A 213,171-nucleotide genomic window follows, 5' to 3' on the forward strand; every position below is an offset into this window, starting at 1 on the left:
AGGCAGAGGCGCTGCTCCCCGGGGCTCGGAGATGGAGGCGGCCCTGAAGGGGACAACTCCCTTCCTGGCCCCCGGCGGAGACGTGGTGGCGGCCGCTGCTGTGAGCCGGCCGGGCCGCCAGAGGGCGCCGCCCCCTCGGTTGCCCGGGCTCAGCTGAGTCGCCTCGGGCCGCGCGCGCGGCCCCCGTGACTCGCCCGTGCGCGGCCCGGCCCAGCCCGGCCCAGCCCGCTCCCCCTGCCCGAAGCCGGCGGCCTGGCCCAGCCCGGAGCGGAGCGGAGCCGGCACCATGTGGCTGGGCCCCGAGGAGGTGCTGCTGGCCAACGCGCTCTGGGTCACCGAGCGGGCCAACCCCTTCTTCCTGCTGCAGCGGCGGCGGGGCCACGGCAAGGGCGGCGGCCTGACGGGTGAGGCGCCGGGCGGGACCGGGACCGAGGCCGGGGCGGCCCTACGGTTGCCTATAGCTGAGGGGGCGGGGCGGGAGCCTGGCCTGAGAGGGGACGGGAACCCAGGGCGCCCCCAGGCGGGGTGAGGGGCCCCTTCGTCGCCCCTTTCCTGCCCATAGGGATCCTAGGCAGGGCGAGAGTCCCCATGGGGAGGGTTCCCGCTGCCTTATTGGTGGCCATAAGCATCCCAGGTCTGGCTCCCCTCGCGTGCAAGGTGCGTGTGTTTGGTGAGCGACAAGGCTGACGTGCAAATAGTGACAGGAGCTGAGCTCAGCAGTGATCCCCCGGGTGCATTTAGGGGCTGGTCCCATCCCCAGTTAGGTAGGGCAGGTAGGCCAAGGTGCATGGGTAGCTTGTTAAATTTCTAAAAGGGCACCTTCCTGCATTCTCTTTTGCTGCCCTGCCTCAGCCTGGGAGACCTGACCTTAGACCTCAGTCCGTCCCCTGCTTTGCTGCACATTGGGCTACCCGCATTTCCCATCCTTGCTTGTCAACTGCCCTTCTCTCCAAATTTTTCCCATTTCATGTTGAGATGCTTGATATCATTCAGAACTGTTCGTTTCCATGTTATTCGCCATCTTTTTCTCTTTCTTCTTGCATTTTCTGGCTTCCATTCAAGGGTGGTATTTGGTAAGCGCGCTTTTTCCATGCTCAGTACATGTCCGAGCCACTGATGTCTTCTTTTGTAGATTATTTGTGAGAGGGTACCTTGTTCAGTAATTTTTCCAACTTTTTCATTTGACTTCTTATCCCTATATGTTATTCCCAGTATTCTTCTCAGACATTTGTGATGAAATGCATCCAGCTTTTGCATATCTTTTTGGTAAGTTGTGATGGTGATAACGCTTGGGAGAAGATCCTTGTAAAGATCTGCAAAGCCATTTCATTTCCCTTCCTCCTCCTTAAAACTCTCCTTTGCACTAACACCTACAAAAATCATGATAAAGGTTAGGCCACTGGTTTGCTGTGACCACTGCCAGTCATGCTGACCAATATTGTCTCATTGTTTCCTTGTGCTGCTCTGTCGTATCCATGCATTGTCTCTTATACTTAGATTAGAAGCTCTCTGGGGCAGGGACCACCCTTTTGTTTTGTTTGTACATGGCCTTAGTGCAATGTGGTCATGACTGGGGCTTCTAGATGCTACCACACTATAAATAATAATAGAAGTAGATGGAATAATTTTTTTCTGTATGGGAAAAGATAGTTGTTTGTATAATATTCATATAGTCTTGACTTGCTAAAGTATCTTCCTTTTTGTGGGTTTATATGATTGGCAACCTTTGTATGAGTTTGAGAAAGGTATTATAGTTTTAATGTGCACATATGAGAGAGTGTTTTGTGATGGATGCAGTTGGTTTAGACTTTATAGTTATGAATATTTTGTTACAGTGGCAAAATGGAAGTTGTTTGCTGGTCAGTGAGAATTATTCACTTTATTTATGTGTGCCAGATTTAGGTATAAAGCATAGTGAAGGAAGTGATCATAAAGGGTTTAACTGTGATCAAAAACCAGTGTTTGCAATCACTTTCAAAACATCTCTCAATAGAATACATACAACTTTCATTGTGTGAAACGCAGAATTAGTTATGTAAATATTGTAAAATGTATAGGTCACATTTAAGCTAGTTTGTGAAATGTATAGTATAGTCAGTTTTTATATGTCAACACTTGTTAATAAAATGTACTCAATATAAGATGATGTAATATTTACATAAATTGCTGTAGTTGTGCATTTTTCCACAATTTTTAAAGGCAAGGGGTTTTTATTCTGTTTATGTAGTGTATATCAGTTATTTGAAGAATCTTAATTATTATTTTTTTTATGCTGGAATTTCCTGTTTTCAGAAAGAAGGTATAAGAAGAGATGATTCTCTGGTGCTGTAGATCTCCTGAAAGTTTTAAACATTTAAATTAGAGAAATTAAGTGACTGAACCTAAAAGCCAATTTGATTCCAGTGCAAACTTTTTTTTTTAACATCTGAAAAGGATGGTGGCTGTCTGTGAAGTCCTAGACCTCTAGAAGCTACAGATAGGCACTGTCCTTGTTCAGTGTGTCTTAATGTTTTGGGGGAGTAGAAGAACATAGGGTTATGACTGAGTCAGTTAAGTACTTGCACCCTTAAAAGTTTGAGCACAATAGCATTTAATGTTTTCAGTCCAATATGCCATGTGTAAATTGTACACACTTGGCACTCAATCATGGCAGGTATTTAGAGAAAGTAGTCTTTTATTTTAAAAACTAATATTCTGTTAACCAACTTGTACAAATATATGCAAAGCATCTACACCAAAATCAGGCACCCATTGTGCTAGGTACTGTATGTATGCACTGTAAGAAACTGTGCATGTCCCAAAGAGCTTATAGGATAAGGCTCTAATCTTGCAGTTGATAGCAAGTGTGAACCTAACGGTCTACTCTTTCCTGTCACGTGCAGGATCAGGGCCTCAATAGATAAGACAGACAAAGGGTAGGAGAAAGGAAGTATTGTTATCTGCATTTTACAGATGGGGAACTGAGAGAAGAGATTAAACAATGAGGAGTCCTTGTGACACCTTAGAGACTAACAGATTTATTTGGGCATAAGCTTTTGTGGGCTAAAACTCACTTCAGCAGATGCACAGAGTGAAAAATACAGTAAGCAGTATATATATGAAAAGATGGGAGTTGCCTTACCAGTTGGGGGGTGAGTGCTAACGAGGCCAATTCAGTTAAGGTGGAAGTGGCCTATTCTCAACAGTTGATTACTTTTGTAGTGCTGACAAGGCCAATGCAGTCAAGGTGGACATCACCCATTTCCAGCAGTTGACACGAAGGTGTGAGTATCAGCAGAGGGAAAATTACTTTTTGTAGTGATCCATCCACTCCCAGTAGATGCAGTGCCATGTACATTGGCCAAACCGAATAGTCTCTACGCAAAAGAATAAATGGACACACATCAGACATCAAGAATTGTAACATTCAAAAACCAGTAGGACAGCATTTCAATCTCCCTGGACACTCAATAACAGACTTAAAAGTGGCAATTCTTCAACAAAAAAACTCCAAAAACAGACTTCGACGAGAAACTACAGAACTGGAATTAATTTGCAAACTGGACACCATCAAATTAGGCCTGAATAAAGACTGGAAGTGGATGGGTCATTACAAAAAGTAATTTTTCCTCTGCCAATATTCACATCTTGTCAACTGTTGGAAATGGGTGACGTCCACCTTGATTCCATTGGCCTCGTTAGCACTACAAATTTGTATCTAGTGATCAGCAGATTAAAAAATTACCCAAAACAATTTCCATTAACTATATTTTCAAATACAGAGCTTGTGGGCACTAATTTAGAATTTGTGTTTAAATGAGCCTTCTCTCTAGTTTTTTGGGGTTTTTTTATATTTCTTTCTGTACTCTTGTAGTACACCTCTACCTCGATGTAATACTGTCCTCGGGAGCCAAAAAATCTTACCACGTTATAGGTGAAACTACGTTATATTGAACTTGATTTGATCCGCCAGAGCATGCAGCCCCACCCCCCCAGAGTGCTGCTTTACCGCATTATATCCGAATTTGTGTTATATCAGGTGGTATTATAATGGGGTAGAGGTGTATATATTGCTTGGGAGACTGACAGCTATCAAAAATGAATAGTATAAAAATACAAACTCTGAAGCCTCTTGTACTGGTTATATGTAATAGAATAAGTGATAAACCAGCTTAGTGATATTTAGTAGCTTTGAAGGAGATGAAATTTAACCATTATCCAATCTTTTGAATCAGTATCAAAGTTCTCAGAGAGTTTCAATGTATCCTCTTCAGTCATTTTCAGAAAAATGATTTGCTGATTTTTATATCCCAGAGGATAAATGTTTTGGCTTGAAATTTCACTCTAAGTTAGGAGGAAATGAAAATTCCATAAAATCTCTTTTGATCAGCATAAAGTCACCAGTTCAGGAAAGCATCCGTATTCAGGACAACACTGCAGCAAAAACTTAACTTTAAACATGTGCTTAAGTGTTCTCAATAGGGATGGAACTAAGCATGTGCTTATGTGCTTTTTTAAATTGTGGCAAAGTCCTTCCACATCCTTTGGGTGGGAGACTGTAAGTCAAGAAAAGGAAGTTTTCTTTTGCATTGCAGCCTGAGGATTCATTATTTTTTTGTGATAGGGGAGAGGGAAGTTGTTAGGCTCCTGATCCCTCTGTAACCTGCAAGGGAATTCTGTAACATCTTCTGATAGAAAGAGAATTACCCTTAACATTTAGATTTAGGATCAGTTTAACAAACAACCAAACCACAAAAACAAACAGGTTTCATTTCCCTCCCTCACTCCCCCCCTTTATGGCTACTATCCCCAGTATTATCAATATTTAGTTCCAAAAGTACTTTCCTTATTTTAGTACAGTTTCATACTGTTCAGAGCAAAGACTTCTCTGCTTGTGGATCTGATCCCATTCCCATCTAAATTGCTAATTTAAGAAGTGATTAAATCAAATTTGCCTTCTAGAAATGTCACTGAGAGCTGCGAACATCAGCTTTTGCTAGTATTTGCTCAGATATTTCTCTCTGTTTGGTTCTACTCTGGTTGAGTATATCATCTTACCTGTGCTTTGCAAAGGTGGCACTGAAAGCTGTGGCCTACAAAAATCCTCTGCTGTATTATTTTTGGATTTTGTCATAGTTAAAATCTCTCCTGATTTTATAAGAATATGAAATCTGTAGGGTCTGTAACTTTCGGTTCTTCTAATAATGTTTTAGGTACATCAATGAAAACTCCCCGGAACTACCCAAAAGCATTATCTGTGTTGGGAACTGGTCTCTACCCCTAAAAACTTTATATTTTTTTTTCAAAGAGGGCTTATGATTTGAGTGCTTGCCATTTGAACAGTATTTATCTTAGACTTGAATATCTCCAGAAAAACTCTTTCCTATGTGTTCATTACAAACACTTTCATAGGAACATCTCCTTCCAAAGAAAGTTTAAAGGGAGAGTGTCACCTCGAGGCTTATAATGGACATCTGATTGCAGCCTTAACAATGAAGTTATTAACAGTGTTCAGGGTTAGCTGTTCAGTACAGATAGTTTGTTTGCTCCTATGACTGGATGTTCGCCACACCCTCTTCCAAAGTTCCAAGACTGAGACACCATTGCTCACCTGTCCCCTAGGAATGCCAAGGGGCTATGCATATTGCTTCCACCATCCGTTTGAGGCTACATTTCTCCTTATCCCAAGTCTCTTATCAATGGCTCACTTTGTTTATCTTCAAATCTTTTGTTTCCTAGGTCTGCTTGTGGGAACCCTTGATGTGGTTTTGGATTCCAGTGCTAGAGTTGCCCCTTACCGGATCTTGCACCAGACTCAGGACTCGCAAATCTATTGGGCAGTGGCATGTGGTAGGTACTACTGTGATTACTGGCAGGTGGCTACATGTATATTATTGCACCATTCAAACGGTCAGTTATACTAAGGCTGAATGTTACAACTCTCACAGGAGTTATGGATTTTTAATGTGTCCACAACTTTTTTGTGATGATAATAGGTGAAGCAATTTCATTAAGAACCTTGACAGCTCTTAAATCAAACTTCCAAGCAATATGGGTTGCTAAAACTGTCTGAGCTCCAAAATCTGAGGTCCAGTGAACTGTCAGCAAGAGCTTTATTTTCTGCAGGGGTTGTGTGGATTCTCCCTCCTCTGAGGTGTGCGTGTATGTATGCAGGAGCAATAATTTGGAGAATTTAACTGGGTTTACTAAGGACTCCTGTGGCAGAGCAACTGCTGTGCTCTGATATACTCATTGGTAGCAAAGCACAAAATGGGAACGTACAAAAATGGGAAAATGAAGGTTATTCAGGGTGCTGATCAATACCCATGATTATCTCTTTACTATATTGTCATGGCTTAGTCCTTTCCAGCCTAATTAGTGCCTGATTTTTCCTTTAACAAAATGTAATGAGAACTCCAGCCCCACATATCCTTTGCATTCCTTGTATTTGTAAAGCACCATTGCTGTACTGGAATCTTAGCATTCCTTACTGCACAAGGCCAGGTGTGAGTTGGGTAATATGCCCTTTTAATATCTGATAGAGAAGTTTGGTCATTGGGAGGATTTCGGTCCTACCCACTGATGAGGAGAAAATTGTATTCAACTCAACCTTATGGGTCAGAGTGACCAGTGTATGATGGGAAATCTTTGCTGAAGGGAAGTAAAATGTGAGCCTAAAAATAATCTCCCTCTGATCCCACAAATATCAGTTTCTGCCCCTGTTCCCCTCCTTCCTCCAGATGGCCACGCAGTCTCTCCTGTAGAGCCGCTTAAAGCCTACAGGAGAGGAGAAGCTTAGAACTGCTGCGTTCCTCCACAGAAACCCATCAACTCCCATTTGTGGGGAAGAAGACACAGGAAGAAAGCAGGAAAGCAGAATGATGGGTGAGAAACTCAGACCAGAAGGAAGCAGCATTTTTATGGATGTACATGATGCAAATTGGGATTTATATAGCAATGTGACAACAGTAAATGGTGCAACTAGCCTCAGAATCTCATTATGCATGGAGCCCTGCATCTAAGGAAGAATGTAAAGTGCATGGGCAACAACATTAGTATCACGCTGTCTGGAGTGCCTGACCACTGTGAGTGACTCTCTCAGGGCAGACTGTCAGAAAACAAGGGCAGACACCCCAACCTGGGTGGTATGTTCTAGAATTAGATTTCACCAAGCTAAAAAATGTGAACTCCTGGATCATTGTAGCAGTCTTACAGTGGAGTCACAGTCAGTCCCCTTAGCCTCTCCAGCCTATCTTGCCATGCAGGCAAACTGAACTTTGTGATAAAAGGTTATTAAAACCAAAAATCACACCACATTGGGTTTCTCCTAGTCCCAAAGTCGCTTACCCCTAGATCAATTGGTAGTCTGGATCTTACACCAGAGACGACACTGGCATCCAATTCCTTAATAAACTAACTGAAGGTTTATTGGCTAAGAAAAGGAATTAGAGTTATTGAGAGCTTAAAGCAGGTAAACCATAGTTTGTAACTCCAAATGGTGGCAGTGATGTAATAGACTGCCAGTTTCCCAAAAGTCGTTTCCAGGGCTACCCAGAATAATTCTGGGGATCTCAGTCTTCTCGTTCAGTTATTCTGCCCCGTTCTGCCTAAATATATACTAATCCATTTAACTCCTTTGATATTCACGCATAAGTGATTGGCCTAGGGCTCTGGCCTGAGGTGGTCTGTCAGGGTCAAAATTAGCTTCTTAGTTAACTACTTTAATCCTTGAATTACGTCTGAGGCAGTGTTTCCCAAACTTGGGATGCCGCTTGTGTAGGGAAAGCCCCTGGCTGGCCGGGCCAGTTTGTGTACCTGCCGCGTCCACAGGTCCAGCCATTCGCGGCTCCCACTGGCCGCGGTTCGCTGCTCCAGGCCAATGGGAGCTACTGGAAGTGGTGGCCAGTATGTCCCTCGGCCCACACACTTCCAGCAGCTCCCATTGGCCTGGAGCAGTGAACCGCCGCCAGTGGGAGCCACGATCAGCCGAACCTGCAGACGCGACGGGTAGACAAACCGGCCCGACTCGCCAGGGGCTTTCCCTACATAAGCGACATCCCAAGTTTGGGAAACACTACTCTAAGGAGTGCAGTTTTGTGCACTAAAAGGAAATATATAGCAAGTATTTGCTTGTGTCAAGGTTTTTTCCCCACTTTGAACTTTAGAGTACAAAAAGTGGGGACCTGCATGAACACTTCTAAGCTTAATTACTAGCTTAGGTCTGGTACGCTGCCAGCAGCCAGAATTTAGTGTCTGCCACACTTTCTGTTCCCCCAAAACCTTCCCTGGGGAACCCAGCTCCAAACCCCTTGGGTCTTAAAACAAGGAGAAATTAACCATCCCCCTCCTTTTCCCCCTAGACTTTCCCCTCCCTGGGTTGCTTTGAGAGGCTTCACACAGATCCAAACTCCTTGGATCTTAAAACAAAGAGGAATTAACCATCCTCCTCCTTTCCCCCCACCAGTCCCTGGTGAGTTCAGACCCAATCCCTTGGATCTTAAAACAAGGAAAAATCAATCAGGTTCTTAAAAAGAAAGCTTTTAATTAAAGAAAGAAAAGGTTAAAATTATCTCTGTAAAATCAGGATGGAAAATGCTTTACAGGGTACTCAGATTCATATAGACCAGAGGGACCCCCCCCCCCAGCCTTAAATTCAAAGTTACAGCAAAAAGAGGTAAAAATCCTTCCAGCAAAAGAACCATTTACAAGTTGAGAAAACAAACATAAGACTAATCTGCCTTGCCTGACTATTACTTACAATTTTGAAACATGAGAGACTGATTCAGAAAGATTTGGAGAGCCTGGAATGATGTCCCGTCCTTCTCAGTCCCGAGAGCGAACAACACAAAAAGCACAAACAAAGACCTCCTTCCACCAAGATTTGAAAGTATCTTGTCCCCCTATTGGTCCTCTGGTCAGGTGTTAGCCAGGTTTACTGAGCTTCTTAACCCTTTACAAGTAAAAGAGACATTAACCCTTAACCATCTGTTTATGACAAGTTGCTTATAAAATTATTAAAATATATACTTTAGAGAGAACACTTATCTTTATTAATGGGTTTTTATATTGATTTAAGAAAGAAGAATGAACAAAATTACAAAATGTTATTACATATGTGTATTTAAGGTTGTACAAAATTGTATGTATAAGGTGCTCTAGTTGTGATTGAAATACCATGTGACTGTGCATTTACAGCTTGTGTTATATTGTATAAATATGAGTGGATAGAGTTATAGTTGTATATGAAGCCTCAACTTTTGTCCTCCTTGACTATTGAGCGATTAACTGTAAAGTCCTAACATTCTTGTAATGTAGTGGTGCATATGGAACAATAATACTCTGCATGACTCTAGTGTCTTTCATAGAAAGATCTCAAACAATAATTAAGGGAAAAAAACAGAATTCCAGATTCATTCCCATGCTATAAAACACTATGCTTCCTCCAAGTCCAAAGCACCAAGCAGATACTTAGGTGCCTTTAGAATAAGTCATTTAAGATTATCTGATCCTTGTAGTTTGAAAACATGTATCAGTGGCTAAAGTTAGGCTACAGGTAAACTACTTCTTTCCTCCTGACTTTGAGTATATTTGTCTATACTCCATTGACCTAGTGAAGACACAATTCATGGTCCCCTGAGGCAGAAATATTTATTGCTGATTCTAGTTTCTAGTTTCAGATCTTGGGGTTATTTTGGTTTGTGTAACCACAGACGAGCTGGGGTAGTTTCGTTGTTAGGTGTCAACTATAGACCTTTCAGCTGTGACTCATTTGTTGCCAAGGTTGCCTCTTAACAAGGTAAGAAATAAGCCTTGTGTAGAGTAAGAGCTTCAGGGAGCTTTCTATCTTCCCTTGTCTCCCCTTCTCCTCCTTTCTTTCATCAGCAGGGGCTTCTATGCCTGCATAGAAATTCCTTGGTAGGATGGATGCTATGTCATTAAAGCAATTGAAATGTTCACCTACACATTTTTAGGAAGCCCATTTCTATACTGTTTTCAATTGGGAGTGAGTCCTGTACATAGTTGAAGTAGGATTTTAGAATTTACTGGAATTTAATTGAGGAGGAAGTTTACAACATTTTAGACTTAAACATAAATGGATTCATCTTTCAGTTGCATTTCATTATATTTCTTACTTTATCTGCTAACTACCAAAATTCTTAGTTTTTCGGTAAAGGTTTTTGTCTATCTTCTGTGCTTTCATCCTGCTCTGAAGTTATAACAATGCATATCTGATATAACCATTTCCATTACTCCATGGTTCTGACTTGAATGCAAAGTTGAGCCTGGATGAAAAGGGAGAAATCTCTTAATAAAATGTAAATTTCTGAAATAAATAGCTAAAGGAACAAAACCACAGGCCAGCTACCCTTTCTGTAGAAATGTCCCCTCCTCCTAATTTGCTCCAGCATGAAAGGGGATTTTAAGACTTGAAACTTGCTGAGGTAGTATTAAAGTGATTGACAAATAAGCTTCTTTTGAAAGAAATAAATTGTGCCAAACATCCCAAATAAATAGCACAGCAGCATTTCAAATGTGAATGTTTCACGTTTGCCTTGTTTGTTTATTTCAGGTCCATCTGCTCTCTCCTGGCAGTCATGCACAGTATTGGAGAATAGCATCAAACTGCAGGGATCCAGCAAGTCCTATTTTTCTGAAATTAGTTTGTAGAAAGTTTTCCTAATATTCTATAGGGTGTAAAATAATAATTAAGAATTAAGAAAACCTTTCCAAGCTGTGTGATTAAGGCGGGAGGGATAGCTTAGTGCTTTGAGCATTGGCCTGCTAAACCCAGAGTTGTGAGTTCAGTCCTTGAGGGGGCCATTTAGGGATCTGGGGTAAAAAAAAATTTGTCTGGGGATTATTCCTGCTTTGAGCAGGGAGTTGGACTAGATGACCTCTTGAGGTCCCTTCCTTCCCTGATATTCTATGATTTGGGGAAAAATAGGACTTATTGTACATTTGCAGGCAGGCTGACCTATAGTGTGCATGGCTGTCAATAGAAAGTGCTGCTTGTTGCCACTAGGAGGACCTGGCAGTGTCAACAACAGTTTGATTTTCAATATATATTTTTTTTAAAATGACTCCATAGCATGGGTGTAGTTGACTGGTTACAGATGCCCTGCCCGCTGTTTTCTGCAGTGATGCTTTTATTGGTTTTCTACTGTGAACTTGCAAGAAGAATGGTGTTCTGACTATTTCCTGTTTGTCCCTCTGTTAGGCTCATCTCGTAAGGAGATCACAAAGCATTGGGAATGGCTAGAGAATAACTTGCTGCAGACTCTCTCCATCTTTGATAATGAGGACGACATCACCACTTTTGTCAAGGGCAAGATACATGTAAGGGGCACATGTTTCCCTGCAGGTCATGGGGAGGCGGTGTTGAGATTTTTTACCTTTTGGAGGGGGGAAAAATTTTCCTGTAGATATTTCAATCTTCACCCTTCTCTGGACATAGGTATGCTTCAGATCTTCATACAACTTACGCTATTTTTATCAGTACTGTATTGTTGCTGGAATAGCTCAGGATTAATACATACTGCAGTAGAAATCATGTGAAAAGAGCAGATCTCAAAGAGCAACCTGCCTTTGAGAATTCTCCTGGTGCAATAACTCACGAAAACCTTCTTCCCGTCTGATATCATCCCAATGAGCTGTATCTTTGGCAGAAAGAAACAAGAGGACCACATTGCACTGCTCTGACCCCCCCCCATGTTTGTCACCAGATAATTTAGCCTGTAAACAATGCATTTTCCCCTGCTAGGACTATCCAGAATCTGTCTCTGGTGTAAGGTGACTGTTTCCTAATTCCCACGATGCTCTGTTTCAAACAAACACTAGCAACTCTGCTGGTTGAGGGGTTAACTAAGAAAGAATCAGTCTGAAATGTAAGTGGGTAGGGCCTTGGATTTTTTTGGGGACACTGAGTAAGTAATCTTGCCCCCCTGGTGTGATGAGGGTAGAGTCAGCTGTTGCCCAGTTAGTAGAGATAGTGAAGGAGGTGGATGGACCAGGTCTCTGAATGCTTGACAGTTTCTCACTAGGAATATTATAGTAGTAAAGACAGCCTGAGAATGTCAGAAACAGTGCTTTTGTCTCAGCATGTTGATATAGATTATTAATTCCCTAGATGATCTGGATGCTCATTTTCTGATACTTGCTCTTCTCTTGTGTTTTATAGCAACAGTTGAACTTGGCTGATGTACCTTCACTGTCAGTCCCTAGATCCAAATGACCATGAGTTGCTGGCATTTTTGGTGAAGGGCCTTTAACTCTGGATTTTGCTGTCCTGGTAGTGCCCAAAGCTAAGCTTTGGAAACGGTGCAAAGCTCCCCTGACCTATTTCGGCCTTTGCCTGAAGTCTAGGCTGGAATATGTTATCCATACTTTGGTTCGGTAGATGGAGGCACAGTTGTAGATGCAGCCATAGATACAGTTGTGTCCACACTACTAAAAATTGAAAATCAAGCTGTTTATAAACTAGACTGTAGATTTGACAATGATGCTAGGAGCTAATGTGATGATCCATGCTCTGGAGAGATGGAGGTGATAAGAGCAAGAAATAACTAAAGTGGGCAGCTTGGAAACAGTAGTACTACCCACGCAGTGGCTCTGCCATCAAGGCTGCTGTCTCTAACAGAGAAGGGCATCTGTGCTTGCTGAAAAGGACACTCTACGCTCTGATAAGCTAAGAAACTGATCTATTTTTAAAATCCTCCTATCCTTAAAATAGATCTGTGAATGTTCCAGAAAAAATCCTTCTAATAGAAATATGATAATAGCATACATTTTGAGTCACAAATTGATGTGTGCTCCTGGATATTGGTAACACAGAGGCAGCTTCTTTTTCAGCATCTTAGCTGTTGAATTTGAATTTTTTAAAGGGGGAGAAATACTTGATTTTCAGGGTAGGAAGTGCAAGTTGTGGACCATTGTCAAGGAGAACTCTTTATATTTTAACCCATCAAGGCTGATAGGGTCTATTTTACTGAGATCCTGAGGACATGTAACTCCCATTGAAGTTGTGTAAGTTGTAGTTGCTTGTTGTCTCTGAAAATCAGACCCACGGTGTCACTGTAAATCAATGGTAGTTTTTTAGATGGTATTGAAAGGGGAGATAAAAATCTCCATAAAGTAGGAGTGACTTGTTACTGTAATCTAGAAAACAAAACATTAAGACATCATTGGGAGTTGTGACTGTGAAAAATTGTTTTTCTTGAGACTCCTTTGTATCTCCGTCAGGTTCCTTGCCTGTTTCCCGCAACTCTTGGGTTACTGGCAGTCCTTTGCTTCTGGTTAAACAGAATAGGACAGAGCTCTCTCTCTCTAGTGTCCATTGGTGCTGTCTGCAGAACTCCAAGCCCTCTAGGGAGCATGGTCACTCTTCAGCAGTACCAGGAATTGACCTCCGATCTCCTGCATGGCAGCATAGAGTGCTAACTCTGAGTTACCAGGCCGGTCAGGAGAAGGTCACTGCAGTATAATTTATGGACACTAGCTTTAAGTGTGTGTTCAGGCATAGGTTCACCTTTAACAGGATTCCAAGCTGTCTGATTTGTTGTTCTTATTAACCGTCTCTGTTATGCCTTTAACCTGGATCGGGTGTGGAGTCCCTTGCCATGTTCTTCCTCCCTCTCTCTGAGATTGTGCTACTTTAACATTGTAAGTGGATGCAGCACTAATGTTTCCACTTTCTATCGTCCTCTCCTCTCCCTTCAGGGCATTATTGCTGAAGAGAACAAGAATCAGCAGCCCCAGGGTGAAGAGGACCCAGGTAAATTTAAGGAGGCTGAACTCAAGATGCGGAAACAGTTTGGAATGCCTGAGGTGGAGAAGCTAGTCAATTACTATTCTTGCAGCTATTGGAAAGGGCGTGTTCCAAGGCAGGGCTGGCTATATCTGACTGTCAATCACCTCTGTTTCTACTCCTTTCTGCTGGGCAAAGAAGGTAAGTTATGGCTTGCTATGTGCTCTTGTCTGCCACTTCTCCCTTGATATAGTTGATCGTTGGTGTGGGCTTTTTGGCTGTTTTAATTTTTTTTCCCCATGGAAATCCTCTTTTTAGCCCCAGCACACAGCCTTCAGGTTCCACTTACACTTGTCATCTAGCTTTCTTGTGACTTTATGGGTAGAATTCTCAAAAGCACCTAAAGTGATATAGAAGCCTGTGACTAAGTCTGCACTGCCCTGCAGTTCAGAATATGGGGGTGTGAACAGTGCACATAGAAGTGCTGCACTGTAACTCCCCCAAGTGGATGCTGAGAGCGAAAACTGAAAGGTTCCTCATTCGCATTAATGTAGTCCTGTTTGGGGTTCTTTATTGGAGGTTTCAGATCTTGATGGCATTTGTCTCAGGAGTTACTCCATTGTCCGTAGTTATCTGCTATGGATGAGATATGAAAACCTGGGAAGATTTAATTAGGAGTATGCACTGATTCAGCAATATTCAGGTGGGATCCAGTATTGTTTCATAGACCAGTTATTCTCAGACGGTGCTTCCTTTATGGTGAAGCACTTGGGAAGAAAAAAAAATTGCCCAACAATAGGAAAAGAAATAGCAAGTCTTGCTTGCTACTTTGACTCTTCTCCTATTGGCTGTGTGTGTTTTGCATCACATTGTAATTGGTGGGTTTACTTTGGGTGCTTCCTTAGTGACCCTGGTAGTCCAGTGGGTGGACGTGACACAGCTGGGAAAAAACGCCACACTGCTGTTCCCTGAGTGCATTAAAGTGAGTACCAGGGATAGCGAACTTTACTTCTCCATGTTCCTCAACATCAATGAGACCTTCAAGCTGATGGAACAACTGGCTAATATCGCCATGCGACAGCTATTGGACAACGAGGGCTTCCTGGAGGACAAGTCCCTTCCCAAGCCCAGCAAGCCTCTAAAGAACATCTCTGCACTCAAAAGGTGTGTGTCTCTTCCAGCAGTGGAAATGGGGACAAGGGAAGTCGGGAGAGCAGGAAAGTCAAAGAATAGGTGTACATTATTTGGTAATATTGATACTGATTAGCACCTAGGCCCAAATCTGAATCAAGGCTTGATTACTTTAGGTGCTAGATAATCTCTGACATTCCCCCCTTGTACTTATGCTCGTTTTTGTCCTGAGTACCATTCATTTATTTTTTAGACAAGTTCAGTTTTCCCCGTGTGCATGAAGGCATAGACTGAACTTTCAATGATCCCTATCTGAAAATAATCATGTAAGCAGAATTTGTTTCTATTGGAGATGACTTAATCTACAATACCTTCTGCTTTGGTACAGTAATGCATGCCTTCCCCAAGTGCAACTATTTAGAAGCATCCTTTCAGGATCCCTATATTTCCCCCCAATCCTCTGCTTTGATCTCCTTTTATTAAAAGATGAGGGTCTTTTAAAAAATCATAGTACACTTCTAGCATTTTACATCTTCAAAGTATTGTACACATTTTAATAGTACCACTGTTTTGGGATGGAAGGTTGCACAGTCATTTAAATCCATCTGTTTCAACCTTGTGGTGATTTCCCTCAAAGTATTTATCTGCGAGAGTAAGGTATATTTTATGTTTATGAGATGCACCCGAGAGAAACCTTGTTTTATCTTTTAAGTACTTGTGCTCCAGAGAATGTGTGGGTGTTGTGATATATCTCAGTTTGAAAAGTGAACAGTGAGAAGATGAGAGGCATTCCTGCACGCTGTGGCTGGAATGAACCTTTGGTTGTGGTGTTTCCTTCTTAGGATTTTGAGGATGGAGGGTGAGGCCATTCATGCCTCTCAGTGTGGGGATTACCCTTCTCTCTTTTTTCCCCCCAGAGATCTGGATGCTCGAGCCAAAAGTGATTGGTACCGTGCCACCTTCCGGCTGCCCAAGGATGAACGCCTGGATGGACATACAGACTGCACCTTGTGGACTCCATTTAACAAGATGCACATCCCTGGCCAGATGTTTGTTTCCAGCAATTACATCTGTTTTGCCAGCAAGGCAGAGGAGGCCTGTCACCTCATCATTCCACTCAGGGAGGTGGGAACCTGTTAGAATGAAAAGCCACTTATCCATCAGGACTTCAAGCTTTTGGTCTTTAGCTTTTGGGTGTTTCTGGTGCTTACAGGTTGTGAAACCTGACTCTTGACCACAGTAGGTTAATCCATAGGCTAAGAACATAAGAACAGCCATACTGGGTCAGACCAAAGGTCCATCTAGCCCAGTATCCTGTCTTCCAATAGTGGCCAATGACAGGTGCTTCAAAGGGAATGAACAGAAAAGGTAATCATCAAGTGATCCATCCCCTGTCGCTCATTCCCAGCGTCTGGCAAACAGAGGCTAAGGACACCTCAGAGCATGTTTTGCATCCCTGGTCATCTTGGCTCATAGCCATTGATGGACCTATCCTCCATGAATTTAACTAGTTCTTTTTTGAACCCTATTATAGTCTTGGCCTTCACAACATCCTCTGGCAAAGAGCTCCACAGGTCGACTGCGAGAGACTTGTGAAGAAATACTTCATTTTGTTTGTTTTAAACCTGCTGCCTATAAATTTAATTTGGTGACCCCTGATTCTTGTGTTATGAGGAGTAAATAACACTTCCTTATTTACTTTCTCCATACCAGTCATAATTTTATAGACCTCAATCATATCCCCCCTTAGTTATCTCTTTTCCAAGCTGAAAAGTCCCATTCTTATTAATATCTCCACATATGGAAGCAGTTCCATAACCCTAATATTTTTTGTTGCCCTTTTCTGTACCTTTTCTAATTCCAGTTTATCTCTTTTGAGATGAGGTGATCACATCTGCACACAGTATTCAAGATGTGGGCATTCCATGGATTTAGAGAGAGGCAATATGATGTATTTTGTCTTCTTATCTATCTACCTAATGATTCCCAAATGGGTTCAAAAGAAATGGCAGTTTATTTAGGTACTGGGGGATTCTTTCGTAATGGGCAATGATTCTAGCAAAAGACTGAAATCTATTCCTATTGAAAGAGAAATCTGTCTCCAAAACCCGAGTAACAGGGAAGGAAGCAAAGGTAGAAAACACAGAGAGACAAGTCAAACTTTCAGTGTTTAACAAAGTCTGTGGAGGGGATAGCTCAGTGGTTTGAGCATCAGCCTCCTAAACCCAGGGTTGTGGGTTCACTCCTTGAGGAGGCCATTTAGGGAATGGAGGTAAAATTCTGTGTGGGGATTGGTCCTGCTTGGAGCAGAGGGTTGGACTAGATGACCTCCAGAGGTCCCTTCCAACCCTATGATTCTATGACGTTGTGACTGTTGGCTTTCTGGTGCTTTGGGTTTTGGTTTTTTTACATTTTAGATTTTGTTTTTTGTCTCCTGCTTGTAAAAGAAAGACCTCTTAGCAGCTTGAATGTAGCATTTTCCCCTGTGCTACCTTGTCCATTCCCATTTGGCAAACAGATTTTTTTCTTCTATTTTTAATTAAGCTGAAATGCATTTTGCTTGTGTGCCATCATTAATTAAATCTGGTCAGCTCCTTCAATAGCACTTGTTAACTACCTGTACCAGAAGGAAGGGGGAACAACAACAAAATATTTTTTGTGTAGCTCTTCTGAAAAAAAAAGCTTTCAGGGTGTCTTGCTCTGTTCTGTAGTAGTGGAGATAGGGCTACTGTTAGAGAATCAGGCACAGCTGTCTGTGCACAGTGCAGGTGAGCACACCTGTCTGCCTTGGCATTTTCTCTCCTATTCTAGAAAAGTAGCATCTTTTTAAACAAGCTCTTCTATTTTCTTATTTTGTTTATACGCTCAATTTTGTGAATAGGAAAAAAGGTAAAATCTTATTCACATTGCTTATGTTTTTATTCTTTCAGTTTAAAAGGGGACTCAGCATCTTGATGGAGGGCAGTGAAAAGTCTGTCCTTCAGCTGAGGAAAGCCCTCTGATCTTTCTGTATAAACCAGAGCACATGGCAGGCATGAGGAAGCAGGTGTTTAAAAAGCAAAGTAAACTCCTCTTTGTGGGGGTACTCCATCAGTTTTCTCCCCCTTCTTTCCACACCAGCCACCACTATCATTCCTGTAAAAACCACATCAACTACAGCAGAGGCTGCTGGCTGCGACCAGCTTGCATGTGTCTCGTTAAATGTCTTGATGATGGAGTTGATGTGTTGGCAAAAATTAATACCGGAAGGTTAATCCAGGTTATAAATGTTTTATAGCAAGTTAAATTTGGCCCTGCATCTCGGAGTCCCTTTTAATGATCACGTGGAAATGATGGAATCCTGCTATATTCAAATTGCCTGTGACTGTCTTTTCCAGGTGGCAGTTGTTGAGAAAGCAGACAGCTCCAGTGTCTTGCCCCGCCCTCTCTCCATCAGCACCAAAAGTAAAATGACCTTCCTCTTCGCCAACCTGAAGGACCGAGATTTCCTGGTACAGAGAATCTCTGACTTTTTGCAGAGAACGCCCTCAAAGAAATCAGATGGCTCTGGCAGAAAGTGGAAGGGGAGCTTCAGTGAGACTGGATGTGAGGTACTAGGGCAGAGTTCTGGAGGGGGCTTTCCACCTTTCCAAAGAGACGCTTGTTGCATTGTCTACTCCAGCAAATGGCGTCTTCCTACAGACTGCTACTCTGAAAGCTGGAGGCTGACTAAGCTCAGACATTTCAGGTCTTTATAAAGAGAAACAGTAGGAATAAGACCTATTTACATCAATTTCCCATTTGTCACCGTCCTCTGCAGATTAGGGAAGTTACCCATTTCATTGGCTAGAGTTGAATTATAATTTCTCAGGATAAAGAAAGCTAGTTCCTGCGAGCCTGAGCCTCACAGAGAAAATGGTGTTTATGCTGGGGGAGTGCTGTTGGCAAGGGGAAAGGAAGTAGGCAGCATCTATTGCTTTGAAAGGCAGGGGAAGAGAGAGAGAGGCTGAAATATCAGACTAGATTCTCTGGTCCCCTGTGCCCTTCTGCACAGTCAATCAGTGTAAAGCGAGCAGAAACCTCCTAAATCCCATGCCGGGGATACCCTCAGCATGGGACAGTCCCCAGGAACTGTAAAGCGTCCCTTTCCACAACCCCTGATGTGGGGGACATGTCAGGGTGGGCAAGGGAAGTGACCAGTGCTAAATATGCTCTGGTAATCCCCAGCTGGCAGAGTTTGGAGCAGCCTCTAGTGACTCCTGTTTGTTACAGTCAGTGAGATCTGGATACAGCAGAGGATCAGAGGGGTAGCCGTGTTAGTCCGTATCCACGCAAACAATGAGGAGTCTGGTGGCACCTTAAAGACTAACCGATGTGTTAGTCTTTAAGGTGCTGCCGGACTCCTCATTGTTACAGTAGAGGATGTGGCCCAGTAGGTCTCCTAAGGATGCACAAGACAATAAATCTTAATACATTAATGAATTATGGGTGAAGATCATAGAATAGTTCTTAAAGCTAACTAATGGATAGCTCTGGGGACTGGGATACAGAATGTTTTTCTGATGAGATACAGAAGTTTTTACTTTTAGGTTAGTGCCCAGAAGTGGCATTACTACTGTTCGGTAGCCTGTTGGCCATCTCCATCTAATCTTTGTTGGCAGGTGTCCACGTCACAGCTGGCACCTTTGTTAGTCTGGGTAGAAAGCGGAAATATAGAGTGGGCTTGGAGACTGAGCTCCTTTTTAGTCTAGGCATCAGTTCTGCAAGGGCTGGGTTGCAGTGTATTGGTTAGGCCACAGGGAGAAGTCAGCATGTATTGTAGAGAGGTCTTCAGTGTAGTATTTGACCACACAAAATGTGCTTGCAAAATAAACAGTAGAAGCTTTTTATGCTTTTTTTCAGATTATATATTTTTGTTCTTCAGGAGTTTCCAGAGCTCTCTTCCTGCAGTCCACCTGCAGTCAGTCCAACCTCTACTCTCACCAACCAGTTTGTCAGCTTCTGTGCAGGGGAGGTGCCAACGGCCTCCCAGGGGCTACTCAAACTCTTCAGGAGAGACTCCGAGGAGCTCTTGGGACCCAAAGGGGTATGCAAGCTGCTTACATATAATGTAAAATAACTATTGCAATGAGTTTGGTGTCAAAGTGAAGTGCTGACTAGAACAGGCAGGGATAGTGAAAGCTTCCTTGTTCTTCATTCTGTACTCCAAAGCTCCATCAGTGCATCTCCCCACTGACCTGTATCACCAGCTGCAGTTCCATTGCTAGGCTCCATACAGCTCTGGAAATGCATCTTAGCTGTAACCCAAGCACTATCTTGATTTTCCAGTCGTGGGCCACTTGAGCAAAGACTACCAATTGTGCTAAATTCTTGTGCTTTTGCGATATTGACAAGTACACATTGAGTCAGTTTCGCTTTCACTTGAGATTTCCAAGAGCTTTAGCCGGGGTACGGGGACGTGGTAATTTTAACCATGTAGTAAGAGAACGCCCTGAGTTGGTTACATTTGTGTTGTAGATGAGACATTAAATGTTGATTGAGGCCACCAAACTCATTTCACTTGTGATCTTTTTAAAATCAGATCTTTGAGATGAAGGATGATGTGTCATGACTGCAGTGCCATCCATCACCTCCTCAACTGGTGCCTCTTTTTATTCAAGTAAAAGCTGTGTCAATGTCATGTTTCAACCTACTTGCTTGCACATTTTGGCAGTGAATACTTAGAAACTTGATACAGATGATCAATTGTTCATAAATTATGTACATAGTGAATGTAGCACATCATAGAGTAAGAAAGAAGGAACAGTTTAAATGTGGCACTGTATTTCCTTTGTCAAGTACAGGCTTGAGTATTATGAAACCTCCCATTCTTTAGGTGAACTTGATGAAAATGCTTTAATCCATCCAAATAGTTCTGTTTGTTTTTCCCTTTTAGGCAAAGGAGAAGATGAAGGAAGAGTCATGGAATATTCATTTCTTTGAGTATGGGCGAGGAATGTGTATGTATCGCACAGCCAAGACCCGTGAACTGGTACTAAAAGGGATCCCAGAGAATCTTCGTGGAGAGTTGTGGCTCTTGTTCTCAGGTAAAAAGCTCTACTGTACACTCAAGACAGTTCCCAGTTAACGGGTAGCCCTTCTGCAGTTAACAAATATCAGGCCCTCTGCAAATTTCCGAGGTTGGGAGAGTTAAATGGTCATATCTAAATGGATCACATTTATTTCTAAGTTAATCATGTACTCCCAGGTGTACTCCATCTGCATGAAGCTTTAGAGAGACCCAATTTCTCTCACAATTTGTATGCAATATACCAGCAGGTGCTTTCTGAAGAGATTATGATCTGTTGCCTGCTAGGATTGAATGACAGTATAGTGACAGGATATTCTAAATTTCCTCCTCCCAGTTGATACATAGTAATCTTTGTCAGGATTGTGACTCTCAGAAGCTGGGGAATTATCTGATTTAACTGCAGATTTGTTTCTGAACCTTGAGATCTGCTTGTATTCATTTGAGTCTATGTACCATCCCCTGTCTGCCCCTTCACGGAAACTTTGGGAACAAGCGAGTGAAGCAATGCCTTTGTCATTGTAGGGGCCTGGAATGAGATGGTGACGCTTCCTGGGTACTATGCAGAGCTGGTGGAAAAGTCAATGGGGAAATACAGCCTTGCCACAGAGGAAATTGAGCGAGACCTGCACCGTTCCATGCCAGAGCACCCTGCCTTTCAGAATGAGTTGGGGATCGCTGCCCTTCGGAGGGTCCTGACAGCTTATGCATTCCGAAACCCCACAATCGGGTACTGTCAGGTAAGAGGGGAGTATAAATTAGCCATCCCACATTTTGGACATTACTAAGAGCCAACCCCCCATTTTAAAGACGTTTCATACTGCAATTTGGGATCCTCCTTGATGATGCCCTTGTACTCTAACAATAAGGCAGAGGCTGCTGCATTGTAAAACTGTAAGTGTCCTTTGGATGTGATGATAAATCACTTTGTTCAGCCTATCTCTAGTGACTGTGAGCCACAGAATATTTTATTAGACTGGGGAGAGGCCCAGTGTCCTGGCTAACTTTTCCTTACTCAGTAAAAGCACCTTCTAGTTTCCTAAGTAGTGCATGAGAACTGGCTGAGATTATGAAGACAGCTGTATTGACCGTGCACAGCCTGCATCAAATTCATTAATTTGTAAACTGCTATAGAATATCCAGAGTATGTAGAAACTGAGTAGTTTTGTGTATCCTTTGGATATTTACAGCCCCCTTCACACTGCTCTATTCTCTGCATTTTCAGTGTAAATACCATTTTCAAGGTTTTTAGTAACCTGGTTAATTAATACTAATACTTTGCATCCATGGATCAGAGTTCTTTACAAGGATGCGTGGAGTTATCCCCATTTCACAGCTGCAGGAGCTGAGGCTTAGAGTGCTTAGCTGGAAATAGAAATAGATCTTCTGACTCCCAGTCCCCTACCTTATCCATAGGAGCATAGTATTTTAACCACATTTATCTCACATTTATAGTGTCCCATTACCTTCCTGAACATCCTCAGCTAATGTGGTATTTTCCTCTCCATGCATGTTTGTGTCACTCTACCTGCTTGTAGGCCATGAACATCGTGACATCGGTACTGTTGCTGTACTGCAATGAGGAAGAGGCTTTCTGGCTCCTGGTGGCCTTGTGTGAGCGGATGCTGCCAGATTACTACAATTCCAGGGTAGTGGGTGAGTCTATCAAATTCATCATGGGGGCTGGCATTTCCTTCTACTATACAATCAGCAAGAAAGAAGGACAGTCGTATTTATTAACAGACCATTAAACACAGTGCATTTGAAAGAGTGTGGGACTTGAGCCGATGAAAGCTTTGTCCTCATTAGTGATGTGTAAAGAATTTCCTGCAAATTCTAAATATCCAGTTATTCTCCCTGGGATAATTCAGTTCTTAATCCTTCAGGACCAGACAGCTATTAATTGGAGGGAAGACAGAAAAGAGAATCAGAAATGGGAGGGAGCTGGAGGGCTAGACTTACAGGGAAAGATTTAAAAAAGCTATATGTGTACATGGCTAGAGGGTGGGGAAGGCCATAACAGTCTACCAAGTATTTGAAGGGTGTAAACACAAAGAAATGGTGGCAGGAGTTATTTAGGTTGGTACACGGGGGTATAAATAGGAATGATGGGATGAAATTAGAAAAAAAAAATAGGCTATCAAATACTTCCTCATTGTGAGATCAGTTCAGTTGTAGAATAATCTCCCAAGGGAAGTTGTGGAACCCCATTGCTTGGCACTTCTAAAATTAGACTGGATAAAAGCACTAAAGTATGTGCTGTAAGCGACTGTCCCACACAGTTCTTCAATTTTAATCTCTCTGCTTCCATGACGTTATTTTTTAGAATAATAATCATTCACCCCACCGCTGTTTTGTCTGGTGGGGTATACAGATCAATTAATGACTTGCTCACTCAGGCTCTACAGTAGCAGAGCACATGATATTCACATGTGTATGCAGAATTCTACAGTTATATTAAAGAGGGAACCAGGAAATACATATGACCAAACCTTACTTGATTTCAGTTCTGTTGAAAACTGGCTGGTTTGTGACTAGAATCAATATTTATCCAACTAGCATAGATTTACATTACCTTGTGCTCAGCCCTGTGATACCTAATTGTCACTTTCCCCTTGTCTTTTCAGGTGCATTAGTGGACCAAGGCATTTTTGAGGAGCTCACGCGAGACTACCTTCCTCAGCTGTCAGAGAAGATGCAGGAGCTGGGAGTGATTTCCACCATTTCTCTCTCCTGGTTCCTCACCCTCTTCCTCAGCGTCATGCCCTTTGAGAGTGCTGTGGTCATTGTTGACTGCTTCTTCTACGAGGGTATCAAGCTTATCTTGCAGGTGTCTCTGGCCATCCTGGATGCCAACATGGAGAAGCTGCTAAACTGCTGTGATGAAGGCGAAGCCATGACTGTCCTGGGCAGGTAGCCCTCGTTACTCTTCTTTATAATTGAATGAACGGCGGGTACTTGCCCTTCCACTCTGGTGTAAAATCTTTAATATTTTTCATGCTCTCACAATCTTCATTGCTTAGCAGTTCGAACTGTCTTTACTAGATGTCACTGTGTCTCAGTGGGTCACAGCTGAGGATTCCAAATTCAGGTCAAACTGAGAAATAAGGCAGATTCAGCCCAAACTGCTGGTTATTCTAACATTAGATTATACCAATCCAGTAATAAAAATAAACTTCTGTCTCACCACACTCGTTAACAGGAAGTCAAAAATTCAGCCTCCTTAGGCATTCCATCCCTTGTCTCCCCTCCCAGACACTGTCTGATGAGTAGTTACTGAAAACCAATTTAATCAAATACAGGATTCTTCTTATCCCAAGAAATCAGCCATTTAGCCAGATCAATATATAACTCAGATCTTTCAACTCAATAATCACACTGATGCCAATCCTTTATTAACTAAAACTAAAGGTTTAATAATAAAAGAGAAAAAGAAGAAAGTTTTTGACATTAATTGATCTTGTACATACAAATAATTGCAAAATCCTTATATCAGGTTTGTAGCAGTGATGGAATAGACTGCTGGTTTGTAAAATTTCTCTGATAACTTCTGAAAGATTGGAAGGTCTTCAGTCCATAGTTCAAAATGCTCCTTTTAGTTGTAAATCCACAGTCCAGAGAATCAAGGCAGGAAAGAGGCAAAATGGAAATAGCTCAGGGGTCTTTGATCTCCTTTGCCATGTGCCTGGAAATTTACTCTCTCTGTGGAAAGCTACTGGCCGAAGATGGAGTCCAGGGTCACATGAGCATATCGTATGTCATTACATGGCTTGATGACTCTTGAGGTAACCATTGCCTGTATTCTTGCTGAGGTGTCCACAGAAAGAGCTACCTGGGCAGAGTGAGTTTCTTCTATGGCCCATTGGGAGAGCTACATGTCCTTGATGGGCCATTAATACATGGCTGTTTGGCCTTAATGTAAGTTTGACCTGGTGGGTGTTACCCAGGAATACAACACATATGTATGATGCCAATGCATAGCCAATATTCATAACTTCAGATATAAAAATGATACTTGCATGTAAACAGGATAATCATAACTTAGCAAATCATAATTTTTCCATCGATACCTTACATGACATACTTTTGTACAAGATTTGTTGCAGTTGTATAACAATGGCAATATCAATTATATAAATAGTCGTATTCAATCATACAGCATCACACTACAAAGAGAGACCCATTCTGTCCTACCCTCAGGAATCCAAAAGCATTCAGTTGACTTTCTTCTACTGCATCCAAAAAATGGGGTCTCACGATAGAAAGCTAAAGTCTGAAGAGTTCCATCATATTTCCCAAAGCCCATCCTGTCTTGATGCATCCCTGCTGTCTAGCTTGAGTTTGAAATCTGAAGGGTTTCTGGTACCAAATCTAGGGAGAATTCTGATTCACTGTCAGTACAGCTTCTAATGGAAGGAGTCTCCTAAAACCTGGTGAGGCAAATCTTTCTGTAATGTAGCAAATGTAAGAAGGCTTCCTGTAGCAAAGTGAAATGTTGATCAATTCCAAACATGCCACCACCTGCACCTTATTTTTCTGAAACTTCATTAAAAACAGGTGCTCTGAAGAATGAAATGAAAACTGATTGTACTAGAGTGAAAGAGACATTAGTGGAGCTAGGCAGGCTCGTTGGAAAGAAATAAATTATTCCAGCCAATGAGATTGACTGTCCAAAGGAAGTGGAAATAGTATGTTTAAGATCTTACTTGCTTTTTTGTTAATTCTTGAGATTGTGTTAACCCAGAGCCCTGCCTTTGTTCTCTGTTTATCCCCACAGGTACCTAGATAATGTAATTAATCGACAAAGTATTTCCCCACCTATTCCACACCTGCATGCTTTACTCACAAGTGGAGATGAGCCACCGCTTGAAATTGACATCTTTGAACTCATCAGAACATCTTATGAGGTCAGTGACGAGATTAATATTTACTTGAGTGATCTTTGCCGCATAAGGCCCAGTCCTGAATTCCTTGTGCAGCCAAGACTCATTGACTTTACTAGGGGCTTGTCTACACTTAACAGAGGATTGACGCTACAGCGATCGATGCATTGGCGGTCGATTTAGCGGGTCCAGTGAAGACCCACTAAATCAACCACAGATTGCACTCCCGGTGACTCCTGTACTCCACTGGATCAAGAAGAGCAGGGGGAGTCGATGGGAGACGCTCTCCTGTTGACATCACTTAGTGTGGACCCTACACTAGGTAGATCTAATCTATGTTGATTTAAATTACGCTATTCACATAGCTCAAATTGCGGAGCTTAGATAGAATTTTCCCTGTGGTGTAGACAAAGCCTAGGAATGTGGATTATGCAAGGAATGCAGGAGAGGGCCACTAGTCTTCATGTTAAATATGAGGGGACTTCAACTCTGTTCTTCTTCTTTTCAGACTCCATGAAATCTCACCCACCATGCTAACTAAAATTGAAAATTGATTCTCAGTGCCTACTAAAGCTGATAGGTCAGAGATTCCCTCCACTCTGTGGAGAAAAGCTTTAGACTCTTGTTTTGCATATGTGGTTAGCCAATGCCAGGGAATTGTGGAGGTAACGTAATTACTGAATATTGGAATGAAAAAGGAATATTTGGGGGATAAACTTTTGGAGAGTTGTGAGTAATGTATCTGCACCAAACTCACAGTGCCAGGTTTGGCATGCCCATGAATCCTATTCTGCGGTGTCTGTGTTGTGATGAAAGCTGGATGACTTGAAGTCTCCTAACCTGGGAGTGGTGGCAGCAGCAGCCATGAATACTGTCATGGTATAATTCCCCACTCTGAACCTTAGCATCCAAAAGATGGGGTACCAGCATGAATTCCTCTAAGCTCAATTACCAGCTTAGTACTTGTAACGCTGCCACCAAGCGGGAATTCCAGTGTCTGGTACACTCTGATCCCCCCAAAACCTTGCCCGGGGACCCCCAAGACCCAGACCCTCTGGATCCTAACACAAGGAAAGTAAACCCTTTTCCTCAGCGTTGCCTCTCCCAGGCTTCCCCTCCCTGGGTTATCCTGGAAAATCACTGTGATTCAAACTCCTTGAATCTTAAACAGAGAGGAAAATTCACCTTCCCCCCTCCTTCTCTCTCCCCCTCCCAGACGCTCCCTGAGAGAGAAAGTAATCCTAACACAGAGAAATGAACCTTTCTCTCCCCCTTCCCTCCTTTCTCTCCACCAATTCCCTGGTGAATCCAGACCCTTTCCCCTGGGGTCTCACACCAGAATAAAAAAAAATCAGGTTCTTAAACAAGAAACTTTTAATTAAAGAGAGAAAAACAGTAAAAATTATCTTTGTAAATATAAAATGGAATAGGTACAGGGTCTTGCAGCTATAGACACTGGGAATACCCTCCCAGCCTAAGTATACAAGTACAGATTAAAATCCTTTCAGCAAAATACAAATTTGAACTCCTTCCAGCCAAATACACATTTGCAAATAAAGAAGACAAACATAAGCCTAACTTGCCTTATCACCTAGTACTCACTATTCTGGACATATAAGAGACTGTATCAAAAAGATTGGAGAGAAATCTGATTGCACATCTGGTCACTCTCAGAACCCAGAGAGAACAACCAAAATCTAACAGCACACACAAAAACTTCCCTCCCTCAAGATTTGAAAGTGTCCTGTCCCCTGATTGGTCCTCTGGTCAGGTAACAGCCAGGCTCACTGATCTTGTTAACCCTTTACAGGCAAAAGAGATATGAAGTACTTCTGTTTTATTAACTCTTACTTATCTGTTTATGACAAATAAAATATGCCATATTACAGAAATAGGAGGAGTTCTCCCTGGTTCCCAACTACACTTTCCAGAAGTAACTCTTCATGGATGATGACAACAGTATATTTGCATGGGAGAAAATAGCTTATTTTTATGTTTAATTACCAGGGCAGTCATCAGTGCACACTTGACACGTCTTCTCCCTCAATGCAATGAGGAAAATTGGGAAAAGACTTAGTTTTTCAGGTGGATTTCTTTTCTCTGCTACTCTCTTTCTCTCTGTCTTCTGTCATTATCCTTTCCCTCTCCCTTCAGCTCATCCTTATGCTATTCTTCCCATGCATCTTACATTGCTTTCTAATCTCGGTTTCTCACTAATTTGTGCCTGTTTGTCTGCTCAAAGAAATTCTGTTTCTGTCATTGCACTCTCTTTCTTCAAAGCACTACTCTTTCTGACTGTTCATTCCTTCTTTTTCCTTCCTTGTTAAAGCAGCATCATCCAAATCATTTTACTTGTCTGATTAGTTCTGTTGAGAAAAAGCCCGGCCTCCTTATAGGTACATCACTCAATTTGAACATGGATTCCTAATGAGTGCTAGCACATCTCATCACATGTTCTTATACTTCCCACCCACCACTAACAAAAGAGTCTTAGCAAACCATCTTTATTGACAAAAAGGCATTTTTTCCCTTTCAGGCCACTTCTAAGGTGATTCCTGACTTGCTGAACAATATGTCATAAGAACATAAGAACGGCCGTACCAGGTCAGACCAAAGGTCCATCTAGCCCAGTATCTGTCTACTGACAGTGGCCAATGCCAGGTGCCCCAGAGGGAGTGAAGCTAACAGGCAATGATCAAGTGATCTCTCTCCTGCCATCCATCTCCATCCTCTGATGAACAGAGGCCAGGGACACCATTCTTTACCCTTCCTGGCTAATAGCCATTTATGGACTTAGCCACCACGAATTTATCCACTTCCCTTTTAAACATTGTTATAGTCCCAGCCTTCACAACCTCCTCAGGTAAGGAGTTCCACAAGTTGACTGTGCGCTGTGTGAAGAAGAACTTCCTTTTATTTGTTTTAACCCTGCTACCTATTAATTTCATTTGGTGACCCCTAGTTCTTGTATTATGGGAATAAGTAAATAACTTTTCCTTATCCACTTTCTCTACATCACTCATGATTTTATATACCTCTATCACATCCCCCCTTAGTCTCCTCTTTTCCAAGCTGAAGAGGCCTAGCCTCTTTAATCTTTCCTCATATGCGACCCTCTCCAAACCCCTAATCATTTTAGTTGCCCTTTTCTGAACCTTTTCTAGCGCTAGAATATCCTTTTTTGAGGTGAGGAGACCACATCTGTACACAGTATTCGAGATGTGGGTGTACCATGGATTTATATAAGGGCAATAAGATATTCTCTGTCTTATTCTCTATCCCCTTTTTAATGATTCCTAACATCTTGTTTGCTTTTCTGACCGCCTCTGCACACTGCGTGGACATCTTCAGAGAACTATCCACGATGACGCCAAGATCTTTTTCCTGACTCGTTGTAGCTAAATTAGCCCCCATATTATTGTATGTATAGTTGGGATTATTTTTTCCAATGTGCATCACTTTACATTTATCCACATTAAATTTCATTTGCCATTTTGTTGCTCAATCACTTAGTTTTGTGAGATCTTTTTGAAGATCTTCACAATCTGCTTTGGTCTTAACTATCTTGAATAGTTTAGTATCATCTGCAAACTTTGCCACCTCACTGTTTACCCCTTTCTCCAGATCATTTATGAATAAATTGAATAGGATTGGTCCTAGGACTGACCCCTGGGGAACACCACTAGTTACCCCTCTCCATTCTGAGAATTTACCATTTATTCCTACCCTTTGTTCCCTGTCTTTTAACCAGTTCTCAATCCATGAAAGGACCTTCCCTTTTATCCCATGACACCTTAATTTACATAAGAGCCTTTGGTGAGGGACCTTGTCAAAGGCTTTCTGGAAATCTAAGTACACTATGTCCACTGGATTCCCCTTGTCCACATGTTTGTTGACCCCTTCAAAGAACTCTGATAGATTAGTAAGACACGATTTTCCTTTACAGAAACCATGTTGACTATTGCTCAACAGTTTGTTTTTCTATGTGTCTGACTATTTTATTCTTAACTATTGTTTCTACTAATTTGCCCGGTACCGACATTAGACTTACCGGTCTGTAATTGCTGGGATCACCTCTAGAGCCCTCTTTAAATATTGGCGTTACATTAGCTAACTTCCAGTCATTGGGTACCGAAGCCGATTTAAAGGACAGGTTACAAACCTTAGTTATAGTTCCCCAACTTCATATTTGAGTTCTTTCAGAACTCTTGGGTGAATGCCATCTGGTCCCGGTAACTTGTTAATGTTGAGTTTATCAATTAATTCCAAAACCTCCTCTAGTGACACTTCAGTCTGTGACAGTTCCTCAGATTTGTCACCTACAAAAGCCGGCTCAGGTTTGGGAATCTCCCTAACATCCTCAGCCGTGAAGACTGAAGCAAAGAATCCGTTTAGTTTCTCCGCAATGACTTTATCATCTTTAAGCACTGCTTTTGTATTTTAATCGTCAAGGGGCCCCGCTGGTTATTTAGCAGGCTTCCTGCTTCTGATGTACTTAAAAAACATTTTATTACCACCTTTGGAGTTTTTGGCTAGCCGATCTTCAAACTCCTCTTTGGCTTTTCTTATTACACTCTTGCACTTAAGATGGCAGTGTTTGTGCTCCTTTCTATTTGCCTCACTAGGATTCGACTTCCACTTTTTAAAGGAAGTCTTTTTATCTCTCACTGCTTCTTTTACATGGTTGTTAAGCCACTGTGTCTCTTTTTTTAGTCCTTTTACTGTGTTTCTTAATTTGGGGTATACATTGAAGTTGGGCCTCTATTATGGTGTCTTTAAAAAGGGCCCATGCAACTTGCAGGGATTTCACTTTAGTCACTGTACCTTTTAACTTTTGTTTAACTAACCCCCTCATTTTTGTATAGTTCCCTCTTTTGAAATTAAATGCCACAGTGTTGGGCTGTTGAGGTGTTCTTCCCCCCACACGGATGTTGAATGCTGTTGTATTATGGTCACTAATTCCAAGTGGTTCTGCTATAGCTGCCTCTTGGACCAGCTCCTGCGCTCCACTCAGGATTAAATCTAGAGTTGCCTCTCCCTTTGTGGGTTCCCGTACCAGCTGCTCCATGAAACAGTCATTTAAAGTATCGAGAAATTTTATCTCTGCATTTCGTCCTGAAGTGAAATGTTCCCAGTCAATATGGAGATAATTGAACTCCCCCACTATTATTGGGTTCTTAATTTTGATAGCCTCTCTAATTTCCCTTAGCATTTCATCATCACTATTACTGTCTGGTCAGGTGGTCAATAATAGATCCCTAATGTTATATTTTTATTAGAGCGTGAAATTTCTATCCATAGCGATTCTATGGAACATGTGGATTCGCTTAAGATTTTTACTTCAATTGAATCTACATTTTCTTTCACATATAGTGCCACTCCTCCCCCTGTATGACCTGTTCTGTCCTTCCGATATATTTTGTACCCTGGAATGATTGTGTCCCATTGATTGTCCTCAGTCCACCAGATTTCTGTGATGCCTATTATATCAATATCCTCCTTTATCACAAGGCACTCTAGTTCACCCATCTTATTATTTAGACTTCTAGCATTTGTGTACAAGCACTTTAAAAACTTGTCCCTGTTTATTTGCCTGCCCTTATCTGATGTGCCAGATTCTTTTTTATGTGACTGTTTGTCATCTGATCCAGCCCTTACATTATCCTCTTCCGTCCTCTGTTCCTGACTATAACCTGGAGATTCTCTATCATCAGACTCTCCCCTAAGAGAAGTCTGTGTCCGATCCACATGCTCCTCTGCAGCAGTCGGCTTTCCCCCATCTCCTAGTTTAAAAACTGCTCTACAACCTTTTTAATGTTTAGTGCCAGCAGTCTGGTTCCACCTTGGTTTAGGTGGAGCCCATCTCTCTTGTATAGGCTCCCCCATCCCAAAAGTTTCCCCAGTTCCTAATGAACGTAAACCTCTCCTCTCTACACCATCATCTCATCCACACATTGAGACTCTGAAGCTCTTCCTGCCTACCTGGCCCTTAGCATGGAACTGGGAGCATTTCTGAGAATGCCACCATAGAGGTCCTGGATTTCAGTCTCTTCCCTAGGAGCCTAAATTTGGCTTCCAGGACACCTCTCCTACCCTTCCCTATGTCATTGGTGTACCTACATGTACCATGACCACCGGCTCCTCCCCAGCACTACACATAAGTCTGTCTAGATGCCTCGAGAGATCCGCAACCTTTGCACCAGGCAGGCACGTCACCATATGGTTCTCCCGGTCGTCACAAACCCAGCTATCTATGTTTCTAATGATCGAATCTCCCATTACTAACACCTGCCTTTTCCTAGCAACTGGAGTTCCCTCCCCCGGGGAGGTAACCTCAGTGCGAGAGGCAACCCCAGCACCATCTGGAAGGAGGGTCCCAACTATGGGAAGGTTTCCCTCTGCTCCCATTGGCTGCTTTGTTCCCTGGGCCTTTCTTCCTCCTCAACAGCACAGAGGCTGTCTATTAATATGTCACCAAATGTGGGACTTGTCTCATGGGTAGATGGGGGTAACCCAATTGCTTTTCTTCCTTGCTATAGAAATTCAGCAACTTGAAGGCAGATGACATTGAGCAGATGCGCTTTAAGCAAAGATTGAAGGTGATCCAGTCCCTGGAGGACACAGCCAAGAGGAGCGTGGTATGTAACACCTAGATTAAATGAGCTACCAGTTGGCATGTTAATGCAGCACATTTTGCTTTGAGTCCTCTGAAAATCTGCTCTGTAGCAAATCCAGGATGTGGTGACTAAAGGGATGATGGTTAATGTGGAAAATGTATCTGGTGACTTGAATAACTTCAGTTTTGCTCTCATTGATCTAGTCTAACAAGTTGGGTTGAAAAGCAGAGGAAACAGTTGAAGTGCTAAGACATGATCCTGGTAGAATTATAGGCAGATCATTGCCAGTGTGAACCACAACAGGCCTTGTAACACTTTCTACTGGTTAGAGCTGCCTGTATTTGTTACTTTTCATCTTGGTTCTTCGAGGGTTGCAAGATGGCAGATACTAATGTCCTTCCCACCCAGATGATGATGGGTGCTATGATGTTGGGAACCCACAGAGGACTGGTGCAGAGGAGAAGCATCTGCATCTTAATGCCACTTTACTCTTCTATTTGTGCCAGTTGTGAAACCTGTTCCCTTTGCCCCTCTCACTGTAGCATCCGATATAGATGTGTGATAATAGGTGCATTGGAAAGCCACAAAGTGAAACAAAGGCACTGAGGTGATGTTACTTGTTCTCACTTCCAATTACAGTGCAGTCAGAGCAGGAAACATTTAACACTCTGAGCAGCTTTTTATTGTGTTTACCCTCCTTATTCAAGGCGGGTGCGGCTGTTCTCTGTGTTAGCAGTTGCTGGCATCTTCCTGTCCTAGCAACTCAGAGATGTGAGACTGTTTTCCTTCAGTTCAAAATCACAACACTCCTTCCTCCCTATACTTTAGTCAAGTCTCTTCGCCTTTTTCATGGTATATAAAATATTGTTTCATATAGTAAGTGAATAAATTTTACAGTTTAGGAGTAATAAATAAATGTTCATTCTGTTTCTCTCTCTTACTTTAGGTCCGAGCTATATCTGGTGACATTGGTTTTTCTATGGAAGAACTAGAAGAGCTTTATATGGTGTTCAAGGTAGGAACCTGCCTCTGATACACGGAAAGATATTCAAGATTGAGTGGATGGGGAAGTAATAGCATTGTGTTTCTATCCAGAATCTGATCTGTCAGAAGCAGAAGTGGGGCTCTGGCTACTGGCTCTAGTATGTCTGATTATTTTTTTACAAAGATGATGGAAGACTGTTGACAGCATTTAAATGATATTCCTCAGGGAGAGATGCTGGCAATGTTGGAAAGGAATGTTTAGTGGCTAGAGTAGGGGACTGGGATTCAGACATCCTTGCTTTGATTCCTAGCTCCGCCACTGACTTGCTCTGATATCTTGGGCAAGTCAGTTAACCCTTCTGTGCCTCAGTTTGCCCATATTTAAAAATGGGATGATAGTTCCCTACCTCAGAGAGCAATCAGACTCAATGTTTGTGATGCCTTTGAAATACTCAGTTGCGAGATGTAGACTTACCAAAGTAAGATGGTATGACTCATTCGTAAAACTTTCATTCTCGCTTTGTGACAAGTCTTGTGTACTCAAATCTCTGCCTGAGTCTTCATCCAAATCTAAGATGCTTTTTGTTCTCCTTGAAATTAGTCTTTTTCTAGTTTGATCAAATCCTCTTCCTTCATTTCTCAGAGTTCAGCCATGATCACACATGAACTTCGGAATAAATAAGGGGAGGAGAAAAATAGATGTATGAGCAAAAGTTTCTTCTCTGGCTATGCAGTGTCTTTGTCTGTGCGGTACAACTGAGTCTCTAAGCATGAAGGTTTGTGTAACTATTAATGGTTTGACCTATTAACCCTTTCCCCTTAAAGGCAAAACACTTGACGAGCTGTTATTGGGGGAGCAGCCGCACTGCAGCCGCCCACCGAGATCAGAACTTGCCCTACCTGGAGCAGTATCGCATTGACCTGGAGCAGTTCAGAGAGCTGTTTGACAGTCTAACCCTCTGGTCCTGTGGCCTCCACACACCTGTGCTGGCAGGGCGAATGTTCCGGCTTCTAGATGAGAACAAGGACTCTCTCATTAACTTCAAGGAGTTTGTTACAGGGATGAGTAAGTGTCTTTTCTAGAGATGCTGTGGAATGTTTTAGCAATGTTTTCCACTGTTCCAAGCACATAGCCGTAGAGGGACAGTGGAATTCATCCAGGAGGGAGGGCAATGTCATTACAGAATGAGAAATGCCTTTTTGCTAAACACAGCACAGATTTCTTTCTGTACAGGAGCTGTAGCTGCAGAACTTTTCAGCTTCCCCTTGCTTGTATGGGAACTCTAGGGGTCTGTTTGATGGATCCTGTCAGCTATCGGTGACTCTTAACACTAAGGGCTGTTTATCTCATCCTTTCCCACACAGGTGGGATGTACCATGGTGACCTGACTGAGAAGCTTAAACTACTTTACAAATTGCACCTGCCTCCGGGTGAGTGATCTCTTCTCCCTCCTTGTCTCAGACAGGGCTGGCTTTAGGAAGTGCGGGGCCCAGTTCAAACTGTTTCGACGGGGCCCCAGCAGGGATAACTTAAAAAAAAACAAAAAAAAACACGCATGTAAAAAAACACATGGGACTTGTACTCACCAGGCGGTGTTCTGAGTCTTCGGCGGCGAGTCCTTCACTCACTCCAGGTCTTCAGAGGCGCCGAAGACCCAGAGCAAGTGAAGGACCCGCTGCCAAAGACCTGGAGTGAGCAAAGGACCCGCCGCCGAAGTGCCGCTGAAGACCCGAAGCGCCGCCAGGTGAGTAAAAATTAAAAAGGCGCTTCTAGCCAGGGAAGGGATTCTCACTGGGTGCAGGGCCCTCTTTGGCGCGGGGCCCGATTCGGGGGAATTGGTGGAATAGGCCTAAAGCCGGCCCAGCTCTCAGACGCCCAATTGTAGCTATAACACTGGCTGAGGAGGATCCTTATGTGTTTTGCTAGCTATTTCAATAAAGCTTTTTTGTTTATTCCCACCTACTGAGGGGAATGAGTGGATATCTTGCCTCAGTAGTTCTCACACTGATCTATGAAGAATTTGCAGATGATCTGCAGAAAGCTGGTTACATAACCAGCCTCATTTCCAGCTACTAAATTGTATTGAAAGACAGCTAAATATTTAAAAAAACCCAAAAGATTGATATATCTGAATTATCAATGTAAGTAATTGCTGTAGTTTCCACAGGGATGTTACATGATGGCAGATGGGAAGCGGAAGGTGTCTCAGTAACCTGATCATCTCTCTCTCTCTCTCTCTCTCTCTCTGCATGTACAGCTCTGATCTCAGAAGAGGCTGAGTCTGCGCTGGAGGCCACAAGTTATTTCACAGAGGATATCTCGACAGAAGGTAACATAACACCTGCTCTAACCTAAGAGATGAAGGCTGCAAGTGTTGCACAAGTCTGTGCAGTTTGAATGGTGACCCTCCAAAGCAGGGTTGATCAGTAGAAGTGTTTTAGGGATGCTTCTCATTGTTGCGTGGGGGAGATGAGTCAGTTGATGTGCTGTTTAATCTCTGCTTTTCTAGAAGAGAATTCAGCATGCTGTGAAACACTCACAGAGACTGCTGAGTAGGAACATTAATGATGCTGTCTGCTTTTACCAACCCGTCTTTCCTGTTTCCAAGTTCAGGGAGTCTCACTGTGTCTTTTTTTTTTGTTTTTTTCCCTCCTTTATGTGTGTCTCTTTGTCTGGCCCACTCTCTCTGTTTTCCCTTGGATTTACCCTGCCCTCAAACCCTCTCTCTGCTGCTCCAGTATCTCCTTTTGTCTCAGAGCTGGATTTCTTCTTGCACTGTGAGTCTCAAGGTCAGTCTCTAGGGTTTGTGCACACACTGAGCTCTTTGTTATTATGCTGAAATAATCTGCCAGCAGTGAAGCTCCATTTAAAATACCATGAAATTATTTTATTGCTACTTTCCACTTGCACTCCCTCTATACATGCAATGCTATACCTAGCACTTTGTTTGTTGGCCTCAGGTGCATTTTAGATGCTTTTCAGTACCTGTGTTTATTCTGTCTACTGCGTTACATCTCTGTTATAACCAAAGATGACTAATTTTAATTAGAGGCTTTGGCCTTGAGAAAAAGTTTGAACTATAGTTCCTCCAGTGGAATTTGGTAATGGCTATTCCCAGACATTGAAAAATTTACTTGACACCTACTAGACTGAGAACGTAGTCTACTAGCCAATGTAAAGATAGCAGTACCTTCACCAGGGCTTCTCCAGAGCCTTTCAGCTTAAAGGAAAGAAGATTTGCTACTATTTAATGTGTACTATAGTATTGTCAATCAACTTTCTATTTAATACGCTTTTTAAAATTAACTTACTACTATGGCTGATCAAATAGCAGAATAAAAGGATTAAGTATATTATTTGATAAATTTCACTAACTTATTAGCCAAATAAGGTATGACCCTCTACAGAGCTGGTTGAATAACCATGTCAAATAAATTACTCAAATAATATTGCTGACATTTGAATAATATATTTATCTAATAATGTTCCATCATCTTTGTGTATTTAATTTCTCTTTCTTTTGTTGTATCTTCTTTCCTTTCCCGGGGCTCATTCCACTTTTTCTTTCCTATAATAGATCATGGGGCTTAGTTAACTTCCATGTCTATTTCATCTCATTCTTATCTCTCTCTTTCTTCCTTTCCCCATATTGTGCTCTTTTCTTACCTATCCCTTTGTACCATATTTCTCTTTGCCCACTTATCCCATCAGTCTCTCCTTCTCTCTCTTTCCTTTCCTGCCCCTGCTCACCCCTATTCATTCACAGGCTGTGTATATGCTAACACTTTTCATCAAACTTCTACCATTGCTAACGTCAAGCTGTCCTGTGGTAGCTCAAGCACATGAATAACAAGCTCAAGGCAGACTGTTAAGAAGCAGGGCACAAACCCCACATTGGTTGTGAGTTCTGCACTTGGATTTCACTAACCTATTATCAAGTGTGAACTCCTCAAGTACTATACAGCCTTAACCTGGAGTCACAGACAGTCCCCTTGGGTACCCCACTCTATCTTGCCACCCAGCTAAGCTTACCTTTGTGATCGATGGTCCCTTACACCAAGTACTACGGCAATATTCAGGTTATTCCCAGTCCCAAGGGACCAGTCAGTTACTCCAGGTCAATTGCACCTTAGATCTCACACCAAAGACAACACTTGTAGCCAATCCTATAACAAACCATCTAAGGATTTATTAACTAGGAAAAGGAAACGAGAGTTATTTACAAGGTTAAAGCAGGTAAACACATTCACACAAATGAGTTCCACTGTTTCAGAAGATAACTGAAGCTTCTATAATATGCAAGTTCTATATGTCCCGTAGGGCTAACCCAGGCCAAGCGCTGGGGATCTTTTGCTTATGCTTACTAGTACTTGCTCCCTCAGAGTCTAAGCAGCATAAAAGATACAGTTGCTCCTTGTTACCGCCTTTTATTGCTTCCCCGCCTTCTGCTTCACATTGCAAGTTTAGCTGTTGGGAGGAATTCAATTGCATGTGTACTCTTCAGCTGGGGATGAGGAGAGCAATCAACAGTTTTTTGTCCTCTGATGTTCCACAGTGGTTTGTCTAGTGTTTATGGGCCTTCTTTTTTTGGACGGGAGATAACACCTCCTGTGGCAAGCTTGTATTTCACACTTGGTATTGCTTCTCTCCTGTCTGGTAATTTACAGTTACATATATATTATCTTATGACATAGGATATAGATATTATAAGTGAGATTAATGCATGCAGCAGTTTACAAGCATTCCATAAAGTCTAAACTCATTTTTATAACTAAGGCCTATTTTAACTCACTAACACATGGGTGAGCCAGACTGGTTCCAGTCATGTATTTGTCAGTGTTCAGTTGAAACCTAGGGACCTTGGCATGAACTGGCACCACATCTACCACCTGTTGAGCTGCACCAGTGGAAAAAATTAAGAAAACTGCTATTTTAGACCATGTCATAAGGCTTGGAAATTTTAGGAGACATCTCTCACAACCCAAGGACTTCACTTTCCAAATATGAGTAACAAGTAACCTTTGGAACCACCGGGCTTATGAACTTTTTAAAATGTAAACTCACATTCTGCAAACTTGATACTCACCTGGAAAAGCTTCTTACTTATTGTGTGCAAGTAGATTTTTCAAGTTGTGGCTCTTTCAGTTCTGCTGTAGGGGAATGGTATAGGAAAACTAGCCCTAATTTTATTAAAAATACTCAGTCGAGTACCATATTGGACATGTAAGTTGTCTTGTATTCATTGCACACTGTGCAGTAAATAGGATATTCGTTGAGTCACTTTTTTTCTAATATCAATGTTTGTTTAGAAGCAGCTACTCAGGAAGACAGAGGAGAGAGAAATGAGGATTCCAAAGAAAAAGGTAGCTAACTAACTATTCCCTTATATGGACAAGTAGTAGCCTCCCTGGCATTTCCCAGTTTTGTCATTCATGTAATGTCAAGTTTTTTAACTCCTACCCCTTTACCCTAGCATGGGAAACCTCTCAAGACTTCGCTCATGGAAAGAGGCACAATGTAATGTGGTCAAGGGAATTTTTATGCCTTCCTGATTCTGGTGTTGTAACATCCTCCCTGAAAGGATCTTGATGTGCTAGGGAGGCCTTAACTCACCAGCCATCAACTGCAGAATTGCAAAATTTACAGAAGAGCAGAGTTTATTTCATAACTGCCAAGCTGATTGCAGCAGTGTTAGTTGTGCTTCTCTGCATCACATCAGAAAAACTGTCTAAAAGCAGAGTGCCCTTTCCTGTAGGTCTCATCTCCCGAGTCCTGTCAGTGAAACCCTCTAAAACAGTATTCTTGCCAACACAGAGGGTATGTATACACTACAGTATTATTCCGATTTTACAGAAACCAGTTTTGTAAAACAGATTGTATAAAGTCGAGTGCACGCGGCCACACTAAGCACATTAATTCGGCGGTGTGACTCCATGTACCGAGGCTGGCATCGATTTCCGGAGCGTTGCACTGTGGGTAGTTATCCTGTAGCTATCCCATAGTTCCCGCAGTCTCCCCCGCCCATTGGAATTCTGGGTTGAGATCCCAATGCATGATAGTGCAAAAACAGTGTCATGGGTGATTATGGGTAAATGTCGTCACTCAATCCTTCCTCCGTGAAAGCAACGGCAGACAATCATTTCGCGCCCTTTTTCCACTGGATTGCCCTGGCAGACGCCATAGCATGGCAACCATGGAGCCTGTTTTGCCTTTTGTCACTGTCACCGTATGTGTACCGGATGCTGCTGACAGAGGCGGAACTGCAGTGCTACACAGCAGCATTCATTTGCCTTTGCAAGGTAGCAAAGATGGTTATTGCACCATCTGTCATTGTAAATTGGCGATGAGATGATGGTTATCATTTTGCACTGTTTGCAATTGGAAATTGATGATGATGGTTATCAATCCTTTTGTACCGTCTGCTGCTGTCATGGGTGCTCCTGGCTGGCCTCGCTGAGGTCGGCTGGGGACGCATGGACAAATATGGGAATGACTCCCCGGGTCATTCCTTTCTTTCTATTTTTAGACAAAATATAGTCAGTCCTGCCTAGAATATGGGGCAAGTGTACTAGAGAACCAGAGAGCACAGCCGCTCCGTGTCAGAGCTCCAGAGATCCCGCAGAAATTATGAGCTGCATGCTATTCTAGGAGGTGCCCCTGCAACAACCCCACCCATTGCTTCCCTCCTCCCCCAACCCTCCTGGGCTACCCTGGCAGTGTCCCCCCATTTGTGTGATGAAGTAATAAACAATGCAGGAATAAGAAACACTGCCTTTTTAGCGAGATAAAATGAGGAGAAGGCAGCCTCCCACTGCTGTGATAGTCCAGGGAGTACAGAATCTTTTCTTTAGACATGAATGAATTCTCAGAATGGAGAGGGGTAACTAGTGGTGTTCCCCAGGGGTCAGTTCTAGGACCAACCCTATTCAATTTATTCGTAAATGATCTGGAGAAAGGGGTAAACAGTGAGGTGGCAAAGTTTGCAGATGATACTAAACTATTCAAGATAGTTAAGACCAAAGCAGATTGTGAAGAACTTCAAAAAGATCTAACAAAACTAAATGATTGGGCAACAAAATGGCAGATGAAATTTAATGTGGATAAATGTAAAGTGATGCACATTGGAAAAAATAATCCCAACTATACATACAATAATATGGGGGCTAATTTAGCTACAATGAGTCAGGAAAAAGATCTTGGCGTCATCGTGGATAGTTCTCTGAAGATGTCCACGCAGTGTGCAGAGGCGGTCAAAAAAGCAAACAAGATGTTAGGAATCATTAAAAAGGGGATAGAGAATAAGACAGAGAATATCTTATTGCCCTTATATAAATCCATGGTACACCCACATCTCGAATAATGTATACAGATGTGGTCTCCTCACCTCAAAAAAGATATTCTAGCGCTGGAAAAGGTTCAGAAAAGGGCAACTAAAATGATGAGGGGTTTGGAGAGGGTCGCATATGAGGAAAGATTAAAGAGGCTAGGCCTCTTCAGCTGGAAAAGAGGAGACTAAGGGGGGATATGATAGAGGTATATAAAATCATGAGTGATGTAGAGAAAGTGGATAAGGAAAAGTTATTTACTTATTCCCATAATACAAGAACTAGGGGTCACCAAATGAAATTAATAGGTAGCAGGTTTAAAACAAATAAAAGGAAGTTCTTCTTCACACAGCGCACAGTCAACTTGTGGAACTCCTTATCTGAGGAGGTTGTGAAGGCTGGGACTATAACAATGTTTAAAAGGGAAGTGGATAAATTCATGGTGTTTAAGTCCATAAATGGCTATTAGCCAGGATGGGTAAGGAATGGTGTCCCTAGCCTCTGTTCATCAGAGGATGGAGATGGATGGCAGGAGAGAGATCACTTGATCATTGCCTGTTAGCTTCACTCCCTCTGGGGCACCTGGTATTGGCCACTGTCAGTAGACGGATACTGGGCTAGATGGAACTTTGGTCTGACCTGGTATGGCCGTTCTTATGTTCTTATGAAAGGGGGTGGGGGGGGCTGATGGAGCTCAGCCTCCAGCTGCTATGATGAGGACGGTTACCAAGCCTTTTTTACCATCTGCTGGGAATGACCAGAAGTCATTCCCATTTTCACCCAGGCGCCCCTGGCCAACCTCACTGAGGCCAGCCAGGAGCACTCACAGGATGATGAGGACGGTTTTCCACCATTTTGCACCGTCTGCCATCAGGAAAGGAAGGGGAGAGGATGCTGCTGTTCAGCACCGCATCTACCAGCAGCATGCAGTAGACATATGGTGACATTGAAAAAAGGCGACAAACTATTTTTTTTCCCTTTTCTTTCTCGGGGGAGGGGAGGTAAATTGACGAGATATACCCTGAACCACCCCGGACAATGTTTTTGACCTTTCAGGCATTGGGAGCTCAGCCAAGAATGCATATACTTTTTGGAGACTGCAGGGACTGTGGAATAGCTGGAGTCCTCAGTCCCCCCTCCCACCCTCCATGAGCGTCCATTTGATTCTTTGGCTTTCCGTTACGCTTGTCACGCAGCACTGTGCTGAGTCCCTGCTGTGGCCTCTGCCTATCATAGCCTGGAGATTTTTTCAAATGCTTTGTCATTTCGTATTCTGTAACGGAGCTCTGATGGAACAGATTTGTCTCCCCATACAGCAATCAGATCCAGTATCTCCCGTACGGTCCATGCTGGAGCTCTTTTTGGATTTGGGACTGCATCGCCACCCGTGTTGATCAGAGCTCCACACTAGGCAAACAGGAAATAAAATTCAAAAGTTCGCGGGGCTTTTCCTGTCAACCTGGCCAGTGCATCTGAGTTCAGATTGCTTTCCAGAGCGGTCACAATGGTGCACTGTGGGATACTGCTCGGAGGCCAATACCGTCGAATTGCGGCCACACTAACCCTAATCTGACATGGCAATACCGATTTCAGTGCTACTCCCCTCGTCGGGGAGGAGTACAGAAATCGGTTTAAAGAGCCCTTTATATCGATATAAAGGGCTTCGTTGTGTGGACGGGTGCAGGGTTAATTCGGTTTAACGCTGCTAAATTTGGTTTAAACACGTAGTGTAGACCAGGCCAGAATCATGGAAATGTAGGGCTGGAAGGGACGTCAAGAGATCATCGAGTTCAGCCCCCTTGCACTGAGGCACGACCAAGTAAACCGAGACAGTGCCTGACACGTGTGTGTCCAGCCTGTTCTTAAAAACTTCCAGTGATTCTACAACGTCCCTTAGAAGCCTTTTCCAGTGCTTAACTACCCTTATAATTAGAACATTTTTTCTAACCTAAATCTCCCTTGCTGCAGATTAAACTGATTACTTTTTGTCCATCCTTCAGTGAACATGGAGAATAATTGATAAATTTTTTTTAGGCCTTAACATATTTGAAAATGGTTATCAGGGCTCCACTCAGTCTTCTTTTTTCAAACGCTCCGTTTTTTTAACCTTTCCTCATAAATCAGGTTTTCTAAACTTTTTATCATGTTTGTCCTCTCTCCAGTTTGTCCACATCTTTAGTGCAGCCCCCAGAATTGGACACAGTATTCCAGCTGAGGCTACCAGTGCCAAATAGAGCAGGACAGTTATCTCCTGTCTTACATATGACACTCCTGTTGTCTGCAAGAATGATGTCCGCCTTTTCCACAACTGCATCACTTTATTTACTCTCATTCAATTTGCAATCCACTATAACCCCCAGATCCTTTTCAGCAGGACTATCACCTACTCAATTATTCCCCATTTTGTATTTGGACGCTTTGTTTTTCTTTGCTAAGTGTAGTACTTTGCACTTGGCTGCTTTAAATTTTATCTTGTTGATTTTGGACCAATTCTCCAATTTGTCAAGGTTGTTTTGAATTGTAATCCTATCCTGTAAAGTGTTTGCAAGCTTGATGTCATAAGCAAATTTGATAAGCATACGCTCCACACCATTATCCACGACCGTCATGAAAATATTGAATAGTACTGGGCCCACCTGTGGGACTGAACTAGATATGTCTTGCCAGTTTGACAGGAAACCATTGAGAGCTACTCTCTGAGTACAGTATTACAACCAGTTGTGCCCCCACCTTACCTTCATCTAGACTGCATTTCCCTACTTTGCTTATGAGAATGTCACGTGGAATAGTGTCAAAAGCCTTACTAAAATCAAGGTATATCATGTCTGCTGCTTCTCCCCCATCCACTAGGTCAGTAACCTTGTCAGAGGAGGAAACTAGGTTGGTTTGGCATCTCGATCCATTAAACCCCTGACTCTAATGATCTGGCTTTGCCTTGCAGAGGAGAAGGGTACCAGCCCCCAGGATTACAGATACTACCTGCGAATGTGGGCCAAGGAAAAATATTCCAAGAAAGAAACCATCAAGGATCTCCCCAAAATGAACCAGGTAGGAAGTGAACTGAGAATGTGTTTCCAGTTGAGCGATTTACAGCAGGGATGGAGTAAGGCAGGATATACAGCAGGCTCGGAGTTCTGCCAATACACTTTAATCCTTACTTGCAGCATTGCTTTTTGTTTCAATATTTAGAGTTCTAATAATGTCAGACTCTAGTGGCTCTATTATATGGACATGCATCCAATGGGGGACTAGTTTGAGATTTTACTTATAAACTAAACTAATTTTGTTTCAAACTTAAGACATATTTCCAGTGGTGAAAATCAGGTGCCTTTAACCCTCCTTCTCCTATTAGAACTCTAAACAAAGGCTCCCCTCTAGTACGGTGTGTTTCAAACATCCCCTCAGTGCCTATCCCCTGATTTATGCACTGCCTAGGGTTTCCACTCCCTTTAGAAGATGGAGCACTATGCAAAATATTGGACTACGTATTAGTAAGTGTCGCGTCTCATGAAAACATAAGCTGCTACTTGGAGGGCATGATCTAATACAGGATGATCTCTAATAGGGGTCATTGCTTCTTAGTAGGTGGCTCATAGTTTCATCCACTATTGTAGATTTAGTGGAGGTTTCATAGTCTAACCTGTGGTTTCATTTTCTGTTTTTAAAGGAGCAGTTTATAGAGTTATGCAAGACCCTTTACAACATGTTCAGTGAGGACCCAGTGGAACAAGAGCTGTACCATGCCATTGCCACTGTAGCCAGCCTCCTCCTACGAATTGGGGAGGTTGGAAAAAAGTTCTCCAACCGACCCGTGAAGAAGACTGATGACTGCAAAGAAAATAATAGCCAGGATGATGCGAGTGAAGAGGAGTCACCAATATCTGAACACAGTCAAAATTCAGCAGTGGAGCAGCAACCCCAAGCTGAACCAGGAGACACAGCTTCTGGCAATATCCAGGCTGGAAAAACCCAGCTGGAAAAACAAACTCCAGGAGATGGGGATGGTGGAGAAGGACCAGGATCTCCTATACAGCTCTTGTCAGATGATGAAACCAAAGACGATATGTCCATGTCTTCCTACTCCATGGTCAGCGCGGGTTCCTTGCAGTGTGAAGATATTGCAGATGACACAGTCCTGGTTGGTTGTGAAGCTAGCAGTTCAGCTGCAAGGTATGGCAGCACCATTGACACTGACTGGTCTATCTCCTTTGAGCAGGTCTTGGCTTCCATGCTTACAGAGACAGCCCTGGTAAACTACTTTGAGAAGAAGGTTGACATTGGCCTGAAGATAAAGGAGCAGAAGAAAGTAGAGAGGCAGTTCAGCTCATCCAGTGACTATGATCTCTCCTCCTCAGTGTCAGGCTGAACTCAAGGAAAGCAGTAATGTCTCAGGTGATAAAGGGTGAGGCTATAGACATTGGGCAGATGGCAGGAGTTTTTTACCGAGGCCAATAACTACACAACAACTACAGTAGATTCTGCTGAATAAGTGGCTTGTCACAGTGGCTGTTTAACATAGACACCTCTCTGGAGACCCTGCTTGGTGGAATTAAGTTACATTCTCAAGAGCATGAAAGCTATTAGAACCTAATAGCCCCTAAGGCTTGCAATTACCACTGTAAATTATGCATGTCTGCCTCTGGGTATCTTTTTTTAATTAAGTTTTATTTCAAAAATATCCACTCCATGCCCTGCCCCCATTTGCTGTAGGTTCCTGGGTAGTTTTGTACAAAAGATGCAGCCCAGCTTGAAACTCTGTACGTCTTTGGCTGCCACTCTGTGATCTAAGCAGTATGTCTAAGTGCTCTAGGTCCTTGGCCTACAAAATAGTCTTATTAGGTTCTTAGATACTGTGCTGTATCTTGTATTGCAATTGTATCCCATTGATCCCAGCATCTGGAGATTTGAATGCAGTAGTTTCTCAGATCTGGAGGCTTCTATTGGATGTTATTTGCCATCCTAGTAGCATGTGGTTTTTCAGCATTTTACAAGAAAGTTTCATGTAAACACTGTTTTCTAAGCCTCTGTTTTTAACACTTTGATGTAAGAAATTGGTGGTTTTGAATTGTGTCTGAAGCCACAAAAGCTCCTTGACATTGATGCATAAGAAGCAGTAGCGCTGTAATAGATATTGGGTCTGCCAAGGGGTTTAGATCATGGATACAAAGAGGAGAGAAGTCCTGAACTGGAAAACGACTTATTGGAGCCTAGTTGTTACAAGCTGTTGGTATACAGATCTGTTTTTCTTACTCTTGTTGCTTCTGCCATTAGTTTGTTCACAACTTTCTGTCATCACAGCCATTAGCTTTTAAAAGAAAAATATCTATGTTAATTATATTGCCAGGAAATTATTTACTTCATTTTAATATACTAGTGATGGATCCAATTTTTAACAAGATCCATAGTAAATTTGTCATAAATCAGTCGAATATCAATGTATGACCCAGGTTTACAGAGCCCATGTCAATCACTCAATTATCACAGAGCAAATGTATCCCTTAGTAGAACCTTAGCAGATCAGTTTCTCACTATGGACAGGACCACAGCAGATCTGATCTGTATGAGGCAGAAAACTTACATGAGCATCTGGTGTCACTTGTGACTGTTCCTTGTACCCCCTCTGAAGTACAGTGCTTTCCAGGAGCTTGTGCGTCTCCAGGCTGCCTGTACAACAGGAGTCCAAAGAGCTGTTTACACCTCAGTCCTGCAAAGTAAAGCAGAAGCGGGAGGAAAGTTGTGGTGTTCTCCTCTCAGCCATCACTCTAATAGCTGAATCTGAACAGACTAGCTCACCTGCAAGTTTAAAAGCTTATACAGCTGGAGGGAGTGCAGCTACAGATTACTCTCTGCAAATTAACTGTGGACCAGCGGAAAGTAGGTACTCCATTTGGGAATGGTAACCACCCTGTGGGAGGGCCTCGCCTCCCAGGAAGCATTATCATTTCTTTTCATACAGACATGTTCATCTCATTACAAAAGCATCTGTGTTCCAGTGGCATATGCTTCACTGGCAGAGAGCGAGAAGGTTGGCATGTGGCTGGTGCAGAGCCAGTACTGAGGGTGATCCACATTGGTGCGTCAGGTTGGTGTACAGAACAGGTGGGGATGGCAAAGACTGGAGCCAGCTGATGGATGTTCCCAAGTAAGGTACCATTTTATGCAATGTTCAGTGTTACTTCCTTTTGTGGTGGTCTCTCTGTATTCACATTCACATGCGTATTTCTTAAGTCTCTGCCTCCTCTGTCATGTACCTCTGGAGAGCAACTCTAGTAAAATTGCTTTTACTAATTCTTCAGTAATTTATTGTAATTTTTTTTAAGTACAGATAATACATGTGATTTTACATGGTCTATGTCTGATCTGTCATGTGCTTAATAAATGAACCAGAATACACACAGAGCCCTGGACTGGCTTTCACTTTATCAGCTGAACACTGCTTACCCTCAGGGTGTCTGAGCATATTATTTTTCCTCACTCCATAGCTAGGTTGTATGTCTGTGATTGCTGCCTAAGGCAGTAGACCCAACGGCTGGCCCATGTCAGCTGACTCAGGCTCAGGGGTCTCAGGCTGTGGGGCTATAAAATTCCAGTGTAGATGTTCTGACTCAAGGGAGCCTCCTGGGAGTGGGGGGAGAGTCCCAGTGTGAGAAGGGTGTCACTTTTCTCTCCCTATCCCTGCCACACAATTCCTATCTCCCTCACAGTATCCATGCCAGGAGACTGCAGTTGCACACAGATTAATCGCTATGGGGATGCAAAAACATGTCCCTTCTCTCTGGATTGCAGTGGTCACCTTTCATGGTCTGAGGCTTCTGTGGAAAAGCCTTTGCCAATTATTACAGCAGTCCTGGGGCACGGAACAACTTAAACATTTGTTTTTGGTTTTTATTGACTTAGGAATATTAATACATCAGATATTTCCACATGGAAGCAAGGTTTTTGAGTTAAGCGTACACCAAGAATTTTGACAAATAATCCAGACGATACAATTTAGGGGGTGATTATTTTACAACTCCAAGGAACCACCATCAAGTATAAGAGATGCACTGTATTGTGCCAGACACTGTACAGACAAGTTACAAACGATGGTCCCTGTCCCAGAAAGCTCACAAGTCTAGGTCTTGGACATACTTCAGAAGGTGAACAGAACAAACAAATAGGATGAGGTGGGTTGGCAGGGCATGATAACATGAACAGCAGAAACACAAAAGTTGCAGTTTGCACTTGCCTATGTCAGCCAGCAGTGTTTTGTATGTTTTAGGGCAGAAGTAGGTTTTAAGGAGGGACTTAAGAGGATAAAGTTCACATGTTTTGATGGGAAGATTTTCAATACACAGCTAGTGGCGTAGAAGAAAGTATGGAGGTGCCTTAAAGATGCATGGGCAATTGATATTGGCATCAATGCAAGAGCAAAGGTGGGGTAATTGTCAGCTCAGTACTTTAGATCTGATAGGGTGGGCTACATGGTAAAGACAAGAATATCTAATACAGTAGAGCTAGCAAGCCAGGAAAGACTGGTCAGAGAGAAGAGCCAGCAGCATTTTGAATGGACTTGGGAAAAATATAACTGGTATCAAGCACAGAGAGGAGGAGATGGCAGCAATCAAGGGATGAGGAAAGGGCCTGACTCATTGTGATTGTTGCCTAAGGCAGTAGACCCAACGGCTGGCCCATGTCAGCTGACTCAGGCTCAGGGGTCTCAGGCTGTGGGGCTATAAAATTCCAGTGTAGATGTATGTCTGTCTGTGATACAGGGATAGGGAGAGAAAAGTGACACCCTTCTCACACTGGGACTCTCCCCCCACTCCCAGGAGGCTCCCTTGAGTCAGAACATCTACATGGCCCCAAGACAGACAGAAGAGGCAGAGAGGAGAGATCAAGGCAGATCTTGTTTATTTTCTGTTTGAAAAGGTCAGAGAGATTCTGTGCAGAAAGGTTTTTGGATGCTTTTTGGTACTTAGGCAAATTTATGGCTGATTTTTAGAAATAAAAAAAGTTTCTCTCTCTCCCGCCCCTCATCTCCCTTACATTTAAAAAAAACAAAAACAAAACTTCCAAAGTCACATGAAATAAGTTGCCAGCAACTCTGGGTGGCCTTATGTGCCCTCCAGCCCACTTCTGCTGGGTTTTCTCCTAAAACTGGAAATTCTGGTAATAACTCCTTATAAGTACTATAGAAAGATTCCTTGTTGCCTATATCTATATTTATGGATTTGATTGGCCAAGGAAGCTATAGTTATCTTGCATGTACTCCTGTATGATCTGAAATGGGGGAATAGAAGAGCTTAAAATCCTGAATATTTTTTTCCTCATTAAAATCTTTAAAAATGTCAGCTGCTTCTATGAAACAAACACACTTTCTGGTACATAGATTCTGAGCATTTAAACTCCTAGTGTGCTCCTGAGTAACAGAGGTCATTACATAGTGAGGAGGGGAAATAGCACTGAAACACCCACAAGTGGTTGTCTTCAAAAAAGCTGGGAGTGAGGAAGAGCTTGGGGAGGAAATTGATTAAAAAAACAGGTCTGGGAATTCTTGAAAAATTTACACCAACCAACCAACCAGCCTGGAGGAGAGAGATGCTGGGATATGAAGGAAATTAATGTTGGTGTGCAGCACCTAGCACAGTGGGGTGCTGCTCTATGATGGGTTTCAAGATGCTGCAGCAGTACAAATACTAAAAAAATAGCAAATAAACTTACTTTACTACTGATGACTGCATTTGAAAAGTCAAGGAGCTGTGCTAATAGTAAAGAAAAGCAGTTTTAAGAACTGCTTTTAGGAAGAAAATTGTACTGCTTAGTCCCATAAAGTAACCAAACATCTAGAGGTCATTGGATCCATCAACACTGAACTGCATGGAATACTGCCTAATTACAAACTAAATCAGGGGTAGGCAACCTATGGCACGCGTGCCGATTTTCAGTGGCACTCACACTGCCCACGTCCTGGCCACTGGTCCGGGGAACTCTTCATTTTAATTTAATTTTAAATGAAGTGTCTTAAATATTTTAAAAAACATATTTACTTTACATACAACAAATAGTTTAGTTCTATATTGTAACCTTATAGAAAGACCTTCTAAAAATGCTAAAATGTATGACTGGCACACCAAACCTTAAATTAGAGTGAATAAATGAAGACTTGGCACAACACTTCTGAAAGGCTGTCGACCCCTGAACTAAATGGATGAAGAGAGAATCCAGTTAGCCAAGCACTTGATACCCCGTGTCTCACATTATATACCCAAAAGCAAATGAAAGATCTGCTGGCTTGTGAACACTAAAATTTCTGGATGAACCTTGAAGGTGTAATGACTGAGTTGGGGAAGGCTTCTTGTGAGGTACCAAAGGTATCTGATTGATTATAGAATGGTAGAATTTAGGGCTAACCTAGAATAGGACCAGTTAGTGCTAGGCCCTGTACAAAGTTAAGCAGTCCCTGCCCCAAAGAGTGTCCAGTGTAAATAGACTAAAGGGACCCAGAGAAAGGGATGCAACGTGCAAGCAGAGCGATGGCAAAGGTTCGAGTGGAGTTCAGTTTGGAGGAGCAGAAAGACATGGCGAGGAAGGGGAGTGGGTAAGAGCCAGGGCAGGGGGAAGGAAGGAAGGAGCAGAGCAGCTGGAGCGGGGACGAGGCGATCAGACACGCGGGACTGGCGCAGGTGGCAGCAGCGAGAGGCGGTTTGACACACGGCATGGACCACCCTGCTTCCAGGCGGCTGTGTAGCTGCAGTCCCTCCGCCAGCCACTGGGCGGCAGGGCAGTCAAGCGGGGAGACAGACGAGTACAAAGAAAACAGCGCGGGGGGGCCGAGCTCAGCGCTCTCCTCCGCGCCGCCGCCATTGCCCGGGCGGGGCTGGGCGCTACAGGCGCCTCAGGGGCGGGGTTGGAGGACTGGACGGCAGAGCGCCCGGCTGGCAGGGGGACGCTCTCTCCACCGGAAGTAGTATCTGCGACCGGAAGCCGGGAGCGGACGGCGGGTGGTGGGGGTGGTTCGGCGCGCGCTGGAGGGGTCCGCGGAGCTCGGCTCGGGGCGGCCGCTCCACGGGATGGGGCAACGGTTCCAGGTGCTGAGGTGCTTCTCCTGCGGCACCTTCCAGGTCCACCAGGTGGGGCAGCTTGGGGGGGGTCCTGCGGAGGGTTCTAGTCGGGGGGGCGGGCTGAGGTTTGGGGGGGCCTGGGGGGGCGGGCTGAGGTCTGGGGGGGGCCTGTCCTGGGGGGGGCTGAGGTCTTGGGGGGGGCCTGTCCTGGGGGGGGGGTTAGGTCTGGGGGGGCCTGTCCTGGGGGGGGGGTTAGGTCTGGGGGGGGGCTGAGGTCGGGGGCGGTCCTTACTCCTGGGGAATTCCCCGCCAAAAATTTAAAATTCTGCACACAGCCTTATAAAATTACATGTTTTGTTTGTAAAACTTGTACAGTGAATCACACGAGTTGCAGTTAATTTGGTAATTTATTTCAAAATGCCGTCAGCAAGTTTGTCCGTAACAATACGGACAACAAAATAAATGTTTTTGGACAAACAGATTCCTCACTAGGTATATTAATACTAGAGTTGTCAAACAATTTAAATAATCACGATTAGTCACATGATTAAAAAAATTAATCCTAGTTACCCACATTGTTAAATAACGATAGAATGCCATTGAGTTTAACTTTTTGGATGTTTTCAAATATTGATTTCAATTACAAAACAAAACAAAGTGGACAGTGCTCACTTCATATTTATTTTTTATTACAAATATTTGTGCTGTAAACAAAAGAAATAGTATTTTTCATTTCAGCTCATACAAGTACTGTAATACAATTTCTTTATCATGAAAGTTGAACTTACAAATGTACACTTATGTACAAAAAATAACTATACATAAGTAAAACAGTGTAGAACTTTATAGCCTACAAGTCCACTCAGTCCTACGACTTGTTCTATCAGTTACTCAGATAAACATGTTTGTGTAAATATACGTATTCAGAGCACTGGAAGGGACCATGAAAGGTCATAAAGTCCAGCCCCTTGCCTTCATTAGCAGGACCAATTACTGATTTTTGCCCCAGATCCCTAAGTGGCCCCCTCAAGGATTGAACTCACAATCCTGGGTTTAGCAGGCCAACGCTCAAACCACTGAGCTATCCTCTCCCCTTGTCAGGAGATAATGCTAACTGCTTCGTGTTTACAATGTCACCTGAAAGTAAGAACAGATGTTCTCGTGGCACTGTTGTAGCCAGCGTCGCAAGATATTTACATGCCAGATGTGTTAAAGATTCATATGTCCCTTCATGCTTCAACCACCATTCTAGAGGATATGCATCCATGCTAATGAGGGGTTTCTATAACGATCCAAAGCAGTGCAGACTGACACGTTCACTTTCATCATCTGAGTCAGATGCCGCCAGCAGAAGGTTGATTTTCTTTTTTGGTGGTTCAGGTTCTGTAGTTTCTGCATCGGAGTGTTGCTCTTTTAAGACTTCTGAAAGCATACTCCACATCTCGTCCCTCTCAGATTTTGGAAGGCACATCAAATCCTTAAACCTTGGGTCAAGTGCTGTAGCTATCTTTAGAAATCTCACATTGTACCTTCTTTGCATTTTGTCAAATATGCAGTGAAAGTGTTCTTAAAATGAACGGTGTGTGCTGAGTCATCATCCAAGACTACTGTAACTTGAAATATATGGCAGAATGCAGGAAAAATGGAACTGGAGAAATACAACTCCTGCAAGGAGTTCAGTCAGAGATTTAATTAACGCATTATTTTTTTAACGAGCGTCATCAGCATGGAAGCATGTCCTCTGGAACAGTGGCTCAAGCCTGAAGGGGCATACGAATGTTTAGCATATCTGACACGTAAATACCTTGTGGTGCTGGCTACACAATGCCATGCGAAGGCCTGTTCTCACTTTCATTGTAAATAAGAAACTGGCAGCATTATCGCCCGTAAATATAATAAACTTGTTTGTTTTAGTGATTGATTGAACAAGAAGTAGAACTGAGTAGACTTGTAGGCTATAAAGTTTTACATTGTTTTGTTTCTGAGTGCAGTTACCTAACCAAAACATTTGTAAGTTGCATTTTCACGATAAAGAGATTGCATTATGATATTGTCTGAGATTAATTGAAAAATACTATTTCGTTTATCTTTTTTATAGTGCAGATCTTTGTAATAAAATAATATAAAGTGATCACTGTACACTTTGTATTCTGTGTTCTAATTGAAATCAATATATCTTAAAATATAGAAAAACATCTAAAAATATTTAATAAATTTGAATCGATATTCTGTTGTTTAACAGTGCGATTAAAACTGCGATTAATCTCAGTTAATCTTTTTGAGTTAATTGTATGAGTTAAGTGCAATAATTAGGGTTGTAGATTAAATGCAGAATTTGAGTAATTATTTTAAACTACAATACAGTAGCTTGTTTACTGCACCCTCAGAAGCAGTACAAAGGCTTGGGTAAGTCAGGGTAATGGAGGAGCTGAGGGAGAGGGAAGTAATTGCTGGGAAGGATCCTAGGAGTGAACCTGGAGAGTTGTTGGGTGTGGGTGGAAGAAGTATAGAACAGTTGGGGTTTTTGGGTAGGGGATTGTTAGGGAGTTGGGAGCCTCCCCCATGCAAACTCTGGCTGACCCCTAGCCTCTCTTTCAGTCAGGCACATCCGCCCCCATTCCCATGTGTCCCTGCACCCTTACTCAGACGCCCCTTGTGTCACTCAGCTCTGCTCAGCTACCCCCGTCCCCTTGTGTCCCTGCAACCCCGCTGAGCCACCCCCGTTCCCTTGTGGCCTGCACCTATTCAGCCCCCCACTCCAGTCTGTCCTCCTGCACTAATCCATCTGAACCTCAGTCTGTGACCCTCCCAGCAGCCCTGTGTGCCCCGCTCTGTCTGCCCACCCCATATCCCATGCCTCCTGATCTGGCCTCGCATGCAGAGCGCTGTGAGGAACGTAGCCTCTTCTCCCTATTGCCTGCTGGCTGCAATGGCCGGTGAGCCAGCTGCCCTCTGGTCTGGTGCCAGAGCAGCCCCTGGTGGGAGAAAGGCGTAACTGCAGCACCTCTCCAACATAATGTATTTTCTGCAGAGGAAAGAAAAAAATCTGCGGGGAATGTGAATTCTGCGTGTTCGGGGTGCGGAATTCCTCCAGGTGTTGGTGCGTGGGGATCCTGCATGGCCTGGGGGGTGGTGAGGTCTTGGGTTCCAGGAGCGTTAGGGTGTGGGGTTGAGGTCTTGGGGCTGTCCTGCAGCGGCTCTGGTTCTATTGGGGTGCTCTGGCCTCAGGGGACTGAGGCCTGGGGAGGTCTGTAGAGGGCACTGCAGGGGCTCAGAGCTCTGTCCAGCTGAAGGGAGACAAGCCGCAGCAGCCAGTGTTGGCCTGGAGCAGTACGGGTGGGTGATGTCTCCCTATGTGCTGGGCAGTTGGAGCCTGAAGGCAAATGGCACATCCCTGCTATTACACTCAGTGCTGATTGCTCTCCTCAAATCCTTCTCTTAGGTTAAAAAGAGCAGAAAATGGAGCTGCAAAGTGTGTGGTGAGAAGCAGATGCTGCTAAAGGTGAGTGTGGGGAGACTGTTTCTTTGTGTCATGCTAGAGCTGGCGCGAGGCCTTCTCTCCAGCATCTCAACCCTCATCTCTGTCTTAATTTCCTTTTCAGGCCTATGGCCAAGGCTCTGGGTCTGACTGTAGACGCCATGTCCAAAAATTAAACTTGCTACGGGCTGGGATGGAGGTGGCAGCTGAGGGAACATCTTGGTAGAGTATTGAGTATTTCTTATCTGTTCCTTTATTTTAATATGCAAGTCTCAATGAATGCACTCAACATATCAGACCTCTCAATGGAAACTACCTACGCTGATCTCTGGAGGGAGCGATATTTTTACAGTTGCAAAGATGTGGAACACAGTCATGTCAAGCAGATCTTAGGGGCAAATTATCCATGGAACATATTGTCCTAACCTTGTTTTTTCACTAGAAGTCCTGTCAGATAAGTTCAGTTGATAAATTGCACAAATTGTGTTTACATAGTTCACATGCAAAAATGCAGTGGATGATCTTTGAAACTGGCCCTTCTTGTTTACTTCCTGACTGACTGTGGGAGTGGGGACCTATTGCCGACACTGTTAAGCAGTGTTGGAATAGTGCAAGGGTGAGTCCCAGTACTGTCAGGTTGGGAGGCTAAATGAAAATCCCCGCCTCATTTGCAGTGTTGGAATTCAAGTAGTTTCCATTAAGAATCAGTGGGCATTCCCCACTGCTAGTGCTGAGAGGTTTGTTTAATGTCAGCAGCTTGGGTGTAATGGCCACTGTGCTGGAAAATCTGTCTGGTTTTCTGTTTCCATCACCATAGAATTCAGTTGTGGGAGACTGATCTCAAACTTCCTAGCTGTCAGTAGAACCTTCTGCTTGTTTGCAGTAGTCAAAACTAGCTGAAGGATGTGTAGTGCTTCAGCATTAGGCTCTTCTATATTTTTCTGTGTGGGGAGGAAACGATTTCCGATCTCAATGGGCTTTAAGAAGAATTTGACTTTTTCCCTGATTAGTGCAGAATCTGTGGGGTTAAGCAGGCTGCCCTGAAAGACACACTCCCATAACACTCATGATGATTAAAAATGAATGGGTCATTTGAGCATTGACAGTTGTAAAGGAGCCTTACTACTCTGACTGGGTAGGAGAAAGGCAACCACCCAGTCCGCTTGCAAATATCTGGGAAATAGGCTTTACTGTTTTCACTGGCAAATCCTATCGTTCGCATCTGCTGTTCTGTGGACTTGTTTTCCCACATATTTTTGTTCCTGCTCTCTGTCCCTGGTGCTAATGGTTAGGTGCATATAGATATAAGACAAATATCCTAGGAACCCTAGACTAACTCTTTTATTTTTAGGTGTATAGAGGAACCAGTGAATAATGACAGAGAGAACACAGGAATTCCACAGGACGAAAATGTGGGCAGGCAGGTAAGACACTATGAGACAAATGGTATCTACAAAGCTAAATCAATTGTAAAGTAGCAGAGAGGGTGCCATGTAGTGCAGTAGCCAGTGTTCCCTCTACATTGTTCTGAAGACTGCGTGCAAGCTATAAAACAAATGGAGAAACTAGCCTGTGAGTGGGGAGGCTCAAGGACAGGGTGTGAATGGAAAAGGATGTGTGGAAGCTCTGCTCCATGATGATGATGTTTTGGAACATAACCACTAATACAGCTCAGTTTGGGATCTCTTCCCATGAAGTGCTGAGCACACTCAATTCTTATTGAAGCCAATGAAAGTTAGGGCTTTTAGTATCTCTGTGGTGACTCCACCTGTGGGGGCTCCTTGGAGGAATCATTCTGAGTCATCTACAACATTGTAGGAAGAAGACGTGGAATTCAGTCCCTTGGTCAGCCGGTGGAATAAGTATCTGCACAAGGACAGTGGAGATCAGGAGGAGGTGTATACAGACAGAGAGCAGATGTACTCCCATAAAAGGAACATTGTGGAAGAACAAAGGTGCAAAAATATCTTCCATAATGCTTATTTTAGCTTGATGGTGAGGATTTGTTGGGCGGTATTTTGGGCATGTTCACTGAACTTAGCTGAGGCTGCAGTGACCAATCCAAACTGACCTGAGGAGTGTGGGGTACTTGGGGATGAAAATCTCACCTCTTGGCAGATCTGCACTTTTTTAATCTATGAAATTTCCCATCTGAGCTAATCCAACATCTCTATAAATTCCCATCTCCTGCTCCCCCACCAGGAAACGCAAGACCAGCTTCCGCCACAACAATGCTCAGGAGTGCTTTGAGGAAAAGAGAATTTATGGGCTCACTGGCCAAGCCAAGAAAGTCAAAACCTTCGAGGTATTTTGTTGCAGCAAATGCTTCCTACATCTAAACTATTTTCTTTGGCCTTGTGTGTGTGCTTCATTCAAAGGTTGTTATAAGTCATTTCCTGTCCTTTCCCTCGCCCTTCCTTGTAACCATCTGTTTCGGGGGGGGGGGGGGGGGGAAGCAAGAGGACTAAATCTGCATAACAGTAGTTTATCTTTGAAGGTTATAGTTAGTCAAACATAGTGCTGTTTCTGTGTAAACTAACCCCCTCTGCCTGACTCTCCCATCAGTACGGCATGCAGTGATTGCATGCTCCTCACCAGTAAGTTGGCTATAGCGTAGGGCTGCTGTCAAAATCTGTTAGCTCAGCTATTCTACTGACTTTACCCTATTGACCTTGTATATTATGGTAATGGGGAGGACATGTAAGTATCCTAGCACTTCACAACCTTATGTATTTATCCCTTGTTCGGAATGGGGATGTGCTAACCATCCCCAGTTTAGATGGGGAACTGAGACACTGAGAGACTAGGTGACTTGCCCAAGGTTACACAGGAAGTCTGTGGTGGAGCATGGAATTGAATCTGGGTCTCCAACTTCCCAGGCTAGCACTGGACTTTGCTGGCCTTCGTCACTGCTCCTGGTATCATGCTTTCCTTGCTCTTGCCACAATTGGGCAGTGACTGCTTGTTGTATCAAGCAGTAACAGTGTAGTGGGTGACTCTGGCCCTGTTGTGGAGGAGTCAGTCAGAGAGAGGGTGGTCGTAACGAATATCAAGTTTGCCGAATATGCAGTCAGTGAAGAGATTTCACAAATAATTCTTTACTCTGCCCCTTTCTTAGTTCAGTTTCATTTGTCCTCTGGTTGAGAGAAGTGAAGTACAACTTCAGTAAATAAAGGGCCAACCTCCAGCCCATAATTCTTACAAGCAGGCCTCCTTTTTCAAACCAACTGCACCCTGGACAGCTGACTAAAGAAGAGATGCTGAGCTACACCCAAACACCAGATGTCCTGGTTTTCTGAGCTTTCCCAGTCTGAGCCCTGGTGGTAAACAATTTTATACCAGTATATTTTAGTTAGCGATGTGAATTTTTTTTAACCAAAATAATGAAATCAGCCTAACTGCTAGTGTGGACCCCAGTTTAACAGGTGCAGCTTATTCCCTCGTTGAGGGGAGGAGAAAGAGGCTGGACATGGGAGACCCAGGTTCAGTGTCCTGCTCCGCTAGACTTCCTGTGGTACCTTGGGGTAAGTCAATTAGTGTCCATGTTCTCCAGCTGTTAAATGGGGTAATAGCAGTGCCCTGACCCTGGGGGTATTGTGAGGGTAAATACATTAAAGATTGTGAGGCACTCAGATACTACAGTGATGGGGCAAGATGAATACCTAGAAAGATAATGTAGAGACAGCCCAATAGAGGTCAGGAAATCAAACCAGCAGGGTTCCCCTTTCATCTGCATATTTAGGATTATATGCTGGTGACTAATTAAGTGATGTGTATTTTTATGATCTTGTGTAAGTGAAATGAAATATTTGGATATACTCAACCTCTAGTGAAATACAATTTCAAAACACCTCCTATTCTTTGGACAGTAGAGCTGACCTGGGCAGAGTGGGTTCTGCTTCATGACTGTTTTTTCACCACACGTCAGAATAGCTGGCTCTGTACCAATTTCACCTCACTGGAAAGCGAAGTGATGAGGAATAGTAGTGAGGCTGGTTGGAAGAACAGGATTACTACTTGTCAGTTCTGTGTTCACCAGGCTCACTGTAGTTAGGCTGTAGCACCAGCAAGCACAGCCCTTTTGTTTTCTTGTTACAGAGCAGGAAAGATTCAACAACGGTAGCTGACCAGGACGGTGGAGATTATATATGTAACAGCGTTGTGGTTCCTGCTATCAGTGAGTTTTGGGTACCTGAGAATACACAAGCTCCAGAGTCAGCTAATGTCACCATGTCCAAGTGGGAAAAATTTCTCCTATCTCCCAGCAGCTGTAATAATGGTAACATAACCCCTGCAGCACAGAAGAGCAGTTGGAAGTTAGATACACAGAGGGCCTCTGCAGGAAACTTTCTAATGCCGGATGAATATCCACAGCAGGAGGAAGATTCTGAATCTCCAGGCCCAGGTGCCCAAACTGAAAAGAGCTTCACCAACAGTAAGCAAACAGCACAGAAATATGCCTCAAAGCTTCATAGCACCACACTGGCTGCCAGAGGGCAGACTGCCTTTGATGTCAGCCATGCAGTTATTGAGGGTGTGCTTTCTGGAAAATATAAGGACTGCCTGAGTAGGGCAGGGTCTGGTATTGCAGAGAACAATGAAGGCAGCTTATGCTTGGCAGGCACTGTGATGCCAGCAAACTATTTATCCAAGGATGCTGTGACCTTTACTTCTACAGATCCTTTTGCTAGCTCTAGTGGGGTGTCTCAGTGTCTTTCTGCTCCAAGTAGCAGCTTCTTTTGCACAGATGATGATTTTGATGATAATCTTTGAAAAGTTCCAGGCTCTGCACTTTAACTTTCTTGCCTGCCCCTGGTGCCTGTTGGTGTCCCTAGTTTAACTACTATAGCTGCCTATTGAAATATTACTGGGAAGGACAGAATCTCTGTTCCTCACCTTCTTCCAAATTAGAATTAACATGGAATGAATTGCTTGAGGGAAATATCCATGATCTTTCTCTGACACTTCTGTTTGAAGAAGAAAAGCTGACCCGAGATTTTTTCCTTTCAGGTAACTGACTGTTCAGAGCAATTATTGTGGGGTTTTACTGTTCACAAGTAATAAACAGATTTTGTTTTCAATATAATAGGTTCCTCTGGTAGTGCCTTGTATGCTCCTAGCAGGTGTGTTTGAGGAGGAAGATGAAAGGTGGGCTCTTCCCTGGCCATAGCATTAGCTGTGCTTTTCCCCATACCGCCAGAGGCAAAGCCCTGCTGCTGCATAACTGTCACTGGCTGTAGTGTCGCTTAGGAGAGCCAGTACTTCACTAAGTGCACTGCTAGTCCCTGCTGAGGGAGGCCTGGGTGCTTCTCCCCTCTTGTACAGGTGATCTAATATTTTGAGAAGTTAATTCCAGAGACAAATGAACTAAGTGCTTCTGTGTCATTACCCCAATTGCTGCTCTTCCATTACAAATTAACACAGAGAACGTGTGCAGAAACAGCCTCAGCTTCTACCACACTTTACAACTCAAGTAGGAGCCCTCACTCCTGCACTGACTGTTCTAAGTGTAGGTCAGACATGATTCAAGCTAGTCATTCCTCCTAGGGGGAGTGAGGAATTTATTAAGTGAGTGGGAAGTGTAGCTATTCTCTCCAAGGGCTTGGAATTTGCTTTGGGACTAGTAGGTGCTATTGAGTTGCTGGCAAAATAAGGCAAGAACCCTCCTCTGATACTTGTGTAAACAGATATGCTAAGGTAGAGGGTTGCTAGAGTCCTGAAAGCTGAAGCTGGGTAGTCCAGGGATCTCTGTGCATGAGACAGCCTCCTGAGTGTAAGCTTCTGCCAACCAAGGGCTGCTGTGTGTTCTGGAGTAGGTGCCACCACACTTGTCTACTGTCTAAAGAGAAGTTAATCCTACTCTCTTCTAGAACTCTTGTCCACCACTCCTTATCTAGGATTAGAGCATGCGCTCAGCACTGCTGTAGGTATAGAATAGTTGCTGTAGCATGAGAAGCAGTTCCTGTCTTAGCAACAGACAGCTTGTAGAGACCACTTATTAACTTTTTTACTTTGCCCAAGACACGGAGTTGTTCCAGGTTAGGTATTCTTCCTAAACTAAATTCCAGCCAAGATGTATTAGTGTGTTGCAGTTTGTCCCTGGAGTGGCTAGGTTACTATGCAGATTTTAAAGTCAAGTAATCTGATATTTCACAAACAAATAAGACAGGAAATATTTATTTTCCCCTGAACATGGAAACAGAGACAGACAGTGACACCTCAGATAGGGAGACATGCATCAGTGTAGAATTGCTGTTCAGTTTTTCATCAGTTCACAGAAGAGTGCTCTAGCCTACACAAATGCTATTAGGAAGGAGGCGGTTGCTTGGAATACTGGATGGTATCCAGTGCTGCCCCAATGTCATATTTCTTTGCCTGTAGGAGACGGGTCAACCATCCACCATCATCAGAGAAACCCATGGAGAGCATCTGAGACAGAGATTCAATCAGGCGGGGGTCTGCTTCTGTTAAATCAAGAGTTATGAGTACAAAGTGGGATTACATCTACAGTTTAACAAAACACAGCAAGAAGCTGATGGAACTTGTTCTGTCCCCACATAAACAGCAATCATACTGTGTTGTACAGCTAGTTACTTATCAAGGCTATATCCTGTGACCTGGTTTCTTAAAGAACTTTATTCTTGATGCCATATAGTTCAACAGCACGTGCCTTATTGTAAGTGCATGATCAAACTTGACTCTAGCCATTCGTCATGTAAAGATGCTGGAAGTCAGGCAGTAGTTATTATGGCCTGATATTCCATTACTGGCTCACCCCACAAAGGGTCATCTCACTCTTCTGAGTGTTCCTTAATGTCTCTGCCCCTAAGAAATACTGTCCTTGCTTTCTGTTAATTGACTGCCTTTTTCAAGTTAGCTGAATGAACCCTAGTTTAACTGAATATCCTTCTTAAGAGTCTCTTACTTGCACCCCCCACCCCAGAATTTAATTGACTACTTCCCCATAAATCTTGGGTGTTTTCCAATTTTATTTAGTACATCTGGCAGTAGTGGTCAGTTTGTCTAGCAATTTTTCCATACAAACTGAAGTGAGGTGAAAGTGACAAGCTACATGTCATCCAGGGCAATACAAAAACACTCCCCTGAAGTTAACTAGCTTCTACCACCACTCCAATGAAATGCTGCAAGAGGTGGCAACAAAAGAGTTCTTAGATGTAGTTTAGCCATAGACAAGGTTTTCTGCTCTGTTCTTACAACCCATATGATGGGCAGTGTTAAGGTCCTTCTGCTAGCAACCCAAGAAACATTAGGCTTCATTGGAAAGGGACAAGTGGTTGACCAAAATACAGCTACTCACCTGGTGGGAGATGTGGATAGAGTGCAGCTTCTCGCAGTCCTGTAGGTCCTGGTCTAGGGGGAACCTGAAATGGGTCTAAAGAGCTGGGACCCTGTGTCTCTGGAATTTGGAGAGACTGCAGTTCACCTGTGGAGGGATCCACTTCTTTTGAAGTTAAGTGGGTCCAGTCCTCATCACCTCCTGCAGAACTACTGGATTCACCCTGTTCCTGTAAATATAAACAAAAAAGGAGCCAATGTCTTGCACAGTTCTCCAGAGTAGGATGCAGGCTCTGCTATTATCTACCATTGACATGAAACAGGTTCATTCCTTTCCCTTAATGAGAGGAGTTTGGGATTGAATGCTAAGATCCCAACAGAAGTAGCTACTCACAGGTCTATCTATACTGTGATTTGTGCTATTAAAATCTATTCCAATGATGCTACTTAGTTTATAGTAGTAAGAACCAGTTATGGCTGTGCCTAACAGCAAAAAGGAACTTGTCATGTCTCATCTAGTAAAGGAATTCACATACCTGCGACAGGAAATTGCTGTCTTCCATATCTGTGGAAGGAGGGTCTATCACCATCTCCTGCATCTGCTCGGTAATAGAATCTTCTCTCTCAGGGACAGGTTCTTTACTACTCCCTTCTGGTTTAGTCTGGCCACTCTGGCTAGTGGAACTGCCTCCAGGCTCAGAATCACTCTTCTGTGAACTTGGACAAGGGGGAGTCACTTTGCTTTTTTGTCCCCCATGTTCCACATCAATATCTACTTCAATGCCTAGGAAAACAGTTGAGAAGGGAGAAGAGTCAGTACACTTGTCTTCAAAGTACAGTCCTGGAAGTTCCTTCCATGATCTCACATTAATCCTAGTTATTTTAAATGAGGGAGTGGAGACCGTTCTGTTTTCATCTACAGTTTCTCATCCCCTCTGGGATACTTCAAGGTAGAAGTCTAGCACTTGGTGCACCAAGTTGGTGCTCAATTTGGCACATTTTCGTGTATACTGTTGTACACGTGCTTCATCTCCATGTCAGAGCGCTGCTCACTACATTTAGAGCAGGGGTTGGCCACCTTTCAGAGGTGGTGTGCCGAGTCTTCATTTATTCACTTTAATTTAAGGTTTTGCATGCCAGTAATACATTAATGTTTAGAAGGTCTCTTTCGAAAAGATCTAATAAACTATTTTAAGTAAATAAGGTTTTTAAAATGTTTAAGAAGCTTCAATTAAGTTAAAATGCTGAGCTCCCTGGACCAGTGGCCAGGACCTGGGCAGCGAGAGGGCCAGTGAAAAATCAGCTCACATGCCACAAGTTGTCTGCCCCGATTTAGAGGATGACGGAGGGAACTATTTACACTCACAGGAGCCAGATGAGTCACCACTGATTCTTCCCAGTTAAATACTGACATTACACAGTAAAGTAGCATATGCCTCATCTTTTGCTTCAGTCTGAAGAATGACACTCAATATCTCTAGTATGTTTGTTGGAGAACAGACCACATCTCAGTGAAGGAGAAGTGAAGTGGAGTGGCCAGAAATGGCTCAGGTCTCCTATGAGGCAGAAGTAGGCCACTGTTCCTGTTGATACAAGCTATGGTAAAATGCTGGATTTGGGATAGATTAAAAAAAAAAAAAAAGGTCACTTACCAAGAGGACTCAGCATGGCTGCAACACTCTCCCCAACATTCTTTAAGAAGGTGACGTGGTCCTGCGGCTGACTGTTAAAGGCGTCTTTAAAAGAAAAAAATCACTACATGTTAGCAAAAGTTAAGAGTACACTGTGCATCTATTCTTTCCTCAAGTTCAAAGAGGGGTTTTGGTAATTCTACCAGACAATCCAATCACACACACACACCCCTTCCAGAGTCATTACGTTCCAGCAAATCTAGTTTAAAAATACATAAAGTATTAAAAAAAACTTAAATCTAAAGACTCCATACTACTATGCAAAAGTGATCATTTACTTTACCTTGAATACTTCATTGACAAGTCATTCCATCCTTACCTTGCTCAGGGTTCGGATTTTCGGGTGCAGCACTGCTTTGTGCCTGCCCAGAGTCCTGCTCAGACTTTCCACATGGAGTGGCAGGGCCAGGGTGCCCCCAGCCATGTATCCATGCAAAGGGTGGAACCCCATGTCTCATCTTACGAAGCCAGCGACCTCTAGGAAACCACTGGGGGGGAGAGAAGAAAGTTACATGAGTCCACATATTTAGACAGATTATTCTAAGTATAAGCCACAAGATACAGGTGCCTGTTATCTACAGTTTTACATTTAGCTGTCCTCTACAGGTTCCCCTCTAGACCAGTCTTGCCCCATGCTAGAAGTTAGTTTTGCTCACCTCAAATGGATTAAGCAGTGGGCTTTGAAACATGATCATGTTGTGCTCCTTGTGGATGCCTTTCCCCTCACAGGTGCTGCATAAGTCATAGTCTGGGCAAATAGTGCATTTGAATCGAGCACCTACCACTGGTCCTTCACAGCCATCACAGATCACATTGGGGTGCACCACATTGGGGGGACGCTCCTGGTTGCACTGTGAACGGTGCTCACGTCTGCACTCCTTTTTCTCTAAAAAGGAAATGCCTTTATAGTGCAGAGGAAACAGATTGCCATTTTAAGTATTTAAAGGAATATGATCAGTTGAAAGTTTCTATCCATGTATTTTAGTACATAATGTGCACACTCCAGCTTTTGTCACTGAAGCCCTACAATCAGAGGTGCCCATGCCTACTCATGCACAGGAATCATATTGAATAGGATTATAAGTGGAAAGTGCAGACAGCTCCTTCCATCACTATGCTAGCTTAAGAATCCCTGCATTAGTGTGTGTGTGTATGTGTATATATGTTACTTACAATACTGTTTAGATGTTACAGAAACCACTGGATTTTAGGGGATTACTACCTCTGAAATAGATGAGCATTTGTTTGAGTCACATTCCCAATTATTTTAATTGGAGGTGTAAGGCATCAATCTTCAAGCCATTATTTTTAGAGTAGTGGAAAGTTCTCCATTTGCTTTAATCTTTCCATTAGCTTATCTGCACTCAGGCAAGAGTGCCGCTTTTAAAATTTAAGTGCAATCCTAGTTTTAGCAAGTTATGCGATTCCCTCCTGAGTCTGGCAAATTTTTAGAGCTCCATCTTAGACTTCTGCATTAGAGGTTTGGCTCAGACAAGAATTGATGCTCTTGCCCTCAACTTTTGCTGCATACCACAACCTCTAGTCTGTAAGAGCAATTTTTTTTTGGTATTTTTCCTCTTCCTTCATTAGTCAAGATACTGCCTCTAAAGTCATATGCAGGAAAAAGCCAGCATAAATCTGGAGCAGAGTATGATATTGAGACCAGTCTAGTCAATAGCTCCTAACTGGTTCTCATGTGAATGGGTATTAAAAAACAAACACACAAGAGTCCTAGAATAAGAGGCCTGCCTCGAATATATTGCAATTGCTAGTGTCCCAGTTTTAAAATCAGAGCCAAAATGTCAGCAATGCCCCTCAAGTGTTATGGGCCAGCTTTTCCAGATTGGATTTTTACAGTGTTGCTCATATCACTCCAGTGCAAGAATCATTAGAGGACTGGTCCTCAGAACTAAGTTGTGCATTAAGGAAGTAGTTTCACACCCCATACCTACGCTTGAGAAACAGATTATGTTTACATTAAGGCTGAGAATGGATAACTTTTTTCTCCACTTCATCAGCCTTATAACTTCCACAGTCTATTCCATTCCTTAACTTGTACCATTGCCAGTACAAAGATCCATCAAGTTTGTGCCCCAGTGTTGCAGGCATCATGCAAACATCAATATAAAAACGTTTCAGAGAAGTTAAGAGAAAACAAGCAGGTTTAACAGATAGGATGGGAGGGACCAGGAGCAGTGATCTGTAAATCTGCAAACTGTGCACGTGTCAAGTCTTTGAAGCTATGTGAGCACTGACTCCAACCATCAGAGTGCTACTATGAGGTATGTTAAAATGCTAGTAAAAACCAGAGAGGAGTACTGAATGAGTCACGATTAAGAATGAAACTGCACACCCCTTCTCACTGGTGGATAGTGCTAGCAAAGGTCCAGCCATGTTATGTTTTTCTTAAAGTAACTATCCAATAGTGTGAATTTTGTAGTAGAGTACAATCTGACAGTGGATTTGCTAGTTTATTCCCTGCTCAGCAAAATGGAATAGAGTTCCTCCAAGCCCATAAACACCCTTTATGCTTTGTTAACCTTACCCTCAAGGGACCCATATCACTGTGCCATCCTTGCAGCAAAGGAGAGCAAATGTGGTTCCTTGCCTATTGCTCCTGAAGCAGCCAGTGTGTGATACAGAGTACCCGAGGAAGGGTGAGCTCTGAGTACTACCTCTGCCCTACTCAGTAACTCATGACAGAAGCACAAGGCCAACCATGTGTCTCTTTGTGGTGGTATAGAGGCTGTCAAGACCAAAAAGTTACCTTTGATGTAAATACGAAAAATGCCATCCTTCACATATGGCAATGCCATCTTGAGTTCTTCATCACTGGAGAAGGCAATCATGTCCCCATCTTCATCTGGAGAAAACGGATTAATAAACTGGATAGAAGTGATAATCAGGAAGAGATGCAAGTAAATCCTTGTTTTCATACAGTGACTTATGCTCAGTCGTCTTAAGTATTTTGCTAAGAATGGATACTAACAATCAAGCAACACCTCACTGCTTTGAATGTTAGAATCTGTTAAAGTAAAGAGGGAATAAAAGTGTTGATTATCTACCCTCACCTCACCAATGGCCCTTGGTTCTTACTCTCAGAACCCAGATTAGGCAAAAGAGGACAGTAAAACCAGTTCCAGTAAAAGCTTTGTTATCTGTCATGTTGGGGAAATGCGGGGGTGCTGGTAAATCAAAAATTCCAGTTAACTAAGAGGGAGGGAATTTGGGGGCAGGAGAAACTTTGGGGTGCTGGATCCAGGCCACACTCACCTTGGGGGGCTCCCCACAAGCAGCAGCCTATTCTGTCTGCTCCTAGGCAGAGGCACAGTAGGCAGCTCTGTGTGCTGCCTCTGCTCACAGGTGCCACCCCACAACTCTCATGGGCCATGGTTCCCAGATAATGGGCACTGCCGAGCCAGAGCTCAGGGCAGGGGCTTGCGCAGAGTTGCCTAGCCACACCTCCGCCTAGGAGCAGCCAGGACATGTCACCACTTGTGGGCAACCACCCAAGGTGAGCACTGCCTGGATCCAGCACTCCTTCCTATGCCCCAGCTTCTTGCCCCCAAACCCCTTCCTGCACTCAAACTCCCTCTCAGAGCCTGTGCTCCCTCCTGCATTCCAAACCCCTTGTGGCCATTCCTCTGTCTAGGAGCAGCAGAGATACGTCACTGCTTCTGTGGCACCACGTGGAGCCAGGTATGGAGTCAACTGGACTATAAACTAGACTTTCAATGAAGATCAGAAATAATGGTTATAGAGCTTTGTGGTGATAAAGTGCCAAATAAAACAGCTTTTACTGCGCTAGACCTAAAGTTTGACCTACTTGACCATATAGTGTTGTAGCCAAGTCAGTCCCAGGATATCAGGACCAACTTCTGTTGGTGAGACACACAAGCTTTCAAGAGCTCTGTCACCAACAGAAGTTGGTCCAATAAAAGGTATTACCTCACCCACCCTGCCTCCCTACTTGAGAGTACTGTAGTTCGTTTGGTACAGAAGTATCTTCTGTTTACACACCCACCACACTGGTATAGTTTTAAAGACACACACACTGCAGCAATAGTTGTATTTAAATAAGTCTCATTGTGTCTGCAGTACTACGCTGCCACAGCAGCAACTCTCAGGAAGAAGCTAGGCTGCAGAACTGTATGTGTTCTTAAGAACTGGCAGTGGTGGGAACTGAGAAAAATCTTACAAGGAAGCAATTTCACAACAAACAAGTTAATCATCTTAAGAAAACAGGCTTCTGAGTGTAAGATACTTAAGAACTAAGTAGTCAGCACTGAAATATATGTTGCTCTTTGATCACCATAAAGTCACTGTATGAATACTACTTGAAAGGAAGTTTGATATATCTCAGAGAGAAGTGGGCAAGTCTCCTCAATGTTCTGCCAACTTGCTAAGAGCTGGTTTAGAGACTAAAGACACTGAAAGTGTGAGATGGATACTGTGTGAACTGAACTTCAATTCACGTTAGTGAAGGGTTGGCAGAACAGCAGCAACATCTTTTCCTTCTGTATTTGAGCTAAGGAAAGTCTCATTTTACGTACCTTCCTTCTAAGGCTGGTCTTCACTCACAGTGCTAAAACTGTGCAGCTATGCCATTGCAGCGCTTTAGTGAAGATGCTACTATACTCCCGGCAGCATGGTTAAGCCACCTCCCTGAGAAACGGTAGCTATGTCAACAGTCCACATAAGGCTGTCTGTGCATGGGGGAGGGATGGGGTGTTAGATCAGTATAACCAAGTGGCTCAGGGGTGGAAAATCCACACCCCTGAGCGATGCAGTTATACGGACATACCTTTGTAGTGTAGACCAAGCCTTAGGGTGGCCAGACAGCAAGTGTGAAAAATCAGGACAGAGGGTGGGAGGGAACAGGAGTCTATATAAGAAAGACCCCCCAAAAAAATTAGGACTGTCCCTATAAAATCAGGACATCTGGCCACCATACCAAGCCTTAAGCATTTACAGAGGTACAAAAAAAAAAAAAAAAACCCCGCTTATGGAACTTGTGTAAGGAAGTTAAGCTCTTAAGGCAAGACTGTGGCACAAAGCACTGTTCCAAGAGCTATTTGATGTGCCTGTTTTCCTTCGGGGGGCAGCCAGCTCCCCTCTGGGGCATATCGTATCAGATAGAAATTATATCACGCTCCTAGCGACATACAGTGGTGTCCTCCCTTCCTCTTTGAGACATTCAACCTAGATTAGAACTTAAAAAACGCTCGTTTATCAAGAAGCCTGTGAAGTTTCGTTACTGCGTGTGTGATCGCTGCTGAAAACAGCCGGACAAGCCACGCCCCAGGCCTAAATCAGCTGAGCCGCCGCCGGGAGTGGAGTGTAGACGTACCCGAAGTCTCGCCACCGACTCAGCTCAGCCCGCGGGGTTACTGTTCAGTCACAAGCACTCGCTAAGGTGCGACCAACCCGGGATAAAGGCTTTTCTGCCCCCAGCGGTCTCGGGACAAGCCTCCCGCGCAGGGCTCGCGCCCAGCGGGTCAGGGTAGTTCGGGGGGCCCAGCCTGGAGCGGGGAAAGCAGCCCGCTCCGGGCAGCGGCGGCCCCAAGGCGAACCCCCCAGGTGTCCCTCTGTCGCCTCCTGTCACCACACCGGGGACCCCGGGCCTCGGTCATTAGGACCCACCCCGGACACCCCCCCGCGCCGGTCACCCCCGCGGGGCGCTCACCCTTGTAATTCATCTGGAAGGCGCCGGGGGCCGCGCCGGCCCGCAGCAGCCCCGGGAAGATCTCGCAGATCTTGTCGCGCACGGCGGGGTAGCGGGCGGGCGGCTCCAGGGCGAAGCGGCGGATCTCGCGGACAGTCTCCTCCTTGCCCAGCAGGTAGGCCTTCACCGTCAGCGCGGCCATGGCGGGGCTGTGGCGCAGCACGAATTGGCGGCGGACGGGCGGCAGCTGCTGAAGCTGTGGCGAGAGCGCGGCTCGGACCCGAGAGCTCCCTCCGGCCGCCTTATACCCCGGGGCCGGGAGGCCGGGCCTGAGCCGGGAAAGTCCCCACCCCTCGGCGCCCCGCTAGGGGGAAGGCAGGGCGGGACCCAGCGCGACGCGGGCACCTTCTCAGCGCCCGGGCTCGGCTCCAGGGCTTGAACCTGAGGAGCCCGCCCTGGGGGGGGGGTCTAGATTCGGGGGAGGGGGCTGGAGCCTGAGGAGACGGGGGTCTGGATCGGAGGGGTCCGGACTCTGGAGCCTGAGGAGACTGGGGTCTGGATCGGAGGGGTCTGGACTCTGGAGCCTGAGGAGACGGGGGTCTGGATCGGAGGGGTCCGGACTCTGGAGCCTGAGGAGACTGGGGCGGGGGAGCCTGAGGAGACGGGGGTCTGGATCGGAGGGGTCCGGACTCTGGAGCCTGAGGAGACGGGGGTCTGGATCGGAGGGGTCTGGACTCTGGAGCCTGAGGAGACTGGGGCGGGGGAGGGGGCTGGAGCCTGAGGAGACGGGGGTCTGGATCGGAGGGGTCCGGACTCTGGAGCCTGAGGAGACGGGGGTCTGGATCGGAGGGGTCTGGACTCTGGAGCCTGAGGAGACTGGGGCGGGGGAGGGGGCTGGAGCCTGAGGAGACGTGGGTCTGGATCGGAGGGGTCTGGACTCTGGAGCCTGAGGAGACGGGGGTCTGGATCGGAGGGGTCTGGACTCTGGAGCCTGAGGAGACTGGGGCGGGGGAGGGGGCTGGAGCCTGAGGAGACGGGGGTCTGGATCGGAGGGGTCCGGACTCTGGAGCCTGAGGAGACGGGGGTCTGGATCGGAGGGGTCCGGACTCTGGAGCCTGAGGAGACGGGGGTCTGGATCGGAGGGGTCCGGACTCTGGAGCCTGAGGAGACGGGGGTCTGGATCGGAGGGGTCTGGACTCTGGAGCCTGAGGAGACTGGGGCGGGGGAGGGGGCTGGAGCCTGAGGAGACGGGGGTCTGGATCGGAGGGGTCCGGACTCTGGAGCCTGAGGAGACGGGGGTCTGGATCGGAGGGGTCCGGACTCTGGAGCCTGAGGAGACGGGGGTCTGGATCGGAGGGGTCTGGAGACTGGGGCGGGGGAGGGGGCTGGCGAGTGAAAAGACGGGTAGGGGAGGACAGGCAGCTAGAGCCTGGCATGGGGGCTGGGGAGAGGGAGGTATTTCGCTCTTGGTACTGGGAGGAAGTGATACCCGATCCCGAGTGGGTGGTGACAGCCCACAGGGAACTCGCCTTGTCAAAGCCATAGATAACCGTGACTCTGCACTTTCCCCTCTGCTCCAGTCAGAGAAGATCGAGGTGAGGAAGGCCTGCCTGGCACTAGCTGCCCAAGCCCACCTGATGTTTTGGGTGGGGTTCAGCCCCCGCCCCCAAGAGGAATAGGTAACACAGAAGGTCTTGCTTGCAAGTGGCTCAATAGGTGGTCAGAAAGACCACAGGACTTGGGACTGAAATAAACTGATGTTCACACTAAGGCCAATAGTTTATCCTTACTGTAAAACCACTGAAGGTAATACAGGTATAGTGGGGATGAATTTGGCCCATTGAGTCTAAAGCACAATTTAGAAAGATGCAATTAGATTTAAAAGAATATTTTAGAAAAAGAAGTTTTTATCTACAACATCAATAACAAGAGTTAATACAGTATTTGTGTTCTGGCAGCATCCAAAGAATCCGGTCAGGACTGGGGCCCCATTGTGCTAGGTAATATACAAATACATTTTTTCAGAGCAGTACCATGTCTATATTGTATTTTAAACACCTATTGTATGCCTCACTCTTTACACTATTCGTTTACCTTTTGTGACGCTATCTTATTGTTTTACTTGTATTAGTACAAATTACTAACCATCCATCCTAAGTCTATTGTTGATGAAACAGGAGACAGTTATAATGAAGGACAGTTTGTGTTTACTATTTAATCCACTGTGCTCACCCCAAAAAGTAATATAATACTGATTCTGCTGTGTGTTGGACTCTTGCCCCTCCCTGAAGTGTTTTGAATACCAAGAGGGAGTGAGGCAAGTTGCAAGATACAGAAATCTGTACATTAGAACTGTATTCATATTATTCTTCCTCCAGTGCCTTTTTATCCTTGTACGCCTCTTGTGTGTTCTCCTCTTTCTGGTTTTCTCTTACCTTTCTTCCTTTTATTCTCTTTCCAGATCCCAGTCTTTTTTGTCTCTTCTCAACAAAACCAGCAGTTTCTTTTTACTTGACTCTGCTTTAACAGGACTATTTAACTCCATGCTACCTTCAGATTTCAACTAGTCCACTTTTGGCAATAGATGTGCTGAGGAAATCTGTCTCCCGGCACAAAAGAATGAATGGTTCCAAGTGTAGGAGACAAGCAAGAGGGTGTTGGGTTCTTTTAATCAAAATATAAAACTCTAAAGCTCTATATAAGAGCTTCAAATGAATGACTACAGATAATATTTAATGTCTTCAGGTCTCAGTGTAATGGAAATATGATTCAGTTCACCTGAAAGTGATTTAACAAATCTTCAGCACCCTCCAGTAGCTGCCAGTTGGTTTTGATATCTGAGGCTTGTCAGTGGTTTTAAACTTGGTTAGTTAAATACAACAACATCTGTGCATCATTCAAGAACCTAACAACACTGAGGAATGAAAATGAAATTGATGCTTCTGTCATTTTACAACACAGCATCCAAGAACCTCTGGTGTGGAAACATGACTGCCTGCATAACTTCTGGCATGCCACAGTATAATATCCCAGGACTTTCAGCACTGAGACACAGTAGTGTTACTGTATCTCACTCTATGGTAGACGTGGCATCTGAGACCCTTTAGCCCTGACTGGTTGTGTTGCTTCCATAATGTTATTGAGCAATGATAGGCAGGATGGAGTGGTTGGTGGAATGGGGCTCCAAAATCCATACCCTTTGATAATCAGAAGGTGAATGTGTTAATAAACAAGATCTGCCTCAGATTCAATAGGTAGCATATACCTGCTCTCCTCTTAGTAAGTGTAGCTAAGTAATTGTTCTAATCATCTCTCCTGGATCTGGATTTTTGGGAACTAAAAATAGCTGCTTGCTGACATCAGGAAGGATGTTTGCAAGCTTTCCAAGTTTGTTGGCAGCAATATTTGCAGATCAGATACAGTTGACAGGATCTTTAATCAGGTCAGATAAGAGTCCAGCTGGCAGAAGAAGCTGTCTGAACCTTCCAAGTATAATTAAAGATGGATCAATGAGTATTAGGCACCCAGTTGGTGTTAATTTTGTTTCGCCTTAAGGGCCTGCTTCCCTGATTTTTAGTGACATGTACTTAACCTAAGGGGAAATCTTGAGTGGCCTTGTCATTAATTAAATGCTCTTTAAAGTTAAGAGAAAGATTTATTTCTTTTTTAAAATGAAGAAATTAAAAAAAAAGACATATTTTAGACTCAGCAGTATATTCAGCCTCCCCAATTAATCAATGAAATGTTTGAAGACACAAGTTGATTTTAAATTAATTATGACTTTTTTAAGTATATTTATTTTTATAGTAGACAGATTTGCTCCTTTTTGCCTTAGGAAGAACCACTTGAGTTGCTTGGTAATAATGTTTTATGGCCATTGATCTGGCTTGAAGTGATAAGTTACTGTTTAAACACAAGAGCAAGTAAATAGTGCTATGTCTGTAATAAAATATTTTACTAGGTTTGGAAACACAGGTACATGGGGTTAATGATCTTAAACATGAAAGGGTTTGTGGTTAAAACAGAGACATAATTCACTAGCCCTCCCTTTTTTTAATCTCATTTAAATTTGGGATTATTTCAAAATGTTGGTGAAAGTTATTGAGTTGACATTACAGAAGACTGATCTTCTGTTTATCCACAAAATAGAAACAGCATATCCACCAGCAATTCAAAGATCCCCCTCCCCACACTGTCTTTGCCAGCATACCTCAGTCATGTCCTGGCAGGCTCACCTCTAGGCCTATATGTACCTTCTGTCCTTTGTCTCTGTGCTGACATTGCCAGTGGCACCAATTAGTGTTATTTGTGAAGGTGGACCTTTGCCCCTACTAGAAAATGATCTTAGAACATCAATTCACTTTCTATTGGCATTAACCTGGCCTCAGACACAGAAACACTAACAATGTTTGGTATTAAAAACATGGGTAGTATTTAGAGAAGTGAAAGAGAGGTGTATTCCATTCCTATTCACCCTCCACAAATATTTGTCCTATAGAGTTCTTTTGGGATGTAAGGACTTCTCCATCCCTCTCACAGATGTGCTAAATACTGTTGCTCCAGTCTCCCAGATTAATTTATACATCCATAAAAAGCAAGAGCTGCACCAAATTAAAAACAGAAGCAAATCTAAAATTTGGCTAGCGTGAACTTTAACTCAGCAAATATGAAAGGTGGCCAAAAGCCAGAGGAAGTTTGCCTATCCTGATTGGTGTGTATTGAGTCATGCTAGGTCTTCTGTTTATGACATCATGCTCCTTCCAGAAGTTTCCTAGCTGAAACATAACAAAGGCAAGTATTTAGAATTTGCACTCGGGGGCCTCGTAAAGGGTACTGTTATTTGCCTATCTTATCTGTCTGTAATTCACCTGTGTCCTATATCACTGTCCTTTCTCCTCAAAGCCTACAGAGCTCTCATAGGGAATCTGATCCAGCTAAAGCTCCCTTTCCCTGCACTTAATTGTTGCCACAGGAACAGAGGTGTATGTGTGGAGAACTTCGCAGCTAACAAGATGACATCTAAGAATCTAAACTGAGTTTGACACATTCACTTATTACTGTGAATAATCCTCATGTTCTCTATAATAGAAGGTCCTCTCTCCCTCTAGACTATTCTCATCTTTTTGGAAAACGAAAGAGTGTTTCAGAAAAATAGGTGGATGTGAGAGAGATTAAATCTTTTTTGAAGTTAATCTGGGCTTCATCTAACATTCGTCTTGTTCTGCCTGGCCACTTCATATAGTTATTTAACTGAACAACTTCCGAAGAGCTTTTAAAGTAGTGACCCTTCTAGGGTCTTTTTCATGTTTGGCCAGAGACAAGAAAATGTTAAGGTTTGGGCACTTTTTGATTGTATCTCTGAAATATGGGGACTCATTTAGAAGGTATTTTGTAGGGAACAATCCTGCATTGGGACTAGACTGAATTATGATAAAAATGGAAAAGGTCTTATGTCTATGCATCTATGATTAACCTTGGCCTTACATTTCTGACTTCACAGCTTGCATATTTTTTCCTTGAGCTTTTGGGGTAACACACGGCTAAAGTTGGCCTGGAGATCTTAGGGCTCATATGAGCTTTGATACTTTTTCGTATGTTTGCTTATGGATGCTATTTTTGGCATTTCTATCATGAAAGCTTTCAGTGAGGAAGCCCAGGAAGAAAGTGTAATTAAATAAGATTGACACCTGCCCTGAAAATTGCTGCAGTTTTAATTTTTGAACAAGCATTAAGTCTAACAGAAAACAATAAAAGAGACAGAGGGAGCTTTTAAAAGTCTTAAAGAGGTTACAGTCCATCAGATGATGAGTAAAGTACAGTATATATGTGTACAAGACTGGGCTTAATAGGACAGAATTTTGTGATAGACTTGTTTTGTGTAGAAGCCTTTGTAAAAGACTGCTCTGACTACTGATATCCCATTCGAAGAGGATCACTGTCTGATTCCACAAAAATCTACAATTCTGAAGCTATGCGAAGGAGAGAAGGGGCTCAGCATTTCAAAAAAAGTGTTTCAGCTTTCCTACAGTCTTCCTCTTTTCTTCCCTCAAATCCTGCTTAAAAACTGCCTTCTGCTGGGAAGCCTTTTTTAAAGTGACCAGTCAATTTCTATACCACAGGCTCATTCGCCATGTACTGTGTGTGTCCAGACTGTTTTGTTTATGTCTGTACAAAACTATAAACTCCTTGGCTCAGGTACTATCTCTTCTTTGCAAAGCACTAGGCAGAATGCTTGTCCTCATGAAATAATGATACTTTTCCAGCTGAGCAGGGACTCTTGTATCAAAACAATTCTGCCCCAAAGGGTTTATGTGCACAAACGGATGATGACATGATGTATTCTGCATGATGTTGAGCTAGTGTTTGGGGTACCAGTTCCACCTACATTAATGGGGGGAAGGGGGTCTTCAAATGTGGGAACTGCAGGTAGTTTGGAAGTAGAGTTGAGATCAGCTGCAGCAGGGACTGTGCATAAAGCCAAAAAGTACCTAGGCTGAGTCACTGTCTTCTTTATGTCAATATGCTCCTCTAGAGTTTTCCTAACCTTGAAGTATATACATATAAAATCTTCCCACAATTTTCTGTCGGCCTTCTGGAACCTCCCCCGAGGGACCCTCTTGGACTACTTAAAGGAACTCAGTCAGATGCCTGTGACTCAGTGAGTCCCGTGATGATCACTTTCCTTTCTCCCCAGGGTTGGGGAGGGAGGTGTAGACTGGGGATTAGATAATGTTTGGGATCAGTGATCTAACATTCCCCTCCCACAGACATATACACAGACATTTTGCTTCGTCATTGGCACAAGAGCAGGTCAGTATAGGGTGATTTGCAGCCTGCAGAATCCAGGCTCGAATCAGAGTTCTTCAGCTCCTGTGTCTAAGAAATAATTACTGTGCTCCCTGGAGGGAGGCAGTCCTTTCTCCTACCCTAGAGTATTCAGAATTTCACAGAGAGAATATTTCAGGCTGGGGTAGCAGGGAGTTTAGATCTGAAACGTTTACGCATTGCTGTGTTAGGTTGGGTTGTGTCAGAGCTCTTCTTCCTGCTTTCTTCTTATCAGTGTCGGCTCTCATGCAGTGATCTCTTGCGTCTGCGTGCCTTCTGGGGTCCTACAGGTAAATGGCCATAATCAGAAAAAAATCTTTATGTAAGACTGGATGTAGAAGGATTTTCTCTCTCTCTCAAGGTCACAGGCAGGAGAGAAAGCAGCAGCCAGCCTTATTTTCATATTTTGAGGTTAACCTATCCTGAAGGTTAGCTGTGAAATGTCAGGATTCTTACATGGGACATGTCATCAGTCAACACCAATTTTAATTGGAGTATCATAAAATGTTTTTAAGCACAAAGCTTCTGGGAGATATTTTCGTCACGCTACATAGGAGAAGATACAAAAGAATGTTCATGAGGGGGGACACCACACACCTAGCACACTCTTAGTGTTATACAAATATAAGAATTTAAGAACCAGAGAGCGAGAAAAAATATATATATTTACATATACACCAAAGTGTGTTCTTCAGGAAATGTTACCTGTGGTCATCTCCTTAATTTAAAGAATTCAAATGTGGCTAGTTTTAAGTGCCTTATTTACAATATTGTTTTTGCTTTTCTAAAGATCATTCAAGAACCTTTATACTGTGATAAAACAGACTGTGGAACCTGCCGCTCAAGCACACTGACATGCAAAATAAACAGGAAGTGAGGTCACTTGTCATGGGAAAGTTATACAACAGCAAATAAACTGGCTGGAACAGCCCTGAACTGGAACGGGGGATGGGCCAAAGCAAAACCAGGGAGGGACCCAAAAGCCTCTGAGGTTTGAGGAAGTTAAACTCTGGATATAAATTGCTGCTCAGATCTATCTCTAGATTTAATAGATCTTTTCCATCCCTAGTTTGCATGATACCTTTATAACAGCCTCTAGATTTAAACCTCTCTTGGCTGCTGACAATAGGGTTGCCAGCTTTCTAATCACAAAACTGAACACCCTTGCCCTGCCCCAAGGCCCCACCGCTGCTCACTCCACCTCCTCCCTCCATTGCTCTTTCCTGCACCCTCACTTTCACCGGGCTGGGGCGGGGGTTGAGGTGGGCTCCGGCTGGGGGTGCAGGAACTGGGGTTGGGCCAGAAATGAGTGGTTTGGGATAGAGGAGGGGGCTCCAGGGTTTGGACTGCAGGAGGGGACTCGGCTGGGGCAGGGGGGTGGGATTCGGGAGCGGGTGTGGTGTGCAGCCTCTGGGAGGGAGTTTCAGTGTGGGAGGGGGTTCAGGGCTGAGGCAGGGGGTTGGGATGAGGGAGCGGGTTCGGGGTGCAGGCTCCAGGCGGGTGGTGCTTACCTCAGGTGGATCCAGGAAGCAGCCAGCATGTCTGGCTCCTAGGCAGAGGGGCAGGCCATGGGGCTCTGCATGCTGCCTGCACCCGCCCTGCAGGTGCCACCCTTGCAGCTCCCATTGGCCACAGTTCAGGAGTTGCAGAGCTGGTGCTTGGAGCGAGGGCAGCACACAGAGCCCCTGTGCCTGGAAGCCAGACATGCTGGCTGTTTCCAAGAGCCAGGGCAGGCAGGGTAGGGAGGCTGCCTTAACCCCGCTGCACCACCAATCAGACTTTTAGCAGCCTGGTTAGCACACACCAGGGTCCCTTTTCGACTGGGCGTTCCGGTCGAAAACTGGACGCCTGGCAACCTACCTGACAAGGTGTTTTCAGTTGCAGACTTGGGTCTGAAATGTATTCTGTATTGCCAACCCCAAGTGTTCAGAAATCATGAGACTGGCTTAAAAATCATGCTGATTTAAAAAAATATATTATTTTTATTTGCCTTTAGGAGTTTGAGCCTTTGCAGTTCATATTTTCAAGCTTTTATTTTAATTCACGAGAGTTAGAATCTTCCTTTTAAGAAAAATTAAAGCTGATTGTCTCATATAATCACATGACTTCAGGAGCATGAGGGGAAAGGGCTTTAAGAAAAACACCAAATATTGGAAGACTCATGATAAAATTGCAAGAGTTGGCAACACTGCTTTACTCCTCCTGTTTTTTGACAGGCTAAGGCCTGGTCTACACTACACGTTTAAACCAAATTTAGCAGCGTTAAACCGATTTAACCCTGCATCCGTCCACACAACGAGGCCCTTTATATCGATATAAAGGGCTCTTTAAACCGGTTTCTGTACCCCTTCCAGACGAGAGGAGTAGTGCTGAAATCGGTATTGCCATGTCGGATTAGGGTTAGTGTGGCCGCAAATTGACGGTATTGGCCTCCAGGCGGTATCCCACAGTGCACCATTGTGACCGCTCTGGAAAGCAATATGAACTCCGATGCACTGGCCAGGTAGACAGGAAAAGCCCCGCAAACTTTTGAATTGCATTTCCTGTTTGCCCAGCGTGGAGCTCTGATCAGCACGGGTGGCAATGCAGTCCCAAATCCAAAAAGAGCTCCAGCATGGACCGTATAGGAGATACTGGATCTAATCGCTGTATGGGGAGACAAAACTGTTCTATCAGAGCTCCGTTACAGAAGACGAAATGACAAAGCATTTGAAAAAATCTCCAGGCTATGATACAGAGTCTACAGCACAGTGCTGTGTGACAAGCGTAACGGAAAGCCAAAGAATCAAATGGATGGTCATGGAGGGAGGGAGTGGGGACTGAGGACTCCAGCTATCCCACAGTTCCCGCAGTCTCTGAAAAGTATTTGCATTCTTGGCTGGGCTCCCAGTGCCTGAAGAGTCAAAAACATTGTCGCCAGTAGTTCAGGGAATATGTTGTCAATTTACCCTCCCTCCCCTCCTCAAAGAAAAGGGAAAAAAAATCATTTCTCGCCACTTTTCAAAGTCACCGTATGTCTACTGCATGCTACTGGTACATGAGGTGCTGCAGGGCCAAACAGCAGCATGTTCTCCCCTCCCTTCCCCGGTGGCAGACAGTACAGTGCAAAATGACTGATCATCATCATCATCATCCCGTGAGTGCTCCTGGCTGGCCTTGGTGAGGTCAGCTGAGGGCGCCTGGGTAAAAATGGGAATGACTCCCTTTTATTCCTGGCAGACGGTACAAAATGCTGGGTAACCGTCCTCATCATAGCAGCTGGAGCCTGAGCTCCATCGGCCCCCCACCTCTTTCATGTCTAAAGAAAAGATTCTGTACTCCCTGGACTATCATAGCAGTGGGAGGCTGCATTCCTCTCCCCTCCACTCTTTAATGTCCTGCCTGGACTATCATAGCAGCTGGAGGCTGCCTCCACCTCACTTTATCTTGCTAAAAAGTCAGTGTTCCTTATTCCTGTATTCTTTATTACTTCATCACACAAATAGGGGGACACTGCCACGGTAGCCCAGGAGGGGTGTGGGAGGAGGGAAGCAGCGGGTGGGGTTGTTGCAGGGGCACCCCCTAGAATGGCATGCAGCTTATCATTTCTGCGGGATCTCTGGGGCTCTGACCCGGAGCGGCTGTGCTCTCTGGCTCTCTAGTAGACTTGCCCCATATTCTAGGCAGGACTGACTCTATTTTTAGACAAAACATAAAGAAGAGAATGACCGGGGGAGTCATTCCCATTTTCATCTATGCGCCCCTGGCCGACCTCAGCGAGGCCAGCCAGGAGCACCCATGACAGCAGCAGACGATACAAAATGCTTGATAACCGTCATCACCATTTCCCAATTGCAAACGGTACAAAATGATTGAAAACCGTCATCTCATCGCCAGATTACAATGGCAGACAGTACAATAGGGATAGTAACCATCTCTGCTACCTTGCATAGGCAAATGAATGCTGCTGTGTAGCACTGCAGTACTGCCTCTGTCAGCAGCATCCAGTACACATTCGGTGACAGTGACAAAAGGCAAAACAGGCTCCATGGTTGCCGTGCTATGGCGTCTGCCAGGGCAATCCAGGGGAAAAGGGCGCAAAATGATTGTCTGCCGTTGCTTTCACAGAGGAGTGACGACATTTACCCAGTATTACCCGCGACACTGTTTTTGCACCATCATGCATTGGGATCCCAACCCAGAATTCCAGTGGGCTGGGGAGATTGCGGGAACTATGGGATAGCTACGGGATAGCTACCCACAATGCAACACTCCAGAAATTGACGCTAGCCTCGGCACATGGACGCATACCGCCGAATTATTGTGCTTTGTGTGGCCGTGTGCACTCGACTTTATACAATCTGTTTATGTAAAATCGGAATAATCCTGTGGTGTAGACATACCCTAAGTGTTGTTGACCTGCATTGTATGGTATAAATCCCATCCACTTATTCAGGCCTTTATGAGGGAAAAGTGTGATTATGGAAATTATAAAGACCTATATCCTGGGGTGAGACCCTAATTAATTTGTCTGTTAGTAATGTTTGTATATATACCCACAAAACAGGTAATAGGTGGATTTTACAAAAGTAAAAATAAACAGATTAGATATGATGCACTAAATAGTATTACATATTTTTTCTTGATCTCTCAGATGGCAACAAAATCTCAAGTGACGTGCACAAGCAGACCTTACCTGCTTTCTTCCCATCAAGTTTTCCCCCTTGGCCCTAGCTAAACATATTTACTGTTTCCTGTTTACCAGGTTTAACATGTATATTTAAATACAGGAGACAGGACCTGGTATGGCTTAAGGTTTCAACTATTTTCTGAAGGTGAAAATGCTGCTGCTGGTGTATGGTTGCTGGCTATACCAGCTGTTATGATTTCATATGATAGGTTGAAGGTATCTGCATGGCATTGTCGTCTCGCAGAACAGAACAAGCCAAAAATTGTAGGTATTTGGTATGAAATTAGCTCTTATCACATTCCTGTAAAGCACATTCACTAAATGGCAATGTGGACTGGATTTGAACTTGCAACACAGAGATGACAGAATTCAGGGGTTAATGTCTCAATTGTCTTACAAGAGCAATCTTTATTCACTAGAATAGTACCAATGAAGTCAATGGAATGACTCAGGTAAGTAAGCATTATGTGTGTGAATAAGGTATTCAGGCTTCTTATTTTTAGCCCTGTTTACAAACACAAAATCAGTTTCAATATATTCATTTGCTCATCGGCAGTAAAGAAAATGGGACAAATTAATTCTTTGTGTAACTCTCCTGGCTGATTTAAATATAATAAAAATGACCATATGAACAGACAAAAACAGACCAGATCATTTAAAAATCTGATTACTATTGGTCAACAGCTTGACAAACAACTTGAGGTTATAACCTTCTAGTTTCAAGTCCTTTACAAATTATGTTGCTTTTCCAGGCAATAGCTTCCCTTTGCCATGTTCATCCATCATTGATTTACTCTCAGTAGACATTAGATGCCATTTCCTTTAACTAAGATTAAATGCCTTTGCTAAAATGACATCAAATGTGCACTGCAAAGCCACATTGATCAGGACATATTTACACATTAAAATTTTCATAAAACTCTGCCAAGCACACCTGCAGGGACTTCAGTGGCTACATATATCTGGGCTGCTTGCTTTACATAGAATGGTCATTCTATTAACTTACCTATTCTTAGAACCCACTAAATCAGTGGTTCTCAAACTTTTGTACTGGTGACCCCTTTCATATAGCAAGCCTCTGAGTGTGACCCTCTTATAAATTAAAAACAGCTTTTTATATACTTAACACCATTATAAATGCTGGAGGCAAAGTGGGGTTTGGAGTGGAGGCTCACGGAATCAGGCTGGGGGAATCAGGTAAGTTTTAAACTAGGGTAAACTGCACCAGTCCAAAACACACTGACTCAGTAATATCTACACAAAGGTGTTTGGCTAGAAATGCAGAGTAGACAAGGCCTCAGTAAGGACTATGGAATGGTAGTTTTATCACTGTGTAAACAAACACATCACAGAGTACCTGTTGAGGAATCCGTAGTTTAGAAATAGGAAAGCTCCATTTACACAGAAATATCTTGGTAAAAGTCAATGTTGGGAAAGGAAATATGGGGGAAAACCAGTACATAACCATCTCATAAAATTTTAATCAAATATATTTTTTGAGAATCTATCCAAGTGTAGCAATGCTCCCATGATGAAAATTTCATGACCATATTGTGTACCTTTGGGGAATTGCTGTGACTGAACGCTAGCTTCTTGTGACATAATTCCAATTCCAGTTATGGAACAACTATAAACCAGTGCAGAATGTCATGAATGAGTGCAGATATTCCAGCATGCTCCATAACAAAGACAGCCAATCTACTCCCCCTCCCCCACTTTGTTGTCAAACACTGCCTTCTTAAATCCTTGGCATATTTATTTATAATGATTTAGTTATTCTTCCTGTAATAAAACATATTTCTGGTGTGCAGGGCCTTTGTCAATGACAGGCTGTTTTGTTCTGCACTGCTGCAGCATATTTTCAGTTTCATACTAAGTGCAATGAGCTATGGAGAAAGCTGGAGAAAGCACTCAGAAATGTGCTTTGGATGATAAGGGTGACATCGTGTGGGTGGGAGGGTGATAAATTAGGTTGTGACACTTAGGGCTGGTCCAGACTAGGGGAGGAAAATCGATCTTAGATACGCAACTTCAGCTACGTGAATAACGTAGCTGAAGTCGAATATCTAAGATCGAATTACTCACCCGTCCAGACGGCACGGGATCGATGTCCGCGGCTCTCCGTGTCGATTCCGGAACTCCGTTGGGGTTGATGGAGTTCTGGAATCGATATAAGCGCGCTCGGGGATCAATATATCGCGTCTAGATTAGACGCGATATATCGATCCCCGAGCAATCGATTTTAACCTGCCGATACGGCGGGTAGTCTGGACGTGGGCAGAGGGTTTAATCCTACTTCTCTGGAATATTTAGTGTTTCCTATGCTGGAAAATAACATTACAAAATTGAACATTAGATTTGAGAACTAACCTGTTGGAAAACACAGGATTGAACCGTTATATATTGTGCTGTCTTTATTGCACATTGTTCCTCTATTTCCTCTCCTTCATCCCGGTGGAGACAAATGTGTGTTGTGTCACCAGTGCTTTGTGAATATAAATCTAGAGAAGGACCAGAGAGAGATACACAATTCAGGTCTGAAATCTGTATTTTGATACCCCCTTTCTCTGACAAAGTTTGGGGCTGTCTGGATCCAGGGTTTTGGTTTGGCCCATTACAGAGGTGGGGATCAGCAGCAAAATTCAATTTTAGATCTGGATTTAGATTCCAAATCCCTTAAGTGTCAGGAATGTTTGATTATGGAGTTTTAGTTGAAAGCCACTTCCTTACAAAAGAGCCCACAGGCATTCTCTCTTTCTCGTCCTCACACTCCATCCAACAGCATAGCCAGGTAGCGCAAGGCCACCTCTTAACTTCCATTTCCAAAATAGAATAGTCAATGACTCCACAAACAACACTCAGGGTACGTCTACACTATGGGATTATTCCGATTTTACATAAACCGGTTTTATAAAACAGATTGTATAAACAGCAAAGAATCCTGTGGCACCTTATAGACTAACAGACGTTTTGGAGCATGAGCTTTCGTGGGTGAATACCCACTTCCTCAGATGCATGCATGCATCTGAGGAAGTGGGTATTCACCCACGAAAGCTCATGCTCCAAAACGTCTGTTAGTCTATAAGGTGCCACAGGATTCTTTGCTGCTTTTACAGATCCAGACTAACATGGCTACCCCTCTGATACTTGACAGATTGTGTAAAGTCGAGTGCACGCGGCCACACTAAGCACATTAATTCGGCGTTGTGCGTCCATGGTCCGAGGCTAGCGTTGATTTCCGGAGCGTTGCACTGTGGGTAGCTATTCCATAGCTATCCCATAGTTCCCGCAGTTTCACCCGCCCCTTAGAATTCTGGGTTGAGAGCCCAGTGGCTGATGGGGCAAAAATCATTGTCGCGGGTGGTTCTGGGTAAATGTCATCAGTCATTCCTTCCTCCGGGAAAGCAACAGCAGACAATCATTTGGCGCCCTTTTCCCCTGGATTGCCCTGGCAGACGCCATAGCACGACAAGCATGGAGCCCGTTCAGCTTTTTTTTTTTACAGTCACCGTATGTGTACTGGATGCCACTAACAGAGGCGATACTCCAGTGCTACACAGCAGCATTCATTTGCTTTTGCATGATAGCAGAGATGGTTATCAGTCGTTCTGTACCATCTGCTGCTGGTGTAAATTGGCAATGAGATGACGGTTACCTGTCCTTCTGTGCTGTCTGCTGCTATCATGGGTGCCCCTGGCTGAGATCAGCCAGGGGCGCAAAGGCAAAACTGGGAATGACGACTCAAGTCAATCTCTCCTTTACGGTTTCTAAAACAGAGTCAGTCCTGCCTAGAATATGGGGCAAGTGTACTAGAGAACCAGTGTATCAGAGAGCACAGCTGCTCCGTGTCAGATCCCACAGAAATGATGAGCTACATGCCATTCACGGGGGGTGCCCCTGCAACAACCCCCCCCTTTGCTTCCCTCCTCCCTCAACCTTCCTGGGCCACCGTGGCAGTGTTCCCCCCATTTGTGTGATGAAGTTATAAAGAATGCAGGAATAACAAACAGTGACTTGTTAGTGAGATAAAATGATGGGGAGGCAGCCTCCCGGTGCTATGACAGTCCAGGCAGGACATTAAGCGGGGCGGGGGAGAGGAGCCCAGCATGCCGCTGCTATGATAGTCCAGGCAGGACAGAATCTTTTCTTTACACAGGAAAGGGAGGGGGCTGATGGAGCTCAGCCCCCAGTTGCTATGATGAGGACGGTTACCAGCCGTTCTGTACCATCTACTGGGAATGACCAAGAATCATTCCTATTTTCACCCAGGGGCCCCCAGCCAGCCTCACCTGAAGCCAGCCAGGAGCACTCACGGGTTGATAAGAAGGACGGTTACCAGTCCTACTGCACCGTCTGCCACCAGGCAGGGGAGAGAAGTGGATACTGCTCTTCACTGCTGCAGCATCGCGTCTACAAGCAGCATTCAGTAGACATAGGGTGACATTGAAATAATTCAAGAAATGATTTCTTTACTTTTTCTTTCACGTGAGAAGGGGAAGTAAACTGACGATCTATTCCCTGAACCACACCGGACAACGTGTTTGAGCCTACAGGCATTGGGAGCTCAGCCAAGAATGCAAATACTTTTCAGAGACTGCTGTGGACTGTGGGATAGCTGGAGTCCTCAGTACCCCCTCCCTCCCTCCATGAGCGTCCATTTGAGTCTCTGGCTTCCCGTTACACTTGTCACACAGCACTGTGCTGTGGACTCTGTATCATAGCCTGGAGATTTTTTTCAAATGCTTTGTCATTTCATCTTCTGTAACGGAGCTTTGATAGAACAGATTTGTTTCCCCATACAGCGATCAGATCCAGTATCTCCCGTACAATCCATGCTGGAGCTCTTTTTGGATTTGGGACTGCATTGCCACCCGTGCTGATCAGAGCTCCACACTGGGCAAACAGGAAATGAAAATCAAAATTTCGCTGGGCTTTTCCTGTTTACCTGGCCACTGCATCGGAGTTCAGATTGCTGTCCAGAGTGGTCACAGTGGTGCACTGTGGGATACCGCTTGGAGGCCAATACCATCAATTTGCGGCCACACTAACCCTAATCCGATATGGTAATACCGATTTTAGCTCTACTCCTCTCGTTGGGGAGGAGTACAGAAATCGGTTTAAAGAGCCCTTTATATCGATATAAAGGACCTCCTAGTGTGGACGGGTACAGCGTTAAATCGCTTTAACACTGCTAAAATCGGTTTAAACTCGTAGTGTAGACCAAGCCTCATTCTCTTCTCTCCCTCAGGTGCTCAAAGCCATGGTGGGAACAGCAGGTGGCGCTGCTGGCTTGGCTGAACCCAGTGCAGGCCGTCCGGACACATCACTTCCATTCCATTGCATTTTGTGTCTTCAGTCAAACTTTAGAAATATCAGGGAGAGGAAAAATCCATGCTGGTTTTTGTGAGGCTGCTTCTTCAGATTAACATAAAATGCAACCAATGATGCAGTGTTTTTACTTTAATGTCTCTTCTTTGCCTTCTGCTAGCAGGTACGAACCACTGTGAGCCTATCAGTTGTATACTAATGATACAGGTGTATCCGCAAAAAGAACAGGAGTCCTTATGGTACCTTAGAGACTAACAAATCTATTTCAGCATGAGCTTTCGTGAGCTACAGCTCACTTCATCGGATGCATAGAAGTGAGCTGTAGTCCACGAAAGCTTACGCTGAAATAAATTTGTTAGTCTCTAAGGTGCCACAAGGACTCCTGTTCTTTTTACTAGTGATACAATATTTTTTCTTCTATAGTGTTGCTTGCTACTAGCACTATTCCAGCTAAACGTATGTCTGTGTTTGTATTATAAAATTTTCCTGCCTCTAAAATGACGTTTTAAATTTTGTCCTGTAAAATGTTTCCACAAAACTTTTAAGTACTACAGAAAAAATAATCCCCCTCACTCTGAAAGCTTTTCTATCAAGGACATGTTCTCACAGATGAATTGAGGGGGCAATTTATTGTAGATGATACAGTCTTTTCGGTTATACAGTGGGGCTGCAAAAATCTGTAGGATATAACCCTGTTTCCCCCCCTCAACATGTAGCACGTTTTAGTTGCCACAAAAGTGAGCATGCCTTCGCGTTCTCTAATGAAAAGTAAGGCTACGCCTTTGAATACAATAGCCCCAGCAACTGTGCAGCTTCACACGCTGAAAACTACATCGATGTTAAAGCTGACACCAAGTAAATATGGCATCCGACGAAGTGGGTATTCACCCAGGAAAGCTCATGCTCCAAAACGTTTGTTAGTTTATAAGGTGCCACAGGATTCTTTGCTGCTTTTACAAGTACAAATATTGACATACTGAATATACTAATAAAGACGAAGAATGAGGCACTATAAAGTGATTTAAGGCAGTAAATAAGATGCTTGCAACTTAGATTTATGGTTTATTTACCCGCTAGCTGTGAATGTATTTGCTTTCATTGTTTTGAGGGTTTCATAATTTTTCTTTTTATATTTAAATGTAAGTGTTAAAAGGCTATTGCAGAGTGAACATAATTTCATACAGCTATTTAAAAGCCACTATTATATAAATCATCAAAAGGAAAAACAAACAGGACAGCGACTAATAAGAGTTAGCAGTATCATACAGTGTTTCATTACTTAATACAAGAAATCATATTTAGAATTAATCATAAAAGAGTGAGAGAGAAAATACCCCAAATGCAGGGGTGGCTCCAGACCCCAGCACGGCAAGCGGGGGGCGCTCTGACGGTCTCCTGAAGAGACCTCCTGCAGGCGGCTCCGGTGGATCTCCCGCAGGCGTGCCTGCGGAGGGTCCGGTGGAGCCGCGGGACCGGCGACCGCCTGCCGGCCTACTTGGGGCGGCGAAATGTCTACAGCCGCCCCTGCCCCATTGGGATTATTGCAGGGAAGCTCCCGTTTGCATACGGGAGAAGACGCTGTGTATTTAACATTATTCTTGTTTGCGTTATTCAGACAGTGAAGTAAATCCCCTGCCCCCGTTCATTCACCTGCTTTGCTGTGATTAGGTATCGCAACGGGGAAGGGCTTTGGCTGCCTTTTGTGGGGCAGTGTTAGAAGTTACCATCCCGCTGTTCATTGTGTATCAGTAACACACGCACATCTGCACGAAGATTTCCGTGCACACTTATTACACACATCATGCACACGGTTGCCCTCGCATGAGCCCAGGAGCTTGCACAAGCACAGGGCCCCGTTTACACGAGCACGCCCTGGCACACTCACGAGGCCCTGCCTGCGCGTGCACACGTGAATACGCCGCCACCTGTTCACGGAAAGGCGCGCGGCGCCCTTGCACACGCACACTGCCCCCCTCCCTTGCACGTCCGCCCGGCCGCGGCATGTGCGCGGCTCCTTTAACTCGGTGCCATCCCCGCCCCTTCCCCTCCCCGGCGGCCGCCCCCTCCCTGCTCCGGGGGCCGCGCACGGCAGCCCCATCCCGCTGGAGCTGGCGGCCCGGCCGGGCGCGGCCAGTGCATGAGGGCAGCGGGCGAAGGCGGAGGAGGAGGCGAGTCCCTCCAGCCCACCGCGGCTGCCCCCGCCGCCTCCGCTCCTCGCCGGGGCCGGGGCCCGGGAGGCTGAGGCCGCGCCGCGCCCGGGACATGCGGCCTCCCCCACCGCCGCGGAGGAGGAGATGAGGCTCCGCAATGGCACCTTCCTCACCCTGCTGCTCGGCTGCCTCTGCGCCCTGCTCTCGCTCTCCTGGTACGGGGCCTTCAGCGGGCACAAAGGTAAGGGGCGGCCGGGCATCGCGGCCCGGGGGTCCCCCCCCTGCTGGGGGGGTCCCTCCCGCGGCTCCCCTGGCCCCTCGCCTTGCACCCGTGGGCAGGGCCTTTAGTGACCGCAGACCCTGAGCCCTCCCCCGCCACTCTCTGGGCACCCAGCCCCCAAGCTACCGGCCGGGGGACCCTCCCCAAGCTTCTGCCCGTCCAGCCTGGCACCCAGTACCAGGGTCCCCCCTCCCGCCTCCCTTCTTACTCCTCCTAAGGCAGCCAGCCCCTTGCAAGCCCTCTTCTGCTGTAAAGCGATGTCTAAGGATCTCCTCCGGCTCCGACCACCCATTCTCCTCCTCAGGAGTAAGGGGCTGGCAAGTATTTCCTTCCTCCAGGGTGTGCATCCTAGATCGCTCCCCAGTACTTGGGGTATGGGTCAGGCAGAAAGGCAAGAGGGACCTGGGCACTGAATAGCTCTCTGGAACTGCCAGCCTTCCTTTTACCCCCTGTGTGTTCAGCTGTGCCTGTCCTCTTCTTTCTGCTGCAGAGTATGAAGTTCCCTCTCCGCCCTCCCCGGGGGTACCCAGGCATCCCCTAGAGACAGTGCTGTATGCGTGCACACTCCAGGATGCTTTCCTCTCTCGGGATTCCTTCTTCAGCCGGAAGTTTATTCTCTGTTTGCAACCAATTCCGCAGCCTAGAATTGAGCTCTAAAGGTGCATCCCGTGGGCCAGTGCTTCCCAACCAATGATAATTCAGGCTTTTTAAACTGGTACCCTGGGTCAGTGGTTCTCCACCAGGGGTCCAGGGCCTGCTGGGGGGCCGTGAGCTGATTTCAGGGGGTCTGCCAAGCAGGGCTGGCATTACACTTGCTGGAGTCCAGGGCAGAAAGCTGAAGCCCCACTGCATGGGGCCGAAGCCCAGGGCCCTGAGCCCTGCCACTCGGGGCTGATACTGAAGCCTGAGCAACTTAGCTATGTGGGGGCCCCTGGGCAATTGCCCTGATTACTACTCTTCAACACAGGTCCTGGCTTTTATATGCAGAAAAATAGCTGTGGCACAGATGGGTCATAGAGTTTTTAAATAACATGTGCGGGGGCTGAGAAAGAAAAAAGTTGAGAACCCCTGCTGTAGGTTCCCCTTCCTCTCCTCTGAACTAAACTCTTGTTCTCCCCCATTATGAACTTCCCGTTGTTTGTGTGTGCTCTGACCTGTAAGGATAAAACTGGTGTTGCGAGTAGCAAAAGCTCCTCTTTGGGGTTAGATCCCACGTTCTGAATGACAAGCAGCAATTAATGCTCGGTACAGCCAAGTTCTTCGTCTGGTAAACTGATAGCTTCCTGAACTTGCTGGGAACCCGTTATCATAGACTGTACTTAATTCTCTCATTCCTGAGTAGCCTTGGCTGGAGACTGGATTTTCCTTTGCCTTGCTACCTTGTCATCACCTTGAGCTGCTTTATTTCTTCTGTAGCTGAGTTCTGAGTATGTCCATCTGTGGGTTAGCTGGTCTGGGGATTTCTTTTTCGTTGTAGCATGTAAGTATTTTTCAGTCATGGCTCGCCCCTCTCAAACATTTCTGCTCCCCATCATGGCCACAATTCACGGGCTGAGGAAAGTGGATGCAGAGCTAGCTCTGTGGAGCTGATTTGATGAGAGGAGTCTTTGCAGAGTGATGTAAAGCAAGTGCCTGTTGTTCAGGACCTGGATGAACAAATGAAGACATCTTTACCAAGGCTGTATGTGCTCTGTGGCAAACATGACCTAAATTCTGTGGCAAGGCCTTTGAGTTTCACAGCACTCCAGTGCAGCAGACTGTAGATACTGCAACAGCTGCAGAAAATTTAAAAAAGGAGTTTTGTACTGAATTAAATATGAAAATGAATAATAAAACCAGTGCAGTAATCCCTGTGTTATTAAATATGATATCAAATTAAATTTATTTTACACTTCCCTTAAATATTTAATTTTCAAGTGTGCTGAAATTTGCATTGAGAACATGTAACTATATTGTTTAAATGGTTGGGGGTTGGGGGGAAGCTAGAGATTTTGGAAACGGAAAAGAGACATCTGGAGCTTTTGGCATGTGGAAAGGTGCGGGAAGCAGTTTAGGATAAGCACACTAGCTGAATGTTTGCTAAAATGATCAGCAGTGAAATAGTTAATGGTATTATACACTTACATTGTCATCACTAGGTTTCAAATTAACACCCTATTCACTTTCTCTTTGAACACATATTTCAGATGGTTTTAAAATCCAGTCAGGTAGTACACTGTTGATTTCCAGTCAAATGTAGAACATTTTCTTAAGTATAAGGGCTAGAAATATAACTTAAAAAAATTAAAGCTTAGCTGATGGAGCACAATTCTTCAGAATACACAGGGTCCTGCTTTTAAGTTAGATTCCATTTACCGCAGGACCCCCCTCTGCCTGCAGTCACATATATACATATATACGAGAGATTCTCCTGTGAAGCTTGGCCTTACTTTTTTCTAACAACGTAATAGCCACCTTTCCCCAGCCTGTCAGTCACAGCTACAAAGTCTTGTTTTTTTACTTGGCTAGTGAAAAATTACTGTAGTTGCTTCTGAATTGCAGCTGTCTGTCTCTGGTTTGAGTTAGTGAGTACTGCACCTTCCTTACTCAGTTGACCCTTCGTTCAGTTAGTGACTCTACTCATTTATAATGTTTGCTCTTCTAAAAGTCCATAAGTCTGCACTATCCATCTGTCTAAGGTAATGGTTGCCCTGCTCCCTCTCATCCTCCATTTAAACAACAATTCTTTTTTATGGTTGTAAAATTGATTTTGGCTTTTTATGAAACATTGTTCTGTTTTCCGCATTACTCATCAACTAAAAGGTTCTGCTAACTGTTTCTAGCATGGTTTAAATCCCATTATAGCCACCTCCCTACAGAGCTTCAGATAGCAAGATTGTTGAGAATGATTTTAGGGCAGAAGTGTCTATAACTGTCTCATTGTCTGAATATTACTTTTGAGATTTCCCCTTTAAAAAGGCATGACCTGCTTTGTTATATTCTTTCAACCAAAAATGCCAAGCCCTGGGGTAACTTGCCCATATGTATGTGTACAGGAATGGTCTGGAAAGCTGCTTTCCTGTGATGGACACAGATGATGATCGCTATTTTAAAAGAACCTCAAACACCTCATTGTATGAGCAGAATGGCTAATTAGTAACTGGAGTTTCCTGAAGTGTGGTTGCCAAGTTTAAAGAAGCAGGTGTTTTCTGCAGTATTCTAACCTTTCATTTAAGGATAATATAAGGTGTCTGAATTTTTACACTTCCTATCTGGACAGGGGTTGAGGGGTAATAGGTGCCTATATAAGAAAAAGCCTCTATATTCGGGACTGTCCCTATAAAATCTGGACATCTGGTCACCCTAGGATAATACATTTAGCCTTGACACTGTTTTAGTTTATGTCGTGGCATGTTAAAAGGATGCCTGCTTTTTCCCTCCTTCCCAGTCCTTGATAAGGTGCTAAACTGACCACACAAGAGACATAAAAGTACAGTGGAACCTCAGAGTTATGAACACCAGAGTTATGAACTGACCAGTCAACCACACACCTCATTTGGAACTGGAAAGTACACAATCAGGCAGCAGCAGAGACAAAACAAACAAAAGCAAATATGCTACAGTACTGTGTGAAATGTAAACTACTTAAAAAAAAGAGCATTTTTTTCTGCATAGTAAAGTTTCAAAACTGTATTAAGTCAATGTTTAGTTGTTGAAAGAACAATCGCAGCTTTTTGTTCAGAGTTACAAACAACCTCCGTTCCTGAGGGCTCATAACTCTGAGGTTCTGTTGTATCTCAGTGCTGTTTTGGAACAACCATCTCTAGTGACCTGTTGATGCTCCAGCTAGAACTGTGATTTTGTTACTCAGTAGTGTCATGGACACCAGCTGATTACATGTAATAGGGTTCAGTGTGTGTCTATACAGCAGCTTTCCTGCTATTGCAATGCCATTTGTGTGTCCACACTTAGCTGGGACCAAGGCCAATAATAGGACAAGGGGCCAGGCAGATACCATAGCCATCCCCCTCGACACCCTCCACCTCAGCAGCCCTCTGAGTGCCCTGAGCTCATCACCTGGAAGCCCTCCCCCAGTCATCCACCCAGCACCCTAGCGCACCTCACAGGCACCTCCTGCCTGGCAATGGGGGAAGGACTCAGTGGCCGCCAGTGCCAGGTAGAGGCAGGTGCTCGGGTTGGGCCTGGCCATTACCTATGATGGTCCCAAATACAGCATTGTCCAGGCAGAAACAGAGTGGCACCGCAGAGCCCCAGTTCCTAGGGGGCTGTGGGGTTGATACTCCAGGAGGCCTGAAAGGCACAGATCGTGGGGTGCAGCATCTCAGAGCAGAAACAAACCCTCCAGCTGGCCTGGGAGCTGCTGCCTCTCAGGGTTGGCCCCTTCTCCTCGCCCTCCACCTGTCGGCTCCGCTTTCCCCTCCTGTGGCAGGGGTACTGTTCTCCTCTGGCCATGAGTGGGGGCCATTGACAACCACCACTCCGCCAGCAAGGGGCTGGCATCCAGCTCCTTGGCACTGTCTGTTTCCAGTCAGACAGGGTGGCGCAGGTGCCCTGCGGGTGGGAGCGTGACTTCCTGAGGTGCAGCCATGACTCAAACTGTTCGGGGGGGTGGCTGAACTTCTAAATTGTCCCTCCCTACTATAAGTGTACACGGTTTGGAAGGGGATGTTGCCTCCCCAAACTTCACCTATGGTTGTGCCAGCAGACCACCTTTGGGCCGTAGCCCACAGTTTGGGAACCTCTGCCCTAGTGTATAATGAAAGAAGCATTTATGGTGATCTCTTAGGGGCATCCTTTCATACTCTCCTGGAGGAGAGAGTAGTCATGCAGTTTTGAACTGGGGTTGCATGCCCAGTGTGTGTGCACAAATTCTCTATGTAAGACTAAATTCTAACTTCTCTGTTACTTTTACTGCTATGATGAAAATAAATTACTTTTTGATTTAGTGCTTGTAGAGTTGTCTAGCACTCTCTTTTCAGGCTTTTGTGGTATTTTTAGAAACTGAAAGTTTGGACATATCCACAGAATGCTTTCACAGCAATTAGTATCCATCTTTTACAGTGCCACATATGGTGAGAATCACTTCTCCTATGTAAATGTTGAAAATGTATTTTGAAAATAAATTTAAGAAATATACATAAAGAATTACCATTTGCATACTGGATTAGTATTCCCATTTCTTTGCTGAATAAGGGATCTTTATTCCCACCGACCGCCCTTGTTGGCTAAGGCTAAATCCTAGAGTAACAGAAGTGTCAGGCTGTGTGATGGGAAGAGGAATAATATTTAGGTCACTTCCTGATAATTCCAGTAATGATCATTATTTCAGTTAATAGGTAAAGCATGGACAATGGCAGTAAGCCTTCAGATGAGATGTGGGGGGAACCAAAACTCTGCTCTAGAAGGATAGTGTACGGAGGTAATTGAAAACATGGGTGGTTTTTAATAGACTTTCCTCCAGCAGCTTGTTGGTCCACTTTGTTAAAGCTGGAACTCCTGCCTGTTGAAGTTTCTTTCTTGAGGGGTGACTGTTGAACATCACTTACACCAATGATGCAATTAGGAAAAATAGTGTAAAGCTTCATGGAGTATTTAATTCCTGATCCTGACTTTCAAGAGCCAGTCAAGGATCCTATTGGGAGGAGACCTCAATATTGATACATTTATTAATATTTTTGCATTATAACTTTTTAAAGTTGTTATAAACTTGTTTGCTGCTTTACTGAATATTAAGGTATAGGTACCAGAGTATTATAGAGTAGAACACCAGAGTTATGAACCACCCAGTGAACAACACGCCTCATTTGAAACCAGAAGAACACAATCAGGCAGCAGAGACAAAAAAAGGTGGGGGGAGGGGTGCAAATAACTGTACATTATTGTGCTAAATGTAAACTACTGAAAAAAGGGGGAAAGTTTTAAAAGAGTTGAGATGATAAAGAAACTATTTCTATGCTTTAATTTAAATTAAGATGGTTAAAAACAGCATTTTTCTTCTGCATAGTAAAGTTTCAAAGTTGTATTTTAATCAGTGTTCAGTTGTAAACTTTTGAAAGAACAGTCATAATGTTTTGTTCAGAATTAATGAACATTTTAGAGTTATGAAGAACCTCTGTTCCCCAAGTGTTCATAACTCTGAAGTTCTACTGTAACTAGAATGTTTAGAAATAGAAAATTTCACGTTTAGCTAATTACTTTCACTCCTGGCTTTATCATTTTGTAGTCTAAGTCAGGGCACTTACCGGTAGGGGCTGGGGGAGAGCCTCTGCTCCCAGAAGGGGCGGGGCCTCGGGCAAAAGGGGCAGTGCTGGGGGGGGCAGATCCCCTAGCCAGCCCTTCCAGGTCGCCTGGCTCATACTGCTCGGGACTCCTGTGTTGATTTAAAGGGTGCAGGGCTCTAGATGCTGCTGCTGCAGCAGCATCCAGAGCCCCAGGCCCTTTTAGATCAGCCCTAGGGCAACTGCTCCCTTTGCGCCCCCCCACCTGTCGGAGGCTGCGGCAGAGGGGGCACAAAAGAGGCAGGGACATTAAAGCACTGCAGGGACATTAAAACCTATGCCACGGCAGCCCTTTAATATTGCTGCCCTCCCCCTCCCCCGACCTGCTGCGACAAGCTAATCAAAGAAATTCCAGAAAGTTTCTGCTTCTGTCTTCCAGGGACAAGCAAACATCAAGCAGACTAACCAAGTGAACACTTTTTTAGGAAGAAACGTGATTCTGAAAGGAATGCATGGTTATATTATCCAAGCAATAAATCTAGAAGTCAGATGGTCCTAAACCAATTTCCTCCTCCCCCCTTTTTTTCCCCCAAGAAAAACTGGAGTTTAAACCCACACAAAGAATTCTAGAAATATCCGAATTAAAAATGGACTTCTTTTGTAAACACCCTGAAGTCTTCATTCTTCAAACTTGCAGAACATTTGTGGTGGAAAACATTTAACAGAACTGGTTACTTCCAACTTGTTTCATTTAAAGGTAAAAACCTTTGTTTCTCAAATGCTTAGGATGGCATAAGCTTCTTTTAATATGTATATAACTGCAAGCCTTCATATAATAATTGCCTGATATTGTTATATGAATGGTAAGATGTTTTTGTACACATACAGCAGAATCATTTGATGCTAGACTAATTTTTAATGTAAGAAGTCAATTAAATATAGGCTATTTGTGTTAATGTGAAATTAATTAACTACTGTCAGCATACAAGCAAACCCTCACAGAAGGTGGGAAGACAAGAAAATCATTGTTAAAAAATTCTATAGAGCAGTGGTTTTCAACCCATGGGTCGCGACCCAGAACTGGGTCACAGAATGGAAGGGACTGGGTCATGGCAGCTCTGGTTAGCACTGCTGACCGAGCCTTTAAAAGTCCTGTTGGTGGTGCTGCCTGGCTAAGGCAGGCTAGTCCCTACCTTTTCCGACACCGCACTGAGCCCCGGAAACAGCCAACAGCAGGTCCAGCTCCTAGGCGGGGGGCCACAGGGCTCCAAGCGCTGCACCCACCTCAAGCACTGGCTCCAGGCACTGGCCAATGGGAGCTGGGGGGTGGTGCGTGCAGGTGGGAGCCACATGGAGCTGCTTACGCATCTCTGCCAAGGAACTGGACCTACTGCTGGCCGTTTCCAGGGTGCAGCATGTTCCGTGATGCCAGGACAGGCGGGAAGCCTTCCTCAGCACTCCGGCTGCACCGCTGACCGGGAGCCACCGGAGGTAAGCCCATGCCCCAATCTCCTGCCTGAGCCCCACTCCAAACGCAGAGCCCTTTCCTGCACCCCAAACCCTTCATCCCTGGCCCCACCCCAGAGCCTGTACCCCCAGTCCAGAGCCCTGAACCTCTCCTGCACCCCAACCCCCGGCCCCAGCCCAGAGCACTTTCCCACACCCTGAACCCCTCATTCCTGGCCTCACCCTGCAGCCCTTACCCGTGTACCCCAACCCTCTACCCTAGCCCTGAGCCTCTCCCACACTCCAAACCCCTCATCCCCAGCTCTGTTTGGTCGCAGGCATCAACAGTTTTTTTCAGCTGGATCGCCAGAAAAAACAAGTTTGAAAACCACTGATGTAGGGTATGTGTACACTGCAATGTACACATACCCCACAAGCCAAGAGTTTGAACTCAGGCTCAAGCCTAATACCCCTTCATCTACACACAAATCGTGCTAACCCAGGGCTCGGACCCTAGGTCCCAGGTGTCCACAGGGGTGGAAGGTCTGAGCCTGAGTCAAGCTGGGACCCAGGGTTCAAGCCCTATTATTCTGCAGTGTAGACACAGCCCCACTGCATTCTTGCTCTGGGAGTCTGCCAAAACCCAAAAGTATCCCACAATCCCATGGGCTGTCTTTCTTTGTCCTCTGGATAGTCAAGTTTGGTGGACACTCAAGTTTTCTCTCACTGCACCATGAACAAAAGGCTAGAGTGGCCACATTTTGGGGGGAAGGTAGGAAGTCTGGGATATGGGTGGCAGGACTCAGGCCTGCATAATGTAGTGTAGGGGCTGGAGCCCCAGGTTGGGACTCCATTCAACAATTTCTAACTTGGGGCTGCAAATGAGTGTAGATACTCAAAATCTAGTTAACAAACCCAGGGTCTGCTAACTCAAGTTCTACTAACTCCGGGTTTACATTGCAGTGCAGGTATAACCATAGAGTCAACAACTGAGGCTAAATACATTCTAAGAGTTATAGTATTTAATTTTAAGACAGTTTTGAGAGCTAAAACCTCTTATATGAAAAACAGGAATGTTTGGACATTTTAAAAACAGTATTTAATTTCCTGTAAAACTCTAATAAACTTGAAACAACATCTCAGAAGAAAATGGACTGAATAAAAAGGAGCTGAAACAAACTTTCAAAGTTATCTGAATCTTTCCTGCCACAGGAAGAACAAAAGCAGTTAAAGAAATATTGCATATTAATTAAAACAACTGAATATTCAGGATCTGAAAGTGTCATTAACACAATCCCGAAGGTATGAAGCCAATTATAAGAGTGACAGCAACCAACTTGAATCCAAACAAGCATGAAAGAAGTGTGTTTTCCTAAAGTTTAATTAAAATAAGGAGAAGGGTATAAAAGACTCTGAAATGAGCACCCCATATTCACAGCCCCTGCTACTCTGCTTAGACAGCAAGCACTCCACAACTCATCCTGTCCATCTCTACAGGTAAGGTGCGTCAGACAGATAAGAAAATCAGAGAAGACTCAAGAAGAAAACAATCCAAGTAATCCTTCTCACCACTTTAATGTAGATTGATGAGAGGAAGTTAACTAAGATGGTGCCAAGTGCTTAGATTTAAAATTCTTATAATGATTTTGTTGGAATATTGAAATACTGAAATAACTTAAAAGACTAATAGTTTTTCCTGTTAGTCCCTAGGTCAGGGGTCGGCAGCCTTTCAGAAGTGGTGTGCCAAGTCTTCATTTATTCACTCTCATTTAAGGTTTTGCGTGCCAGTCATACATTTTAACGTTTTTAGAAGGTCTCTTTCTATGTCTATAATATATAACTAAACTATTGTATGTAAAGTAAATAAGGTTTTTAAAATGTTTAAGAAGCTTCATGTAAAATTAAATTAAAATGCAGAGCCCCCTGGACCGGTGGCCAGGAGCCAGGCAGTGTGAGTACCACTGAAAATCAGCTCGCGTGCCGCAGGTTGCCTACCCCTGCCCTAGGTGGTTAGACCATATATTCCTGGAGAGGAGACGAGGGGTAAATATTGGTGATCAGAGAAGTAGTGGGATTTAATTGGATTTAAGATTCTTAGTATTGGTTAATTGGCCTGTCTCAAGACAACTCCTTAAAAGACTTCTTCTAATAACTGATTTAAATATTGTCTCCTGTTTGCCTAAGATATAGTAAGATTGCTTACTTTAATAACCACCAGCCAGTTTATAGTTGGCAATAACCAACAGGTTCACCTGCCCTGAAACAAAGCTCTTTTGCCCATCCGTAAACCTCCTTATTTATGTAAGGATATACTCACAAATGGATTCACAATAATTTTGGGAAAGAATACATTTTGTTCTTAGTTTACAGAGAGAAGAGAACACTTGTTAAAAACGCACCATAGACATGTAGAAGAGACTGTAATGCAAGTAGCAAGTTTATCATTTGTGGTGTTTAATATTTTCTTTTCCTTTATTTAATAATAAAATATCTCTGCTTAATAATTGCGATTATTTTGGGTGGTCTTGATCATAGTGTCCCCTAAGGCAGTGTTTCTCAATAACCAGTCCATGGAGAGGCACTGGGCCCTGAGATTTCCCTGGTGCAGTTTAGGAAGGCAGCAAGCTGGTCCCTGGTATCAAAAAGGTTGAGAAACGCTGCCCTAAGGTATGTGGAAGAATCTTTGTGACTAAATAGCGGGAGCCACACACCTGAGTTGGCACTGAGAGAAGCAGTGGGTCTTCCATTTCTTGTTTCTCTAAGTGAAATATTTTAGTAATTTTTAAAACAAAATTAGTTGATGCCCAATGATTTAAAATTACCCTTTTCAACTCCTGTCTTGGTCTTTTGAGTGACTGTCTGTGTGGCCCATAAGCTTAAAGCGAAGAGGATCTCTCATGAGGTTAGATGTTAATTGATACCATTGATATTTATTACAACTTGGCTCACTGTATCGCAAACATTGCAATGATTCCAACTGTAACCTTCTAATGAGGTTGCAGTGGGGCAGGTTTAGAGACAGTGTTGGGGGGGGAAATGGTGTTTACTTGACTAAAGCTGGATTTAGATGTCACACTTGTATGGTTTTGAAGTGCTTGCTTGGTAGGTGATTCTGAAGAATAAGGCTCACTGGGTGCCGCTTCAGTCCCTAAAGAAAATGACAGTCTGTGACAAAGTCTCTGTTTAAATATGCAAGCCAGTCTCTTCTCTACAGGCAGGAGGATCAGAGCTTGCTGTACTGCTAAATAAGGGGGTATATCTTTTATTCCAATATGCAGGACTTTCCTCATTTCCCATGTATGTTTCCTTTCATGTAAATTGTGAATGCTCTTCTGAGGCCTTGTCTATGCTGGGGATTTGCTCCAATTATAGTTGTTGGCCAGTCACAGGTGTAGCTGCGCCAGTGCAACCCACAGTGTAGACAGGATAAATTAAGACTCGTACTGGTGTAGCTTTATCCCACCTGAAACTGGTGTAGACAAAGCCTAAGAGTTCACCAATGTAAATAGTTCCACAGGACAACAATGGCAACACAAAAGCCTGGTTCTAAAGTCCCAGAGAGCCAGATCCATACTGATTATCTACTAGAGGCCAACTCCTTCCTGGAGACTGCAGAATGTAGAAGGATATCATTCAAATGCGTGACAAACAAGCTGTGCGTGAGCAGATCTGACAACCATCTCTTGCATGGGTATGTTGCTTATCATAACTCGTGTGATTGGCTTGAATGCAGCAGGATTTGCACATTGTTTTGCATACAATTTGATGACACTTAGCCTCGGACTGATACATTGCAGTCTGAGAAGACCTGAAGAGGAACTTTTTTTAAGCTCTAAAGCTTGTCTCTCCCATTAACAGAAGTTGGACCAAATACTGTCTCAACCACCTTGCCTCGCTAATATCCTGGGACCAGCGTGGCTATAACAACACTATGTGCAACATTGTGGCGTTCACACACACTTATCAGAATGGATCCCTCTCTGTTTGGGGTCAGCTATACTTCTGTAACTTGTTCTGTTTTTAAGTTGGACATTCTTATTTGTACTTCATTTACACCTTTTTGTATGAATTATAGGTACAGCTATTACTCCTATAGTGACATTCTGATGAGCTTGAGAATTTTTGGGGCAAGGAAGGATGGTCCAGTGATTCGGGTACTTGTACTGAATTCCCTGCTCTGTCCCAGATTTTCTGGATAAGTCACTTAGTATCTTTGTGCCTCAGTTCCCTATCTGTAAAAGGGAAAATAGGGCAGTGCTATCTCACAGGGGTATTGCGAGGACAAATATTGAGGCACTCAGATACTATGATGACAGGGGCCAGGAATGTATCTCAGGTGGAAAGGTCATAACATACAGAAAAGAGGTAATAAACTGACCAAGATATATTTAGCATTTTCCCTGTACTTGTATACTATGAGTGGGCCAATTTCTCATTCATTTGATTCAATTGGATTCATTTAAAAGAAAACATTGAATTATGCTTATATCTGAACATACATTGACTATTTACTTGGTTTCAACTAGCAAACAATGGATTAGTTTTACATTAAAGTAACGCTGCCAGTCATCTGTAGAAGGCTTTGAAGTCTGCAGAGCTGTGAACTAACTGCTTTTGTAATAAAACGTGGTAAATGATTGCTCTATCCCAAAATGTTACTACTAGTGGGCAGAGTGGATGAAAATTGATTAAAAAAAAAAAGTAGTCAAGGAAATTGGATTTTTAATTTAAATTGGATTCTTTGATTTTATTTAAATCATAGTTTTTTTCTTTTTAAAAATCTATTCAAAATGAAATCTGAATTTAATACAAAATATGTTAAGGCCTAAATTTATTATAATCTCTTAAAACATTTAAATACAAAATAAATGGTGCATCCATGAGCCTCTGTCAAAAACTTTGCATTAAAGGCTGCTGTTTTATATAAAGAGAGATGTTTTTCTCGTGATTCTAACTTTTGAGGTCACAGCTCTATAAATATGGCACAACAGTCACCCCAAGTAACTTCGGAGACTCGTTTTCGAGAGAATTAGGTGAGTAGGAACTTAAGCTCCAGTCACTTTCACTTAGGCATATTTAAATATTTTCCCTGGGCTGAACTGAAATAATCAGTTTAGTTCACTGACTACAGTTAATCCCTCTGTTTAATAAATTATTTAATTGTAAATGTGAAAAATATTTTGATAAGAGAAGTTTATGTATCTAAAGTACTTGTTTGGTTTGTTTAAGAAAAGTAATTTTATATCCTGTTTTGTGTGTTTAGTTAAAATCCGGTTACCATCCTAATGCAGCTTGACACAAATCATAAGCAAAAAGTTATCTACTGAATAAGCAATATCTCATTCACCATTTTCTAACATACTAAAAAGCTACAATTAATAAGACTTTGAAAATATTATGATCTATAATTGCTTAAACAAATGTGTATATAGTCCTAGCGTACCTTCCTACGTAGCAAAAAGATGGACCAAATCTAGTGTAAAGGCTCTCATTAGTTGTAAATCAGCATGTTTTGGATATTAAGCAGTGAAAATACACCTCATTAAAAGATAACTGAAATATAAATGGAAAGTTGATTACATGGGTGATTTAAATTGAGGCTTTCCATGTGGTGATTTAAGTCATCTTAATTTAAATGAATCCACCCTGTGAGTACATTACTGCAGATAGACTTTTGTTTGTCCATTGAATTTACCACCGTTCATTACAAAGTGATTTTTTTTAACCTTTGCACCAATTCTCTTCATAGTAAAACCTTCAATTAATCTAAATACTTAAGTAAGGAAAATATGGCAAATACCAATTCTGTGGTATAACTTAGTATTTGCGTTACAGTAGTTCTTGGGGGGCCTTGAAAGGGTTTTAAGGGCTTGTCTACACTTGAAAGGCTACAGCTGCAGTGCTTCAGTGTAGACAGTCACTCCAGTGACAGAGGGATTCTTCTGTTGGCATCGTCAATCCACCTCTCGGAGAGGCAGTAGCTAGGTTGATAGAGGAATTCTTCCATCAACCTAATGCTATCTGCACCAGGAGTTAGGTCAGCGTAACTATATCACTCAGGGGGTGTGGATTTTTCACATCCCTGAGGGACGTTCGACTTAACTTTTGAGTGTAAACCTGGCGTAAGATGAGATGCAGCAGGTGGTGTAATAATGAGAAGGAACATGGGAGTGGGGCGGATGAGGGAAAGGATGATAAGAAATGTAAAGCTTGTGATAAGATTACTCAGTTCCTCTTTTTCTGCAGTATTTTTTTCAGCTATAGAAAATCCGTGCTGTGTAGAAGAATTAATTTCAAGCTGAATGCTGTAGAAGTTGGAGATTTTGAAACTGCAGAGGGGTTCCTGTACAGGAGTTTTGCCTTGGCTTTGATATGAAATGCGTTCCAAGATGCAGTAAATCTGTGTGGTGACACACAATTCCCTGGAGACACTTCTTGTTAAAAATTACAAATCTTCATAATCCTCTTCTGCAAAATGAGTGTAGTTGAGCTGTTCTGGAGTGTTAGAAATGGGCTAAAAAAGGTGTGAGTGTGTTTGAAGGGGAAAGCAGGTATTTTTTTTGTATTGTGTTTTTTTTTAAAGATGTGGGAGAAGAAAATAGAATTTTTTATATAGTCTGTCTTCCCCCTTCTCTTCCTGTGAATAGACAATGTTTTGAAAGGCTGTTTCTCCTACCACTTTCCTTGCATATTGTGTAAAGTGTTCACCTGATTCTGGGAAGGAGGAGAGAGCTAATTATAGGGTTGGTGTCTTTCCCCCCCTGCCCTCTTATCTCCACACTCCGCAGTTTCCATCACAGAAGAGACTGCTCAGAGAGGGAAAGAAAAATGGTATAAATGTGAAGACACATCCCATTACAAGTTGTGGATTTTTATTGTAGATGGATGAATAGCTAATAATTCCTGCTGTGGAGGTGTGCGCAGCATAATGCCATGAAGAAGACAAGAGCGCAAGAAAGTGTGGTGAATTTTCCCCTTTAGAAGCTGGCACTGACGGATCACAAAGATAATTTTAATTTGAGGTGGGGTGGGAGAGAAGATCTGTTTATAGTAGTCCTACCTTCATATCTAGCGAACTTCTCCATAGGCTTGGACATTGGGAACCATTGGCCAATGTGTTACTACACAGATGGCTTTTAGAAGAAAATGTATTGTAAGTATAAGTGATCACAGACCACATCCTCAGCCCAGTAATGATGTCACCAATACAAAGTTTTGGAAACTTGATGCAATATCCCACTTTCCTTTTTTTCCCAAATCAACACTCTATCCTCCAGCCCTGTTGATTTAGAAGTAAAAGGAAAGTGTGTGTGTATTTTTTTTTTCTTCCATGGAGAGCGAATATGATAAGCAAATGCAACACATTTTACACGTTAAGATGAGAGATTCTAGCTCTGAATGCAGACAAAAGGACTGGAACTGCAAAGTTATTTTTGGAATGAGAATGGGCAAGAAAATCATTAGGTAAATCAGAACACCAATTTGGCAGAACCACTACAGAAAAAAAGACGTAACCTGTTTATACACTTGTTTCCATTATAGGCAAACGGGAAGTTAAATAATGGGCAGCAGCCTAAACGGTTGCATTGCGAACATGTTGAGCTTTCTTTTGCTTTAAAATGCTAAACTTTAATCCTTAAGTAGTAGCTGGCCAAATGTTTATTCACCATTGTTATTTCCGGTGAGGTAAATATGAGAGTCTGTTAGCATGTTTTAAATTCAAGGGTAAACAAACTCTAGGGTATTCTAGAAAGCTCATTTCTGAATTTGGTGTCTGAGCAGACACCAAAACATTGGATCAGGAAGCTTTATTACAGGTGTAGCATCAAAAACAGCTGCTTACCTGTTTGAGTTCCATTTGCAGTCGACTGCAAGTTTCTTTGCTGGTATCTCTTGGTGACATGGTATGTATGTGGAGGTATTGGAAAACCAAGGTTTTAATTTTTTTTAAGCTGCTATTTGTTAAGGTCAGTTAGTTTTGGATTTCACTTTTTAACAAATAGAAGTGCACTAGGTCAGCTGGGCTTGGTGAGTAGCAATAAGGTTGCCACATAGGCAGAAGTTACTGATCAGATTAAAAGATTATGGAAACTGTTAAAATAAACAAAGGGAGCTTTGCAGCTGGGGCTGGAAGGTTAGCTGTGTTGTTAAAGAGACAAGGGTACCTAGAAATTACCAAACACAACTCTTAAATTTAAAAAAAACCCAAACGATGTATTATAGATTCCTGTTCCAATTTCTTTTTAACAGAAGGAAATGCAATTTATTTTCTGCCTCATTGTGGTTTTTGTATTTGACAAGGAAAAAAAATTTATTAAAAAGGTCAGTCTGATGTCTTTTTAAACTGCCATTAAAAGACAACTTGTACCAGACCTCAGACTTGAAGCAAGAATGTCCATAGAACAAAAAATCTACTTAAGCAGTCATTTTCTGTTAGCTTTATTATGATATCCTGTCTGTTCATTCCCTTGGGGCAATTGCCATTGGCCACTGTCAGAGGACAGGATACTGGGCTAGATGGACCTTTGGTCTGACCCAGTATGGCTGTTCTTATGTTTTTATGATGTCAGTGCGTTGCTATAGAAATGACTGTGCTGTCACAAAGGCAGCATTGTGACTTCGTAGTAGGATCAGATAAAATAGGATTATTGTGGTATCAGCTGCCTTGTTGTGCTAGGCACTGTACAAACATAAAAAGACGGTCAATGCTCTGAAGAGGAGAACACACACTTCAATAGAAGTAAAATATCTTACAGTGGGCAAAATTAGCAAAAAAAAATGCGTATGAGTAGATTTGGGCTTTAATTCTAATATATGAAACCTTCTCCAGTCTCCTCACTTCATTTTTTTTTGTTTTTATTTTATTTTGCTGAACTGCATAATCAAGCCTGGTCATTGCTTTTGGTCCCTGTCCATTGTATTAGCAACTGGTTAAGCATTGCTGTTTTGCTGCTAAGTCCTACCATGGTTACCTTGACCATAAGGAACAGGGAAGGGATGGCCAGCAGGACTTTGGCTACGGAGTAGGCATAGCAGAAGATAAGTTACCTGCATTTCTTAAATTTGTTCTCAAGACTTTATGAATCACCAGTCAAAATATTGCCTTGAAATTGCTGTTCTAGAGGTCCCTGTAGTGCTAAGAGCTTTCCAAAACTAAGATCTGACCTGGAGATTTATACTGGGACAGTCTGACACCCAGTATTTGTAGGTGGACATGAGCAGCGTTCTGTCACTGGTTCAGCTGACTACCCGTATGCCATGATACAGCAGTTTTCATAAGAACAACTTCACAATACTAACCAGAATGCAGAAGTTGTACAGATATAGTCCCCAAATTGTCATAGCTTTGTACTGTATAAATTACTTGTTCCAGCTCTGAAGAGTTTCACACCTTGATATATTTGCTGTGAGGGCTAATGGCACCAAGGAATTTGCACAACCTTTAAATGCTGTTATATGTGTTCATAGAAGCAATAGCAGCAATGTGAGATGCCTTGCTTGAAATAGGCAGGTTAATAATAGTAATTAGAGCAGGGATGGGCAAACTATGGCTCATGGGCCACATCTGGCCGGTCATACATTTTAATCCGTCCCTTGAGCTCCATTGCCCCACTCTGGTGCTCGCGCTCTGCCTGCCCGGCACTCCAGCTGGAGAGTGGGGTCGGGAGCTTGGCCCACTCCGCCCGCCTGCCGGGAAGCGGGGTCAGGGGCTTGCCCTGCTCCAGCTGCCCAGTGCTCCTGTGTTACGGGTGTGAAAACATGCGTGTTACTCCGGCTGCACAGCCCAAACACATGTCATATGCAATCAGAGCCTAGAATGTGCTAGCCCAGGTGCCTGCTGTTTGTTGGCTTAGGTGACTTTCCTAGCACCCAGAGGCGACTTAATTGTGGGCTGTTGCGACCTACATGGGAGGAGATTTCTGAGAGCAAGGGGCTGGTGAATCTCAATGAGTTCCAATGACTGGAAGTTGACGCCTGACCAATCCAGGCTAATATACAATCTGTGTTCAGACAGGAGCAACATTGTGTGGTAAAATCAACAAACAGCCCAGTAATGTAATTTTCTAATACTGCATTGTTCAACAGAATTATTTAATAGTGTTGCTTTTGAAACAGACTTGTGTTGTCCCTTGTTGAACATGAATTGTTAATTGCACGAGCATTCATGGTCCGCCATAGAATTTCCATACCCAGATGCAGCCCTCAGGCCAAAAAGCTTGCCCACCCTGACCTAGTGCATACATAGCGCTGTACCAATATCAGCTCGTCCTCTCAGTACTCGTGTGTGTGGCTTGGAAAATTTTCCTGACTCCTACTCAAGAGAGTGAAACAGACCAGTCCTACAATCCCCTGCTCCCCAAAAGCCACGCTCTGTACAGTTTTAAAGAATAAAACAATTGTACAATGTATTGAATGTAACGTTTGTCATTGACTTTCTATTATGTTTTTAAAGATGTATTATATACTACTAATAGCAGAAGATGTATTTCTTCAATATCTTATTCCGTGTTTTTCACATGTATTTGCTGAGCAGTATTTGACTCTCTCATAGAGATGCATGAACACCACGTACAAACGTACTTGTCAAACTATTCAGCTAATATATTGGTGAAATCTGAACAGTATTTTTGCCACCGTCTGTTTGACTGTTCCTGCTTACTTGAACTTCCTTGCTTTTGTTTGAGCTCCATCCTTTTCCTGCTTCAACTCTGCTAATTTTCCTGTTACAGATCATAGTGTATTTTTTTTTCCGGAGCTGTCTTTGGTGTCTGTTTCCTCTTTGCTTCTCTCTCCCTCCATCCTTGTACTCCCCCTGCCATCTCCTTCCCTCCGTTTCCCTTGTTGTCCCACTTCTGCTCCACAAAATCACTCTATTTTGTTGAATTTATTACAATAATCTTTCCCTCGCTTATCATCCCACCCACTTTCATCTACTCACCCACTCTGGAAACTTTACCAGACACTTAATAGTGAAGTAAACCCTGTTAGCCCATAAGTCATACCAAAACCAGTGTGTGGCTGGAACACTGCCCAAGAGTGATGTTAATGACAGCCTTTGTCTCTGGGAAAGAGAAGTGCGTTAGGATTGCTTTCGAGACACTTACAAGAGCTCCATCTTTTGTATCCTCTTCCAGCTAGTAAGTCTGTGATGGATTTGAAGCCTAGATACCACTCAGGGTACATGTGCACTTCAGCTGGAGCTGTAATTTCCAGCTCAAATAGATGTCTATATGCTAGCTTTGACTGAGCGAGTATGCTAAAACTAGCAGTGTAGCCATGGTGGCGCAGGTGGCAGCATGAGCTAGCTGTCTGAGTTCAGTTTGGTGCAAGATCCTGGATAAGTATTTGGACAGCTGGCCTGTGCCGCTGCCCATTCTCCTGACTCCTACTCAAGAGAGTGAAACAGACCAGTCCTACAATCCCCTGCTCCCCAAAAGCCACGCTCTGTACAGTTTTAAAGAATAAAACAATTGTACAATGTATTGAATGTAACGTTTGTCATTGACTTTCTATTATGTTTTTAAAGATGTATTATATACTACTAATAGCAGAAGATGTATTTCTTCAATATCTTATTCCGTGCCCATTCTGTTACACCTCCACTGCTGTTTTGTAGCACACTTGCTTGATCAAAGCTCGCATGTGTACCTCTACCCAAGCTGGAAATTACACATCCAACAGCAGTAGATATGTACTCCTAGACTCCTCCAGCAATGGGCCAAGTTTTCCCCCATGATTCTTCAGCAGCCAGGAAGGACATGAGAGTTCCCATGTGCAGGCTGGAAAGTGTGTACAACACTCAGTTCTTAGTGAGTGACATTAGATAAGATTCAGGCAAAGATGACACTGATCCCCTTAAAATGTTTCCCTCCATCCCTCTTCAGGAACAATGTGACTTATTTGCAAAATATCTTCCCAATGGGAGGAACTCGATTTGGGCACCATGCATAGCCAATCCTTGCTGCCTGTGCTATGTGCCAGCCCCAAAACAAAGCTGCTGATTGAGTCTCTGCAGATGCTGTGGGGAGAGTCAGTTAAGCACTTCTGTGCCTCCTGCAGAACTGTAATGAAAGAATTTGTCTCAATGAGCTTTGCTCCGAGATTTCTGCCCCTAGTACTTCAGCAGTCTTCCTTCATGTTGCAATTGTCTTAGGCCATCCATAAATTAAGATGATCTTTTGAGGCTCAGGCCAGGAAGTGGGGGGGGGGCGTGGAGCGTGCATGGTCGGGGATGTGGGCACCTTATCAATGGCTGAGTACAAAGAGCATTAAAAAATTCCACCAAACCATTGATAGAGAGGCTGCTGGCAGGGCAGCATTCTCTCTCAGATCCCTCTGGAAACATTCAGGGTCCATTAGTTTCCTAGGGCAGTCTAACAAAACAGGTCAATTCCTCCAGCTGATGAGTGCTCCTCACCCTTAAACTGAAGGAGGTAACAGCCCGTTTGTGATGTGAATATACATTGTCCAATCTCTGATTCCAGTCCCAACCCAAATGCTCAAACAAGAGTGAAGCTATCAACCTCTTGGGATAGCCATTGCGGTAGCTGTGAAATCCTGAATCCAGTTGACTCATCCTCTTTATGGGTGCTTTAAGTCACTGCGTAGTATCAGCTATGCACCCTCAATGCCACGGTGGTGAGGAGCATCAACAGCTGACGGACTATGCAATACAGTGGGATGGTTGATGTGCCCAAACCGCCCAACTGGCTATATTCACTTTTTGTCTCTTGTCTTACATTTAGAATGTAATCTTCTCCTGTCTAGGATTGTCTTTGTACAGGGTCTAGCAAAATGGAGCCCTACCGCAATACAAATAAATAACTTAACTCCGTCAAGGGATTCTCATCAGAGATGGACACACCTGATCAATAGTGAACTTAATGTTGCTTCAGTGCACAGATGGCTAGTTACATCTGATATTGAATACGTTGTTAACTTTGAGCAAACCTCTACAATAGCTCAGCTGATTGAGTTTGCCTTTGTGAGAAAGCTCTGATGTCAGCGGAGAGCAGGGGATCTTTATAGACATGATGAAACTGGGCCAAGGAGTGTCAGGTGCTGGCACTACATTGCAGCTTATAGAATGACAGGTGGCTCTGAGGAGTAGGGTTTCCCATAACTCGACGATTGTGGCTGAGGTAAATAGTGGGGGCGAGGGAATAGCACTTCCAGCAAATGACAGGAGAAGTCATTTGATGCTAATGGCAGATACATTTGCAGATATCTGGAAACAGGATTAACAGAGTAAAATAAAATACCTTTTTAGAAAAAAAAATTGGAAGTGCAAACTTCTTGGTTTGTATCTTTAAAATCTTGTCTGCTTTATTGTTCCAGTAAACTTGCATGAAGTAGCTATTCTGGCTAGTGTGATAATAGGCAAAAGCTGATGGGGTTGAGTGTGTTGTATAGGGAGGGAGCATAACAAGAATATGGGCTTTGGGTTCGCTGCTTATAGGTCGGTTTGTGTACCATTAATATCTGGTTCTGCCCTGCCTGCTGTCTTACTAGATTCATTTATTACTTTGAAAAGTACCTCTCCAGTGAGTTGCTAAAATATCTAGTCACTAGAAGTGTTTAGATTATTTGTCATGTGCGTGGCAAGCATTAACTATCTTGTGTTTGTTTTGTGATTTAAACAATCTTTTTACCTTGGCTGTTGATAAGGTTTCCTATGGCCTTGTTAATTATTTGCTAATTTTGAAAATAATGATTTAAGAGATCAAATTCCTCTTACTTATTTTACAAGTATCTTGGTGTGTTTTCCTGACAGAATGGAAGCTGTACTGCATCGTTAGAACTAGTTACTTGTGAATATTCGGCATCTTAAAAAGCTCTTCTGTCTTGAGAGAATAACAACCATTGTTGGTATCTTCATCTTAAAACGGAACACAAAATTATAGACAGATTTTCTAACATTTTTATCAGTAGGAATGGCTAGATTCTATACAACCAAAATAAGAGGGGGAATAAATGCTGATTAGTTGGTTTGGTTTTTTTTTTAAATGTTCCACCTTCTGTCCTTTGAAGAATTTTTTGCTGGTTGAGACTCATGGGGTAAATCTGTGAAATGGACGGCAGATATGTGGTGGTTATGAAGCAGCATAGCATCTTCATTTGGAGGGGAGAGAGATGAGAAATATTCTGCAATATTTGTATGATATCAAAGAAGTGTCTTAGAGTAGTAACATATCTTGCTTTCGGGGAAAACTGAGAAATGGAAAGTCCTTCACTGAGAGTTAAGAGAACTGGTACCAGCTATCACTGTATCTCCTGTCTTTATAACTTGGTGTAAATACAGCTATGTAAGACAGCTCTCCCATGGAAACAGTTGCAGAGCTGTAAAGCATATCTGTTAAGGACTTGCGCTTGTTAAAATGAGGTCTCATACATAACTTCTCAAGTTTCTAATAATTCTGATGGAGAAAAAGACAGATCTTTTTTTTTTCCCTGTTGTTCAGGAACACTTTCCTCACTATTACACATACTTTAGTTTTGCCCTCTGGTTTTTCCTGCAGTGCATAGCTGTAGCGAGATGAGATCTGTCATTAGGATAGCAGATTGAACATACTGTCTCACTGTCATGGTATAATTCCCAAATCTGAACCTTAGAGTCCAAAAATATGGGGTACCAGCATGAATTTCTCTAAGCTTAAATACCAGCTTAGATCTGTTAAGCTGCCACCACCCAAAAATATATAGTGTTTTGGGGCACTCTGGTCCCCCCCAAAAAAACCTTCCCTGGGGACCCCAAGACCCAAATTCCTTGAGTCTCACAACAAAGGGGAATAAACCATTTCCCTTCCCCCTCCTTTCTTCCTCCCAGCTCTTTCCCGTCCTGGGTACACTAGGAGATCACCGTGATTCAAACTCCTTGAATCACCAAACACAGAGGAATGTTACCTTCCCCCCCCTCCTCTTTTCCCCTCACCCAGAGGCAATACAGATTCAAACTCTGTGAATCTAAAACAAAGGGATTCCACCCTTCTCCTTCCCTGTTAAGTGCAGACTCAATTCCCTTGAACCTTAACAAGGGAAAAAATCAGACAAGTCTTAAAAGCAAAACTTTTAATAAAAGAAAGAAAAAAGGTAAAAGGTTATCTCTGCAATTTAGATGATAAAAAGTTACAGGGTCTGTCTGCTTATAGAAACTAGAAAGAAGCCTCCTCCCAGCAAAATACAATTTAAAATACATCCAGCAAACCACACATTTGCAAATACAGAAACAATCAAAAGACTATAACTGCCTTTCTTACTAAAAACACTCACTATTCTGAATATATAAGAGACTGTAGCAGGGAGATTGGCAAGAAAACTGGTTGCCCGTCTAGTCCCTTCCAGGACCCAGAGAGAACAAAGCAAAACCCAAAAAACACAAACAAAGGCTTCCCTCCACCGAGATTTGAAAGTATCTTGTTTCCTGATTGGTCCCCTGGTCAGGTGTTTTGTTCCCTGTTTGTTAACCCTTTACAGGTAAAAGAGACATTAACCTGTAACTATCTGTGTATTACACTCAGGCAAAGGCCAATACCTGGAACAACACTTAATCTCTGTACTAGAGACCTTGCCATTTGTGTGTTAAAGTAGTTGGGTGAGGAATCTCTCCCTGATCGCTACAGGTCTCTTAGGCCCTGAAGCATGGGATTTTGTTGACTGTTGAATTATCTTGGTGTTATCACTTTCTTATTCAGAATGAGTTCCATAGATCCATGATGTTGGGCACTCTTCTTTATGCAGCCTTGAAGGGAAACCAGACTTGTAAATCAGAGGCTTTACCTCTGGAGAAACCGCTAGATTTTGTTCCCTCTCCAGCTGTAGGAATGTTGATCAGCACCTCCCTGCTGCAGATCAAATTTAAAAAAGAAAAACAAGAGTGGAAGAAAAATTTGAAATCTCCAGACTGTCAGGGTCTGCCTTTATTGGTAGAGAGAATTCCCTTTTTCTTCAGTTGCTAGGACTCTCTCTGCTCCCGGCTCACTGATGCAGAGTGCAGCATGGCAGACAAGGCTCAGAACATATCTGTGCTACAAACATCTGGTGAGTCAAGCTGTCTGCATACAGCCGCTGAATTTTTTATATCAGTTGTGCGTGTGCATACTTGGCTGCTTGCATCAGGATTGTGCACACTTACCAGGAGGCTTGCTTTGATGTAAATAGTGTGGTGCACCCTTGTAGGTATCCCGATGTGCCACATGCTGCCATCTGGCACAATGCCCTTTTGGGTATTGTCTCAGTGTTTTGTGGGATAGTAACAATTTGTGTGGAGCCAGCATGGTTGTTGAACACAAACAACAAAGGTAAGGAGGTAGGTGTGCTCATTGAGGTGGGCAATCAGGACCAGGTACTTAAAAAACACATGGCGTTTTTAAAGGGGTGGGGGGCAGGGTTCTGGTCTCTGACTCATAGGCAGTGGAGCTCAAAATTGTGACCAGAGCAGTCACTGTTGTAGAGACTGGGGCCATTATGGGACAGTGACTGGAGGACTGTGAAGGTCAACACAGGCAATGCAGTGTTATACACGTACTGTGTATAGTCAGTCGATCATGGCTCTTTGGTGGTTTTACAATGGCATCATAACAGAATACTTACATTGGCCAGATATGGGAGCAGAACTCTGACTTGCTTCAAGTGCTGATCGTGACAGACAACACCTCAGCTGGGTCATATGTCAACAGATGTAGAGAACAAGATCTACAGTCCTTCAAAGAGAAACCGACCTTCTGATGACTTGGATAAAGGAGGTTCTGTAGTCAGTTTTCATCCTTTACATCCAAAGCAAAACTGAATGTTACAGCTGATTGGCTCAGCAGGCAAAAGTTAGATCATCCAGAATGGGAAGCACACAAAAAAGTGTTTAATTAGACGTGTTCACTTTTCACCCGAATCACACGGTGTCAATGTTACTCTCTTGCTGGTGAGATCAGAGGCAATGCAACAGATTCCTTGTTTCAAAGATGGCCAAAATGTACTCTATCTTCCCTCCCATTCCCTCTCCTCACCAGAATGCTAGAGAAGGTCAGGAGAGAAGCAGCACTCGTAATTCTTGTATCGCCGTTCTGGCCAAGGAAGCCTGGATTCTCTGATCTCCTTGACAGGGTGCAAAGAGCTCCATCTGCTTTCCTTCTAGAAGAGATATTGTATCGCAAGGACCAATCATGCATCAAAATCCAGACACTCCGAGCCTAGCTGCCTTGTTTTGAACAGAGCCTCTTAAACCAAAGAGGTTATTCAGAGAGGTAATAGCCACAGTTTTAGCTTCCAGAAATGAGTCTACTAACTCAGCATATTCAGTGGCCTGGGTGAGCTGTAAACATTAGTGCCAGGACAAGTGTTTTCCCCCCCACACCCTCCCTGCCCCATCTGCAATGATATCACCAATTCTTGAATATCTTCAAAATGGACTCAGGTTAGGCTTGGCGGTTCAGACTCTCAAAGGTCAAGCATCCTTTGTGCAGTAGACAAGAATGAATTTTATCTTGCCCAGATAATGCAGCATTTTTCTTATGAGAACAGCTTCTCTTCTATATCCTCCCAACCAACAAGCATACATTTCTTTTATGGGATCTTATCTGCCATAACAGGCCCTTCATTTGAACCACCTGTGAGGATGCCTCTTTACTTTCTAACTGCTAAATACCCTTTTTTGGGAGGAGCAGGAGGGGAAATCAGGTCTGTTCACAGGGTGTTCGTGTTGGGAGTTCTTTTCCTGGAACCTCCATACTATATGTTCCATAATGCTAAAGTAGTACTCAGAATTGACCCTGCCTTCATACTCAAGATTAACTGTAGCCTCCGCAGAGCATAGGAAACTGTTCTTCCATCCTTCTGTCCAGTCCCAAAGAAAAATTGTGGGATGCAGTACTTGGGATGTCTGCAGAACCCTCAAAATGTATATTCACCACTCAGCTCAGGTCAGATAGAAAATGCTTTATTTGTGCTTTATCCAGTGTCAAAGGGAGAAAAAAAGGGTTTGAAATCCTCCATTACCATGTGGCTCAGAGATATTGTCTGACACAAATCAAAAAGCCTAACTCCATCTTCCAATATCACAACTCACTCCCACAGAGCCGTGTCAGCCTAATGGGCAGAAAGATTATATGCCTTATACAAGAAAATCAGTAAAGCAGATGTCTGATCATACCACCTTCAGAATTCTACAAGCTGAACATCCAGTCATCATCTGATGCTGCCTTCAGCGGGTGGATGCTCCTTGCTGTAGCATCTCAGTAATTATTAGGAAAGAGTTATCCCTTTTTGCATCTGTCCATAGTATCTTTATAAAGATCTCCCCCTGAATGGATATTGCTATAAAAAATCCCGGTGTCATGGTGTCACGAAGTAGGGGGAAGTCAAGGCCCTGCACCCCCGGCTTCCTGCGATTCGCCATGACTCTCAGCCAGCCAGTGATTCAGAAGGTTTATTTAGACGACAGGAACACAGTGCAAGACGGGCCTTGCAGGTACAGACAACAGGACCCTTTCAATTAGGCCCATCTGGGGGGCCAGGGAGGCCAGAGCCGCACTGGGAGACCAGAGCCCTGTCTGAGCTCCCCTCCATTCTCCCAGCCAGCTCTAAACTGAAACTCCCTCCAGCCTCTCACTCAGCCTCCTCCGGCTCCTCCCCCAGCCTTTGTCCAGTTTCCCAGGCAGAGGTGTCACCTGGCCTCCAACCCCCTTCCTGGGTTCTCATGTTACGTGCTCAGGTATCCTCCCTTAAGGAAAGTCTCCCACCCCCAATGTAGACAGTCCCAGCAAAACTCCCCCTGCAACCTCCCCAGGCCAACACTTCCCACTCAGCATTCAAAGAACATTCCCAGTTCATCATACATGGATCTGTGGACCTCATTACAAATAAGAATAGGAAAATGTAATCATGACTCACCTGAAAAATTTCTTTCTTGGAGTAAGGAGGGCCACAGAACCCTGAATGCGTTGTTAATTGGGAAAATATATTTAATCATTAATAGGCACTCGACATTTGTTGTTCATTGCATTCCTTGGCCATGTCTACATCTAAAATTTTGCAGCGCTGGTTGTTACAGCTGTATTAGTACAGCTGTATAGGGCCAGCGCTGCAGAGTGGCCACACTTACAGCAACCAGCGCTGCAAGTGGTGTTAGATGTGGCCACACTGCAGCGCTGTTGGGCGGCTTCAAGGGGGGTTCGGGGAACGCGAGAGCAAACCGGGAAAGGAGACCAGCTTCGCCGCGGTTTGCTCTCGCGTTCCCCGAACCACCCTGCAAACCGCAGGGAAGGAGACCTGCTTGTTCGGGGAACGCGAGAGCAAACTGCGGCGAAGCTGGTCTCCTTTCCCGGTTTGCTCTCGCGTTCCCCGAACCACCCTGCAAACCGCAGGGAAGGAGACCTGCTTGCTCGGGGGTTCGGGGAACGAGAGAGCAAACCGGGAAAGGAGACCAGCTTCGCCGCGGTTTGCTCTCGCGTTCCCCGAACCCCCCTGCAAACCGCAGGGAAGGAGACCTGCTTGCACGGGGGTTCGGGGAACGCGAGAGCAAACCAGGAAAGGAGACCAGGTTCGCCGCGGTTTGCTCTCGCGTTCCCCGAACCCCCCTGCAAACCGCAGGGAAGGAGACCTGCTTGTTCGGGGGTTCGGGGAACGAGAGAGCAAACCGGGAAAGGAGACCAGCTTCGCCGCGGTTTGCTCTCGCGTTCCCAGAACCACCCAGCAAACCTCAGGGAAGGAGACCTGCTTGCTCGGGGTTCGGGGAACGCGAGAGCAAGACGGGGAAGGAGACCAGCTTGATTACCAGAGGCTTCCTCAGGTATGCTGGGATACCTGCTTATTCCACGGAGGTCAAGAAAAGCGCTGGTAACTGTCTATACTTGATTACCAGCGCTGGATCCTCTACACCCGAGACAAAACGGGAGTACGGCCAGCGCTGCAAACAGGGAGTTGCAGCGCTGGTGGTGCCCTGCAGATGTGTACACCTCCTAAGTTGCAGCGCTGTAACTCCCTCACCAGCGCTGCAACTTTCTGATGTAGACAAGCCCCTTGTTCTGTAGAAGGATTGTTCTATTTAGTCTTAATGCTTAATTTTCCTTACTGCTATAAAGTGTTTAGTTATTCCTAGGCTATGGAAGGGTCTCAAGTGGTGGTTTCTCGGAGGTAGAGCTGCACCTTCCCTGCCTTTGACAGGTTTGGTCTGCCTCCAAGGCTGCACAGAGCTGAGTACTCAGTTTCATGGATCTCTGAAAGTTGTGTCAAAACAAGAGCAACCTACTAGAAGGCCACAAGTTAATGCAGCTGTGATAATTATTTGGAACCCAGGCGATAAAGGAATCTCAGAAAAGAGTGCACTGCGGCTAGTCTTGGAAAGTGTGTAATCTTTTCTTGATACCAGAGTATAAAGATAATTCCAATTGGGATTGAAACAACAGAGGGCAAATAATAGTTGAGGAATCCGCTTATAGTATTCCAGGGCATGGATAAAACCCACTAATGGGATAAAGAGGGATCCAAATAATTATCTCAGCTGCATTAACTTTTGGCCTTCTAGTAGGTTGCTCTTGCTTTGACACAACTTTCAAGTATATAGAAAGTTAAAGCTGTCAAGATACTTTCAGGATCTAACTGGTTATTTTTTTCTAAAATGGGGTATTTTCCCTTCAGGATCTGTATCTCTTTCCTTGGTGCCCATCTGCATTACCCCTCCTTGTTGGTCCCAATGAATCTGAATATGTTCTTGTCATGTATGTCTTGTCTTTGTATTGAGGATGGGTCAGGCAAAGCCAAAGTTTTTGAGTCAATGTTTGTTTCTTTCTTGTCTAAACAAAGGTTGAACAAATAATTACTCAAATAAAGCAATTGATCTGTAGAGTTGAGGTTACATTTTTTGGCACTATTGGTGCATTGCTCAAAGATTTGGCAGTGAGTAGTCAGAGATGGAAGATATCTCTATCCTAGTCCTCTTTTCTACAGGATATTAAAATTAGGTGATGTGGATTTCATATAGGCCAGTTTTGGAAACCTTCTTTGTATCTTTGATTGCTGTGATTATTAAAAAAAAAAAAAAGAGTAAAAACTTGTAGTTGAAGAGCTGCTCGTAACTTTAAGGTATATGAACACTCTTTATTTACGTAATCACTTTATTTTTTTCCAAAGGACCCCTGCCTCATTTATTGCACAGGGTGGACTGTGCTCAGTTTATCAGGGTTGTGTAGTTGATGGGACTGTTGTCTGTAGGACTCCAGCTTCAGCAACAAAATCAAGCAGTAAGGTGAGTAGGAACGTGGCAGGGAATTGCAGGAAGAGAAAGGACTTTCTTGTAGTTAAGGCATTTGAATGTTGCCCTAGAGAATAGGATTGTGTACCTGCCACAGAGTTCCTATGTCAAGCTGGGCAAGTCACCTAAACTGTTTGCAGATTGATGCAATCTGTAAATTCTTCATTTTCTGGGCATCAATCTTGAGGCAGCTATAATCTGATTCGCTGAAGTGCTAATCACTCACAGTGCAACTGAATCCGTGAAAGCTATTTTCTGAATCAATAATATCTTATAAAATGCTAAATTATCTGAAAAGTCAGACAATCGGCATCTCAAATTGGGCATCCAAAATTCATTAATATTTGCAAAGCACACAGATGCTACAGTGATGAGCATCATAGAAGAGACTATGAAGAATTAAAAAATTCAGCATTCAGAGAAGGGTTTAATAATGTGCAGAAAATAAGGTATGGGATTGCTCGCTGAACAATGAAGATGAAATAAAATATTGAGTAGCTACTCATCAGTGAGTTCCACCCACCCAATGCAATGAATGAAACTGGAGTCCTGTGAACTAAACAATACGTGATGGTGCAACTACAGAATGTATCATCATGCATAGGCAGAAGGTTGCACAAGCAGCCTTAGTTCTGCCATTTCCAAACTTCTGAGTGTTTGACTTGTAATCTTAACGTTCTATTAATTTAGTTTTTTATGTAATTATTTAGATTGTGACTGCATCTAAAACAGAAGTGCTTTCCAAACAGAAAGCCACAGTCCCTGTCCACAAAAGCATATCTGTTAACTTCCTATAGTATTAAAAATGATTTTTTTAAAATGTAATGTATTTGTCACCATTCTTGTGGTCTGCCTTATGAATTCTCTGTTGAACAGTTCGTGTTAGGCTAGTCAGTTTAGCAGTGTGGATTCCAGCACATGCACAGTACCTGATGTGTTGAGATACTAACATTGAAGGGGACTGTTTTAAATCTAAGCAGACTTTGTTTAAACTTCATTTAATTAAAAAGAAATTCCAGTGTATCTCTTAATACCGTGTTGTAAATCTTTAAGCAAAGCCTATGTTTTGACCCTAAATTACCTAACAGTTTCTCTTCAATAGTCTTGAGTTAGCAGCCTAGACTGTTGTTATAATCTCTGTTTAGGGCTACCCTCGAAATCTATCTACAGAGAACCTCAGAGTTACGAACACGTTGGGAATGGAGGTTGTTCATAACTCTGAAATGTTTGTAACTCTGAACAAATATTATGGTTGATCTTTCAAAAGTTTACAGCTGAACATTGACTTAATACAGCTTTGAAACTTTACTATGCAGAAGAAAAATGCTGCTTTCCCTTTATTTGTAAGTAATTTATATTTAACAAAGTACTGCACTGTATTTGTGTTTTGTGTTGTTTTTTGCTGCTGCCTGATTGTGTACTTCTGGTTCCAAATGAGATGTGGTTGATTGCTCAATTCGTAATTCTGGTGTTCGTAACTGAGGTTCTACTGTAGAGCATAGTAGCTCCACCTAGCACAGCTAGCTGCCAAGCCGCTGAGTGGTTTGGTCCAAGGTGAGTCATTGTATTGGCAACTTGTTAACTTCCAGATACAGTTCAAGGTGTTGATGATGATCTTCAATGGTCAGGTAAGATGATGACCCTGTAGTCCTTCATGGCAATTAAGATCAGCAGGACAGTGTTTACTGCTGGAATCTAAGGTAAACACTCTATGTGAGGGATTTCTTAATCAAGACTCTCCATCTTTTGCAGTTCATTTTCCTTAAAACTTCAGAACCAAAGATAGCAGCCTTCTTATTCATGTATCACAGTAACTAACAATGACTGCCCTATTGTGCTAGGAGCTGTAGTACACACAGTGTTAAAAAAGTAAGTCTCAACCCTGAAGAGTTTCTAATCTAAATACTGTAAATAAGACTGACAAGGTTTGGAAGGGGAAACAGAGGCAGAGAGAGGAGATGTAGCAGATCTGTGACTGAACTGGAAATAAAACTTAGATCTGCCAACTTCTATTCTAGTGCCCTCTTCACTGGACTTCGCTGCAATGATGCACACATCTTAAGTTTTGCATCATCATAGCAAAATGTGTGTTGCTCAGTTCTTTGTTCTTGGTTTTTATGTCTTAATGAACCAGAGGTTTTCCCTGGGCTGCTTAAAGTTTTTTTTTTCATTCTTTTGAATATCTTTTTGATGCTGGAGTACTTACATGAGCATAACAGTATTTGAAAGAGTTTAGCTGCTAGAAGCACAGGGCTGTAATTTCACTCTGAATACAAACTTCATTCTAAAAAGTTAAAAGGAAAGTAATGAGGTAGCAAGGCTCTTATTAGACCTACTAGACTTATCAGGAAACTTCTAGAATTGACTGGAAGTGTAGACGAGAAAGGGAAATGCGTGAATTCATTGATGACTGGAGAGTGGGGTGAGGCAAAGGCTAATGGGTGAAATCAACTCTCATGAGATGCTAAACAGAGCAGAACAGATGACCGTTCCCCCAGCCCACCATGAAAAGAGAAATTTGTTTTTCTTTCCCCTCCAATTTCCAATTAATTGCCCATGAGAGAATGATCTGCCTGCCTAAATTTCCTCCAGCAGTTTGTTGGATATAGTATTCTTTTCCCCTAAACTGCCGTAACCTGTAGCTGTGGTCTGTAAAACACCTGCCATTTTCCAAACCTAGATGTGTCTGGACTTCACTGATAAGTGAAATGATCTTTGTGTATAACATTTTGTAAAGCACTTTGGGATTCTTCAAGATCAAAAACGCTGTATAAGGGTAAGATTACAACCTGTTCTTACATTACAGAGGATTTTGATTTCAGGTGGGGAAATAATGATCCCTTTATTAAGAGACCACTACAGGTAATATGAAAAGAGAGGCAGAATTGTCTTTCAGTGGAATATTAAAGCTTTTCATGAAACCTTAGTAGTCTTTTAATGGGGACATATCATGCTGTCAGTTACATCAATATAAATCCTGAGCGACTCCATTAACGTCAAAGTTACCTTTAGGTTTATGTGATTGTAACTAAGAGCACTATCCGTACCTAGATCTTATCTGCTGAAGTAATGCAGTCTTATCAAGGTTCAGTCTCAGTGCAGAACCAAATTCAGAGAAACTACTAAATTGGACAGTTGAACCTGCCCGTTTAGTATACTAAGGTCACTGCTGCCCTTTTTGCCTGTACAAAGTTAATAGTTGGGCAATAGTTGGGCAATAAACCAAAAGTATTTTTGGCCTTTTTTCCTCAATTGCTAACTTGTAGGGCTGTAAATTAATCGCAGTTAATTCATGCGATTAACACTTTTTTTTTTGTTAACAAATGTTAATTGCACACCTCTGGAGACAGGATTCAGTGGCAGCCAGGTGGGGAGGAAAGCACCAGCAGCAAGCAGGAGATGGCCAGGGACAAAAGACTCCATAATAGCCCAATGAAATGCACAGCTTACTGAAATGCCTGCTAACTTCTCGGAGCTGGTTTCGTGCCTACTCTACTCCTCCCCCCCACCCCCCCCCGTAATAATCTAGTGATTTGTTTTACATGAGGGGGGAGGGCTAAGGGCAATGGGCAGTAGCCACGAGGACATGAAGCAGGAAAAGGGTGCTTTGGAGCCACCATTGCAGGACCTCACCTACCCTGGGTGACTTCAGCAGTTTTCTCCACCCCACCCCCCTCCGCTCCGCTAATGAATCTTGATCTTGTCTGGTAGTCTGTAAATAAGAAGTGGGCAGTATTATCAGGGCCGGTTTTAGGAAGTGTGGGGCCCAATTCAAACAGTTTCTATGGGGCCCCGGCAGGGATGACTCAAACAAACAAAAACCACATGTAAAAAAACACATAGGGCTTGTACTCACTGGGCAGTGCTCAGAGTCTTCCGCGGCATTTCGGTGGTGGGTCCTTCACTCACTCCAGGTCTTCAGCAGCACTGAAGGGCCTGCCGCCGAAGTGCCGCCGAAGACTCGGAGTGAGTGAAGGACCTGCCGCCGAAGACCCAGAGCGCCGCCAGGTGAGTAAAAATTAAAAAGGCGCCTCTAGCCAGGGAAGGGATTCTCACTGGGCGCGGGGCCCTCTTAGGCGCGAGGCCCGATTCAGGGGAATTGGTGCAATAGGCCTAAAGCCGGCCCTGAGTATTATCTACTGTAAATGTAAACAAACTTGTTCATCTTAGTGATGGTTGACAAGAAGTAGGACTGAATGGACTTGTAGGGCTCTAAAATGTTACATTGTTTTTATTTTTGAGTGCAGTTATGTAAAAAAAAAATCTACATTTGTAAATTACACTTTCATGATAGAGATTGCACAATGGTATTTGCATGAGGAGATTTGAAAAATACTGTTTCTTTTATTTATATTTTTCACAGTACAAATATTTGTAATAAATAAATATAAAGTGAGCACTACACTTTTGTATTCTGTGTTGTAATTGAAATCAATATGCTTGAAAGAATAGGAAACGTTCTATCATTGTTTAACAGTTTGGTTAAAACTGTGATTATTCACAATTAATTTTTAAAATTGTTTGACAGCCCTACTAATGTGCTAAAGCTGAATGAACTCTTCCATTATACTGGAGAAACGTGTCTTATGGTCTAAATTGGATTTAATGAGGTTGAATTAAAGCATGGCTAACAGTTTAATGGTGAACAATGAATATACAAATCCTGGTTTGCAAAATGGTTCTCTTGTACCTGTGTGTCTTATCAGAATGTGAACTAGCACAGTTTATCTAAGGAAGTGATTTTTTTTTTTTTTAGATGGAAGTGGCTTGATGCAATCAATTTGAAATCTAATTTCTCATTTCTGGCCTATATTTTTTTGCATTCCTTCACTAGTCTTCCTGAATTGCTGATCAGTAGTCCTTTCTGTATATGCAGTAATGTGTAATATTGCATTCATGGTAAATCTGTGTCAAAGGTCAATATTTATGGTAATACAAATAATAATATGTGAGATTGTTATATGAAGAACATACCCTGTTTGTGGCTCAGCCATTTAACAGATTGGAGTAATTTTATAAGAGAAGTATCTTAGGTTTGAGGAGCTTTCCAAATAAACTCCTCAAGGACTCTGAATACAATATGAAAGTGCTTGTGGAGGCATATAACAAATCACAAGAGTGGTATTGACCAGTGACCTAAAATAACCTTAGTTTCACACTCTTCAGTAAAGTAAACATGGAAGTTGTAACTTTCTGGTCATTGGATAGTAACTTGTTGTTCAAAGTGCCTAACTTGATGTTGCTTATGCTTCTTGGCACCTTCCTACTTTTGAGTCTTTAGGAACTGAGCTATCATAGACTGAATGTGCTGACTTGCTGTGAGATAAGACTGTTTCCTAAGGTGGAGGAACTGTCACTTGGGGCATGTGACCTGTTGTTTCCTGTGTTTCCTTAGAAAATATCAATTCCTTTGCTGGTATCTTAGAAGTGGTTTGTTTGGAAAAACTAAATCTTGTTTGTAAAAGTTTGAGAGGGGTTGGGATAGAAGCTCCATCACTAAAGTACTGTGGCAGAGCAACTGTCCCAGACATCACTGGTGTTGGTGATGGTGCCAAGCACAACTCTAAAGAGAATTGTCATGTGAGCATTTAGGACAGGAATGGTCAAACTTTTTTTGGCCTGAGGGCCACATCGGGGTTCCAAAACTGTATAGAGGGCCGGCTGTGCTCCCTAAACCCTAACCCTATCTGCCCCCTCCCACTTCCCACCCCCTGACTGCACCATCAGACTCATCCAACTGCACCTTCTCCTTGTCTCCTGACCACCCTTCTTGGGACCCCCACCCCTAACTGCCCCCCCCAGGACCCCACCCCCATCCAACCCCCCCCCCCCGATCCCTGATGGCCCTGACCCCTATCCACACCCCTGCCCCAACAGGCGCCCCCCCACCCCCGGACACCACGCACTATCCAACCCCCTTGTTAAAGCCCCTTTCAGAATGCAGCCCTGTGAACATGAGCGAAGGACTCAGGAGGAGCAGGGGCAGCCACGCAGCTGGAGAGAGGCAGCGGTTTCCCCTTCGTAGCGCCACTTCTCTCCGGTTGGCTGTGCAGCCACCCAGTGCTCCTCCTGAGTCCTCTGCCCATGTTCGCCGCACTCCCGCCACCCACACTGCCCACCTGCTCCCCTGAGGCTGCAGGTGAGCTTCACTCCCTACTCTCCCCTGCCCCCGCATTGCAGCCCCCTCCCGTGCTCGTGGTGCGGTGAGGTGAGGCTGTGGGGGCGGGGGGGACAATGAGGGAGGAGCCAGGGGCTAGCCTCCCTGGCTGGGAGCTTAAGGGCCAGGCAGGACGGTCCTGCAGGCCGGATGAGGCCCACGGGCCATAGTTTGCCCACCTCTGATTAGCACCAGGTTTTCAAAAGCACCAAAGCAGGTTAGGTCCCTAATATATTGATTTCAATGGGAGCTAGGCATCTAGCCTGTTTAGGCGCTTTTGAAAATCCCACTAGGTGCTTATCATCATCTTTAGACACTTAAATACCTTTGAAAACCTGGCACGTAGCTCTTATTGGCAGGGAGAGCTGCAGAAGCAGCTCGCTCAAATTGTTTAGGAGTGCCTTGCATCACTCTGTAGTGCCTCTGTTGACTGACTGGGAAATGGCATTATTGGATTAAGAGTGGGCTGTGTGCATCCTTCTTGGCCTTGAAAGATTGTCTGACAGTGCAGGACTCTTGAGAATTGGGCAGAGCAAAACAGAGGCATGTCCTTGGAGTAATTGTAGAAGCTGCATGGGATCCCTGGAGAAGACATCAGTGTTTCTTGGTGCTGAGATGCTGCAGGTGGATTTGGATGTCAGGATCTTATTCCATTCCCCTACAGTTTGTACAACAAGAGTATTGCTTTGGCAACTACTTCTTATTGCATAGATGTTACTGGAAAACGGCAGTTAACCATTACTCATTCCAACCTTAGAGTGAATTAAATTGATTCTCCTATTGTGGAAACAGTTATGTTTCCACAACAGCAGATATGTTCTATATATAGGTCCCCCTAGAATCTGCTACCATTGCAGAAGATTGCGATAGATTTTCTTTGCATCTTTATAATACCTCTTGTTATCTGTCTTCATATTTACAGCCTTGTGAGTATTTTTGGTAGCCTGGACACTGTAACGTCAAACGATTCCTTGGTAGCCAGGAATGAACTGTTCTAATCATTTATAGAAGGTGTTTGTAATTCTTGGGCATTCCTCTTGTCTCAGAAGAGACATTGTCAACTTGAAATCTAGACAACTAAAAAAACTCCAAAAACTAAACTTAGTTTTATGTGCTATGCCTGCCCTTGAGCAACTCTGTCAATTTCTGTAGTCTTCCAACCACACTCCTATATATTTTTTTAATAATGTATCTGCCATCTCTATTGCTTCTGAAAGATCCACACAAATCGATTAACTCGCTCACTGTGGAAACATGAGACACTTCTGTATTATTTCTATGACTATTAAAGGTGCTTCAGTTTACTCACTCAGTTTTGTAGTGCTGCATATCTGGACTCTCCAAGGGTTCTCCTATCTGAGCCATGGTCTGTCTGTATGACTTGAGATAAGCCTAGTACCATATTCAAAAGACAATACACATGTGAATTCCTTTGAAGGCCTACCTCTGATAGAAGTCTGCCTGTGCTGGCAACACCAAGAGAGGAGTAAGACTCCTGGGGAGAGGCATAAACTGGTTCTGTCTAGACCAGGGGTCGGCAACCTTTCAGAAGTGATGTGCCGAGTCTTTATTCATTCACTCTAATTTAAGGTTTCGCGTGCCAGTGATACATTTTAAGGTTCGTAGAAGGTATCTCTCTATAAGTCTATAATATATAACTAAACTATTGTTGTATGTGTAAGCGGGGGAATGGTCCCGCTATTATGGGGAACTTTCCTGGTTTCTGCACTACCCCGGTGAAGTGGGCTAGCGAAAGGATCTGAGTCCTCGCTCCCACTTCCTTTACCCAGAGGCCTCCCTGCCCTTGAGGACTCCCCTTCCACTCTCCTGTCTGGCAGAGTCCTCGTAACCCCAACAAGGCTGGGCCCAGGATTCCTGGGGGGCTCAACCCCCAACCCTGCTGTGGTAACCCAGGACAGGGGCTAGAGTGTCCCCACTCTGGGGTACTCTCTTTGCACTGCGCACCTCCCTGACCCACTGTTCACATCATACAATTTAAAGCTAATACAAGTTATTTAATTAACAGTTAATTTAAAAAAAGAATAAGGAAAAATGGGAAAGGTTAAAGGAAAACACATCACCCTGCTCTGTGGCAGGGAACATCACAAACAGTGTCTCTGGAACATCAGGGCAGTTCAGTCTGTTCCTTGTAGGTCCCAGGCCTCCTTCTCAGGCCCTGGCTGTGCTGCAGGGACGCTGCGGGTCAGACAGTTGCTCTGGTGGTGGCCACACGCTCTCAGGCTCTGGGTGGCAGGACCCTTCTTCGCGGAAGCCCCCCGTCCTGTCAGGGTTACGATCCCCCTCCAAGTCTGGTCTGCAAGGCCCTGAGCTGGGCCCACTGCCCAGGGTCCCCCTTGCTCTCCCCAGTAGCTCACCACACCCAGCTCCGGACTGCTCCAGCTCCAGCTCCACTCTACCTTAGCACGAGTGCTGCTGCTGCTCTGCCTTCAGCTCCCTGGGCTGCTTCTCTGGCCTCTCTGGCTCCAGTTGCTACAGCTCTGCTCCCAGGGCAGGTCTGCTCTTTCTGGGCTGTGCTCTGGCTTTTTGGGCTGCAGCTCTGCTCCTAGCAGCTTAGCTTGGGCCCTTGCTGTCTTCTTAGCTTGGCCCCACTCCATCTGACTCAGACAATTCCAGCTCACACGGAGGACAGGACTCCCCTTGGTTGCCTGACTCCTTGATTAACCTGCCCGCCCTGTCAATCAGGCTGATCAGGAGCATTGGCCTCTCCACATTGTTCCTGGAGACTGTCAGTCTCAGGCTCCTGATTTCCCATCGACCCCTCCCCTTTTAGTGCTGGAAGTTAGCAACCAAACACCCCCACTGAATGTTAGTAAGGGGGCAACAGTCCCCTTACATATGTAAAGTAATTAAGGTTTTTAAAATATTTAAGAAGCTTCATTTAAAATTAGATAAAATTCAGAGCCCCCCGAACCAGTGGCCAGGACCCAGGCAGTGTGAGTGCCACTGAGAATGCGCTCGCGTGCCGCCTTCGGCACCCGTGCCATAGGTTGCCTACCCCGGTCTAGACTGAGAGCAAATGAAAAGACAGCATGGGAAATGCCCCGGTCTAGACTGAGAGCAAATGAAGATGGCAGCATGGGGGAAAATCTGGAACAAAGACCTTTGAACTGGACCCCTGTCACTGGTGTGTGTGTGTGTGTGTGTGTGTGGTGGTTGGGGGGTCGGGGGAGTAGGACTGTGGGAGAGGCTGACTGGGAGTCAGAGGTAGAAGCGGCAGGCATGCGAGCTCTCTCTTCCAGCCCAAGGCTAATGGTTGCCTGAGCTAAGCAGGGCCTATGTAACTGAGGAAGGTAAGAGTCGTGCATAGAGGCTTTTGTTGTTTTAATCCATTTCTCTGACTAGTGTTGACTAATAAATACTTCTTTTTGAAAAGGCTGAATGGTGCCTCTGCGTACATTTTCTGGCTACAGAGCTCCCAAGAGAGAAGACTCCTGCAGGACACCAAGCCCAGTTGTCCCTGCTAAAGGAGCCACAGTGAGAAATCTGGGGTGCTGAAGCCCTGGGGCACAGTCTACGAGTGCAGAGTTGCAGGACTCCCTCTTGAGTGAAGTGGAGGCTGAGGGAATGTCACTGGGAAGGGTGCACTCACGGACACTGCAGAGAGGTACAAGACATGGCATGTTCTGTCATCCATGACATTATAAAGGGTAACTAGATAAACTGATCATAAACAAAGTGCTGTCAAATGCAATGTAAACAAAATGCAGACAAAAATATTTATTCTCTTATCTCTGTTACAGGAATGCCCCGGGGGTTAGAAACTGTAGGAAGGAAACATTTTTTAAGTAGAAATGATTTTTTTTCTTAAAATGACCTTTTGATTTCTAGGCACTGGCTGATGCATAGTTCTTTGTCTCTTGTTGCAGTGCTTGCTTTATTTCTTCTCCTTTGCAATCAAGATAATCCAATAAAATACTGCACTAAGAATTTCAGCTATTCACTTACTTTTCAGAAGTTGGCTTAATTGTCTCTTGCTTTGTTAAATGATAACTCTCTACTGTACATAGTCATACTGAATGAGGGAGCATTAAACAGATAAAGGATTTGTTTTTGATAAGTAAATAAAGGCTTTTGAAATATTACTACTTACAATTGTAAATAGGGTAAATTACACAGAGAAGAATGGTCCTAGCATTCTGTTGGGCACAGCTGTATAACAAAGCAAGAACTCTGTTGCAAGCAGGCATTGATTTTACTGTGCATTTCAAAGAAATCCAATCTTTTTCCTCTCAGATATTTTCCTATATACAGTATTGCTGAAGACCAAAAAAGTCTGTGCTGCTGAGCTTAATACACATAGTTTGGAAGATCTTAAAATACAGGGATTGATCAATTAGTTGACACCTCAGAAATTATGCAAATGAATATGTGACTTGATGAATAATTCAAAATGACTATGTGAGGCAGAGGGAGATTCCTTGGTTCTAAATGGCATGTATATGAATAATGAAGTTCTCCAATGGCAGATACTCTACAAACTGGTAAAGAAGGGAGCTCCCAAATTATGAGAGAATCCTAGCATTCTTTAGTCTTTTTATTTTTATTAGTCAGTAGTTCAAGATACTTATAGCAATTGAGGGCTTTAATTCCCATTTACATGTAGGGAGGACTCTAGTCCATTGCTACTTATCCATTGATAAGAAAACTCCCTGTATTGTGGGGTGCAATACTAGGAGTGATGGAGGGCCGTAAGCCATGTTCAGTGAGAGAGAATTAAAGGGTGTACTGGAAGTCAGTGTACATTGTCTCCTTGTAGAACCTGGGCATGGGAGGTGAGTGGTTCCACAGTGGATGAAAGAGACCACCAGGTGCCTGGACAGACAGACTCCATTGTGTTAAAGCAGAACAGTTCTGCATGTGGTTTTATCCATGCAACCTCCTGACTTATAATGTTTACTAGTGTGCAATGGTAGTGGTTTTGCATTTATTATATTTGTTTCTGCCGCTGCTGTTTTATACTGGTGTTCATGATGCAAAGAACCTTTTTTTGAATCTGCCACATTCCTGGTTCACCTGAATAGTGTATTTTTTAAATAAAGTTCCCAAGCTCTGTATTTTGTAGTGAAATTAGATAGTGATGAATTTGAAGGGATGGAAGTAAGGAATATGTCCCCCAGCCTCTTCCCTCATCCCTCCCCGCAAAATCTGTTTTGGGACTAAACTATCAGCACATTCACAGGAGTGGAACGTGTATTCTCTCATTTCTCCACTCCCACTATTTTTTCTTGGGTTTGTGTTACTATTTGTTAGCCCCGCCTTGCAACATTCAGCATGTCCATTAACCTGGGGTAAGTCACTTTGCAGTGCGAAATTGGTGGGTAAAATAAATAAATACTAGGGCTGTCAAGCAATTTAAAAAATGAATTGTGCTTTATCACACTGTTAAACATTAATAGAATACCGTTTATTTAAATATTTTTGGATGTTTTCAACATTTTCAAATATATTTATTTCAGTTATAACACAGAATACACTGGTGCTCGCTTTGTATTTATTTTTTATTACAAATATTTGGGCTGTAAAAAACCAAAAGAAATACTGTATATACTCACTCATTAGCCCGTTCATTAATAAGCCAACCCCCCCCCCAAGATTGTTAGGTCACAATAGCAAAAACTATATGACCCTTTCATAAGCCGACCCTGTATTTCAGGGTTGGCAAACTTTGGCTCCTGGCCTGTTAGGGTTAGCCGCTAACTGGCCTGGACGTTTTGTTTACCTGGAGCGTTCACAGGCACGGAGCCCCTCAGCTCCCAATGGCCACGGTTTGCTGTTCCCAGCCACTTCCTGCAGCTCCCATTGGCTCAGAAAGGCGAACCGCGGCCAGAAAGAGCTTGAGGGGCTCCATGCCTGCAGATACTCCAAGCAGAGGCGGCACAACTCATTAGGCACCTAGGCGGTTGCCTAGGGTGCTAGCATTTGACGGGCGGCAGCTGGATGTTGGGTTGCCCCGGTCGTTGACAGTATTTCAGGGGCAGGACCTTCTGCCGCCTCTGTCGAGGGTGCCATTTCGGGGGCAGGACTTTCCACTGCCTAGGGTGCCAAAAAAGCTGGCAGCGCTCCTGGCTCCAGGTAAACAAAACAACAATGTATTAGATAGTCAATGATTCCTTAGAGTTTTAAATCATCAAATTTTGGTGTAGACACGTTTATAAGCTGACCCCCGCTCTTTCATGCATCATTTTTTACCAAAAAGATTTGGCGTATGAATGGGTGTATACAGTAGTAGTTTTTGATTCACTTAATACAAGTACTATAGTGCAATCTATTTATCATGAAAGTTGAACTTACAAATGTAGAATTATGTACAAAAAAACCCTGCATTCAAAAATAAAACAATATAAAACTTCAGAGCAATGGTTCCCAAACTTTAACGGCCTGTGAACTCCTTTCACTAGCAGGTCAAGTCTCGTGAACCCCCTCTTAAAAATGAATATTTCCAGGGATTTTCTCTGATTATAAAAACAGTGATCTTGGAAATATAAAATTTGTTTTATGACATGATTATGCACTATTAATTATTTATCATTATAGCATTTTTATGACATTATGAAAACGGCAACACTCTTCCAAAATGTCACTTTTGTAGCTTGTATCACTTTGAAATAAGCCTGTTATAAGACAAAGCTTCTGTGTTTCATCCAGGAGTGTCAGATGTGAAACAGCGTGAAGGTATTTAAGAAGCTATCATAACCTTAGTCCCAGATTTGGACCTTAGCGTCCAAAATATGGGGGTTAGCATGAAAACCTCCAAGCTTAGTTACCAGCTTGGACCTGGTACCTGCTGCCACCACCCAAAAAATTAGAGTGTTTTGGGGCACTCTGGTCCCTCTGAAAAACCTTCCCTGGGGACCCCAAGACCCAAATCCCTTGAGTCTCACAACAAAGGGAAATAATCCTTTTTCCCTTCCCCCCTCCAGGTGCTCCTGGAGAGATACACAGACACAAGCTCTGTGAAACTACACAGAGAGACTCCCCCTCTCTGTTCCCAATCCTGGAAACAAAAAGTACTTTCCTATTCCCCCAGAGGGAATGCAAAATCAGGCTAGCAATCCAACACACAGATCTCCCCTTGATTTCTTCCTCCCACCAATTCCCTGGTGAGTACAGACTCAATTTCCCTGAAGTAAAGAAAAACTCCAACAGGTCTTAAAAGAGAGCTTTATATAAAAAGAAAGAAAAATACATACAAATGTTCTCTCTGTATTAAGATGATATAATACAGGGTCGATTGCTTAAAAGAATATTGAATAAACAGCCTTATTCAAAAAGAATACAAATCAAAGCACTCCAGCACTTATATTCATGCAAATACCAAAGAAAAGAAACCATATAACTTACTATCTGATCTCTTTGTCCTTACACTTAGAAACAGAAGATTAGAAAGTAGAACTACTTCTCCAAAGCTCAGAGAAAGCAGGCAGACCGACAAAGACTCAGACACTCAATTCCCTCCACCCAAAGTTGAAAAAATCCGGTTTCCTGATTGGTCCTCTGGTCAGGTGCTTCAGGTGAAAGAGACATTAACCCTTAGCTATCTGTTTATGACAGAAGCCAACTCCAAAGAGTTCCTCCTACAAGCATTCAGGTCTTGAGCAGTCCAGGCAAACAGCGCACGTTACAACAAAGCTTAAACTTGTTCTTCATAATAATTTTAAAAACAATACTAGCTGCCTATTAATTTTAAAAACAGCAAGAAATATTCACCTCCCTTTCCATTTCTTATAAGGAGTCTTGAAATTTAAATCTCAGCTTGATAGATATGTTTGCTTTGATTTGCTTAGCTCTTGGAAGTCCGGGGGCTGTGGGCTGCTGGCCCTGTGCTGCCCGGAGTCCCTAGGGACAGTTCTGTCCACTATTAGGGAATTTTTTCCCAAGAGCTCCCTGTAACATTTCGCAAACCCTCAGGGGTTCACGAACCCCAGTTTAGGAACCACTGCTTTGGAGCCTACAAGTCCACTCTGTCCTATTTCTTATTCAGCCAATCGCTCAGACAAACAAGCTTGTTTACATTTGCAGGAGAGAATGCTGCCCACTTCTTTTTCACAGTATCACCTGAAAGTGAGAACAGGTGTTCTCATGGCATTTTGTAGCTGGTGTCGCAACATATTTACATACCAGATGCACTAAAGATTCACATGTCCCTTCATGTGTTTCAACCACCATTCCAGAAAACATGTGTCCCTACTGATAGCCGGTTCTGCTCGATAACAATCCAAAGCAGTGCAGACCAACACATATTCATTTTCATCATCTGAGTCAGATGCTACCAACAGAAGGTTGATTTTCTTTTTTGGTGGTTCGGGTTCTGTAGCTTCCACATTGGAGTGTTGCTCTTTTAAGACTTCTGAAAGCATGCTCCATATCTCCTCCCTTTCAGATTTTGGAAGGCACTTCAGATTCGTATTCAGATTTTGGGTTCAGTGCTGTAGCTGTCCTTAGAAATCTCACGTTGGTACCTTCTTTGCATTTTGTCAAATCTGCTATGAAAGTGTTCTTAAAATGAACAAAGTGTGCTGAGTCATCATCCGAGACTACTATAACTTGAAATATATCGCAGAATGCAGGTAAAATAGAGCTGGAGACATAGAATTCTCCCCCATGGAGTTCAGTCACAAATTTAATTCATGCATTTTTTTTTTTAACAAGCATCATCTGCATGGAAGCATGTCGTCTGGAGTGATGGCTGAAGCTTCAAGGGGCATACAAATGTTTAGCATATCTGGCACGTAAATACCTTGCAGTGCCGGCTACAAAAGTCCAATTGAATGTCTGTTCTCATTTTCTGGTGACATTGTAAATAAGAAGTGGGCAGCATTATCTCTTGTAAATGTAAATAAATTTGTTTGTCTTAAGTATCAGAGGGGCAGCCATATTAGTCTGGATCTGTAAAAAGTGACAGAGTCCTGTGGCACCTTATAGACTAACAAAAGTATTAGAGCATCAGCTTTCGTTGGTGAATACCCACTTCGTCAGATGCATGTTGTTTGTCTTAGCGATTGGCTGAATGAGAAGTAGGACTGAGTGGACTTGTAGGCTCTAAAGTTTTGCATTGTTTTCTTTTTGAGTGCAGTTATGTCACACACAAAAATTTCATTTGTAAATTGCACTTTCATGATAGAGAGTTTGTACTACAGTACTTGTATGAGGTGAATTGAAAAATACTATTTCTTCTGTTTATCATTTTTACAGTGCACATATTTTGTGATCAAAAATATAAAGTGAAGAATGTACGCTTTGTATTCTGTGTTGTAATTGAAATCAATATATTGGAAAATATAGAAAAACATCCAAAAATATTTAATGCATTTCAATTGGTATTCAGTTGTTTAAGAATGTGTGATAAAAACTGATTAATTTTTTTTAGTTAATCTCATGAGTTATCTGCAATTAATCAACAGGCCTAATAAATACTTTTTCCCCTTTGTCGTTTGAAGGGATAGATGAATAGATCTCGTGTCTGATATCTTTTCTTGACAGTCTTGTAAGACAAAACCAAGTATATTATTATGCACCTTAGGCTGCAGATTCAGGACGTTTTTATATACCTGTTCCCTTGTAGGAATTTAATAAATAAATCCGTGAACCAAGTTGTATCTTGGATTTGGCATAGAAGTGTGCATGTGTGTGAAGCCTTGTCTCTTTTACTGTACTTAATTGAAAATAGTCTAGAAATTGTGGTGTTTGCCAGAGTGCCCTGATACACTTAGTAGTTTTAAATGTGGTGTTTTTTTTAATTTCTGATAGTTTTCTTTGTGTCGCCATTGAATGGTGGTGGTTCCATACTATATCAAATAACCTAGATTTAATAATTTAATAAAGAGTTGTTCCGTAGTAGTCTAGTATAGTCCTGCACTGGCAGACAGCGATAGGACTAGAGACAATCTAACATAATTTTGTACACTTTCAATTCATTTTTGCCACAGTGGAGTTTTGCTGATCACTTTAATTACAGGATTACCCCCATGTTTACTATGCAGAAAACCATTTGATATGCAACACTTTTTGGTTAACATTCCTGTAACGCTTTAGTTGCTGTATTGTTCGTAGCTTTCTCTGTAGAGCATTGGTTAATGCAGGCTGGGGTGATGGGAGAAAACATTTTCTCATTATGAGTCCATATTGGGGTTTCCTTTGCTCTCAGGAGAGGGTATTAGGATGGAAAGCCTTGTACATTTTACCATCTGCACAAAAAGAATGGAGCATTTATTTTTCAAATGAAATTTTGTCTGCTGCATTACCAACGATGTTATTGAGTCACTATTTTAGTGAAATATAACCTGAGAATTTGTATTGACCTAGCACTTAAAATGTAGCCAGAAGAAGGTGGAATATTCACCTTTATGATATTAGTTTTCCCCATAATGAGATATTACTTCCTTTATGATAGGAAGTCATCTTGGGCCCAAACCTACTGTGTGCATATTCAGTCATTTCTTCCTGCTCCATTAATTTGTTCAGAGTCCTTTTATATGTGTGGATGCCTTTCAACTCGGTTATAATCCCTGCCAACTGCTCTTCCCCTTTCTGAAATCCATTTCTCTAATGCTGGGTATTACACAAATTTGCTGGAGCTCTTAATGCAGATAATGTGGGTGTGAATCTATCTTGCCTACTCATTGCATTGCGACTTTCTAGTTTTCATCAGAATTACACAAATGGCTTTATTTCTCACTGAAGGAATAACATGTCTGCAGTAAAGAAAAATAAAATTTGAAGGAGCAACCAGAGTACAGTAATAGCACATACATACTGCTTTGTAAAGTCAAAACACTGTAAAAATGCTACTGCCAAATGTATACTAAGGAAATATTTTGAAATTTTTCCACAATTGCTAATGCTGGGGTAGCAATATTGAGAGCCCTTCTGTAAATAGACCCCTGGCTATTATTGCTATTTTAACTACTCTGCCATATAAAACTTTTGGGGCGGGTCTCATTGACATGACTAAAATGGTGATGAGAGCTGGCAGCCTGGTGGCTGATTGTTTTTATGAATAGACATATGAATCATTTTATTATGTAGGTTGTAAAAGGGCAGACCATTGTATTGCAGACTGATTGTTTTTTGTTGTGTGCATTGGGTGTGAAGTATTGTTGGACTGTGTGTTGCATGTGGAGGAGGATGTGTATCATGATGGTAGTGGGCTACTGCCTGAAAACTAGAATTGTGCTGAGTGTGGACTGTTTTTTTAATTTGATTTCTCTGATTTGCGGTATCTGTGTAGAAGTGTCTAGTAGAAATTATGATGCTCCTGACTGTTGTGCCATTCTTTCCCAGCTGTTTTAATTTATTGAATTCACCCATAATACTGTGACCAACAGAAATTACTACCTGCCAATACCAACAGTACTAATACCTGTCTGTGCTTTTTCTTTTCCAGTGAAGTATTGTGGAGTTCATTCAGGCTCTTATTCCTCAAAATACTTAAGCACATACCTAACCTTAAGCATATAGATAGTCCCATTGAAGTGCGTGGGACAACTTGCATGCTTAAAATTAGATATGAGATTAAATACCTTTCTGAATCTGAGCCTTAATATCCCACTTCCATGAATAACAAAAGGCATCAGTGCTTTGTGGCACATTTTGATGACTTGCATTGGGAAACTTCATTTTATAATTTTCTTTTCCTTTCGGATTTCTTTCCTAATTCTTTATTACTAAGAATACTTGCAGAATCTGCTTTTAATCCTTTGACCACATAATCATTTCCACAGTGACCTACTTTGATGCCACAAACAGGATTATGACATTAAATGGGGAATAAGTTGCAGGACCAGATGAAGCTTCAAAAAAGATGCTTTTATGGCAAAAGCCTAAACCGATAAACTTTTAAACAAAGATCTATAGTTATGCAAGCAATAAATACCGCATAGTAGAACAGCGCAGTCAGAAAAAGCTTAGGGGAAGAAAGTTCTTATGTCTTACGGGTTTTGTTCTGTTCCTGTTGATTAAAATAGTAGAACTTGTACTTTTGTCTCAATGGCTGTCTTTAAAAGATGGTGTTGGCCATTTTTTTTAATATATATATTTTTTGACTGGGCTTTTCAAAGTAGCCTAAGGGAAAATGTATTGAGATTTGGGAACCCATCTCCTTAATGCTTCTTTGAAATTCCCAGCTTATATTTTTTGTACTCTGATAAGAGGACATGACAAGGTTATGTTGCTTTCTTGCTTGCTTTGTTTTTTCTTTTTCTTGCATTATTTTTTTAAGGATATGACACATTTCACAAGCATGGAGTTTCATCCCTGTAGTAATTTCTCTTAGCTACAGAATCTGTAGAGGAGAGCCCATGACAGTGCAAGGTGCCTCAAATTGCCCTGCCAAAGTGTTTTAACCGCAACCTTCAGGGACCACTTCTATCAGCGAGAGGGATTGGTTGGATTAACAGATCTTTTCTCAGTGCCTGGATTTGGTTTATGTACAAAGTCTTTTCTGACTGTTTAAGGTAAATTAGCCAATTAGGCCATACTGCTTATGTAGCTTTTTAATTTAGAAAGGAAGCTAAGGGTATGTCTACACTACCCACTGGATCGGCGGGTAGCGATCGATCTGTTGGGGATCGATGTATCACGTACAGACGAGACGCGATGCATCGATTGCCGAATGCGCTCCCCGTCGACTCCAGAACTCCACCAAGATGAGAGGCAGAAGTGGAGTCGACGGTGGAGTGGCGGCTGTCGATCCCGCACCCCGAGGACACAGAGTAAGTCAATTTAAGTCGATCTAAGATACATTGACTTCAGCTACGCTATTCTCATAGCTGAAGTTGCGTATCTTAGGTCGATTCTTCCCCCCCGCCCCCTGCAGTGTAGACCAGGCCTAACTGAATAAGATGCAACACACATCTGGAAATAGTATACCAAACATGCTGCCACCATCTGAGCCAAGGAAACTTGAACGAAGTTATTTACGCACACGAGATGCCCTTGGAACAGCAGGCCATAGGTAAATTTAGTCTTATTCCTGAAAAGGTTTCAGTCTGGAGCTTGTTCCTCTTCATAAATCAGGGCCCTGTCTAAAAACTTTTTGCACAAAAATTGACTAGTAGCCTGTCCCTTAACCTGCATATTCATCTTCAAACGATCTTTCATGAGCTTTGGGGAAGCATCTTATGTCAGTACATCCAGAGTACAGCTCACGAGGTTACCTGATGTCTTAAATGTGAATTTAATTGTGCGCCTCATTCATGTGTGAATCATAACAGGTGTATGTTACTACTAAAATTGCAACAATTATTTTTCCTTGAACAGAATTCATGAATTGTAGGGAGGAAAACTAGAGCAGAGGAGCTAATCAATGCTTTAGAAATTTAATGGGATCTGTCACTTTGCTGGTCTTGGTAATGTAATTCTTTAATGTCTGTGTAGTAAATAACAAATGGATGTTGTAATGGGTAGAGTTATATAGTTCAGCAATTCTGTGCTTCAAGAAACTTGGCCAAAACAGATTTCTAAGAAATCATTGCAAGTTTTGGGGAAACTGTCTTAGGTGTCTGTCCTGCCATTGATGCATATTATTCTCAGTAAAGGAGTTATGAGCATTAGCAGCAAAATAGTTTTCCCTTAATGTATAATGTTACAATATAACAGCACTTCCTCCCTTTCATAGTCTTGTAATCTGATGCTGAAGTCGAGAATGAATTTCTGTTAACATGCATAGTGAAACAGCTTAGTATGCAAGATTATGTATATTTCTATCTATGTATTGATCATTAAGGCTCCATCAATATACCACAGTGGAAAGTTTGCATTTTAACGAATTCTTGAGTTGGAATTTATTATGTTGACAATTTAACAGAAGTGTCCTCTGTAAACCTATTCTCATTCATAAATGAATCAGGTACCAGGTGGTGGTGATATGCAGTTGTTCTTGCCTGGCTATAAAATGTTTATGAATTCAACAGGGAATGCCTCAGGGAATGCCAGCACCACCACCATTGTTGCAACACCCACTCCCAAAAAGGATGCCACATCACAGCGCTTCATCCTTGCAGCCATTGGGCATATCTTCCATCTGTAGCCCCTCCACGTTACTTCTGGCCCAACTGATAGGGCTGCATTTTGAAAGCATTTTGAGTCGCTTTATCTCCATTTCCCTACCTTGCCAGTAGGTGTTAGGCAAGCTGCCTCCATGGTTCTGCCAGCTCCTGCTTTCCTCCAGAGCAGAGGGCCCCAGCTTCAGTCCCCCACAAAAGCATAGTATTCTATCATTAGACCACCAAGTTGATCTCCATGAGTGATGATCTTCAGGTAACTAGTTGTGAGGGTTACTAATATGGAGGCATCCACGGTAATTAATCTCGAAGTGCTATAGTGAGGACTCAGTGGGAAGTTTAGGTTACAGGGGGCAGGAGGTATAAATAATGGCCCCTCCCAATAAATAAAATATTTGGTACCCCACATGCCCAAAGGGAGAGGTTACATCTGTATTCCAATATAGTTGAAGATATTGACAGGCAATGAGTGTATAAACAATTTCCCTCGGCCATTGCAGTTCATTCGACTCTAACAAATCCTGGTTGCTCAGCACAGTAGGGGCCCAGGTTGGAGGATCAAACCATTCATGTCTCGGGTTCCAAGCATGAGGCCAGTTTTAATCTGTGTCTATTAAATTTGGTTTCTTGTCCTGCTCTATTTACTTGTTGTCTGTTTTGATTATGGAGCTCTCTTCCCACTGGGGGATTTGCCCCAATTTCACCCATCAGTGCCCACTAAGTAAGCAGAACCAGCGCAAACCCGCAGTGTAGACAAGGTACAGTGCCATAAACCATAGTTCGCAACAATGTAGCTTACTGTGGTTTCAAGCAGGGGTTAGCTTCAGCAGTACAAGTAGTGCCCTTGGTTATCTAGACGAGGAGCTTTTATTGTGCAGCTGCCCCAGTTACAGCTGTTTGGTAGAATATCCAACGTATAGAACGTCTGAGTCTCTTCTTTTACCTTTCCAGAAACCATCTGGACTAACCCCCCACCCCTCAACAGCTGAGTCTCCTTTATCAGTGGTGCAAGTAGAATTTATTTTTCTTGTTTGCAGTGCATGAGAGGAACACAAAGGGCGGGCACATGACCTCCCCATGTGACTCCTCCCTGCCCTGTCCCCAGCCTGGGGCCCCCACGCTCTCCTCATCCTAAGTTACCTGGAGTGGAGGCCCTGTTCTCCCACTGTTCCGGATACCAACTTCTGCAAAAGGAGCAGAACATGGGGCCACCGGGTGGCCCCATGCCAGCAGCTCCTCCAGCGCAGCTGTATAGCCCTGTCCTCTGGCGGGGCCATACAGACCCTAGACAGGAGACGTAGCTGCATGGAAGGGTTGGGGACGGTGCAGCCGTGCCAGAGGAGCTGCTGGCCTGGGTCTGCCTGGCAGGCCCACATCTGCTCCCGTGTCTTTCTGGTATGGCATATCGGCAATAAATGTTTTAATGGTACAGTGAACCAGACCGGACTGCCCTATTCGTACCACTGCCTTTTCTTTGTCTTTTGTCTGTTTCCCAGCCCCAAGTTCTTTCCCTCACTGTCACTTTGACTCTCATTTCTTTCTGTTGCCCAAATTAAAAATATATTTCCTCTTGTCAGAGCTTTAGTGCAAGTCTCACTGTCTCCAGTATAATATAAAATTGATTGCAGTTTGTGTTTTTTTTATTTCTGAGATATGGTTGACAGTGCACCAGGTTCATCCAAGTGAAACTCAGCTATGCATGAAAGAGTGCATTCTCCTTCCGTGGTCTGGATGTTTCCTTTTAACTTTGTCTTGGAATGAGAATGTCCTCTTTAAGTATTCATAGCTGTGCTGGTGCTTTCTGTGCTGAAGTCAGTCGTAAGATGCAATTGTTTGTCATATAAAAATCCTTTATGGGCTCTGACATTGATTGTTGGCATCCATTTTGTGAACTCCTGTAAGAAGCTGAGGTTTTTTTTTCTTTTTGAATGAAGAAAGCTCTTCTTGCATTTTCCTTGCAGCAACTAAATGTGTCAAATTGGATCTTGCTTTTAACATGACTTCCCTCTGGGTGTAAAATCTGGAAAATTGAATCATGGCACCACATAGAGTAATTAGCACCAATAAGAGAGACCCTTGTGTGAAATACTGAAAATCCAGCTTTATGTACTTAACGTATTTAAATGGGCTTGTGCTAGGCAAGTGGACTATCTGAAGAGAGTATTTTTGTAGAGGTTTTTTCTTTCCAAAATGTCTTTGTTCTGATTTGATCTTCGTCCAGCACTGATTCCTGTACTCTGCTTACACTAGCCATTGGAAAACAGCGTTTTAAGGACTTCAGTGAAATAATGTAATGTGGCTTTGAATTTTGCAGGGCTTGTTGTATGGTATAGATAGTGTACAAGTAAGAACTGGTTGAAAAATGCACCAAGCATCTGCTAATTGGAGGTAGGCACAAAAGAGAGTGAGAAGCACCAGTAAGGTCTATCTTCTCAACCCTTGCCCTACCTGCCCGCTTGAATTGGGAAGAGTGAGATTTCTAAGAGGATAATGTCAGTGGACACTGGTTAGGAGCTCCATCTTTTTGTACATACCTGAGGCTACAAGGTGTCAAGATTTATTCAAGTTTTTCTTCTGCCATTTCTAAAACTGCCTGGCTGCTGTGAGATGGGAGGGTCTCCGTTACTCTCTATCCCTTTCCCACATCATCTCGGATGCAGGGTGGAAGGGAAAAAGGTCTTGCTAATCTGCTACTCCAGCAGTCTGTATTTTGGGGTCTTCCTCCCCAGGAATTATCCCAGTCCCTGCTTCTGTCAAATAAGTTTCCACCACATGAAATTAGTTTACTGCTCAAAAAGTTTTGAAACTGACTAGTCTTACTAATTACACTCTGCTGCTGCTTGTAAATGCTTTGAACAGAAACAAGATACTAAAGCTGTCTGCAATTTCAGAAAAAAAACCCAGAATTATTTGGTGTTCATATTTGGAAGGTTCTCTTTGCAATCTTAAAGACTAAAAACTTTTTAAAAAACAACTTAAATTCTGAAGAAATCAGTAATGTTTGGCCCCCTAGTTGTTAGGGAAAGCTTTCCACTTGCTACGAGCCAGTGGATTTTTCAAGTCCTGATTATATGAATTCTATGTATAGGGTTTTATACTGCGCTCACCACTGTAGTATCTGAGCACCTTCCAGTAGTGCAGTAAGCAAGGTGACTAAGGAGACATAAGATGCTGGGTTGACAACCTTGCAGTCAAGCCAATGGACATTCCATATATATTTTATTTTTTATTTAGAATTAATAAAAAGTCCCCACAAAGGTTCTCTAAGCACCCTGCCAATTATTTAAAATTATGAAAACAAAGTGCAGTTCTATCTGCTCACCCCATAATCTGTATGTGTTGGTTAAAAAGATGATTTTTTTTCCTACCCACTAGTACATCTTGTGCATCTGATCAGACATTAGTAGAAAAGAGGAATTGTAATTTGTTTGCCTCTGCATTATCTCTAGGTAGAGAAGAAATACAGCTCATGGGCACAGCCAGCGGAGTTGCTGTCTGAAGGGTACATGCTGAACACCCCTCCACTGTGATACAGTCTTCAGTGCATGATAAATAAGCTAAGAACCAGGGATGAAATCCTGATTCCACTGAAGTCAGCTCCCATTAACTTCAGTGGAGCCAGCATTTCCCCCTAGATTTCGTGATCTGCTAAAGCCTTGCTCTATGACCTAGGGCAAGTCACTTAACTATTCTGTGCCTTTTTTCCCATTTGTAAAATCATGTGTAAAGTGCTTTGAGATTCTCAAATGTGCTGAAGATCTGTTAGCTAAAAAAAAAATTCCAACATTTCTGCTTGTTTCTGTTAATAGCTTCAGTGTGTAACACCAGCACTAAAAGGCCTTTTTGATGAAAAGGAACAATATTTGCATGTATTTTTTGCAGGGATTATGATGAATTCAAGGTACTTTTTAAGTTGAAAAATACCACACTACTTAGAAGTATTTGAAGCTTCCAGAATTCCACTCTTGGAATAATTGAGGCTGCTTTCTTTAACTTGCCCCTCTGTGAGTTTATTGGAAAGGGGTGATAATAGCTTATTCCATACAATAAATTTACCAATAAGTCTGCCGATTTGAGGGTTTTTCCTTCCACTAATTCTCTATCTGTTCTGGATGCTGGTCTAGCTAATTCATCACTTGCTATCCTAAAGTGTCAGTGATATGTCGTAGTTTTGAAAATGTTGTTGTTGGATCACAGTAATGTTACAAGAAGGATTAACAAGAATTTTATTTTAACTCCAGGTAATTAGCCGCAGCTGCTGTTGGGGAGAAGGGGAGAGATGATTAACGGAGTGACATTTCCAAAGATCAGCTTGTCTTCCTGAAGGAATTCCTTTCTAGTCAAGCTTATGGGGGAGGTGGATTAGTGTGGTGGTTCAGCAAAAACAAGATCCCGTGTTCCTGTATAATGAAGTTAATTTCAAATTAAACACCAAAGTGCTGTAGAATTCTGGCATTGACTAGGCTTGAAGTGCTTTTTTGGAAAGAAACGTTCACTTTTCCAGTAAGCTATCTTTGTAATACCATTGGAGCAGAGCAGTGCTGCAAATTCCAGACGTTTGTACTAATGTCTTTATCTTAGGTTATACAGTTCATAAAATTCTGACTACTAATTTATTTTGGAACCCACTATGAGCACTGTATTAAGAGGAAGGGGAGGACACAGGGTTTGGAGGCTCGGAAGACCCATGTTGCGAGCAAAATGAACTCTTAATTTAGCTTCGGGTAAACTAGCATTGCAGGGACATGCAATAAACCCTAAAGCTGGTATCCATAGGCATGTCATGGGGTGTGCCACTTATTAGATTCCAAGACCAGAAGAGGCCATTGTGATTATCTGTTTTGTTCTAGTGTATAACACAGGCTAGAGAACTAGGTAATTCCTAGAACGTGCCTTAGAAAAACTTCCAATTTTGATTTAAAAATCGTTAATGATAGAGAATCCACCACAACCCTCAGTAAATTGTTCCAGTGACTGACAACTCTCACCGCTAAAAATGCTTCTTTCCAGTCTGAATTTGTCTAGTTTCAACTTCCAGCCATTGGCTCATGTTATATCTTTCTCTGCTAGATTGAAGAGCACATTATTAAATATTTGTTTCCCGTGTAGATACATATAGATTGTAATCAAGTGACCCCCTTAGCTTTCTCTTTAAGTTAAATAGATTTAGCTCTGTGTCTATCACTAATCCTTTAATCATTTTCGTGGCTCTTCTCTGAAGCCTCTCTAGTTTATCAACATCCTTCTTGAATTGTGGGCAGTAGAACACCAATGCCAAATACAGAGGTGAAAGAACTTCTCTACTCCTACTCAAGATTTCCATGTTTATCCATCCCAGGATCTCATTAAATCTTTTGGCAACATTATCACATTGGAAGCTCATGTTCAGCGGATAATCCACCATGACCCCAAAATCTTTTTCAGTTACTTCTTTCCAGGAAAGAGTCCCCTACTGTGTAAGTGTGGCTTACATTCTTTGTTCCTAGATGCATACATTTACATTTAGCTGTATTAAAACACTTTTTTTTTTGCACCCAGTTTACCAAGTGATCTAGTTCACTCTGAATTAGTGACCTGTCATCTTTATTATTTACCAGTCCGCCAATTTTTGTGTCTTGTGCAAATTTTGTCAGTGATGTTTTTGTTTTTTCCAAGGTCATTGATAAAAATACAAAATAGCGTAGGACCAAGAACTGATACCCTTTTGGAAACACAGCCATTTGATGATTCCCTGTTTTCAGTTACATTTTGAGACCTATCTGTTAGCCAGTTTTTAATCCATTTAATGTGTATGCCATGTTAATTTTGTATTATTCTAGTTTTTTAATCAAAATGTCATTCAGCACTAAGTCAAACTATATTATGTTAACACTATTACCTTTATCAACAAAACTGATAATCCCATCAAAAATATCAAAGTTAATTTGACAGGATCTGTTTTCCATAAACCCATGTTGATTTGCATTAATTACGTTACCCTCCTTTAATTCTTTATCAATCAAGTTCGGTATCAGCCTCTCCATTATCTTGCCTGGGATTGATGTCAAGCTGACAGGCCTACAATTACCCAAGCCTGTTTATCTTTTTAAAAAACTGTCTTCTAGTTGTCTTGAACTTCCCCAGTAATCCAAGATTTATTGAAAAGCAACATTAATCGTCCAGCAAGCTCCTCAGCTAGCTCTTTTAAAACTCTTGGATGCAAGTTATGTGGATCTGCTGATTTAAAAATGTCTAACTTTAGCAGCTTTGGTTTAACATTCTCCAGTGGATTTAATGGAGACTATAGGCTGATAGGCCCAGATTTAACTATTTGAAATATCTCAGTTAATATCTCTGTTAATCCCTGAAAATGTGTATTGTTCCCCCAAATAAGGCTGCAAAATAAGTAAAATCTGTAGGGTTTCCCTCAGAATATCTAGTAGCATATTTAGGGTGTTGCGATTTATGCACACCTAGCTAAGGCTAAGTTTGTTGTTTGGCAATTTGATAACTAGTGATTTATTAAAACATACAAATAATTCATTTCCTGACTTTTCTTGAAGTCAAGATCTTCCCAAAGGGCAGGTATCAAGTTAGACCAAATTCTAGGCCTCAGTTTTGTGTGCCCCCTTTAAAAATCCTGTAGAGCTATGCTTATTTTTAGGTTTAATGGCCCAGGGTTTCTGTATTATGTTGTTCACTTCCAGCATGTTTTTATTCCCCAAGCAAATAAGAGCTTAAAAAAAACAGCGAAGCCTTTTGCTTTGTATGTGAGAGAAAATGCTTAGAGAGAATAATTAGATAGCTAATGAAGTTCTGCTTTGGAAAAAAAAACATAACATTGCATTTGCAATATCCATGTAAACTTGTAATACTTGTAGGAACTTTCTGGTCCTGTTTACAAATGTTGGGAGCATAGGAATTGGTGCACTGTGTAAGACCAGAGGACCATGTAGTCCATTATCCTGTCTCCAATGGAGGTCATTTCCGGGTGCTTCAGAGGAAGGTGTAAGAACTCTGTGGTAGGCATGTGTGGGATAATCTGCCCCCACATTACATCTTAATCTGATCTCTAAGGATATGTCTACACAGCAATTAAACACCCGCAGCTGGACCAGGTCAACTGACTCGGGCTTTTGGGGCTCAGGCTGCAGAGCTGTAAAATTTCTGTGTAGATGATCAGGCTCAGTCTGGAGTCCAGGACCCTCCTCTCTCACAGCATCCCAGAGCCTGGGCTTCAGCCCGTACCCACATGTTTACACAGCAGTTTTTAGCCCCACAGCCCAAGTCTCATGAGCCTGAGTGAGTGACCCAGGCAAGCCACAGCCATGCCATGGGTCTGTTACTCCAGTGTAGATATACTCTCATCTTTGGATTTAAGCCCCGAAGCACGAGTTTTTGAATCCTTTAAAAAAATGTTGTTAGCATTAATTATGATATCTCTGCATGTACTTGATATCAGTGTAAATGTACAGCTCCTTTTTGAATCTTGCAAAGTTCTTGCCCTCAGTGACTTCCTGTGGCAATGTGTTCCACGGTATAATTACATATCATGTGGAAAAAGTGTTTCCTTTTTATCAATTTTGAATTTGCAGCCTTTTAATTTAATTGAAAGCCCCCCTTGTTCTTATATCGAGACAGAGAGGACAGAAGTGCTTGATCTACCTTCCCTAGATCATTCATTCTTATATGTTCTTTCTGTCGTGATCCCTGTTGTTCATCCCCTTTCTAAGGTTAACAATCCCAGTCTTCAATTTCTCCATCATTTTTGAGGCCCTTGACCATTCTTGTTGCCCTTCTCTGAATCACCTCTCTTTCTGCAACTATCCTTTTTGAGATGGGTAACCAGTATTTCACATGGTATTCCAGATTAGGCCACATCATTGATTAATATAGTGACATCGTCCGTATTATTCTTCATCCTATCTTTTTATGCATCCTGACATCCTTTTTGTTTTTTCAACTCCAATTGCACATTGAACAGAGCTCTTAATTCTGCTGTCTACAATGACTGCCAGGGCCCTTTTCTGAGCTGGTGGTTCATTTTGAACCTTGTAGGGTGTATGAATATCTTAAATTTTTCTCTCCAACATGCATTACTTTGCATTTATTGACATTCAGCTTCATGTGCCTTCATGTTGCCTATTTCCTGTGCTTGTCTAGCTCTCTAAAGTTCCTCTCAGTCTCCTCTGGTTTTGACTAACCTCGTTTCATCTGTAAATTTTTGCAACTCACCCCTCAGATCATTAATAAATATATTAAACATTGAATTTGGTATATAGAAACTTGAGGCCTTCATTGTTAACTGGGTGCCAGGATGAAAATTAGTCATTTAATCCTGTACTTTTTCTATCTCCTAGCCAGTTTTTGATCCATGGTGATACTTCTCATCTCACTTAGTCATGAGAATACTTTGTTACTTAGTTCCTTTAGTGCCGTCTTGTGAGGGACCTTGCTGAAGGACTTTTGCAAATCTAAATAATAGGATTGTCAAGCGATTAAAAAAATTTCACGGTTAATTGCGCAATTAAACAATAATAGAATACCATTTATTTAACTGTTTTTAGAGGTTTTCTACATTTTCAAATATGTTGATTTTAATTACAACACAATACAAAGTGTACAGTGCTCACTTAATATTTATTTTTATTACAAATATTTGCACTGTAAAAAACAAAAGAGATTGTATATTTTGATTCACCTAATACAAGTACTGTAGTGCAATCTCTTCATAATAAAAGTTGAATTTACAAATATAGAATTATGTAAAAAGAAAAAAAACCTGCATTCAAAAATAAAACAATGTAAAACTTTAGAACCTACGAGTCCACTCAGTCCTACTTCAGCCAATCGCTTAGACAAACAAGTTTGCTTACAATTTGCAGGAGATAATGCTGCCCACATCTTGTTCTCACTTTCAGGTGACATTGCAAACAGGCATTCGCATGGCACTGTTGCAGCCAGCATCGAAAGATATTTAAATGCCAGATGCTCTTAACATTCATATGTCCCTTCGTGCTTCAACCACCATTCCAGAAGACATGCATCCATGCTGATGAGCTCTGCTTGATAACAATCCAAAGCAAAGCGGACCGACACATGTTCTTCGTTTTCATCATCTGAGTCAGATGTGACACCAGAAGGCTGATTTCTTTTTTGGTGGTTTGAGTTCTGTAGTTTCCACATCCAAGTGTTTTTCATTTTTAAGACATCTGAAAGCATTCTCCACACCTCATCCCTCTCAGATTTTGGAAGGCACTTTAGATTCTTAAACCTTGGGTCGAGTGCTTTACCTATCCTTAGAAATCTCACATTGGTACATTCTTTGCGTTTTGTCAAATCTGCTGTGAAAGTGTTCTTAAAATGAACATGTGCTGGGTCATCATCCAAGACTGCTATAACATGAAATGTATGGGAGAATATGGGTAAAACAGAACAGGAGACATTCAATTCTCCCTCAAGGAATTCAATCTCAAATTTACTTAACGCGTTATTTTTTTAACTAGCGTCATCAGCATGGAAGAATGTCCTCTGGAATGGTGGCCAAAGCATGAAGAGGCATATGAATGTTTAGCATATCTGGCACGTAAATACCATGCAGCGCCGGCTACAAAAGTGCCACATTAAAGCCTGTTCTCACTTTCAAGTGACTTTGTAAATAAGAAGCAGTCAGCACTATCTCCTATAAATGTAAACAAACTTGTTTGAGTTAGCAATTGGTTGAACAAGAGGGAGGACTGAATGGTCTTGTAGGCTCTAAAGTTTTTTAAATTTTTTGGTTTTGAGTGCAGTTATGTAACAAAAAAAATCTACATTTGTAAATTACACTTTCAGGATAAAGGGATTGCTCTACAGTACTTGTATGAGGTGAATTGAAAAATACTATTTCTTTTGTTTATCATTTTTACAGTGCAGATATTTGTAATATAATACTATGAAGTGATCTCTCTACACTTTTTCTGTGTTGTAATATAAATCAATATATTTGAAAATGTAGAAAAATATCCAAAAATATTTAATAAATTTAAATTGATATTCTATTGTTTAACAGTGCGATTAATTGCGATTAATTTTAATAATGATTAATTTTTTAGTTAATTGCGTGAGTTAACTGCGATTAATCGACAGCCCTACTAAATAAATTATGTCAATTGCTTCTCTTTCATCCACTAATGTATTGACACATTCAAAGAATTCCAAGAGATTAATTAGAGATGATTTTCGTTGACAGAAACTGCTGGTGGGAACCCATCATGACATTTTCTTGTTCTTCAGCAATTTTCTGCAATTTAAATGCTAAAGCTAGAAGTGCAGGTTGAGGCTCAACCCATTCAATCTGATTCACCCCCCTTGGATCTGATTGAAGATTTGTCACCTAAAACCTGTTCTGGGAGTGGGTGATGACAATTTCATTGTTTCAAGTTCTCTTCCTTCTCTAAAACTGGAAGCGTCAGGCAGGCATGCATTGTCATAAACAGATAGTTAAGGGTTAATGTCTCTCTTACCTGTAAAGGGTTAACAAACAGGGACCCCAAACACCTGACCAGAGGACCAATCAGAAGACAAGATACTTTCAAATCTCATGGGAGGGAAGCCTTTGTTTGTGGGTTTTGGGTTTGGCTTTGTTCTCTCTGGGTCCTGGACAGGACTAGAGGTGCAACCAGGTTTCTGCCAATCTCCCTGCTACAGTCTCTTATCTATTCAGAATTGTAAGTGAGAAAAGGCTGTCATAGTCTTTTAATTTGGTTTTTTTTCTATTTGCATATGTGTACTTGCTGGAAGTAGCTTAAATTGTGTTTCTGCTGGAGAAAGTTTCTTTCTATTGTTTATAGTTGAAAGACCCTGTAACTTTTTACCATCTAAAGTGCAAAGATAAACCTTTTACTTTTTCTTTCTTTCTTATTAAAAGTTTTGCTTTTAAGACCTGTTTAATTTTTTTTCTCCTAGTTAAGGTTCAGGGGAATTGGTGGGGAGAAGGGAAGGATACATTTTCTCTTTGTGTTATATTCACGCAGCTTGTATTGCCTCTGGGTGAGGGGGAAGGTAACACTCCTCTCGGATTGGTGATTCAAAAAATTGAATCAGGCGATCTCCTAGTGTTCCCAGAGCTGGGAGGAAGAAGGGAGGGGGGAGGGAACGGCTTATTCCCCTTTGTTGTGAGACTCAAGGAATCTGGGTCTTGGGGTCCCCTGGGAAGGTTTTGGGGGGACCAGAGGGTATCAGGCCCTAAAAATTCCTGATTGGTGGTAGCCTATCATATCTAAGCTGGTAATTAAGCTTAGGGGAATTCATGCTAGTACCCATATTTTGAACGCTAAGGTCCAGAATTGGGAATTATACTTGACACTCCCCTTGGATCTGATTGAAGATTTGTCACCTAAAACCTGTTCTGGGAGTGGGTGATGACAATTTCATTGTTTCAAGTTCTCTCCCTTCTCTAAAACTGGAAGCGTCAGGCAGGCATACATGATGGATTCATCACCTCGTTTTCAAACAGTGAGTCATAGACTGCATGGATTATTATCCATCAGAATGTTGCATCTGTCAACTACGTGCTCCAGCAAGCCTCTGCATCACAGCACTGAGCACTGCTTTGGGCCGTGGATCTAGACGTTATCTCTGCAAACTGATTCTAGTCCCTCCCTTCCCATATGGCGTGGGATATGAGCGTTTATCTCTGGTATCCATGTATGTAGGGGTGTGTGCACCGAAGATGGCAGTGCTGCCAGTCTCTGAAATAGAACGTGCTAAAGGTGTGTCTTTAATGTTTTCAGAAGGTGTGGCTTGCATAGTTTCTGAGGGTAGATTTGAAATGCCAGCACCCACTCCTGCTCTGGAATTTTGGAAGTACAATATGGGGTACTCATATAGATATATAGATAGATATATATTTTCCCCTCCTTTGAGTGTGTGGTGGGATGAAACTGAAATCAATAAGGCGATGGATTAGAATATCATTGCACATTTTGCTGTAAAAATGGTAACTGTGTGTTATTGAGTGTTCCTCTAATTGGTGGTTCTTCAGCATCTAATCACACGTTGCATTTCTAGTTCATTCTGTGGAGTTGTTGCAGGTTGAAATGTTAAATATACCACAGGCTCTTACTAAATGACTAAATACAAAATCCATACAGATTGCAGTCTGTGGGAGTGTTTCCTGCACTTTTTTTTTCTTTCTTTCTAACAGTCTGACATTTAATAAATCTATGAAGACTGACATGTTGGCTCAGCACAATAGTGGTGTAGTAAGTGTGCTGATTTGTCTTTCAAATCCAGGAGCTACTGTCAACACTGGGACTGGAAGAAGTGCTGTGATTCAGGGATTAACATGCTAGTAACATCAATAAGGTGCTGAGCTAGCATGTTGGCCCTTGGGAAGGCTTACTAAAAATCTGCTTGTTCTCTAAAAGGCTGAATTATATTTCTGACAATCCCTGCAGCCAGACTGTTTTGTGGCGTGAAGAGCTTACTACTACTTACCAATCTGATAAATCTACTAAATAAGTACTCTAAACTCGACCTATGTGGAAATGCAGTCTCTCTTAAGCCATATAGCCCCAAAGCAGGAAAGCACTTAAGCATATGCTTAAAGTTAAGTATCACTGATGTCACTGGTGCTTAAGTGCTTTTTTGATTAGTGGATGCTTTCCTGAATCTGAGCCTTATGTGTTCAAAAAATTCACAATCGTAAATAATCCCTGTTAAGGAAACTTGGAAAATTAGAAAACTCTCTAGAGTTCTTAGTCAATGACAACTTCTATTTCAAGGCAGTTGTTCAGTGAGAATGTGCCATACTGCATCAGCCATGAGTTATTTGAAAATGGCTCACAAGAGGAAGTAACTTCCTGAGTTGTACAAACAGTGCCTTTGTATATAACTGCTGTTGTATAAAATAAGATTCCAGCCAAATTAGGGTTTTTAATCCCATCTCTCTTCACCTCTTTGACAGGCTATTTAATAGACCTAGTTAGAGCCCTGCCCAGATACAAAATTTGTATCTGCATCTGATCCACGATTCACAAAAATGGTCCACAGATGGTCCATATGCATGGACATAAAGTGGTTTTCTGTGAATTTGCAGGATTCTAGACATTGTAGTTACTTTGTTTAAATAATAATCCCCATGAAAATTTTGAGACCACTGTCACTCCTCAGAATAGGGGAGGGAGGCAGTTTGACCTGCTATACGCTACATCTGAGCTGAACACTTGTGTGTTACAGTGATTTGGAAAATCTCCTGCTTGTTTTATTTTTTACTTAGTTTTGGATCTCCTAGCTCCATGAGAGTCTAGCAGTATTTTCCAATGATAAGCAAAAATGAGCGTCCCAGTATTACCGGTGATTGTTGTCCATATTGCTTTACTATTGTTGCATAAGGTCTTCTAACACTGTAAAATGGGACAAGATGTATCCCTTCTTTGGCTTTTGATTAACAGTCTGGGATTCCTTGAGGCTCTTGAGTGGCTTAAATCAGATGGGTGTAATGATCACTTGGGATATTTACAAAGTGGGAGTGCGGATATCTTGTGAACAAATAATGGATGTGTGTCTCTTACTTAAATAACATTTATCCAGCTATTGCATATACAATATTTATTTAAGGGAAGCAATTAACTCAAGGTTACTCAGAGCTTTTAATTCTCTTAAATGTGGTGTTGATTATGGATAAATCAAAATAAAACTGATTTTTTAAAATTTTTATTTATTTATTTTTGTTAGGGGAAGCACGATAGGCTATGATTGGGGGGCATAGGGAGCTGACAGGCAAATTAACTACTAGGCCATGAATATTCTCATGGATGTGCAGACATTGGAAACAGAATCAGCTTCTGTGTGGCATAAAATGAGGGTTTTTAAAATTTTATTAATTGTTCCATAGAACGTGCATAGACCCAGGATAAATTGTTGTAGTGCTAAATGTACATATTATAAGGTAGGTATAGAATCATAGACAATTAAGGTTGGAAGAGACCTCAGGAGGTATCTAGTCCAACCCCTTGCTCAAAGCAGGACCAACCCCAAATAAATCATCCCAGCCAGGACTTTGTCAAACCGGGCCTTAAAAACCTTGAAGGATGGAGATTCCACCACTTAAGTAACCTATTCCAGTGCTTCGCCACCCTCTTAGTGAAATAGTTTTTCCTAATATTCAACCTAGACCTCCCCCAGTGCAAGTTGAGACCATTGCTCCTTGTTCTGTCATCTGCTGCCACTGAGAATAGCCTAGCTCTATCCTCTTTGGAACCTTCCTTCAGATAGTTGAAGGCTGCTATCAAATCCCGACTCACTCTTCTCTTCTGCAGACTAAATAAAACCAGATCCCTCAGCCTCTCCTCGTAAGCCATGTGCCCCAGCCCCCTAATAATTTTCATTGCCCTCTGATGGACTGTCTCTCAAATTTGTCCACATCATTTCTGTAGTGGGGAGCCCAAAACTGGATGCATTACTCCAGATGTGGCCTCACCAGTGCCAAATAGAGGGGAATAATCACTTCCCTTGATCTGCTGGCAATGCTCCTACTAATGTAGCCCAATATGCCTTTAGTCGTCTTGGCAACAGAGGCACACTGTTGACTCATATCCAGCTTCTTGTCCACTGTAATCCCCAGGTCCTTTTCTGCAGAATTGCCACTTAGCCAGTCGGTCCCCAGCCTGTAGCAGTGCATGGGATTCTTCCATCCTAAGTGCAGGACTCTGCACTTGTCCTTGTTGAACCTCATCCGATTTCTTTTGTCCCAATCCTCCAATTGGTCTAGGTCACTCTGAACTCTGTTCCTACCCTCCAGCATATCTACCTCTCCCCCAGCTTAGTGTCATCCTCGAACTTGCTCAAGGTGCAAACCATCCCATCATCCAGATCATTAATGAAGATGTTGAACAAAACCAACCTCAGGACAGACCCCCTGGAGCACTCTGCTTGATACCGGCTGCCAGCTAGATGTTGAGCTGTCGATCACTACCCATGGAGCCCGATGATCTAGCCAGCTTTCTATCTACCTTATAGTCCACTCATCCAATGGTAAAGAAATAAGTATAGGAAACTTAAGGTACATTTTGTGTCAGATTATTATAAAATGTCTATTTTAGACCAAGATCTTGTAATATCCAGATGATTCAGAATATTTTCAGCATATTATATGTTTACACAACGGTTCATCTGATCTTTCTCTGAGCAGACACAACAAGAGCTGTTAAATCTAATGTTGGCACTCCCTAGCATCTATCTTACCTGACATGGGGGAGAAGACTATTCATTCTGTGGCTGAATGGTGTTGATGCTTGTCTTTGTCTGGACACTCAAGTTCTCGAAGAAAATGTAGTACTTGTATATGGGCCTGTTATATGGACTAACTTCATGACTGCTAATGATTAGATGCTTTTTTCTCTTGTTTTGTTGTCTCCTGAATTTTACCTAAATACTGAAATATTAAAGCAACCGATTCTGATTTGGGATTTCTAGTAGCAGTTTGGTGCCAGATTTTCTAAAAAGCTCAGTTTGCATTTGGGCACCAAATGAAGTAGCCGGATCCTCAAATGAAAGCAGCACTCCCTTGAAAATCCAGCTTCCGTTTTGGATGTTATGCATTCCTGAAAATCTGGCCTTGAGTCATGATTAATTTGTTACATAGTTTGCTCCTTTGCTGACTTTGAAGTGGGTTAGGGAGTTCTCTATGGTTTTTGTATGAGTATACCTATCCCATTAAATTAAAATAGTTCAGTAATAAGATATAGTTCCCCAGTCTGTCTCTAGACTTTATGCATCAAGGAAGACACCTTGTCAATCAAGAATCTTCCTGGTGAGGGTAGTTACTGTGGTGTTGTGCTGAATCAGGCATTCAGCTAAGTGAAGGAGACAACTAACTATTTTGATTTCCTGGTAAATCAGTGCTTGCTTGAACTCACTCCGAATGCTACAGGCTGTCACAAGCATGATCTGTAGCTCCAGATGGTCCAGCAGAATTGCAGTCTGCTCAGGTTCCTTGTGGGATACATCTAAAATCATGTTTCATGCAGCAGTTTTTCTCCTTCTAGGAACAAATTAGCAGACGAGAGGTCTAATTTAAAGACACAAACTTATTCTTGGTGGCATGAACAGTTTATTATGTAATCATTACTGATACCTGTGTAATCCATGCAGGGGTTTTCACGCTCATAGTTCTGGTTGCAATGAGGTTTACATTTAGAAAGAACTAACGTTCCTCTTTTTCACACTTAAGTAATCGAATTTAGTCCCCAAATTTGGGACAATAATTTCACACACGCAAACTCATTGGTTCTATGGAACTTGTTGAACCAGAACAAGATACAGTGAGTGTAACTTAAGAAACCTACACGGACCCATTCATAACTCACTTAACTACCAGAACACGCAACCAGTAAATACAGTCTGCGTTCAAGGGTGCCTGGTTGGTTTACTTAGGATGAGGTTGGTGAGATGTGAGTGGCAGCAGGGAGGTAGCCAAAGTTGAGCAGGGGACTGAGGAGTGGAGTATTCTGGGATGTTGAATTACTTAGAAGCTTGTTTTTCTGCTTTCTGCAGTTTGCCTTGGTGGACAATGCTGTCTAGCAACCTTTACTCAACCTCACCGTTTTTGTGAGAATTTTAAAGTACTGGCCTTTGCCTACAGACAGGTCCACCTTGTGATACTAATGCAAAAGTGTCTGGAATTAGTAAATTTTATTGCAAGGTCTGCCGTATATAATTTGAGTTGTAATATTAGCTAATTTAGTGCCCATGAGCAAGGCCTCAGAATCAGATGCTTGCATATTAGAGCTACAGTGTGTTGGAGGCAAATATAACCTATTCTAGCTTGATGATAAGCATTTTACCCATATTTGAAGCAAAACCAGAAAGGGTGGTCCTCTCAGATTAGGATTAAATTCCTTGTTAGAGAGTTCGCAGTTACCTGCACTAACTGGGCTTGGCTTGTAAGCAGAGATCGGGAACTTCTTTTCCAGCTAATTGTATTTGTTTCCTTACCTTTCTGCTTTTAGGAATGAGCATTTGCTTCACAAGACTGGAGAACTTGAAACAAAATAATCAAAATATATAGTTGCCCTCCCAAAACCAAGATTTTATAAAGACAAAAAGTCTGGGTTTTTTAAATTTTATAAAATTTTATTGAGTGGCAAATGCAGTTTGCAAAGACTTGCTATTCATTTGCTGAAAGACTTAAGGTGGAGAAATCTCAGGCTTTGGACATCAATATGCTCTGCTGAGAAAAGTTATCTTCAAAGAACAAAAACAAAGCTAGTTGGTCCTGAAATGCTGACTTATTTAAAATGAACAAAGGGCTTTCTGGGAGATTATGATGCTGTTTTAAAGACTAATACAGACTGAAGACATAGAACTCCTGACAAATATGGATGTGAACTAGTCTCAGAGGCTCACAGGCCTGGAATTTTAATTGCACTTGTGATACTGTGTGACTACCCTGCTTAATTCTAAAGTTATATCTCTGCTTCAACATTGAAACTGAAAACCTATGAGGAAGTGGTAACCTTGCTTCCTCCCCTCCCCAATTAGCAAACATGGTCATTGTTTTTGTAGCAATTTAAGAAGAGCAGAGCCACAGAGACTTCTCTGTGGTGGTGAAGTATTTGCATGTTAAGTGGGCACTGTCTTAGCTGGCCCAAAATTTTATCTGCTTCAGTGTTTCTGATCTGTTTGCAGAGTCCATATAAAGCTTATTTTATTTCCCCAAACAAATGTTTCAGTCATCTTAAGTGAGTCAAGAAAGACACGTGGGTGGGTCCCACCACAACCAAAAAAACTATGATGTATGCATGCCATTGATTTCAGTGGGGGCTGCTCAGCATCTCTGAAAATCAGGCCGCTTGTACAGGTGTCTAAATATGGACTTGGAACACTGACTTTAGGCACACTTTTAAAACAAATCTTGGCCGTTGTTTTAAAGAGCAAACCAGTGCAGGGAAGGAAGCCAGAGAGAAGAGCCTTCTGTGTGAGATTGTAAACTATTAAAGTGATTCTGAAAAATGTCACTCTAGCTTTTCTAGTGCAGTTATCCTGACCGCCAGCCTCGCTGTGCTCCAATAAACTTTGTTTGTAAGATAATAAGTGACACCTTTGAGAACTAGCTGACTGTTCTGGGACTCAGTAGCTAGTCTGTAAACCGAGCCATCCCCTGTGTAGACTGTACAGCTGTACAGCTGACTGTGTTGTAGAATAACTTTTCTCAGTTCTGACTTTGATTCCTGAATGAGGATAGGTTTCAAGAATGGCTAAGGACGAAACATAGCAATGTGTGAAACCTGGCATTCTCCCAGGCCTGTAGATTTTCATTTTGGCACAGAATGTTCACTGGGTAGCAGAATACCATGTCTGAGATATTCTGGTATCCCATTTGTTATCATCAACTCTCTCACCCAGCACAGACATGCACTACATCACAGGTCAATATATGTTATGTTTGCTTTCGTTGCAGCAATATATTGTATATCAAGAAAAGGGAAACCACAAAGTTACAGACACACTTTTGGTTTTTTGATATGTACTGTGAGAATTTGTATCTGGATCTCAGTGTGCTTGATTCTCCAGATACTTTACGAGAACTACTGTTGCGATTATTTTTACACCTGAAGGCCGTGGAAGAAAAAAATGTGTTTTTTCAGAATCTGTCTATTCGAGAGGTGTAGCTAGGAGCTATTCTGAACAGACACTAGCACAGAAATTTGTTCAGCCTAATTAGAAGCAAGTCCTGTCCTCTGTGTTTTGAACTTGCTTTTATGTGTCGGAGCTAAGTCTGTTTTTCCTAATGACTTTTCAAAAGATACCTTCTGTCACTCAGGAATTGGGCTCTTTTTTTGTGAGGGCAAGGGAAGGAATCTTCCAACTACACATTATGTGCTGACAATTACAAAATTGCATGATTTGTAATCCAGAAGAAATAAAAACATTCTGTAGTTGCTTTAATGCTTGGTTCTCACTTGTCCAAGCAGGAGGCACTGTAATTAAATCACAAGATCATGTGTAACTTCACAGGGAAGTGAAAAGCCTTCTATAGACATTATAGAATAGAAGCATTAAAGTTAGATACAATTTCACTTTTTCTACTGTTAGTTGGAAATGCAGCAAATTGTTACAATTGGGCATCAGCACTCCGGTTTAATGAAAAGTACTGCTGTCTGCTTGAGCAAGCAGGTCATTAGTGAATGAATAATCAGTGACATTTTCCATTTAACTCTGACATGAGCAGAGTGTAGTGCTCTAGAAAAAGCCATTAAGCAATGCCTTAACCCTGTTGCAGACCAGGCCCCAATATCCATCTTCAGTTATTAGGAGAGGAAAAAAAATTAGATGATGTTGTTTGGTTTGTTAGTACTTACGTTGCTACTGCAGTTGCCCCAACCATACTGAGAACCCATTGCACTAGGTACTGTACAAATTAGTAAATGACAATTCTTGCCACAAAAATATTCAGTCTTGTTTAAATAGCTCTTGTTTTTACTCCTTACTGGATGCTCTGTGTGTATTGTTTGGCTCTGTTAAAAGGCATACATTCATAACTTAAGGTCAGAAGGGACCGTTATGGTCATCTAGTCTGACCTCTTGCACAATGCAGGCCACAGAATCTCACCCACCCACTCCTGAAACAAACCCCTAACCTATGTCTGAGTTATTGAAGTCCTCAAATTGTGATGTAGAGACCTCAAGGTGCAGAGAATCCTCCAGCAAGTGACCCATGCCCCATGCTGCAGAGGAAGATGAAAAACCTCCCGGGCCTCTGCCAATCTTCCCTGGAGGAAAATTCCTTCCTGACCCCAGATATGGCAATCAGCTAAACCCTGAGCATATGGGCAAGACTCACCAGCCAGCACCAAGGAAAGAATTCTCAGTAGTAACTCAGATCCCACCCCCATCTAACATCCCCTCACAGACCATTGGGCATATTTCCCTGATAATAATCAAAAATGAATTAATTGCCAAAATTAGGCTATCCCATCATACCATCCCCTCCATAAACTTATTAAGCTTAGTCTTGAAGCCAGATATATGCTCACCAGGTACAAAGCTCTGCATAGGTTTTCAGTAGAATTTTAACAAACCCTTGGATTCAGAGAACACAAAGTTGAGACTGAAACACTGATCTGAAGTGAAGCACACAGCAAAAGCAGATGCAAACATGAAGAAGTGGAAGACCACAAATTTGTACAACGCATAAATGGTAGAAAAGCAATACTCTAGAGCATTTGGGAGTTCATGGGTGTCTGCTTGTATTTGAGTTAGACATCATCAACCTAAAAAAAGAAAAAATGTTTCAGGTGCTACACCCTCCTCTGAATCCCCCTGCCAGTTTTTTGTGGTTTTCAGAATTTTTTTAATGTATCTCTAAATAGACTCATAGACTCTAGGCCTGGAAGGGACCTCGAGAGGTCATCGAGTCCAGTCCCCTGCCCTCATGGCAGGACCAAATACTGTCTAGACCATCCCTAATAGACTTAATAAGCGTACTAAGCTGGTCTTCTCTAGTTTTGCTGGAGGAAGAAAGCATGTGTATCATGAGTGCTCATGGCTTAATTCAGCCTTGCAGAGCTACCAAGATTTGACAGGCAAAAATCTGGTAGCCTACCCTTCCCATCCACCCCACATACCACACATCGATGCTCATTTGCATGTGCACACCCCCTCTTCTCTGACTCATAAACATCCCTTGGACATGTGCTCGCAAACTTGCACAGTCTTAGAGGCATGCATATTGTAATTCAGACTCTCTTGTGCTGTCAGGTACACACACCTGGACATGCTTTCTATTTCACACACACTTGGAATGTCTTTGTTTTGTTTTTAAACCCAGCGTTCAGGTCACCTTTACACCATACATTATAAAGAAGCGGAGAAGGGCAAATGCCCAATTTCTTTTCCCTTGTAGGAAATCTTTCACAACATGGGCAATTTTTATATAGCACATTTTCAACTCAAGGTGACTTTAAAATCAGCCAGGTTATATATTAACCCCCTGGAAAACTGAGTCGAAAAGAGAAATCGAGATTGTGCTTTAACTATAGCTTTGCTACTGTAATTGCCTGTAGATTCTGGTCTCTTGCTCCAGGCTATAGACTTGAGGCAGAGCTGTAAATATTTAATGTTCTAAATTGGTTTGTGTGTGTAATCCCATGTTCAAAGAACACTATTAAGTTTGCAAAGTCAAGCACTCAGTCCCAGCATTAATGGTGCCTGTGCTAGACCGGGGCGATAAGGGCTTTCAGGCTCCCAGCTGCATGGTAGGAAACTTAGAAACCCTGGCATGGTAGAATGGCCCTGGAGCTGCCGGTCCCCAGCGGCCCACCAGGCGAGCTGATAGGGAACCCGGGCAGGTATCTGACAGAATCCTGCCTGTGTTTTGACAAAATTTCTTCAAACCTGAGCTGTTTTCACAAGACATTTCCCGTTTAGAGTAGCATTTTCCAACAAAACTTGGTTTCAGGGGAAAATTTCCAGCCAACTCTATTCTGGATGTGAGTGCTCAACACTTCTACAAGTCAGACCGCAGTATATCAAGTTGGGCATGTAGAAATTGATGGACATACAATTAATGGGCACCTGTGAACAGTTTGGTATAAGTGACTTGACCGGGATCATATAAGAACTCTGTGGCAGACATAAGGATAGAATATAATGATCCAGGGCAGTACCATAAGACCATCCTTTCTGTTTCTCACCCACTCTCTACATCCTTTCTAACTTCCTCAACAAATGAGGCAGAGATCTTACAGACCACAGTCTTTTACTACACATTCCTGGTTCAGCCATCCTGTGCACTAAACGAGCCAGGGGTCCTTTGGAAAAAATAGTAATTAAAGCATATCATAACACACATGCACAAGGTTGCACAGGCAGTCTTAATTCTGCATTTCCAAACTTTTGAGTGCTTGACTTTGCAATATTAATGTTTTAAGTTAGCTTTCTTATATGTAATTTCCTAAGTTTCTAAAAAAGCAAACTGCAAAACTAGAAATTCTCTTATGTGGCAGTGTATTGACAAACACGTGGGTCATCCGCAGGGTTGGAAGTTTTAGATCCACTGCATAGATCTCTGCCGCTGGAGATAACAGAGTAACTGATAGGAGCAGTAGTTTGTAATGGGCTCCTCCTCTCTGTTGCATCAAACATAAATTACTTGTCTTCACTTTCAGGGCTCTTCTCTTCACTACATATCACTATCGAGATGTCAGCTTTTGCCACCAATCAGCCCATGATGCCTGCTTCCATTGTTCCCTTGTTAAACTTTCAAACAAACACCTTTGTGCTTTATCTTATGCTGCCACTTGCACTTGGGAGGACCTGCCCTCAACCATCTGCAGAGTTGTCTCCTTAGCCTCTTTCAAACTCTGTCACAGGGTCCGGGCAGGTTTCCTCCTTCTCTCCCTGTGCTTAGGCTGGTAAAATAAGAGTTCTCACGCCTTCTTCCAGTGTTTCACCCTTGTGCTTTATTGTACAGTGCCACCGTGTAATCCCCTTTATCCCCCACAGTTATCCCCTTTCAAACCCATTCCAGGGTCTCTTGGCCCTTGAGGCTCCCTTCCTGTGGTGAAGAGACAGAGCTGTAGCCTCCTGTCCCCTCCCAGGCTAGCATCCTATCCTATCTCATAGAACTGGAAGGGACCCCGAAGGGTCATTGAGTCCAGCCCCCTGCCTTCACTAGCAGAACCAAGTACTGATTTTGCCCCAGATCCCTAAGTGGCCCCCTCAAGTATTGAAATCACAAGCCTGGGTTTGGCAGGCCAATGTGAGTTTTGTTCATGGCTTTTATAGGTCTCTTAGCCTTCAGCCCAGCTGTCCCTGCTTATCTTAGTCTATTGCAGTGAGTCAGCCCTCATTAGGGCCTGCAGCTGGGCTCCCTGCTGGCTGCTTTGAGCCTCTGCTCCTGGCCTCTCTGCCCAAAAGCAGGGCTTAGCCAGCATTTTAGCAGGGCATTCAAGGGGTGTTACCCCTGCCCTGCCACACTCTCCTTTTCCATGGAGCCTACAAAAACTTAACAGATGAGCTGCTACTGTGCTGAAATCTCTGTCTATCATGCTAACCCAATATTGTTTCCTTTATACTCCCCAATCTGTCTGTATTGTATCATCTGTTGTCTTCTATTTACACTGTAAGTTCTCTGGGGCAGGGGCCATCTTTTTGTTCTGCATTTGTACAGTCCCCAACACAGTGAAGTCCTGGTCCGTGACTAGAGATTGTACATGCTATAGTAATTCAAATAATAATGATGAAGGAGGGTGAGACACCCACTCTGCCGGTGTGTTTCACAAGGATTTGCTGACCACAGAGGAATGTTGAGACAAGAATCTTGGGTTCCATTCCAAGCTCTGGAGGGGCGTGTGCTCTCGTGGGCACAGACTTTTCTCCAAGCGTAACCCTTTCTGTGCTGTCTCTTGCAGCCTGTCCCTACCCTGACTTCTTGTCTCAGTCTCCACTTCCTCAGGCTAATCTTCTCAGTTCCAGTTTCCTTGGCCATGAAATCCTGGTTTCCCCATCTGTCAGATCCCCAATTCCCAGCTCTTCCCCAGTGTCTCCTCCACAGTCCAGTCCCAGTTCTCCCACTCCTGCCCCAACTCCTTGTCCCCAGTCTCCTCACCCAACCAGTTCCACTCCCCCACCTGCTGACATCTTATCTGGCTAGCCTCTCTCCTCCCTAGTCACTGGCTCTCAGTCCTAGTCTTCCTTTTGGGGCTGCTCATCCAATCTCAATCCTCATCCCTTAGCTTCTTCCCCAGTCTCACCCCTAACTGGCTCCTTCACTCATCTCATTGTCCAGGCAGTCCAGGTTTTCCTTCCACACCCCAGCTCATGGGCGGCCGGTGACCCAGCCATCCAGTGAGGCTAACTCCTGGCCCCTCCCCTTGTGCCCAAGACCCTGCCCCCTTCTACTTTCCCCTCCCCCACAGGAACCCAGAGCACCCCCACTTTGGCCCCACTGCTTCCAGGTGTGGTAGGGGGTGAGGCCCCAGCCTGGGTGCGCCACAGCCTCAGCACCCACAGCCGTTGGGTGGTGGGGTCACCACGTCCCCAGCCTTGGGGCTCCAGGCAGCCAGCGCGGCCCAGCACCAGCCGCCCTGGTGGGGCCCCAAGTTGCTGGAGGAGGCACACTGGCCTCGGGGTGGGGCCATGGTAGGCTGCTTTGGGAAGGCAAAGCCTCCCCTTGCCTATGATACTCACCGCCCAGGCCCCAGCTCCTTGTCAGATCTGTCTCCCCTGCCCTCATTCCCTCACTGGTTCCTTGTCCAGCCGCTCCTAGTCTCCCCCCTAAGCCTCATCAAATCTGTGTCTCCCCCAAGGCAACTGGGTCCCAGTCCTGTTCTCCCCCTTCCCCACTACCAGTTTACCTCACAGTGGGAGGGGAAGTTATAAGCAACTGACAACAGGGTGTTTTAACAGGAAGGGCCAGGCAACATTAGTAAGTGGTGCTACCCCCTGCCTGTATTATAGAGCCCTCAGGTAAAATGGCCAGTGCTCTGAGAATTTTACTTGCTGTGAAGTGCACATGGGTGAGCAGTTACCTTGGAATCAGCCAGTGATTTGGCAATACTTCTCCCTCCCTCTATTTTAGGTTTGGTGCCTAGGGCTGCTGAGTGGGAGAATGGCTGACTAATGACACTTTGCCTTTTGGAACCTGTCACAGCAGGGGAAAAATGTGTTTACTCGCTCTTCCCTCTCCACAGGTGAGGTTGTGGATATCTATCAGCGAGAGTTCCTAGCGCTCAGAGACCGTCTGCATGCTGCTGAACAGGAGAGCCTGAAGCGCTCCAAGGAGTTGAATCTGGTCCTAGACGAGATAAAGAGAGTGATCTCTGAGAAGCAGGCCCTACGGGACATAAACCGGACATGGAGCAGTATATCTGGTGAATCAAACTTTTAACAGAGAGCAGCTGTTGCTATAGAGGAGGTAGCGAGGTGTGTGTTTGTGTAGGGCTGCAGATAGGGTGGGCAAGCATAGGCCAAGGTCCAGATCATCTCTGATTTAGCATGAGGGGCTTAAGAGGTTCAGAAAATCTGTTTGAATGGAGATGGCCATTAGACATGCACCGTTAGGCATTGAATCACGCTTCTGCAGATAATATGCGCTAACTTGCTTGCTCATTAGCTTTTATCACCAATTGTATGCTCAGTATTGAACATTTATGAAAAGCAGGTCACAGTGGAGGGTTTAGATTTGCTCTTATTTCAAAGTGCAAAAGTTGATTGGATGGGAAAATTGGATCTTTTTGATAAAATCTGATTGATCTTCGTTCTCCTCCCCTCAAAGATTTTGGACCTTATTCAGTGCCTTTACATACAACTCCCACTCATGTTAGTGGGGGTTGTGGGTGCACACTGAGGAGGCTGGGTGGATTAATCTAGTGATAGTCTAAAATAGCCTGATTGCCCTGTGAGGGGGTTTTATTGCTAGAAACCTTGTGATCTCTTCCTGTGTGGTATCCTGCATATTAACTTCCTTTTCCTCCTTTAAGATGAAACCAAATTAAAACTCTGGAATATCACCAACAAGAATGTGCTGCATCTTCCCACCATCTTTCATCATTTGCCACATTTGCTGTCCAAGGAGAGCAGTCTCCAACCAGCTGTGCATGTGGGACAGGGACGCACTGGAGGTAAAAGCAGCTGCTCTTCCCTTCACTTTTCGTGTGCCCTTCTCCTCCCCTCCATTCCTGGCTCGAGATGAGCAGGACTGGAAGTAGGGGAGCACATTCCATGCAGGCTTCCTCACTGCATCAGTGCATTAGGGTGGATGTGCAGAGTGTAACCCTTGTAAGTTAAGAGATGCAGGGAGATGCTGTCTGTGCTTTAACCGGCCCTAAAGTGATATTTGACCCTTCTCTGTCTGTCCGTCTGACGGTTTTACTGCCACCCCTCAGTATAGTATCTGAGCCGCTTCCATGTAAAGTCAATGGAATGGCAAAGCCCCTAGTGGACTTCATGGAGTCCCTGACACTTTTCCTCTTCTTGGGGTAACAACTCTGCTTGGGATAGGGGTCTGTGTGTGTGCATGTTTGTTTGTTTGTTAACTTTTATTAATTTACTTTTTGTAATGTTGATTTGTTAAGGGGTTTGTTGGTTGGCCTGTTCTGGGCAGAAGAGGTCTCAGTGTTGAGTGTCTTTTTAGGGTTGAAAGGCCTTTCTGAAGAGGATCATTTTGCAGCATTTCCTAAATATCAGTCTTAAAGTTGTAATAACTGTACTGAACGCTTCAAAGGGAGGCCCTGCATGCTAGCACACCGTTCCTTTTTGTTTCCTGGCCAAACTGTTCATCAGAAAAAAGTTAACCTGCTGATGGGGATAATTCAGTGAATTAGCCCTGGGTAGCCACAGGCGTTTTGATTACTAGGCCATTTTCCTATTGATGGAACATAATGCTAAAAGCCAGTAGAAAGTGAGACTTCGGGGGCTGAGTGAACAGTCTTGTTTGTTTTCCTGGCCCATTGGCCTGTGTTCGTCTTTCTGAAAACACTTTGCTTTGGTTCTGAGCAGTGTCCATAGTGATGGGAATCCCCAGCGTGAAGCGAGAGGTGCATTCATACCTTACGGACACCCTGAACTCCCTGATCTCAGAGCTCACCCAGCAGGAAAAGGAGGACACTGTGATTGTTGTTATGATTGCTGAGGTAACGTGACTTTTGTATCTATTTATCCCGCTTCATCAGCTCTTCATCCCCTTTCTCCATCTGACAGGAACTTGGTGCTGGTCCAAGAGGCTGAATTCAGCCATAAAACAGCAGGATGTCTTCTCATGGATGGGGGCCAGATCCACCGCTGTAGAGGCAGATAAGCCCAACCTTGGGCTGTTGTCTGACAAGGTTCATCAGGCACATCCCCCTGATGGGGGCCAGCAGCCTGTTTTTAATTTGAAACAGTGCTTGGATATGCTCTTCTACAGAGGGTCAGTATGTTAGCAGATGATTACATTATAGCTGCCAACATGGCCCATGCATTCATCTTTTTCATTTAAGTTGTGCTCTTCAACCTCACTCCTACAAACTCCAAAGCAACTGTTGACGAAGCCCTGCAAACACCACTCCACCTCATTCATGTTGCCCTCCCAAGACTCCATCATGTTTTCTCTACAATCCCCCAGCCCATTTCTCCAAGGCTGAGACTAGCTTATTTTGTTGCACTGATGCCTGGGGCCAGAATCGGTTGCTAAATTCAGGAGCTATAAAGCCTTGGTGCATTAATCCACTAGAGCTGCTTTTATCTAGGGGTTTATATGGTTATTTTTCGCCACCGCTTTCCCCTCTGGATTATTTTCTCAAGCCTAAAATGCGTTTGTCTTAGTTTTCAGAAATCCACTGAGCAATCAAAATCTCAGTGGTGTGTTGCTGGGAGCAGAGTGAAGATAAATGCCTGTCTTTTCTACCTGTTTACTAGCAATTAGATGGTTTAAGTGGCATTATGCTTACAGGTCTCTAGCTTGCATTTTTTATACAAAAGGAAAGCGTACTCTTGAGGAGCGAGTGGCTGTTATCCAAAGTGCTAAGGGTGGGGATTGGATTAGTAGGTTCCTCCTGGGACTGAGGAGCCTGGGTTTGATTCTCTCCTAATCTGCTTGATTGGCAGGCTGTGATTTTGGGCAAGTCACTTAATGCCTTTGTGCTTTAATGTACATATCTGAAATGGACCTCACAGGTTAATCGTGTGAGGATTTAAAGGGAAGCATCAATGTGAAATTACCTTTTTTTTAAAATCAATTCACAAGAATTTTCAGGTACTGAGTTCCCTTGCCAATTTTTTTCCCTTCACTGTATTTTAAAAATGTTTGTTTTTTCCTTCTTTTGAAGTATGACAGACTGTCTCAGATAGGAGAAACTGATCGTGGAGAAACAGTGAAATTAATTCTTAAATAAATTGCCAAATGCACAAAAACAGAGGAAATCTTTCTCATGTCTGTTACAGTCATAGTAGGTGTTACAGGTAACAATAGAAGGTAAAACTACTTCAGACAGAAGGAGTCAGTAGACTTTATCCTTTTAACTGTCAGATGTTGCAAGATCTGCAGGAGGGCGCTATAGAAGTGTGAACTATTGCTATGCTTGTTACAGACCCAGTCCTGACAGTGCATTTCTTCGTACATCACTGCCTGTGGGTCACGAGTCTTCAGGCCTTGGGTAGAAAATTATATGAAAGATGGTATGAGATTTTGAACAGTCATCAGATAGCTTGAAGAATCTAGGCAACATCAAGCTGCCACTGTAGTCTTAGGAGGAGCAGGGTCAAAGATAAGAGAACTGACATCATTGTGACGATATGGGCTCCATCCTGAGTGGTTTTAATGGCTACCTTTAAAATGTAGAGTATTTCAGAAACTGAGAACCAACTCCCAGTTCAACAGTATCTGGCTCTGGCAGCTAACTTCCATCCTATGAGTTGTGAAAAAAATTCCACTGGGTCACCAAGAGAAGCAGCCTGCTAATTATGTTGTAAGACTCCAGCCTGAGTCCTCTAGCTGCGTTGGCACTGGGACAGCTGTCCCTGTCAGAGCAGTTAGACACAGCTGTAATAGGAAGAGCCCTCTTGGAGTGGGTTTGCTGCATTGCAATTTGCTGTCATGGTGGGGAGGAGCCCCATTCCTCCCCTACATCATCATTTAAAGCAACCTGGCATGTGTGGGCAGATGTGGTGTTTGGTATTCGATGCCAAGTGCTGAGACAGTTATAGTGACAGATGGGAGTTGTGTGTTCACTCCCAGAATATAAGACCATCTTCTTCCCTTTTTGTGGCTGTTTTCCCGGCTCTGCCAGTGTAAGAAATCAGTCTCTCGTGGTGGTTCTGAGAACCCCTGGAGAAGGGGAGCTTGTCTCTCTAGAAAAATTTGACTTCTCATTTTTCTGAGTAAAGCACTGGCCTTGGCTTCTGACATAAACCCCTGACAGCTCACTCTTCACCCCAACGTGGCACCAAATCTGACACCACCTCAGACCGAGCAGGACATTGCAAGCAATTGTTTAGCACTTACTCTGGGTGATGGTAAAAGTCATCGTCTCTACTTTTCAGATCCCAGCTTAGGACTAGAATTCGCTGTTTCAAAAGCAGTGGAACCACTCAGAGCAGTAAAATCTTTGGAGGCCTCTTAATCCAGCATTCTGGAATAGAGGGCATGGGATCTTATTTTCTCTCCACTGGCCCCCTGCATGAGTCTTTGCATTTATATCTTTTCTATTATTGTCATGCAGCGTGATTAGCCTTTTCCCCTGAGCTGCTGAGAGTGACCAGGTCAAATCTTAGGTTCAACTGAGAGATTCAGGTTCGCAGCTGAAATTACCCAAAATATAAATACACGTTATAGTAGAAATCCATCTGTTTTGCTGACAAAGGTAGAATTCCTTTTCTGTCGGGGACTGTTCATTTTAGTTAAATGCCAGCAGCCTGCTTGGCACTGTACAGAAAATAGAGGAGGATGTGATCCTTGGCCCCTGACAATTAGTATTTTTATTTGATTTAACACTGGCCAAACCAGAGAGATTTGAAGAAGAGTTTGGTTTTGAGCCACCAAAATGGGGAGGGGATTTCAGGCACAAGGGCTGTGCAGAAGAGGGCCTGGAGATAGATGAATGAATGAATGAATGGAGTATGGAAGTGATGACAGTACAGACTAGAGAGTACTAGCAGTGGCTTCTGAGCTGCAGGCCCGGGCAGAGAATAAATCCGGATGAGGCATTTCAAGTATTGATGGTTGGTTTCTCTGAACCTGAACGATCTCTTCTTATAATGTTTTAACTTTTTATTTTCAGACAGATGAACAGTATACAACTGGAGTGGCAGAAAACATCAAAAACTTGTAAGCAATTCCCATTAATTACCCTGATGTGAACAAGGCGTGTAACAATGTAACAGCTTTGTTAAAGAAAATAAATGTCTTTTTGTTTGCTTGATTTTTCCATTATAAATTCTAGAGTCTCATCCTGTCTCTTAAGCTGATCCCAAATTCATCTCAGTCTAAAACAATACATGGTATTGTAACTTTAATTTCTTTCTGATCATATCCAACCAGTCTTGTGCTTTCATGTACTCAATGCACATGATCTTACCATCTGAGTCACTCTTCCTGTCCTGTGTTGTTGTGAGAAGATGGATTATTTATATTTACAATCATCCTGTGGGAGGTCCTATTCTCGTATAGTTCAGCATCCTGCCTGCTCATAGAGTCAGAGCAAGTGAACTGCACGACTGGCACACATGATCTCAAAGCAAAATAAGGCTGTTACTGCCTAAGTGTCCATTTCTCTTCCCCTTTTTGCTACACCAGGTTAGGTTGCGTTCATTCTCTGGCACGATAACTGTGATCTCTCTGGAATTACATGTTAGTGTAACAAACTTCTGCCCCAGAGTTACAGCGGTGGCCGCAGCTTCACAATTGCTAAGTGTGGGAGAGAAACCTGTTGTAGATGGTTATTAGAGAGCTGGTCTAGGCATTAGCAGCATCAGCGCTCAAAGAGGAAGAAGAAAGCAATTGTAACAACAGAGGCTCTGAATCCAGTCCAGCTTCTGTGCCTGCATGTTTCCAAAGAACGCCAGTAACCTTAAGAGCAAGACTTTTAAAAGGACGATGTGACCTAATGGCTCAATTCAGTTCCTGAGCTGGTGATGGGAGAGGGCTTGGGACATGCTTCCAGTAATAGAGAAGCAGAAGAGCATTGTATTCCCGCTGCACTTGTAGAAGAGCTGAAACAGAGCCCTCTGTCTTGCTGTGCAAAGTGAGGCAGATCCACCCTTCTGCCTTTGGTGCAGTGAGTGTGTACTTAGCAGGGGATAATGAGCTGATTGTCTGATGTACCCTGATGGAATTAGCAGGCACTATCGAAGGAAGGGCTCCTCTGTGAAAGGTCTAAAGCTTTAATTAACTTAGTGATTTGATTTCCCCCCCGAATAAACTCATAAATTATCTCTTAAATTCAATTGGAGGGGGAAAGCCTACAGTTTAAGCGTGTGTTGCTCAGGGAAAGTGCAAGTACTCCTGTATCAACGTCCCAGCATTTGTAATGAGAAGCCATGTTTCAGATATCGCTTGAGGAACGGTAATTTAAAGGGACACCATGACGTCAGCTGGAAATGGTATCAATTAAAAAAACAAGTTAAAAGTAGTTTCGGGGACTACTGTCCTGGAGTCTCTGTCAGTCATCTCTGTTCCGCCCCTTGCTGCGGAAATGCTCACACATAAATAAGGGAGACTGGCCGACTGACTATAGGAGTTAAACAATGAAACTGGTGATTAAGGCTACGATTGTCATGGAAGTCATGGAATCTGATTTTCATTGGCCTCCATGATATTTTCTGCCCTGGGGCTGGAGCTCCCAGCCAGCCCCGCCCTTGCAGCTCCCAGCCCCCAACCTGGCGGGTGGACCCCGTGCTGCAGTAAGCAGGTGGGGACCCTGTGCCGCTGCCCAGCCGTGGGAGGCAGGCAGGCAGGGGGACCCTTCAGCTACCAGCTGCCTGGGGCAAGGGGACCCCACACTAGCCCAGCTTCAGGGGCAGGGGGACTCCAGAGCTCCCATGGATATTTTTAGTAAAAGTCAGGGACAGGCCACGGGCTGCCATTTATTTTTATTTATTTCCCATTACCTGCCCCTGAGTTTTACTAAAAAAATCTGTGACAAAAACTTAGCTTTATTGATGATACCCAGAGTGCTGTCAAAATGTACAGTGTAAAACACTGGGGAAAAGCTGCCTTTCTGTCTAATCCCTTGCAGTTACAGTAATATTTGGATATTGTTTGTAACAATAATGAGTACACATTTTCCAGACAAGTGACCTTTTATAATTGACCGTGACCCTTTAAATTGTTCTTAACCATATCACAGAAAATATACTTTGGTAACTTTGTTTGGCACGGTAGGAAATCAAATCAGCAGTAGAAAACAGGCAACATTCCTGGTGGTCTTCTAATAACCACTAAGACCAACTACAATGGTTTTGATAACCTATCAAATAAGCGTAATATAATCTCTGCAAACTGGCATTTACTTTGACACTTTGCAAACACCTGTATATTCACCTTATATTAGTAAATCAGACTTTGGTCCTCCAGATTTGCTGGGGTCAAGCTAATTGTCTGTAGGGCTTGACCTGTAAATAAATGCTTATGATTTTCTTCAAAACAAACTAATATTTTTAAGGGGTTAAATGCAGAAATGGTAGGTGGGACACTAAAACATCAATGGATCCAAATTGCTTCTTCAGGTTCCCCCACCTTTGAAGTGGCAGCTGGTTTGCTCCCACTCTTCTGCGTCACAACTATCACGGGAACCCACTGGAGTGAGTTTGTGGGGGAGGGTCTCGTAAGTGACCTTTTTTTAAAGCATGTGCTGGGGCTTTGGCATGTGACCTTTAAAATATTCTAGAATCTCTGCAAAACCTCATCATATGCTTATTAACACCCCGATGGTATTCCCCTCCTCTCCCAAATGTGCCAACTTGGTGCTCCTACAGGGATGCCGCCTTGTAGCCATGTTGGACTATCATAGCACAGTGAGAACTGGACAGGGTGACTTGAGGGGAGGAACCTAAAAGGAAGAAATCAGGCTTAGATTCCCTTGTGTGGCGAGTGTTGTTCCTCCTGCCAATGTTTGAGGCGTTCCACACACAACACTTGTGGATCACTTAAAAAAGAAAATATATGCTATCAGCCCAGCATCCCTGAGCAGCCTACCATAACAAATCAACATGTTTGCATGTAGTAGAGAGACAAATACTAGTATACAACAGATGGCAGTTCGAGGCTTACATGGGGCTGTTAAACAGTTGTGGGAAGAGAAGATTTAAAATCCCATGACAAAGTACCCTGCTGGTGTCCTTTTGTTAGAACTAAGCCTGCAAGTGCATTCACTACTATAGAGGTTTTATCTTGGAGGTTAATTTTATTTGGCTCCACTGTCTGGTGTTTTCCAAGTGACTTCAGTTTGAATCTGTCATGTTACACCTGGTACAGCAATTGCCTGCTTCCACCTTTCTCTCTCTCAGGTTCCCCAAGGAAATACACTCTGGTCTCCTGGAAGTCATTTCCCCCTCTCCACATTTCTATCCAGACTTTTCTCGCCTCCGGGAATCTTTTGGCGATCCCAAGGAAAGAGTCAGGTAATATCAGAAGATTTAAAACTCTGAATAAGTAATACTTACATTCTCTATACTCCTGACTCAGAAGGGATAAATGCTTCTGTAGATTTATGCAGGGCCCTTAAATTTGCTTTTTGTGAGAATTAAGAACTTAGCAAACATGCATTGTTGTTAGCTTCATTTGGCTTAGCTTGCTCTGCTGTGTTTCCCATGTCTATTTTCCACAAGTCAAACTGAGACAGAGCTGCTAACCTGCAGGATACTTACCTTGAGAAGCCACTTGTTTTCCTGTTAACTCCAAACTAATCATATAGTAAAGAACAGGCTTTCTTTATCCCATCTTCTCCTCTCGTGAAAGTGAAAGGTGTATTGTGTTGGCTCCCTGTGACATTACCCAGGGTACAATCTGGACTGATTAACAGCTCTGTCCTCTCAGTTCACCAATCTGGGATGCCTTTTAACACTGCTTTGCTGTGAGAGCAGCCACTCCTGGTCTGCTCACACACAGTCTCCAGCATGTAAATTACTCCCAGTTATAGTATGAGAGTGCTATAGCCAGCCACTCATGTGTTACACTGCAGAGCAACACCAGCAAATTCCCAGTCCCAGGCTTTCCCCCAGAAATGTGTCTTGTACTGCCCAGCCCTCTCCTGGACAATGCAAGCTCATATAAAGTCTGTCATTTTATTGATAGAAAATGATATGCACACACCCTATTATCGCAAATGGAGTGTGTGTCTGTCTCTCTCTCACGCACGTTTAGATAAAACAAGTGCATTATCTACAAAAGATAGATTTTAAGTGACTACAAGTAATGAGGCATAAAAGTCAGAATTGGGTTACAAGAAAATAAAAGTAAAATGCAACTAATGCCTAATTTAACAAGCTAAGTGAATTCAAAGTAAAGTCTCTCTCACCACATGTTCTAGCAGTTTTACTGGCTGACTTCCTTTTAGTCAGGATCCCTTCCCCCATCCAAAGCTTTTTCCTTTGTCCTTCAGGTGTTGTGGATGCCGTTGAGAGAAAAGGAGGGATCATTTGTGATGTCTTCTCTCTTATAGTTGTTTCTCGTATTCAGGAATCATCTCCAACTGAGATTTAGGAGACAAAGTCTGTGTGGATGGGAACCCACAGCTATTTCTTTGTCATGATGTAGATTTTTCACCCACATCCTCTTTCCTGCCAAAGAATGGCCACTTAACCAAGCGGTGGTTCATTTGATTTTTTGTAGACACCTGGCTGAGGCGTTGGCTAGCCTTTTGTCTCTGGGGAACTGGTCTGTGGTTGCTCCTCCAGACTTGGAACATGTCTTAATACCATACAGAGGAATCTTATAAATTTACATGCAGTGTTGCCACACATACTTTACCAGGACAATAATGATCAGCAAATTATGAGTTTTCAGATGACACCTTACAAGGCATACTTTGTACAAAATTTATCATAGTCTTGTAAAAGGGTGAATATAAGGGTGCACAGACTGTCACACTCCCCAAACGAAGCATCTGCTGGCTGGTAGGAAGGCAATGTTGTTCTCATCACATTTGTCTGGTTTGCAGGTGGAGAACTAAACAGAACTTAGATTACTGCTTTTTAATGATGTATGCCCAGTCCAAAGGCATTTACTATGTGCAGGTAAGTTTGGTGGTGGGGTGGGAATGTATGAATTCCCTGAGACACGTATCTTGTACCAGTGAGTGTAGGGAGGTGTGTGTGTGTGTGTGTGTGTGTGTGTGTGTGTGTGTGTGTGTGTGTGTGTGTGTAAAACATAAAGTGGAGTCTTTGATGTGGGGGAGGGGAAAAAAGGAGAGGTTAATTCAAATGGTGTTGGAGTGTTTCTGGTGTTGACTGTTCTCCAGATGTGACACCCATAGGATATGCTGTCTCTTTCACATCCAGTCCTCCCAAGTCTGATTCAGGAACTCCTCTGCATTTCTCCTTCAACCTATATATATATATATATATATATATATATATATATATATATATAATCTGTGTGTGTGTGTGCGCGCGCGTGCACAGCTATTTACTTTGGACCAGGTTAGATTAACGCTTTGCAAGCCAAAACATAAGTCTTCATTGTAGCGTGAAGTAGATTCTCCTGAAAACAAAGCATATTAGTTCTACATTATGGGCAGCATGCGATTGTGGGAGGGATGACTCACTTTGAAATTTGCCAACCTCTGGTGCCACACTGCAGAAAAACTTTACAATGGAACCTGGTCTAATGGCTAGAAAAGTAGCAGTGCCTTTGCTGTCATGTATGAGCTGCAGCTTACCCAACGCAGCTGTTAAAGTTCCCTTTGGCCAAACAAGCTAAAGAATTTTGCCCAGGAATGGAAGAGGTGGAGATTCACAAAGAGTAGGAGTCAGTTTTCCTTTAGCCTGTTGGATTAGATTAGAAGTGTATGTTCCCACAACAAACTCTGCCTTTGCCAAAACCTTCCCCTGCCTTCCTGTGTCGAATGTTGTGCTGTGGAGAGACTGGAACAGAACATGTGTTTTTGTTGCATGTGCTAAGTTTCCTTTTCCCCTTGCAGCTCGAGGACGACATTGTAGCCAAACCAAACTATCTCAACACAATGAAGAACTTTGCTCTGCAGCAACCATCTGAGGAGTGGATGATCCTGGAATTCTCACAGCTTGGGTTTATTGGTAACTTACTTCCTCTCCCTACCCCCCAGCATCTTCCATATGTGGCTATCACATAGCTAGCTAGATCTTACAAACAGCAACCTCCTTGCTTAGAGATGTTTTCCCATAGTAAGGGTAAATTCCGTATGCTTGGCTTCTTCTAACACTTCTATAGTGACTCTGACTTGCTCAGGAAATAAACTACCTCCAAGTTTTCTGTCCTGAGCCTCCTGGTCCTTGGGTAGTTACACAGCTGGAAGGAGAACCTGTGTGTCAGTCACCTTCCTGTTGACGCAGTTCAGATAAAACAAAGAGCATGGCAACAGCAACTGACCCTAGCTTCTCATTGCCTTTTATGTGGCGTAATGTTTTACTGATGTGGTGAGTTAAACAGGCCAAGCTTCCTATGAGACTTAGCTTACAAGTGGGTAGGGATGGTGCTTGTCCATGTTGCATCTTCCACAAGTATTAAACTACTGATATTCTGATTCATTTTTAATAAAAAAAAATAAATCTGCCCAGTGGCCCAGCAGAGAGGCTTGCTTCCTGGATGTGACTGGTTGCTTCTTGGTTGGACGGGATCTAGAAGCACCTGCAATAACACGCTCAGTCTGAGGGCCGGAGGAAGTTTTATATCAGCTGAGAACTATTTCAGGAGCAGCACTGTATGGTTATGCAGGCAGTTTGGATATTCCTCTGCTGGGTGTTGGCTACATTCGTTTAACGGGGTTTGATGTTTTTCTGAGGTCTCAGGGCAGGAGAATAATCTGTGCTAGAACTGTGCATGAATTCCATTTTCACCCATACCTCTCTGGTGTCCCCTCCCCACCTGGTGTGAATGTTCCATGCTATTGACCTTGACTTCAGTGGGACTCACAACAGTGTGTGTTGCTAACTCGCTAGCAACAGTTCTATAATGAATTCTAATTTTAGAACTGTACAGGCAGCATCAGTGATGCTGATGCATAAGCTCCAACTGCGCAAATCCATGGTTACTTGAAACTCCGTTAAAGATGCAAGGAGAGAAACCAGTTTTTCCCCTGAGGAACCTGTAATTCTTTTCAGTTGCTGGATCTTGTTTGTTTCATACTGTATCTGCTTTGTCTCTTCTCCATCCAAATATGCTTTCAGGAAAGATGTTCAAATCACTGGATCTCAGCCTGATTGTGGAGTTTATACTCATGTTCTACAAGGACAAGCCTATTGACTGGCTCCTTGATCACATCCTTTGGGTGAAAGTATGCAATCCAGAAAAAGATGCGGTAAGTAAACAATCCCCACAGAGGGCTCGGAGAATCTTTCCACTCTGCACTTCCTCTGAATTTCCAGAACTTGTTGGGAAAGATGGGAAGATCTCTTTTTATAAGAAATAGTGATGATGAATTTTTGTTCTGAATCTTTGTTAATCTCATTTAGCCAGGAAAGCTTCCTTGGGATCTTACCTAGGAAAAAAATGTTTGGAAAATTCACTATGTTGCCTTCCAGATGAGCATGTTGCTAAGAGATGCTTTATGGGGATTCTTTGTGATGGGTAGAAAAGTCAGAACCTCCCTTCTGTAGAAGGATACTTCCCATTCCCATAATCTCTCCGATGCTAGGGGAAATTGAGACCGGCTCCTTCTTTAACTCCATTATTAGAGGATTTTCCCATAAACCCTAAAGAGAGTGGTCTCTTCCCCTCCATGCTTTTATCTTAACTATGTGTTCCCTTCCTTGAAGCCTGTCTCCCCTCACTCCCTTTACTTATTGTAACAGCAAAATAACCCTTTGGAATTGCACTTGAGTGCCCCTGTCAATCTGGAGCACACGTGCATGCTGACTTGTGTGTTTCTACTTAACCAGAGCAGATCAAGGATCCCATTTCAGCTCCCTGAGCTTCTCCACAGCCAGGAGGGTGGTAGCCATGTAGAGACGTAAAGGGCGGGGGAGTCTAGGGGAATCCTTATTGCTGTCTTGTGGTCATTTTGATCTATTGTTTACTGTGCTATGTGTGTCTGATGCTTTACAGATGAGAATAAAAAAGCGACATCCTTTCTGGTGTTCTAAATGAAACTAGCAACAACAAATCAGAGTAACCGGGATGGAGTGGAGGGTATGGGAGGATGAGGGTTGCAGCCGTGAGTGTGAGATGAACTCATTGCCAGATGCACACCCTGGTCTTGTATTTGAATACATTTAAATCTGAGGCAGAGGTCAGTGCCGCAGAGACCCCCAGAGAAGCAGGGCTAGTGTCTGTCTCTAGTAGGTTTTTATCTTTTCTCTTCTGTTCACTCTGAGAGATAGGTAGCAGTATCCATTAGATCCTCTTGCGTGTAGGGTGATTTGTGGTCTGAACACCATTTGTTTGTTCTCCAGGCGGTTTTTGCCTGGTGTGCTCTTGGGTGACAGACCCATTCTCAATCAACATATCCTACAGAACCTCTTTTGGTCTGGGCAAGATTGGGATTTGTTTGTGCATCTGCTCCATGCAGGAGTGATGAGATGCAGCTGGTGCTTCTCCGCCCCCTCCCCCCCACATATTTAGCTTGAGTGGTGGTTTAATGCGATTCCCACTGCACAGCCAATTTAGCTCATACTCTCCTACCTGACTGCTTCGCCTCCGCTATCTTCTCAGGGGATGCTGCAAACCTCTGAATTGTTGCTTTTTTACAAATTTAACCTAATTCTAGTGTGGATTTCTCGCTCCTTCTCCCACTGTGTGCATGATTAACTCTCTGCAGCGCCCCTTTAAATGTGACTTGTAAATCAAATTGGTAGCTGCTAGGATTTGCTTTCTTGATTGAAAGTTTGCTTGACCTGAGCTCTTTGGAAAATGCTTTGCCTGATCTGCATACATCCTGTTCTCTTTACATTTGAAAACTAATTGTAGATTTATCTGGGATAAAGTTGCATATGAAGAGCTGACCTTGCTGTGACTAGCAGAGCAGTTCTCCACCCTAATGTGCCTAGAACAATGTTGCTTTCATTAAATGTGTCCTTAACAAAATGAGTAAACGGGGGGGGGAGGGGTGTTAAGGGCACTAACAAATACCCTAACCTGTTTTTCCCATCTAGGTTAAAATAAGGACCTGAAATGAGCTGGTTTTTTTGCTGGCAGTGCAAAGAGATTCTCCCATTAACATGGCCAGTTTTAATTTTATAATGTAATGAGAGTTGGATTAAGGGATTAGCTCTGCAGGCTGCGTTTCAGAATACCCTGGAATGTCCAGGTTCCGGGGAGGCACAGCAGACTTGCCAACTCTTGCGGATTGATCATGAGAGTCACAATTTCTGAGTAAAATTATTTCACAGTAGAACTCTCAAATGTCAGGATTGTGGGCTGGGGGGTTTCCAGCTTGGGGGCTGGGGGGAAATCCTGACATCTGAGACCTCTAAAAGTAAGGCTTGATTTTACTTAGCAATTCTGTCAGCCATAGCAGGGGCTCCCCCTGTCAATCCTCGGGTGTGGGGCGGCGGGGCCAGACTCCTGCTGTCAAGCGCAGGTGACTGCTCCCCTGCCAGCCTGGGAAATGGGAGAGGGGACCCCACTTCAGGGCCCCCTCCACACACCTGGGGTGGGTGAAGAAATCCTAAGAGAAGCAGAAAAGTAAGGCTGGGAGGGCTGAACCATGGCCTGAGGGCTGCAGGGGGACTGAAGTGAGGAGGGTGGGGGCTGATGGGGTTGAGGGCCTGTACTGATGGTGAGTTCTGAGCAGATGGGGTGAGTTCTGGGAGGGTGAACTGAGGGCAGTGGGGGTTGATGAGGTGAAGAGCTGAACTGATGGGGTGGTGGTGATGTGGGTAGGAGGACTGAATTGAGGGTGGATGGGTGAGGGCAAACTGATGGGAGGGCTGGGGGACAGGATTAATTGATGGGCAGAAGACGGGCAGATGTGGGGCGTGAGAGCTCCTGCAGCAGGGGCCAAAGTCACCTTATCCAGTACATATGGGAGAGTGGGCAGCACTACTATGTGCACACCCTGGGGATGGGTGGGGTGGGGGTTCAAACATCGAGAGACTGAGCTAAAAAACACATCATGGGGTCAATCTCATGATTTCTTGGAGTCAAACATGAGTTTTGGTCTCTTGAAGTTGGCAGTACTGCACAGATAACTGGGGCTGTGCCAAGGGCTTGCTTAGCAGGAAAGGCTTGAGCACCACTGATGGGATTCTATGCAGCTTGTCCCCCTTTTTAGATGTTAGTATAGTGCAAGGACTGCATTCAGAGCGCCCATCATAAAGGGTACGTAGACAGACCTCATTGAGTTTGATGCTTTGCAAACGTCCCTATAAGTGGGGTCACAAAAATTTTTGTACCCTTTCGTTCCCTGTGCTTAAATCCATACTTGCATTCCATTTCCCTCCCCACAAGGAAAACTGAATTAAATTTCTAGCTAATACGACTCCTGTGCAATGTACTGTGGATAAATCCCCACAAGCCAGAGGCTTCTAATAAGTGTCCTGGATATGATATAACTATCAGGGGGCAGCCGTCATTCTGGTCATTCTATGACAGATTTAAAAGTCACTATTCTTGAACAAAAATCTTCAGAAACAGACTTCAAAGAGCAGGCATCTGATGAAGTGGGTATTCACCCACGAAAGCTCATGCTCCAATACGTCTGTTAGTCTATAAGGTGCCACAGGACTCTTTGCTGCTTTTACAGATCCAGACTAACACAGCTACCCCTCTGATACTAAACTTCAAAAAGGAACAGCAGAACTAAAATTCATTTGCAAATTTATCATCATTAATCTGGGTTTGAATAGGGACGGGGAGTGGCTGGCTCATTACAGAAGCAGCTTTGCTTCTCCTGGAATTGACACCACCTCATCTATTATTGGGAGTGGACTACATCCACCCTGACTGAACTGGCCCTGTCAACACTGGTTCTCCACTTGCGAGGTACTCCCTTCTCTTCATGTGTCATTATATAATGGCTGCAGCTGTAACTTTCACTCCATGCATCTGACGAAGTGGGTTTTTTACCCACGAAAGCTTATACCCAAATAAATTCGTTAATCTTTAAGGTGCCACCGGACTCCTTGTTGTTGTTTTTATGATATAACTAGACTGTCTTTTCCCTAGGACTCCTCTCTGCTCCTTTCCCCAATCTCTCTCTGTCTGGTTTCCTCTCTGCTCAGGGCCGGCTTTACCATTTTTGCCGCCCCAAGCAAAAAAAAGAAAAAAAAGCCGCTCAGACTGCCGCCTGAACTGCTGAAGCACACTTGGACTGTGCTGCCCTGAGAATGGATGGAATACTGCCCCTTAGCATATACCCCCACTTAGCATGTGCCACCCCAAGCACATGCTTCCTCTGCTGGTGCCTGGAGCCGGCTCTGTCTCTGTTCCACGTTCCACAATATTTTTCTCACTCTTTTTTCCCTTTGTCCCTTTCTGCTCTCTCTCTCCTCTGTAGAATGTGAACCTGATAACAGTAGTTCAGATTAGAGTTGAACTTTCAACCTCACCTTGTTGGGGTGGTGTGAAATCAGGCCAAACAGCTTTGCCAGAGGAACTAGCAAACTAATAAAAACCCTACCAGAGTTTGTACCCAGCTTGTCCAAAGAGAGGAGCATTGTTTGGGAGGAAGAGCTAAATCAGCTGAGCTCTCTGCTCTTCAGTCAATGAAAATCCAAGGATTGAGGCAGGAACGAAATGAGTTTCCTGGGAAACCAGAGAGGTTGATCTATTTTGTTCCTTTGAAATTAACAGCTGAGAATTTAGGGAGGAAGGGCACTGATTAGGCAGACAGCAGAATACACTTGGCAGTGTTGGGTGAGGAGGGAGAGTTTGAAATTTAGGCCTTGGAATTAATAAGAGCATAGGTGCTTTTGCTCATGCTGGTGGACCAGCTCACCGAATCCTTCTGCATAATGAGTTGAAAGTCACTGACAGATTCATCTTGCAAATCAAAAGCAGAGTAAAGGGTGTTTCCCACAGTTCTCTCTCCCCCATGATCTGACCTGACCTTACCTTTGCTTTCCCCCACTCCTGGTGATCCAGGCGCTCTGCACGACAAAGGCAGAAGCCAGAGTTCTCACAGTGCTTTCTCATTTCAGAAACATTGTGACAGGCAGAAGGCGAACCTGAGAATCCGCTTCAAGCCCTCACTCTTCCAGCACGTGGGAACCCACTCCTCCTTGGCTGGGAAGATACAGAAATTGAAAGTGGGTATCTGACACCATGGCATTGCATTCTTCCCCCACCCATAAAGATCTCTGTGATGTCAGGCCCTTCTTGCACTCTGGATTCACATGCATTTGCCAACTTGCCACATTTGGAAATCAGATATGGTGCTTGGAATTTCATATCTTAATGGCCAGGTTTCCATTTGGGAGTGGAGTAATGCAGCATCTCTGCTCCCCCTTTTGTCTTTTCAACAAGGGACACCTTCAAGCTCAGCAAATTTAAATGAATATTTTAGACACCTTTATTAAACTCTCCTTTTTCCTCCTGTCATCACTGGACTGCTGGTTGCTAGGTAATCTGTACTAAAAACTGCGTGTTAATGCTACGGTGGTTGGTGTAATGCAAATTCATAGATTCCATTGTATTTGAGTTTTCTAACTTTTTGAGCAGGGGAAGCAGATGCTTCATTCAGGGCATTACAGGTGGAAGGGAGGCACCAGACAGAAGAGGAATGTTTTACTTCCCGAGATAATGAAGTTTTTTAAAATGTGTTGAAAGGAAATCGGAATTCAGTCAGGAAACCAGGTCTTGAAGCAGGGCATGTGCCATGACTAAAGAGGTTAGGACACATTCACTAGCCAGGTTTCCCTAATCCCATTTGTTTGAGTGCATCAGAGCTGCAATGTACTTGAAGAGAGGTTGAGGTTGACTGGTGTTTCCATCCGCCTCCAGAGGCTGGAGGTACTTGACCTTCAGTCTTGAGCATCACAACACAGCTGAGCTTGTAGTGTAACAGCCCTTCTTGTCATGTTGTGGTCATTCCGGGTTGCTGTGTTTTACCTGATTCTTGGTGTTTATTTTTAGGCAAATTAAGGCTCACTTCTTAACCATGTAAATTGTATGGCGGGGGAGGGGGACTATTTAAATGTCAACAAAATCCAACTACAAAGGAGTGCCGCTAATTTTTTTCGTAAAGTATTATGCAATAAAAATTCGAGAAGCATGATTTGTACTCAAGTATGGCTCTGTAACTGATACAAAATATCACTTTATGGTATAATCCAGTCCAAATAACCCAGTCATTCTCTGATATAACTCAATCACTGGCAAGTAATTTGACTCAGGTTAATAAGACTTTCCTTAGCTTGTAAGATGCTTGAGGCACGGTTCTGTGTTTGTATGGCACCTACCATTATGGGGCCTCGGTCCTGATTGGGGCTCCTATGTGCTACCACAGTGCATATGATGATTTCCCCTTTGCAGCCCTGTGCTTCTGGGAATCGGCTCCCCAAATGAACCCGAGGGCTCTGCTGTTCCCCATGCCCTTTGCAAACCAGCTTCCATCTCACATTCTGTAAATGTTGCATTGATACTTTGGCATTGGGATGTTGGAACCTTTAATCTGTGTCTCCCTAAAGCTAGAAACCCTATTTATTTCTCATTCAATGAAAGCCTTGTGTGAGATTTCACTCTTGCTTTGCATTGTATGTGTTGAGGACAAAGACTTTGGAAAGCAAGCCCTGCGAAAAGAACATGTCAACCCTCCCGCAGAGGTGAGCACCAGTCTGAAAACCTACCAACACTTTACGTTGGAGAAAGCCTACCTGAGAGAAGACTTCTTCTGGGCATTCACCCCCATGGCAGGAGACTTCATCCGATTCAGATTCTTTAAACCACTCCGCATCGAAAGGTCAGTGTGTTGGGGTGTGCTCAGCGGTGGGGGAAATATACAAAACTAGGGGCTGAGATGTGCTTCCCTTTTTCTGTCCCCATATTACCCTGATTTTTATCCCAAGTGGTGCAGGCTGCTTCTCTGACTCCATTTTACTTTCCTTTGCATTTAACTAGTTGCTGCCCCGCCCCTCCTTGCAAAGGCAAGCCTTTGTCATTTCACTCCTTATATTAGATGTCTTGATTTTCCTCTCTGGAGTGTTGTCCCTTGTGCCCAGACAGGTGTCTCATCCTGCTGGCTGCAGAGCAGAAACTCGCACACCCTGATTCTAGACTTGGCTTTGCATAGCTCTGACCACTGCCAGGGAAGAGCAGCACGATAATAAAAACAGCTGTATTAAACTCCCTGTTCTGTGTTGCTGGCAGATAACACAGCTCTGTGAATGCATCGTGTCTAAAGGGCGGGGTCTCCTGACTCAGGGCAGTTCCCTTGGGAAGCGTCGGGGCCTTTATAGGAGAATAAAATTGGAACTGAACTGGGGAGAGTAGTTTATGGGTCAGATTTCTTGCTGCCTTGATAGTCAGTAGGAGGGGCCTGACCTTTCTGGGAAACAGTCCTGCCTGGGTTTTTTCGTCTCTAAGCATGCCCCAGAATAAGGCCTTGCTCATCCCTCCCCTCAACCCCCCTGACCACTGCAAGTAACCCTTTCAATCTTTCAGTACCCTGGTAGCAGGTGTTGCAGAAACCCTTTCTCTTTTTGAGGACAAGTAGTGGTATCAATGCTGCTCCTTGGCTTTGCCTACAATATACTTTATACTTCCAAAATAGTATGCAAACGTCCATCCCAGAGCCTCCCCTCCCCCATGAGGCAGGTGTGCATTGTTGTCGCTCTCCCACTTTTGCAGATGAGGGGAAGCTGTGCCAGATGGGAGGGGTCTAAAGGGACCTGTTTTTCCAGAGAAAGGAACAACTCATCTTCACCTAGCTTTGTTCAGGCCCATGATGTGATGGTGTGTGCAGATGTCACTTCACCAAGCCTGGCAGTTTTGTCTCGATCTGGTATTGAGGCATCTCATCTCTGAGACTCCTTCTTCTGCATGTGTCTGTTAGTTATAATCCCAATACACCTGCAGCAATGGTGACATGAAAAACCCCTTATCCAGAAAGTCCATTTTATGAAGCCTGCCCAGAACTCCCGCAGCCCTCCTTCACCCAGAGCTCACTCTGTTACCTCTCAAGATCATAGACTTTAAGGTCAGAAGGGACCATTATGATTATCTAGTCTGACCTCCTGCACAATGCAGGCCACAGAACCTCACCCACCCACTCCTGTAACAAACCCCTAACCTATGTCTGAGTTATTGAAGTCCTCAAATCGTAGTTTAAAGACCTCCAAGGTGCAGAGAATCCTCCAGCAAGTGACTCATGCCCCACGCTGCAGAGGAAGGTGAGCCTGACCCCAAATATGGCAATCAGTTAAACCCTAAGCATGTGGGCAAGACTCACCAGCCAGCGCCCAGGAAAGAATTCTCTGTAGTAACTTAGATCCCATCCCATCTAACATCCTATCACAGACCATTGGGCATATTTACCTGCTAATAATCAAAAATCAATTAATTGCCAAAATTAGGCTACCCCATCATACCATCCCCTCCATAAATTTATCAAGCTTAGTCTTGGAGCCAGATATGTCTTTTGCCCCCACTACTTCCCTTGGAAGGCTGTTCCAGAACTTCACTCCTCGAATGATTATAAACCTTCTAATTTCAAGTCTAAACTTCCCAATGTCCAGTTTATATCTCTTTGTTCTTGTGTCCATGTTGGTACTAATCTTAAATAATTCCTCTCCCTCCCTGATATTTATCCCTCTGATATATTTATAAAGAGCAATCGTATCTCCCCTCAGCCTTCCTTTGGTTAGGCTAAACGCACCAGGCTCTTTGAGTCTCCTTTCATAAGGCAGGTTTTCCATTCCTCGGATCATCCTAGTAGCCCTTCTCTGTACCTGTTCCAGTTTGAATTCATCCTTCTTAAACACGGGAGACCAGAACTGCACACAATATTCCAGGTGAGGTCTTACCAGTGCCTGGTATAATGGTACTAACACCTCCTTATCTTTACTGGAAATACCTCTCATTGGGATGACAGCTGCTCCCATACACACTGGAACCCTTCACTTGTAAATGCAATGAAACAATAATCCATAATTCGCTGTTTTTGCATAAGGAGCCATCTCAGTGTCCCCATTGCAATGAAAACGACTCTCCATGAGCGTAAAGCTGCCTGTTTGGTTCAAGCAGCAAAGAATCCTGTGGCACCTTATAGACTAACAGACGTTTTGGAGCATGAGCTATAAGGTGCCACAGGATTCTTTGCTGCTTTTACAGATCCAGACTAACACGGCTACCCCTCTGATACTGTTTGGTTCAGACATTTGATAAATCACTCCTGGCAGGAGACATGATGATCTCCCCCAAACCTCTAAAATCCAGTCAGATTCTTACAGTTTTGGTCTCTGTTACACAGATTCTTCTTCCGCAGTGGCAACATTGAACACCCTGAAGACAAACTCTTCAATACGACTGTGGAGGTTTTGCCCTTCGATGTAAGTTTTGTGGTATCGGGCTGGAGGTTGAGGGTAGAGAGAAGTGGAAGTTTTGCAGGGGGGGGGGGTTAAAATTCTAAGGGAAATGTTTAGTAAGTGCATGTGATCTATTGGCTGTGACGTGTTTGCTGGTCCTGCTAGTATCAGACTATTCTGACTTTGTTATTAATAATCGTGCCTTTAGTGCCTACGGTTTGTGTTAGGCACGCCACAAATACAGAGCAGCAGACAGTCTCTGCAGAGCTTACAGTCTAAACAGACAAGACGGACACCGATGGGGGAAAAAGTCTAGCACGCCAGCAGAGTGATTGCAGCAAATGTCATGTTTGTCCCATGACTTTTGCTGGGCATTTGGTTTAGTTCAGAGGGGATCAGCTAAACAGACAGAAAGATGAAGAGAAAGGAGATGCTGAAGGGAAGTGGGGTGAGGGGGACAGGGCAGGGGACAAGAGGGTAAGAGGGGCAGGTATAGAATGAAGCTGAAGGGAAGGGCAGGGAGAGTGTTGGAGAAAACAGCCAATCAGCACAGGGTAGAGAGAGCGCCGTCAAAACTTTCTACAGTTTTGAGTGTCCAGTGGTCCCTGCTGTGGCTACTTCTGCAGCTGCTCCTACTGCCTGGAGTCTCTGGCTGGCTCCATTCTGCAGTTTTCCCCTACAACTACATGGGGAGGAGAGGCACTGAGTTCTAGTGCCGGCAGAGAGGGGCAGAAGTCTCCCTTGCATGCTTCTGAGTTGGGGCAAGAAGAGGCCCAAGCAGGGCCCCACTTTATGCTCCTCAGTCCCTGCTTTGGTTGCATCTGCAGCTGCTCCTACCAGCTGAAGACTCTGGCTGGTTTCTTGCTGCAGTTGTCCTCAAAGTCACATGGCTGCCTGGTGTTGGATATATAACTTCTCTATAGGTTAAAATTAGATCAGGACCTGCAATCCAAAACCAATCAAATTATAAGGTGAGTGGGAGGGCAGGTAGATTCAGATTCCCAATCTGAACCATCCCCCTATGGTTTTTGTTCCAATTCAGATCAGAAACCATTGGGTGCATACTTTCCAGTCCAGAGGCCAATGGAATCTTGCAGAAGACCACCTGTTCTCTTGTGATTCTAATCCAGGATCTCATTAGGCCTAGAACAGATGATCTTGTCAGATTTCCACCACTTTGGGATAAAATCTTTCAAGAAGATCATGTAAAACTACTGTGCTGTCTAATCGGAACCCAAAACCTAGTCCTGGCTCATACCCGAAGCCATGGGGTAAACCAGGTGCTGCTGCTGCCTCTGTGTAGTTAAGACACAAGCACATGCAGTAGACACACCTCATGGTTTAATACCTCCCCTGTATGTTTTAATATACTATACTTGTGCTTGAAAGGAAAGACCTTACAACAAGTCTGCATGTTGCTACAGTGATTTCCTTTGAAAGTTGCAATGCTGTTTGCTTTATGGCTCTGGCTATTAATGCTGTACCCACAGCAGGCTTCCTAAATTTTTGCCACTGGCTTTCTGCAATGACTATCTGTTTCCCACACAGAGTCTCCAGTCAGATAAGGAAGCCCTGCAGGAGGGAAGAGGGACAGTGTTCAAGTACCACAGGACATCAGATGGCTACATACAGATAGGTAAATTACTGATTCAAGGCGAAAGCTGGCCTGCTGTTTGCTGATAATGCACCACATTTGTTGATCTTTAAATGAATAAAGACCACTAAAAACCTTGCTTGGAACTGATTTGCCTGGAAATGAGATTGAAAGTCAGTCATGTAGAGCAAGTTAGGCTTTTATTCTCTCCATGAGCCAAAACTTGGATGGATTTTAATCACAATTCTCCTTTCTGCAGGACACGCTTGCGCTCTCTGTCTCTCTCTCTCTCTCTCTCTGTCTCTCTCTCTCTCTCTCTCTCATGTAACAATATAGCAGGATTAAAGCTGATTCCTAGGGCAGGCAAAGAGGAATTGAACAGACCTGAAGGGAATGAACAAAGTTGGCTTTCAGTTAAGCAAAATGCTGTTGTGGTGCATTCATTAGTAACTTCCAGCAAGTTTCCTCTCAGCACCAACAGGAGTAGTGTTCAGAGGCCTTGTGCAAGGATTCTTGCTGCTGCTATGTAGCTTTGAGGGTTCCCAAGTGGGGCATTGCTGGAGAGAGCAAAGATTTCACCATGAGGCGAAAATTATAGATGTGATTTTTTTAAGTCAGTTGCACCTTCTTTTTTCTGGTTCTGCTCTGCAGAGCAGACAGTATTGTGGGCTCATGCAAACATTGGTGTGGACACATGGACCAAATACAGTACCTAGGGAGATCCTAGGGTTGGAAAGGTCCCTACAAGAACGATTTCTTCATCACACCTTAAAGAGCAGAAGAAAATCTCTGGAGATGGTGCTCCTTTCTCACAAAGTACAGGCTCCAACTTGTGGTTCAGGGTAGCCAGTGCTGTGTGGGGAATTCCTGTGTTGCTGTTTGCATTCTCATGGCTTTTGCCACCATACAGACATGTTCAGGAAAATAAAGGGACTAAATATTCTCCTTACAGTGTCCTTTTCTCCACTACCCTGTTCAATTTCACAAGATTTAGGTAGATTAATTAAGTCGGGGGTCGGCAACCTATGGCACACGAGCCGATCTTTAATGGCACGCTGCTGCCTGCCGGAGTTCCAGCAGGCAGCATGTCATTAAAAATCCTGCCCAGCCCGGCCTGACCCGCTCTTCTCTGCCCTCCGTTCCCCGCCCCCAGACACACACACGTGGGTTCAAGGGGCAGAAGCTTGGTCCTGTCGGCTCCCCTGCCTCTTCCTGTAGTGTGCTGGGTTCCTGCCCTCCTCTGTCTCCCCGTCCCTCCCTCCCGCCCTGCCGATCAGCTGATGGCCCTTGCGAGGGAGGGGCTCAGGAAGGAGCAGAGTCAGCGTACAGAGGCAGAGAAGAAGCGGGGACAGGGCCTTAGGGAAGGGGGTGTGTTAAATAAGGGCATATCTCCTCCAGCCCCCTGCCCTGAAACCCGCCCCCCAGCCCTGCACACCCCCCATACCTGTGGCCTGGCCCCTGTGCCCCACACACAGCCAAGGCCCCTGCCTTGACTCCTGTACCCCCCTCATACACGCCCAGCCCTCTGCTTGACTGCTTCACATGCACCCCATGACCCCAGCCCTGACTCTGCCAACCCAACACTTGTCCTGCCCCCTGCATCCCCCCTCACATGCCCCCAGCCCTCTGCCCTGACTCTTGCACCCCCCCCACATCCCCACCCCCACCCTGAGCACCAAATGGGAGCTCCTGCACACACACACACCCCCCACATTCCCACCTGCACCCCTCACACCAAGTGGAGCTGCCCAGGTAAGTGCCCCCACACCCAAACCTCCTGCCCCAAACCTGAGCCCCCTCCCTCATTCTAGCTCCTGGCCAGACCCTTCACCCCCAGCCCTGTGCTCAGTCCACTCCCACCCTCAGCTCAGTGCAGAGAGAGGAAGAGAATGGGCCAGAACCAGGGAGAAGGTAGGTACCCACTGTATGTGGGCAGGGCCGGGATCACGGCTGCCAGGAGCCAGCGGATGGAACCCTGAGCGACTCAGCCCACTGCCGGTCTGGGGTCCTGGCTGCCAGACCCTTCCCAGCTGGGGTCCCGGCCGCAGGCCCCACTCAGCCCACTGCTGTCCTAGGTGAACAGAACCCCAGACCAGCAGTGGGCTGAGTGGGTCGGTGGCGTAAGATCAACTTTTTAATTTAATTTTAAACGAAGCTTCTTAAACATTTTGAAAACCTTGTTTATTTTACAATACAACACTAGTTTAGTTATATAATATTTAGACTTGTAGAGAGAGACCTTCTAAAAAACATTAAAATGTATGACCAGCACGCGAAACCTTAAATGAGAGTGAATAAATGAAGACGGCACAGCACTGCTGAAAGGTTGCCGACTCCTGCATTAAATGTTAACTTATGAAACACTTCCACCTACTGGCCATGTAGGGCTCTGCATTTCTAGACTTCTGAATCCCGTTTCTTTGGTTGTGAGAGACATCACTTTTTTTAAAGGTTTGCTATTCTGGGAAGGGCTTATATTTGACCTCACAATGCCCTGAGTCCCGTTCATTTGAGAAAGTGGAGTGGATCAGTCAGGTAGTTTGGTGCTCTGTGCAAACTGAAAACGATGAGCACGTGCAGTTACCCTCTCACAGGTTCAGTGGTAAGCAACACTTAAATGTTGCAGCTGCTTAAAGAGTAAGAGTGGTTTGTTTGTACAGGACCATAATCTATCAAAGGCTCCCAGCGAAGGCCTGGGTCAGTGCTCTGTAACAGTTACTGAAAACAAGACTGAAAATGACTCTTGATGCTGAGGGAGCCCTCAGGGACCGTGCGCTTAGCAGTATGTCTAAGTTCAGTTCAGCTGCTCTTGGGAGGATATTCTACCCCAGACCTGTCTGCTTTTCTCCATCAGGCTCCTTTTCTAAGGGTGTTGCAGAAGGAGAAGTGGACTCTTCATTTGGGCCTCTAGAAGCCATCCGTCTGGTCATCCAGACTGATTCTCCAGTGTGGATCATCTTGAGTGAGGTAACCTGTTTTTCTGGCTTAAAAAAAGCAACTTAGATCTGGACAGTGCCTTCCACCAGCCTGGAACAGACAGAAGCCCTCCTCGCCCCCTGAATTCTTCCCACGCAGGCGGAATAGATATCAGGGTAAAAGGGGTGGGAGGGATTTTGAGTTCTCCTTGAAGGGAGAGGTGAGAAGAATTAAAAGGCCACTCACCCTGTTGAATCCAGAGTCCCTGGTCTTAGAAGCACAATCCTGCTCCCATGAAAGCTAATGGAAAAGCTCACCTGGATGTCCATGGGGAGCAGGATAGGCCCCTAAGTGGCAATGCATTTTGTATAGAACTTTTAATATGAAGCTGAGCCTTGGGGTTCTAGTGAGTTGCACAGAGAGACTGTTACTCTAGTTGGGGCGAGTGCTTTCCTGGCAATGTGACTGTTAAAACCAGTCCTTTGGAGAAAGGAATAGGTGCTTACCCCTTACTACTGGCCAGACAACTGAGAAGGGAGAAAATGGGCTTGTACAACACAAGTATTCTTTTAAACACTAATTAAATTCTTGATAGTGTCCTTTCAAACCCACGACAGTTCTAATAGCCAGGGGTCGACAACCAATGGCACGCATGCCGATTTTTTAATGGCACACTGCTGCCTGCCAGGGTCCCTGCTGCTAGCCCCGCCCAGCCCGCTGCTGAACCCAGGCCAGGAGCGGGCAGGGCAGGGCCGGCGGCCAGGACGCCGGCAGGCAGCAGCGTGCCATTAAAAATCTTGCCCAGCCCAGCCTGCTCTTCTCCGTCCCCCACCCACCGCTCTCTCCTGCAGGGGCAGGAGGCAGAAGCTTGGTCCTGCCCACTGCTGCTGCAGGGCAGCTTCCACCAGCTGCCAAGCTCCCTCCTCCCTCACCTCATCCCCCAGCTTGCTGGGTTCCTGTCCCTCCTTCTCTCCTTCTCTGTGCCAGAACAGCTGATGGCCCTGGAGAGGGAGGGGGAGAAGCGGAGTCAGAGCTGCAGCCACAGCGTGCTTGCTGCTCCCAGGGCCTTGGGGAAGGAGGGTGGAATCAGGGCATATCCCCTCCAGCCCCCTGCCATGACCCGCTCAGGGCAGGGGGTTGGGAGCATCCCCGTGACTCCATCCCGCCCCCTGAACCCCCTACCGTGACCCCTGCCTCCCACACAGCCCCCTGCCCTGCCTCCTGCCCCCTCACACACACACAGCCCCCTGCCCTGACCCCTGCACCCCCCACGACCCCAGCCATGACTCTGGCACCCCACAGTCCATTCCCTGACTCCTGCAACCCCCTCACATGCCCCCAGCCCTCTGCCCTGACTCTTGCACCCCTCACATCCCCCCCACCCTGAGCACTAAACGGAAACTCCTGCACCCCCCCCTCATTCCCACCTGCACTCCTCACACCAAATGGGAGCTGCCCAGGTAAGTGCTCCACACTCAAACCTCCTGCCCCAATCCTGAGCCCCATCACTCATTCTGGCTCCTGGCCAGACCCTACACCCCAACCCCCAGCCCTGTGCTCAGCACTCCCACCCTCTGCTCAGTGCAGAAAGAGAGGAAAATGGGCTAAAACCAGGGCGAAGGTAGGTACCCACAGTATGTGGGCAGGGCTGGGACCCCAGACCGGCAGCGGGCTGAGCGGGGCCAGGACCCTGACTGGCAGGAGCCGGCAGATGGAACCCCCATACCGGCAGCAGGCTGAGCCCCCCCACTGCCTCTCAGCCCACTGTCTTGGTTTCTGGCTGTCGGACCCTTGCCAGCCAGGGTACCAGCCACAGGCCTCGCTCAGCCCGCTGCCAGCTTAGGTGAATGGAACCCCAGGCTGACAGTGGACTGAGCCCCCCACTGCCAGTCTGGGGTCCCAGCTGCCAGTCCCTCTCAGCCCACTGCCGGTCTGAGGTTCTGGCTGCCGGACCCTTGCCAGTCGGGATCCCGGCCGCAGGCCTCTCTCAGCCCACTGCCGGTCTAGGTGAATGGAACCCCAGACCAGCTGTGGGCTGAGCAGGCCAATGGCATAAGCTCAGCATTTTAATTTAATTTTAAATGAAGCTTCTTAAACATCTTTAAAACCTTGCTTACTTTACTTGTGACAATAGTTTAGTTATATATTATCGACGTAGAGAGAGAGACCTTCTAAAAAACTTTAAAATGTATGACTGGCACGCGAAACCTTAAAGTGAATAAATGAAGACTCGGCACAGCACTGCTGAAAGGTTGCCGACCCCTGTAATAGCCCGAGGGTCAGGGGATTTGGCTTTTTCTGCTCTCTAATATCATTTGTGTCCTGCAAATGGGGCTGTCCCCTTGCTTGCTGGTGCCCACACTAGCATCGTTAAGTAAGGGGTGTGTGCACTGCCCTTTGAAGACTAGTCGCAGGCTGCAGTCACGTGATCTTCTGGTATCACCTCAAGATGGTGTCTTGTCAGCAACAAGTTAGCAGAAGAAACCCACCCTCATTCTAATGCCCTTCATAGGTGTCTTCACCCTCATGTCCTCTCTCCCTGCTAGCGTGGGGACTGCCTGGAAGTTTTCTACCTGAGAAAGTGCCCTACCCTGAGGCCTTTTGCTTCCTGTCTCTTATTCTCCCCCATTCTATCTTTTCAGATTTTTCTGAAAAAAGCAGAATGAAATTCCCAGGACGAAGGGTGGATGCACAAAGGAGTTGCTCAGTCCCTTTTCCCAATCTTCCGCTCCCTTTTATTCCCTTCCCTCAGTATGCAAACAGTATGAAAGTGTTGCATGCAGCGCACCACCACCTGCTGCAAGCCAGAAAGGAAAAAAAAAATCTGTGGTCAAAATACACAGATCCTGGCAAGCTCTGCAACAGACTACATGGAGGGGAAACCTTTCCATAGGTGGGTGCTGGCTGGAATTAAACAAGATAACACCAGTGCCCGCACTGGCACATGTTGGCTGCAGCTGACTTTGCGGGGGGTGGTCATACTGTCCGCTCTTGCTGTATAGAGACCAAGGGAAAATAATCCTAGTTTAAAGGTTTGGTTTGTTCCCCTGGGCGAGGACCACACTCTCACTCATCCTCTCAGGGATATGGCTCCCTGAATGTAGCAGTTGGGTCACATTACAGCATAGTTTGGCATGCTTACAGATCGAAGGATCTAATGAGCAGGAAGGCCAAACGTATCTTCAGCCCAGGAAAGGGCAGACCCTAGCTATGGTGGGTGAGTGGGGGGCATGGTAGCCCTATTGCCAGAGCAGTGGAGAGGGACAGTTTTTTGGCTCTGGGCGACTGAATTCCCCTTACCAACTGCAGAGCAGGGTTGAGGTGTATTGGGGAAAACAATCACAGCTTGAATCACTTCATTTCCCCTTGCCCCAGCAAAAGGCAGTTCCTCCAGGGCTACAGCTGAGGATTAAGTGAGCAGGAAGATGGAGCTCTCCTCTTGGTCCAGGAAGGGTTATGGTTCTGCCAGAGGGGATTACGTATATCGGAATGGCAGGGAAATACTAAACCACACTGTGCCTGCCAGGGTTGAACACGGCCCCTGAATAAAACTTATGTTGAGGGCCCCAGTGTCTTCACGCCTTGAGATTTTGAGTGCAAAATCCATCTTTTTAATAAATATTTCAGTTACTGGTTGATGTGAATTTTGAAAATAAGAAGCCCAGTTCTAAAATGGTCGGGAGTCATGTAATTTCTCAGAAGTTTTTTCTGAAATCCCAATGTCTCTTCAGCTATACACTGGAATGCATAATACTACTTTAATGTGCTGTATTTTTTATTATTGGATACATTTGATTTTTCAAGTACATCTCTATATAAATATATATTAAAAATAATGTGCACTGTAATAAAGTTTAATTAAATTTAAAATCCTTGCCCTTGTCTTCACTCAGGTTTTAACTTTCTAGCAAGAGGCTCTTCATATTTGACTTGCAGACTGTAAAATTGCTTTCCCTTTCCATGGCTAAGCAGTGTAACTGTTGAATAGGGTTATAAATTAGCCAAGGTAGTGCTCCTCGTGGCACTGGTGCCAGTTCCAGGGGCCCTGCTTTTACAGGCAGGTTGCTGTAGTTGCATAACTGAACAGACTGTAGTGCAGCTCTGCATATAGTAGGAAAAGGAACCATTGCTAAACTCTCACTCATTGTAATATGTAAAATGTGCCTTTTTTTTTTTTCCTTACTAGTCTACTATTGACAAGGGCCACCTGATGCTGAAAACATCCTCAGTGGCTCTGTATCCAGGTAGAGGGGCTTAATTCCTCCCTCCTCAGTTCACTTATTAAAACCAATGCAAGTTTCTGTTGGATTAGGAGAGAGCCTTTCTTTGAATGGCCTTTGCTTTTAAAGTGTGGTTATAAAAGAAGAAAATTGCTGAAGTATTGTGTGTTCCTCCCCTTCAAACCAGTATATCTAAAGCTGTACGTTTGGGAAACTATCTCTTCATCTTTTCTGGCTATTTTCTGTCTCCACTCACCAACTGTGTATGCAGTGCACCCCTGGACTGTCCTATGACAAATGTATTGACTCGGATAGCAGAAAACCTGTGTATGTTTCCCATTGCACAGGTAAGTGCAGCAAGAAGTAACTACAACAGAGTAAAAATGTTAAATGTTTGAGGCAGCTTGTAGTTCAGCAAAGGTCAGCAACATTAGGTGGATGAAAAATTTGACAAGGCCATGCCTGCAGGTGTAAGTTCTGAGCAGTATTAACTGATACTTGCTTAATCTAACTCACTGGCATAATTAAAATCTATCTTCAGAGGACCCAAAAGGAGGGTAGAATTGTCACAGGCTCTTTCCTGAGATATAGTGAGTTCTGCTAATTTAGCAGCTTTCTCACTCCATAGGTTGTGCAGAAGGATCCACAATTCTGTCAGACAAAGTTTAGGTTCTTGCGAACATCAGATCTACCTCAGATCAGGGCTATCCAATATTAGCAAGATAGACTCTCTAGGCCAGTGCTCACTGACCAGTCGACTGTGATCGACTGGTCAGTCCTGGAGCCTCTCCCAGTCAGTTGTGATCTCCGGAAGCTGCCAAGTGTGGCCTCGGGGTAGAGGGAGCAGGGGTCTCCACGGACTGCTTCTGCCTGCAAGTACTGCCCCCACAGCTCCCATTGGCCGGGAACAGGGAACTGTGCAGGGTGCCTGCAGAGAGGGGTAGCCCGCGGAGCCATGTTGGTCCCTTCCAGGAGCGGCATGGGGTCACAGCTGCCCGAAGTAAGTTCCACCCCCTTCAATGGGCAGGTTCTGAATGGCTCTGCAGCATTAAGACCAGGCGTAGTATGAGTACAGCAGGCCCAGCTATGCTGGACCAGCATTTCTCTTCCCCACCCAACCTGCAGCCTCCCAGAGCCAGCCCCAAATACCTCCAGCCCTGAACCCCTCCCAGAGCCAGCATCCCGTACTCCCTCCTGCACCCCCAGCCCTGAGCCCCTTCCCAGAGCCTGTACCCCCTGCACCCCAACATGCTGCCTCTTCCTACACCCCAACTGCCCCCGTCGCAGGCTCAGCCCAGAGCCCCCTCCCACATTGCGAATGCCCCAGTCCAGAGAAAGTGAGTGGCGGGGAGGAGAGCAGGGCTTTGGGGAAGGAGCGGGGTAGATCCTGGATTGCCCTTAAATTCAAAAAGTGATCTTGGGCGTAAAAACGCTGGAGACCACTGCTCTAGGCTAAAGACTGTGACAGCTCTTGGTTTGGCCATGGAAATTAAGGCTCGTCTTTTTCAGTTATTGTTGCGCTTTGAGTGCCCAGTTTGATTGCTCGGCTCTCCTTTGTTGAAGTTCAGGGTGCTCCTAGCAGCTTAGGTGCTCAATGCCACAAGCCATTAGAAAAACATGGGCCTAACAGCGTTTAAAGTATTATATGAACAAATGTCCTAGAAGCAGGTGGTCTAGACCTTGCCTCCCACTGTTTTCTAATACTCTATTTGAAGTACTGCTACCTGCTGCATAGAAGAAACAGTTGAGAATTACAACATCCTCTTTTTATTAGCTTAAGCAACATCCAACAGAAGCTGATTCTAGTGGCAAAATCCTTAATTTCAGCTGGGTGCATGGGATGGGAAGGAAGAAAAGCATGTGCTAATAATCACATCTGTCTTCAGCTTCTCGAGCAAGCCTGTGCTTTTCTACATGCACATGCACAACTTTTAGTGGGGGAAGAGAAGGCATTTTAAAAGCCAAATGAGGGAAATTACTGTAGCATTGCTCTATTCTCCACTTGCGATTAAAGCTGTTTCCTGATAAGTGGCACTTGCTGTGTATAACTTGGGGTGGGGAGAGGGAGAGAACCACTTTCTCCCTCTTCCCTCTCATTAAGGGAAGAGAATTGATGCAGGGGACAAGTGTCTGAACATAAGTTTGGGAGTATTTTAGGTCTCTTCAGCCACAGCACGCTTGTGCTTTTTAGCTCTCTTTTGAACTGCTTAAGTGTGAAGAAAGTGAAGGTTAAATTCTCATCAGCCTGGAGAAGTTATGGGAGATGCTGAGCTAAACCCACAACTCAGCAGTCACAGGGGCTGTTTACCACCGGAAGAGCAGTTGCAGTTTGCTTGGAATTGCCATTCTCCCCACAAAAGAATTCAGAGACAGGAAGTGACCCAAGAGCCCAGCTATGGACAAACCAATCAAAATCCACAGAACTTTGGCACTGAAGTACATGGGCCCCAATCTGTGTGAGGAGAAAACACAGTTAACTTGTGGATAGTCAACCCTGGGCTATTGCTACTGCAGCGTTAATACGTTCATTAAAAGAGAACAATGACCTCCTCTGACAGGAATGATTTTTTTATGTAACAGGCTTTGCAAACAGCCACCTGCCCTCAAAAATCCAGGGTGTTTTTAAGCTATTTATTTTCAGTTCTGTGCAGCCTAGCAAGGCATCTTCACCACTGACAAATAGTAAGACCCTCACTCTTGCATAGGTGGTTGTGACACTGAAGACGCTGCATGCTAGAACAGCCGGCTTCACAAGTGCTTGTGGGTGACAAGGTGGGACGCACAACCTCAGTAAGGCATTGAGAGGCTGGGCCAGGCAGTTATTTAACAGGAAACTTTTGTGTTGGCTTTAGCATGCATAAATCCCTTCAGCCAGTACAGAATCCACTTACTTTGTTATAACCTTTGTCTCAAACGAGTAACCTTCAGTAGCACTATGTTTAACGCCATAAAGCCAGCTGGCGAGAGTTAGTGTTAAGCACCATGGAGTCAGCCTCAAGTGCAGATTGAGTGTTATGGACTGCGAGCATTCCCCAGGATAGATGTACTCTTCATTTAGAGGAACTGCACTGCCCATTGGTACTCTCCAGTGCAGAGAACTCCTGCAGTTTGGTTTAGACCTACTTGATGAACTGGTAACATGTTCATGGTGCTGTTGCCAGGGGCGGCAGGGAGAAATTAATAGCAGCAGTGGGTTTCTAACAGCAAAGGGGGTAAGGAGACAGGCCCAGAGCTGCCTCTTCAGGTATTTTGGCACCTGCCTCCAACTGATTTTAATGTGTAGAAGGCAGGCTCCTTGGGCACTTTCACCCACCTGCTTTCATGCCTGGCTACTTACTCACCTTCCATGGGCAGACAGCCTGTATCCCTGGAAGTACTGGTACCGAGCATACAGGTAGAGTAGCCCACAGACTGCAGCCACACCTAGACGTGAAGCACAAACCAAAATTATTATTGGGCAGTGCCCCAAATGCTTCACTGCCAGGGTCTGAAAGCAGGGATACAAAGGCCGACAAGTAACTGGCAGAGAACAATTCAGCAAAATCAAAATTACAAATTGACAGTGAGACACCTGCCCACTGCATCCTGTGCTGCCTGGGAGGCAGGGGCCCATTGCCCTCCCACCATTTACTGACCATAAGGACAAGTAAAAGGGGGCAGAGCCTGTGGGGAGAGGCGACGTGGGAGTGGGGCCTCAGGGGCAGCTTAGGGCCTGGGGCTTGGAGGGGAAGGAAGGGATGGGGCTATGGGGGGAAGGAAACCTGCCACCCCTGCTGGGAGGGGTAATCATGGCTTTTTCCCCAGGCTACAAGCTGTATTCCCACACCCCTCCCTCTTTAGGAGAAATAAATGAATAGTAGTACAGTGCCTGAGCCTTTTAGGAACTACTGCGTGTCAGGGCCAAATATGAGCAAAGTTAGCAGCTTAAGTAGGAGGAAGACGGGACTAGTTCATCTCCAAAGGCTAGAAGCACTAACTAGCCAAAGGACAATGCGACGATGTAAATGTCTCCCTTGGGAAAAGCACAAAGACCTCCCTACATTATCAAGCGGTCGGCATGTCACATTTTCAGTATTAAAATGTAGCTGCCCAAACCAATGGAGGTTCATTTAAATCTGGCCTATTTCTCCCCTTTCCCCTCCCACTTCTCCATGTTGAAACAGCTCATCCTTGAGCTGTAGGACGCTGCTTGCTTCCAGCAATTAGCTAGCCACAGTTTGATGTAAGTGCACCAATGTTATAAACCCAAGCCAGTGTCTGGATTTTGGTGGGATTTTTAATTATTTTACCTTGTTGGAAGAAGATTCCAGCCACCCATAGGACAGACACAAAGATTGGAAAGTATTCGGAGCAGTTCGCCCTAAGGAGAACCAGAGAAGATAAAGTTAAAACTGCATCACTACAAAAAGCAAAATCCCATATAAACCCCCTCCCAGGACCGTGCATTTAGCAATTCAGTTTCAAAAATATATTTTGTCACAAGTGGGCAGGATGAGTTTGTGGCATTGTGTGCAATGGGCTCCCTTTCGGCACTGTAGGGCAAATATGCAGCACAGGCTAGGGAAAAGCACCAGTAAACCAATATTTGCAGTGCTTTCAGTCTTCTGGACACTGCCAAAATTAGCATTTCCCACCAAGCCTGAGTGGAAGTGGCAAAAGCTCCTCTTCAGAGACCTACGCAGGGATTATGTAATTTGCCCCAAACCACAGGCTTTCTGCATCAGAGCTGGAATTAAACATGTGTAAGGTATTCCCCCCTTTAAATTATTAACAGGAAATTACCCAATCACCTAAAGCATAAAGTCGTAGGTGTTTAAGAATTGCTCTGTGCCATGCTACTGTGCTGAGTCAAACTTTTGCTCAACCTTAAAAGTCCCCAGCATCCCGAAAGGAGCATTCTGGCATTCGTCACTCAGCAATGGGGAATAAAATCTCCAGCTCTATTTTTTTTTTAAATGGCAAAAGGCACTAAATCTTCTGCAAGCAAGTACATGGAGCCTCTTTCAAATGTGAAAAGTTTTACAATTCCATGGACAACTCATCTAAAATTTGGCCAAAAGAGTCTCCTCTGGCCCTAGGGGCTATGCCACATTTGAGTCAGAAACAGGAGTATTGCAAATTTTATAAAACATGCATTTAAACCCTTAGCTAGAGAGAGGGGCTGCCGGTTTTCCACTATGAAGTAATAAATCTATGTTTTTAAAAACATCAAAACAGCTCATCCATCAGAATCAATTTCCACAGAAATAACTTTTCCCAAGTAATAATTATCACATCACCTCCCCCACAAAAGATGCAATATTGAGTCTCAGTCTCACATCTGCCATGCACAGAATTAAACAAAGAGGTTTGTGGTCTGGAACTGGCTGTTGCATTTCACCCTTGGTGGCATTTCCGTGTGTCTTAAATGAACTCAAGGGAACATTTCGGACAGTCCAAACATTTACTGTTTGCTGGGTGAGGAAATACAGCCTGTTAGCTGTTCAAAATTTACTGCTGTATTGAAAGTAGCATTCCAATTGTCATCAAGAATCGCATCCTATTTCTTGTAATGCTCTATTGAAATAAGAAGCAGACCATGGCTAAAATGAGCAAATTCTTCCTCTCCCCTTCTGACTGGGAAAACAACAGAGTCCCATGTTCGTTAGCAATGTGATGGACCTGAGCCAGAGCCAAGGCCTTGTGTGTTTCCTCGGGAATCGCACTGATTCAGTGGTCAGGGTGGGTGCATCCACACTGACCCCCCCCTCAGAGTGGAAAGATTGAACAAGGGCTGGGCCTCAGGGTTCTTACAGATACAGCAGTCCCTTACCTTGCACCCCTTCACTCAACAGAGCAAACGGGAACACAGACTGGGCAGAATTAACTTAATGAGCTGGCTGGAACAGCTCAAAATAAATGTTTGTTACACCTCAAAGGAAACCTGCATGACCCCTTCAAAAGATGAGCCTGGGCGCTTCCAATCATAACTTTGCTAGGCAGCAGCGAGGATCTGTGGCTGGATCAGTCTTCCCAGGAGCTCAAGGGAGGTTGGACATAGCGCCTGGCTCTAGCCTCAGTTTAGATGTGAACACAACGAGTAAAGGAAAAATCTCATACTGAGCTCTGAAGACTCTCTCAAATTCTGGTGGGCCTGCTGTATCCGGGGGGGAGACGTTGTACTTCCGCCTGGCGTAGATCACCTGCAGTGCAAAATAGGCTGGAAGAAACGAACAAAGAAGGTAACACTGACAGATGTACATTGCATGTTACACTCATTACACTACCCCAGGGGTCAGCAATCCTTTCAGAAGTGGTGTGCCGAGTCTTCATTTATTCACGCTGTTTTAAGGTTTTGCATGCCAGGCATACATTTTAATGTTTTTAGAAGCTCTGTCTAGCAGTGTATAATAAATAACTAAATTATTGTTGTACATAAAGTAAATAAGGTTTTTAAAATGTTTAAGAAACTTCATTTAAAATTAAATTAAAATGCAGAGCCCTCGGGACTGGTGGCCAGGACCCAGGCAGTGCGAAATGGGCACGTGTGCCATAGGTTGCCTACCCCTGCACTACCCCATGCATTATCTGGTTTGGAACTAAGGGAGTTCTAAAAATAGCCACCCTGCTTCTAAATTTTCATTACAAAGTCTATGAAAATCAGACACTGTTAATGAGTGGACTAAATAAATTACCCCACTTATGTTATGTATGTGCATTGTATGGAACAGACTGTATGGCACAGACAATTTAGACTTTGCCTTGTGCTTTGCATCGCAATCTCACACACAGCCAGCAGCAGCAGCAGCAACGGACACTCTGGCGTATACTGTTTCATAACAAGCTAAAGTTAGCCACAACTCCAGCTGCACACAGCCTAGAACAATGCTGGACTCACAACGCCACAAGTTCAAAAAAAGTCATGAGTCAGAAACCTAAAAATTACGACATTAAAAGAGCGCTCATTATTTTTGGGCCAAAATATTAATAATAGTTTTGGCCAGTCTTCTGGTTAACGCCCCTAATGATGCTCACCATGTGTGGGGTGATTACAGCATACAAATGATCATAATAATTAATATCCTAGCTCTTATATAACACTTCTAATCAGCAGCTCTCAAAGCGCTTTACAGAGTGAAGTATTGTTGTAGCCCCATTTTACAGATGAGGAAACTGAGGCAGAGCCAGAGTCACTTGCCCAAGGTCACACATAGTCCAGTGACAGAGCCAGGAGTGTAACTCAGATCTATAGAGTTCCAGTTCAGTGCTCTTCCACTAGCCCACACGTCCTCTGGCCCCAGGTCCTCTGTGCTCTGCTTCTCACAACTGGCTTCCCCGAAAGCTGGCCCATCTCCAAGGGCCAGGGCTGCCCTGGGAACGTATCTCCATTAAAACTGCCTGAGGTGAGGCTGCAGTGCAACAGCTGAGCTTTGGGAAAGGAGGGGCGGAGGCAGGAACAGAGCCATACAGCGCTACTCCAGCTTTGACCCACTCAGCTTGGAAAGTGGTGCCTGGCGGCTGAAGGAGGAACTGCGGGCAGCGCTGGCCAAATTCCTGAGCTGCCTGTGTTTTCTGGCACGACCACATAGTGCCACTCCAATGATAACAGTGGAAGGGTTGGTGACACAGGCAATAGCGCGCTGCCCCTCAAGCCCTAAGAAAAAGGAGCTGTTTAGGGTGAAAGCAAAGAACAAAGGGACCTGATCAAAACCCACTTCCTCCTTTTGTTAAACACAATCAGTGAGGAAGTAGCTGGAGCCAGGGCCAGTGCAAGGCTATTTTGCGCCCTAGGCGAAACTTCCACCTTGCCCCCTCCCTCCCACCCCCACTTTATAAACTTTCAAAAATGAATCCTGCATAATGTGGCATTGTTCATTAGCATTAATACACATTTGGCTTGAAAATTTATTAATTTCATTATTTAGTTTACATATTTAATGAATAACCTGACGGTGGGGGCTGGCTGGCTTCAGGCAGGGGGTGCGGCGGGGGCTGGCTGGAGACCAAGTGGGGCTGACTTTGGGCATGGGGGGGGGGCCCTGGGGCAGAGCCAGAGCAGCAGGGAGCAGTGCAGCACCCCTGGCAGCCGGAGGAGTAATGACATCACTTCCTAGCTTGCCAGTCGGAGCTGATCAAAGCCGCAGCGCCCCCTCGCACAGCGGCGGGAAGAGGGTCACACCTTTAGCTGGCGCCGGGTGAGCATCCCAGACATTTTGGGCACCGCTTTTTGGTGCCCTCAAATCTTGGCACCCTAGGCGGCCGCCTAGTTTGACTAGTGGTTCCACCGGCCCTGTCTGGAGCCTGGGGAATGGACAGCTGACACATAAGAAAGTGTCAGGATCCAGGCACAAGGACTAGGAACAGTGATGCTGCCAGAGCTAGAGCCAAAGACTATCAGCTGGCATCTGTGTAAAGACCAGCAACGCTCATCCCAGGAAGGATGATTGTTACTGCTTTCGCTATACGGTGTAGCAGCTTGAGTCTTTTTAAACTGAACTTTGCCAAATTCCTTTCTGTGCCTTCTAAGAATGGGTGCTGGCTGCTCCTTTGATGCCTGTACCCGCTTGCTACACTCAGCAGCATGTTCACCAGGGTCAGATTCAGCTGTTCTACCGAAATTCAGTGCCTAAGGCAGCAGTCAGGTGCAACGCATGCAGCAGATGAAAAAAAAAAAAGTCATTTTGGAAAAGCACAACCTTGTGGGCTTTCAAGTCACTAAATGCAGTTGCTGTAGTGCACACACATGGAAGAGGGGTTAAGAATCCCCCCCCCCCAACACACACACACTACTGTCCTTCTTGCCCCAAGCTTGTTTACACAATACACATACTGAAACCTAATTGGAAACCTGGGTGATGCAATTCCCTGTTTTCATAGGACAATTCCAGTAAGCATGGGCTCCTCTGTCTCTCTCTCTCCAATGTCATATTCTGATGGGATCAATGTGTCAGTAACGATATCTATTATCTTAGAGGTAACCTGCAAAACATTCACTCTTGTGTAGCCATACTGGGTTTTTAGCACCTCTAGGCTGCAGCCACTAGAGGGAGACATTTATATGGCTTTGGAAAGCTACAGCAGCTTCACAGAACATACAAAGATACAGTCCCAATCCAGAGCCCTTACAAGTGACAACCAGGACAATGGTTCAGATAAAGGAAAATACTGAGAGATCAGTACAGATGGGAATAAGGAACAGAAATCAGTTTTAAGGAGGAGAAAGCCATTAGTCGAGCGGCGCTCATGTCCCGTATAGTACAGGAGGCTGGTATAGACACACTTGGAGGAAAGAAGAATTATATTAGAGATTTAAATAATCTGATGTTGTAATGCAACTTCAATAAATTTTACTTAATTATTTTAAAAACACACACTTCCTTATCCAATTGTTGATCTGTTCAGCACATTTCTTCCTATTAATCAGCATTCAGCTGTAAATATAGTATTGGGGGGGGCCTTATAGAAGAGCTAGAACCAGTGAATAAGAGCTTCAGCAGCACTTTGATTGTGTTATGATAAACATCACCCATTTACCATTCAGCTACAGAGTTCAGTAAAAAACAGCCAGAGAGCAGATGTCTGATATGATATGAACCTCACAGTTCAGCGCTATTTACACAGGATATGTGGGGAGAGCTTCAGAAGCAAGATCTAATCAAATATTAATTCCTGTCAACTCCTCTGTGCGTCAGTAAAACACAGACCCCTAGTAAATGCTTTTTCTTTTCCTCTTAATTTTGTCATTCTCAAGGCACCTCTCAAAAAAGTGCAGGCTGATGTAAAGTCACTGCATAGACTAGCACTAACAAATCTGTTAGTCTTTAAGGTGCCACCGGCCTCCTTGTTGTTTTTGTGGATACAGACTAACACAGCTATCCCCTGATGCACAGACTAGTGATCACAGTGCTAGATTTTTGCATAATACTGAGCACATCAGGTGTCACCACATATGCTTAATTCAGTCCTATAAACAGGCAATAATACATGCGATTAGTTTCATTTTTTTATGCTTAATCAATAAACCAAGTTTAAACCTGTTACAAGTTTACTTGCACCTGGGAACAATTGAACAGTGAGTTCCCGTAGGAAAACGCATGTGCTCAATGAGTATTTATATAATTAACCATCACCATCAGAGGGCAATTAGGTCCGCTTGAGCCCCCCCTACCCCTGCCATAGGGATCTGAAATATCTGCACAGTGTAAGAATGAAGGCTTACACACTACTGGTGGTGCTTAGAATGATACATTACAAAAAACCCACCTTGAGCTTTGCAATACCCACATTCAAGCTTTTTCCTCAGAGGCAACTCCCAGAGGGAAGCCAGTTGAATCTGGTCAGACTTTATGTTTTTTGTCAGTAGAGCCTTTTATGCATCGCTGGACAAACACAGTGTTACACTGACACAAGGGGGGGCAAAAGGGGAAAGCTTTTCCTGAAAGAAAAAAACAGAAGCCCAGTGTGCTTTCAACACTTTGGTATAGGACATTTGTGTGCATTTACTGAACATTAAGCTTTCACCTTTGTTAAATTGTGATTAAGTGTTTTAATGATTTACTATCAGCCAAGCAACCTGTGATGTTGCACGCTATATGATTTTATGAACGCACGCTGATGACTGTGAGTATAATAGAACTAAAGTATGCTTCATGCAAAAAGGTCTCTTGTAATCTACTGAGTGTGATCATCCTATTCGTATAAATGTATCACTCTTGTATCTGAAACTAGAAATATGAAGTATAACTCTGAGGGCCTATTGTAATTATGCAAAGTGTGAGCCATTAATGGTTTTGAATCTTGATGGCTGCCATTAATCAGGACAATTGACTGTAGACGGCGCTGCTTTACTTGCAAGTCTTCCTGGATACCTGTGTGCTGGCAAGTGGGTAACGAAGTCTTACAGTGACATGTGATCATGTCACCTGAACTGGAATCCCTCTTTAACCTGTTGTTTTTCCATTGAGAAGGAAGAGTGGGAACCCAGAGGGACAAAGGCTTCCGGCCTTATGCAAAAGATACATAAGTGGGTGGAACAGACAAAAGGGGGCTGCAATCATGAGAAATCCCCTAGCTACCACCTGAGCTGGAACAAGGGCTGTACCAGGGGAAAGGATTGTGCCCAGACTAGGAAGGCGTCCAGTCTGTGAAAGAAACTTATTGAAACATCTCTGAGGGTGAGATTTTATCTGTATTCAATTTTATTACTGTGTTAGGCTTAGACTTGTGGGTTTGGTTTTTTTTTACTTGGCAATTCACTTTGTTCTGTCTGCTATTACTTGGAACCACTTAAATCCTACTTTTTGTATTTAATAAAATCACTTTTTATTTATTAATTAACCCAGAGTATGTATTAATACCGGGGGGGGGGGGGAAACAGCTGTGCATACCTCTCTATCAGTGTTATAGAGGGTGAACAATGTATGAGTTTACCCTGTATAAACTTTATAAAGGGTAAAACGGATTTATTTGGGGTTTGGACCCCATTGGGAGTTGGGCATCTGGGTGTTAAAGACAGGAACACTTCTTAAGTTGCTTTCAGTTAAGTCTGCAGCTTTGGGACACATGGTTCAGACCCTGGGTCTGTGCTGGAGCAGACTGGCATGTCTGGCTCAACAAGACAGGGTGCCGGAGTCCCAGGCTGGCAGGGAAAGCAGGGGCAGAAGTAGTCTTGGTACATCAGCTGGCAGTTCCCAAGGGGGTTTCTGTGATCCAACCCGTCACACAGCCCTAACTCAGCCTTGTCGCATCGTCCTCAGAAATGCTGGGAGAAATCTATCTGTCCACAACATTTTGATCCCTGTTTCTCCTCCTTAAGTCCCCAAATAAATGAATCTTACTTTTAATTGTATAATTCATGCAAAGAACATGCCTTTGTTAGTTCCAGAAAGAGACCATCGCATTTAAGTAACAAAACAGCACGATGAAGGCAAACATTTTTTGCTATTCAAAAAAGGAGCATGTTCGACAATAATCAGATACATAGCACAAAGCTACTGTACCTAGGCCTGGTCTACATGAGAAAATTAGAGCGGCATAACTACATTGCTCAATGATGTGAAAAATCCACCCCCCTGAGCGGTGTAGTTATGCTGACCTAAGTCCACGTGTAGACAGCGCTATGTCAATGCAAGAATTCTTCTGTCACCCTAGCTACTGCCTCTTGGGCTGGTGGATTATCTCGATAGCACAGATAGCGTCTACATTGAAGCACAGCAGCAGTAGCATTGTAAGTGTAGACAAACCCATAGACAAACTTCCTAGGCATAAAATGATGCTACTTTGCATGATCAAGGCTGTGGCACAGTACAATATTTGTTAGCAAAGACCTGTAGGTATCAAACCAATGTTCTGTGACTCATTCCCTATATGCCATCTGTAAAGTGCAAGAAGCCTACAGCAGAACACGTCTAAAAGCCCCTGGAAAAATTCCTTGATCTTTCCTTGAGACAAAGTTGTCAAAGTGGAAATTGGATGTAGGGACATTCTAGGGGCAGCTGCTCTAAACATATCTCAAAAACCTAAATAATAAGCAATTTACTACAGCCAAACAGTAACAAAAGATTTATAAGCATGTGATCAAAATACTTACAAGTGGGCTAAACCCAGGGGTATTTAGACCCATTTTGGTTGGCTCCAGAATGATCAGGCAGGTATTCGCAATGACCCCTTTAAGCATTTACTTTTTAATATCCTTAAACAAGCGATGTCACTGCCAATTACTGACTTCAGCACAAAAATTAAAAGAAAAAAAAGTTAAGGCCTGGTCACCCTTATTTTAGAAGAGCGGCAAATTACTCTTTGTACTGAAACTGTTTTTGAGACCTTAACTACACAGGGATGACCAGCATCTTTACAATGACAAAAATCAGGTGAGATAGTACAAAACCTGAGTCTTCAATTGCAAGTTCAGATGAACTGAATGTTTTGAGGGAGGTAGAATTCCTCTGCTCAGGCCATGTCTACATCTAAAATTTTGCAGCGCTGGTTGTTACAGCTGTATTAGTACAGCTGTATAGGGCCAGCGCTGCAGAGTGGCCACACTTACAGCAACCAGCGCTGCAAGTGGTGTTAGATGTGGCCACACTGCAGCGCTGTTGGGCGGCTTCAAGGGAGGTTCGGGGAACGCGAGAGCAAACCGCGGCGAAGCTGGTCTCCTTTCCCGGTTTGCTCTCGCGTTCCCGGAACCACCCAGCAAACCTCAGGGAAGGAGACCTGCTTGCTCGGGGGTTCGGGGAACGAGAGAGCAAACCGCGGCGAAGCTGGTCTCCTTTCCCGGTTTGCTCTCGCGTTCCCGGAACCACCCTGCAAACCGCAGGGAAGGAGACCTGCTTGCTCGGGGTTCGGGGAACACGAGAGCAAACCGGGGAAGGAGACCAGCTTGATTACCAGAGGCTTCCTCAGGTATGCTGGGATACCTGCTTATTCCACGGAGGTCAAGAAAAGCGCTGGTAAGTGTCTATATTTGATTACCAGCGCTGGATCACCAGCGCTGGATCCTCTACACCCGAGACAAAACGGGAGTACGGCCAGCGCTGCAAACAGGGAGTTGCAGCGCTGGTGGTGCCCTGCAGATGTGTACACCTCCTAAGTTGCAGCGCTGTAACTCCCTCACCAGCGCTGCAACTTTCTGATGTAGACAAGCCCTCAGCTGCGGCGTATACGCAGAGTAATTGACCAATTAGACCTGAAAAAGCCAACTCATCTCACTGGCAATGGAGGATTACCTTGTTACACTACACTTTCAAATTCCTTGTTCAGTCTAATTTTAAGTGTTGTAGAGCAATGGTGCTTCCACCATCTAATAATTCTTATGGTCAGGAAACATTTCTTTAATCCCAGACCAAGCCTATGTTAAAATGGAATTAAAGCTGACTTCTAAGTAAAATACAGTACAGGGATATTTCAATTATTCCCCCAATCAAGCCTTAAATACCCAAGAAATTTGGAGTTAAGCTTAAATTTAAAAGAAATCCTGACATGGAAACAAACAAGCACTCAAAATGACCTTCTCGCTCTCTCTCTCTCTCTCCTATAGTCACAATATGGCTAAAAATCATGATAGTGTTTGGGGCCCAAATTAGGTTAAAATAATTTCTGAGGACACGTTACTTTAAGGCAGGCCATTCATCTGGTTTTAAACTGAATGGTCCTGTTTTCTCAGGTTTGCCATCCACCTGGCACTGAGGCAAAATCAGTCATGGTTTTGTCTAGCTGACAGGGGACACCATGTTGAAGAGTGCACTACCCTGCCCCTGTGACTATGCACAAAGGTGACCTGGGCGGGGCAGCGTGCGCTTCAAAATAGCTTGCCAGGTAACCTTGCATGCGCACATACAAGCATGGGCAGGATCATGCAGGCCCATGTCATTCCTAAAAGTACCAGATTGTCCAGTGTTGTGGAGATCTGTGAGTGGCCAACCTACATTATTTCTACCTCCCCATGGGAAATTAGGACTTGTCATAATTTTTCATAACAAGTTTTTCATATCAGAAGCTGATGCATAAAAATCTCTTTCAGAGGAACTCATGAACAACTGCCCTCTTTCAAAACAGCCACCATTTCCCACTGTTTTCAATGGGATTGAGATGACACAATGCTCCTCTGTGAAGGTAGTGTCTATCCCTTTCTAAAAATGGCTAATTGAGGGCACGCTGTAGCCTCACTCCCAGTGGGAACAATGGTCAATATAGAAGCCATTTTGAAAGAGGGCAGTTCTTTGTGCAAGTTTCTGTATAGAGAACATTCTTCAGCCTCTACTTGAAGAAACTTTCAGTTAATGAATATGAAAAATGACTATTAATTCCAAAAAAGTGTGGCCTATGGCCATGATTTCAGTTGGCTTTAACTGAAAGAAAAGTTTGAAGAGTCTGTATCATTCCATTATTAGGACTTCTAGGGACAAAAAAATGGTCTGACAAGGTGCCAGATTCCTTAAAGGACATATTTTAAAATTAAATATAACTCCTAAACTAATTAACAGATTTACTTGTAAATTCTCAGCAAATTAATTCTAAACTCTAAGATGTAATTGTAGTGAGATTGCTATGTATGAAAAATATAGTGTAAAGAGATTGAATCCCTACCTCAAGTAAAAAAACAACCTCCCTCCGCCCCCAAAACCCATTCAACTCAACCTTCTCTATATAGCTGCAACAGTCTCCTCCAGGATATTCAACCTGAGGATCTCGCCTCTTAACTCTAATTCCAGTACTGCTTGGACTGGACTAAATAAATTTTCTACCTCTGGTATATATTGTTCAAATACTGGTTGTATGTAGTGTTGTTGTAACCATGTTGGTCCCAAAATAACCTCTACCCCGTTGTAACGCCACCCGTTATAACACGAATTCGGATATAACGTGGTAAAGCAGCACTCCAGGGGGGCAGGGCTGCGCACTCCAGTGGATCAAATCAAGTTTGATATAACGCGGTTTCACCTATAACGCGGTAAGATGTTTTGGCTCCTGAGGACAGCGTTATATCGGGGTAGAGGTGTATTAGAGAGACAAGGTGCGTGAGGTAATATCTGTTACTGGACCAACTTCTCTGGGTGAGAGAGACAAGCTTTCAAGCCATACGGAGCTCTTTTTCTGGTCTGGGAAAGGTACTTCCAATGTCACAGCTAAATGCAAGATGGAACAGATTGTTTAGCATATTCTAATCTGTTCCACCGTGTATTAAGCTGTGACACTGAGAGTACCTTTCTCAGAGCTGAAGAGCTCTGTGTGGCTCGAAAGTTGCTCTCACCAACAGAAGTTGGCCCAGTAAAAGATATTACCTCCACCACCTTGTCTCTAAAATAGGGGTTGACAGTTATAGTCTGTCATACCGCTCCTCTCTCCTCTGCAGTCATTACTGCTTAATCAAGAGGTACTTCTTAAAAATCTCTTACCTCAAAAATTCACTTTCTCCACCTCTTGATCAGTTTTGTTGCTTTTTTCTGAATTCTTCTAGTTTATCAATACCTAAAATTTAATGCAGGGATCTAGGCACGGGCTCAGAGTCCAAGAGCAGTGGTTCTCTACTGGGGTACATGTACCCCTGGAGTTACGCAGAGGTCTTTCAGGGGGTACCTCAACTCACTAGGTATTTGTCTAGTTTTACAACAGGCTACATAACAAGAACTAGCAAAGTAAGTACAAATTAAAATTTCATACAGACAAAATGAGAAAATCAGCAATTTTTCAGTAATAGGTTGCTGCGACACTTTTGTATTTCTATGTCTGATTTTGTAAGCAAGTAGTTTTTAAGGAGGTGTAACTTGGTGGGGGGGTACTCAAGACAAATCAGACTCGTGAAAGGGGCACAGTAGTCTGGAAAGGTTCAGAGCCACTGTTCAGGGAGTGAGACTAATTAATGCCTCCTGCTCTGAAGCGTGTGATGATACAGCCTAGAAAGTCACACTGGCTTTTTTGTTACATTGCATTATCAGCTCTTCTGCTTCATCATCCACCATTAATACATTTAATAGATTTAAATAAGCTGTATAGAAACAGAATAATTACTACAGAGAATGTAGTGTACAATATGTTGGCATTGCTTGTGAAGCAACAGGAATAGATCTGTATGTGACAATGTACATCTGTGCCACAGAGATTTTACACCTCTGCGTGTGCGCCCGTACTTTAAAATACCATAAAAGTCTCCTCAAAGCACTGAGGAGTATCCCCCTGACTTTAGTTTGGATACGTTGCCACAGCTTTTTTATTTGTGCAAAATTACGGCAACTTAAAAAAATATAAATATAAACCGTGGAGCCTAGTTAATCGATAAGGCCAGTGAGTCAAGTGCTAGTTTCCAGTTAACACTGCGTTTTCATTTCCGAAGGTTTCGGAGTAGCAGCCCTGTTAGTCTGTATTCCAGGAGTCCTTGTGGCACCTTAGAGACTAACATTTATTTGAGCACAAGCTTTCCTGGGCTACAGCCCACTTCAGCGGATTCGTTTCTGTAGCACGAGGAGGTTTGAGGGCTGAAAGTCATTTGAGTTCTTTGTAACTCAAATGCCAGCGGTGGCGATAACCGTTTTCATCCCGAGCATCCCCCAAACCATTTGCATCCTTTACTGCCCAGGACAATACCAGCCTTTCATCGCGCCCAGCCGGGTAACCCCGTCCCCGCCCCCGGCGCTGCACTGCCTAGACGACACGGCGGTAGGCTAATGGGAAAGCGGCCGGGCACCCCACCTTGCTCCAGGACTCCCAGCACGGTCACAGCGGCCAGCAGCGCGATCTGGTCCAGCATCTTGGTTCTGACGGGCGCTGAGGCCAAAGAACCGGTCCCAGCTCCGGCCGCGGAGTGACTGCGGAGTGCGGTCTGCTCCCCCTGCCCCGTGTGCACACCGCCACCTACTGCTGCGCGCTAGCAGTGCTTCCTCCTCGCAGCGCTAGTTAACCCGTGGCGTGCTGCAGAGCTGTTCCTGGACAGCGGCGGGGAAGCCGTGGGACAGCAGGGAGCTGGGGGCTGGCCAGCCCCTAGGGACCGAGGGCAGAAAAGCAATGTCTTGCCCTTCACGTGCGGGCCCCCGGGTTCCCTGCTGTGCGTGGAGGGGGCGCCCCGTCCCGAGGATGCTGCTTTGCTCCGCGGGGCTCGCCCCGCTCCCTGGCTATCAGTTCGCGCGGGGGAGATCCCGGGCTGCGCTCCCCCACGGGCTCTGCACTCGCGCTGCTCCAAACGGGGGTCGCCGGACTGAGAGAGGCGAGCAGAGGGTGGGGAAGAGGCAGGAGAAAGGGGTGGGAGCGGAGCCCGGGGCCAAGGGGGAAACTAGGGCATGCCTGCCTGGAATGGTACTAAGGGAGAGGGGGGAGAGAGGAGTTGTTTTTCCTTTTCTTGCCTGCTCCAGGAGCCTCCAACCCGAACCAGCCAGAGAGGTTGTTTTGTTGGTATTTTCTTAAACTGCAAACCAAAAGCTGGAATCTCTCCCTCTGCCTTTTCTTTGGGGCTGTTAGTCTTGGGCAGCTTGAAATACTTAAATCAGTGGTTCTCAACTTTTGTACTGGTGCCTCCTTTCACACAGCAAGCCTCTGAGTGCGACCCCCTTATAAATTAAAATCACTTTTGAATATATTTAACACCATTATAAACGTTGGAGGCAAAGAGGGGTTTGGGCTGGAGGCTGACAGCTCACAACCCCCATGTAATAACTTCGTGACCCCCTGTGGGATCCCAACCCCCGACTTAAAGACTGTACCTGGAAGAGACCAGGTTCTAGCCTGCGCTTGGGCTAGGGATTTTAGGGAGGCTGCAGAGCTGTTTTTCTTCCTCATTACATGATCCAGCTTTCAGCAGCTTTTTACATCCCACGCAATCCGTTTTTTTCCCTGGCCAAATTCTCAGCTCAGGAAGGAACTGTTAGCATAGCCAGTGGGTAGCTGGGGCAGTTGGAACAATATAAAATACATGGGAAAAGATTAAATATTTTTTAAGAGATAGTAGTTTACCAATATTAAAACAGGCACCATTCACTTCTGGTCTTAACTTACACAGCAACATTTTCCTGAAGTAGGCAAAAGTGCAAGAAAGCACTTTTGAAAATATTGCCCATAGTTCTTCCGGGTTCTAATTTGGAATCTCCCTTAGTTGCTGAAGTGGAGCAACTGTTTCCTTGTTTAAGGGAACAGAACAGTAAATTGAGTAGAAGATTATGGGACAAATAATTTTAGACTGGCATCAGAATCTTCTAAAACACAAATCTAAGATGTAAAACTTGGGTAAAAAGAGTTCCATAACTCTTTAACTATGCTTCTCCTTGACCCACAAGTGCCTAATTTGCTTATAGTAAAATGCTAACAACATCTTGCTCCAAAACATGGGATGTAAATGGAGATTGATTTTGACTTTTTAACTCCCCTCTATAAGAAAACAAAATATCGTCCAACATCCACTGAGGATGTTTTCCTTAATTTTTGTAGAAGGAGAGGGAAGATCTTATGCCTGAGCCTCTTAAAAATTCCATAAACGATAGGAACAGTGGCTTGCCAATGGACTCAGTGCACCAGCCAGAGCAAAATAAACAGGTTGCCGTCCCCACTGAGGTAAGACTTCGTGATACAAGTCAGAAGCTAGAAATTGTAGTTTAGATTGTATGTCACTTATCAAGTTAAAATAATTCAGTAAATTCAAATGTCCACTACAGATAAGCCCAAATTTTGCAATACTCATCCAACAGGACTGTGTCCTACAAACTTAGACTATTTTCTTCCAATTATATTACATCTTTAGGTGTCCCAATATTTTCATAAAATTTAGATTTTATCCATTTTAGGTCTCTATTATAAATAGTATGGGAAAGGTCACTTAGGGCCTGCTCTCACTCCCATTGATTTCAATACAGTAGATCCTCAGAGTTATAAACCCCATGGTAAGGGAGGGTGGTTGTAGCTGTGAAATGTTTGTAACTCTGCAAAATTATGGTTGTTCTTTCAAAAGTTTTACAACTGAACACTGACTTAATACAGTTTTGATCCTTTACTATGCAGAAGAAAAATACTGCTTTTAACCATCTTAATTTAAATGAAACAAGCACAGAAAGTTTCTTTACCTTGTAAAAGAAAAATTTAAACTTTTCCCTTTAATTTTTTAGTAGTTTATGGTTAACACGGTACTGTACTGTATTTGCTTTTCTTTTCATTTATTTTATTTATTTATTTTGGTCTCTGGTGTTCAGAACTCTGTAGAAGCACAATCAAGATTTAGAATCTGCTGATAAAACCACACTTATTTTAACTACAGACAAAAGTCATCAGTTTACAAGCGAAAGATACAGACAAGTAGCCAAACTGACAGACAAGAAAGTAGAAAAAGCCAATTTCAGAGCTAAGGTTGATAGCAGTATGCATTAGCCCCCAGAGTCCTTGGAAACTCTCACGCGTGCACCTATGCTGATCATATAGCTGGGTAGCCTAGAAAGGATCAACATTAGTCAACAGTAAGTTACAAAATAATATCTTTAGTGTGAGAATACATTATGATTGTAATGGAACAGTTCCACTGAGGTTACAGCTGGTGCCTTCTGGACCTGATGCTTTTATTACTCAGACATGAACTGGATGTACAGAGTTGCAACCTCCCCCCAACTCCAGCACAAATATATCAAACATAAAAAGGGCAGGAAACAGACAAGAGTTTTGAAGGAGACACAGCTGAGGAGTTTGCAGGGTTGTGAGCAATTAGCTCTATTGCTATGAAGTTTTTCCTCTACTACATTTGATTGTTTTGGGGATGAAACTAGCTGAAATCAGACTCCTTTCCCCAAGAACTGACTGATGGAGAACCTAGAAGTTTGGAGACCCTGACGTCTAGCACAGACTTCTAGATGTAGGCCAAAGTCACACGCACTGGCTGTCTACAGCATCCTCTGGCTAATGGCAGCCCTCGGTTGTAAGGGAGGCTGCAGTGAATTAATTCCCAGTGCTTTTCAATAGTTGGGATTAGCTGGCAAATGAAGGAAGAGCAGCAGGAGGGAGCAGGCCTCTTTTTAATCCACCCTCCACTGTTAAAACATCCCTCCTTCCTTCCCTTTTCCTTTGGGTTTAGTGGTTGGAATGGTACATTTGTCACACTACATATATCAGGCTCAGGTTGATCATAGCCACTGGTGGGGCATAGACGCATCTGGACATTGAAGTCAGGGGCGGCTCCAGGCCCCAGCACACCAAGCGCGTGCTTGGGGCAGCAAGCCGCAGGGGGTGCTCTGCCGGTCGCCGTGAGGGTGGCAGGCAGGCTGCCTTCGGCTTCTGGACCTCCCGCAGGCAAACCAGCGGAGTGAGCCTGCCTGCCGTGCTTGGGGCCACCCCTGGCTGAAGTAGTCTGTGTACCATTTGACTGGTGCAGGTACATGTCGCAACTGATGTCTTCAATGTACAGGATCACACTTTCAGCAGCTGGTGCTAGTTTTCCCTCACAGGAGCCAAAATTAATGGAGGATGTAATTGATGCACCTAACTCCTCTAATTGTGGGCTCATAGTCATCTTGTATGTGATGTTGGTTTAAGTGGTCAGGCTTGTAACTAAGGTAAGCCCCATAATTCTGGGAAATGTTAAAATGCAATGAATTTGCACATCAAGAGGGTAAAGGCCCAGAGCAGTTTCAGTGAACAGGGGCCTAAGCTCCCTCACCCCTTCACTACTTCCAGGACAAGGAGCTGTTACGAAACCTTACAGTTAGGACCCTACCAAATTCAAAGACAGAAAAAGCTGTGAAAGC

The 213,171-nt window shown here is 43.8% G+C and overlaps 5 protein-coding genes and 1 long non-coding RNA gene across 17 annotated transcripts; 3 read left to right on the plus strand and 3 right to left on the minus strand.

Moving 5' to 3' along the window:
• The first annotated feature begins 266 nt into the window (after nt 1-266).
• On the plus strand, nt 267-47,107 carry TBC1D9B (TBC1 domain family member 9B). Of its 6 annotated transcripts, none has more exons than XM_050961507.1 (23): nt 308-404; nt 5,719-5,829; nt 6,800-6,859; nt 11,197-11,316; nt 13,696-13,924; nt 14,629-14,887; nt 15,772-15,979; nt 18,232-18,444; nt 19,758-19,919; nt 20,769-20,919; nt 21,426-21,640; nt 22,439-22,556; nt 23,528-23,813; nt 25,678-25,807; nt 32,323-32,421; nt 33,347-33,415; nt 34,210-34,450; nt 34,750-34,815; nt 35,643-35,714; nt 36,124-36,174; nt 38,695-38,748; nt 43,652-43,758; nt 44,378-47,107. In XM_050961507.1, the coding sequence occupies exons 2-23, from the start codon at nt 5,740-5,742 to the stop codon at nt 45,074-45,076; spliced, it is 3,699 nt and encodes a 1,232-aa protein (XP_050817464.1). In that variant the 5' UTR covers nt 308-404; nt 5,719-5,739; the 3' UTR covers nt 45,077-47,107. The 6 variants fall into 6 exon arrangements, with proteins under 6 accessions (XP_050817461.1, XP_050817463.1, XP_050817464.1 ...); XM_050961503.1 differs by lacking the exon at nt 308-404 and adding an exon at nt 561-657; XM_050961504.1 differs by lacking the exon at nt 6,800-6,859 and having other exon boundaries at nt 267-404; nt 11,198-11,316.
• Nucleotides 47,108-50,675: 3,568 nt separating this feature from the next.
• MRNIP (MRN complex interacting protein) lies at nt 50,676-59,688 on the plus strand. The gene is made up of 7 exons (XM_050961616.1): nt 50,676-50,822; nt 54,196-54,255; nt 54,356-54,453; nt 55,583-55,655; nt 56,050-56,186; nt 56,434-56,536; nt 58,330-59,688. The coding sequence occupies exons 1-7, from the start codon at nt 50,763-50,765 to the stop codon at nt 59,002-59,004; spliced, it is 1,206 nt and encodes a 401-aa protein (XP_050817573.1). The 5' UTR covers nt 50,676-50,762; the 3' UTR covers nt 59,005-59,688.
• Nucleotides 59,689-60,392: 704 nt separating this feature from the next.
• SQSTM1 (sequestosome 1) lies at nt 60,393-69,175 on the minus strand. Of its 3 annotated transcripts, none has more exons than XM_050961602.1 (8): nt 68,905-69,175; nt 65,986-66,081; nt 63,875-64,104; nt 63,538-63,706; nt 63,180-63,263; nt 62,064-62,311; nt 61,550-61,757; nt 60,393-60,695 (listed from the first exon to the last, which is right to left on the minus strand). In XM_050961602.1, the coding sequence occupies exons 1-8, from the start codon at nt 69,083-69,085 to the stop codon at nt 60,538-60,540; spliced, it is 1,374 nt and encodes a 457-aa protein (XP_050817559.1). In that variant the 5' UTR covers nt 69,086-69,175; the 3' UTR covers nt 60,393-60,537. The 3 variants fall into 3 exon arrangements, with proteins under 3 accessions (XP_050817559.1, XP_050817560.1, XP_050817558.1); XM_050961603.1 differs by having other exon boundaries at nt 64,001-64,119; XM_050961601.1 differs by having other exon boundaries at nt 63,875-64,119.
• A 4,343-nt stretch (nt 69,176-73,518) lies between these two features.
• LOC127055073 (uncharacterized) lies at nt 73,519-78,326 on the minus strand. Its single transcript, XR_007775396.1, has 2 exons — nt 77,220-78,326; nt 73,519-73,658 (listed from the first exon to the last, which is right to left on the minus strand). It is a non-coding gene; the product is annotated as an uncharacterized LOC127055073 (long non-coding RNA).
• Nucleotides 78,327-87,915: 9,589 nt separating this feature from the next.
• MGAT4B (alpha-1,3-mannosyl-glycoprotein 4-beta-N-acetylglucosaminyltransferase B) lies at nt 87,916-191,639 on the plus strand. Of its 3 annotated transcripts, none has more exons than XM_050961565.1 (15): nt 87,916-88,096; nt 161,878-162,057; nt 162,667-162,807; nt 163,685-163,818; nt 166,942-166,988; nt 170,168-170,281; nt 171,820-171,895; nt 172,801-172,915; nt 174,026-174,156; nt 178,937-179,044; nt 180,503-180,696; nt 183,205-183,283; nt 184,808-184,895; nt 187,708-187,820; nt 190,412-191,639. In XM_050961565.1, the coding sequence occupies exons 1-15, from the start codon at nt 88,000-88,002 to the stop codon at nt 190,433-190,435; spliced, it is 1,641 nt and encodes a 546-aa protein (XP_050817522.1). In that variant the 5' UTR covers nt 87,916-87,999; the 3' UTR covers nt 190,436-191,639. The 3 variants fall into 3 exon arrangements, with proteins under 3 accessions (XP_050817522.1, XP_050817520.1, XP_050817521.1); XM_050961563.1 differs by having other exon boundaries at nt 87,923-88,096; nt 183,220-183,283; XM_050961564.1 differs by lacking the exon at nt 178,937-179,044 and having other exon boundaries at nt 87,923-88,096.
• LOC127055058 (leukotriene C4 synthase-like) lies at nt 184,911-209,471 on the minus strand. 3 transcript variants are annotated; one of them, XM_050961637.1, is made up of 5 exons: nt 209,153-209,471; nt 198,089-198,188; nt 196,279-196,349; nt 195,331-195,412; nt 184,911-185,237 (listed from the first exon to the last, which is right to left on the minus strand). In XM_050961637.1, the coding sequence occupies exons 1-5, from the start codon at nt 209,208-209,210 to the stop codon at nt 185,195-185,197; spliced, it is 354 nt and encodes a 117-aa protein (XP_050817594.1). In that variant the 5' UTR covers nt 209,211-209,471; the 3' UTR covers nt 184,911-185,194. The 3 variants fall into 3 exon arrangements, with proteins under 3 accessions (XP_050817594.1, XP_050817595.1, XP_050817593.1); XM_050961638.1 differs by lacking the exon at nt 184,911-185,237 and adding an exon at nt 191,741-192,640; XM_050961636.1 differs by lacking the exon at nt 184,911-185,237 and adding an exon at nt 193,738-194,441.
• Nucleotides 209,472-213,171: the final 3,700 nt, after the last annotated feature.

This window comes from Gopherus flavomarginatus, chromosome 7, assembly GCF_025201925.1.
Source record: "Gopherus flavomarginatus isolate rGopFla2 chromosome 7, rGopFla2.mat.asm, whole genome shotgun sequence".
Taxonomy (NCBI): Eukaryota; Metazoa; Chordata; order Testudines; family Testudinidae; genus Gopherus; species Gopherus flavomarginatus.

Coding starts and splice junctions, on each gene's coding strand:
- TBC1D9B (XM_050961503.1), top strand. CDS start 589: ATGGGGAGGGTTCCCGCTGCCTTATTGGTGGCCATAAGCATCCCAGGT. Junction 11,317..13,695: donor TTGTCAAGGGCAAGATACAT/GTAAGGGGCACA, acceptor CTCTCCCTTCAG/GGCATTATTGCTGAAGAGAA. Junction 33,416..34,209: donor AGCTTTATATGGTGTTCAAG/GTAGGAACCTGC, acceptor TTCCCCTTAAAG/GCAAAACACTTGACGAGCTG.
- MRNIP (XM_050961616.1), top strand. CDS start 50,763: ATGGGGCAACGGTTCCAGGTGCTGAGGTGCTTCTCCTGCGGCACCTTC. Junction 55,656..56,049: donor ACGAAAATGTGGGCAGGCAG/GTAAGACACTAT, acceptor ACAACATTGTAG/GAAGAAGACGTGGAATTCAG. Junction 56,537..58,329: donor AGAAAGTCAAAACCTTCGAG/GTATTTTGTTGC, acceptor TTCTTGTTACAG/AGCAGGAAAGATTCAACAAC.
- SQSTM1 (XM_050961601.1), bottom strand. CDS start 69,085: ATGGCCGCGCTGACGGTGAAGGCCTACCTGCTGGGCAAGGAGGAGACT. Junction 63,264..63,537: donor AAATCCGAACCCTGAGCAAG/GTAAGGATGGAA, acceptor TTTCTTTTAAAG/ACGCCTTTAACAGTCAGCCG. Junction 61,758..62,063: donor ACAGCAATTTCCTGTCGCAG/GTATGTGAATTC, acceptor TTATATTTACAG/GAACAGGGTGAATCCAGTAG.
- MGAT4B (XM_050961565.1), top strand. CDS start 88,000: ATGAGGCTCCGCAATGGCACCTTCCTCACCCTGCTGCTCGGCTGCCTC. Junction 88,097..161,877: donor GGCCTTCAGCGGGCACAAAG/GTAAGGGGCGGC, acceptor CCCTCTCCACAG/GTGAGGTTGTGGATATCTAT. Junction 174,157..178,936: donor GCAATCCAGAAAAAGATGCG/GTAAGTAAACAA, acceptor TTCTCATTTCAG/AAACATTGTGACAGGCAGAA.
- LOC127055058 (XM_050961636.1), bottom strand. CDS start 209,210: ATGCTGGACCAGATCGCGCTGCTGGCCGCTGTGACCGTGCTGGGAGTC. Junction 195,413..196,278: donor TGGAATCTTCTTCCAACAAG/GTAAAATAATTA, acceptor CTTCACGTCTAG/GTGTGGCTGCAGTCTGTGGG. Junction 194,442..195,330: donor AGGCTGTCTGCCCATGGAAG/GTGAGTAAGTAG, acceptor CTCCTCACACAG/ATTGGGGCCCATGTACTTCA.